Source organism: Pseudopodoces humilis, chromosome 19, assembly GCF_049639895.1.
Source record: "Pseudopodoces humilis isolate 2021_Gansu_Grassland_sample_001 chromosome 19, ASM4963989v1, whole genome shotgun sequence".
In the NCBI taxonomy this organism is placed as follows: domain Eukaryota; kingdom Metazoa; phylum Chordata; class Aves; order Passeriformes; family Paridae; genus Pseudopodoces; species Pseudopodoces humilis.
Genome location: NC_142218.1, coordinates 13,658,240 through 13,943,339, shown reverse-complemented (window position 1 = coordinate 13,943,339; position 285,100 = coordinate 13,658,240). Strand labels below are relative to the sequence as shown.

Below are 285,100 nucleotides of genomic sequence, written 5' to 3'. Positions count from 1 at the left end.
CCCGATCGGCGCAGAGGCTCCAGGAGAGCCGAGCCCGTGCTCTGTTCCCGGGGCACCCTTGCCCGCAATCAGCACCCAGGGCTTATCACAGACTTGGAGGATATTGCCCAGCTCTACTTTTAAATGACATTAGTTTGACATCTGGGTGGAAGTTCCTCTGTGTGGGTGTGATCTCCGTTTGAAAGCAGCGAGCTGAAGCTCATTGCCGGGTTCGGGAGTCCCCGGCAGCTCGAGCTGTGTGTCAGTCCCGAGCGAGCCGCTCCCATCCCGTGTGCTGTGTCCCCCCGCGGGGACAGACACCGCGGTACCCCTGTCTCTGAGCTCCCTTCCCTGCCGGGACACTGCTCCTGGAGGGAATGTCCTGCAGGTGATGTCCCGCAGCTCCCTGCGGGATGGGGACAGTCCCCGCAAAGGGACAAGGGCTGGCTGCTCCTGCGGGCACTGTGCCCTTCACCCGGAGCACTGCGGGGTCTCTCTTCCAGCCAAGTCCTTTGTTGCTATGGTAATACAAATGAAAAATCTATACTATGGTAATTTTAGCAAAACACCTTTTTTTTTTCCCCCCCGAAACTAAATTGGACCGTGGTTCAGGATTGTGTGGGCACACAGAAATAGTCGTGCTGATATTCCTCAGCCGGAGCTGTTGAACAGAAGTTCTGGAGAGGGCTGTCAGCGACTGGGGCTGTCAGCTTGGGCTGCTGTTCCCTGATATTGCACAGGATTTTTATTTGACTTTGGAGAGGTTTCTGAGCAGGCTCTCAGCCTTTGCCTGTAGCAGGGAGGTGACAGGTTTTACCGGCCACAGTGACAGTAGGAGAGCTTTGGATTTTGTACAATAGTCTGTAAGGATCTCGCTATCAAAAGCCTGTTTTTAAAGTCTTTGTTGCTGAAGAGGAAGGACATATTAAGTAGGGTCTCCCAGGGAGGAATCTGGGATCAGTTTTGGTCAGTGTTTGCTGTAAGAACTTGGGGGACAGAAAGGAGGGCATTTCTATAACGTGTGCAGCGATTCCAGCACGGAGTGCAAGGCTGACATTTCAAATGACCCTGAGATGCTGCAGAGCCTGCCTGAACTCAACACATTGAAACTGTAGGAGAAAAAGCCGGTGTGGTGTGAAAATCCCACTCCAGATGAACCCTGAGAGGGGCAAACCCTGCAGAGGAGAGTCAGGACGGCGGTGCTCGCAGCCTGGGCAGTGGTGCAGGGCAGGAGGAGCAGCCGGAGACATCAGAGGGCGTTATTTCTGTTCCATTTAGCGCTAGCCAGGCTCGGCTGGAGCGCTCTGGCCGCTCTCAGCCGTGGCACTCACCCTTACAGAGAGATGCAGGCAAAGCAGAGAGGAGAACAGCAACCACAACTAGAGGCTTGGAAATGTAAGCTGTGTGGAAGACTGGAATTCATTATTTGAGCTGGAAAAGAAAACACAATGTAAGGACTCAGCAACTGTCTTCAAACGTATAAACACATCTGCAAAGATGACAGTAAACACTCGTCCTGTGACCACAAATGGTGGGACAAAAAGCAATTTGCTGAAGTGCAATTAGGGAGATTACTTCAGATATCAGGGAAAAAAAGCAAACCAGACAAAACTATTTCCCTGGGAGTGGCTGGGGAGTAGCTGGAATCTCAGGAGATTGTAAATCTGTTCAGTAGTGATTTAAAGAAAAGATTGGTTAAAAGTCCCTCAGGGCTGGCTGTGACCATGGCTGGGGCAGGGGGGATTTCCAGCAGCCTTCACTTGCCAGCCTTTATTTCTGTGAGTTCTGGTTGTCCTTCAACTTAGAGTGATCCTAAAGGAGAAGGCACAAAAAGACAACTCACTACCACCCCATATGATTAATGCAGAGTTTTTTTACTATTTAATCAATCATTCCTGTGTTGTTTGGATCAGGATCCCATTTCCATCTGGAGACAGACAGGAGCAGAACTCTCCAGTGCAAGTAAGCAGTTTTCAAGTCCAGTTTTGAGCACTAATGACTGCAATTGGTTATTATGGTGGTCAGTGTTAATAGGAATGTCCTGGTCCCCTCTGCACCACTCTCCCCTCATTTGGACTCTGGCTTGGCAGGTTCAGGTGGGGTCAAGGACTTTGTGGACATCAGTGTGAGGAGTGGCTGTGAGACCACTGGCTGTGGCCAGCATTAATTCTGATCTGGCAAATGGGGGTCTTCCCTCTTCTGTCTCACCCACATCCTTTGTGAGAGTTCCTGGGGGAGCCAGAGGTGGTCCCTGTCCCTGAGGGTGGCCAGGGGTGCCCCAGCAGTTTTCCTGCAGTGATCAGCTGTGTGTGGAGGGCTGGCCAAGGATTCCCAGAGTCAATCAACTACTTTGTCCTCCTTGAGGAACTGGCAGTGCTGCAGAGAAAAATTTTAGTCCCACTTTCATTACTTTTATAGCCTGTGGCTGCTTTTCCTTCTGTTCCTTTGACTGCTGACATTGAAATCCTGTTCTATCAGTTTCCCTGGCTTTTAAAGGCAATTCCAGCATCACTCTGCACTCAGGAGCAGTGCTGCCAAAAAAAAGAATTTCAACTTCACAGCACCTTTCACCTCTCACCTCCCAAACAAATCAGGAGGCTAAATTCCTTTCTTCTAAAGGGTTGCATTCATTTGGGGCACTCAGGGCAGGAAAGCATCCCCAGGCTGGAGTGTGTTCAGAGGGCCACAGGATGGTCAGTGTATGGAGTACCTGCTCTGCTGGGACTCTGGGATTTGGCCTGTGCAGCCTGCAGAAGAGAACAGCTCTGGGGGCTCCTGATGGCTCCCAGTGGCAGCAAAAGCTTTTCAGAGAGACAGAAAACTTCCAAAAGCCCATTGGATTGAGCCCTGAGCTCTCCCAACCACCCCAGCCCTGTGCAGGAGGCTGGGCTAGAGACCCCTGAGGGCTGTGCCAGCCTGGATGATTTGGGGGGAGGTAATTGCTGTTTGCAATATTGCTGCCGTCCCCAGCTCCCCTCAGATCAAGGAGACTCACCTCAAGGTGAGCAGATTTCCTCAAGTGGATCAAATTCTCCTGTCACCTCATGGTGATACATTTCTTTGCTGATTTATGGCCTGTGCAGGCATTTTTGTTGCTTGCTTCTCTTGTCTTTTCTCATGAGCAGCTCCATTACTCTTGGTGCAGTGCCTCTGGAGTGCACCTCCTGTGGGTAGAGCTTCCAAACCTGTCCCTGAGCTTTGTCACAAATAACCCAGTTAAACCAGCAATCCATCATGTGCTGGAACTCAGAGATGCTCAGATCCAAAGGGATTATCCTACAGGGGGCTCAGCAAGCCACATTCCCGTGCTGCCCTCATCCTGCATGCCCTCCTGCCGCTGGAAGCAGCCCCAGCAGAGCCCTTCATGGCCACAGACCGTGAGCCACAGCAGCTCTGGCAGCCCTGCCTGAGCCCTGCAGCTCTGCTCCTGCAGTGCCAGGGAAGGGAGGGCTCTGCCAGCCACAGGGAACTGCCCCAGAGCCTCAGAGCTTTGGGTCCCAAAGCTCTCAGTGCAGCTCCCCTCCAGCACATGGAGCAGCTCCCGGTGTGTTTGGGTTTGTTGCCTTTTGCCAAGGAATGCTGAAGGTTTCCTCACCTGCCCTGCCTGAGGTAAACATGAATTTAATCCCCTTATGGTCCCTTTATTGCCAGCTGAGGTGCTGTGAAGCAAATGTTGCTCAGGAATAAACTGTGTCTGTCTCAGTGGGTCACTCAGGCCCATCACTGCAGGGCATGGTGCGGGGTTCTGGCTCTGATCCGCTCCTGGTCAGCAGGATCCCACCTGCAATCAGCTGGCCTGGGTCACAGGAGCTCTGCAGCAGAGAGGGGATTCCATTTACATCTCTTGCTCTCACCTTTAATCCCTAAAGTGGGTGCTGGTATTTGCAGAAAAGCTTTCCTTCAGCCTCATTCCTTGTACAGCTTGTGTTTGTGCACGGGCAGCACCAGGCTCTTCTCCCATTCTGCTTCTGCTTGTCCTTGCTGCAAATCATCCAGGAGAGCTCCTGAGGAGCTCCTGCACGTCTGTGTCGTGTGAGTGGCACCGGAGGAGCGAGGAGTAACACATCCCTCCTCCATCCACAGCTCTGGGGATGTTGTGTTTGTGTTTGCAAGGTGCCCAATGCGACTCCAATTCATTTACAAACCCTTGAGATTTTACTCCAGCGCCTCGTGCTGCCAACCTCCCCCATATTCCCTCTGCAGATCCACGTTCTGCATCCTCCCCTGGCTGCATGGTGTGTGCTGGCACCTGGGGCTGCTGGAGCCTGAGCAGCGAGGCTGGATGTGACACCAGAAACAACAGGAACTCTGACTCTGCAAGGAAATGAAACGAGCAGGAAGTGAGCTGGAAAACAGAAAGAAGTCAGCTGTTCAATTGGGCAGAAAACTCTTTAATTTGAAAAAGTAGAGAGGTGTGGATGTGCTCAGCCAGCCTCGCTGGGGCTTGGTTTGAGCTGTGCAGCTTCTCCTCCTAAGGGATATCTCAAGTGCTTGGCTGTGCAGCCTCTGCTCCAATCCAGGAAAAATCCAGCCTGGAAAAGCCTGGGATTGCTGAGTGAGGAGAGGAACCTCTGCCTGCACGTATTTGTGTGCTTAGCAGAGCTCCTGCCTAATCTGAAGGTGTGCTTTAACCCCTAGCCAAGGACAAGCAGGAGAATTTCTGTCTGCAGGTGATTCTTGTCCCTTTGGATTCCTTTGCAGCCAAGGAGTGTGATTGTAACTGTGGCACAAAACCAGGAACCAGCTTTAAAAATATTTATATTCCAAAGGTTTGGTAAAATGCAGAACTCCAAGTATGTTTAAATAACTAATTTATGTCGTGTACCAACAAGAGCAGTGGGAAGTGTTTACAGGAGAGGGAGGTTCTTGGGCTGAAATGAGTTTCAGGGAACTGCTGTATTGAAACTATCAGGACCAGTGGATTATTTATCATGGCTCTGGCAGGCTTCCAAAAACATATCACATTTTTTTTCAGATTACCGAACTGAAAGAGCCTTGCAAGGATCTGAGAAATGCCTTCCCAAGCATGTGCTTAAGCAGCAGCATTGTTCAGCTTTATGAGTGAGAATGGATAATGCTCCTAAATACTTCATTACAGCATCTGCCTCAGGTTAAAACCTGAACAGACCCTGTGCTCTGAAACACTTCAAGGGCAAGAGGGTCCTTAATTCCAAACTAAATCTGCAGGTTCTCTGGTGACAGATCACTCAAACTGTCAAATGTCACCTGGCATATAAATTTCAGTCAGTTATTTCTGCTCAGAAATATAGGTAAGAGGAGATCAACTTCCATTACATCTCTTTTTCTAGCTCAGTCAATTTTTAATGCTGGTGATACATTCAGTGGATAAGAAATAATTATCTTAGTCATAATACTTCTGATTCATGCGAAAATATACTTCGTGTTGCAGCTTTTAAAATGATTTTGACAATATAAAGGAAAAAATTTATTAGACAAAAGCCATCATGCATGACTCCTGTAATTGCTGTTACCAAGAGCCGGGGGGATGCAGTAGGATTGGAACAATTTCTGTCTCAGTATTTCTGCAGCTAAGGCAGTGGATGGGACATGGGGAGATGGGACAGAGAGATCCGAGCTCCTCTGGGGAAATCCCTCCTCAGCCTGGGCTGATTTTCCCTCTGTCATTTGTTGTGTCTGCAAAGCAGAACATTTTCAACAGCAAGAACTGCACATGTTCCGTGCTGGAGAGCTTCCCTTTGGAAAGGGAATCATCTGGAGAAGAGCTGGTGGAGAGGCCCTGGGAGAGCTCTCAGGCTCGGTGGGAGGTGTGGAAAATCCTGTGAGGAGCAGAGTCCTTGCTGTAATTACAGTCCCAAATCCCAGGGAATGTCTCTGGGGCCCTTGGCACAGGAATTTCCCAGCTCTGTGCCCGAGCTGTGGCTGGGCACAGCAGACAGGAGCTCCCAGCCTCTCCAGGGCTGTTCGTGGCAGGTGGGCACAGGGAATTCCTGCTGCTGGCTGTTCCCATGGCACGGTGCCTCCAGACCCTTTTCTGCTTGTTTTGCCATTGAAATTCCTGTCAGAAGTGCCTTGGGGTCAGTGAGATCTGAGTGGGGTCCCAGCTCCATCCTGGGCAAGGCTCAGACACATCTGAGGCTCTTTTGTCCCTCTTGCTGTGTCTGGTGGCATCCAGAGCTTTTGCTGCTCTGCTGCACAGTGAGGACAGAAGGGAAGTTCACAGATGATCACAATTCTTTTAACTTGGTGTCTTTTTTGGCTCAGATTCTGAGCAAATTGAGGTTTAATTAGCACTGTGAATTGTTTGTCCTCGTGCAGCAGGGATGGGCTCTGCTGCTGTGGCTCCTCAAGCTGCCACAATACAAATAAAGAAGAGTAATTTTCCAGCATGACCCCAATAAATGTGTGCTTTTTGCCACTTCTGTGTTTAAACTGGCAAAGGAGGGGATCTGAGGGGGTGCACTGAACAACTGAGTTCTCTGTTGGATCTCATGGCTGTTGGGAATTGGAGAACAATGTCAGCATTTGCTGTTTCTCTCATAAAATAGAGAAACCAGGGCTGTCTTGACAAATATATTGAAATAACTCACAAATGGATGGTTCCTCTGCAGGAACAAATACACTCTAAGGTCACTCTGCTCCCCTGCATCTGCAGGCATTCTAGGACAGCAAAAGGTAAAGATTTATGTTATTTTATACAAACGTAAGAAAAATCTCCATATTTTCAGTCTCTGAATAAACTCTGCAATGCCGTGTCATAGCTCTAACAAGGTCTGATAGATTTGCTGATCAAATCTTAGCTTAGCAGCACTCTGACAAAAAGATATTAATGAGTCCTTGGCTGCTACTCTTGTGTCAGACAGGAAGATAAAGTGATCAGTTTAATTGGAAAATGGGCACTGGAGCACCAGCACAGTGTGTGGGGGAAAGATCCCATTCCTGTCTTTCAGCAAGTGACTGAGCTGGCCTCTCGTGTTTTGTGTCCAGGGATGCAGAACAGAACATTTTCAGAATTTTCAGAATTTCAGAATTTTCAGAATATTTTCAGAAGCTCTTCACTGGGGATATCTGGGAGTCACTCAGGTAGTTTTGCAATTTGTAGTGTAGAGTGTATAAAATTACTTTAATAATTAATTCAGGCAGTTGTGTTTATGGATATGCTTTGGGGTGTTTTGTGCTGAGTTCTGTCTGCGTTTGTTTTGCAGTCTCGTTCCTCCTGCTTTATGGTTTTACAGCCACTGGTACCTCAGAAAATGGGAGCAGTCCTGCTCTCGTTGTGCAAGCTCTCTCCACCACCACAGACAGAGAATGAGGAAATGGAATAAATCAGCTCAGGCTGCTCTGGCATTTCTGTAGAGCTCCATGGGCTAACACAGCTCTGGCAGGACGAGCAGCATGTGAAGAGTCCCTTTCTGGAGCTGCTTGCTTTTGAGAGGCAGTGGAGGTGACACTGAGCTGATTGTCCCCAGCCAAGGGAAGCCTGGGTTTATTTCTCATCTCTGGCATTTTGTTAAACTCACCTGCCAAGGAAAACACAAGAACAAAGTTCCAGGGTGTCCATGGCTCTCTGGACACCCAGGGCTGATGGATCCCGTTCTCCTGCAGGCTCTGCTGTAAATCCTGTGTCTGTTTCTGTAGGAAGACAAGCCCTGCAGGGCAGCCTTAGGGCTCTGTTTGTGCTCTGACCCTCTCTGGAGCAGAGCTGTGCTCAGAGCCAAGAGCAGCCAGGGGTGTTTGCAGCTCCCTGGCTGCTCTGGCTAACGGGGATCTGCTAATTAATAAATCACCAGCGTTCCAGAGGGGCTGCAGCAGCTGCCCTGACATCCTGAGATGTTCCCTTGGTCCAGCTGAGATCCCCTTCCCCTCCTGCCCAGCCTGCTCTGCCCGGGGCCACAGCGGGGTTTGGCTGTGCCAGGTCTGGGGAGTGTGCTGGGAGCTCGGCAGGATGGGGACAGGGATGGGACAGGGATGGGACAGGGACAGGGATGGGACAGGGATGGGACAGGGATGGGACAGGGACAGGGACAGGGATGGGACAGGGACAGAGATGGGACAGGGATGGGACAGGGATGGGACAGGGACAGAGATGGGACAGGGATGGGACAGGGATGGGACAGGGACAGGGACAGGGACAGGGATGGGACAGGGACAGGGATGGGACAGGGACAGGGATGGGACAGGGGTGGGACAGGGACAGGGATGGGACAGGGACAGGACAGGGATGGGACTGGGACAGGGATGGGACAGGGACAGGGATGGGACAGGACAGGGATGGGACTGGGACAGGGATGGGACAGGGACGGGACAGGGATGGGAGAGGGATGGGACAGGGACAGGGATGGGACAGGGACAGGGACAGGGACAGGGACAGGGACAGGGACAGGGATGGGACAGGGACAGGGATGGGACAGGGACAGGGACAGGGATGGGACAGGGACAGGGACAGGGACAGGGACAGGGACAGGGACAGGGATGGGACAGGGACAGGGATGGGACAGGGACAGGGACAGGGATGGGACAGGGACAGGGACAGGGACAGGGACAGGGACAGGGACAGGGACAGGGATGGGACAGGGGTGGGACAGGGACAGGGATGGGACAGGGACAGGGACAGGGACAGGGACAGGGATGGGACAGGGACAGGGACAGGGACAGGGACAGGGATGGGACAGGGACAGGGACAGGGACACAGCCAGGGCTGTTCTGCCTGCAGGGCTGGGGCTGGGCTGAGCAGAGGTGCTGACTCCCTGGCCTGGCCTTGTCCTGCAGATCCATTCCAGCAGGGCAATTGCAGAGCTCGCTGGGCTGGGGGCTGGCAGGGGGGTGTTTTAATTACAGAAATTACAGCTGCTCTTTTCCACTCTAGCTGGAAGTAGAAGTCTTTAGGCACTGACCTGGAGACATCCAATTAGCTCCCTCTGAAAGCCACCACATAATGACCGGTTAAAAACTTCCCTGATGCCGCATTGTGGGCAGGGATAATTATTTGCTGCACTCAAGGGTATGACTTGTTCTGAGTCAATGGACAACTTTTCTAATTCCTGGAAAATGCTTCTGTGTCCTGCTGTGAGCCACAGTTATTCCTTAAGAGCTGATGCAATGGTTTTGTCTGGATGGGAAGCTGCAGCCCTAAAGCCCTGTGTGAGAGCAGAATTCCTTCCTTGTCCATCCCAGAGAATTCCCACCTGTCCATCCCAGAGAATTCCCACCTGTCCATCCCAGAGAATTCCCACCTGTCCATCCCAGAGAATTCCCACCTGTCCATCCCACAGCCCATTCCCACCTGCTCTGTTGCTCCCAGGCTTTGAGATGAACCCTCCAGTGATGCTAAAATCTTGCAGCATTCTACCACGAGTGCTAATTCTTGTTATTTTGGGCAGCAAAAGCTTCCCAAGTTTTTCTGTGCTGGCTGGATAGTTCCACTCCTGCTGATATTCCAGAGGAAGCTGTGCTGTGCTCCCTGTGAGTGTTCCTATGGCAGATTTGTTACTGCTCTCCTCTAGCCCAGCTTCCCAGTGTGCTGCCCTGAGCAGTTTATTGCGTTTTTAACTCCTAATCCCTCCTGAAAATCCCTTCCAGTAAATAAAGCTTATTTCAACAGCCTCATCACATCCATCCCCGAGTTACCTGCACTCCTCCTGAATGCAAGATCTTCTCACTGTTTACAGTTTTGCATAATAAAAGGAAGCTATCCTGGCACAGCGAGTTCCCAGCAGGGGAGGTTGGTTTGTCTCTCCCCAGCCCCAAGGCTGGCAGGTAGAAATGGAACCTCTAGAACGATACAGCTCCTCCCTGCCATGACTCACAAGCAGCTTCTCATCAAGCTGAAGTGATAATCAGTGATGCCAAAGGGAGGCAGGATGCCAGGAGGATGATCCATGGAGCGAGGAGGAGACAGGGAACACCACCTGGAGCGTGGAGCTGAGCGAATCCAGGGCCGGGCAGCGCCAGGGGTGTCCCTGTCCTGCTGTGCCAGGAGAGGGTGGCCAGAGCACAATTCCACTGTCCTTAGCAGCCCCAAGCACTGAGTGCTTCCCTGGGCAGAGCTGCTGTTCCTGGGGAAAGATTCCTCAGACCTTTGGTCCTCTCGGGAGCTCCTCGGGGTTCCAGACTCGCCAGTCCCAGGCATCAGCCCCACCATGAGAGCTGCTCTGGAAAAGGTGATTTCTGGGGCAGGAGGAGCTCCAGCTGTGCTGTACAAAATCAAAACTCTGCAACCCAAACTGCAAAATGCTGCCTTCCAGCTTAGGGCTAAGGCAGGTAAGTCACAAACTCACCTGGAGGGATGAATGTTGGACCACAGAACAAGCTCAGAACAGCTGGGGCTGACTCTGGTCTTACTGGCTCACAGATTTGGTTTTTCTTATGCCTGTAGCACTTTCTGGTTAGAGACAATAATAATAACAACAGATTTAGGTGTGCTTTCATTTTCCTTAATCCAATATTTTCCTCTCTAAGCTTCCTGTTAGATGTTCAGTCCAGGGTGAACGTGACCCACGAGAGGCAGAGTCTGGGATGAGAGTTGCTATCTGAAGAGGAAAAAGTAAATTTACCTAGAGAAGGAAAGGAAACAAAGGCAATAGTTACCCACAGTGGTGCTGCTATAGAGACCAGGCCATTTCAAACAGCAAGAATAAAGAGAGATGTGTGCTAAATTATCTCTGCTCGGTTCTGTCACTGGCAGCTCGTTACCATCACTGCCTGCTGCACTGGCTCTCAACAACAGCTCCACCACTATTAGAGGTTTATACTCACAAAAAACTCTGGATTTGTGGGACTGGATGATTTCATTTTACTTTGACAATGAGGTTTCAGCTTTTAGAAAAATAGCTTTTCAGTCTCTTTCCCAGACTCCAAATTAAAAGAATAATTTGTCATGGAAAAGTACAAAAATGGGCTTAAGGAGAATGAAAGTAACATTGATTTTTTTTTTTTTTTCTCTGCATAAAAATGTACCTCAGAAGTTGAAAGGAAAAGATACAAATGAAGAAGGCTGATTTAGGCACCACTGCAGATTACACACATTCCATAGATCTTTGTTTATTTAGGGATGAAACTGAAAATAAAACAAACGCGGTTCTGATTTTTAAGTGTGTTTCCAGAAATCTTTCTGTTTTATCCTATTTATAGCCTGGCAGCACCAGTAGGTGTAGAGCAGCAAAGCTGCATCCCATGGCACCTCTGTGTTTGTGTGGAGGGGGGAGCTGAGGGACTGCACCCCTGGGAAAGGTTCCAGCAGTGCCTCCCTTGGGGTGTCCCAAACCTGCCTGGCCAAGCTGCAATGGCCAAGCTGCTCCCCTGCTGTCTCCCTGAGCTCCACAGGTCACAGGGGACAGCCTGTGCCAGCCACCAGAAGTAACAGGATTGGGAGTGGGATCCACCCCTTGAGATCCACCCCTCTGGATCCACCCCTGGGGATCCATCCCTGGGGATCCATCCCTGGGGATCCATCCCTCTGGATCCATCCCTGAGGATCCATCCCTCTGGATCCACCCCTGGGGATCCATCCCTGGGGATCCATCCCTCTGGATCCATCCCTGAGGATCCATCTCTGGGGATCCATCCCTGGGGATCCATCCCTGGGGATCCACCCCTGGGGATCCACCCCTGGGGATCCATCCCTCTGGATCCACCCCTGGGGATCCATCCCTGGGGATCCATCCCTGGGGATCCATCCCTCTGGATCCATCCCTGGGGATCCATCCCTGGGGATCCATCCCTCTGGATCCACCCCTGAGGATCCATCCCTGGGGATCCATCCCTCTGGATCCAATTGCCTTTAGGGGCAAGGATCTGCCCCAGGCATCTGGATTTCAGTCAGCTGCACCAGGAGTAAAAGTGATGCCCAATATATGGATGTTGTGTTTTATTCTGATCATGCACTGGTGAAAAAAAAGTAAATAAATAAATGAAAGGCTTTCTGTGGTGTATTTCCCATATTTGTGTAGCCAGAGCAGGTCGGGCTCATGTTCTGGAGCATCTGCTGTGTGGTTCTGTGGGGGGCTCACGAAGACTCAGCCGATGAACGGTGCATCTGTTATCCTGGTAGGATGTGGCAAAAACGATTGAGTCTCTTTTTAGTCATCACACATTGGTGCTCTCAGTGAGACACTTCATTTAACAGCTCCTGTTTGACACTGCTGCTAGCTAATCCAGCCAGAAGTGCTTTGGTGTGCTCCGGTCACGTTTCACCTGAGATGGAAGCAGAGAGGATTTGTGGTGGCCCTTGTCCAGAGGACACAGGTGAGGGCCAGGGAGAGCCCCCAGCTGCAGGGATTTGTGCTGAACAGTTATCGTGTGTCAGAAGCCAAATTTCCTCCTCTTTCTTTGCTTTTTGCTTGAGATCCCCTGTGTAAAAGTGAAGGAGCCCAGGTGGCTGCCACTGAAGTGCTTTATGGAAGGAAATGGATGTGCCCAGCTTTTCCTGCTGCTCTCCAAGTCACCGAGGCTGGGTGGGACTGGGGAGCTGTTAGCTCGAGAAATGATCTGGGAAGGATTAATAATGAATAGAAAACTGGGATATGGAAAGGCATTGAGTGTTCCCCAGGGGAGAGAACACACTCCAGGTTTTAATTCAGTGATCCTGGAGGCAGGGGGGTAATTCCAGGCTGGGAATCAGGCGGGAGCGTCACCCGTGGGAGCGGTTGGCATGCCAGAGATGATGATGAAAATGTTCTCAGTATTTTTATAGGCACCTGTGAATTATTAATTGGGCTAATACTGTCATCATGTCAGCTGAATTCTTGCTCCAGGCTGAGTTCAGGAGCTCTGTGAGTGCACATTCCCATGAGTGCCAATCCGAGGGGGCACCTGGGGAGCGGAGCCCAAGCCGTGGTTATCCACATCCCCCTGCAAATTCCTGCTGCACCTCCCTCACCCTGAGCAGCTCTCACAGAGCCTTCCTCTCCCTCACTGCTGAGGGCTGGAGGTCTTCATCAAGGCTTTTCCTTATTACTTTGGTTTTTCCAGCTTTTCCTGAAATGTGCTTTAATAATGATGATGAAATCACTGTTGAATTATGTGCCACATTTTTGGCCAGCATCAGAATTAAGGATACTTCATCAGCCATTCTGAAATCCAGATTTGGAGAACAGAACAACAGCAGCTCCAGTCAGCTTTCCTCTTAGCATTAGGGTAATTACTTGATGGAATTTTGTATATGATGGAATTGTAGGTACCTTAGAAAATCCCAGTATCTGCATCTTCCAGGGTCTAACACCTCCACAATACTGATTCACTCCTGAACTGGAATTTGTACTCCTGCATTAACTGGGGATGCTGGAAATCTTCACAGGTGACTGGCTGGTTTATACTGAGAGTATTGGTGGCTGTGGCTCATGAAAATACACAGGACATTTTTCATTCCCAGGTCTTTTTCCTCTTCAAAGCATGATGTCATATCAGGGTTGGAAAATCCAGACAAAAATAACCCCCAGGCTGGGAAATACCACAATGTTTGATCCATACTGAGCTGAGCTGCAGTTTTCCCAGTTCTTTTCAGCCTTACTCTCTTTGCAGCTTTTAAACTGGATGAAAAACAGCAAAGAAAGGATGAGGCAGTTGTTCGGTCTTAAACAAAAACAGTTAATTGTATTTCCTTGTCATTCTCTTTTATACTTGTGAACTTAAGGCCTTGAAGCATATTTCCCATCACCAGGCACGAGTCAGCCTCAGTGGCCAGGGTGGGGTTTCCATCCAGGAGTTTTCCTTCCCCTGTTTTCCACAATCCATCCCACCCCTGCTGGGCTCACAGGGCTCACTGCCCAGGACTGGGCACAGGCTGCTGCTCCCGGGCTGCTCCTCAGCTCCTCCCTGGTGAGAATTCCCTTTGCCCAGGGGTTCTGATACTTTATTCTGCTTTCTCTTCATGTTTCTTGTCCTTTGACCTGTGACAGAGGGAGCAAAGTTAAGTGCAGGGTAATTTTTTCCTGCCATACATGGACATACATGGAAAATTTGGGATGTTTTATTACCCACTTGCAGCTGGTGTTTTCTTTGGTTTGCTCTGGCTTCTTGGCATGTTTTATAGCAGTGTCTGGAAAATCAATTTTTCTTCTCCCAGCTACAGAGCAGTACACGTGTTCTTAAACAAAACCCTGTCATTCTGACCAACATCTTTAGCTTTTCTTCCCTGCTGCTGTCATGAAATCAACTTCAGTCCCATATATTTACTCTTTAATTTTACTGTTGCTTTTAGTGGTCTTACTTAGTTTAAGGATGCTGTCAAACAACAGATTATACAAAAGGGCTGCATGTGTGTCTAGTGTTTCTCCAAAAGGGATTGCTTTATTTTAATTATTCTTTCTAAACTGTAAAACTTCACTGGTTTCTTTCTTCTCTCTTCTTTGTTTACTACACATCTTCTTGTTTAAGGAAGTTTGATGGTCAGTGGTGAGAGTCACAATTGAGCTGCTCCTCAGGTGGGGATTTGGGGAGAAGAAGGACCAAGAATGTTCCAGTGGTGCTCTGATGGGCTCCAGAGGTGCAGCTCTGTCCCCATGGCAGATGTGGCACCGTGTCTGGGAGAGGATCCAGGGCAATCCAAACCCAAAGCATATTCAGCTGATCTAAGCAGGAATTTGAAAAGGTATTTTTGCAGTAGCAGCCTCTTATATTTTTCTTTAGACCTTTAAGGCAACCTTAAAAAACAAATTCTGGAAGAGAGCAGGATATTGCTCCATGAACTCCCAGCAGCAGGGCTGTGCCATGTGCTGGCTCAACAGTCCTCACATTATTTTGGGGGCTAGTTAAAGATATTCCCTTTAAAAAGGGCTTAAAGTTGTTTTGCTTTTCTGAAGAATATGTTGATTTCTTTTTAAAAATCAGCATTTTACTTCTGCATTTTTTTTGGTCACACCTGTAGCCGTTCAGGGGTATTTAACCCTCGTTACTGAACAGCTGAAAGCAATATCTTGTGTCTGGGGTGATGTGCTCTTCCTGCTTCCCTTCTTCCCCAGAAAAACTGCCCCTGCTGCTTTCCTCCCTGCCATGTGCTGGTCTCACTTTCCTGGCTTTTTATTTTATATTTTTTTTAAACTCCAGTAGCACTTAAATTTCAGGCCAAGCTGGAGCTCTGGAATGGAGCACGTTCAGCCATCAATTTTCAGCTCCTCACATAAGAAGAGACTGAATCACAAACTGCTGCTGGGTTGGGAGATGAAATGGGAAGGATCCAGAGCAGGTAAGGGGGTTTAGGGCTCAGCTCTGAGCTGCTGCTGTTTCCTGTGATGCCAAACTCTCCTTGGGCACAGCCTCGGTCCCTGAGCACAGAGAGGCTCTGCAGGGCTGCTGCTGGCAAGGATGGATGGAAGGGAAGGAAGGAAGGAGTGTTGGGAGGGATGTGTGGGTGCACAGAAATCTGCCCTGGGAGCTTTCCTAGCTGAGCTCTGTGTTTGGCCCTGTGTGAACTCAATCCTGCAGCTGCCCTGGCCCCAGTGGAGGCACAAACCCTGCGTGGATCCCTCTGGTGCAGAAGGCAGAGCCGTGGTTGATGATGGCAGAGCTTTTAACTCCCTTTCTCTGTGCAGCCCTCAGTCCTGCAGATAAGTGCTGTCAGTAAAGGGGGGGTATTAGTACATAATACAATTTCTTGCTGCTTGTCTCTTTTTATAAGAGCTCTTCATCTTGTTACCAGGCAGTCAATGCTATTAGAACCAAGCATGCAAGCCCAGGGAGGCTGATCTTTTCTGTCCAAGCTCATTTGAAATTATACTGGCATGAGAGTTTGGGTGATTTGGGGTTTATTTATAACTCCTGTGATGGTGACAGCACACTTGCAGCTGGGTTTAGGGGTTTGAGGCTCTTTGGCTTGTGGAAATCCCCACCCCTGTGCTGCAGACACCCCCAGAGGTGAGATGGGCACTGCTGGTGCCAGAGCAGCTCCTCGCACAGGGGGATGGAGGGCAGCCAGTTGGAGTTTGTGGAGAGGTCTTGTCTGGTTTTCTCTTTGCAAGAGTAAAATTGTCTTTCTTTAGTGCTTTGTTTTCCCCTCTTTGTTCACACCCTGAACATGAACCATCCCAAGGGGTTTCCAAAGGTCCTGTGCCTGCTGGGACAAAATGACCATGGGAAAAGGCAGTGGCAGAGCTGGGGATAATCCATTTTCCTGGCACAAAACCTGTGCAGGGTATGTATGCATGTGCTCACACACCTGCAGGCTGGGAGGGTGAATCCATCTGGAGATCCCAGGCTGCTGATCACTGGGATCATCCAGGTGCAGGGGAAAAAGCCATGGAATTTACTGGAACTAAAAGAATGAAAATGAGGAGGGGAGGAAGCATCCAGAGCAATTCGGGAAGCCCAGCTCTGAATGAGTATTTCATATTTGGGTTCTGAGCCCAGTGGCACAGTGAGCTCAGCCCTGTTTCAGTCATGAGGCTGATTCTGGGAGACTTCACACGAGCAGGAGGGCATTTTACAAGATGGGCTTTGTATTCAGGTCTCACAGGATCAGACTGAAAAGGCTTTAACCTCCTTCTCTCAAGACATTCACATCTAGGCAAATATTTAAGAAGCAATCAGGGCTTAACAAGCATCCAATTTATTCACCAACTTAACAAAACAGGCTTGGTATTTTTGCTAGTTTGCTTCTCAAGAGTTGCAAACACAACCAGTGGAGATTGCTAATAGGAAATGTCACCTGCTTTATTATTCTATTTGTTTGTGTGATTGGACTGCAGGGTAGTAGTTTTCCTCTGTATTAATGTAACTATTTTCCAGCCTGTGTGCTTGAGGTTTTCCTAAGAATAATTAAAAAAAAAATGCTTGCAGGAGGTTTTGTTAGTGTATGAGCCTGGGAACAGGTCACAGTTTGCCACCTTCTGGTTCTGCCATTTGGAAAAGCTAATTGTGTGGCAGGAATTGCTTCTGGCCACTGAGAGCAGCAGCTGCAGTGAGGGGGCCCCTTCTGAGGCATTTCTGTGCCTTTGAGAGACTGGATCTTTATTTTTTTGTGTTCATTACTGCTTCTCTTTGCTTAGGGGAATGAGCCTACCCAGCACCAAACTCCACTCTTCTCCTCAGGGCACCTTCTGTGCATTTAAACGAGTTCTGTAAGCCCCTGATGGTTCCTAGTTAAGGAGAGCTCTAATGACCCCAGCTCATTTCCCTGATTTAACGAGCAGAGCAAATCAGGGGCAGCTCAGGCACTTCCAGCTTCTGGAACACAATCCATCACCAAACCCTCCACCAGCCTGGATAACTCCAACACTGACATTATCCCAGAGACCTGAGGATGGGAAGTGGTGACTGAGCAGATAATTGGGCTGGGCTGGATCTGGGGGTCCTCTGTGAGTGCAAACAGGGAGAGTTTGAGGTGTCTGTGCAAGAGGTGAGAACCTGGTGCTTTGTTGGGAAGAAGGGTTTGAGTGCAGGGCAGTGTTCCAGCCAGAGCACGAGAATGGCAGCACGGTTTGGGTCACTGGTGCCACCCCCCCAAGGAGGGGCTGGGGAAGGTGGAACCTGTTTGGGGTGGAGGTTAGGAGGAAACTTGAAGTATCTGGAATTTTGCTTGTTTGGAATAAAGAGAACTAAAAGTAGGATCAGCCTGTCCTCAGAAGAAACAAGGACACAGGACCTGACACCTTCACCTGTGGCAGCCACAGGTGGGAGCAGCTGAAATCTCTGGCTGGAATGTTGGATCCCAAGGGACTGAATGTGGATTTCACAGCCTGTAACTGAGAGCTGCACTACTGAGGTAAATCTAATCTGAGGGACAGCTCCAGGCTCTGGTCCTTGGTGATTAAACTTCAACATCTCTGCTGGGAGGTGCTCAGGCACACTCAGTGCTTTGCACACTCAAATGTTCACCCAAATCTTGGGGCATGACCTCGAGTGTCAAGAAAAAAACCCTTGGAGAGGTGAGAGCTCCTGCACAGTGTGATCCAGGTGTAAGGGTGCATTTCACAGCGATTCTGCTGCTCTGCTCTTGCCCTCAGGCAGCGTGTTCAGGTATTGCTCCCTTTGAGACACAGCTGGGAAGGAGGAGGCAAACAGGCCCTAGCTGTAATTAATAATTTTATTAATAATCCCAGGGAGTTCTTATTTTGGGAGGTCAGATTCAGTTGGGGACAGAATGAAATAACTGAGCTCGCTAGGAAATGTTGGATGACACTGGAATGTGAGCAGTCTGTTAGTGTGGACCCTTTTTGGTATTGAACTTAATTTCTTGGCTCTTTTGACCCAAAGCCTGTCCAATGAATGAAAAGATTATGGTGGAATGATCTCATTGCAAATCCTGATTTACAGATTCTTCCTCTACTCATTAAATAATCTAAAGTGTTTGAAGGACATGTAGGGAATGGTCTTCATCAAGAGGCAGTGCCCTTGAAAATCTGCTTTTAAAAGTGTGCTAAAAGGAGAGATTTAGAACTGTGGGGCAATATGATGTAAGCAGTGATTAATTCTAGCGAGACTTATTTTCTGTCTTCTTTAGAGAGGAAATTAACTGGTTTTTCAGTGCTACAGAGTTAGGATGTTTTGGATTGGTGAGACTTCTCATGCTGTTTGAGCTGCAGTAGTGTTCCAGGACTTGTACCTGGGACAGGTGTTCACTGTCCCCTTGGTCCTTTGTAGGTGCAAAAAAAGACTTGGGCCTTGACCTAAAATGTTCATTAAAATGATTTATCTGCACATTGTCCAGTTTATATTTAGCATTTCCTGGGCATGTGCAAGCAGCTCCTGGCTTGAGCAGATTCCAGCCCAAGGCTTTGCAGGCAAACAGAGGCCAGGCTGAGCAGGACCTGTGTATATGAATTAGTAAAATTCACTGTAACTCACAATCTGTCAGCAGAGGAGTTTTAAGGTCACTCTCCAATTGTTGCCCAGGCCCATCTAATGCTGTTTTGCAATTCTGGTGGCATTTTTCAAAGCTCAGATATTTCCTTTCCATCACGCCTGGTACGTGGCTCCTTCAAAATTCCCATTATGGGGCACCCCAGGTAAATTTTATTTATTTGTTTTAGGTTATTCTGTTGAGTCTTTAGTGGGAACAAGGGCACCATCGCTCTGCTCCTGAAAATTATTCCTTAAAGACATTTGAATCTGGACTGTCTTGTTGTAACACCTCAGAATGAAGCACCAGGAGCTGTGTTGCTGCTCCTTCTGTTCGTAGCAGGTAGGAGGGGGCAGAGTGTGAAATAGGGAGGGTGTCATATTCAGTGTTATTCCACTGCATACTTACAGAAATACGAAATAATTTAAAATACTCGAACCAGTGCTGCCGCAGGTTGGAGGATGAGCTTGAAAAACCAGATTTTATCACACACCCCAGCATGATATTTTCATGTAGCTCTCTCTGCAGAATGGAGCAGAAATGACCCTTCCATTAGGGACACCAGGTCCATCTGCACTGGACCTCTACAGCCCACTCACACTGATTTTTTCCCCTGGATTAAGTGACACTGATTTTTCCCCTGGATTAAGTGACACTGATTTTTCCCCTGGATTAAGTGACACTGATTTTTCCCCTGGATTAAGTGACACTGATTTTTTCCCTGGATTAAGTGCAGTTCCATGTGGCAGCCCCAAGCCCAGCATCTCAACCTCCTGAGCACAGGGAACATGCTGGGAATGCAAAGCAGCACTGGAGGCACTCATGGAAATGGGAATTGTGCAGGGCTTGTCCTTTGAGCCTGTTCAGCCCCAGTCAAAGCAGCAGAGGAATTTCAGTCTCTCCCTCCTCAGGTCTCAGCACGGTGGGGGTTTTGTCCTTTGTTGGAGTGAGTTTTGACTTGGAGCCTAAATACAAGGGCACTTGAGCAAATTGTTCCTTTCCTGCCATGTCAAATGCTTCAAGCTGTTTGAGCAGGTTCTGTCTGAAGGACAGTCCTGGGAGGGCACAGAGCTGTGAGCCACTGCTGATAAATCTGGAGCTGAGTGAAGGGTCACTTACAGCTTCTTCCCCTTCAGGTGGCATCTCTGGATGGGGGCTTTGGGTTCCTTGTGTTTGAGCCAACAATGAGGTGCCAAGAGCTGCCTGGAGGAGCAGAGATTCCTCCCAAGAGAAGGTGAGGCAGAGAGCAGCCTGCAAGGGCTCTGCTGCAATGGATATCAGCATCTGCTGCTTGGGCTGGGGCTCCAGGGCTGGAGGGAGCTGTGAGGGAAAACCAGGGAAGAGAAGTGGGAAAGAAGAAGGGAAAGCAAAGGTCAGGAGCAGTGCCAGTGCTGCAGGTGCACAAATGGCTGCTGCTGAATGAATGGTGAGGTGCTGAACAAATAGTAATTAAAATCCCAGCTACTATGTAAATGCCAGATTAGAGCTGTGATCTTTTTGCAGACTTTCCTTGGAGGTGAGTGGGAGTCTGTACGTTACCCTTGGGAATGCTTCATCCTAAATATATGCTCAAAGCCAGGGAGATCCAGACTGCTCCCTGGCATGAGCTGACGTCCCCCTGACACGTCCCAGCAGCACCCCGAGGTCTCTGGGAGGTTTCAGTGCTCAGGTTTTCCAGCAGGGTAATTCCACCGCTCTCCTGCAGATGAAGGTGTTTCACTGAGGCTCTCCTTTCAGCAGGACTGAGCTCTCTGGATTTCTAACCTGCCCCAGGACCATTTCACTTGCTCTGAGAAGCGTGGTGTGGGGGAAATGATGCTGTGGTTCACGGGCAGGGAGGATTCCACGCTGCCATCAGAACTGGAGTCTCCCCAGGGTGCTGTGCTCAGCCTCAGGCTGACAGGGGCAGAGTGCAGGGCCTGCAGAAAAAGCTATTGACAACTTATTTGCTGAACACATCTCTATAGTTCTGTTTCCAGGGCAACCCTGATGTGAAATGTGTGGCTAGAAAAACATGAGTTACTATAGAAACATCTTCCCTGTGAAAAGTTTACTTTGTAACACATGATACCTAATATTAGTTTTTTTAAGCTGAACCGCCCACGTGTGTGTTGGGCTCCATAAACAGATCATTGTACTGGGGCTGAAGAGCTGGGAAGGGACAGGACCTACCTGTCCTCCCCTCAAACCCTCTGCTGGCCTTGCCTACCCCCAGCCTGAGCAGCAGTGAGGGCAGCAGAAATGTTGTTTTATGCAGGATGAGATGGACTCTAGATGTATCTAAAGTATTACTTGAGACCGCTAATTTTGTGGAAAAATCAGTAATTTGTATTTTCAGTGGATTTAATTTTTTCATATTTAAGAAAAAACTCACAACTACTATCCTGAGTTCCTGGGCTGCAGCACTCAGACTCTCCCTGATGGGCAGCAGTCCCAGAAAACCGGGGAAAGGTTTGGTTGGCTTTGTCAGGGTGATGTTCTAGAAACAGCTTCCTGGAAGTGAGGCTTGCCTCTGCTCCTTCACAGAGTCCTTTGGGTTGGAAAAGACCTTAAAGGTGTTTTTGGTGTCACCAAGGTCACACCCATCACTCACAGGTGTCTGCTCTTGCCTGGCTCAGAAAGGGGCAGGAGAGGCTGCTCAGCTCTGGCTGGGCAGGGTGGAGCTGCCCTGGGGGTCAGTGGCAGGCATCTCCTGTCCCCCCCGGGGCATCTCCTGTCCCCCCCGGGGCATCTCCTGTCCCCCCCGGGGCATCTCCTGTCCCCCCCGGGGCATCTCCTGTCCCCCCCGGGGCATCTCCTGTCCCCCCCGGGCATCTCCTGTCCCCCCGGGACCATTTCTGCCCAGTTCTGAGTGCTGCATCACCCGGGCCATGAGAAAACTGCAGGAATGCTTTAACAAATGGAAAAGAACAATTCCCACACCTCCTCCCAGGTAACAGGGGCAGTGTTGTCACCTTATGGTGAGCACACCAAGCTGCAGCCACAGGAAGCTGCTGCAACCCCAAACTCTGAGTCTGAGGCTTGGAGAAGGACCCAGCCCCTCCAGGTGTCATGGACAACAAGAGAGGTGGCAGGAAATCCATCACCTTTTCTCCCTGAATTAGCTGAAAGGTGGAAAAGCTTCTTAATTTTGCTAATCGTACTTATCAGCTCAGGCTGAAATCTTTTAGGAAACAAGTTTGGTTGGGAAATTTCTCAACTCTTTTTTTTTTTTTTTTTTTCCAGTTTTGTCATCCAATTTCTAGCCTAGAGGCTTCCCTCTGGCAGGATGCTGAAGGGCCACATGTTGCTTGGCTGGAGGGGGGAGCTGTTCCTGGAATAGTGGTGGGTTAAGCAGTGAAGGTGCATTGTTTTACAGGATGTGTAACTGGGGAGATGCCACAGGAATGAAGGGATGTGGGATGTGGCACAAATGGAAATGATGCACAAAGGGAAGGGCTCTGCTGTTGCCTCCCTGGGGACAGAAGGTCCCTGTCCATGGCCTGGATGCGCTGACTGCTCTGGAAATGTGCTGGGCTAAGCCCTCTGGTCAATTCTTCATTTAGAGGGAGGTTGGAGGGACCTTGTAAATCCTGATCCTCGGCTGAACAGAATTCCCAAGGAAAACTGGATCCCCTAAATGGACCTTTGGAGCAAGGATGTGTTTCTTCCGTGGTGGAGCTGGGGAAGGCAAAGGTGGCTTCAGTGGGCAGAGGGCCCAGTGCTGGAAGATACAAAGGAAAGAATAGGGAAACTGGGAGATGTTGTTCCAGAAATGTTGTTTCTTAGGCAAGTGCCCCTTCTGAAGGTTGGTGCCTTCTCCCCACTGCTGCTGGGGGTCTCTGCACAAAGTCTCAGATTACCTGACGTGCTTGACTGAAGGGAAGGGATGACATCTCTCAGGGGTTCCAGGAGGATTGTGTTCAGGTGAGCTGTAGGCCATTTTGGACTCTTATGTTTAAGAACTTGTGCAAAACTTGAGTTTATGTAATTCTACCGGCCTGATTATTTTTAACTTAAATGCTGCAATTGCAAAACTCAGGGCTGTTTTTTGGTTTTTATCTTTTGCAGGATGTGGCAGCTCTGTTTAATCACTGAATTTCATGCTGTCTGATCACCTGCAAAGGCATCTCTTATAAAGTCCCTTAGACTTGCAGGGTCTGGGGATGTGGAGTGGACCTGGCATGAGCTGGTTTGAGGGGGACAAGGTCTGTGTCTCATTTACCTGTGCTGAACACTTATAATTCTATTGACTCCAGTGGAAACTGGAATGAGAGCGGTGCATGCTTTGGATAAATCATGTTATGTAACAGAAAAATGATGGTAAATTATGGTTGAGAATTTTTCATCACGCCACTGATCTCTGTTGTTTGCAGTTGGAAAGAATGAAAAGTTTGAGGAGTTATGCTGAGACTCTCAATTCCCCTGCCCTGGTGCCTGCCCAGCATTTCTGGTACAGGACCTGCCCTGACTCCAGGGGAGCCCCAAGGGGTTGGGATGGAGAAGCCCTTTGGTCCTGGTGCTGAGCAGGTGTGGGAGCACGGGGGGCTGTGCTGCCCATCCCAGCCCCAGCAGGGCAGGGGGTGAGCACAGAGCAAACCCAGGGCTGGCAGCACCGCTCTTCACTCCCTGGGGTGGAGATCAGGGCTGCTCCAAACCATCCCTCCTGCCCTGGCAGGACAACGTGAGCAGGGCTTTGGTACCCTCCCAGCACTGCTGCTTGCTTTCAGTGCACGGAACATCAAGTGCAAATTAAAAATAGCAATAAGAATGAAGCGAGGAAAGCAATCAGAACACCTAAAATCCAGCACTATCTTTAATCACAAGTGGAAAAAAAATGTATCGAGTGTTGTTTGATCACAATCTAAACACAGCCTAAACAACCCTTTGAATTTGTAAATGACATGCAATAGAGGTATTTTTAGCTCATGTTGCTCAGATCTTGAGGAGGATTTTTTGTATGTTTTAGCTTATCACATTTCTTGCATAATAAGCTCTGGTTTTGCACAGCAGTTTAATTTTCTGTGAGCCTATTCTGTATGCAAATAACTTTTCTTTTGTGGTCTCCAGTGGCAAGATTATCTCCACACTGAGTGGATTTCAGGTGAAAACAACTTTACTGAAGGGCAAGATTATAATCTCTTGGTTTACCTGGTTTGCCTTTCTCAGGCATGTTGTTATTATCAGTCTGCTCGTGTTTGTTCCCTCTGTTTGAAATTCCAATGAAACTTCTCACATCTTTAGGGAGTGCCAAAAAGCCACGGTTTTTGTTGCATTTTCTGATTGAGATGTGCCCTCTTAACTTCTCATGTACCTGCCTGAGTGTGTTTAGCAGGGTCCGTGCTTTTGTGTGGGTAGAAAATGCTCTTTAATGAAATGAATAACGTGGGTTTCTGATGCACTCCTCTGCTGATAGAGCCTGAGCAGCTGAAAAGCTCAGCCTTATCTTCAGGGCAGGCTGGGTTTTGTCTCCTGGAAATGGATCGAGGACTTTGAGGGTAGACATGAGACAGCTACAGAGGACGTGCACAGCTTTCCCAAGGGCTGGGGAGAGGCCATGGACAGCTGGGTTTGGAGCCTTTTCCGAATAAACTGGTGCTCAGATTTAGTTTTACAGCAGGACAGAATGAATTCTGTGCTCCAGGGGCTGATGGGCCAGGTGTTCCTGTGCTGTGAGCCCAGAGGAGCAGGGATGGAGTGCCCAGGGCTGTGCTGGGGAGGAGACTGCTGCCCCAGGAAAGTGGAAGGAAGAGAAAGGGAAAGGCAAGAACGCAGGAGGAAGAGGTGGAGTTGGGCAGTGGGGCCTTTCCTCAGCAATGCTGAGCCTCAGCCGAGCTCCTCTCCCTGCTTCTCATGGAGAGCTGGGGCTGTGAAACAAATCTGCCTCTGGTGAACAATAAACCTGGAAAAAACACACAGGGGGAGTGAGAGCCCAGTGCCCTCTGTCCCAGGATCTCACAGGACGTGCTGCCATAAGCAGAATGGGAATCCTGGTTTTGTCAATAATTCAATTTCCCACTTGTATTTAACACTTGAAGTACAACAAACAACATTCACAGCAAGTGTGGCTCTCCCTCCCTGGTAATGATCAGTCCCAGCAGAGGCCTGCTGAAATCACTTGGACTGACTGCATGATAAATGTCAGGGTTCTGGGCAATTTCAGTGAAAATGGTTGTACCTGGAGAATTGTTTTGTTTAATTTCAGAACTGGCTGGAGCTGGGCTGAAGCTGCATTCAGCAGAGCTTTGGGAGAGCACTGACTTCAGCCTGGACTTTCTCTGGCTGTGCTGCTGTCCTTTGGACACTGGGGATCTCTGCCATCCCCTTGATCCATGGAGTTGTCATAGGAACTATTCCCTAAGCTGTGTTCTGACTTTCTCCACGAGGCGCTTTATTGTGTTATAAAGTGTTGACAGCAAAGCACAGGGATAGATTTTTAAATGTCACCAAGGTAACTACTGGCATTCAATTACAGTTTCAGATAAAGATGAATCCCTTCTGCAAATGGGACTGTGTGAAAGTCAAACTCTGCTGAGGATGGAGGTGATTTGTGGTACAGCAAAGGATTCTCTTGTCACTTTGCAAGGTTAATTGTGCCCCTCCTGGGTTTTGGCAACACAAATGTAGCTCCATTCTCCAGCTGGTGTCTTGAGAGACACTGACTGAGCACTTGGGCTGCAGCTGCTTGGGGTTTATCCTGCTCCCCAAATGTCTCTGGCAGGCCCAGGGGGTGTCTTGGGGTGCTCTGAGCCACCCACACTGACCCTGCTGTGAGGGACATCTCTCTGTGCTGACACAAACACCCCAGAGAGCAGGACCTGCCTGCAGAGCTCTCCAAACCTCAGATTGTCCCATTCATCTCAAATCTGAGGAGATGGAAGTGCCAGGACTTGTGGGGATCAGGGAGAGTGGACAGCTCGAGAAACATTTGTGCTTTGGAAAAGGCTTTTAGAGCCTGGAAAGGAGTGAAATTTGTGTGTGGGCTCAGAGGGGAGGAGGGAAAGGTACCAGCAGGGTGGGAGCCTGGCAGAGGAATCACAAGGGTGGTTTGGTGTTGGGAACTGTGCTGGAGCTGGGCTTTGTGTGTGAGAGCTCCCCCAGGCTGGGACAGTCCTTTGAGCCCCTTGGGAGCTCTGCAGGCTCTGAAGAAATCACCATTAAAACCCCTGAGGCTCTCAAGGAGGAGGCTGTGGCCACTGAAAGGCTCCAAGCTTCAAACTCCTGCTCCAAGTGCCTGTGACAGGCAGTGCTGCTCCTTCCCTCTCTTCTCCCCAGTTTGCCTCCCCCTTATCTCATGTCCATTACATCTCCACATCTTTTCCCAGCAATAATCACTAACATCTAGCCTATGATGCATTCATTTTTCTCTCCCATTAAGAACAGTCTTTCCTTTCTCAATAAACTACCTTATCTTTTATTTGAAGCTTCGCATTGAAAGTGAAAATAACAAAACCTGACAACGTCATCTGAGGAAAGCAATTTTATTTTAAGGTGAAGTGTTTTGTGAACAGCATCCTGATTGCCTGGCAGAGCTAAAAATAGGTGACTGGTTAAGTAGCTGATCCACAGGTGGAGACCTGGGAGTGATGCATTTTTCCTGCTGCCCAGTAATTCCATGCCAAGCCTTGTGCTGGTGCTGGAGCTGCCATGGAGGGGGAGCAGCAGCTTCCTCAGGAGGCACCCAGGACAGGCTAAAGTAAAACATTTCTGTTTAAAGCAGCATTAGCAGCAGCGATTTGATTTATCAGCACAACTCGAGGTGTCACGTTTCAGGTGGTTTGTGGTGGTGCTTGCAGGTGTTTTGTGTCTGCACAAACCCACGGTGCCCTGCTGAGAGTGGAGCAGGGAAGCTGGCAAGGAGCAGCTGGCTGAGAGGCAGCAGCAGCACGTTTCGTGTCAGAGAAGAGGTTTTAGCCCCTGAATGGTGATTCCTGCCTGTCCCTGCTGCTCCCTGTGCTGCCAGACCTGATCCCTGGGAGGACTGCCTGGTGCTGCCTGTGCCCACACTTGTGACACAGCCAGGCTGTGCTTCCCCTCCCAAAAAAGGCCTTAAAAATAAACCCGAAACTCCCCAAGATAAAGGGAAATGTGAGCAAACCCCGAAGATGTACAGAGCTCTCGTGCTCCCTTGACAGGCAACATGAAATCCAAACAAAGGCTGGGATTCCTCGGGGATTTGCCATGTAAGGGGCCCTGGAGATGCAGCCTCCTCTGCCAGGACAGCTCTGTTTGGCTTTGGGTCTTGTAACTTGGGCAGTTCTTCTCTTTGTTTTAAAGTTGTCTTCTTGAGGTTTCTTTAATCATAATCCCCCTTCCATCATGAGCCTGCCTACCAACAGAATATTTGTCCTTGTTAATGCCTCTATTTCTATCCTTCCCCCTCCATTCTCCCTCCCAGGCACTCTCTTATTTGGATTTCAGCCCTTCAAGGAACACCACACAGGGAGGGATTGCAGTCCTGGGGTGTCTCCATCACTGCATCGTTCCCCTGGAAAAAAAATGTCATGGCTGGAGACTTTTTGCTGTTTTCTTTTTAGAAGATGAAGTGGGGCAGGTTCTAGAGAGCCCCTTTGGGGAGAATTTCTCTTTCTCTGGGAATTGTTTTGGGAAGGGGTACTGGGATGTGAGTGGGTCCAGCTCTGGCACAAGCCCCAGCGCCCACAGGGCAATTCCCTCTCACTCTGCCCCCTTGCTGGGGGAAATGAGCTCTGGCTGTTGTTTTTGAGATAATTCAAGGCAGGTTTGAGATGGGAATCCTGAGCACAGCGCTGCAAATGGCAAAGAGCAGCCAGGCTCCTGGGGATGTGGGCTGAGCTGAGCTCCATCCTGGGGGAGAGGAGCAGTGGATGTTTTATCCGTGCCACCAGCACTTTGTGACAGAGAGAGGCTGATCCCAGGAACTGGGCATTTTGTGGTTTTGGTCCATGGGAAGGATTCACTGCAAGCTCCTGGCAGAAGTTCTCAGATGCAGCTCTCTTCTATTCCCTGGAAATCTCTTGTTCCTGGAAATGTTCAGTCTCGAGGGAAACCAGTGTTGTAGAGAGGGAATTAAAGTGGGAATGGGATTATGATTTAAGGATTGATAAACTGCTCTGCAACTTCGTGAAACTGAAGTTTCTGTGCAATCTGAAGGCATTTCCCTGTTCAGGTTTAATATATGTAAACCACTTAGATATTTTTCTAATGTTTTGAAATATTTCTAGTGAGGGAAAATGGAAATAGTTTTGTTTCTCATCTCCTTCTTCTGCCTGTAGGAAAATTCTCTGGAGGTTCTATCTGACACGTTCTGAATCTCAACTCAACAGCTCTTCAGGGTATTTGTGTTAAACACAACTTGCTCAGAAGCTCAGTTAGGTTTGAAGTGATTCAAGTGCAGAAGAAAGCAGATGGGAGGATACACTGAGTGCTTTTTGTTTTTAAAAAATGCAGTAGAAATAGTTCTCATTTTGCCTTTGGAGATAGACATTTAAACCAGCGATTCACTGATTCAGTCTGGAACTTGCACTTCATGAGACAGGAGGCTGAAGGAGTCCTGTCCCCCGAGGATTTGCTCTCCACATCTGTAATTCTGGAGACAAAGCTCTGTGGATGTCAGTGAATGTCAGTCTGTGGCTCCAGAGGCACCAAGTGACACAGGAATCTTTGGTTCTCCTGGTCCTGGTGCCCCTGTGTCACCTCTAGAGCTCCTTTCCCATCCCAAGAGAGCTCTGAGTGTGAGTGTGCACACATTCCCAATGTTCCCTTTGGGGTTCTCTCACATTCCCAACCTGATCTGGAAGCTGGAATGAGCTGGCAGCTAAAATGCTGAATTTATCCCCACAAACATCAATTTATCCCCACAAACAAAGCTCATTTTGCCTTTTGTACAGTCTTTGTCTGGTACATGTTCTGAATTGAAAAAAGCGAGAGCTTTTCAATTAAATCTTAAGCAAGCCAATATATTAATTAAAAGGAGTGCTGATGGTCTTAATTAGCAACATATTAACATGCTGTGAGCACCAGAAGTTCTACTGAGTTGGCTGTTCTGCCTGATTCACCTGTATTTACCACTAATTAATGAGACATTGCAATCATTAATGCTTTTTGTGGTTTCTGGATAGGGAAGCTGACTGTGTAAAGACCTGGAGCTGCACTGAGCAGTGTCAGGACTGGTCTGGTGCATGTGGGGCTGCTGAGATGATTTCCCTGGTGACAAAGAGCTTTTTGCCTCTGGTAGCATGAGGTGACTGTAGCACATGATTTTTTTAATAAACATTTTTATGTTTATGTAAAGATGTTTGGAAAGCATCTGCTAAACACATTTTCTTCTGTCATGGCAGAAGAAAAGCAGTTTGTCAACACTGGCTATAAAATTATTAATTTTGATCTTGGGTGTATTAGAAGACAGATTTCATGACAATTAAGTACTTCCATCCTCAAACACTTTAATAGAATGGGGAAGCCACTTGAGCATTCTCAAGAGCACCTTTTGATTTGTACCAAATTATGCATTTAATAACCTCTAGTGAAGCAGATGCTGAGCTCCAGTTTAGGTGAGGATGGTCCAGATCTCATCCCTCTGGCTGTGTTGTACTTTTGTTATTGTGACATGAGAGTTAAAGGCTGATGTTGGAGCTTGTTGGGTCTGGTTTTACTGTGCCTCACTCTTAGGTTAACTCAACTTCCCATGCAGCTGCTGCTGAAAGCAGGACTGGCTGTGGGTAATGCTGGGTCCAAAGCCCAGGCTTAGCTCCATGTGTTCTGTTTTTAAACCACAATAATGTGTCGGAGGCCTCGTGTGCTCCTTGCATCTCCAGGAATGTTCTCCTTCCTCCCACCTCCCCTGCCAGGAGGTGCTGGGTGGGCTGGGGAGGGGTTCCTGCCCCTCTCCTGAGCTGCCAGAGCCCTGGCAAAGGAGCTGCTCCAGAGGAGCTGCTGGGAGGGACAATGTTCTGCAGGTCAGCCAAACCTGTGGGAGCTCCCAGGCAGGAGAAATTACAGCTCTGCTCCCTCTGGGATTCGCAGGAGGCTGGAGAGGGCAAAGCCTGGTACGAGGGCTGTGAAGGGAAGCCCTTTACCCATTGCCATAGGGGGGTTTCCTTGGGCATTAATGAGCAGCAGCACTCTGGAATGTTCCTCACTTCTGACAGGTTACCTGGCTGTAAGGGGCTGGCTCAGCACCTCCTGGAGCTGCCTCTGGACTCCTCCAGCACCTCTGCCTGAGGTGACAGAACATCTGGGAATTTGTGAGCCCACCCAGCACTCAGTTCTGGCTTCCATCCTCCTGCAAAAGCTGATGTTATTGCACCTTTACTGCTTGCTGATACACGCTTCAGATCCGTGCTCAGACTGGCAGTGTAAAGTTCTTGTTCCTCCCTCACAGAATTTCCTAAGCTTTATAGAAACCCCCTGAAGTCTTTGGTACAATGACTGTCTGATCCTCACATCTTCAATATTAGTAATGAAAATCGTTCAGAAATGGGCTAGAAACAAATATTCTGTTTTCAAGCTGCACCGTGTTATTGGATCTGACTTGATTCTGGGAATTCAGTAGCACTGAAGAGATCAAACCATTCCCACAGAGAATTCTGGCTGGAAAACACTTACAAACCTCAAAACTGATAACATGAGTAGAAGTTTGTCTTCAGCACGGAGTGTATTTGCAAGCACAGAGTAAACAGTGTGTTTCAGGGCACAGCTCTTCCAGCAGCATTTGTGTTTTCATTCCAGTCCATTGCTGGAGGCTCTCACTGTGTCAGAGCCTCCATCACTTCAGGGTCCCCCAGTCCCTCCTGCCATCAGAAGACGCTGAACCTCGATGTGAGCTCTTTAAGGTGTGTTCCAAAGGTGCAGCACAATGTGCTGCTGGTCCCTCTGGGGCAGAGGAAGGTTTCTGTGGCATCTCCAGCACGGATGGGGCCCTTGGGCTGCAGCTCTGTGCTAACCCCCAGTGCTGGGCAGTGACTCTGAACACTCCCCTGGCTGGAAAGGAGAAATAAAGAACCTCAGGTAGGATCTGCCTGGGGGCTCACAGTGCTGGCCTGTGGTTTCCAAGGTGGACATGAGGGCACAGCAGTTTAACTTCTGGTTTTCATTTTGCAGAGGGAGCTTCCACCCGAGCTGGCAAGAGCTGGATGTTGTGTTTGAGCTCACATCCGAGTTTGGTCAGTGCCACTGCGAGTGGTGCTGCCCTGAGCTCTGGGTGTGAGCACAGCAGTGGCAGCAGCTCTGAGCCCCTCTGGGGGTGCTGGGTGGGCTCTGGGGGTGCTGGGAGGGTGTCCAGAGCAGCCCCATGTGCTGTCTGCAGGGCCCTGAGCAGGGAGGCAGCCAGGTCCCCAGGCATGAGAAGGAAAACCATATGGTTTTTGCTTGGCAAAATCCTCTGGCACAGACGAGTCTAACGAGGAGAACTCGGGATATCTGGAAACTTGTAATGAGATCTGTCTTCCTGGGTGTTACACCTCAGTGGGGCTGAGCCAAGTGACAGCACAGAGAGGCTCTGTGTGAGTCTGAGTGGGGAAAACTGCAGAAATCCACAGCACAACCTAAACAACAGCTCTGAAAGCAGCCCAGAGCTGTGCCAGGGGACCAGGCACCAGCCTAGCCCTGGGGTTAGGGTTCCAGGAAGCCAGACTAACTCCAGTGCTCAGCACTGACCATTTCCAGATGGAAACCTGGGCCTCTGCAGTGCTTGGTGTGAGGTCTGTGGGTGTCAGGCTCCGCGGAAGAGGAGGGAGAACTTCTCACCTTGAAGTTCTCCTTGTGGCAAGTTCAGCTTGGAGTCTGGAGATGTTGAAGGGATCATGTGGAGCATTGAGAACACAGGCAGTGTCCCTTGGAGCACCCAGCACTTGTTCATGATCAGAATTGTCACATCTCCTGTCTTTCAGCAATAACAAAGGCGTGTGCTCAGTAACAACTTGTCTGGGCCAAGCGCCAGCAGAGAACTTCTAGGAACTGTGACAACAAAGTGTTGGGGCTCCTCGGGGAAAAAATATCTCCTGCAAATGAACAAGCTGTATCAAACTTTAAATGGGGAAGAAATGCAGTTTAATACTGAGGAATCCATTATTGATGAGCTTGGTGCCTCCGAGACAGAACTTGGTGTCTCCTGAACACCTGCTCTGGCTCTTCCCTGCTCCCATCTCAAAGCCTTTCACATCTCCGGTGCTTGATGCATTTTGCTCTTTCACCATTCAACTGCAAAATACTCCAAGCACGTTTGTGAGCCCGATGCCATAAAAAAATGGGCAGCTTCTGTTGTGTAAATAACATCTGATTTGTTTTTTAAAGGAAATCCTCAGCTAGATACATGTTTTCAAAACCAAATTTATTAAAATAGACATTCTGCACACAAACTGAGCAGAGAGAAGGTTTGTAGTAAACTTCTTAGTGCGGTGCCATGAGTTGTTTGATGAGTTTTGTCAGGCCTTCAATCACTGCAATGTAAAATACAGTGAGTATTGTACACAGTGCAAGGCAGGGAATAGTTTTGGATCCTGTGAACAGCTGGAATCAGGAGCCATCCACACAGCTCTTGGACATGCAGGAGAAAGTGCCAGCAGATGATTTCTGGTGTGGTTTGTGCGTGAGTGAAGCTGCCTGCCCCTGGCTTTGGCTGAGGGTTTCTCAGCTCCCTCTCTGGGTTTGGCAGTGTTGGGATTTTTGGGAAGAGTCCCAGAGGTCCTGGCATTGCAGAACACCCCTGGGACCTCTGAGCTGCCCCTGGGTCAGGACAGATCTCTGTCCCTGCCACAGGAACCCACAGCAGCGCAGGGGGAATTCAGGTGCTGCCCACAGACCTTTCTGGGCAGGGCTCTGAGAACCTGTCCTGGACCTCCTGTCTGAGAGCAAACCCTGCTCTTTCATCTGGAAAGGAGGATTTTAAACCTTGATTGCAGGTGAGGCAGAATCAAGCCCAGCTGAATGCTTAAACCAGACACTGTTCTGATAGACCCAACTTCAGGTGAGCTTCTGCTGGGGAGCATTTCAGTGCCCAGGTACACCCGTGCAGCATTTGAAAAGTTAATAAATCCTAGTGCAAATCAGTGCTGCTAAAGCCTAAGTAAATATTAAGACTTCACTTTCATGAATAACTGCTGGCTAGGATATTATTTCTAATTCAAGAAACCACCCCTTTCATCTCCTACCTAAACACTTTTTATATTTGGATCAAGGTTATGTTTTACTACACACTGCACAAATGTTTGAGAAGATATAGTTTCTTCACTGAGAAGCTGACAGTTTTCTCCATAAATCCGGTGTTGCTAGGTTTATAGGAAAATATTTATCTGCTGAGGAGAACTTGAGCTGATCACAACCACTGACACGTTCAGCTGTGGCACCATTAATAATCATTGCTTTAATATGCCAGAAAATGGATTGTCAAATACAGGAGAGGTGGGGAGGGGAGAGCAGGGTGACAGAAGTCACTGGAGGCAATAACTACAGGTTGTGGCACCTGTAAGGCTGTGTCCACTGAGCCTTTTCCCTCTTTTGTGCATCCAGAGTTTCCTCTGGATCCGTGGGAGAGCAGAGCCAGCAGCCAGAGCTGTCTGGGGTTATCAGGCAGTGCACAAGTACAGCAAATGTAATTGTTTTCCCCTTAACACCTGTATTGACTATATTGATCCCCAAGAAAATTAGGTTTTTGAAAGTTCAAGTGTGGTTCAATGTCCCAGAGTGAAATGGATCTTTTCCTGCAGCCCCAGCTGCTCAGTGACTGCTTTGTGCAGACTTTCCCTGCAGCAAGAGCAATCTGTGCTTCAGCCAGGGCAGGGTGACCCCTGGGGTAAGTGTCAGCTGCACAAATCCTATTTAGTACTGCTGCCTCCCTTGTCTTAAAGCCCATAAAGGTCCTTGCAGGGAAAGGAAGCTGTAAAGAACATGGATGGGTGGTTGAAAACAGGATCTGAGACAAGTGGGCAGTCTGGAAATGTTTAGAGTGCAATTTATTCATTGCAGTCACTTCTCTGCTGTGTTTGCTCACCCCTGTCCTGTGTTTGAGGACTCACCTTCATCAGGCTGGGGATGGTTTAGCTGTAATTAAAAACTTGAGTTCAATTCCCTCTTAAAACTGAAGGTATTTGACTGCCTTTGTTGTGACACAAGGCTTTGGGTTGGGAAATGCAATGTTCAGCCCCTTGGCTGTGCTGCAGACAGGCCTGGAGGGATTGGAACACAACCTGAATAAACTACTCTGCATAAGTAGAAAACTTTGTGCTCCAAAATGTCCTGATTTCCTCTGAAAACACTGCCACATCTGGATCATCCCCCCAAACCCTCTGGGCTGCTCTGCAGAGGGCAGGAGCCAGGACATTTCCCTGCCCACCTGTAAGCAAGAGCTCAGTGAAGAACATCTGCTGAGGCTGGAAGAACCACCCCCAGTAAAATAAAAAAGTCTTGCTCTCCTCTGAAATGGAGAAATAGGCCTGGATTACTCTTTCCTGAGGGGGCTGGAGTTCACATTTGTGTTCATTATAATTTCCAATTCTCTTGACAAACTGCTTCTTCCTGTAAACCCTCCCCTTGGCAGGAAAAGCAGATGTCCACTGCATGGCACAGCCTGCAAATTCTCTGTATCTGCTCCTTGGCATCCATTCCTCTGCACATTTGTCCTCCCAAGTCTGAACTTTCAGCTTTGTGCCTGTTGTAAAACCTGGGTTTCTCCCCCTTGAGAAGAGAACCTGGAGTTTCCAAGACAGTTGTGACTTGGATGAGTCACATTTAATTAAAGCCCTGAAGAGATGTGTTCTTACATGGTTAATTGCCCACTTTTTTGGGCACTTAAGTCCCTAAAGAATCATGAGAAACTTGATTTAGTTTTTTTCCTTCAAAGCTTTGTAATGACTGTGACTTGGGACTTCTTGTTCTTGTTTCTTCTTTTAATTAAGGACTGAAAATACCCATGGTCGTGAACATCTGGCATAGCCTGGCTCTCTGTAATTTGGTCTGGTATTTTGTACTTTTTCAGCCATAAATAATTTAATGTCTCTCTAAGCTCTGAAGGTTTGTGCACCAAATTTTATCACCAACACTCAGAACAGAAACTTCAATAAAACTTTTACATTAACTCCAGAATTCCAGAAAACTTCAGTCCCTCATTCACTGCAAGTTTCAAATAACAGTGCTTAGGGACTTGAGCCTTTCTCTTGAATTCTCTATTTATTCATGACATTATTTCATATTCTGTGGCTTTTACTGCCTTCACTTCTCCACAGCAGATGTTAAATCTCAGCATTGAGGTTCGTGCTCTCTTCCCTCTTAGGGAGATGTTTCAGGCTCGAGATTAATCAGCCATAGAATGTTTGTGACCCTCGGGGAAGTTTTCCTTTTCTTTTGGGTGCAGCCTCATGAATTCTCAGCCTCCAAAGGAAAGGATTTGGTGTGTTCAGGATTTTGTATAGGTGTGAAATATGTGCTCGTGTCAGTTAAAAGGTGACCTAGAGGAAAATGTTGGAATCTGTTCACAACTGGGACATTCAATCCAAATCTGGGATTATTATCTGAATTTCCACATTTCTGTCCTAGGCAGCAGCTCCACAGCAATGAAGAGATGAAATGAAGCTTGGAGAAGATGCTGCTGCTGGTTCTGTTACATCAACATCTGGGGTTAAATCAAACACAGCCCTCTAACGCTGCATGCAGTGCTGGAGCCAGCAGGGCAGCTTTAGGAGCTTGCAGAGCAGCTGCCTGGTTTGCAGGCAGCAGATTTTTTTCCCTGTAGCTGTCACTAGGAAGCTGAATGTTCATGGAAATAATACAGATCTGCACCTAACTAATATTTGCCTGTGGAAATGGAAATGTGCTCAGTTTCCAAACTGGAAAAGGGAATTAAATTCTAGTGCTTGATACATTATTCTGGCCTCAGAAAAGCTGTGTCTGTAAATAACTATTTGTAGTTCTGTGATGGGTGGGCTTGTTTGTAAGAACGTGGCTGGTGTTTGATTGAAATTGATTTCAAGTGTGAGACTTCTGCCTGTTTTAATGCTCCCTTTATGTTCTCATTCTTTATAAATTGGCTGAATAAATTAACCCAACAGGAACAATTGTATCAGGAACCAGGGATGTCCCAGTCCTTGTGTGCTTGTCTGTCTGCAGCAGCATTTGTAGAGCAAAGGGTGATCAGGGAATCAGGCACGAGGGATGTCACAATAAATTGGTTTAGCAGGAGTTACAGAGGGATGGATCCAGGACAGGGAGAGCCCTGGAAGATCCCTGGGGATGCTCTCAGCTCCCTCCTTCAGCTGGATCAGGCATGGCTGGTTTGCTCTGTACAAACACAGAAACAAACACAAGGGCCTCCCATAGCTTCATGTGGCTGTAAAATCATTTTAATCCGAGCAAAGAGGGGTTTGCAAGTCAGAGGAAAGGGAACTGCCCCGTTAGTGGGGCTGCAGCTCCTCTGGCTGTGGGGGGCTGAGGGGGCAGGAGCTCCTTCTCTGGGGTAACAAGCACAGTGTCCCTTCAGCTCCTCTGCAGTCTTGATGGGTTCCATTCCGTGTTCAGAGCAGTGTTTACTGCTGGTTTCTCTTCCTGAGGAGATTTTCAGTGTAGGAACACTTGCATTCCTTTGCACCTTGAAGGGATTTTCCTATTACATGCTGGTAAACATTTGCCTCGGTCAGTAGAGAAGTAGCAAAAGCCTGTTTTAAAGCAAAAATCAAAACTGGGGTACTGAATGAAAACTTCACAGGCAGTTGAAAGAATGCAAACACACTTGGCGTAATTTGGAGTTACAAAAAGTCCTCTGCACTTGCTGGGTGCCACCCGGGCATTGCCAGGCTGCTCAGGAGCTCCAGGTGTCCCCAGGCTGAGCGAGCAGCTCCTGCAGCCCCGTGGCTTTGTGTGCCCCTGGCAAGGAGGAACCTGTGGGTTTGTGGCAGCAGCTGATGGAAATGGGGTTCCCAGCAGCTCCCCAGTCCTGCAGAGGGACTGGATGTGGGGCAGGCAGGGGGCTGAGGCTCTCCTGAGCTCCCACACAGCCCAGAGTGCTGCTGATGCTGCTGATTTCTGTTTGTTGGCACTGCAGCCAGGGCAGCCTGAGGCAGGCATGGGGCTGGGGGAAAGAGAAAGGGACCTGCAGCCATGGGCAGCACAAACTCCACCAGCTGCAGCCCAGTCACAGCCCCAGAGGATTACTTACTGCAGGGTCTGTGCTCTCAGACACGCTTCCTTCAGCCCAGGCTGCTCTGGAGCATGGACACAGGACTGCTTTGTGTTTATTTGTTGTCTGAATTGGGGGCTTTTTTTAGGTAACACTTTCCAGCTCACTTCACCAGGGCTGCCAACAAGAGGAGTGAGGTTTTTCCCCCTCTGTTCCTTTCATTTACCATCAGCCCATCCTCGCTGGTGCAGCAGAGATGGGGATTATCCAGACACAGGGCTCTGATGTCTGCAATGAGCAGCCTGGGCAGGGTCAGGCCCAGCTCCCAGGGACACACAGGGACAGCTCCAGGGTCAGGATCACCGTGCTCACAATCACAGTGATGCCACAGGACAGGCCAGCAAAGTCAGGTCGCCGAGTTAAAAATAAAGCAAACACCGGCTACAGACCTGAATAAATGGCAAAGCCAGCAGAGTGAGTGCTGGCTTTGATGTGGCAGGCTGCTTTTCAGAGGTGCTCGTTCCCTGGGCAGGTCCTGCTGCAGCTGCAGGGGGAAGGCTGCGCTTGGCTCCTCACTGGCACCGCTTTGGCTGCTTTATTCTCACCAGCTTGGCCTTTTTGGGGGTGATGCTTTGGCAGGTCTGCACACACAGAGCTGCCAGGGTCCTAGCTGAGTCCTGTGACATCACCAGACAAGGTGCAGCAGAGGCTGGCAATTCTTTTTCCTTGTTAAGGTGATTAAATTATGTTCCACAGAAATCTGTCCATGCCTGCACAGCTCTGTGTAGGTGGGAACAACGCTGAACTGGTGATTTGTGTAGTCATGAATTTCTGCAGTGTGATAGGCCATAACATCAGGTTTTAACTTCAGCTGGGAAGTGCCAGGCCAGAAAACAAACAGAACTGAAATTAACACAGAAATGCAAAATTCCTCATCCTCAACAAATGCTACTCTTTGCTTATCACACTAACGAGGTTGGTTTTACCCTCCACGCTTCCACAGCACCCCTTCTGCTGGGCAGGTGTGAGCAGGGAGCCTGGAGACATCAAAACTGGAGGACAAATTAGAGGAGAAAGCAAAGGACAGGGGGAGGCACCCTGGAGAGCTCTGCCCCTGCAGCTCCCAGGCAGGCCCTCTCTCTTGGGATGGAAAGAGCTGTTGAAAAAACCTCCAATCTTTTGAGTATTTATCAGTTTAATGAGATCTTTTGGTGCCCAGAGCTATAATTTATTCATAAGTGTTGAAGGAAATAAGCTACAGGACTCCAAACAGCTTCATCCAGGAATTGTGAGGTTACATGACACCGGTGGTGTTCAGCTGATTGGAATAACACCCGAAAATGGGAAAGCAGCTTGGCCAGAGCTCCAGACAAATTGCAGGAGAGCTGCAGTCCCCTGGGAATTGCAGCTCAGTGTTAGAGTAACTGCTGCTTAGATGGCAAAATAATTGAGACTTGTGGGGAGGAGGGGAGAGCTCTGCAGATGGCTGCTGGGCTGTGCCTGGGATCCTGGGAGATGTAAAAAGCAGGAGCATTTGGCATCAAAGAGCAGGCAAATGATGCTGGCTTTGTGCCAGGCAACTTCTTAATACAAGCCCATATAGATGTGGGACTGCAGAAAGGAGCAAAAGCAGGCAGCCTGAATTACGAGGGGTAAAGTAAAATAAATCCCTTAGTGTGAAGGGTGACTTTCTCCTCCTCATAAACCACTTCTGCCAGTGTGAAACACCCCAGTGTCTGCTGGGGCCAGCAGGGCAGGGAGCAAACTGATCCATCACCTGCCTGATTTGCTCCCTGTGCTTCTCTCAGGGATTCAGGCAGGGTCAGTGGGCAATTTGTATTTCTTCATTTGGCTTCCCCTGTGGGTGCCATTCAGAGCAGAGCCCACCCTGCCAGGAGATCTCCTGCAAAACCTGCAGCTGCTCCCAGCTTTTCTGATCTTCTCCTTTCCACGGGTGAAATCCCTGCTCTGGCTGCAGAGTTTTGGTTTTTGGGCTGGAATCCTTGGCTGTTCCATCACCTGATTCTGAAGCAGGAGCTGCTCTCATGCTGTGGGTCCATCACCCCACGGACCAAACCTGGAGTGGCTGTGGGGCACTGTGCAGAGCTGGAGGAGCACAGGCTGCACTGGGACAGGAACCAGGAGTGAGGATGTGCTCTGCTCATGGCTTTATTGGCTTTTATCTGACAGAATACGTGCTGTGCTGCTGGGTGAACGGAGCCTGTCCAGCAGCAATTCCTCTGGGCCCTCCTGATGGCTGCAGCCCTGGGATTTGCAGCATGGAAGGCCTGGAAATCCCCAGACAAACCATCAGATTCCTCTCTTCCTGCATGGACAAATCTGTCAGTTGGAAAAGAGGAAATCAGTCAAAATGTATTGGATGTCTTTTTAAGAAAAATGGCTCGGTCCACACATTCTGAAAAAACTGTGGAAAATTCCATTGTGTGGTTTATTTGGTCCTGAGACATGGAAGTGATGAGCAGTCTGGGTGGGACAGACCTGGCTGTTCATTTTCTAGTGGAGCGGCACAGACAGTTGTAAAAACCAGGAAAATGAGCACCCTGCTGAAATTCTGGATTTTCTGGGAGAAGAGGAGGTCTCCTGCGTGGTGAGAAGTGTTTCTGAGCCATTCTGGTTGCTCCAGCAGGACCTGAGGTTTTTGGGGGCCAGAATAACGCACTGGGAAGGACAAATGATATTCCATCTTCTTTAGACTGAATTACTTTTCTAAAAGTGGTTGCTAATGCTCTCTTGCTGTGGTATTTTAAGACCTACTCAGATGAATAACTGCTATACTGAAGAGACTTAATTACTGGAAGATAATCCAATAATGATTCAATGAATGACCTGTTCCATGAGATGGTGAAGTTCAATATGGTGAAAAATCTTGGGGTTTTTTTTTATTTTTTTCTCCTAAACACAATTTACTTAAGGTTGGTTTCATGCAAATGAAAAATCACCAACAAATTAATGCCAGAGAGACCTAATTTATGGATTTCTCCCATCTGTTAAGAAGCTATAGCTTATATATAGATAAATATATATATAATTATACATAAGCAGAGAGCTGAAAGCACAAATTTATTTGTGAGGTGCAGCTCCTCTCGCTGAAACCTCAGCCCATGGATTTTCTCTTGGACATGTTTTGCCAGACATTGTGTCCTGGATTTGCAGAGCTTTGTGTCCCCAGGTGCTGGGATGATTAATGCCCATGGATTATCATCTTTCTCAGGCTTTGACACCTGCACTTTTAACTGTAATAGAAAAGGTAATTGTGGGCCTCACAGGGCCTGTGTTAGTTACACTAAAACCCAATATTGTAACTAAGCTGGGACAAATCCTTTTAGATAATAAATCATTTTCCTGCCTCAGCACACGAGTCTGAAGCTGCTGTCCCCTCTCCTGCGGGAGGCTGTGCTGGGCTGGGGGCTGCCCTGGCTGTGCTTCAGTGCCAGCTCTGCTCAGCCAGAGGCAAGGTTTGCTGTCCAGGGCACTGTTTGTGAAAATAAAAACTGCAACTCTCCCAGCCCCTCGTGGCAGGGAACAGGTCTGACAAGGAATAAAGCTGGGCCTTTCCCATCTCAGCTCAGCAGGAATCTCTGCTTTGGGGCATTCTCAACATCCCCTCTGCGCCATCAAAAATTGCTGCTGCAGTCCTTTGTGCATTTCCATTTCAGTCATTCATAGCTGCATCTTCTCTCACTTTCAGCTGTCTGTTATTCACCAGTTTGAGTGCATTTAACATTCTCCATCCTCACTCTGGAGAATGAACCTTTTCAAAATAATTACTCCCACTCATCTCCAGAGCGATCGATAGAGTGAATAAACCTGGAGGCTGCCAGAGGTTTAATTCAGTCCCATTTGCTAGAAAATATTTTGAAAGTGAAATAAATGGACTTAAATGTAGGGCTAAGTTAATGATGTGCTGGTGTGGCAGCAGGGACTTTGCTTTTGAAGCTGTTTGTGCCTTGTCTCAACACAAATAATGGGATGTGTCACGTGTGAGCCGCGTCTCAGCTTTGCTCATTTTTAAGGCTGAGTGGAAAAAGGAGGGATGGCACCAGAGGTCTTTGCCAGGATAACTTCTCAAAAGGACTATCAAAGAGCACAGAGTCATCAGAAGTAACTTGGATTGGTGGGTGGTGGTTGACATGGAAAATTTCACCCTTCTGATGTCTCTTCTTTTCCTGCCCTGGTGCGACGTGAGCGCCTTGGGCTGCCCGAGGCAGCTTTTCATCCCCAATAAACACACGGAGCAGAAAAACTCACAGGAGCCTGCACAAAGCATGAGATATCCTTCTGCAACAGCTCCTCTCTCCTTCCTCACAGGAGAGTTTGGTGCAGTTTGGTTGCTGAATGTGCCAGCTAAACTCAATCAGATGAATTATTAATGCTCTGCAGGCTGCTTCTTTCAAGTGGCTGAGCCGAGGCAGCTTCGGTGGGGCGTGTGTAACTTCAGCTCTCAGCAGCAAAAATAGACTGCAGGCCTCAGAGGAATGGGAAGCTTAACAGACTATTTTTGTCAGCACAGTTTTAGTTCTATTATGTGTTATTTTGTCAGAGTGGATAGGGTGGATTGTTATTTTGGACGTAGTGGGTGCTCTGACTGAAAAACCACTTCTGTTTCCTTTCTGTATGTCACAAGCTGCTTCAGGCCAGGAGCCCCATATTTCCCGTATTCCCGGATTGTATCCCTGGCCAGAAGGAGATAAACAGGATGCTGTGCCTGCTCTGCAGGTTCTCCTGCAGACTGCCTCGCTTCCACCAAGCAGCCACAGCTCCTAGGGAGAGGATTTCCACTTCATTAACAACTCAAGGTCAGAGAGGTTGAAAATCTGTCCTTCTCTTTATTAACCTCTCTTACTGCTGATATTTAATTGGATTAATTAATTGGAGCACTCTCCTAACGTTCTGCAGTCCCTCTGCTGCACCCCTGTGCCAAAGGCTCGTCCCTGCCCTGGTCTGGTGGTGAAGCTTTGCCAGAGCTCCTCGGTCCCTGCAATGCCAGGGAATAAATCCAGTCAGGAGGAATAATGTTCCTGCAGGGCCTTCAGAGCTGTTCAAGGGTCTCCATACAGAGTTTATGTGTTGGGGCTCTTTCCTGCCCAGGATAAAAGCACACTCTGCTGCCTCACTGCTGGCTGAGTTGGGTCAGGTTTTGTCCAGTTCTTTACTGAGCATCACTTCTTAGGCTGAGCGTTTTGCCATCAGCATCAAGCTGGGATAGAAATGAATTCACACTCATTTCCTGTGTTTCTTGAGTACATGGAAATGCATTTGGCAAAACCACGGGGAAAGTACTTTCTAGTTGTTCTGAATGGTGCCTTTCCCATGGGGTTTGTTGCATTTTGTGTGTGAATAAAAATCAATATTTGGGAATTTGTTCTGCTGACGGTCCCAGTAACTGCTTGGTGTGTAGTGTCAGTGGGTGATGCTGAGCACGCTGACCTTGTCACACTTAGGTGAGGTCAGACTGGCCCTAGAGATTTTTGAATGCTCTTTTTTAGTTTATGGCAGTTTTTATTTTCTGCCATGCTCAAGATGCTGGTCTTGAACACTTCATTTCTCCTTTGAGGTAGATGGTGGCAGAGAAAATCTCAGTTTGTTTTGCCTTTGGTGTGTTTTATTCCTTTCCTTCCCAGGCCCTGAGATTTATGGGGACTGGTAGGATAATTTCCTGCCATGCTGTGCTTTGCCAGAGCCTTGCCCTTCTCTTGGTGCAGTGCATCATCCCCTGCAGGTTTTGTGACATCTGCTGGCTGACATATTTTGAGATATTTCAAAATTCCACATGAATCATTTTATTTGCTTCCTTATAATTTTGGATGTGCCATCTTGTCAGTGGTGCTAACATTTAAGCTCTCTTTTAATTTACACTATTAAGCCACAAGGCAAACAATCAAATACAGCAACAAAACGTGGATTGTCTTTATCTTCAGCTTCTGTGTTTTGCTGATAAATTCACTTAAAACTACTCCAGTCAAGACATGACCTTTTTCTTTCCCTGCTCTTATTAAATGCAACAAATAATACAAGTTCACGAACCCCCAAAATAGTGCTACAGGTAATTTATTTTTTTTAATGAATAAATAACTTTGAACAGAGGGGCATGGAGAGCAGGAATTCCATTGTGCACATGAAGAAGCTCTGCACCACTTCCAGTCATTTGCTCTGCCTGTCCCAGTAACCTGTCTCCCCCCAAGCAAGGACAACTGTGATAAAAATTAGAAAACAAATTATTTGTTTCCTCTTCCTGCGTTTTTATTGTCAGCTGCACCTCCCACTTTTGTTCTCTCTGAATTTCAAGGCTTCACATCTGGTCTTGTGTTAATTGCCCCTAAAAAAAAATATCTGTCTTTATTGGAGGAATCACAAATCTTGTAATCTGCCATAGCTGCTAATTAAATTACAGCTGACTTTTGATGTTACAGAAATAAACATTTCCTTTGCATTTTATTCTCTCTCTTCAAAATGAACTATGGAGTAGTCCTTGCAGAGGCAGATTTCAACTGCAAATGCTATGGAATAATTTTACATTAAAATGATTTCTTTCAAGGCAGAAATATCTTCAAAGTAAGGTGCAGAGAGAATTTGGAAAGGGATGTAACGACTGAGCTGGGTTGTGTTTGTTTGTTGAGGGTTTTTGGTGTATTTTTTTGGTTGGTTGGGTTTTTTCTCTTCTTTTTGGTAAGAATTAAAACTTTCTCTTTAAAGATTTTCCTTTATTTTCATTATTTCATGTGCCTGGCTTTCTTCTCTTGGGCTTGCTGTTCCAAGGGAGGTGTTTAGAGCCAAATCAATATTAGAATATTCCTCTGAACGCTGGGGTCTGAGATGAGAAGAACTCCTGGTCTGATTACCGGTGGCTTTGCAAAATCAAAACCTGCCATGGGTTTTACTGGTTGCTGATATTGATCTGAGGGAGTTTTTGTTTCTCTCCAGGCTGTGACCTGAGGCTTCTGAGCTGTTTCTGCTCCACACCATATTCAGTGCACAGATCTATAATTATTATTATTATTCAGGGAAAGGGTATCCCACAATTACAACAACATTTGACCATGATTTTTTTCCCTCTCTCTACAAGGATGTTTGCTGATAAATATCGTTTGTAATACATTTATAATTGTTTTCCCTGCTCACTCGGTGTATATAACAGTTTGAATAAGGTTTGAACTGAGCCTTCCACCTCGATTGATTGATGAAAGGAGGTGGGAGCTCCCAGGGGGTGTTTGAAGGAGGTGAAGGGACCCTGCAGGGATTCAGGAATTCCCTTCTGCAGGGAAAGGTCCTGCCAGGGTGGGTGAGAGGAGAGTTTGTTGCAGCACATTAACTGCAGAGGGCAAGTTTGGAGCGTGCTGCTCTGAGGAGAGCTCTCCACAGAGAGAGAATCCTTATTCCTTAGGATCCGTGAGGAATGTCCTTAGGAGAGGGCTGGGGGAAGCTTCCTTTGGCCAGGTGCTCCCTGGAGCTGCTGCACTGGAATTTTCCGCTTGTCCCAGGGACTTGCTGGGCCCTCAAGGCCAGCTTCCACTTTGAAGGATGTAGGGATCATCCAGTAACAAAAACCTCCTTGTGGGAAGAGGGATAACACTGCTGGCCATTATTTACCCATTTTCCAGCCAGGAGCCAGCTCCCAGCTCAGGTTTTTCTCTGCCCTGTGCCCCAGGTGAGGATTTCTGTCGGGGAGAAGAGCAGGGATGGAGGCTGTGCCCTCAAGGGTGGCTGTCCCCAGCAACCAGGGAATGTGGGGCTCTGCTAATGAGCTCTTTTAGCTGTTTAAAGCTGATGTTTTATTTTTATCTAGACCTTAGCAGGATCTTGTGGCCATGCAAGTGCCTTTTGAAAGTCCTGTGATGTCACCCCTATGTCCCAGCAGTGTTATTTAATTGCAATTTTAACGCACAACATATTCTGCCCATCCTTTCTAAGTTTCTTTTACAGAAATGTATCAAATTCCAGCCCAGAAGCAGTCTCTCTCTCTCTCTCTCTCTCTCTCGATCCATTGATTTATCTCTCATTATGTATCTTGGAAAAGCTCTTCAGCAACCCTTGGGATGAAAATCTCTTGAATATATAGAGAAATGATTTTGCTGTTGCTTCACATGCTTGACTTCAGTTGGATTTAAGCATCAGTGGAAGTTGCAGCTGCTTGAGAAATGAGGGTTCAGGTTTTTCAGATCAGTCTTCCTTGCTCACATACCTATACTCTGATTTTTTCCTGCTGTTTTTCAGTAAAACATTCACACAATCCCTTGCCTAATGGACAGGAGGAGTCCATGGCACTGAATGCACAAACAGTGTTGCTGTGGGTAGAAAATAAAAAGCCATTTGTAGGCATGCAGGGCCCACAAATGAGGAGCCTCATCATGTGCCAGTATTGTACCCTCATGTGGGGGCCTGAGAGGTGCCAAAGCAGACACACAAATCTGGGAATCAGCACTGTGCAGGTACAATTTGGGTATTTATTATTTACATGATACGCGTTTATTTAGGCTCAGAATAAAGAAAACCAGATGAGTGAGGGTGCTGAAAACAGAATTTGAAAAATATTTAAATGAAAAATGGGATTATAAATAGATGGTTTTGTTAACTTCCCAGGCAACTGGAATATGAAATGGTCTAACATCTATATGTATTAAATGAGATTAAGAGCAGAGTTTGAAATGGAATCAATATAGATTTCAGGGGATAAAAGGATTATGATGAATGAAAAACAAAGCCAAAGGTGCCAAGTAAATAAAACACTTCCAAAAAACAGACTCAAATGTACATTGCTATGGACTTTCTGCCAGAGGATTTTATCTTTGGCTGACCAATTGTATCCATTAATTACATTTAATGGTGGTGGGAACGCACGGTGTTGTTTATTTTGAAGAATCCCAGCACTGGGGGGATTAAAGCAGCTGCAGGAGTGCAGGAATACCGGGGACATAATCAGGTCCTTGGGAAGCTTTGTTATTGCCTGCACTCTGTCTGTATTACCTGGTGACAGTTCTGGGGCGTGCCAGAGATCATCCCAGTCCTGGTCTCAGTCCCAGTCCCAGTCCCAGTCCCCATCCTGTGGTCCCACAAGGACAAAGGGGACTGGGGAGCCTTTTCCATGTCCCTTTTATGGAATGAAGCAGCCCTGGAAAGGCTGAGGGCACCTGGTCCCTGGAAGAGCTGGTCCCAAGGAAGCAAGAGCTGAACATGAGCAGTAGCTCTGGCATTTAGGCAAGAAAAATGTGTTTAAAGCCCTTAAAGGGTTTTGTAAAGGGCCTGGTTGGCATCCATGCAGGCAGGGGGGGAGTGAGAGGTGGGCATGACACCAGAGCCAGACTCCAAAGCTTTGCTGTGTTTTGCTGATGTCCCCTCAGTGCAGACCCCCAGGGAGGTCAGCACAGAGCCCTGTGCCTGCTGCGGGGTTTGCAGGGAGCGCACTCCGTGTTCCACGGCTGCCTTCCTGCGGGGATGCACGGATCCTCAGTTCCAGGTGTTACTTGTGCTCATGTGCTTATTCTGGCTATTTTCTGGTTCGTTTCTCTCTCTGACAGTTGCCAGGCTCCAGGCAGCCCGAGAGGCAGCTCACAGCAGTCCCTGGCTTTGCTGCTGAGGGGCTGCAGAGCTGGGCACCGAGATTTCCTTCTGCAAATGACTCGGAGGGAGGGAGGGAGGATTTACTCTTGTAATGTGCTCACAGGGGGAGAGGAAAGAGCAAATGATCAAATAAGGACTGCAAAGTCTCTTCTGTTTGATCCTGACACAGGCTGGGGTGTCCTTGGTGTGGAATTTTCCCCTTTAGCTGGTTTCCTGTGCCATTTGCCAGGATTTCTGATCATCCCCTTCATGGGTGGTGGTTGTGGGTGCACCAAAAACATCTTTAGTGTAATTTCCCACTACTTCTGCATCTGTGCCAATGGAATGCTGTGCCTGTTCCTTCTGCTCCACTCTGATCCCAAGGCCTGGGAGAGTCTTGCATTCATGGGGAAGAAAAGATCAGCAGTGGAATACTACTTCTGCTTGGGATTCAGGGACATCCGAGCTTCCTTTTGCTCCTCTTTCTAAAAACAGATCAGCTGCCTGCTCCTCCCTTTCCTACTCCTCCTCTCCTCAGCTTGGCTGCTTTCCTCTTCCCTATTTTGGAATGGAGATCAGGCTGAGTCAGAGTGAAGTTTGTCAGATTCTGAGGAAAATAACTCCCAGCAGCCTGGGCCTGCTGCTGATTGCTGCTGGGTGATGGCTCAGGGAGGAGCTGGGACAGGAGGAGAGCAGATTTATTGTGGGGAGAGCTGCTGGCACTCAGATGAACATCAATTTCACCTCTGAGTTCAAATTAAATGGCACTAAAACCTCATCAATCCTCTTGCACAATTCCAGCGTGAGCTGCTCTGATATCTTTTAGCCACAAGATCCTTTTGGCTGTGCAGGTTGAGAAGATGAAAGTCGTGGGGTTTGGGTGGATGGTGGTGTGAGATCATGAGTGATGTGGGTATCAAAGACTGCGAGTCAAAACATCCCCAGAAATCCGGCAGGGCTTGGCTTTGGCCCCTGCCTGGAGCAGAAAGGCTTTGAGGGTTCTGACAGGAGCCAGGATAGGGAAGTGCCCTGTGACCTCCAACCTGCTACAGGAGATCTGTGATGATTCTTAAAATATGAAAAAAATTATGGTTTATACAGACCTGTGGAGCTGGCAGAGGCTGTAGTGAGAAATAGAATTTGGTTTTCAGTCTGCAGTCACACGCAATTGCTTGTCTTTGGCTTGAGCACAATGTATAGCTTGTTGTCATGGCAGTCATTAAATGCTGCTTGTCTTTTGGCTTTGCTCCATTTTTTCCCAGAGCTGTATTTTATTCCTTCATTATCATTCATTATCGGTAAGTGCAGTCTAAAATGTCAGCTGTGGTTACCACTGCCCCTCACTTTACCAGGGCATCCCAAATCGTGTGTGGTTGTTCAATGAACTATAACCAAGTCCTGTAGAAAACCAGCATGAAAGCCATGAAATTCTCTGGTTAAAACCTGCTGAATGTGGTGGAGTTATCCAGGATGTCCAACAAAACCCAGCATGGACATCCCTGTCTTCCTCATTTTTGCTGGAAGTTTAAAGCCCTGAGCTGCAGGGAGTGCCCAGAGTTTTTCTGGGAGTGCTGTGGATGAACAAACACTCTGTGTTGTGTTTGGGGGGTTTGGGAGCAGCAGGGGAGGTGCCACAGCAGCTCTGCTCCCATCTCAGGCTGGGCACTGTCCTCCAGCACCAGCACAGGCTGCTCCAGCCCCCGGCAGCGCCTCCAAAGTGTGCTGGGGCTGCTGCTGCTCTCCAGAGCGAGTAACCTGCGTGTAAACCCAGCTCTGTGTGGTACAGAGCGAGTAACCTGCGTGTAAACCCAGCTCTGTGTGGTACAGAGCGAGTAACCTGCGTGTAAACCCAGCTCTGTGTGGTACAGAGCGAGTAACCTGCGTGTAAACCCAGCTCTGTGTGGTTCAGGGGGAGCAACCTGCGTGTAAACCCAGCTCTGTGTGGTACAGAGCGAGTAACCTGCGTGTAAACCCAGCTCTGTGTGGTTCAGGGGGAGTAACCTGCGTGTAAACCCAGCTCTGTGTGGTTCAGGGGGAGCAACCTGCGTGTAAACCCAGCTCTGTGTGGTACAGAGCGAGTAACCTGCGTGTAAACCCAGCTCTGTGTGGTTCAGGGGGAGTAACCTGCGTGTAAACCCAGCTCTGTGTGGTACAGGGTGAATAACCTATGTGTAGAGCTAACTCCTGAGTTACACAGGGTGAGTAACCTGTGTGTAGAGCTAACTCCTGAGTTACACAGGGTGAGTAACCTGTGTGTAGAGCTAACTCCTGAGTTGCACAGGGTGAGTAACCTGTGTGTAGAGCTAACTCTGAGTTGCACAGGGTGAGTAACCTGTGTGTAGAGCTAACTCTGAGTTGCACAGGGTGAGTAACCTGTGTGTAGAGCTAACTCTGAGTTGCACAGGGTGAGTAACCTGTGTGTAGAGCTAACTCCTGAGTTGCACAGGGTGAGTAACCTGTGTGTAGAGCTAACTCCTGAGTTACACAGGGTGAGTAACCTGTGTGTAGAGCTAACTCTGAGTTGCACAGGGTGAGTAACCTGTGTGTAGAGCTAACTCTGAGTTGCACAGGGTGAGTAACCTGTGTGTAGAGCTAACTCCTGAGTTACACAGGGTGAGTAACCTGTGTGTAGAGCTAACTCTGAGTTGCACAGGGTGAGTAACCTGTGTGTAGAGCTAACTCCTGAGTTGCACAGGGTGAGTAACCTGTGTGTAGAGCTAACTCTGAGTTGCACAGGGTGAGTAACCTGTGTGTAGAGCTAACTCTGAGTTGCACAGGGTGAGTAGCACACATGCAGCTGCCCTGCAGGGCCCTGCCATCCCCAGCCGTGGTGTGAGTACCGAGATGTTTCTGTGCAATGTGGCCCCAGCCTGGAATCTCGAAGAGCAGCCGTGGTTGCAGCCACGCTGAGGCTCTCTGCATTCATGGAAAGAAAAATCACTTCATAAATATTGGATTGAGCTGCTACCTGCAGCACACTTTGTGTGTGATGGTGATCTAGAAATAAATTGGTAGAAATTAGGTGATTATCACTGGTGGTATTCATGAAAATTTCCAGGCAAATAAATCATGGATAGAAATGTCACTTACTCAGCTTTAAACCTAAGAACAGCATCCTCATTATCCTATTGACTCAGGAAGAGGGAAGAGCTGCATGGGGGAAGGAAATGGAAAGCTAAAGACAATCAAAGCATTTCAGAAGCATCCTAAACTCCCCAGTCATATCAATTTAGGGATGGAGAGCCCAGGAGGGGATTAGTGGTGGGTAAGAGGTTATTTAGCAGTGTTAGCACAGCACTCACATTGATCTGGTTAAAGAATAGAAAATATTGTTTCTCACACGCCAAACTTGCCCTCCTGGCCCAAAGCTGCCTTGTGCTGCCTCTGTCAGTGGTACCCAGGCTCCTGGGGAGGTGCCCCGTCACTGCATCCCCTGGGATTGCATCCCCTGGGGTATCCCATCACTGCATCCCCTGGGATTGCATCCCCTGGGATATCCCATCACTGCATCCCCTGGGGTATCCCATCACTGCATCCCCTGGGGTATCCCATCACTGCATCCCCTGGGGTATCCCATCACTGCCACCCTGGGATTGCTCCTCTGATGGCCAGGGTTGAGGTGCTGTATAAAACCAAGCAGACACTTCCCGACCATCAGTGTTGCTGGTTCATGGAGAGGGGTTCTTGTTTTGTGTAGCAAAGCACAGGTGAGCTCAGGGTTGTTTTCTGTGGGCTGTGCCCAGGCCCTGGGTGCAGTGTGACACCGAGAGCAGCACTGCCTCAGCCAGGCATGTCTGGGGGCCACCAGTGGGCTCTGGCAGCTCCGTGGTTTGTCACAGCATCCTTTTCAGTGTCAGAGTCTGGCCTTGACCTGCTTCCCTCCCTGCTGCGCCTGGTTTGGAAGTTCCATTACTCAAACATTGATAAAAATGCTGAGCTCTGTGCTATCTGCTGTCAGGTAATAGTTTTTTCCTATCTCCCTTTCCTTCCACTGCTGATTTGTGACTCGTTTCTCCAGCTATTTATTTTCTGAGCCCAAGCATCAGTGGGAGAACCTCTAGGAGAAAATGAGGACAGGAATTGTGCAGTTGCCATTATTTGTCTAAAAATCCATTTTAATACTTAAGAAAAAAAAAAAAGTGGCACTAGATATTTTCCTTTGAAGTCTGTTTGTCCTTGGGAAACCCCCCACCATTTCCAAAAGCATGTTCTCCCTCTGACAGAGTGTGTTGAGTTAAAGTGAGGACAGGAACATCTGAGCATCTCTATTTGTGTTGTTTATGCTCAGTTACTTCCACTGGGCTGGAGGTAAAAGGCTCTGCCTGATGCTTTAAATCCCACTGAGGTCTTGTTGCAGCTGCACGGGGTCATTTGGGGTCAAACAAAATTAATAATTTTCTCCTATTCTTTTATACAAAATGACTTGTCCTTATTAAGAAACAAATATCTCCTTTTCAATAAAACCAAACCTGTCCTTTGTTTCTTGTGGTCAGTGGCTTTTCTCTTGCAGTCAGTGCTGAGATGTGTCACTGCTGTCACAGGCTGGCTGAGCTTTGATGCTGGAGTTTAGTTGCTGCCTTGTGTTACTTTCTGAAACAGAGAAAAACAGCCCCTGTCCCTGTGGCCTACAGCAAGTCACAGAAAAACTGGGAATTCAAGGGGTGGAAGTGGCTTTTCTGGCTTTCATCACAAATGAAATATAATAGCACTGTCATTTCAGTGCAGCTGCATTGTCAGAAAGTTGCTGGACTTGTGAATAAAGGGTGAATTAAAGTTTTTGTCATATTGGAAATGTAACATTCAAAAGGTGCCATTCCATGAGTGTGTCCCTGGTGTCTGTAGAGCAGATCCAGTGTGGTCCTTGCAGGTGAAATCTCTGTGAGGGGAGAGATGGTTGTTTGCGCACAGAGCGTCAATCTTCTCCTGGTAAAATTCCAGAGTGAACCAATTCTGTCTAGTTAATATTCCTCTGTGTTTTCCTGCAGGAAAAGGATATGGTGTCCCAGCATTTAGCCTTTAATGGTGATGCTATTTTAGCACCTGGGAATGGACTTTAAATACCCCTGAGAATGGGATCAGTCCTGGCTGTGGCCTCTGGAACCTCCCAGATGCTGCAGAGCAGCACCAGCCCTGTCCCTGTACCTGTCCCTGTACCTGTCCCTGTACCTGTCCCTGTACCTGTCCCTGTACCTGTCCCTGTACCTGGCTGATGTGAGGGGTGCTGGGGACCACAGCTGCCACTGCTGAGCTCTGGGGTGACATCTGGCTCACCTGAACCCCACAGTGGAGGGGACCTGGGGGGGCTGGGACAAACTGCAGCCCACAGCAGCGTTTCCAGGTGTCCCCTGTGCTGCAGCTCTTGCTGTGGGGAGCACAGCAGCACAGGTACCCTGGCTGGCCGATGCTGAGTCCCAGCTCAGACATTTTCCCCAGTGCTGTTGTGTTTGCAGAGCTGGAGTTACCAGCAGGCACAGGAGCAGAAGAAACCTGGCCTCACAAACTCCTACTGCAGCTCATTCTCACTCTGAAACCTCTCAAGCTTCACCCCTTTCACTTGGTGGGAATTGTCTCAGTTTGGCCTTTCCTGCTTGCCTGGGTAGGACATTAAGGGAAATATCACTGCACAGCCAGGACTGCTCGGTGCTGTGTGTGCTCCCCTCTGCAAGGGCTCGGCTTTCAGCTCAGATGTCACTCCCAAATTGTGCCATGGAGATGATTTCCCTACAGTCAGACAGATACAAACAGGAAATATTTATTTTCCTCTTTGTTTTTGGGCCCAAGGGACACTGGGCACAGCCATCCTTTTTCTCCCCACAACAACAACAGTTGTTCTGACAATCGAGAATTTTCTCCCTCTCTCATCCTATTAAACAGCACAGATTTAGTTGTTTTGGTTTCGTTCATTTCATGGTGGTTTTTTTTCCTCTGTCTTGAAAATTCCATTTATAGAGTGGCTGGCACAATTCTGCTGCCACTTATCACGATCTAGCTGAGCTGATGGCAAATTCACAGATCTCAAATGCACGCTGAGAGGATGGAGAAAAAAATGCTTGTAATGGGTTCTTGGTATCTCTTAACCCAAAAGAGCCTTTGTTGATAAATTGTGATTTTGTGAGAGTTAGGGGAAGCACCTTGCTGGTCAGGGAAAGTGGCAGAAAATCAAAGCTGCAGTTCAGAGCCAACATCCTAATGTGGGATCTCAGATTGCAATTTCTACTCACACACGTGGTCATTTCTATCCCCATGGAGCATCTGATGGAAGCAAGAGTTGCTGTAATTGGATTCTCTTACCCTTCCTGTTACTGGTCATTACTTTAATTGAAATTCTGGTCTTTTTAATAATTATTGAGAAATCATCCTTTTTTTTTTTTTTTTTTCTTCCCCTGTTATTGATGCTTCTAATGTGAACACGATGTTCAGGAAAAAATTGAATTAAAAAACCTTCTTTCTGGAGCGTGTCTGAGCTAATCAGTTAAAACTATCCTTTCAAGCTGAGCAGAGGAAAATACTCTGCTGTTTATGGGTAAAGCTCTGTCCAGCACTGAAGAATTAAACAACTTAGAGGCTCTCAGTCAAGTGGCAGATTGAAGGGAAAGAAGGTATTTAAGAGCTGGATCTAGATGATCCTTAGGGTCCCTTTGAATCCAAAGTGTTCTGTGATTCTCTGACCTCAAAAATAGTGGCAAGGACCTTTAGGAAACATTAAAATGAATTCCTGTTTTATTGTACTTCTGATTTTGAGCTGGAGAGGCAGAGTGTCTGTCCTGCTGGGAGGGCAGAGTGATTTCTGTGGGGAGGGATGCAGGAGGTGCTGGGGCATCCCTGATCCCTCCAGGAGAGGATCCCTCCAGGTGAGGATCCCTCCAGGTCAGGATCCCATCCCTGGTCTCTCCAGGTCAGGATCCCATCCCTGGTCTCTCCAGGTCAGGATCCCATCCCTGGTTCCTCCAGGTCAGGATCCCATCCCTGGTCTCTCCAGGTCAGGATCCCATCCCTGGTCCCTGGGCATGCCCTGGCCCCATGGCAGTGAGCCTTGCACCTGCAGTGGGAAGGCAGAGGTGTTGCTGAGGTGGGTGTGCAATGTTTCCAAGGCTTTTCCCGTTGTCTGCAGCTGTGTAATTGCCAGCTTGCACGTGGGATGAGAGGGCTGTACTTCTGCGAGGGATTATTTAGAATTCTTACTCAACAGAAGCTTCAGAAGATGCAGGAACACAACAGGGAGCACAAGTCCTCACCAAAAGCCAGCACAAATTACCCCTCCAAGTGGTTAGTTTCTTGTAATTAGTAGAACCATCCCCAGAGCTTTGTTTTAGAAGGCATTTTGGAGTGTCCTGAACGGGAAGAACATTGCTGCAGGGTCAGCTCTGGGCTTCTGGAGCCCTGGGAATAGCTGGAGCCCAGCTGTGGCTGTGGATTGATGCTCTGGGCTGTCTGTGCTGAGGGAGGGGAGGATGAGGAGGCACTGCTGGGATTCCCTCACAGACTGGTGACGTTGTCTGTACCAAAGCACACACAAACCAGCTGCTTTGCTGCTTTCTGAGCTGACAAAGCCACAAGCAAGGTCTGAGTGTTTGGGGTTTATTTTATATGTCTTTGTTCTTCCTCAGCCTCTTGTTTTTTTGTTGTTCTTCTGCTTCCCCTAACTTGGTTAAATGACTGGACTAAAGAGGCCATGATTTCTGAGCCTTTATTTTATTGTGAAGATGGAGTGACAAGGCACTGAGTCAGACCATTCCTTTTTTAACCAAAGTTGGATACAAATCAAGCATGGAGTCCATGCCACATATAATTTTAATTACTGAAACATAAGGAATAAAGGCTCTGGAAGTCTGAAGAGGTCAGAGGGGTAGAAGGTCTCATGCTACCATCACAGGGGTGTTTGCTGAGGTTTAAAACCAGTGACACCAGTGTCACATACTTAAAGGATCTTCACAAGCTCCAGCAGGAGTATAAAAGGTACTGTAAGTGGGGATTTTGGCTTTGTTTTCCTGTTTTCTGAGCCCAGGCTGCACTGCATTTTAAAAGCAATCCTTTGAAGGAGCATGTGAAAGGAAAAGAGGTGAGGCTTGCAGGAGTGTCTGCTCAGGAGCAGAGCCCATCCCTGTTCCCAGCACTGGGAATGTCTCTGCTGCAGCTGCTGGGGCTCAGCCAGGGAAAGGACCAATGTCCCTGAGCAGAACCTTTAGACACTGCCAAGGCCCTGCTCCTTCACAAGTGCTGCTGTCAGAAAACCGGGGATTTTAGGAAAGGTCACTCTCTGAACTCAGAAGCTGTGGTTAATCTGGTACAAGCATCATCCAGCAGGTTTCTCCTTCCTGCTGCCCTTTCTTTTCCCATCAGGTGTTGCTGGAAGTGCTTCCTCCAGGTTGTGCCAAGCAATAACCCCAAAGGCTGGGCTGTGTGAGCAGCCCTGCGTGTCCCAGGAAGAGCTGGGAGCCTCTGGAGCCCGTCCTTGGGCAGGGTGTGACGAGTGTGCCACAACCTCTGCTCGGGGCTGCTGCATTTGGGGCTAAATCTCAAAGAAAAGGATCAGAAAAATGGCAGCCAGTATCCCAGAGTGGTTCTTGGCAGAGCACAGGCTGGAGCTCCGTGTAATCCAACGCTCTCCAGGGGCTGGGTCTGAGTAAAATAAGAACTGGTGACTCATCCCTTCATCTTAAACTCTGAATGAACCTAAGCATGAAATTAAAACATGAGTAGCTTTTCCCCCTACTTTAATTATTTCCACATTTCTCTGTAAATTTTGATTCCTACCCAGGCTGGAAGTAGAGATCCTCTTACCAAAGAAAAACCTGTGCTCCCAACGCATCTGGAAGCAGAAAATTCAAAAAACTCTGTAAGAAAGTTTGTCCCCAGGAGAGTTCTGCTCCATGTAAGGCCAGTGTCCATTTTCTTCTTCCATTGGATGAAATACTTAATCCTACAAGTGCTGAAAAGTTGTTTTTTGTAAGGACTAAAACCACATGGGTTATTATACCTGATATTATTAGTAGCAGATCATGCCCATCGTTTTTAATAACGCTGCAAAAATCTCTGAGCCCTTCTCAAGAGTTATTCAGGCAATATTTCTTTTGATTTCATCAACTCTTCTTGATGAGTTTTGCTGAAGGGGCTCAGGGATAACTGCAGTGATTGCAGGAGTGCTGCAGAAGTGCCATCTTTTCCCTGGGCTCCCCCCTGCCTGTGTTGATGCTGCAGCTGGGGTTTATCTTCTGGAATTATTTGGAATGAAATGAGCTTTGGAATTATTTGGAATGAAATGAGCTTTGGAATTATTTGGAATGAAATGAGCTTTGCTGTGCCCTGCAATTGCTGAGGGTAACCTCCTTCCCAGGCTGGTTAGACCACAAGCACAGTTTTGTGCCTGCCCATTTCTTGCTGCCATCCTTGACTTTCCTTCCCTTGGCCAGCAGTGCTCAGGGTCTGAGCATCCCCCATCCTAAATTTCCATCCCCATAATGTCCTGGATGGAGATTTAGTTCTATCCAAGGTCACTGCCCATGAGTTTTGGTGCCTGAGAGCTCCAGCCTTCCTCCACACGCTCCTCATGCCCCTTCCATTATGGACATCCCACAGGGATGCAGCCACAGCCTTCTCTGGGCACTTCTTTCATCCCCAAACTGCTCTGGCCCTGCTGCTTTTCTCTAGAGCCTGTGATTCTCTAGAGCCTGCACACCTCAGCTCTGCTGTAAGATTTCTACCAGAGCCTTCTCCTCTGCAGAGCCAAATGCATGGGTTAGTTCCCTTCCACTGAAATGCCTTCCTGGCACTGCTTTGGACTCCAAATCTCACCTGAAAATCTCTTTTATTACCTGCTTAATTTCCTTTTCCTTCTTCCCCCCTCTCACCCTCTTTTGCTACCATTCTGCTGCTGACTTTGTAACTCTGTTGTTTAAGTATGAAGAACATTTTAGGCAGGATTTTATGAAAGCCATGCCTGGGCATGCCCATTAAAGAAAAAAAAAGCAACTCCCAAACAAGATTTGTATGTGATAGGGCATAACAAAGATTACACTGCATCTAGATTTAAATTAAGGCTAAGAAGATCAAAATGAACAGGAGCCAGAAAGTGCCAGAGGGGCAGAATGAAAACCCAGCATTGAGAGGAGAGTGTGAAGTTTATAATGAGAGCACAAATTTATCCTTGTGAACATTATTTGTTATTTCTCCTCTGGCGTTGCCCAATTTAATAAAATCTTGGAGGACTTGCAACCCTGCACAACCACTGATTTTTAATGAAAAAAGATGAAAGAGATCAGAGATCTCTGTACTCACAAGCTCCTAAAGTGAACCTCAGTACATCAGAAACTTTGCCTGTGAAAGGCATAAAAATGCCTGTGAAAGGTGATTTTTAAAGAAATCCCCATAAAATTTATTCTTGTTTTATTGGATACTAAACCTAATACCCCCTGTATGCTCTTGGCCTCACGTTTATACTGGAAAACAGAGTTTTTCAAGGCATCTGTCTTCATTTCTGAGTGTCAGTGCCTGCTGTGGGCAGGTCAGGGTCCTGTTCCCCTGTGTCCTGCTGGAGCTGGGGGTTTGTGTCTGAGCTCTGATGCTGCTCAGGGCTCCCACGGAGCTGGAGCTGCCCAGGTCCCAGCTGGGCCCAAAGCTGCTGGTGCTCCTTGAAACCCCTTGTGGTCTGGAGAAGCAGAGGAGCCAGACTGGGGCAGAGAAATGCCTACAGATGTCCTTTCCTCCCTGGAGGCTGGGAAAAGCTGTGCTTGTTTGGTGCTCTCTGCCCCATCACTGGTGATGCCCCTGGGAAGAGCCCTGGCCCTGCCTGTTCCTCATGGAGCTTCCCTGGGCTCCAGGGTGGTGCCAACACCTCCCTCCCTGCCAGCTCTCCAGGCTGGGAAGCTCCAGGCTCCTGCCCTTTTCCTGCTGTCCCTGGGCACCAAATCCGGGCTCCTGTGCTGGGCACCCCGGAGCCCAGGCCTGGGAATGGTTGGGAATGGTCAGGAATGGTTGGGAATGGTTGGGAATGGTTGGGAATGGTTTTGGAATGGTCAGGAATGGTTGGGAATGGTCAGGAATGGTTTGGGAATGGTTGGGAATGGTTGGGAATGGTTTTGGAATGGTCAGGAATGGTTGGGAATGGTCAGGAATGGTCAGGAATGGTTTTGGAATGGTCAGGAATGGTTGGGAATGGTTTGGAATGGTCGGGAATGGTCAGGAATGGTCAGGAATGGTTGGGAATGATTTGGAATGGTCAGGAATGGTCAGGAATGGTTTTGGAATGGTTTTGGAATGGTGAGGAATGGTGGGAATGGTCAGGAATAGTCAGGAATGGTGAGGAATGGTTGGGAATGATTTGGAATGGTCAGGAATGGTCAGGAATGGTTTGGAATGGTCAGGAATGGTCAGGAATGGTTTGGAATGGTCAGGAATGGTGAGGAATGGTCAGGAATAGTCAGGAATGGTCAGGAATAGTCAGGAATGGTCAGGAATGGTTGGGAATGATTTGGAATGGTCAGGAATGGTTGGAGAATGGTGGGAATGGTCAGGAATGGTCAGGAATGGTCAGGAATAGTCAGGAATGCTGAGGAATGGTGGGAATGGTCAGGAATAGTCAGGAATGGTCAGGAATGGTTGGAGTTGGTCAGGAATGGTCAGGAATGGTGGGAATGGTCATGGCATTTCCATGCTCCCTGCTCCCAGCTCTGTCACTTCTGCAGCCCCAGCATCCCAAAGGACAGCTGCCGTGTGAAGGTGGCTGTTCCTTGACAGCTTCCTAATATGTACAGCAAATTCCTGTCTTGCGAAATCCTCCCTGGTTGTAGACTTAAAAATACACAGTGAGTCAAGAGAGCTGAGCGTGGGCTGAGCTGCTGCTGCTCTCCAGGAGGAGCTGCTCTGCTGGACACTGCTCTGTGGCTCTGGGGTTTGCTCAGCCCTGCAGGATCCTGCCCGGAGGGAAGGGTTCCCTGGGACCAAACCTCCAGCTCAGCCATCTCTGCTCTTTGCTCAAATCCTCACAGAGCTGGGGGTGATTCCCAGCTCTGCTGGAGGCTTTGACTTCGTTATCTTTAGAGATGAGCATGTTTTGCACTAAAACTTGGATGTTTTAGTGACCACGAGGCCGGTGTCAGAGCCCCTGGGACCTCCCCTGCACGATGGCTCCTGGGCCCAGGGGGAGCCTGAAACCCCCCAGCAGTTCCCACTCTGCTCTCCTGCCTGCCCATTCCCACTGAAGCCCTTGGCACACTCCTAAATAAAATCCTAACCCTGAAGGCTGAGGGGCAGAAGCGTGGAAGTGATGTTTGGAAATGCAGATTGCCAATTTCCCTGTTCCAGGTGTGATTCATGGGGATGCTGCCTGGCAAATGTTTACATCCAGCTGTAACAAACCTAAACAGAATGGCACAGTTTATTAAGCCAGAGGCAAATGTAAATGATGAAAGGCTGCTGTGTAAAACTGCATTAAACACATCCCATTACATGATGCCAACCACATTATGTAGCTGCTTAAACATAATGCTCCTTTCATTCCTCTAATTCCTTGGTGATTTAAATTTCTATATTTTATGAGATAGGAAAATAATAAAATATTAATTGCACTTGTGCATGCTAATGTTCTGTTATCAATATAAAAATCAGAGATAAAATAATGTCTCCAGGAGGGATGTAGATCTGTAAATATCTGTTGTCAGGAAGGGAGCATCTCCTTGCACCCCGGGCTGACTGAGGGGGTGATCCCACCTTCGTGTTTGCAGGTTTTGCAAAATGTGCTGCACAGCTCTGGGTGCAGAGATCAGCCCTGAGGGGTTCAGGGGGCACTGCCAGGCCCCCATGGAGTGTCCCTGGGTTTGGGTTTGGGTTTGGGGGGGGTTAATGCTGCTGGGGGCTCTCTGTGAGTGGCTCGGGTGGTTTTGCTCTCCCTGCTGCCTTCCCCTCCCCGTGCAGGCACAGCTGGGAGAGCAGAGCAGTGCTGTGCCACCCCTTGGTGCATCTCACTTCTTGCTCAGCTCTGAATCGCAGCCTTTACACGATGCAGGGGAAGAGAAGTCTCTAAGAGCATGGAGGAAACAGTAGGTGGGTTTGTTCTGACTTGCTGTTTAAAAATGGAGTTGGGAAGGAAATTGATTTCCCATCCCAAAAAAATATTTTTGCTGCGGCATAGGAAGTGTTTGAGCTGTGCTGGAGGTGAGGCTGGAGCCTTGCAAAGCCTTGAGGGAGACCCAGCTGCCCTGCAAAAGGCATTTCCCAGGGTGTGGGCACCCCTCCAGGCTGCTCCAGAGGGAAAAGGGGTCTGGATGTGTGTCCACACACCCCTGGGCAGCAGAGCAGACATGGCACAAGCCTTTAATTCTCTGAAAGTCCTCCCAGGGTCTAAAATGTTTCCAGATGATCCCTTTTCAAAAATTGATCTGTTACTCTGGTTTTGAGGAATTGGCATTTTCTGAGAGTTGGGGTTTTTTTCCCGAATAGACCGAAGGCAATCCAATTCTGTTGTCATGCCAGAGCAGAGAGACTCATTTTTAAGGAAGATATATTATTTGTGGAGAGAAAAGTATTCCCATTTATTCTCCACTATTTATGGTGCTCTCATATCCTGGTCCTTGTTAGTGTGAGTTCAGTGGGAAGCAGCAGCCAGCCCCAGTGATAAAGTACTGATCACCAGCCGTGGCAGGGCACAGCCAAAGCAGCATAAAGCATAACTCACAGCACCAATTAAAAATATTTGCTGCACTGTACTTCCTATATGAAGTTTAAACACAGCTTTTTCATCTTTTCAGGGTTCTGTTTTGCATAAATTTGATTACAATTTGCAAAGGCAGGGAGCAGCAGTGATGGCTGGAATGTGCTGGGGGGGATTTGGAGGCATCACAGGTCTGTCCATTGTGTGCTCTCACCCCACACTCTCATTTTCCAAGCATGGAGGGCCCTGGTAAATTCCCAGATTCCCTGAATCCACTGGCTGGAAGGGACCCAGGGGGTCACTGATCCCAGCCTGGCCCTGCACAGACCCCAGCAATCCCTCCCTGAGGGTGTTGGAGTGTGGAGTTCTGAGCCCAGGAATGGCAGAGGGGAGCACGGGGCAGCAGAGGGAGCATCCACCTCCCCGTCCTGGGGCCAGCCCTCCTGCACCTCCTGAGGAATTGGCTTTTCAAGAGAAATGAAGAACTAATTCTGTCACTCCACAGCCCGAGTGACCACGGCGTCCGTGGCAGCTCCCGTGGGGAACGAGCCCATTTCCTCCAGGCTGGACAGAAGGGCTCTTGTCTTTCCTCTGGAACGCTCCTCTCTGCTGAGGAGCTGCTGGGATCCCTGAACAGCCCTGACCTGAGCAGCAAGGTTTAGCACAAGGCCTGTCAAAGACATTCTGGATTCACGCCCCCCTGCATTTGGAGAGCTCTTTAAGATTCTGTCCAAAATGTCAGAAACATTTTCCAAGAACTGTTAACCTGAAGGCGTTTTTTAACCTTGGATGGCACAAATCACAGCAGAAACTTCCTAGAAGTTTTAGCAACAGCTGAAGGAGGCTGAGGGCAGTGCTGCTTACAGCCTTTGGCTGCATCTAGATTAGACTTGGAAAACAAATTTCCCTTTGTTTAATCCCTTTATGTTTTATGGATGCAAATCCCTTTTAGGTCCTTGTTCTCAGGCACTTTAACCAGGTGCAGACCCCTGGCTTGTCCTTTTCTCAGCTGGTCCCTGTCACCCCGAGGGTCACCCAGGGGTCCTGGCTCCTCTCCTGCTCTGTGGCACTGGGAACATCCAGCAGAGAGACAGGACACCGTGGGCACACGGGGAATTTGGCTGCCCCTGGGACATCTCTGCTCTCTTTGCCCGTGAGATGCCCAGAGGGGTCCAGGAGGAAATGTTCAGAGGGTGATTTTGCTCAGCTCCTGTCTCAGTATTTTTGTGCACCTCCCATTATAGTCATTAGGCTTGTGTGGCTGTTCAACCCCTACATGCTCCACATTTGTGTTCTCCTCCTACCTTTTCAAAAATAGACATTTCAGCGATCTGCAGCATCACATTTGTTGCTGTGGAGACGATTGTGATGTTGCCAATGGAGATGTGACTTCACTGCCAAGCTCTGAAGGACAGGAACGTGGAGTGGGGCTCTGTTTCTCTCCTGGCCCATCCCTGCCCTTCCCTCTTCCCCCTGCAGCGCCTTGAAGTGATGCTCACATCTGTCTTCTCTCAACCTGAGCTGTGTTCTGGCACCAGTGTGCACATGTAGCAGATGCAAATTGCCTCTAATTAGAGGTGGAACACAGGAGTGGTGTAATGATTTGTGGATTCTTGCCACACTCTTTTTACAACTTTACCAACAGCCTTTGGGCTGTAATTGTGTAGGAAGAATCCATCAGAGGTACAAGCACGGATGAATCGGCTAATATTTGGGGGAATGGCAGTAATTTCCTGGTTCTTTGCGTGGGCAATCCCAAAGCAAAGTGACAGGTTGGAGGGGGGGAAGGAAGGGAAGAGGGATGGGCAGAGTGATGAGCCATTATTGCTCCTGCTGCTGCTGCTGAGCGTCTGGCAAAAACACAGACCTTGTTCCCACCCTGCTGATACCCCTCGGTGTTTTAATGAAAATTGGTGAGCTCCTGAGAGCAGGTTTGGCTTGAGAGAGGAGGGGAAAGCAGGAGAGGGCAGGATTTGGCCCGGGGGGAGCGGGCAGGGCCGTGGGAGGCTCTGCAGGAGCCCAGCAAAGGCTGCTCCGGCCAGGGAAGGACCAGTCTCTGGTGATGCTGGGACGCTCAGGGGCCAGCTCCTCTGGGAAGGAAAAATCCAGCTCTGGGAAGGAAAAATCCAGCTCCTTGGAGCAGCCCAGGCAGATTTTCCCCTGTAGAAAATTCCCAACCAAATGAGCTCTTTGCCCCTGGGGAGAGGGAGTGCTCTGGGAATTCGGTGGTGGCTCTCTCTCCCTGGCAGCCTCTCAGGCTGCCTCAGAAGTGGTTTGTGCTGTGATGGTAATTGGGTTTCAGCTGATTGCAGCAAAACTATGAATCAACTGCAGCCCATTTTTAATAATGAAAAACTGAAACATAACCAGAAATATATTCACAGTGCTACAGCTTTCAGAGATTATATGCAGCAACTGGTGCCTGCAGCCTCTTTTTGGACTCATATTCTCTATCTTGCCTGTCTATTTTTTTTTTTTTTTTAAAGTTTAAGCATCAGAAAAGAACCCAATATCCAGAGTAGCTGGTTTGGCATGAGATGGAACTGAATGCAAGGATTAATAATGCTCTTTTTGTGCTCCAGTGCAGCCTCATTTCTGATGCTGTGCTGGGGGAGAGCTGCCCCAGGCCCAGGCCATCAGCAGGCAGCACAGAGCCTGGCAAACCAGGATGTGCTCCCAAAATCCCTGGTGAAAACAGGGCACTAACCTTAGTGCTGATAAGGGAAAGTGGATTTTAGCTCTCCTGAGGAAGATACCGTGCAGCACTGACGGGAGGCGAAGTTACTATGGTGATGAAGGCTATAAAACAGATGGAAATAAATATATGTATAATGCCTTTTAGGTATGATCTGACAAGAAGTGGTGACCTGTTTCCGTGGGACTCTGTGGAGACTGGAGTGTGCTCGCTGACACTTTGTGGGAGTGGGAAGGGAGGGATGAGGGACGGTGTTTCTGTCACACAGCACTGCCAGGGGTCTGTGCTGCCCCAGCAGCTCCTCAATCCCACATTTCTCCCCTCCCCACTGCAGGCCTTGCACCCCCTCAGCTCCAGCTCTGGGGCTGTGCTGCCAGGTTAACTCCCCACCCTTTCCTCGCCTCCTGCCTGCACAGCCTGGCTTTGCTTAGGCAGGCAAAGGACAGGAAAATGTCAGGGGCAGAGCTCTGGGTTCCTCCAGTCTCACCTCCTGCAGACCCGGCTCTGGGTGCTTCAGCTTCAAACATTTCCTGGAGGGAAAAAAGGGATTCCATTCCCCCTGGCTTCTCCACCTCTCCCTGCCCTGCTGGACCCTTTCCAGCTGACCCTCAATAATGGTTTGTTTTTCTCCTTCCATCATCTCCCCATAGCCCGAGGCAGCTTGGCCACTTGCACTCTTTCTGTCCCTTATCTTCATCAGTAAAATGCCAAAGTGAGTTACAGGAAGGATTTAGACAGCACTGAGGGTAATGTGATGATTACGTAGATTAATTTTGAATCCTTTTTTGCTTTCAGAATTTTCTTCATGACTCATGTTTGTTCACAAGATGCGATTATGGAAGTTTTTAGAGCAATGGCATGCGTGCATTTGGGAAGGGCTGGTGTTGATTTAGAGGGGACCTGTCCAGTGAGAAGGTCCAGGTCGAGTCTCAGGTGGGGAATGAGGAGTTTATTTTCCTCCCAGCTGGTTCTCAGCTGCACCTGCAGCTCCCCAGGGCCAGCAGGGCTGCTCACAGGGGCTGGGGGGGCTCGGCTCCCCTGGCTCTGCAGGGCTGGCAGCTGCCACAGAGCCTTGGTCAGGAAATACAGAGAGATGGCTCAGGGTGCAAACCAGGGGCTGGGAAAGGCTGTTCTGCTCTACCTGCCAGGGCTCCAGGTGGGCTGGGAGGGAGCAGTGCCTGCTGTGCCTCCACAGCAGCCTCACACCAGGGCCCTGCCACTCGTCCCCCACAGCCTTCCCATGCTTTTCCACGTGAGAAAACAACCAGGGGTCACTTCTTGGAAAAGGGGATGGTTCAAGGGGACACTCAGCTCCAGCCCTGCTGCTCCGAGCCCAACACACAAAAAGGCAAATATCTATCCGTGCATGTAAACTTTTTTTGGGGGGGTTTTATTTCCTCACTCAGGATTTTGTTCTCCCAGAAGAGCTCCTGGTGAGCTGTGCAACCAACATTTTATGGGGGTGCTTCAGCCTCCCTGCAGGTGCCCTCTGCCTTACCTGGGCAGCTGCTGGCACCGTCCTGCTGCCCCCAGGCCCCCTGTGCCCCTCTGGCTCCTGACACACAGAGCTCCCAGCCCTGGGGAGCCTTCAGAGGGTGCCAGAGCCCAGGGAAGAGCCTGGCTGAGCACAGAACACAGCAGGAATTGAGCTTTGCCCCAAGAGAGCGGAGCCTGGCTGGATCAGCGCGTTCATTCAGCTGCTGGGCTGGGCACGGGCGGTGTCTGGGCTAACCCAGAGCTGCTGTGGCCTGAGCCAATTCTCTGATTTATCCCTGCACTGGCACTCCTCGGGCAGATGAATCAGAGGAGTATTTGCATTCCCCAAATTTAGCGTGCATCTCTGTATCCAGCCTGTGTGCATGTTTGCATTTGCATTTTGTCACATTGAGCTGAGGGAGGTGCAGAACATTTTGGGTTGAGCAGGACCCCTCGTGGCCACTCCATCAGAACCTGGCATTCCCAAACCCCACTCAGCCTCCCTTGGGGTTTGATTGCAAGGGAAGACTTCTCCAGTTATGCCAACAAAGTTTAAGAAGTGCATGAAAATATCCCAATTACACCGAGTTTATACCTCAGTTACCCCCATGAAAAGCTGCTCTGGTGTAATTGCATCAGCTTGAATCCACAAACCAACTCAACCAGTGGAATTTCCTCTGTGAGCAGCCTTTAAATCTCTCTAATGCTTTGTGTCCAAACTGTCCATTAGTGTTTGTTCCCATATCTTCCATTAAATGTAATTTACCATCGCGATATTAAACACTGCACAGCCAGCAGGGTCCTGCCCTGGGGTCACCTGTGTGCTCTGAGGGGGCTGGGGCTGTGACCCTGCCACGGGCACAGCTTATTCCTGCCATAAAATTGGGTGTTGCACCCTCCCCGTTCACTGCTGCTCTCCCACGGGATGGGGCAGGATTTGGGTTCTGCTGGAAGCACCAGGAGGAGCCAGAAGAGCCAAATCCTGGGGTCTTATCTCACATCTCCATTTGTAGGAAGGTTTTATCTCACAATCTGATTTCATTTTCGGTCCTGAGAGTAAAAGGAAGCTCACAGGGGTCTGGGTTGTTTTTGAGGAAATTAATTCCCATTTTCATCCCTGCTGTGATCTGAAGTTATTTAAGCCTAGGCAGAAGAAATGACAATGTTTGGGTACACCAGGAATTTACTCCACTAAAATGAAAGTTAACCTCCCAAACTGGAGCAGAGCAAGTTCTGTTCCTGCTGTGACTTTTGTTGCTTGTTGTGTTCCTGTTTCCTTCCCCAGCAGAAGGAGCTGAGGGGTGGCAGGGTGCTTGGCACATGTCTGGGAGCTGGGGAAGCATCACTGTCCTGCTACTCAGGCACCAGGCCCTAAAGAAGATGTTAATGAAGCTCGAAATCACATTTGCATTGCAAATGATACAATTTGTTCTGGCTTTATACGGAATTATTTCGAACTGTTGGCTGCTTTGTTCCAATTGTGCATGTGAATAATGCTGCAGTTAGGTGGCTCAGCATGGTAAAGATCTTAGTCACAAACAAGGCAGGGGAAATTAAAAATATGCTGTGTTGAACAGATCAGCTATTCAACTTCCTGACTTCTTTTTTATCAGCCACCTTCAGATTATTAGGAGTCAGAAAAATTGGGAGTCCTGTTCTCCCTCGGAGTCTGGAGGATTGATGCTGATTTGCTCAGTTCTGGGCAGGTTTTTAATTCCAGCTAGGTTAGAGATTACCTGGGGGTCAATCCAAGCTCCTGCAGTGGTCCATGAGCAGACAGCAGAGGAACAGGTGAGCTTTTGCCAGGCTGGGGCTGTCAGCAGGTTCTCCCTCGTGCAGTGCATGGACAAAGCTCCTGTCTGCTCCTTCTCAAGAGCTGTAATCTCATGACAGGTTTCTTTCTGGGCACATGAAGAGCTAAGGGTAATTGCTGGGTGCTTTCACTGGCTGAACAGGCAGTGAGCCTTGGAACCAGAACCCATCTGTGGGCCAGATCTCAGGTGAGCTGGGACAAAAGCCAGGATGGACAGCCAGGATCAAATCCTGGTTGCTTTTACTTCAGAACACGCTGGAAATGTGCAGATGGCATTTCCTAGGTGTTTGTGGGTCTGTCTGTGCAGTGCTGCAGTGGCAGTGGCGAGGTCTGGAGCAGAAACCCTTTTTGGGGGGTTTCTTGCCCAAAGCAGTGGTGGGTGTGGGCTGCCAGGTCCCTGTGAGCGCTGGGGGGATGCTTCTCCCCAGGGCAGGTCTGGGAGGCACTCTGTGCTCAGACTGTGCTCCTCACAGCAGTCATCCCCTGGGCATCCCCTGGCTCCTTTGACAGAGCCAGGTGAGCTCCAGGAGGCCTGAGCAGCTCGTGGCCAGCTCAGCTCTGCTTCTAACAGATGTCCAGCAGTGCCAGGTTCAGATCCAGGCTGAGCTCCAGAACCCTGAGCTGTGTTCAGCAGCTGGGGAACCCCTGAGGGCCCAGCAGGGCCTGGGGCACTTCTGCCTGTCTGAGACTTGAATTTGAAAAGGTTTCTGAGGGTTCAGGAGCCAGTTCCCACTTTTCCTGATAAGGAATGTTATATTCAGGGCATATCTCACCAACTTCTGCAAGAGGGACGTGGGTTTAGGTGCTGCAGTGGTGACAGCTCTGCCTTCACCTGCTGGGATGGGCAGAAAGGTTTCCAGAGGGGGAAAGGCACAGCTGGAACTCTCTTGGTGACCCTCAGCACCGGGGGTTGTTCCCCTCTCCAGCAGAGGAGGGGATCCTCAGTCCAGACAGAAGAACATCAGCCCAGGTGATCTCACAAGTCAGCACCCAACCTGCCAAAATGTTGCCTTCTTTTTTTTCCCCTGCTACTGGTGTGTGTTTTTTCCTTTTAATGCTATTACTTACAATTTTGTTTTAAAGTGGGAGCTCTGTGCTGCCTCAGCCTGACAGGAGAAACACCTCAAGGCTTTACTGTGATTCAGCTGAACAACAGTGTGATAAATGTTTGAAAAGTTGTTTTCAAAAGAGTGCAAAGAAAATCCATTTCATCTTCTTGTGCAGGAGGGAGTTGGTATCAGTTGATTTCAGATATCTCCATCCTTTAGCAGCTGTAACAAGAACACGTCCTGAGTCTGTGGCCTTCCCAAACTGGTGCCTGTCTGGCTCAATTGGCATTTCCAGAACTTTCTGAAGAGATTTTTGGGAAGTGTAGAGAGGTTCAACTTCCTCTGAGAACAGAGACATTGCTTTTTCAACTCTCTGCAAACAGACTTCAGAACAGTCGCATCTACAAATTATTCAGCTTCCAAACTCTCATTAAATCCCTGGCTCCTCCTGCAGACTCTGCAAGTGCCATGTACAAAATTCTGGCAGGAGGAGGAACAGGGTGAAAATGGGTTTTGCTCTGTGTGCTGCAGCCTGGGATGTGGGGCAGGCAGGCTCCCTCAGCTCTGGGGTCCTGTGCAGAGAGCTCCAGCAGAGCCGAGGCAGCTCCAGCAGCCCAAAGTGAGTCCAGAACAAATCCTGATTAGCAGAAGGGCTGGACGACACTAAGGAGGAATTCTCCTCAGCTCCACGAGTTCAGTTTGCATCAGAGCTCTCTGAAAGGAGCCTGGTGCTTTATTGCACTGGTGTGCCTCGCTTGGCTAAAGGCAGAATTATTGTCATGTCTGATCTAAACCACACTTCTCACCATCTAAATCTTTCTTTATTCCCTCTGCATAGTTTTAGCAGGAAAAATGAAAGAAAAATTGCTGTCATAAAAGACTCATCTGCTTCCCATTACACTGACATTTAAAGATTGCACACATTAAAACGCTCCTGTGCACAACAGAGAGGCACAGGGAAACCAGGAGGCAGAAATTCATCACAAATGGGACATTTTGTAACTCAGCCACCCTGGGGTGGGCGTGAGGCAGGCCTGGGAAGGAGAATGATCTCCCTGCATCCCTCCCTGCATCAGTGCCAGGGAAGTGAACTGCCAGTGCAGAGGAGGTGTTTTCTCAGAGCACCTTTTACCCTCTGTCTCCTGCAGATAACAAGGAGAGGTGTTTGTATTTCCAGCCCTGGCTTGGCTGTGCTCCCTGCAGGGATAGCTCCAAAGGCAGCCAGCTCACGTGGGCCAGGTTAGCAGTGGCTTCTGCTCTGCCCTGGAGTGAAATTGTTGAGAAGATTTTTCTTTGAATCAGGAAATCAAATTCCTCCCATCCTCCTGGGCACCTTCCAGCCTCTGGAATCTTTGAGGAGCAGCATTTTTTGGGAGTGAGGTTTCCCCAGGTGGTTGGGTAAGCAGGCAGCAGCTGGAGAGCTCCGTGTCCTGTCCTGGGGATGCTGAGGGATTCCCGTGGCTGCAGGAGCATTGGCACAGGAGAAAACCTGTTCCTCAGGTCTGACACACCTGCCTTGCCTGCCCAGGTACCTCCTGCCCGGAGCAGAGCAGCTGCAGCAAGCTCCTGCAGTGCCAGCCTGCTGTGGGATGGGAGGCTGCAATGTCAATTCCTTTGTGCTGTACTGAAGGAAGTGCTCCTGGAGCTGCTTGACAGAGGCCGTACTGGCAGGTTTTTTGCAGCTTTAATGACTTTGGCCAACAAGAATGTTCTCAAAACCAATTTTTCTGCACCCTGACTTGTCCTGTTTAGAAGCCTTTCCTCTGAGGAGTGTCAGGGGCAGGACGAGGAGCTGTCCTGGCATTCAGTACAGAAACACTGCAGCACTCTGAGTTTGCAGTGCCCCTGTTTTACAGGTGCCATTTGCTGCCTAGAACATCATTTTCTGAGCTCTCAATGGGTTTGCTTGTTTTGGAAATTGTTTATCTCCCTGGCACTGTGCCCCTTTCCCTGCCAGCAGTGTTTGCTGCATGGCTGCAGTGGGTGTTGCCTGGAGGCAGGACAGGCTCTCTCCTGGTCTTTTTTCTATATCAGAATCATCTTGGATCCTTGTCATCCCAGCAATCTCCTGTAGCCTGCATATCAATTGGAAATATAGATGGAAAATGTCTAACTCTGAAGCACATGGGCATCGTGTGGTTTGGACACAGGATGGATAAATAACATTTATGTTCTCTATAGGAAGATATTTTTAGTATTTTATTAATGTCTTTGTCCATCAAAGTTTAAAAGTTATTTTTATCAGAAAACTATCGTATGCTAAATGTCTGAAGCTTTCACAGTAAGTAATAGTGTGCATATTGCTACTGCTATTTAAAAACTAATTGCTAAGGTTTATTGGAGAACTGTAAATATTAAAGGCCAGATTTGTCCTGTCTCATATCATGCAATTCTCATTAAATCTGTGATCAGAATCTGATCCAATAAAGAAACTTTTCTCCACTGATCCTAAGCACACCTTTTAAGACAATTAACTTGGCTGAGTGTTCTGATTTGATCTTAAACAGGAACATGTTCTTTGAAAACGATTTATTGCACCCATTTGAATCAATAGTGCTGTTAAAAGAAAACTGGGAAAGAAAAGCACAAATGTCATATGAGGTAAAGCAGTGAAACAAGACAGTAAATTGAATAGAAAAATGCAGGAATGAGAATTGTCAGCCCTGGTCTCAGCCAAGGCCTGTGTTGTGGTGCAGACACGGAGAGTTTGAGTGTTTGATCAGCACAGCTGAAAACCTGCAGGACACAGATCCCAGCGGGCTCTGAGAGGAGGCAGCGAGGGGAAGGGAACCTGGCAGCTCCTTGCAGAGCTGTGTCCTGCTCTCTGCTCAAAATATTGCCCAGGTGTGATGCTCAGGTGTGAGCACAGAGCTCACATGGCAGCTGGGCACATCTGCCCTGGGATCCTGTGCAAGAGCCCTGTCCCTGTCTCCTGCTGCCAGCCCTGCCCCTGTCCCATCCCTGTCCCTGTCCCATCCCTGTCCCATCCCTGTCCCTGTCCCATCCCTGTCCCCTGGGCAGCTCCTGCCTCCCCTGGGCAGGTGTGGGCTCACCTGGCTGCCCCACCCCAAACCCACTGATGCCTTCACACCATGGACTGCAGAAGACCTCGGAGATCATTGAGTCCAGCCTACAGCAGCGAGAGAGGGAGGTAAAAAGGGAGGGAGAGGAGGGAAATCCCATGCCACACCAGGGGAAACTGGGCCATCTCAGCCACCCCCAGTGCCACAGTGAGGGAAACTGAGCCATCCCCGGTGCCACAGTGAGGGAAACTGAGCCATCCCCGGTGCCACAGTGAGGGAAACTGAGCCATCCCCAGTGCCACAGTGAGGGAAACTGAGTCATCCCCGGTGCCACAGTGAGGGAAACTGAGCCATCCCCGGTGCCACAGTGAGAGAAACTGAGCCATCCCTGGTGCCACAGTGAGGGAAACTGAGCCATCCCCGGTGCCACAGTGAGGGAAACTGAGCCATCCCTGGTGCCACAGTGAGGGAAACTGAGCCATCCCCAGTGCCACAGTGAGAGAAACTGAGCCATCCCCAGTGCCACAGTGAGGGAAACTGAGCCATCCCCAGTGCCACAGTGAGAGAAACTGAGCCATCCCCAGTGCCACAGTGAGAGAAACTGAGCCATCCCCAGTGCCACAGTGAGGGAAACTGAGTCATCCCCGGTGCCACAGTGAGGGAAACTGAGCCATCCCCGGTGCCACAGTGAGAGAAACTGAGTCATCCCCGGTGCCACAGTGAGGGAAACTGAGCCATCCCCGGTGCCACAGTGAGAGAAACTGAGCCATCCCTGGTGCCACAGTGAGGGAAACTGAGCCATCCCTGGTGCCACAGTGAGGGAAACTGAGCCATCCCTGGTGCCACACCAAAGGGAACTCAGCCATCCCCAGTGCCACACTGAAAGGAAAGCCCAGACAGTCTCTGGATTCCAGAGACAGCTGGCAGTCTTTGACTTCCAGACATCAAACAGCCTTGTGTTTGCTCGGCTTTTACCTCCAGCTAATCAGTTAATTGGAGTTAAGTACTCTGAGACGTTTCACATCCCTCTTCTCCTAATGAAGAGGCCTCACTGCCAGCCGGGCTCCAGAGTCCACCCGCAGCTCCCGGCCCTCCCTCAGGCTGGGAATTACTGAGGAGAGCCGGGACAAGGGGAATGGCTTCAGTCTGACAGACAGGAGGTTTAGTTCAGAGATTAGTGAGGAATTGTTCCCTGGCAGGGTGGGCAGGGGCTGGGATGGGATTCCCAGAGCAGCTGGGGCTGTCCCTGGATCCCTGGCAGTGCCCAAGGCCAGGCTGGACATTGGGAGCACCTGGGACAGTGGAGCTGTCCCTGCCAGGCTGGGGTGGCACTGGGTGATGTTTAATGTTCCCTCCAGCCCAAACCATTGTGTGGTTCTACTCTGTGCCGTGGCCTGAAATGCTCTGCATTCAGAGCATTTCTCCCTCTGAGGCTGCCATTATTTTTTTTTGTGAAGACCAAAATAATTCAGAAATATGAAAAGAATGGAAATAGGCACAAATATGCCAATTTATGCATTTAGTTCTCCCCCCAGCATTTTTGATTTTCCTCTTTTTCTTCTTTCTCCCCATCCCCTTGAGCAGCTCAGGATTGTTGCATTTCAGTAATGGCTCAAACGCCTGGTGAGTTCTCCCAGAGCAGCCTCATAAATTCTCATCCAGCTCTTCCCAGAGGTACAACTGGTTTTTAAGTGCAGTATAGAGGTTTATCCTCATTTAACCACTCATCTCACCATTTGTGATCTCTGAAGGCCGAGTTTTCAATATTAAATAAGTTTTGAAACCTTTGTTTTTTATGAGTTTTCACATTTGCTGCCTTATGGTGTGAAGGCAAGGAGATGTCCAAGGAGATGCTGGATCGCAAGGAAATGTCCAAGATGTCCAAGGAGATGTTTGGACATTGCAATAGGAGGCAGAGCTGGGTTTCCTAGCTAGTTTTCTAGGAGATCCTAGACCTTGCTGAAGATCAGCTCCTAAAAGCCAAGGAAGTTGCTCAACCAGTTCTTTCAGAGCTGGTCCTTTCATAAAACTTTATTTCTAGAATTCTGGGGAATTTTTTTCTGCTTGAATCCTGGTAGGATGTTTTAGGCAGCTGCATTTTAATTTTTAGCATTAATTAACTTGGTAAAGTATAAAGCAGCAGAAGCATGGATGACAATACTAATGAAAGTAATAAAAACAGATTAATGATTAAATCCAAAGAAACAGAACCCTCTGCCTCCCTCCAGACATGGATATTAATGAGATTTCCTTTGTTTCTCTCCGAGGGTGGGCAGTTTCTCCCACCCCACAAATCTCTGCAAGTGCTAAAGTGTTTTGATATTTTGTGCCTGGTTCCAGTTAGAGCTGTAGGCAGAAACTGGTAAATACAGTGAAATATTGTCAGAAACAGGCATTTCTGAGCTGATAGTAAAAGTGACAAACCAATAGCATTAATGGGATTTTCCTTTCTTGAGGTGACCAAAGAAGAAGAGGTGCTTTGCTGGTTGGTATTTATTATTACAAAGTAATATTACATTAGTTATTACATAACTAATATACATTAATTATTACATAGTATTATTACAAAGTGAAATGCTGAGATTGCTTTGCTTGGGTAGGAGAGACAAAGTTTTCAGTATCTACCCAGCTTATTCTGGAAATTTAAATACAGAGAAATGGACCAAAAGAGGTGAATTAGGGAGATTCTGCCACACCAGCTGCTGGCCAGGCTATCTGCTCAGATAAATACCGAGTGTCTTGAGGGAAAGTGGAATAGCCTCGGGATAGCTCAGTGCATGTGGAGCTGCTGGGCATTCCCCTCTCTGGTTTTCCCTGAAATCGCTCTCGGGTTGTGCTGAGTTGTGCTCCCCTCCCTGCATTTCCGAAGGTAAAACAGGGATAAATCACTAATAAGAAATAATAAATAAATAGTGCCTCTGACAGTGTGGGGCAGAACAACACCTCAGCCTGCCTGGGCCTTTGGCTGGGGAAAAGGTGTGAAGGGCTGAGAAAAGGAGAGGTTCAGTCATTCCCACCAAGGACATTTCTCTTGATGAGAGGAACTCCACAAGGTGTGAAAAGTGTGTGACATTTTTTATGTCATTAGTACTTCATGATGCTTGTTTAAAGAAGCCTCAAACATTTTAACTTACTGAATGATTTCATTTTCTGTTTTATATCAAGTCCTTTCTGCCAAGAGGACTGGGGAACCTGTGGGTAATGAGACAAGAAATCCTGTGAAAATACGGGCTGATCAATGGTGAGGGGGAGAACTTTTTTCCAAACATTTGAAGCTCTTTGGGCTTTCTTAGTGCTACTTTAACTCAGACTTCTGTGAGGCATAAGAATGTTAAAATTCATTACTTCTTTCCCTTTATTTAAAGAAGGAGAAATAAGAGACTGCTGATGAGTTACATGGAAAGGTCAGAATTGACAGCAACTGTAAAGAAGAACAAAACAGCTTTAAAACCTCATCCCTTTCTGGTGATAAATAAAGAGCACAATCTCAATTATTTTGCTCTTCCAAGGACCTGTTTCAAGGGAAGGTTTTTCATTAGGTGCAGTTTCTTCTCTGAAAACAAATTAGGTTGACGGTAAGAAGTGCTCCTTCCCTGGGGAGAGCTTTAACCTGTGAATTCTGAGAAGCCAGGACATGGTGAGGGGCGGGATGTGCCTGTTTGTGTCCCCTGGTGCTGAGGGGACAGCGGCAGCCCCAGCAACAGGAATGATGGATTTGTCTTTACAAACCAGCTGGGGCTCTGCTGAGAGGTAAAACTAGCAGTGGCAGATAAAAGAAACAGTGGGAAGGATTCCGCTGATTGATGAATGGAAAAAAAGATATTTGCCTTTAGAAACAAACTGTGGGTTTGCTGGTAAATGAAATTGGGAGTTGAAAGATGAAAGAAACAAAGGGGGAACACCATAAATTCCATAAGAATTAGAAATTAAGAGGGAGGGTTATACATTAGAGGGGAATCTTAGGTATCAGGCACTCTGGGAAGTCTGTGCCTCTCAATTACCTCAGGCAGTGGGGAAAGAGAGAGGGACATGGCCGGGAAATTGGGATAAAAAGGAGGCTGAGTCCTCCAAAAATTGGAGAGATCCCAGGGGAATGGCCCATGGCCTCTCCCTTTATTCACATAAAGTAAAAGGACTCCTCTGTCTCCTTTTTGGACATAAACCTCTGGTGTCTGTGGATTAATTTTCCTGACACCAGCAGGGGCTGGAAAGGTGATGGAGCAGCTGAGTCATTCCAGGATTTGTGCTCCCAAACTTGCAGTGAGAACTGGAGGTGGCAGCGGTTCCAGCAGCAGTGCCAGGGCTCCCAGCAAGGCTGAGAGCAGGGAATGGGCTCTGGATCAGCCCTGGATCATTCCTGGGAGCTGCCTCTGGGTCTGCTGGAGACCCTGCTGTGGGTCTGTGCTGGGGGACAGTGGAGCAGAGCCAGACACGGAGATCCCGCTGTCCCTGCAGGGGTTTGTTGCTGAGCTGATCAAATGTTCTGGTGAGAGCACTGCTGGATCCACAGCCCCAGGAGAGAGGGATTGGAGATGAGAGAGCCGTGTGTTTGGGCTGGGGCATCAGCCAGCCTTGGCTGCCCATCTCAGCAGCTTCCCGGGCCCAGCACAGGCCATTGCTGGTCACTGCCCGCACAAACAGCCACGGGGCCACCTCCTGGGGCTGGTGGCCAGCCCAGGTGTGCTCCAGGCTCCCTGGGCCAGCCCAGGTGTGCTCCAGGCTCCCTGGGCCAGCCCAGGTGTTGCTGTCACCTGCTGGGAGCAGATCTGACTCTTTAACCCCCAGCAGCTGCTGGTCCTGCAGGTGCAGATCTCATCCCTGGATAACAAACCAAGGAAATGAGAACAGGCAGAAACTGATGAGCTTTAATTGTAGATGTGACATTTGAGGCCACAATTAATGAGCTCCCAGCCTGCAGCAAGCCTGTCCTTTGTCACTGCAGCTTTCACCCGGGGCTCCGTGGCCTTTCAGCAGAATCCCTGGGATTCCCCAGGGAATCCATCCCGTGGGAGGGAGGAGAAGCACCGAGGCCTCCTATAGAAATTCAATTTTTATGTCAAGGAGTCTCCAGCACATAAATAATGAGTGTGGTTGTAAGCTGGCAGGATTGTTTTTAACTGAGTGGATGGATGCATTTGCTGACTTTGAGAAGGATGCCAGACTTCCCTGCCGAGGATCTTGGTTTTCCTCCTGCTCCCCATGTGCTGGGCAGCTCCAGAGGCTTTCCCTGAGCTCCAGAAGGAGAAGGCTCCCCTCTCGTGGCTGCCAGGGAAAATGGCATTTTCTGCACTGCCTTCGCTTCCCGAGCTGTGCAGAAACACAAGTGAGTTATAGAATTATAATTTATCCCACAGTCATCCTCCAGCCCAGCACAGAGCCCTGCAGCAGGGCTTTAGCAGCCTCTGCCCTTGTTTGCTTCGGGGAAAGGGAAATATTTGAAGGGAATTGACTGAAGTTATTTAAATGACAACTAAAAGTCATGATCTGTATCAACAGCCAGAAACATTAGACGTGAAGAACAGATTTAAAGCTGCTTTGCATTTGCTCTTTTAAAATGCTTTCTTAGTAAATGTTGACTTTTATGTGTTGGATTTATTTTGCTCTATAAAGTCTGCTCTCGGAGAGGAGACCTGATAGATAAATGTTCAATCCATTCTGTAAGTCAGGAGGCATCCATTCAGAGCAGCAGGTTTTCTGGTTTTATTAGGTTAGGAGTGCTGGAAAGCATCTGTTGTTTACAGGACACCTGGTTTCACTTCCAGTTGGTGTGAAACTGCTTTTGAATAAAACCTGAAATTCAATTTAAAAGCTTTAAAAACAGCAGCTTAAAATTATTAGTTAAAAGCTGTCTTGAAACACTTTGGATGCATCAGGAAGAGAAGCCACAAGCTCACACAGGCACGAGTTACTATTAAAATTAGGATTTTATGGGCCAGGGGAAGTTTTCCCCAGAGTCAGTAAACCCAAGTGCTTGTTTCTCATCTCTGTGACTGTCAGAGGTTTGGGACTCAGCCTCTCACACCTCATTTCTGTGGATAAATGGCAAGAAGAAAAGAAGTTTTCTTGCTTTTTCAGTTTCTTTTTGGTTTCTCAGTGTTGAAGGACCTCTCATTGAGCACAGATGTACTGAAACTCAAATACACTGAATTTCCTTTTCTCCCTGCTCCCACCCCAGGTAAAGCTCATTTACTCATTTAACTGTCCAGCTTCTTGGAGAATTGCTCCCTCGACTTCCTTTACAATATCAGCAGCAGTGATGCACTATTTGAGAATATATAAATAGTTTATATGAAATCTAAAATAGCTGCTGTTTAATTTATGCCTCACCCTAAGATGTTATTATTTCATATTTCCTCTTTAAATTTGCATATTCTTAAAACACACACACACATATTAAATAATCTGAAGGGTTTTTCCTTAAATATGTATTTGATCTATTGCAGAGACACCTAAATTCCAGGAAATCATTTGATCCTTGGGATTTGAAGCTGGACCTACAGGGAAATGGTAAAAGTTTTGGATTCAAGGCTACGATCTTGGACAGCTCTCGAAAGGAAATATAGAAAAAGGTAGTGCAGGAAAGAGGCAGCCTGAAATTAGAGCTGTTGTTAACACAAATAGAACAGATTTAGATTTCAGTTCTTACCCTGGTGCTATTTTTATATTAAAAACAGTCTAAAAAGGGGAGTTATTTTATCTAATGAAAATCCAAATATAAATAATGTCTTTTTGATTTCTAGATTTTTCTGTTGAGGAAAGCATTTGATTTTCAAATTACAAAAATAATAATAACAATAATAATAATTATTATTATTACTACTACCACCATTATTACTGTTGTTTAAAATGGGATGTAATAGGCCCAGTGCTTTGACACACACAGAGTAGAACTGTTCCTTTTTAATTATTACTTTGTGGAACTAAACCCTGTCATTTTTCCTTATGTTCAAAAGACCTGAAAATGGGATGGAAGTGGGATGGATGTCAGAGGCAGAGCAGGGGAGCTCCCAGCACTCGTGTATCATTTCCCAGAGCTGGTGGGAATCTGGCTTTTCTCTGCTTTTGTGTCCTGTCCTTGGCCATGCTCTGCCCATCAGTATCAGCTGGATTTTCACTGGGCCCGAGGGACCTTCCCAGGGCAGCCCCACCAGGGAAACCAGCGTTCCTCTTTATTTACCAAACGGGAAAATCCGCGTCTTTTGGAGCTGGCAGCGTCTCCAGATGTGTTTGGTGTGCTCAGGCCTCGTGCACTGGGCACATCCTCAGCCCTGGGGCTGCTCGGGAGCTGCAGGGCAGCCAGGGCTCCTTCTCTCTGTGAGAACAAACCCTTCCAGAGAGGCACCTGCAGCGCCTCACCCACCCCAGGGAAGGGCACCACGGAGAGCTGCGGAGCTCCTGTGCTCATCCCTGCCAGCCTGAATAGGATTTCAGTGGGAATTTCCCCATGGAAAGGGAGCTCAGGGACTGGAACTGCCCAGGGGGGTTTGCAGTGCCCATCCCTGGAGTGTCCCAGGAATTCCTGGAGGTGGCACTGAGTGCTCTGGGACAAGGTGGGCACAGCAGGGGCTCCATGGGCTGGGAGGGCTTTTCCAACCCAAGGGGTTCTGTGATTCTGAGAGCTTTATTCATTTCAGAAACAACTTGCAGAGGTCTCAGATCCTCACTGAAAACCAGCAGCTTTTGGGCATGTGAGAGGTTACAGAGGGCTGGCTTCTTCCCTTCTGCCACAAACACCTTCCCCACCCACTCCTCTTGCCCAGTATCCTCTTCGAAAGCCTTTTGGGGAGTAAAAGATGTGTTTAAGCCATCCAGCTTGGAAATTTGGGGCTGTCCCTTAATAATTTGTACAAGGTAAAGCCTGTGTTGTGCTTGGTGCCTCGTTGCTGTGCACAGAGACACTCGAGGTGTAACTGGGGCTCCTCCGGGTGAAATGAGCTACAGAACACAAACTGCTGCTCTGCTCTACACTGAAGCAATAATTTATGATTCTAATTAGGCTCTGGTTTGCAAGAATGATGAATATTCACATTTTAAATAGCTGAGAAATATTAAAAATATCTGACAGCTTTATTTGTGCCAGCTCTGGGGGTTATGGGGGAATGTTTTCCTCAAGGTGCTGAGCTTTCTCAGCATCGTGTCTGCCCCATCCCTGCAAGTGTCCAAGGCCAGGCTGGACAGGGCTTGCAGCAACCTGATCTAGTGCATCTGTCCATGGCAGGGGGTTGGAATGTCCCTTCCACAGTCTGAGCTCCTTCAAAAGGGTTGAACCATCTCTGGAAAACATCTTCTGTTGGCCAAATCCTGCTGACTCCGAGGCCCAGGCTGGCTGTCCAGCGGCTGTGGAAGGACAGGCTCTGAGCTGATTAATTCTTCACCTAAGTGGATGGGACAGACCAAAGGGGAGCGTGAGGAAGTGTCATTATCCCTGCTCCAGGGGCTGGGAATGGCAGGCAGTTGCTCATTCAAAGTCACACAATAGATGTGTGGGTGCCAGATGCTGGGGATGCCAGAGATGGGATTTAAACCCAGATGTCCTGAGTGCCAGCTCAGCACTAAATTCGTGGTTATCCATCCTGTCAAAAATCCAAGAACCTTTGTGATTCATTCAGTGTTTAAAACTCTTTGCCTGCCGTAGAGATACCTCAGAGAACTCTATGAGTTACTAATGTAAAAGATGCCTTTTGCTGTCCTGTTTATCTCCTTTAGGAATGGAGGGGTTCATCCATCTAGGAGGTAAGAGAACAGCAAAATAACTACAGAGACTTTTCCGAAGTTGCTGCTCCATTGTGTCTGAAATCACTTGCCAGTAACAGCTTTTGTTAGGAGAAATAAATCTGCTCCCACTCGATCCTGTAGCTATTTCAGGTACTCCTCTGTAATATTCTGTTCCCTGTTTGTCCCCTTCATTCTTTGATGCATTTTTAAATGTTGCAGGTCATAAAAATGGTATTGTTTTCAGATTGATAAAAACCCTTGCTTACACCAGAATAAATGGAGCCTCTCTGGTGGATACAATTGATCTGATGTGCAGCAAAGGAACACAACTTAGAAAGGAAGCCACTACCTCCAAAAAAACACAAAAAGAAAGGAAAGGAAGGGGGATCTGAGTTCTGAAAACTGTAAGCTTGGAGCATAAATTACAATGGAAGTTTATGGAGTCTTTTGGATTACACCAAAAGCCAGCCCCATTAAACCCAATGGAGCATTCCTAATCTGACATGTTGACAAGGACAACCCTGCCTCTTCCAAAAGGGAGATTCAAACGAATCCAGATTTATCTGATGTTCCCAACAGGGGCTGGGCTGGCTCCAAAGGAAGTGATCCAGGCCAAAAGTAAACAAGATGCACATGAAGCAGTTTGTGCCACAAGGAAAACTTCCAGGGAATATGCAGAGAGGAGAAGGGGAGCCAGCAGAATCACAGCCCAAGATGTCTTTCCTGTCTCCTCCTTAAGTCCTGTTCCCGTTCCTTTAGACTATGTAAATCAGAACTTCTTCCCTGTGAGATCCTGGTCCTTCTGTTCATCTCCTCATCTTTGCTTCCCCCATGGAGGCTCCATGTGCTGCCTCTCCCAGCACTCAGCTCCCCCGTGTCCAAGGAGCAGCCAGAGGTGCTCAGTGCTGCTCCTGCATCTGCCGAGACCCAGCCCCGGCTCTGAGCTCCGAGCTCCCGGGGTGTCAACAGTGGGAATTAGGTCATGCTAAAAGCAAATTCAGCCTTTTCCAGCTGCTCTTTCTGTGGCAGACACGTGTCACAGTCACTGCAAAGAGCAGGACAAGCACCTTCTGCATCTGCATTTTGTCAAACTGGGACCAAGCTTTTAATTTCCAGCGAGACCCTGGGAGAGCTGTCCTGGGGAATTGGGATTGTTCAGCCTGGAGAGGAGAAGCTCTGGGGTGACCCAGTTGTGACCCTCCAGTACCCACAAAAAAGATGGACAGAGACTATTTACAAGGGCCCAGAGTGACAGGAGAGTATTTGGAGCTCAGAAATCTGTTCCAGAGATGTGTGCTGCTGTCCATCCCTTTAACATTTAAATTTTGTGTCTGAGTGTCTCACATCAAATGACAGCAGTGCTGTTTGTCCCCAGACTGTGTCATTTGCTGTCCCCAGTAATAACTGGGTATAATGGCCATATTCTGGTGGGGTGTGACACTTGAAAGAAATAATCTTGCAGAATTAGATGTGAGAAATAGATTATTGGTGCCCCTTGCAGCAGGGAGAACGCTTGCAAAGAGAGAGCACAGGATATGGCTACAGAATGGAAAGTATGGAGACACTGCTCATAAACCAGCAAAGTGACAATCAGTGGTTTTATGTGTGTATTCCCCACAGCCATGTTGACTTTAATGGCAGTTTTAGGTACTGCAAAGGAGGATTTTATATCATATATACACAAATAGCTGTATTTATAGATCTCCACGTACAGGAGGAGATAAACGTGCGTGCATTTGTGTATCAAAGCCCACAAAACCACAGCTGCTCGCTCAGCCTGGTGGAGATTTACTCTGATAACATTACAGTGTATTTGCTCCATGTTCCAAGGGATTTTTGTTTGTTTGTGCTTTTTGTAGGTACTACAAAAGTAGCTGGACTTGGGGATTCGAGCAGATGCAAAAATCCGAGGTTGGCCAGATCAAGACTTTGGCTTGAGAGGTGTGAAATCCAGAGCTGGACCCCTACAGCAGCTCTGGGCTAGTGGCTCTGCTCGTCTGCCTGGGAGATGCCTTTTAACTCAGCCTTGGCAAGAAACTCCCCTTTGAGGCTTTGGCTCTCCCTCCGAGGGGGAATGTTGAGGCCAGTACAGACACTGGAATCTCCCGGTCCTTGAGGAACCACTGGAGCCACGGGCGAGTTCCACCGAGTGTTGCTGGAGAGGCTGTTCTTGGCTGGTTTGTGCAGGTGGGATTTGGGAGGGATTTGGGGTGGGATTTGGGGTGGGATTTGGGGTGGGATTTGGGATGGGATTTGGGGTGGGATTTGGGATGGGATTTGGGGTGGGTGTCCCAGGGACAGCAGGATCCCGTGTGCCAGGCTGGGGACCCTGCACAGCCCAAACGGTGCTGGCCTTGGTCTGCAGCTCATCAGCCTCTCCCTGGGGAGATGGAGAGATGGAGGGAGGGAGGGATGAAGGGACAGAGGGATGGAGAGATGGAGGGTGACTCACAGGGGTGTCTGAATCATCGGGGTTTCCCCGGGCAGGACGGGGCTGGGCTCAGGCCGGGCAGGGATGGACGGGATCAGCTCCGGCTCCCCAGAGCTCAGGAGCAGGGTCCCTGGCGTGGGCCTGGGAGCACCCCCAGGTGACACACAGGGGAGGGATGCCACGTCCTGTGTGACACCTGGGCCAGTGGCTCCTGTGAGCTGTGTTTGCTCCCCGGTTCCAGCTCAGGGGCAGGATCCCTGCAGGGTCTGGGAGCGGCTCTGCTCTCCTGGCATCACACCCTGCTTCCACCCACCCCTGAAAATCATCTCTGGCCCAAATTGGAGCTGTGAGCTGTACCACATGCTCTAAATGAAGTGCTAATTAAATACTTGTACTTAATGTAGACAACATCTCTTTGAGCAGGCTGTAATGTGCTGCAGATGTCCCGAATCCCTCGGAGAGCAGCACAGGGAACAACGTGCGCGTTGTCCCTCTCCGAGGTAGGGCTGGAAGCCAGGTGGTTGTGGCTGATAAGGTTTGATGCTGAAGCAGCCCCTGTCTGGTCCAAATTCCCACCCACGTCCTCCCACAGTGACCTTGGCAGTGGGAGTGCTGCAGGTGCTTCCCTCTGGGTGCACACTGCGACACGTGGGAGACAAATGCTGAGCAAGGTGGGATCTCAGAGCCCTAAAGAAAACAGGTGAGAGCTGCTGGATGCTGCAGGAAGGGACCCCGGTGTCCCCTGGGGACCCAGCCTTGCTGGCAAGTGGTTCCTGGCTGGGGCAGCCCCAGTGCAGACAGAACTGCACAACAAAGGGACTGGGAGGCTTTGGATGAGCACTAAAACCCCTCCTGGCACCGGGAGAAAGGCTGAAAACCCAGCTCTGGAGTCACTGGATGGCTGTGCTGAAGGTCTTGCCGCTGAAATCACAGTTGTTCCTTGGGTTTCAGGGTCAGTGGCCACCAGGCTCGGGAGGGCCACGTTCCCCAGGTTTGGGGATGTGCTGAGCCATCCATGAATGTGTGTCCAGGTCCTTTTCCAGCCCAGACTGCCCGTGAGCAGCCGGGTCCCTGAGGGCTCTGCTGGGCTGGAGCCCAGCTCTGTCCTCAGGGGAGGGCTGGAGCAGAATGGGAGTGTTTGTGCACAGCCAGGCTCAGTCAGACAAACACAGGGCTGTGCGTGCAGGGTTTTCACTCCAGCATGGATTATTGTGCAATGTTAGAGCAGTTTTTGTTGTTATTAATTTATTTATTATTATTTATTGTTCTGCTGAGTGAAGCCAGTGTGTTTTCTTGCTGGAAGAAGGACCAACATGGGCTGTACCCCACTGAGATCCTGCCTCCAGTGCCCAGAGTCTGCAGGTGAAAGGGTGTAAAGAGTATGAAAGCTGTTCCTGTAAAGATTTGTGGACTATTTCCTAATTTCTTTCAAGATGGTTGTTGGGAGTGCTTTTCAGGGTTCTGTGCTCTCTTGGGAGAAAAAGGAGGTAGAAATCCAAGATGCTGCAGGAATAAGAGAAGGGGGGAAGAGAGAGCAGATGGTGGAGAGCATCCCTTAACCAAGTATTGCACACTGAGGATGTGAATCCAATTGCCTGTTGCTATTTATTGTGACCACATACAATTCAAAGTACTTGAGTATTTAAATCGCTATAGATTCAGAGATGAGTCATGAAGCAGAGCTGATCTTTTATCTGTGGCCATGCTGGTGAATGGTTTCTTAGCAAGGATCTTATTTCCACCTTCTCTATTTTAATGGCATTTAATTCTAATTAATTAATTTAATTCTAATTAATTTTAATTAAAATTCTATTTTAATTGCCATTCTCAGATTATTTTGTTATCGAGAAAAGGACCAAATGAGTACAATGAATGCTCCTGAGGCTCTCTGTTATTGCAGGCTCACACACTGCTGCCCAGTATTGCAGAGATATTCCAGGATTTCACTGTCCAGAGAGAACTAATTGAGGAGAGGGTTACCTCCTCTCCCTGCTTTTGTGGGACACTTCAAGGGGAGTTTTTACTGCTGCTGCTGAGCAGGTCTCTGAGTCAGGTCTCATCTTGCACATCTTTTGCCAAGAGCCAAAGTGTCACTGGTGTGCTGGCACTGCAGGCCTCCTGCAGCAGGGAGTGCTGGGGAGCGCAGGGGAGCGTCCCCCGTGGGAAGAACTTCCAAAAAACAAAAGAATCCTGCAAAGTTCAGATTTTCAAGTTCAGTTCTCCCAGTATTCCTGGGTAGGGCAAGCTGGAAGGGGCTGGAATTAGGGCTGTGAATAGGATCATTCAGATGGGATGTGTTGTGACCCAGAATGTTCTCCCTGCCCAGAGGCAGCTCTCCGGCAGCCCCTCGGCCCTGGAACCTTTTGTTGTGGTGCTCTGGTGGTTTGCTCTTCCCCCAGAAGAAGAGTTGAGTTTGAGAGAAGACAGATCCCTGTCCCAAGGATGATGTTGGAGCCAGGGACCTCGAACAGAGGCTGCTTTTGGAAGAGAGGGATGTTGAGGGTTGTTAATGCTGGAGAGGGAACTGACTCATCCCATCATCAATTCTGCTCCTCTGCCAGCGCAGCACAAAACCTCTTTTATCATCACACTGTCTCTTTCCTCTTCAGCTCTCTTTTGGAGGAGTTTAAAGCTGCCCAGTGCTCCTCTTGCCCAGCCTGCTGCAGTTCCCTGCTCGCTCTGCCCATCCTCGAGGACAGGATGAATCCCAGCTCCTCTCGCTGAGCTGCACACAGATGTGAGGAAACTCGGCTTTTCCTCGTGAGTCCTTTGCCTCAGTCCTGCTCTGGCTGTGTGGGCAGGGACAGCAGGAAGGCTCTGGCCATGGGATGGCCACGCTGGCCACGGGGCCCAGCCCGTACCAGTTTGCTGGGAGATTTTGGGGAGCGTGCCAGTGACAGGCGCTGCTGGGAGAGCTGGAACTGCTGCTCTTCCCCTCACATCTGCCTTTGATTTTCAATCGGAGCTGCTTGGTGAAAAGCCAACTAATCTACAGGGCTCAGGGAGGGTTTTTTGTTTGTTTTAAGGGGGCTGGTTTGAGCCAACCTCAGTACCACAGAATTAGTTTTTAATACATTTTTTTCCCCCCTGAATTATAAGTACTTTTGGATATAGAGTATTTTACATGGATCTTATGGGGAAATTGTTATTCACCATGGTTTGTTTTTAGTAGTATCTGTTTGTTAAGAAGGGCCAAGACTTTTCTGGGCCAGGGGCACAGCAAAATGGGAAATCCAGTGGTGCTTATGGTACCAGGGATGCTCCAGGGGAGGTGCTGCCTCTGCTCCATCCTCTGGAGCCAGGGAACCTGAAAAGTTTGACTTCTGTCAGAACCAGAGGAGGAATTGTCACAGGTTTTATATGAAACTTCTGGCACTTTGTTTGGGCTGGTGTCATATCCTCTTCCATTTGTGCTGTTGTGGCAGATGAGGAATTGGCTTTGTACTGAAGATCCATGAAAAGTCACTGTTTAATCAGGAACTTCAAAGGAGCTGGAAAAGGATCCATCTGTGATTTAGCCATCTTAAGCTTTAGGGGACAAATCTGGTACCAAAAAGAAAAACAACAGAAGGTCTTGGATCACAGAGTTTTCAGTCTTTTATGGCAATTTCTCTGTGAATTGCAGTAACAGAAACACTGGCCTGGAACTAACACCGGCTGCAGAAGGGTTTCTGGTGCTGCTTGCTGACCTTTATTTATCCAGGGCATCATTTGATACTTAACACAACTTGAAAATAATTCTTTAAGTGGAGCATGCAGTTCTGTTGGAAAACCCCCTGGAAGGAGAGTTTCCCCCAGGTGGGGAGCACATCAATCACACTGACAAAGAAATTCCAGAACAGGTAAATCCCCTCTGTGGAGCACAGCAGAGGTTCTGTGAGCCATTCACACTCACACCTCCCTGCTTTGTACCTGTGTTTTCATGGGAGCTGCTGCAAAATCAGTGGGAAAATCCCCCTTGGTCACCTGGCCTGTGTATTACACACCCTGACCCACACAGCCCAGGGCAATTCCTGGCATCCCACACACCATTTTACCCTGCATAAATGTGACCTTTCAGTCTGCTGAAGTTACACTCCTTTTTTATTATTATTATCCTTATTCTATACCTGGTGATTTATATTTTCTATAGCTGGTGATTTTTTGGCTAAAGGTGCATTTTTAGTGATGAAAATCCATGAGCCCCAACCTTGCTCTGCCAGCAGGTGTGACAGGCAACAGTTTGGCCTGTCAGAACTGGTTTAAATATCTGAAAATAATGGCTGTGTGCTTGTGGAGGAAAGCCCAGGAGCCCACACTTCTTTCTGCTGCATGGCAAAAGCTTAGAAGGGCCCTTAGTATTGGACAAGCTAAAATCCATCATTCCTTTCTGGTTCATTGTCCTTTTTGCCATCAAAGATTGTAACTGCAGGGACAGGCTCCTCTTTTCCTTATGTGGAAAGTGGAATTTTACACAGAATTTTACACCTCTACTTGTTTCAGTCTCTGTGGGACATTTTTAGGGAGCTGGGATAGCTTGGCCTGTGTCCTCTGCTGTATATGGTGGCATTACCAATATAAGATGAGCAATTGTAGCTATTTAAGGTTCTTAATTGAAATTTAAGGTTTTTAATTGAAATTTCTTTCCTTCCTCCATGCTTGGCCTTCCAAAAAACGGGCTCCTTTTTAAAAATTCTTTTTTAAGGAAGGAAGGAAAAGCGTTGAGCTGGTGTCTGGCCCGTTCTGTTTGAACAGAGCCCTGTGTGTTACCCCCAGCACACAAAGGGGCTCTGTCCTGATCTCTGGCCGGGATCCTTGCTCAGGATCCTTCACCCCTCGTGCTGCCGGGGCAGATTTGATCAGGGGAGCTGGGGAAGGGAGCAGCAGGCCCACAGTGAGGGCTGGGGATGTTTTTGGAGCAGAGGAAGGTGCCAGGCTGGTGGCAGTGGCAATGTCACAGACACAGCTCTGGCTCCTCAGGGGCTCTGGACACCCGAGGCCCCTTTGGGAGATGGGACTTGGGAAGTGAATCCAGTGGGGAGATATTTCTTAGACAGCAAAACCAGCTCAAGGAAATGATGCTCCTGCTGCCTCAGGGCCCCCAGCAGGCCGGGAAGCCGTGGGAACATTTCCCACTCGGCTCATTCTGCCCGTGCAAAAGGAATGCCAAACACAGGGAGGGGGGAATGGGGATGAATGGGGAACGTCCTTGGTGGAGCCAGCAATTCCTCCTCCTCCAGGGTCTCGGCTCTCCCCCTTCCCTCGTGGCTCTGCTGGTTTCAGTGAGGGGCCAGTGCTGTGACTGAGCCCAAAGCCAGCCCAGCTGAGCTGAGCAGGAGCGTCCTGGGGCTGTGCTGAGCTGGGCTCAGGGCCTGCAGTGTCCCCTGCTCCTTCAGGGACCTGCACTTTTCATGGCAGAATTTGCTCAGCAGCCAACTGCCAGGTCAGGAGGAATCCTTCTCCCACTCCCTGTGTCCTGGTGGTTTGTGTTAGAGCAGAAATTGCATCTCTTGGCAGCGGTGGAGAGGAGAGCTGCTCTGCTTTCCGAGGCGTTGCTCCTCAGTGAGTGTCTCCAGCTGCTGCTCTCCCCTCACCCAGGGCACTGACTCATGCTTTCTGCCATCACAAGAAGTCTGTTTTCATAAACAAAATTAAGTGTGCTGTGTTTATTCATTAGGGAGATTTGAAGTCTCTCAGCAACCAAGAAATACACTTTGTGTGATGAACTCCTCTCCCTACCGCCCCTTTCTTCTTTTAACAGCTCAGTTAGAAGAAAGGTTTGGGCAAACACTGGCCTGACCCTCTCAGCGGGTCATTGTGTGTCTGCTGATGTGCAGCCCCTCGAGTGAGGACCATTCACTTTGTACAGCTCAGGGACCCGAGAGGGAGAGCTGGAATTGCACAGAGATGAGGCAGTGGGACAGTGAAGGGAGCAGGCTTTGAGCAGGGCACAGCGAGGGTCCCTGCCAGTGCCAGCCCCTGTCCCGGGCCTTTGCCATGGCCAGGCCACCCCTGCTGTCCCCTGGGCTCTCTCAGGTGGGCTCCAGGCCGGGGACCAGCAGAGCTCAGCTCCCTGCAGATGGCACTGCCACCCTGTGCTGCGGCAGCCCAGGGAAATCCGTCCTTGTGAGTGTGTGAGCAGCAGGTAATGGCTTTATTTTGGTGGCTGCACTTTGGTCTGCGGAATAGGGAGGTGCCTTTGTGCTGCAGTCACCTCTGGTGCCTGCCTGTGACCCACTCGTGTGCAGCTCCTGCCAGCCTCTCCCACCTCCCTCTCCCAGGATTTTAGGGTAAGTGATTCCTCACAACCTCAGCAATTTTCTGTGCAGTTTTATCCTTGGGGTCTGTAGGAGCTCAAATCCTCTGCTATGGCTTTACCTTCCCTGAATAAACTTAATTCAAGCCTCTCCACACCAGGAGATGCTGAGCTCAGAGGAGCAGCCAGTCCAAATAACGCACAGGGAAGGTGAGGATGGTGATGGGTGGGAGCTCCTCTTCCCTAGGAAGCTCCCTTGGAGCAGCCCAGTTGAGCCTGGACACCTGAGCAAGCCAGTGATGATGTATTGAGAAAAGAATCTGCCCTGAAGCTGAAAGGCAGCTCCTTAAATTGACTAAATTACATTTGTATTTCAAAAAAGAAAAAGAAGCTGTAAATCGCGTATTTACACGGCGGAGCACGCGAGTGCTCATACGAGACCCAGATGTTCATTAGAAACATGGATTTTTCTTCCTTGCTGCTACCCTGAAAACTGGGAAAGAAGTCAGCTATGTTGAAGGGTTACAAAAGAGCGAGTTAAGTCTACAAAATCCAGGAAATTTCCCGTTAAGATGAAAAATCTGGGGTACTGTTGTAGTCCTTTAATTCGGCCCCAAGACGTAAATTAAAGCCAGAGGATCGGGTCAGGTGCTCAAGTTCTCAGACCATAGCTGTGGAATTTCCAGGTTAAGTTACTTAAATTTTCCTGTTGCTGAATAAAGCTAAAATCCTGTGTGCCATATATTTGCTCATCATAAAATGTTCTCTCCTAGCCAGTAACAGCTTCTTTGTTGGCGAAGCCTGTCTGGTTCAGGAGGCTCCCAGCCTTTGTGCAGGGTTTGGGAGTTAAGAACTTCCACATGGCCCCTGCTCTGAGGCTCTTGTGAATAAGCAAGGCAAAACACTTGCTCCATGGCCAACAAATGCATGGGATATGGTTTGAATTCTCTGGGTTTAAGTGCAAAGGATAATGTTGATTTTGTTAAGGTAAATGTCTTTAATTGAACTGTATAAACTCGGCTCTCACTGGGCCATAATGGGCTCTGGGCATCCCTCCAGCACAGCAGTATGAAAATGTCTCTTTTAGTGTCTCCAGCAGAGAAATGCAGAATATGAAGATTTAGATGAAAAAAAGTGAAATGGACTCCATGCCCAGTCTCTAAAACAGCGTCTACTGATGCAGAAGGACATTTACATAGCTGGAAATGACTGCTTTGTTAAGGTCAAGGCTCTGCAGTACCTGCTGGTGTGGGCTGTCTGGGGCTCTTTACTGGGGAGGTGGGAATAGAAAATGAAAGGAGGGAAAACAGCAAGAGGAAATGAAGAAGTCTCAGTGTGACTCAGTCTCATCCACAGGGCCTGGGTGGGATCCTGACCCAAAGGGGAGCTGGGCAGCTCTTTAATGATGAACATTTAATGATGAACACACTCTGCAGTCCTTTCACACAACCCATTCCTGAGCATCTGACTGTCATCCTGAGGGTGACAAGGACAACAAGGGTGACTCAGCCCCCTGATATTCATTTATCAAAGGCACTAAAGGTATTTAAAGGCACTAAATTATTTAGTAACTATTTATATATTTTTATATATATATTTATTTATAATATATATAATATTTATTTATATATTTAGTATTTATTTTAAAAGTATTTACCTAAAGGTATTTAAGAACAGACCAAACACTCTTGCAGCAGATGATGCCCTTTCATTTATTGCTAATCTACCATAGTACAGGCAATATATAAAAATACTTTACAGATAGCAAAAAATCATTACATTGGAGGTTAACAACGTTGTTGTAGGAATGTGAATGATATAAAAACCCCTTTTCAATGATGAGAAGTTTGGTTTTTGAACAAACAATTTGATTCAAAAGACATCTGTTAGGATGATGTGAGTGACAAGGGCTCACTCGTGTGTCTGTTAGAATATGGCTTTACTGGAACATCCAGGGCAGGGAGGGCTGGGCTTTGGGGGGAATCATTTCACAATTACACACTCAGACAAAAATGTGAGTGCCAGGCAGGCCAGCACTGGTCGGATTCTCTGTGCCCAGGTGCCACCAGCACGCCAGGGCAGTCCCTGCTCAGAGCAGGGGCCATCCTGCAGTAACTGCTGGATCCAACAGCACATCTGCGAGTCCTGGCTTTTACAGACTTCATTCATTTCTGAGACTCAGTCCTTCTGGAGCTTTCTACCCAATGTTGCTATTTTAGGAGTTATAGAAGGAAACTCAACCCCCCCCAGGTAACTCTGCATTCGAGATCATCTTACTCAGCATCAGCACCTTTAGGCAAAGTTTACTGCAATGTGCAGGTTCTAATTTATATTTTTGTACCCCTGAAAGAATGAGAATGGCTAAACAAACCCTAAACAGAGCAGAGTTGGTTGGACACTGGCTGGAAGTCAGGTTGGTATCAGCTGTGAGCCCTGCCTTGTAAGGCAGCAGGTATTAAAGATACAGGTGCCAATCTGGTGCCAAACATTGTAAAAGGTGGATTATTTATATGAATAAAGAGTTACAACCTTCCAAGTGTGATGGCAGAGTTAAGAAACCACTGCAATGTAAATGATGAGGAAAAGAGTTGATTTCTGGAGAATTTTACAATTCACCCCACTGAGACCCAGCAGTGGCATCTCTTCCTATTTCACAGGAATATGGAACATAAATAACAAACACTCAGAATTGCAGCTAAACTGGAATGTCAGATGATTTTAAGTGGTGCAAAAATCATGAGGATCTGAATCAGTTTAAGATTTGAAATGAAGACAGTCGTTTTCTTGAGTCCCATCTGGCAGATCATTGTTCCCTATTAAGTAGCAATTTGGAAAGAAATGCAGGGGGAAAAGTCAGATTGAAATATTTAGAAACATATTCCTTAAGCATTTAAAGCTGTCTTTGAAGTCTTTGGGAAATTTATCAAATACATCTTTTTTTAGGACAACAACAATTCAACAACAATTGCATAGAAAAGTAAGGCATTCAGAAAATGAAAACTGATCCTTTATAAATACAAACCTTAATCCAAAAGTTGTTGCATATTTGGTCAGACCAAAAGCACAGTCACTTTTGTTGTAAGGATATGGACTAGAAAATACACTTTAAAAACATGCTAGCTACTTTGAGAACTGGTTTAGATATGTTATGAAGCAGCAGCTTTTTATACAATAGAGAATAACATAGTGCTGGTTTTGGGACTCCTCTACATTCAGGAAACGCTGTATTCCTACGGGGGAATGGAGGGATACATATTTACATGGATACAAATAAAGCAAGTGCAAAACCCATGACTCTTCTACATTCTTTCTCCCAATAAAAACAACATACACGAGACACTTTCACTCCACTGCTGTTGCTCAGATCTTACATTTTGCTCATTCTCATGGAGAAAAACCAAACCAGGACTTTGTATTTCATTGCAAGTATCTTCACAAGCAACTCCTCTCCTGGCAAACTCGCCTTCCAACACTCGTAACTGACAAAAAAAAAAATCTTCCTGATATCTGTCCACTCCCATTCCACTCTCAGACTGTTTACATATCATGAATGATGATTTTTATTCTACGTATATTTGATGCAGAAGTTTATAGAAGCTCATCCTGTATTTGCAGCCAAAGCTCGGATGGAAAAATGGAAGTTGAAAAAAAATTCACGCACACACACACACACACACACACACACACACAAGACAAATAAAAAGAGATGAACTTTTGAGTTCCAAGGTGCCCCATGAACTTCACATGGTGCAGCTTTGATGGAAAATGCATTAGAGTCGTTCACCCTGCAGACAAGATATTTGTAGGCCTTTGGTACAATGGCAGGAAGGCACTGTGGTGAAACATTCAGATAACTGAGGAAAGACAGAATTTCCTCATGTGCAAATATGGCTATCTTCCAGATAAAGTGAGAACAAATTGCTCACAAAATGCTATTAACTCTTCCAAGGTTAAGCTCGTGCTTCTACGGAGAGAAAGTTGTATTAAGTAACAGAAATACTAATACTGGAGAAACACTGCTCAGCAAGAACAGGAAATAATTTAGTACTGTATATATTGAAATCCTTCAGCCTAGCTATATAATTTTAACATACCAGTTTCCTTTTTAGAGACAACAATGCACAGCGCTATGTCTGAGGATGCTCCTTTTCTCCGGAAATAAATACAAAGTTGGCTGAAGCTGAATTATTTAATTGCTGTTGCATGGAAAAGCAGATGGGGCAGCACAGCCTGAGCTCGGGTAGCTGTGGCTGAACCCCTAAAATACAGAATACACAGGGTGAAGCCTCCACACGGAGCTGCTCAAGCGCTGGGAGCCGGCACAGGAGGGACCCAGCTCTGTAATTGTTCATTTCTAAGCAGGGATAAAATCACACACCCACAGAGAGCTGGGCTGGCAGGGACCTCAGCCAGCACCCAGTGCCACCCCAGCCCTGGCAGGGACAGCTCCCACTGCCCCAGGGGCTCCCAGCCCTGGCCAGCCTGGCCTTGGGCACTGCCAGGGGTCTGGGAATTCCAGCCCAGCGCCTCCCCACCCTCCCAGGGAGGATCTTTATCCTAATTTCTGATTGAAAGCTACTCTCTGTCAGTTTGAAGCCATTCCCAACTTATCCTGTCACTACCAGCCCTTGGAAACAGTCGCTCTCTGTGTGGGTGTATTTATAAATTACATTGTACACTGTATTTGTACACAGATTAATACCTATGCATGAGAGGTGAGGGAGGATTACAGTCAATGCAAGCATGGCTGGAGCACCTGTAGCACATAAAAAACCCCTTCCCCCTAAAAAGAACCCCAAACAAAAAAAATCAGCCCCCAAAAAATAAAAAAACTCTTAAAAAAAACCCCAACCAAACAACAACAAAAAAAACCAACCAAAAAAAAAAAAAACAATTCCCCAAAATAAATCCAACCCCTTCTATAGCAAAGTGCCTGGAGAACACATAAGCACAGTGGAAATCTCGTGTATTTTGGTTGCAGAGCTCTCCTGGGTGCAGCACTGCAGGGCTTTGCCTGCCTGGCTCCCTCCTGTGCAGCCTTCGCTCCAAAGCCAAGGTTTTATTTTTCCTTCCTTCTGGGGGTTAATTTATTAAAAGGACATTTCAGAATCTAGAAGGCAGAACTTAAACAATGACCTTTTTCTTAGCTCAGATCCAGCACTAGATTTTACTTCCCCCTTCTTTTCTAAACTGATATTATCTATAAATAAATATTCAGACAATAATTCTCCTAAATGGATGAGCAGTTGCTGCAATCACCAGAGCAGCAGCAGCAGCACATCACAGATCTGAAAAGCCCTTCCTGGGGCTTCTCTGAGCTTCTATTTAACATTCAGCAAGAGAGAAGGTTCTGCCAGTAATCTGAGGATTTTTTTTTTTCTCTGTGGATGGGGTTTTGGGTTGTTTTTTAAATTTCTCCTATACTTTACAGGTTGGATCATGGAAAACATTGGAAACATCCAAGTGTGAAACTCGGAGATGCATTTGGTCTGTTCTTTTACTCAGCTATAGCAGAGAACTTCTGACAGGCAACTTTTGGCCTTTAGAATATGTCAAAATTGTCCAATTCATCCGACTGCACTAAAAAACCCTTAATATGTGTCAGATTCTGGCTCACTGACGGCTTCTAACAATCCCAAATAGCTTTCTGAGGCATGTGAGCCAGTCTGAGCCCTACTGAGTGCTGCCTCACAGGAATTCCCCTCTTCTGCAAGACTGGGCCTCCGTTTGGTTTCTGTGAAACTCAGCAATTAAAAAAAGCCATTTTCAGCTCTTCAGGTCCGGGCTGAGGCTTGGACTCTGCAGGGCACTGGGGAGGGCACCGGGGCACCCCGGGAGTTCTGGGGGTTGGGGTACAGGGAACTCATTTTGGGGTGGAAGATTTGAAGCTCACAAAGCAGAAGCAGAAGCCAGGGTGTGCCATTAATGCCAGGCTGGGACGTGCAGGGCTCTGCTCTGCTTCTGGATCTGAGCTGGGCTGAATCTGGAGTTCAGAGTTGCTCTTGTGCAATTCAGATTTCTGTTCAAGAGCCAAATTTGAGCTGAGCCCCAGGTCAGGCGTTCTGAAGAACCTAATGCTTCTGTCTCCCACTCTAAACCCCAAGACCTTGCAGAGTTTAAGCACCAGTTTTTAGTGGCAGAAAAGACATTCTTCCTGATAGTCCTGAAGAGACTTTTGTTGGACCAAGCACGTGCTCTGCAGGGACTGTGCAAAATCTTGAGACATCAGGGAACCAATTTTGCTCTGCTGTGTTCCCATCCTCTAATTCCTGCTGTGAGCAGTGGACATGCTGGTATTCTACAAAATGTACTGTGACACAACTGAAAACTGGATTAGTTTCACTTTGCTTTCTACAGCAGAGCTCAGGCTCTGCATTCCTGGAAATATCAGCATTCCTTATTTATAGAACCAGGAAAGACTACTATATAATTCCTAAAACATTATGGTTATCTTGTTCTGTACACTGATTACCCACTCAGGAAGCCTTTTTATCCCACTGAGGAGGCCCTGACTCCCCTAAATATTCTAACTTGTAGCTGCAGGTGGCAGTGGTTACCTGGAATGTGCTAAGCAGGAGTCAGGACAGGATATTCGAACACACGAAGCAAAACCTAACAAAATATTACCTCCCATGGAAATTTAACCTTTCCAGGAATTGCTGGTAGCTTTGCAAAGCTAAAGAGGCCAGGTGAATATAAATAAGTGTATATTTTCTCTGGAATGTATGGCTTCTGTAAGATGCACTTATTTTCCCCTGCAGCTTGGGTGAGTAAATGTTCCAGCTTCTAAATGAGACAAGTTATGAGCCAAGAGCAGGTTCTACATGAAAAGAAACAGCAACAATTTGTTAGAGAATATCGAAGATGTGTTCATACACTGCCTAAATACTAATAAGGATCAATCATAAAATCTTTGGATTTACTGTGACTCCTATATATTAATCTCTGTTTTACCTGGGTTTATTTTACTTTGGGACAGGCATTGCAACTGCTGATTTGCTCTTTTCACTGGTTGGTTGTGAGAATCCCTCTCCTTCAAATTCCTATCCAGCCTGATGGGAAAAACAAAGAAAACTCTTGGATTCAGCTGACATCTCCTGTTTGAAATACCAATCACAGTGCTCAGAGCAAACTGGCTTTTGATCCCAGACTGGATGCAGGCTGAGCTTGGGCTGCCTCAGTTCCCTACAACAATTCATTTCTCAGGAGGGTTTGGATACCTGGAGGGCCAGTCACTGCTAGTGACCTGCAGGGTGGTGGTACTCCTCCATGGAATATATCACTCTGTGTTCCCCTTTTCCCACCCCCGTGTCCACCCTGGGCTCTGAGCCCTGCTCGGGGGACGGGTGATGGTCCCGATGGATGGACGCACAGACAGAGGGTTTGCAGCAGGCTGGAGTGTTTCCTCAGACAGATGCTCTGTTCCAGGAGAACAATGTGATCTCTGGATGAAAGGAAGGGTGTCCTTCGTGGTGTTTACAGACAGAGGTGGCGAGTTGCTCAGCCAAGGCTGTCACTTGGTGCCAATTCATTGTTCCTTGCGCTGAGTCTCTGCCTGGAGATGAACTGCAAAGGAAGCCAGAGGTTGCAGGGGCACTGGAAGGATCTAAGAGGTCACTTATGGAAGGATTCGGTAAAAGTTGTCTCACAAATCTCTTCTTCTATGTCTGACTTCTGGCAGGGAGTCCAGAAAATTCCTTCCTGATAATTTCGTTAACTGGGAAATGAAAGAAAGAGGAGGAAACATTAAAGCACTTCCAACATCACGACAAGTAAAAAGTAAAAGCAATTCTTGGGCAGTCGAGCTGAAAACATCCCCTCTGCATTCATAATTTAATTTTATTAAAACCTAAATGGTCCTGTCTGCCCAGGTCCCACATTTTTGGAAGGCCAGGGGGAAGGAGAGTGTGTGTTTCACTGTAATTTTGTTCCACTGCATTCAGTGTGGTTCAGGTGCCATAAAACAGAGAGAGGCTGCAGCACGTGCCCAGGACCTGCCACATCCCTCACACACACACTCCCTCTGTCACAGACACTGCCCTTTCCCCAGGGAGAAACAGAAAGAAACATCTCTAGGTATCTAAGCATCTGAACATTGCACTAGGCTGAAAGAAAAATATTTGAAAAAGGCCAGGTTTGGAGGAAATATAGTGATGAAAACACAGAGACTGCAATTCAGGTGAAAAAGCTTGCATTTGGCTGGTTTATGGTTGGTATTTTTTAATCCCACTCTAGACTCTACCTGCTTTACATCTTTATTATAATTTATTTGCAGACTGTAGCACAAACAACTTGCATACAGCACCAGGGTACCGGGAGAGGCTGGGACAGGCTTGTTAATAAAGCTCAAGAGAAGACACTGAAGAACTTTGCTGTCTGTTTAAAAGTCAGAACAATATCACTTCACTTACAACAGCCAATCTCTCCTGGCAACTTTTCACACTCACCTGCCTAAAGCACCCTTTGGCATCTCCTGGAACAACAATTCTCTCTCTAGAATTTAGATGCTCCCTACAATTTAATGCAGAAATCTCTGCACTTTCATTACAGGAGACCTAAACCATGAACATTTTGATGCAGAACTCCAGAACTGCCTTTTCTGGGGCTCCATTTCACCTGCAGCTCATTGGTGCTGTATTCATCATTGTCAGTTACTCTGACAAATTTGCCTCAAAACCAGAAAAATAAATTTTCCAGGTTTCAGACCCAGATCTAAATGACTTCTCCCTGTTGACATTTAAGGGCTGAAATAGGGACTAACTCAAACCAAAGCTAGACCTCACCCAAGACTGATTAATCCTCAGGCTTGCAGCTCTCAGACTCCTCTATGTTCTATCCCATTTCTAATAAATGCTTATTACAAACATTAATTAACATAGTATTAATTAACACAGTATTTCACTACTTCCCCCTATCTAAAAAACCTGGCAAGTCTCTGGGAAGGGGAACACATGAATTAGTTTTTAATAGTTGCAATTCATGGTTTGAAACCTCCTTCCTCTCAGCATGCTGGAATTTGTCTCTGAGAAAGTAAAATCTGTATTTTTTCAGAGCTCCATGTTGCTCCTGGATGTGGGGGTACTCCAGGAACTCCATCAAAAATCCCACCAGTAACAGCTCTCTCTAATTCCAGCTGGGAAATGCCTGATTTGAAGCAGAACTGGTGCTTCCTGGGGATGATTTGGGTAAGACAAGCGAAACTCCTGCTCTCTCCTGCTGCCCAGCATCCTACCTGGCACGGCTTTGGGGTGAGCTGTGGCGAAGGAAGAACATCTGGGTGTTGGGTGAGGGCTGCTCTGCAGTGAGAGGCAGCAGCCAGAGGGAGGGGAGGTTGGTCCACTCTAAGCAGAACCTCCTGTGCTCACTCACAGCTTCCTGCCTGCTCTGCCCAGGAAATGACAGGAGCAGGTCTCAATGGAAAGTTTTCACAGCCCCGGCTAAAAATAGCAGTGAGGTAAAAGAAGTGGGCACCCACTCTCAGAGAGGGTCATTTCCTCTCCAGAAACAAGTGCGCTGAGGCTGCAGGACATTTATTTATCAACAGGTTTGTTTGGGCTACCAAAAGTACCAGGAGTTTTATCTATTCCTTTTATCTAATACACCCATGGAAATCTCGGAGCCAACAGTCATCTGCATCTGGGAAGGGTTAACTATTAATGTGAGCAGATAATTAAATGGAGCTCACTGCAGAGGCTCTGAGGGGTCCGGATTTGGTTGTTGGGGCGGCTCTGGGCAGGTTGGATGCTGTGGTGAAGAGCTGACTCAGCCTGCAAACTTCACTTTCCCTCCCCTGAGGTCAGCACTGGCTTCTGTGGGCTGAGGTTATGGGGGCTGCAGCCTGAACAGGGCTCAAAAGCTGCAGGGGAACAGTCTGAAGCATGAACCCCACGGACAGGCACACCCAGCACTGCTCCCTGCCAGCTCTGCCACCGGCAAAATCGGGTGTTTTCTAAGAACCTGAATGACAACAGCTCCCTGCCATCAGCTGGCCTGAATGTCCCACAGCCACCCTGAATTTCACCCAAATCCAGGTGGTGAGGGGAGCGTGAGGTGTGGGTTAAGCTGGGCATCACTAACGTGCGTCAGAGCCTGTCCCAGCACGGGAACCCGCAGCCTAAATCCAGTCAGAATGTGAATTCCGGGAATGGGACCCGAGGCACGGCTCGCTCTCCAGGCCTGGAATCACCCCCAGCCCCAGCCTCACACATCTCTGGGGATCTGCTCCAGACCTGGCAGCCCGTGTGCCCAGCCCAGGTGGAATCCAAGAGACCTGGCTTTCAACAGAAGCTGAACTAAATCAGCAAACTGAGCCGTGTCTAAACCTCAGAGGAAGCCCAGAGCTGTGCCGAGCCTGCTGCTCTCAACTCCAGCTATCTCTTTTTGGCAGCGTGGTTAAAACGTATCTCAAGTATCAGCTCTCATTTGTTCACTTCTAGCTGGGAGGAAATGGAGATTATGTGATTAATAAATAAAACATTTAAGGTGCCTGGCACTGGTTGCTCTGGAGCACACCACTATTGATCCCTTTAATGAGAGAGAACTGATTGAGGCCACAAGCACACACGCAAAGATAATGAGAGATGAAATCATAAAGAAGATATTGAAATTACAGCTGCCATCAGCCATCCAGGCCGGGGAAATGCCTGGCTGGGCACCCTTCAGCGTGTCCTCTGTCACAGCCTGCAGTGGGGCTGCTGGAATTGTGGGGGTCCCTGTGGTGGGCACCAGCCAGGGCTCACCCCCTCAGCTGGAGCGTGGGGTGTGCTCCCGGGGCCTCCTGTGTGTCCCAGCGCTCCAGGGACAAAGGAGCCCCTCAGAGGGGCAGTGCCACCCTGGAGCTGCCACACTCACACCCCTCTGCCACCCCACGGATCCCCTGGATAACAGGGATGCTGTGGCAGTGACCCTGGGACAATCCCACAGATCCCAAGGATAACAGGGATGCTGTGGCAGTGCCCAATGGGACAGTCCCACGGATCCCAAGGATAACAGGGATGCCAGGGATGTTCCCACCTCTGGCAGTGCCCTCTGGGGATCCTCCAGCAGCAAGGGGCTCCTCAGAGCAGGCAAAGCTCAGCCCCAGCAGCTCCTCCCTGCAATATTCCACATCCTGCCCTGCCCAGGAGGAATTCTGACATGCAAAGCAAACCCCTGGGTAGGAACTGGTGGGGAAAAGCTCAGGCTGGGTTTGCAGAGTGCCCTCAGACCCAGCCAGGTCCTGCCCTGCTGGGAAGGATGGGATCCTTGGGATGCTTCAGCCCAGCATGCACAGCCCCACCTCTCCTTCCCTGCCCTCAGGACAGCTCTGTGCTACACAGGTGGGGAAGAAAAAGAATGAAAAAAAATTAAATAAATAAAATAAAATTAAATGTTTTAAACCCTCTACGCCAAATAAAAAGGGGCATGGCTTTTTAATTGAAAAAATAAATAAATAAAGGTTAAGAGAAACACACAGCTGGAGAAAAGGCAGAAAAATACCAATTACCTTTCTTTTTGATTGCTTGGATCAAAGATCACAGTCATTCTTTTTCATATAATGTTTTGTATCCAGCTAAGGTGTGTATCTATCAGCTCTGAAAAAGATTTGCAAAACCATTTTTGAGAAAAAAAGGTAACCTTTGACCTATGTTGCATGGCCAAATGTTACAGCTTTCAGCTACTCTTTCATTTTGTGGGATCATTTAATAAAAGGACATTTCAGCATATACAACACATAAGGCAGATCTTAACCACTGACCTTTCTGTTTGCTCAGATCCACCATTAGATTTTACTTTTTTCCCCCTCTTTTCACAACTGGTATTACCTAAAAATGAATATTCAAAGATGTACACTCCTAGACTGGTGACAAAAGAGTAAAAGCTGATAATTTGATGTGAGACTCCAGAGGCACAGGGGGTCCCTGTGACTTGTGAGTCAGCTCAGACTCCTCACTGCCTTTTGCAAAATTCACTTTTTCACTGTGGTCAGCCCCGTGCCCAAGTGAGACCCAACACATTTATGGCAGATCCAAAGTCAGTCCCTTTGAATTGAGAGATCCAACCACAGTGGCTGTGAAAATCAGACTTTACCTTAATTGTACAGAACAGGAAAGATCTGGGCAAAGAAATTATCAAAGTTACAGTCTTTGCTTCAAACGCAAATAAGGTGAATTATTTTCCTCAGGAAAAGGCAGTATTTAAAAATTTCTGCCTTTTTTTTTCTCCTTAAATTTCCTAATATTTTTAGATTTCTTCTGAATTCAACATGAAAGCATTTGGCACTCCTGCAAAACCATGTGGAAATAATAATAATAATAATAAAAAAAGATAATTTCAATATTAAGGAGCAAAAAGTGCTTCTTAAAAACTAAGTTTTGAGTGCAAGATTCAGAAGTGTCTTTGCTGCTGGATTTCAGGTGACTATATATAGAAAAGAAGTATTTTACTTGGCTCCCAAGGATTGTGCAGCCACGTATCATAGCCTGGAACCTCCCACTCAGTACACAGCCTATTTTATATTCTGCATCCTGAAAGAGCAGCTTTTGCACACCAGAACACAGCAACTCCTGGACTGGGAAACACCAGTTTGGGTGTGGAAAACACCAGTTTGGGTGTGGAAAACACCAGTTTGGGTGTGGAAAACACCAGTTTGGGTGCATCAGGCACAAGGAGCCCAAGCCAAACAAACTGTGCTGGGGAAAATACTGGAAGTGTGTGGGGTTGGTTTAGAAATCAACAGCAATTAAAGGCTTTTTTTTTCTCCTGGAAAATGGGGCCATATAATCACTGAGACATTCTCAGATGTAAAGGTTTATTTACACATCAAAACCAGGGTTTCCTCCTCACTGAAATAATGCCAGGAGATGCATCCTGCAACTTTCCTGCCTTGTCCTGCTTGTAACCCACAGAGCCTGTGTGAGCTGTGAACCTCCTCAGTGCCCTCCTGCCCAGCAGCAATCAGGTCATCTCCATTAATTAAGCAAACTCTTGGAAGAGGCTGCTGACCTCAAACTAAGTGGCAGCTCAAGTCCCAGGATGCATTTTTGCTGTAAGAGTATCAAGAGACTCCAAACCCATTGGCACCTTTCCATGGATTTAGCAACATGATACAGATATCTGATGGAAAACAGAATCTAAATAAAATGCATATTTTTGGCTAAAGCCTGTCCCAACTGAAATCAATATCTGAACTGCTGTGGATTTACAGGATCTGGATTGCACCCATGACATTTAAATGTCCTTCCCTTATATTGCAGTGCAGTGCCAGAGTGAGGTGCAAAAATCAAACAATTGGTATCTTTGGTACTGTCCTACCCAAAATGTTTAACAGGAAGCTGGGTGTGCCTGCAAGAAAAGAGCAAAACATAAAGATAGCATTTCTGCTATAAAAAAATTCAATGCCCTAAACGCACTGTAGATCAAAACTAGCAGGAAGGAAGTACTCAAAAGACAAATCTGTCTGTGCCACCACCTCAGAAACGCTAAGGATTCTCTAAGCACTTTCATTATTGCCACTGTACTTCCAGAAAAGATCAACAGCCACTACAGACCAACAGCCTCAAAGCTGGCAGGAAAAAGCGTGACCTAGAGGGGAATGGGGGGACTCCAGGGCTTGGACTCTCATCCTGCCACATGGCCCTGGCCAAAGCATCCCTGAAGGACCAGACCTGTGTCAGATCTGCTTTGGGCTGAAAAACGCACAAAGTCTGTCAGGTCACACTCATGGAACTCAAATAATCCCTGCTTAGCTAAGAGAGAGCAGCCTGAGAGGATGATGACCTCCACAGAATGAGCTACACCCTCCAGCAGATCCACTCTGCTCCGTGTGTGGATGCAGGAGAGCAAACATTCCCCACAGGGGTGTTCTAGAGTCCTCAGGCAGGACTTCAGATCCTTCAGACCTCAGAGCACCACGAGGTGCTGAGCTCAGCCGGGCAGCAGGAGAATTCCAGCCACGTTCTCCTGCACAAGCAGCTGCCAAAGGCTGCCCTAAAGGCAGCTGAAGGGAAGAGTCCTAAGCTGATGGGAGCCATTTGGGTGCCCTCAGTTATTTAATCCATCTGATCCCTGTTGGGATTTGCTGGCAGTCGGTGAGTTCAGGTTTTCCATGACCCAGGAAACAGGCTCTGTGTGATGTTTGCAGGACACACACATGCACACACACCTGAGCTGGGCTCCTATCCCGGGCTGCTGCCTGCAACAGCAAGACAAAGAGCAACTTTTGCTCCAGAGTGTGATTTTCTGTTTGCTCGATGGATTTCAGTACTTATCCATCCCTTTTTTCATCACTCCATTCTAAGACAGGTGCAAACTTTGCCTACACAGGGACTGGAGGAAGAAAGGGCACCTTCAGGAACAATTTCATGCCCTTTTCCTCCTGCCCCAGGCTTCAGCAAATGCCTGTGGGCAGCCCCTGGAGCTCCTCAGGCTCCCTGAGCTGAGTTTAGAGGGGTTGTGTCAGACACTTGGAGCAGAGCTGGGAGAGGCACCCCAGCAAACTGGGCTGTTTCTCTTTATGTCAATCTCATTGGAACTCAACCTCTGCACCCTCTTCCTGCCCAGTGCAGAGCACTGCAGACACTGAAAGCAGAGCCAAGGACGGTGCTCAGGGTGGCACCTGGGGCCAGGCACTGCCCACGTCCTTCCCAGGTGACCTGAGCAAGGACTGGCTCTGGGTATCAGTGCTGGCACTGCTACAGGAGCGTGAAACAACAGCTCCTGCACTCTTGTTTGCTAGGATGGTGATAAATCCCCTGTGCTTTATCAGACAAACCCCTCAGGTCTGTTTAGACACCACTGAGGGGGCAGAAAGGGGCTGCAGGGAGCTGAGCTGGCTGTGTGCAGCTCCTCCACGAGTGTCAGCAGCTGCTCTGGGAAGAGTACCTTGAAAGTGGAAAACTAGATCAGCCTGGGTGTGATGAGGAACTCCAGGCCACCGTGGAGTTGGTTTGTAGTAGCTTTCCATAACAAAGTCTTTTTTTAACTGACTTTCTTTCTGCTCACATATATTTAGATATGACTTTCATTCTGCAGCACTCTGATGCCAGAGAGTTTTGGCTGCAATTGCAAGGGAAGGGACACGTGTTTGAGTCATGGAGTTGGCTCTCTCTGGTTGATAGTTAGTGAGTTACTGAGAAAAGATGAAGTTTGTATTTAGCTTTAGTTTACATGCAACGAGACCAAGTAAAATATTCCAAGTAGAAAGAGCACATAATAAATAAATACACAAAAACTTATACCAGAAGGGGATGGGGAGTTCATTGTATAAACCACATTACTTGGCTAAACCTATACAGAAATATTGGGCTGATGGACTGAAGCTAAAGAAACACAAGGCAGGAGTCCTCATTTTGTCACTGCTAACTCTTGATTTGACTCTTGCTGCTGCTGCAAAGCACAAGGGTGAAGTGTGCTCGTGTCTGGTTTATTGTACGTGGTTTGGACACTATGGATTTGATCCAGAACTGCATTAAGACATATTTCTTTTAGATCAAAACCAGCACAACCAAAGGAAGCTGGTGATGACTTTTCCCTCCAGCAGCACCTCATGGTTTAAGAACTGATGAAATTGGTATTGGATACCACAACACCTCTAAAACAGCAAATGCAGGGAAAGCACATGAGCAACAACTCTTTATCCACATGTCACCGTGCAGTTTCATCATTCTCCTAGAGTTAACCTATTTACTGGGGCAGGATGAGTCATTCAGCAACGTGATTCAAAAACAGAGAGAGAAAAGAGAATGGATGCGAGGAAGTTATTTTTTACAGGAAATAATTGGGGGGAGGACAGAAGAACAGTTACAGCACGTTCAGGATTAGCTGAAAGTACAAGATAGGCAATGCTGCTGCTTTTTCATTTCTGTCACAAAGGAAAAACCAGAACAAATATTTAATTGAGGGGGAACAAACCATTTAACAAATATTTAATTAAGGGAAAACAAACCATATTCGCCTTCCCTTTAGGCAGTTTTTCAGGGGATGAACAGTCAATAATGGAATCTGTTTCCCTCCCTTGAGCTCTAGTGCTTGTCTATTAATCCATAAAACTATTCACTGGCTCTAATTCTCTGGCATCTCATCTTGTGCTGTGTCTTCACTCTGCAGCATCCCCTCTGAAGGGCCTGTGCACTCCTGCAGAGCCCCAGCCCCTCCACAAACCACCTTTCCCTCCTGACATGTCTGAACTGAATTCTGAGCTGGCTTCTCAGGGGAAAACATCAGAAAATCCCTTCCTAAGGTGATGGGGAAGATGCACAAGTGGCCTGTGAACAATTCTGCCAAGCAAACCCAGCTCCTCTCTGGCCCAAAGATGCAAATCTCTGCCTGCAACTCCTCTGCCCCACAAAGAGCCCCAGCCCAGCCAGCCTGCACAAGGCATTTGTTCCTATCTGCTCGGTTTTCAGGAGGACTGTGGGCAACAGGCACCACACCGAGCAGGGAACACACAAAATCACTTTAACACACAGATTATTTTTCTATTATGCCTCCACATCCTTCCACAAACGAGTACTTGGGGGAAGATTCTTCCCCCCCAGGGGAAGTGCCTCCAAGGGCAGAGGTGGGCAGCAGCTCTGCAGGTCCTGGCAGCAGCAGCCCAGAGCTTGGGGGTTGCACTTACTGCTCAAGTCTGCTGGAAAGCATCCAGACCATTAAATATTTAACTGCTTACTGACAGAGTGCTACAGTTCACATCTAATAATGTCAAGGAGGTGCCACATACAAGATACTGTGTGTCTGCCCACACCCAGATGTTTGCTCTTATGCTGCTCTTTGACTGGAACTCCTTTGAGGGAGGAACTGCTTTTTTTAACTTTGGACTCAAAGCAGCATCTGCCACAACAGAGTGCTGGGGTTTCTACCATAAAATAATGTACTAATAAAAATACTATTTAATACTATGGGGTATATGTATAAATCAGAGACCATGAGACAGAAATAATTATAGAAGACATGGATAACTGGAAAAAGGAGTGCAAAAGACCACAGGGGGCAGACACTGTAGCTCCTCAAGAAGGCCAGGAACATCTGACAGTAAACAGCTTGAGGGAACAAGAAAAATGTTATCTGCATCATCCAAAGACTGCAAACTTTCAATCTGAATCAATGGCATGAACGAGAAGACTTTTGTTTTCAATAGGAAGGGAAGATGACAGAAAAAAAGACAAGAGAGAAAATAATTCAATCAGTTACCAGAAAGAGCTCCTCCATGTCCAGTGGAGGTTCACCTTTAGCTGAAGTGCAGCCCATACTATTGAGGCTGGGCAACTCCCAGCCTCACCACAACAGCAATAACCTACATTTGCTCAGAAATTAGCCCTCAATTATTTCCAGATCTCCCTCAATTATTTCAGATATCCCAATTCCAGATCAAGACGTAGGAACCACCACCCAAAGAGACTGCCCCAGGGGATCCTTGCTGGGATTTAAGGATGAGCCATCCCCAGTTTTCCAGCTGTGAGGTCTGGGAGCTGTGTGCATCCCCACGCAGCCCAGGCAGGAGGTAATCCTGTTCCAGGGGCACACTGCAAGAGCTGGGATACCTGGCAGGCCCTTCCTGATCTCTCCCAAGTTCTCACCAGCTGTGTAACCACGCTCTCCTTTAAACACAAGTCTGCACAGCCAGCTCAGAGCCCTGTGTCTGCGGCTCATATTGAAGCTATTACTTTGCATTTAACCAGGCACTGCTACACTTCCTGGGAGAATTCCAACCTAACAACGGCGGCTTTGGAACCACAGCACGATAAAACACCCTCTTGCCTAAAATAAAGATAAAACTTGCTTACGTTTGACATGATCTCATCGGAGCACAGCGCACATTTTCAGCAGCAGTTGGCAGGCCGTGCCTGCGGCCGGGAAGGCGGATTCAATGGGAACACTGTTTGTGCTGCAGTGGGGAAGCAGCCACCACAGCTGGAACACACAGCAGCAGCAAGGCTGAAGGGCAGTGCCCAGGAGCCCTTGTGAGCAGTGCTGGAAGGAGCTCCTGAGTGCCAACAGGAGCGAAAAGCCCGGCTCACACACGCGGAGCCACCGCGAGCCTGCGACCCTAAAGGGACCTTGAGCTCGCTCAGCACTGGGGTCAGCCAGCCAGGCACGCTGCAAACAGCAAATACACCCAGGGACAAGCTGGTGTCACCCCTCGGGAGCACCACAGGGATGTCCTGCAGCAGGACTGGGGAGTGGCTTTGGGATGCCCTGAGGGAACGGTTACTGCGACGCCCTAAGGCTCTTTGGGATGCCCAAAGGGAATGGTTATTGGGATGCCCTAAAGGAACAGTTATTGGGGTGCCCAAAGGGAAGGGTTATTGGGATGCCCTAAGGGAATGCTCTTTGGGATGCCCTAAGGGAACATTCTTTGGGCTGCCCAGCAGAGAGGGGAAGGTTCTGTCCTGCTGAGGCCTGCCTTGGCTGACCCCACACACGCTCTTGCAGCAGCACCTGAGGAAGGTTCCTGGTGTGGCCGTGCAGCGCTGTGATGGGACCTCAGCACCATCACCCCACGGAGTGACAGCACTGCCACAGCCGCTGGGACAGCTCTGAGGGCTGACTGCCACCACTGCTGCACCCTGCCACAGGCTCTGCGAGGAGAGAAACCAAACACTGCAGTGGGATGTGTCCATCCTGTCCTGGGCTCCCCAACACCTCGAGAGCTCAGACACTTGGCCAGGGCTGCAGCCACGTGCAGAGCCTGTCCCAGCTCTGGGTGTCCCCTGGCACTGCAGGACTGCCTGGCACTGGGGCTCCCTGCTGGCCATGGCATCGCCGAGCCCAGGGGCACCACATCAGCCCTGAAGGGGAGGGAATATCCCAGGTACTACAGAAATGACACATCAAGAGACCTAAACATGGAAGTGATGGGAAAAACCAGACTATCCCAGAGGTTACGTGTTTCTGCTCTTCGGCCAAGAAGCTAAAATTTGCTCAAGTTGAAGTGGGTGGTTCAGCCTTGGTAACTTCAGAACAAGTTCATGCTACACTGGATGCTGTGAGAGGGCAGAAGGAGCACCACAGAGCTGAAAACTTCCCCTGTTTTGAACTGACAGCAACCAGAGGCCTTGGGAGAGCCCCCTCAAGCAGAGCTGGGTTATGTCTCATGGCCGAGTCAGCAGCCAACATCCTGCTGGTGGGCTGGGAGCGTGCTGGGTCACACACGGGTCACACCACCGGGCTTTCCTTGGGGTCCCCTCAGCGTGTCTAATCGACACTGAAAATAATCACTCAGTTTATCTTTGGGCTGGAAAATCACCAGGTGAGTGGAGACAGCCAGCAGAGTCTCCAGAGGGTTTGGTCACTGCTGACCCCGGCTGAGGGCAGGATGACCCTCAGGAGAGACAGGGCTGAGCCTTCTGGCCACAAGGAGAGGCAATTCCCGTGGCTGGGTGAGTGTCCCCAGTGGGCACTCCCCCCTTCTCATCTCTAGGTGCCCAGAAACACCCTCAGCTGTTTTCTTTTTCCCCCAGTGGTGCCCAGCCTGGCCCTGCCACTGCCCAGCATGGCAAGGGGCCAGAGAGAACTGCTTTGGGCTTTTCTTAATTCAAGAATGTCATCTGCATCCAGCTGTTAGCCTTCTGGAAATCTGCAGGGTTTTGTTTGCCTCGTGTGGCTGATGCTCCAGCTGCAAACCCCTGGCAGCCAGCAGGTTTGCTTGGAGGACCCAGACATGAAAGCCTGTCCTGAGAGCACCCTGGGGCTCCCCATGGGCAGCCCCCTCCTCACTCTGATGGGAATGGGGCTGAACTCCCCTGCAATCACATCAGGGGAGTGTGGAGACTGCACAAATCTGTGTACTCATCAATAAAATTGCAAACCATTACGGCATTGCTACCCACTTTCTGGTTTTCTGCTTTTGTGCAGTTGGTTTTTTAAAATCCCGTCTTGTGATGGGAAAAATCAATGCTATCTGTGATTTAGAAAGAGACTAGGCTGGATCAGAGTGAAAGGGCAGGGAGGACTGCAGCGTTATGAGGAGGTGGGGGCTTGCTGAGACTTATTTCCAAAGAACAAATCTTTAATGGAGTGTGGGTTACAGATGTGAAAACATGGTGATTAGGGAAGGTTAAGGGACAGAGCTTTACTGAACAAATCTGCCATTTGACAGCTGAATACCAAATCCCCCACTTTTACCCACAACAACTCCAATTCCATGCTCAGTTTCTCAGGGACATGGATAAAATCACTGAACAGTCAGGTAAATACCAACCACCACTAAATGCAGCCTGATCACAAAATTTGCTTTCACATCTTTCCCCTCCTGAGCAAACACAGGAACAATGTGGGGTGATTAATAACCCCGTATCATTATATGCACTAAGTAAGCTATAAGAGAAAGTCTGACAGGAAAGTGTGTTTGGAGCAGTGCTGTGCTGGGGGTGCTTCCCTGGCAGGGGTGGGATGGCCCTGGGGGGAGAACGGGAGGCAAAATCCTCTCTAGAGAATCCCCAACTCCTGCAGATGCTAAGAGCATTGTACCTAAAATTAAACAAGTAGAAAAGAAAATACACAGTGTGGGCTGCTTGCAAGGTCACTAAGCCAGAAGAAGGGACTACTTTAATTTCCCTTTTACCTGGAAAGAAAAATAAACTGGAGGGAAAAAAAACCCACCAAAAAACAACAAAATAACCCCACCAATTCTTCTGAAGGTTGGAAAAAGCCTGTCTGAGAGGGGAGATAGCTGCAAACACCTCGTTGAACACGTGCTGTTTTCCATCCCCCACAAGAAGCCTTGCTGTGCTCTCAGCTGGGCTGGACACAGGCAGAGGGCTGGGTGAGGAGCAGGAGGACGTGAAGCTGGCTGTGCTGTCCAGAAGATGAAAACACCACTGCTGTTTATAGAGGGAAACCCAATTCGTCAGCCCAAATGAATTCCTGTGCTAATCCATGCAGGCTTCATGTTTTCCACCAGCCCCAGCCACTGTAAAGACTATCTTTAGGAGGCACAGTGTGTTTGGAAAGGAGCAGCTGGAAAGAGAGGACACTTATGCCAGCTTGGAAGGCTTTCTGGTATGGAAAAAGAGGAATGCTCTCTTGGGTCTCCCCACAAAATTAAAGCATCTTCATCCAGAGCAGAGTGATGCCAAGCACAACAAACAAAAGCGGCTTTCCCCAACTCTCCTGGGCAGCCTCGCTCAGGGCTCACAATGGTTTCCATAGAACTTGTTTTGCTATCATAACAAATTCGATCCGTCCAGGCGCGATGGCCGCTCCTTTCCAAAGACAAGAAATGCATTTCCTCACTCGCTGCTCCGTGCCACGGGCAGGGACTCCCTGGGTAAGCGAGCAGCTGGGTGCCCTGGTGTGGTGAGCAGAGGGGTCCCTGAGGGGCTCTGCCATGAGGGGCTCTGCCCTGAGGAGATCTGCCATGAGATCTGTCCTGAGGAGCTCTGCCATGAGATCTGTCCTGAGGAGCTCTGCCATGAGATCTGTCCTGAGGGGCTCTGTCATGAGGAGATCTGCCCTGAGGAGCTCTGCCATGAGGAGATCTGCCATGAGGAGATCTGTCCTGAGGAGCTCTGCCCTGAGGAGCTCTGCCATGAGATCTGCCCTGAGGGGCTCTGCCATGAGGGGCTCTGCCATGAGATCTGCCCTGAGGGGCTCTGCCATGAGGGGCTCTGCCATGAGATCTGCCCTGAGGGGCTCTGTCATGAGGAGATCTGTCCTGAGGAGCTCTGCCCTGAGGAGCTCTGCCCTGAGGGGCTCTGCCATGAGATCTGCCATGAGGAGCTCTGCCAGGAGCTCTGCCCTGAGGGGCTCTGCAGGCTCTGCTCACCCCTCGTCCCCGGGCTCAGGTCTGTCACACGATGTACAAGTGTGGGTTCACAGCACACACCAGAATGAGCTGCTAGGAAAAGGGGCCTTTATTCTCTGAACTTTTCAGCTTTTATAGGGTCCTACACTACAGGGTTAACAGGATTGGGTAAGGGAACATCACCTCTTGTCCCATTGGTGGCACAAGAGAAAACCAAGCTATCTACAGTTATACTGAACTGTTTTGAGAAAGCAAGATAATTTACAAATATTGTCCTTGAGTGAGAGATTTCCCAAGAACCTTTCCCTTGGGAACTATCAGCCACTGACAGCCTGCATTTCCCTCAGGCTCAGAGAACATCAGGTCCCCACGGGTCCTGGGGCACTGCATGCAGGCAGCCCCAGCCAGCAGTGCTGTGCTCAGGAGCAAGTGAACAGCTCGCTCTGCTCACAGCCTGCTGAAATGAAGGAATTACTGCAGCCTCATGGCATCAAGGCTGGATTATCTGCCAGGGAACGTCCCCCGTGGGAGAGGCTCCTTCCAGCACAGACACTGGTGCTCAGCAGCAGGTCCCGAAAGCAGAGATGTGTTTCTGCATGACAGACTGCAGGAGCATTCAGTGCTGCATCTAAACCAAGACTGTTATCTGAACAGCCTGAAATTCTCTGAAGTCATAATCTTGATCTAAAATTTGCACTGGTTTTGAAGAGCTATGAAGCGTAACCAAGTACAAAACAAAGATACTAATTTCTAAAACAGACATAGCACTAGTTCTGTGTTTTAACAGTAGTCTATAAAAGTTGTCCTGAAGAAAAATTTGTATAAAAATCAATGACATTTTTTAAAAAAGGAAATATATCTTACAACATCACTAAGTTATTTGAGGGTATGAAGCTGCAGAGTGACCTCAAGAGATCCCTCATGTAACCCAGCCTACCTTGCTGAAAATTAGGGTCTACCTGCTGGAGTCTCAGGTGCTGCAATCTTGGACTCCTTTCCAAGGAAGGAGAGAGCACCCCACTCAAAGCAAATGAACAAGGGTGCAGAAGAAATCAGGTAAGAGAAAATGTAATGCAATTTTAAGGAAGAAAGATACACAACCCAAATCACAATTTAAAAATGCAGCTGCTGAAAGCTCCCCTCATATTTGCTTCAGTCCTGATTTAAGCCTGGATCTGCCCGATGCCTGGTGTGTCCAGACTATTTCCAGCCTTTGCAAACATCAATTTGTACCACATTACAATGACTTCATCTGCAGTGACTTGATCTGGGGCACTTCCCCAAGCCCTAAGCCCAGGCTCCTGGGCTGGTGACAAGGACACTGCAGAACAGCCTCGCTGCCTCCTGGGCAGAGCTGGAAGCCCACAAGTGGCTGAAGACCCTGCACTGGGAGGAATCTGACCACAAAGGGAAAGCAATGTCTGATCCAGCTCCCAGACCTCTGGCCCTGTGGCTCTGGAGTCTCCTGGAAGCCAGACCTTACCAGAGAAGTGATGCTGTGCAGCTCATAATGACAGATGCTGAGCCCAGGGAGGTTTAACTGTCACAACACTTTCACCACTGACCCCCATACTTATGAAGTGGCTGCCCCTTCTTTTAGTCATTCTCACTCTTTCCAAGGAAATTTAGAAACCACCTAAATAAACCAGCACCCATTGAGACATTGCAAATGTCACAGGAGTCATCCATGTGTCTCACTATTTGTCCTACATTTGACTCGATTCATTCACGACTGATGAAGTCATTCATCATTAAGAAACCAAACCACACCACACCACAATTTGGGAATCTTTGACTGGACTCCCCTGGCAGAACTGATCAGAGGGAATGGTAGCAAACTCACACTTTTCTAATTTCCTGCTGCTTTTGGCCTGGCCCAGGTTACTCCTTGCAGAGTCAGAGCAAGCCACCACAGAGAAAGGAGCACGCTGCTGGCACTTTGCAGGGACATGAGCCCAGTTTGTGCAGAGTGCTTGGGGCTCAACCAGCCCTTCCCAACACCACAGCTGGGACCAAGGGACAGCCCCTTCTGACCTTTACTTCCACCCCTGACAATTATCCACGGGGAAAATTCCCCCTCAGCTGGAAGCCTAGCACTCCAACACGCACAGGCAGAAGTCAATAATCCTTTCCTCATTATATCTAGTTTTAATTGCCATCTCATTGTAAAGAAGTAGTGTTTATTCAGCTGAAGGCAGAGTTCAGTTTGTATTTTGGACTGCAAAGTTTCCAAATTAAAAATCCACGAAAGGACATGGCTTGATTAAAATGGAACTGTGTGGATTAGGAGAACCTGTAAGAAGATGGACCATGTCAGCCTTGTTTGTCACTGGGTAAGGAAGAGCTGCTCATGGTGAAACCTTTTGATCCTCAGTGGTTTGACTCCAGTTAACAGCAGCTGAAGATTTAACTCTTTTATACCTAACACTGGTTAGATCCACCCCAAGACCAAGTTTTGAGTCATTTGCATACCATTAGTCATGCAAATCTGTAGAGATCAGTGTTTTAATCCCAAACAGACTGCAGCATCTCTTGGAGATGTGCACACAAATTGGAAGACATGAATACTTGCAAAATTGGGAATACTTGGATTGCAGGTTTTTGTGCAGACCCCTGTCAGAGCGAGGAGTTATCTGTGAAATTCCCAGCTGGATCCATGCCCACATTCCTGTGCTTGCAAAATTGAACCATGGGGACTCGGAGTGATGATTCACACACAACTGCATTGTTTATACATTTTAGGTTTCTTGGTAAACACAGAAAAAGTTTTATTACAGAGTGAGTGTGAAAGGCAGCACCTGCCTGAACATCCCAACTAGGAGCTAAGGTGCTGAAGGGAGTTTTATGTTCTCCAAGTATTTGTTCCTCCCCCATCCCTGGCTCTCCCACTGGCACAGCTACCCATGTGCTGCTTGCTTTTCACATCACAGAAGCTGCAGTGACCTATTGGGTCATCGAGTACCTCTCACAGCCAGCGAGGGATTGTCTTGTACATTTGCTTTAAAAATGCCTCTAAGCACTCACTGCATCCAGATGTGAGCACAGAAGTCTCTTGGAACTGGTGAGGAAACAGCAATAAAATGGTTGGGCAGGGTAAGGCCATACCAGCTTCTGCTGGGCACAAAAGCAGCTCTCAGTGCTCTGAGCTCTCATAAGAAAACTAACTCAGATGGGAAATTCAGATGATTCATCCTCATTTTCTTAATTTAAAAATGGCCAGAGATTTATCAATAAATACTGATCATAAATGAGTGTTATATTTCTATATGTACAGTTAATTAAAAAGAAATAATTACATTATTATTTATAACAAACTATGAAAAACAGGTGGAGAGAAAAATAGATTCTAAGCTAATCAATTCTAGGTCTTCATTCTTGTGAGACAAGAGGTCCATACAGACAAAAAGTGCCCCACTAACTATCCCTGCTCCCTGGCAGGACGTGACCTGAGCTGAGAAAGTTCTGCTTGTGCGAGGAACACTGAGAGTCCAGGCATTTTTCTGCAGTAGAAGACTTTATAACTGCCTTTCAGTTTGCACCATAAAAACACTGTAGATCTTTAAGATGGTTATATTCTTGCCAGGCATTTTATTTCACAACAGCTAAAAAATTGTGCAGATGTTTTCCAAACTTTTCCGAGCAGCTGCTCCCAACATTTCAAAGTGCAGCTCCAAAAGGACTCAAGTTGCCACTGCAGGAGGAGCTGAATCCTCCCAATTATTTCATTGAGTTTTAAGGGGAGAAAAGACCTTTTCCCCACCTCTGCACATTCCTAATATTAACCCAATTTGTACCATATGAAACTGTGAGGAGCAGCAATGCCAAACCCAGGCATTCAGGGCTCATGAGTCAGGCCTCCAACAATCATGAGACTGGATTTTAAATCATGCAATCTGCCTCCCGCCCTTAAAGTTGCATCATTTTTGTCTGTCTGAATTTTGAAAACCCAAAACATCCAGGTTTGTATTTTTAATATTTTGGTTTGTTTCTTGGATTGGCCCTGAAAAGTTCAGTAAGAAAAGTCACCTGCACAGGGACTTTTAAATTGCTATTCATATTCCAAGAACTGCAATGAAATTGCAAAGAATTTGCAAAAGCCTCGAGCTGCCATGTGGATGTGAGCTAGTTCAGTGATGAATATTCAATTACATCATGCTCATTCTGAAGGGATGAAATCCTCATTATGAGGATTTTGTCACTCTCCCTACCTGTGAGGGCACTCACCTTGCTGCAGGTACAACTCCCCTCAGCAAAGCCTGGACATGAGCCCAGCTCAGTGCTCCACCTCTGCTGGGAATTACTGGGATTCATTTTGAGGTGGTCAACAGAGCAAGCAAGCAGGCTGAGCTTGTACAATTGCTGACCCTTAAATTCCTTTCTATTTCCCCATATTCATGTTCATATTTGTTCTGTCGGCTACCCCAGCTGAGCAGGAACAAACCCCACAAATGTGTGCCCATGCACAGCCACCCCACAAACCCCTCCAGTGAAGGAGCTGTTGCTGGTTCCCTGGCTTGGCCTGAGCTTTGCTGATTCCAGGCTTTTACTCCAGCAGAGCTGCGTCTCTACGAGGCCTTTCACCATAATAGCTGTGTTAGCAAAATAAAATTAAAAAAAAAAATAACCCAACCACCTTAACCAGCAACAGCTCTGTGGTGAGCTGCTGGAGGGTAAAACAAGCCCTGCTCGAGGTTTCCAGAGAGCACTCGTCTGTTCAATGCAAAATGGAGAATTTAGCACCAGAATGAGTTAATCTCCTTTCCTACTTTACACACTTACATTATACAAACCATTTTCTACCCGCGCATCTCTCATCACCAAAGTCACCATTTTCAAAAACTGTTGTCAAAACTGTTGTGAATTTGACTGCACTGAAAGAGCTTCTGTGTGAAGCACCCAGAGTCCCTCCCAGCTTGCAGGAAGATGCCTTCTCCTCACACCCTGCACGTGCTCACACAGCAGCTTTGCTCTGTCCCCAGATTGTCCCCAAGGAATGAGAATGCTCCTGGCAGAGCTGGCCCAGCGCTGGTGACCTGCCAGCCATCGATGCTCAGGGAAGCACCCCCAAGCCTTTGACAGCCAGGAGTGAAAGGAGTGAGCCTGGGGAAAGGCAGGGGAAGGAGAGGAGCTCTGCCTGGCCCTCTCTTTACCTGTTTTGAACACCTACAGCACAGCCAGTGCTGCCCCAGCTCCTGCACACCTGGGGGACCTGCGAGTCTGGGATTCCCCAGGAAAGTCACAGTTTTGCCACCAGTTACCAGTTTTTGCCTCAGCTGGAGCCAAGCCCCTGAAAAGCTCTGATCCTGCTTCACCCCTCTGTGAGAGCTGGGGACTAGACTGTCTGCCTCTTTCTGCAGGGGAATAACTTTAATTCATTACCATTGCTCTGCATTGGAGTGAAAAATGTTATTGTTATTATCCCTTTAAACTGAAAGTGGGTTGAAGGAATAAAAGTAAATGTATGGTCTATTTTGGCAGATGCCTCCCAACAGATGGGTGTCTATGGTGTTCTTTGTGAGAGCTGGCTGCTGCCTGTGATTCAGACTGTCTAAGGAATGCCATGAGCTTGGAGTAAATGGACAGCAAGTCTGGGAAAGCACTTTATTGTGGTTTAGAAGCTTTCAATTCCCAACTGCACGAACAAGTTCTTTTTTTTTCAAGTAACCCTTTGCCAGTATTTCAAAACCATCACCGAAATTTGCCTGATGCCTGCCGAGAAGGGAGCGCTTTTGGCTGATAACAGCCAGCCTTCAAAGGGGAACCTTCAAACCTCCAGCCCTGCACCTGGGGCTTGGGGCAGCAGGTCCTGGTGGGACCCTGCCCATGGAGGGGCAGCAGAGCCCTTGTGCCCCCCGAGCAGCTCTGGGCTCTGCCTGTTCCTCGTGCTCTGCACAGGAAACGCTTTGTGACACAGCTCGCCTGTGGGCACTCGCTGCGCCAATTAAAGATTCCTGAGCTCCAGAACAAAGAGGTGCCAGCGGAACCCATGGTTTTAATCACTCGATTCATTCTCTTCCTTCCTCTACTGCTGATTTGGGATGTATGGGTTTTTCTTTTTCTTGCTTTGTTTTGCTTTGCATGCTTTGAGGCAGCTGCTCAGAAAGGCTGCTGGGGAAAGGGCAGTCTTCAAATGGGGCTGGATTTGTCTGGGCTTTTTAACTGGGAGTTGTTTTTAGAGGTGAAGAAGATCAGATGGAGCCTGCTATAACAATACAAATACTTAATTCTAATTCAGGTATGCCAAGTGTAGGGGTTTTTCTGAGAATCCACGTGTGCGTTACTAACACAAATTAATTAATGCTTAACTGTACAAGAGGGAAGGATAAGGCACTTTTTAATAATGGTAAACTGAGGTACAGGGAAGTTAAATACTTTGCTGAAAGACCAAGCTCAGACTCAACCCAGACCTTCCTCCTAACAGACTGATCTTTCTGCTTCCTGCCAACAGACTCCAGGGTTTGGGGAGCAGAATCACTTTTCTGCTCTCTTTTTATCCTGCCTCTAGAAAAGCAATGCATAGGACAGGGGCATGGAGATCCTAACACAACACAAACCTACAAGAGCAGTGATCCAAAGAGAAAGCTGCAGTGTACCCAGGGAGTGCTGCAAGGTCCCAGCAGAGAACAGAAAATCTGTAATAATGTGAGTCAGAGCTTCAGGAATGAGCCTGATGAATACATAGATTTGCTAGAGCATTTGAGCAAAATGTTTTGGAGAACATACAGGCTTCACTCTTAGTCAAAACTCTGCCTGAGCAGAAGTGACCACACCTTCTATGAAAAGTAGTTCTAATTAAAAACAGAGCATGGCTTTTTTAGATGCAAATTGTTGCTCAAAACTGAACCCCAGCCCATTTGCAGGATTCAAATTCACCCCCATCGAAAATGCCAGGAAACAAGAACATTTTCCCGCTGCCCTGTCTTGCTACTCAATGCTGTGCATGGACACAAGATGAAAACAACGACAAACCAACCTAAAATATGCCCCTAAACCCAGCATCCTCTGTGCTGTCTGTTCATGGGCTCGAGTCAGTGTTTAGAGAGAAAAGCAGCTTCTCTCCAGCCAGGCAGGACCAGCTGCCAGTGCAGCTCCAGAGGGTTTCCCAGTGAAAACAGCCCCAGAGCAGCTCTGTCACCCCCTCCACCACAGCAGGATGCTCAGGATGTGCCAGCATCCAGCCAGGGCCCCCAGGACTCCCCTGGAGCAGCACTCTGGGCTCTGACAGTCCCAGGAGAGCCCTGGAGGCACTCCCTGCCCAAGGAGAACGGAGCTGGCCAGAAATGAAAGCTCCCTCCTGAACGTGAAGGAAAGAAGGATTTGAATTTCACCTCCCGGTACGGTGGGGACAGACTGAGGGTTTCTCGTTGTAGAATGAAAGAACACAGGAAGGGAGTGCAGGGATGGAACACACTCCGAGTGCTGCAGGAGGAGCAGAACTGCACACACCAACACCCAGCTGGTCAGGGGGTGATCTCCAGCGCTGGGTGATGTGCAAGGACCACACTGCACATCCTGCACAGCCGCTTTCTGCAGAAATCTCTGACGTGCCTGGGGCTTTCTGTGAAACACCTGAGCTCGCTATGAACCATCTGCACTGATCAGCAGCCTGATAAACCACTACACAACATCTGCCTTGCTCTTCTCCTCCCCAAAAGACATTGCTGTGCACCAAAAATAATTGAGAGCTGCTGGATCCAGCAGACACTTTGGAGTGTCAGATGTGGTTAGACAGTTACTATTTGAATAATGACAATCATTTTTCTTTGCAAAGTTCAGCCTGACAGCTGAACTGAAAAGATCTCAGTCTAAGGCAGGCAAGGTGATAACACTTAAGCTACACAACCACGATCTGTGAGTGGAATTGAGCCTCGTGCTCGTGTCCCAGACAGGGAACTGGCCCATGGCAGCTGAGCTGTGTCCCCAGGGCTGCACAGGAGCCTCTGGTTCTGCAGGGGAGCACAATCAGAGCCCCCAGCCCTGGGTCACCCCCTCGTGATCCTGCCCCACCAGGGGATTGCAGACAGAGCTGCAAAGAACTACAGCTTAAACTGGGTTTGTGCTTTAAAGAGTTCATCCCAGTGCCCTCAGGGTGCTGCAGGAACTACATTCTATTTGTCAACAACTGTGGTTGTTTGGGTAACTTTTACCATCGTGGGTAGTTTGGTTATGAATAATATTAAGGTGAGGCCTTGGCTCACGAGCTTATTGCTCTGTCACCCCAGGGCTTTCAGTTGCATTTGAGGCTGATCCCTGCCTGCCAGCACTAGCCTGGACACCTGCTGCATCCTCAAGGATCTCCTGACACCCAGGGTGTCACCACTCCCGAAACAATTCCAACAGCAGTGGAGCTCTGGCCACCCCAGGCCAGCCTGGGCTCCCTCAGCGCCCCGAGAGGCAGCAGCTCCAGGAAGGAGGAACAGCAGCCTGGCCATGCCCAGGTCACCCTGGCAGAGCTCAGAACAGAAACAAAGCCCAGGACACCGAGGCTGTGGTTTAACCATGAGAGGAGGCCACAGCAGCAAAGGGACGGAAGCTGGACCGCCGGCAGAACTCCGGAGAAAGGAGAACAAGGCAGAGGGAGGAGGAAGATGGGGGAAGGGAGGAAGAGCAAAGGGAAGTGAGAGACAGAGCAGGGATTGCCCAAGAGCCTGGGCAGCAGCAGCAGCAGCACTCAGCTCGTGCCAAGCCTGCTGGGGAAGCACCAGATCCGTGTCTGTCCGTGAAAATCACTGCAAGGCCTCACAGATCACTTTATCTCACAAGAGCTTTCTGGATAAAAGGGATTTAAGGGCAAAGCCTCCATAATCCTTTGGGCTGGCTTTCTTTTAATACTATAAAGCACAAACCCAAACTTTCTAGTCAGGAAAAACATGGCTTTTGTTATGTTCTGAGTCACTCTTACCCAGCAGCAAACAATGTGGCTTTTCAATTCAAGTCCTGAACATTTCAGCATGAAATGCTTTGCAAAGCCCTAAAGTAAATGACAATTGTCCAAGTCACACTTCCAGCTGATAGAAACTCACTGAGGTCAGTGAAGAGACTGCATGTGCCCCATCTTGCCTGGCCTGATTTGGGTGGCATGATTGATAAACTAATCTCTAGCTGAAATCAATTCAAGATGAACCAGTCAGCCAAGGAGAAGCCTGGGATTTCATTATTAATTGCTGCTGTTCTGCTCCTCTTAGGGAGGTTGAGTGCATTCTTGGTGAGCTGTGCTGCAGCTGGGTCTCGCTGGTCTGATTCAAAACTCAGGAAAATTAACTTTGTAGTCCACCTTGGGAGTTCTTTTAAGTGAACTGTGACTTGACTTTGAAGTTAGCTTTTACTTCAAGATTCCTTCTTTTCTCCTTCTTACACAAGGTGTGTACCAATTTTATTGTATTTTTAGAAATGTGGAAGAATCTCTCAGCTTCTCGTATTAAAATTACCCTAAATAATAGCGTTTAGTTCTCCTGTCAGAAGGATTCCCTTGCCTTGTTATCATGCTCAATTCCCTGAATGGAAAGCAAATCTCCCAAGTTAAATTTAGGACTCCACAATCTCCTGCTCAGAGAAAGGAGCCAGTAAAAACTCTCCAGATTTTCCTGTGATGGCACCAAAGCTGCATCAAGCACTCTGCAAACACAGCTAACAGAGGAAACCATCCAAACTCTGCCCACAAAGCCAGCAGTGAAGGCTGCACACATTACAGAGCATTCGGGACCCAAGCTGAAGAAAGTACAACTTTCACAGGCACAGTTTCACAACTCCAGGTAAGTGCAGTAAAAATGCCAGTAAAAATGGGTGCTTAGGGCACATCCTGGTGCCCATCCAGGCCTGAATTGCCTGCACTGAGAGCAGAGTTACTTCCTGCACAAGAACATCCTGTATTTGCAGCAACATTTCCAGCAGCCTCACTCTGCTCCCACTAAAATCAATGCTGGGTTTTGCTGCTGCTCTCTGTGACTGCAGTGTCCAGCTGCACTATTAATTCTGCATTGATTTCCTCCTGCCAGAAACATGCTTTAATAAAAGAAACAATCAACAAGATTGCCAATAGCTGCCTACCTAAGAATAAGCAGGATATGTTCAAAGAAAGCTTTACTCTAACTTATGCTCATTCCTAAAGGCTAAATCAGCTGGCTCACAACAAAGGAACAGCATTGTTTTACTTATCAATGTCCCACTGTTCATCTAGAACATCTGCAATGGTTTTGCCTGCAGCACTACCCCATTCATTACAGGCCTTGATAGATTGCTCAATGGGCTTTTTTTTTTTTTTGGTACAAAATGTACAAGAGCATTTTACAAAGTGGACTTTGCCCTGATATGAAAAATATAATAAAATAATTAAGAAGCGTGTTTCGTTTCAGATCCGCCATTTTCCCAAACTGGCGATGGAACCTTCGGCAAAGGGGAACAAAATGGGACCAGCTCAACGTGGCACGGGGCAAGCAGAGGGTTCTTGTGGCTGAGTGGCCAAAGAGCTTTGCCATCTACCAAAAATGGAAGGCCCAAATCCAGCCTGAATGCCCAGCAAACATCCACACCCATCCCAGGGGGCCACGCCGAGGAACCGGGGATTGAGAGCTCTAACCTCGCCCCCTCCCTCCAACCGAGCAGCCCCAGAGAGGGGCACAGCACTTACCATCATCCAGGTACGCCTGGTCCAGGTTCTGCTCCTGCTTGATGGTCACTCCTGCCGGCAGCACCTCCTTCTGCTCGCTCCCTGGTGGCCCGTTCTTGGCTGCCCGCTGGCCGGGGGCCGCCTGCTGCTGGATCACGGTGGGGTACGAGCTGGGGCTGAGCCTCTGAGCCTGGCTGGCCTGGGGCTGGCTGGATCTCGACACGTTGGATGTGAAATTTTCACAGCACATGATGTGCTGGAACTCCTGGTGGCTGCCACACCTCAGCTGCTGGTTGGTTGGAGAGTAGTGGATGACAGGAGAGGACTGCTGGTGGCCTGGGGAGTGCTGCAGCACGGCTCCAGCTTGGGCTGGAGACCCCGCGTGCACCAGCACGGACCGGTGGGCATCTGCAATGGCAACTGGTGTGGCCATCAGGTTGGGCTGCTGGTAGCCCAGCTGGCTGGGGCTCAGGCTCTTGCTCCTTTGGTAAATGACAGCTGGGTTCTGCTGGTGGTAGCGTGAGTCGGGAGAGGAGAGGCCTGAGCGCAGCTGCTGGCAAGGAGCCATGGTGGCCACGAGGCAGGAAGGGGACTCGGTGGCCAGCGTGTGCTGTGAATAGTAAGGCTGTGTTACTGTCCCCAGAGCACTGTGCACTGGACTGCAGATTAGGGCTGGATCATAGTCATCAATGGGCTCTGTTTTGATTGATGGTACTAGAATAAAGCATGCAAAGGACGTTATTCGTAACGAGCTGAGGAGAAACAGAGAGGTTTTCCTTGAAGTAACAAGAGATTTAAGCCTTTTACAAGATCTGCGTGTGTAAATTCATATGTCCCAAGCACTGAGTTTAATAAATCACCCACATGCAACCACAGGAAAGATTCATACAAGAACTTTGTTTTAAGAGATTCTTGAAAAATCTTAAATGTACTAACAAACCACAAATTGCTAAAATTGAAAAATTCAACACTGCAGGCTCCTGTTTTAATTCATTTAAGGGCCATTCTGGAACACAGACAAAACAAGAAGTCATGGATAGGTGTTTCGTGCAGTGCTTCCATCTCCAAGAGACTGAATCAATAGAAATCCCAGGACATAAACAACTCCCCATCTTTCTGGCAAACATTTAACAGGTGACCAAAGGCAGAGCTGAACTATTTTAGAGCTTCTGTCTCTGCTGCACAAAGTTTCCTCAGTGCTGAGAGCTGAAGGCCCATCTGACACCATCATTTAAAAGACCATGATTTAGTAAGAGTTGTGTGAATCCTAGTGGGGCCAATGATGGTCCTCTACATTTCCAATGATTTTTTGGTCATATCTTCCCCAAAACTCACTACAGAAACACCATACAATGGAAACCACACAGTGGTAATGCAAAATTCCTTTCTGGAAGTAAAGATTCCTTCTCCTAAGTGGTCTGTGTTAGGGATTGCATTGAGATAGAAGTGTGCTCCTCAATACTATTCCAGAGCAGAACAATTTACCAACTGTACAAACCCTGCACACTGGAGATACCCTATAGAGTTCGTAAATTCAGGGAGAGGACAGGAGATTTTCAGGCTGGAGGAGACCAAAATAAGAGTTGGAACAAATGTTTGCCTGTCCTTAGAGATAAATCAAATTAAGACATCATTTGAAGCTTGCATAAAATCTGGTGCTGTTATTTTATGCTTTCTGGTTTCCACAAACACAATACTCTGATTTTCTCACAATATTTTTCCCCTAGCCAAAGCTGAGAAATTCTGGGAATCTCATTAGTAATCCTGTTGCATTTATTGTGACATGGCTCACCAATCCCCCAGAGGAAGAACATCAGAAAAGCATTCATATTCTCCTCAACTAGCCTCATTCTGAAGAATACGTATTGCTTGCCTTCCTCCATCCCAAGCCCTTTCCCAGATCTGATGTTTTCTTATTGCTGGACACGTCAGAGAAGGCAACACTCATGGTTTTCAGAGGGTCACATCATGTCCCAGACTGAGCCTGTTCCCACTCAGGCTCTTGGCAAGCTTCCACCAGGGCAGCATCGGCCCATCACCAAGATAACAGATAACTGACACCTCAAACTGATGGAAATTCGTGATCATGAATCACAGGCATCTCTTATTTAAACCAAGTAGCTGTTGAGTGCTGAGCTGAATTAAATTAGCAACATTTAGATCCTCAAAGAGCGGCAAGAAAACAATAGAGCAGGAAATCAAAACTTGCTCATGAAGTTAGGCAACAAGTGGGTGATTGGTGAAATTACCTGGGTGATAGGTGAAATGCTGGGGTTGGCTTCTTTTTCTTTTGCCATTGATGACGTAGAAATTCACCTTCACGGCTGTGCGGATGTGCTTGTTCCTGTACTCGGGTACCTCCACAAACAGCATGCTCTGCAATGACAGGGACAGCAAGGAATGCAGCAGGGCTGGGCTTCTGTGTGCAGCTCCCCTTGCTACACCTCCCTGCACAGCAAGAGGGGTCCCCTATTCACCCCCATGAAGAAGGGTATGAGGAAAAAGGGGCAGATGGCAAAAGAGCAGAAGATTTTTGGTCCTGGCAAGTTGGGGTTATGGACTGTGCCCCTCCTGCACTTGGAGTTGTCCTGGACATGGAGAGAAAAGTCTACAAATAAAACGTGAAATGGTGACAAATGCAGAAGCACTCACTGGCAATCCCACAGTGCTTGATAAAGGAGTGTGCACTGCAGAATTCCCACTTTTTGTCACAATAACTCCACTGCTCTGCAGGCTCCTGCTTTCTGCACTGCAGACCCCGCTGGCACCCGGGGCAGGCCCATGGCAGTGCCACTGCTGGCTCCTGACAGCTCTGCCCACAGCAGGGGAACCCAGAGAGAGGCTCCTTCCCTCCCAAAATCAGTGTTCAGCTGCAGCCTGCAGAGGACACAGCTCCCAGGGTGGCACAGGGGGAGTGAGGACAGTGTCCTGCAGAGGACACAGCTCCCAGGCTGGCACAGGGGGAGTGAGGACAGTGTCCTGCAGAGCTGGGGCTGGCACTGTGGGGTCTGCAGGACACAGATCCAGCAGTGGCTGCCTCTGCTGGGGGCTGCTGCTGCAGGAATCGATCCTTTCTGCAGCACACACTGCTCATCGTGGCATTGCTGCTCTTTCTGCTTCTGAGATGCTCTTTGGAAGCTCTGCACAGCAGCTGCAGGACAGCACACCCAGTGCTTGCATACTTACAGGCTGGCTCTTATCCTTGTCCACCGTTGCCTCCATTTCCCAGATCTGCTGCCCATCTAGAAGAATATCACAGCATTAACCTCACTGTGGGGTTTTTTTTAACTCATAGAACTTATTAAATAACAGAGAGAGAAACAAATCAAGGGCATTAAATTAGCAAAGATCTCAAAATGGAATTAATTTCAAGCACCTTCCCAGTCCTAAGCAAAAGCAACAGCAATTTATTTAAACACATCACTGAACACTTCTCTTGCCAGGAAAGAGCTTACAAACATATTAAAATTAAATGTTTATGTAAAAATTAGCCAAACTGAGGAATGAAATATTTAGCACAGGTGCAACATCTGCTTTTCACCAGGCCTGAGTCCAGCCAGCCTGACTGGAGGAGGGCACCAGGGGGTCACAGAACTCCCTAATGGTCACACTGGTCAGCAGCTCAGCAAACTTTCTGCTGCCCTAAGCCAAGATTCCCATTTGGATTCCCACAGAATGCCACTGACAGCCCTAAATCCGTGGTAAAGCACCAGATATTCACTGTACAGAGTGCAAAAGCACTTCACTGTATGTGGGACAGCCTCTACCCTGAACACTGCAAGCTTTGCTGCCCTCAATTATTACATCCACGCAGCTCGTCTCCATCCTGACTTACACAAAATTACATTTAGAGACGAAAATAAAATTTCATCCCCCTGTCTGGAACACCACCACACTAACCCCTGTGCTGTAAGATGTATCAGTAGTGACAGGACATTCATTTACAGACTGCCTGCTTCCTCTGGTTACAAATATTCCTTAAATATAGAAACATTTTTTTGCAGTGCTTTCCTTATTTTTTTTATTTTTTTTTTTTTAGGTTTTAATCTTTACCCCTTTGATTCTCATACTCCATTGAGCCTTTTAGCCAAGCAATTTGCAGAAGTACTAATGGGGGCAAAAAAAATTGCCTCATACCTTTCTGGAAGCTTGCTTTTAAACTGGCCAGAGGACATGGATCCCAAGGACCTGATGGACTGGGAGTGCTGCAGCTGTCTGCTTTAGGGGAGCAGCTCTGCCTGCTTTGGGGCTTTCTAGAACGAGGGGGAAAATCTCCTAAACCCAGTCCTTCTCACAGAGCTTTTTATTTTTCCCAACTCTTGGAAGTTCTGCAAGAGCTGCCTTTGTCCTCTGTTATTTAAGCACTTCTGCTTCTGGCGAAAAGGGAAATGAAAGAGTATTTTTAAATGCATTTTGCATTTTTTCTGTTGTCGTGCTCTTTGTTCTGTGCTGGGCCCAGACAATGAGCTGACAGATGTGCCAGCTCTTGGGCAGCCTCTTCCCCAGCTGGGCTCTGGGGCCAGGACACAGCCCTGGGGTCCCTGTCTGCCCTGGTTCTGTGGGGACAGAACCTCAAACCTGCTCCCCACACCTGGGACAGAACCTCACCTGCCCAGCTCTGGGGACAGAACCTCACCTGCCCAGCTCTGGGGACAGAACCTCACCTGCCCAGCTCTGGGGACAGAACCTCACCTGCCCAGCTCTGGGGACAGAACCTCACCTGCCCAGTCCTGGGGACAGAACCTCACCTGCCCAGCCCTGGGGGACAGAACCTCACCTGCCCAGCTCTGGGGACAGAACCTCACCTGCTCCCCACACCTGGGACAGAACCTCACCTGTCCCCCACACCTGGGACAGAACCTCACCTGTCCCCCACACCTGGGACAGAACCTCACCTGTCCCCCACACCTGGGACACCTCTGGGTACAGGCAGCTTTTCCTGGAGCTCTCAGCCCCCAGCCCTCCCTCCCTCGGGATGGGGCAGGGGGACACCCAGCCCTGCTGGGCTCCCTCACCCCCATCCTCCCCTGGGGAATGTGGCTCCACAGGAGATCCCAGCTGCTCCTGCTGCAAGGAGGGAACACTGAACAACTCTGAGTTTTCTCTCTGTTTTGAAGTGTTCCCTCCTGTGAGTCAGTTGTCTTTCCTTCCGTGGGGCTGAGTGGCTGCTGGGGCTGTGTCACTGGAGCCAGCACATCCCAAGGGGCTGCTGCAAAGGCATGGAAAAGATTCCATTTTTTAATGTCATTTAACAGAAGCATCCACTTTGGCCAGGGCTATATTCAGTCTATGGCCCTGTTAATGCAGCCAGCTCCTCGCTGCTGTTGGGACACAAACAGGGAAGGGGGAAGCCAAAATACTGGAGGGTTAATCCAGCAAATCCTTGTCTGATTATGAGGTAGTAAATGCTCAGTGGGGAGACTCCTCTTCTAGGTGACCTTTGAGAAAATAAACCATCCCAGTGTGTGTTAAGGAACCTCCCCACACTCCTAGACACCCCAAAGGATAATTTTTAGAGTTCTCTGAGGAAAAAAGAACAAGAAAATACATCATAAAGTAAGAGCTCTGATAGAGACACACATCAGAGCTGTCTCAGCAATGCCACATGAAGATGTCCTGGCAACAAGGACAGCCAAGCAGGAATATTTGACACTGGTTTTGCTCCAGGCAGAATGTTTTCATCTTTGTTTCTGTGCTGCTAAATTCAAACAGTCTGTGCAGATACAACAGCACAAGCTTCACAAAGAAGGTGGAAATCAAAAGGATTTGTTGGTCCAAAATGCATAAACTAAAGCAGAAACGGGCCTCCAAGTCATGTGCCACATTCAAGAAGCCTGGGGAACACATGCAACCACAACCACAGGGGATTTGATTTAGTAACTGAGCCACTGAAACTGCACTAAAAGCTAATGAAGCCAACCATAAAAATCAAATTATGTTCAAGCTGAGTCCAAAGTCTGTGTGTGGGTCAAAAGTAAGAATGAGAAAAAGCAAACAAGAAATGAATGTATTTGGGGTTATCGTTCCAACAATGATAGATGCTTCTGTTTGGATATATTCCATATTTGTGGCAGCTGAGCAGGTTTCTAACAGATCTGTCAGCAGCAGCAATCCCTGCTCTTTGAGCACTGAAGCCCTGTTGAATGTAAGCACTCTGCATTCGCTCCCTGACCTTTATGCTTAAATATGATGATGTGGCTCCATCTGTCTCACTGCCTCACTTTAGCTCGAGACAATCAATATTTGCTTTTCCTTTAGCTGCTCTGGATATGCACATTATGGGGAGCTTTTGGCAGAAGGATGAGGGAAAGCTGTGAGGAAAATGAAAGATGCAACTGCATTCAGAAATCTCTCTCTACTTTAACCTGTTCTTTCTCCTGGTAATGAAAAGAAAACTTTTGATAATGCATGTTCTGGGAGCTACTGGAGAGCAGGAGGAATAAACTGAGAAGTCTCAGGATCATTTCAGGAAATTCTGAATAGAGAAAACCTGCACCAAACTGTCAACACATTTATCACCCTTAGAACGTGCATAAATGCAAATTTTTTTAGGAGGGAATTAAAGTGGATGTTTGGAGAAAGTCCTCAACAAAAAGGGGATTATTTTTTTAAGGATGTACTAAAAATCCCAAGGCTGATGTGACGGTGGAGGACAGCCCCCAGCACAAAACCTGTCACACCAGAGGCTCTTCCCTGGAACCCAGGTGGTGCCTGGGCACCAGAAACATCTTCAGCTTTGAGCAGCAGGTTGTGCTCAACCCTCCAGACCTTCATTACCTTAATCAACCCTCTGGCCTTAATTACCCCACAATTCTGGCAGGCCACAAAGGGGACAAACAGCTCCTGCCTGGAAACCCAGAAGCCTAAACCCCAGCTTGACTAATAATTTAATCTAAAGTCTACAAGTGCAGATAGCTGCTTACTGCACAGAATTAAACCTGCCTCAACAATGGACAGGACAGAGAACTGCAAAAGATCACTCAGGGACCCAGGTCCACGTGTGTGGTGCCTTTCAAACTGTACCTCCAGCACAGGGAATTCAATCCCTGGTCTGGAAAGGGCAGCAGCTGCACTCAAGATGATAAAATATTCTTGGATTTAGACCCTGAGGTCTTACCAGCCGTGGCTGCCTCATGCAGTATTTTTACTGTTGTGGTTCCCTGCTCATTTAATGGTTTGTCTTCGTTGGCAAGTCTTTAACACCACAGGTCAGTGAAATGTTCAGGAAATAGAGATTTTTGTGCTGCTTCAGGGCTATGAGACTTAGCATTAAACCCCGATGAGAGATCTGATTGTGTCAGCACTCTTTGGGGGAATGAATGAGTTGTTGGAAGAAAGTAATTCTACCCTTTCTAACTCAAACTGCGACCATACCAAAAGTCTTGCTTCAAACTGGGGGAAATCAAAACGTCAGTCTGCATTAGGAACATTCTGGGTGATTCTCTGCAGCCCCTCGTAGGACTTTTTTTAATTAGCCAATTAAAGGTTTTCTGAACCAGTTACAGCCTTTACACATTATTCAGGATCCCTTACTCATGACTTTGGGGTCAGTAACTAGCAGAGAAACAAACTCGCTGCTTTATTTGAACAAGTATGACTGATGGACTGAGAGGCTCAGGAAATGTTCTTTGCAGCTCTCTGCAGCTGAAGACTAAATATACTATTGTGCTGATTCTGGATGGGATTCCATGCCTGCATGTGATTTTAGGCCTGCAAATGCACATTGCTTTTCAGTCAAGGATTACACAAATTAATGAACAACCTGTTCCTGGTTCCCCAAAGAAAGCGAGCCTGGTGAGCAGAGGGGCAGGGCTCTGACATTTCTGCACAGCCCCCTGGGCCTGCAGGGAATTGTCCCCATTCACTCTGATTCTTGGAAGCTCTTCCAAAAAAGCACAACAATTATCTCTGTCAGCTTTTATCAGGAGATGACAGACATCTCTGGAAAACAAAGAAGGGTTTTTAGAGCCACCCCAAGAACAAAGGGAGAGCAGTGAATGGTTTCCAGTAGGACAAAACCACTCTGGGAAGCAGAAACCTTAAAGGGATTCACCCAGAATCATTGCTGCTCTGGACAAATTCCAGACAAACTCGGGGACAAATTCTGATTTCAGCTGGGAAGTTACTCTGCTTCAAGTCAGCACAAGGTTGCTCAGCATCTGGTCCTGCAGCTGTCTCCTTCTAAGCTATTACTTCAAAATAATGTTCAAACTTCCCATCAAACACAGCATGAACGGATTTAAAACTCATGAAAAGTAGAACTATTAAATTTATTCCTTTTTTTCCAAGGATTTCTGTTTCTTTCTGAAGCAAGACTGCCCACTGCAGTTAATGGAGCTCTGTTTGCTATGAGCAGAGGCCAGTGCCTTCCCTGCACTGAGGACACAAGTTTGAGTCACCAAGGCCAAAGATACAAGGCAAGGTCTGGGAGGTAAAAGGGCAAGGGATTAGTCATCCACCAGCCAGCCCAGCCCCAAATCTGACATTTTGCACAGTGAGAACAAGTCTAGAGGCGAATTCTCCCCATCCATTGTTGAGGAATAAAATTCCCATTAAAATAAAACATAAATACAGTAGTTGAAGAGTGAAGCAGGAGGAACAGTATTTCATTCCAGAGCTCTTCCAAATGATTCCTTATGCCAATTCATCAGAATAGATTTGTTGTTTTTTTAAGATTATAAGTGTGTGTTTTTGTGTGTGTGTGTGTGTGTATAAATTATTAAACAAAAGCTTCTCTCAAAATAAAACCACTGGGAACCTCCATGTAATAAAATGAGTCACACCAGGATGCGATGACTAAGTGGGAGAACAGGGAATTCCACTCCCCATGCCAGCTTTCTTCATGATCAATTTTCTGTCAACAGGTGATGGGAGCTTGTCTCTCTGCCTTTTGTTTATGCCAAGAATTATGATTATTTTTCAATATTCTCCCTAAACAATTAAGCTGAATAATCAGGACCAGGCACAGTTCCATCAGGCGCCCCCATAGTAAACAGCGAGCCAGGGAATCCAGGCCAGTAGTGGCTGCCTGTGTTAATAAGGATTTACCAGCTGTAAAATTCCAAAATCTTGTGTCATACGGGGAAACCTTCCAAAACACTGGATTCCACCCTGTCTCGCTGAGTCTCTAACAGCTATGGCAACTCCGTTTCTGCAGCCACACACTCTCCTGCATTTTTCTCTGGGTGAGCCTTAGATTTTTTCCTGTTTTGAAGTGTTTTTCTGGAATCCCTGGTCGGGCGATTGCCCCGGAAGATTACGAGAACACCTGGGGCAGGCAGCACATTCCAGCCAGGGGGAAACCTTTGGGGAGAAAGGTTTGCTGGCTTTCAGCAGCTACAGCAGCAAGGAAAGGCACAAGGTGCCTCATTACCCTGAAACTTTCTAATTTGCACAGCACAACCAGGCAAACCAATCCTCCCGATTAATACTTGTTACCCTCACATTCAATATTTAAAGTTGTTTATTTGTTCAAGTAGCAAAGATCTCTTTTGAATGAACTGGGGAAAACACTGAAAGTTTTTTTTAAATTCTTGTCTATTTTACCTTGAGTTTGCCTGAGAAGATTGCATCATTAATGTTGCATTATTAAGTTCACAGAGTTAACTGCTGAAAATAGTTTGCTGTTTTCTGCAGACTACAGAAAGCGACTGAGCTTGCTGTTTGGAACACAGTGAGGAACTGACCCAGCAGAAAAGGGGAACACTGCTGTAGACAGTGCTGGAATTTCCTTTCACTCTCCCACAACGAGCATGATCTTACCATCAAACCAAGACAGCAGCAGCCTTCTCTTCATGTGAAACCTGCCCTGATGCCTTCCCACCACGGTGTCCTGTAGGGCACTGTCCTGCAGGATCCCTGGAAGCCCCTGGCACACATTCCATGGCTCGTTTCCAGCGTCTGGGGTGCAGCAGCTGGGCACTGTGCAGAGCCTCAGCCCCACTGAGCCCCACTGAGCCTGCCCTGGCTGGGCTCTCCCGCAGCCAGGACACGGCCACGCGTGTCCCAGCACCGCTGCTGGGCTCCAGAGCTGGACACTGCTCTGTCCCAGGGGCTGTGCACACCTGGGGGCTGGCACACCCCACTTCAAAGGGCAGCACCTCCTCTCCTCACCCTGCCCGAGCTGGAGATTTATGGTGGAGCCGCTCCAAGGATGGATGCTGTGTTTGGGTTGTTCCTCCACCACCCACATTGTCCTAGCGATGATTCACGGTGTCCATGTGGCCACCAGAAGAGCTTGGCAGGGGAAATCACAGTCCATTTGCACTTTTCTCCCTGAGAAACACAAACCTCCTCTATCACTGACAGCAGAGCAGCAGTAACCAGTACACAAATGGGAGTAAACACAATGCAACCAGCATCTGACTCCCAAATTATTACATGACAATTAAAATAAATAAAAGGGGGAATTCCAAATCTCTTCTTTTCTTTAACTGCACTGTAAGATCTGGGCCCCAGCCAAACACTAACACCCTTGACCTGCACCCTATTCCAAGTCCTTGACAGCTCCAAGACTGCTTTTCAAGCTTTCTCTTCCAGATCAAAATTAAAAGGACACAGTCCCCAATCTAGTTGCTTCCTCTGACCTATTTTAGTTTAGCTGGGCTCAGTTTTGTGTCTCCAAGTTCAGATCTTCAGACTCCATCAGCCAAACTCTGCTTTTGTGTGCTGGGCTTAGGGAATTCATGAACTCCCCTGGCTCACAGCAGCTACATTTTATGATCGTGCATCGGCAAGAGATAACTGTAAAAAGAACTCAGAACCCAAGGCCTGCATGCCAATAAACCTCAGCATTCAGAAACTGAGTGCTATTTATGCATCAGCATTTCAAACACAAGCACTTTATCCCCTCAGAGCACTGAGCTCCAGCCCCTTCACTCCATTTCCTGCTGCCGTTTCCTGTCGTGAGCCGAAGCTGAGATGTCCCAGCCCTGTCCCCGGCGAGCTCGCTGCCACCGCCTGCGGCTCGCGTGACACTCACAGCGACATCCCCACACACTTCTGGGAACTGCCCTTCTTTTCCAGGTATTTCTATGGAAAAATATACATATCTGCAGCTCTGTGAAAAGCCAAATGGATCCTGCTCATTCCTGCTCACAGAAACATGTATTTTTGTCACAAATGTGACCAGTTCCACGTTCCTCTGTGTTGTTAATGGTGGGTGAAGAATTGTCTGCAAGCTCCAGAGGAAATGGAAAGAGGTTCTGAACGTTCTCCTGAGGGATGAAACCTAATTTACAGTTGTGACCCCAAAATGCAGCTCCCTGGGTTTTGCAAAGCTGACGCCCTCCCAGCCCCGCTTCACCCAGATCCCAGGGGCACCCAGAGTTTGGAGGAACAATTAACAGGAGAAAACCTGGCTGCACAAAAATCCTTGCAGAAGGATTTTTTTGGGGGGGGTGGGAGAAAAAGAGCCTTGCCACTCTCACCTTAAACACTGGACACCCAAGCCAAGGAGCTCTGTGGAGCCTGGCGTGCCCAAAGCTGTGGGATGGTTACCTACACCGCTGTTCTCGCCCCTGTTATCAGCACAGCTAAAACCAGTGGCAAAATGGGAAATCCAGCACCACCTGCTAGCACAGACAAGGTTTGTGAGCTGTTAAAATGAAACTCTAAGCAAACCAAGCTTCCCCTGCGAGCTTGCTGCATCTTCCTGCCTCGACAAAGGTGTGATTGTTTCACAGGCTCCGGGCAGCGGCGCGCTCTGGAAGAGACACAGCGCTCTGCGGCTGGGCTCAGGCAGAGCTGGGCTGCCACCCACCCCCAGCACGCTGCTTGTGGCTCACCCTGGCCCTGAGCAGCTCCTCAGCACTTTCTGCACGGGCTCTGCAGGGCAGGGCAGCCCTGGGTGAGCTGCTGCTCCTTCCACCCAGCACTGCTCCATCGGCACCTGGGGCTGCACGGCCGGGCTCACTGCTCCGGGCTCCTGCAGCCCCCGGCAGTGGCAACCACAGACAGACATCCAGCTATCCTAAATATCCTAGATATCATAGATATTTAAAACTGTCTACAGTGCAGAATGAGGGAGGCTCAAAGTCTCAGGAGATCCTGATTTTCAGGTGAGCTGGGACACTCAGCCTCTGACAAGCCAGGACAAAGCAATTCTCAGTTTGCTGCACTCAGCCCATGCATGATCTGCATGTCCAGCTCAGCTTCTTAACCTTCCTCACCTCAGGACGTACCTACTAAATAAAGAAATCTTCGTTTAGAAGCACTTGGGGCACCTCTCTCAGAGGTGCTGCTGCACTCTGGAGCACACAGAGAACCACTCAGCACGAGTCCCCCAGATAACCACTGCAAACCACACAGACTCCTGAGTCAGCCCAAGGATTTGACTCTGCACCTCCCATCCTCTGAACTGCCCTTCTGCCAATCCTTTATTCAGAGTCCAGCAGACTGAGACTGCCTGCAGAGGCTGGGGGGAGGCAGGATATGGAACACCAGCAAGCAAATCCCTGCTCCAGACTGGGCACTGCCGCTGGGATCAGTCCTGTCTCTCCCCTACCAGGAGGTAAAATAAGAGGAAAAAAACCCTGCAGTTTCCCCAGCAGCGAAGAAAAGCTTTGGATTTAGTGTGGAAAATGTTGTTCTTTTTACTTTCTAACATCTCTTCCAGCCAGAGCCTTCTCTGCTCTCGTATGGAAATAGGGGCAGGGCTTTTGGGATGTTTCCTCGAAATGGCATCAGGAGCCACCTCCTTTGAGTGTGGATCATCTCCTGTAGTTACTGCAAAACATTCTTGGGACAGGTAGCACTGCAGGCTGCCAAGATGTTCCCATGTCCCTTCCCGAGGCGCTGACATGGTGGAACAGTGGCAGCACAGTGGGAAGGAATTAATCCATGGGCTTGAAAGGAAACAGAGCGTGCCAAAAGAATTCCTCTGGCTGCACAGGCTCAGCTGAACCTCCACAGCTCTTCAGAGCCTTTCATACCTGCAAAAGCAGCCTGGCTTGCTGCTGGTGTGGGAAGGAGCTGGGACCTACAGAATGCTTTTTGCCCCCCATGTCAGCAGCTGCTGCCCATGGATGTTCCTGAATGTACATTCATTTTTGGCTTGAGTCTCACTTTTTTCCAGTGGCATTACCCATAGATCAAGCACATGCTGCTCACTTGGGCAATGCAATCTCTTAAACTCCTTGCAAGTCACCTGATATATCACTTAAGATGCCTCTACCGCAGTTCACTGACAGAAAACTTCCAAGCACCAAGTTTTCTTAACAGCACAAAGGGAACACAAAGTTTACAATAAAAAATATGGAAGGAGAAGGGATGGATTCTTGTATCTCATTACGTGCATAAAAATAATTTTATATAAAAAGACACATTATGTTTGCTTTTTCTGCACAGATTTCTAAAGGGAACAAAATGCCTGTAGTTCACATGAGTAAAAAAATGTTCATTTCAATGATGATTTCTACAGTAGCATTCACTAAAGACGAGATGAAACAAGCACAGAGGAACATGTAGTGCTCATCTCCTTTCTCTGATAACAAATCCTGTCCCTGCTGATTCCCAGTGCCTGGATTCTTGTGAAGCAACAACACAAACAGCTGCTCCCAAGTGTAATTTTACTCACGTGGATTTACTTACATGAACTTGAATGGGACTGCTCACTTCAGTTAATCACGAGCACAAATCTAATGATGAGATTTGGCACTACAGATCTGCCTTATCCTGTTAGGGAAAGTTGGGAAAAACCTGCCTTACCTGATGTTTTTTCTGTGAACACCACCTTGGACTCTGCTGTGAAGTTCTGTCCAGTGAGAATCATCTGCTGTCCTCCATAAACCAGGCAGCTGTCAATGTCTTGTCTTTCAACCATTGGAAGCTCATGAGCAGACCTTTGGGCTGTGGACAAATTGCAAACATGAATGAAACCAACTCTGTTTTACCAGGACTTTCCAGATCTTCCCAGAACTATCCACAGATTGATCTTGTCATCGTTACCATCCGCTGACTGCCAAAGCAGCTTCTCCAGGGTGCTAAATTTAGGTCTGAGAGGGAAAAATAAACTTACTCAAGGCATTTTATTTGGAAACATTCAGGAGTTGGCTGCAGTGGTTCAGCTGTGCTGGCCCTGCTCCTTGTCCTTGAGAAAGGACAGCTTGGATGAATGAGCTGAAACTTGCCCATGCCTGTTTCCAAGTCAACGGCCAAATTTTCAAGTGCAGGCACACTACAGCCCTAGAGCCCAAAAATTCCACCTGCACAGAGGATTCCACTGAATAACACTGAATTCCTTCAGAGGGGAAAAAAAAATAAAAATGAACCTCTTCTCCAAAATCCCACTGCCTCCCACAGGGCGCTGCCAACAACAGCTCCATCTCCATCCCCGTGTGCGGGCACCAAGCCCTGGCTCGCAGGAGGGGCAGCCACGAAGCCCCAGCCATGATCAGGAGGGGTCACACCAGGACTGCTGCAGCCCAGGCTTCTTCCAAGCATGTTCTGCAGAAGCCTGAACATCTGAGGAGCAGGGCCCTGTGTTACAGACAGTCTGACTATGAAAGACAAGGCAAGGTAGGGCGGGATCCAGATGGACACAGACACCATCAAGGCTTTCTAAGGTCTTTACTGTCCTTGGCCACGAATTTGGAGTGTGACTTTAGCAAGTTATTCTCTCCTCCCCCAGCCAGAAAACCAGGACAGCAGCATCTCTCCTTTCCTCTGATCCCATTAGAACAGCCACTTTCATGGTCAGGAAAGCTCTGGGGAGCCCTGGCCACCATCCCTGCAGAGCCATCCCAAGTGCTTGCCATCAAGCTGGGGGAGCTGAAGAAAGTGAAGATGTGAGAACTGCTCAGACAGCTGGAAAATATCAGGAGCTTCCCTGTGAGCAGAGCAGGTGGGCAGCAGCTTGGGGCTGGTGAACTGTGAGTTCATGACCTGCACTCAAACTCCTCCAGATTCATCCACCCCAACTGGAAGGGCCTCCAGAGGATCCTGCTCATCTCTTCCCCAGCTGCCTTGGCTGGGTTTTAGGTCTCCCTGACAGAGACCCCAAGCACTTGTGTCTTCACTGAGCACCGCTGGCTGCTGAGCCAGCAATGAGGAAATGTGATCCTGGATGTGCAGTGCTGGCCCTGATCACAGGCAGGCAGGCTGTGACCTGACCTGGCACTGCTCTTCTGCTCTGCAGCCCTCGCACTGACAGAATTCTCTCATCACCTGGAGAAAACGTTGGAATGTTTGGTGAGAAAACTCAAGCATTAAACCTTTCACAGCAACTTTTCTAGCTCTGCTGAACCCTTCAGGCACGAGACAGAGATTTTGCTCTTATTAAAGAATAGAGGTAATTCAAGAGTTGTAACTTTTTTAAGCCATTTGAGAGGCATTTTTGAAATCTATTTAAAACTATCTTAGGACTCATTGTTCTTTTCAAGTATATAACATTTGAGCTAATATACTGCCAGTTAAGAATATATATTTGGATTATTATCAAAGAAGCCAATAATTTCTTTCCCAAAATTCTAACATTTTTAATGGGTTCCTGATTGGATTTATCACAAAGACAGATCTGTAACCTCAAAGACTTAAGACAAAATGACACTTAAATAGCAATCATCAAAAAGCATGTCTGCAACAGTCAAGAGAAAACATTTAAGTATTTAAGCATTGCCCTGGACACACTTTATTCCTATTCAATCACCAAATTTCACTTCCAAAACATCCTAAATCATCAAAATTCCAGATTAACTGACATCTCTTTCCAGCTTCATCGTGTTAATAGAGAGCTTGGTACCTGCCATCCACAGATCAGTGGTTTCCAAGGCTTTTTCGACATGAGGAAGGACAAATTTTATCCTGGATGTGACTCTGACCCATCTCAATTAGGTTTGGAGCTGCTGCACCTGGCCTGACTTTGGGCATCTCCAGAGCTGAGCTTGCCCTGAGACAAGAGGAGGTGCAGACCTGCTGGGCCTCAGATGTGCTGCAGAATAATCCCATTTGCAGGAGCAAATGCAGGATTTTCCATTTTCCATTTTCCAAGGTCCTTTTTTTCACCCAAGCCTGGAAGAAGGCTTCACCCCCTTCCCCATCTCCACCAAGAGGTTCAAGGTTCAGTGTGGAGCTGCCTCAATAGGATTTTTTTTTTTTCCTCTGCAAGAAATATTAATTGCTAATAAATCCCCTTCCTCTAAGGCTCACGATGGGTGCGCTGCATGCAATAATTTCACACTATTCCTTCTCTTCCCCCAGGGGTTGGCACTTCATAAAGTGACCTACAGCTACTGGAGTTTATGAGCTTTGAATAAACAAAACACTGTTGATTTAACCAGTTGGGGTGTTTACTTTCAATAGCAACAGTTACTGACATAAGGCAGCAAAGCAAATGCTACAGAAATACTCACACTTGGCCTGAAGCAGTGTGTCAACCTATTAACAGGGGACATTATTTTTCTATTTTATTTGACTGTTTGCAAATCAAGATGTCATGGACTGGTGGTGCCAAGAAATACAATGCATGCAGTGACACAAGACAGAAGGGGAACCACTGTCTGAGACCCTGCAGCACCTCCAGGGAGCTCAGCCTGCAGGGAGCTCTGCTCCCCCAGCCCAGGCTCCCACTCTTGCCAGGGCTCTCAGCCCCTCCCTGTGCCAGCAGCTGGTGAGGATGGTGAGCAGAAGGTGAGGATGGCCAGAGCCGGCAGTGAACTCCTCACCTGGGATGCAGACTGACCACCAGGGACTGTGCCAGGGCAGGCAAAGGTGGGCCTTGCTTCCCCACCTGCCCGCAGTGTCCACACCTCTCCTTTTGCAGCAGAGGGGAGATCTGGCTTTCAGGGGAAAAAAACCATGGGGTCTTTTGGGAAAACTGATTACCTGGAGAAGTCTGTGCCACCCATTGCTGCTGGGAGGTGACAAGGGACAATCTCAGCTGGAGAAACCTGGTCTAGTGGAAGGTGTCCCTGCCTGTGCCCAGGGTGGCACTGGATGAGCTCTAAGGTCCCAAGCCAAGACATTCTATAATTCTGTGATGAACTCCTGCTGGAGTGAAGCCCCTCCACACTCCCTCCAACACCTGCAGCACTGACTCCAGACCTCGGGTTCTCTGTGGTCCCCACTGCAGACAGCAGAGATTTTATCCATGTGGTAACAGAAGGAGCAGGACTGAGGCTCACGTGCAGCTCAGTGAGGACAAAGCCACTGCTGCCTCGGATTAACTCCCAAAAACGTGGCTGTTTAAGAGGGGTGGGGTCACAACTGGCACCCCAGTGCAGTGGCCTCACCAGAACAAATATTCAGATCCCTCTTTGGACAGATCTGTCTTTACCCTGCCTAGAGCAGCCCCAGTTCACCCCAGCTTGCTGGAAGCCTTCGAGCTGGGACTCACCACCCCTGACGTGTCTTTCCCAACTTCCAAAGGCTCTTCATCCAGAGCATGGATCAAGACTCCTGTTGGGTTTGAGAGGAGCAGATAGAGCAGGATGTCTGCTACTAAAATAACCCTGACCCCTGGAAGCAATAGCAGAGGTGTAATTTGCTATGGGATTAATTCTTCCACCTCAGTGCAAACCTCAATGAGCCAAAGAAAATATTTCATTCCTGCTGTCACACTGGATTTATTTGCCACAAGCTGCCTGTGGTAGGATTGATAGGAGCAGAGCTGCTGCGCTCACCACTTATCCAACTCATTAATGTTTGAGGCCTTTGATCCCCTCCATCACTCCCTGAAGCATCCTGAGCTCTGCAGTGGAAGACAAAGGCTGGGCAGCCGTGGGAGGACCAAGAGCAGGAGACATCTCCAGCAGCCAGGGAGACACCAGCAAGACACCACCCTAGAGAGAATCAAACTTCTGATGGGAGGGATGGGATAATTTACCTCCTGGTGGGAGTATGGAGCAGTGGAAGACTTATGAACCAAGTAAATAAAGCTAATTTCCAGCCCTCATGGGGAAACCTTGAAAATGTGGTCTAAACGCTCTGAAAAGAAGAACGCAGTGTGACTGACAACAGTTTCTAATTTGCTGCCAGCAAGACTTAATCAGCAGTTTGTGCAGAGCCATCCAAGCAAAAAGCACCAAAAATAGAGAGCTTTTCTCCACCTCCTCCTCTGCAGATAATTGATGATGTCCTCGCAAAGGAGGAGCGACAAGCTCTGATGGCAGCAGTGTCAGATAAGTGTGATACTTTCTATGAACCGCAGCCAGCTCACCAAGGCAGCGTGTGATTAATGACAGGAAAACCATGGCTTCGCTTCACTTCTCTGTCACTCATCTCTGTGGCTGTGCACAGCATTGCCCTGCAATCCCTTCTGGAGGGGATCTGCTCGCCTGAAACCCTGCCCAGCAGCCCACTGTGCTCTGCTGGGGTGATTGCTTTTACCACCACTACAGACAAGAAGTAAACAGGAGTTACCCCTTGGCTCTGACTTAAACAATGAAGTGCTTTGGCTGCACGTTCAAAGTGGCAAATGTTGTCAGAATTAGCTTTTACATTCTGTGCTTCAAGAGAGAGAAAAGGTCCTTCAGAGAAAGCACCAGTTTTTCTGTCAGCTGCACTTGCATCAACCGTGTGACTGTCTTGAAGTTGAAATGAAAGGGGGAAAAAATTAATTTAATTCAACTGGAAACCACGATACTCCCATAATAATCATGGTTATGGTTAAACTTGCATCTAGGTATCTCCCAAGTGCAAAGAGACCATTTGTTTCTGTTTTTCTAGCTGAAAAAAGCAGGGCTCCCTCCTGCCTGCTGCTGTGTTCCAAGCAGCACAACTCCCAGCCGAGGAAAAGCACTGGCTGCCTTGCCAAGACAACATTCTTCTACATGACTAGCTCTTTCCTCTGTAGTTATTAATGTGTCACAAATCATAGGCTCAGATTGTCTAATATTATGGGAAAATCTACTAGAAGGAGAGAAAAATAAAGGAAACTTCCAGGGAAATTGATTAAAGGGAAATAAGAAATTTGACCCAATTTAATGGAACAAAATACGGCCAATAATAGAAGCTATTTAAATTCCTCTAGATGGACACACGGTTCTTTAGCAATAAGTTTTGTTTGTTTTGCTTTTTTACCACCTTGGAACATCTATTATAAGAACAAGATTTTAGTCTCCTTCTCTCGTGCCAAATGCAATTTAAGTTTGCATTTTAAGGGATTCATGAGCACAGCTCAGGGTCAGCAAACATGGATTCTAAAGCAAGAACTGTGACAGGCTTTGGGAAGGTTTAAAAGGATTCATTAGAATAAAAACTGGGGCACAGGGGAGGACACTCCTGAGAGTGTCAGGCATGTGCATGGAGCAGTTTTTGGTTGCTGACAGCACAGAGCAGAACAAGCTGCCCTACTACCCTGGATTCCACCCTGTCCTTCTCTGCTCCAGGATGCTTCCGTGGAGGGGTGGAAACACAAGTGCAGATGTTGGGGCACCCAGCCTGAGCTCCCAGAGGTCATGACAAATCTATCTCTTGGAGAGGCAGCCCAGTGTCAGCGTTTTCAGTAACACCAGAGACCACCCACTCCCCGAGAAATGAGCTCCAGCTCTTGGTGAAAGGCAAAGGAACAGAACTGATGTTACAGAAATCGCCCTCATGGCTCAAAAATAATGGTCTGCAAGTGCCAAACCTCTCCAGGGGTGATTTTCCACGTGGCTGTGACTGAAGGGACTGTCACCCCTCACCTGCAATGTCACCAGCAGCTCTGTCACAGCCCTGCCTGCCCAGCAGGAGCTGGTTCATGCCTCGAGCAGCAGCCTGTCCCAGCAGGGATGGACATCTGGACACAGCCCTGAGCAGAGAGGGGCAGGGGTCCAGGCCAAGCACGACACCAGGCTCTGATCCCACTCGTGGGGCTCGCTGCCAGTTCACTGACCCAGTGTGGCCCAACACCAGGAGAAGATTTCTCTCACCTTTCCAGCACACACCTACAAGAGAGTGGTTTCCCACACCTGGCTGAGTGATCTCCTGTCGCTACAATGGTCAGGAGGATTTCAAATGCCTCCTCAGTGGCTTCAGGATGGATCAACAGGAGAAAAAAAGCTGCTGAATTGTGCAGGCTTGTGTGGGTCTGAGGTCCATTTTAAGGCACAACTGATCATTTAACAACACATCACCCCCTCCCACACAGCTGCCTGGGGAGGAACTGGCTCCGGATGATGCTCTGAACCTGTGAAATCCCCTCCGAAAATCTGTCAAGTGCTGAAAGTGACACAGATGAGGTGGAAGCAAAGAGCCCTCTGAAAAGCAGCTATTTCACAGGTCTTGCTTCACTGCAGCTAATGATCTGCTGACACTGGTGGGACTTCCTCGGGATCAGCTCTCGGATACACTGGTGGTAGCAACAGCGCTCAGGGGGAGCCCTGGGAAGGGGAATGAGCCGTGGTCCTGGAGCTGCTGCTCACCAGGGCTATCCCAGAGGAACATCATTGCTGCTACCAGACAGGAGGGATCCCGGGGAGACATCCTGGGGATAAGGGTTCTCAGGAGGCCAGGACAAAAACCACCCGAACAAAGCAGAAAACAAAGGGGGAAAAAGTGAATCCCAGCAGCACAGAAGGTGGGACAAGAAGAAGACATCCCCCAGCCCCAGTGCCCCTTCTTGGCAGGGCACCTGAGCTTACCTGGGACTGCCTGGCAGCTCTGCAAGGTGGGCAGGGTGTCAGGGACAAGCTGAGGTTGCCTCCTCTAGGGAGATTTAGATTTTTGCTAATGCTGGCTGAGCCCACTGATGCTTCTAACTATTTTCCCAGAACTGGGCTGGGATCAGGAAGTGCTACTGAAATGCAAGAATGCTGCTAAATATGCAACATCCACACTAAATGGCAGAGGTTTATTACTCCAGATCACCTCATACCCCGCTTGAGTTCAGGAAAGCACAGTCCTTAACCCATCTCTCCAAACTGCCTGTATATCCACTATTCCAAAAATAAAACTTTCTTATTTTATTTCCTTGGGGATCAAATACATTTTTTTTCTTGTAGGAGCTTTGCTGTCTCCTATGCAGCCAACATTTCAATACTTTAATTATGAAAAAACCCCACCAACAATAAGCCACTTATACTGGTATCTCCACTCTTGGCTTTCTTATGCCCCTAAGACTCATCAATGCAAAGACATCTCAGAATAAATGCCTCAGCATCTTAAGGCTCTGCCACAGCAGTCACTGCACAGGCAAATTAGGTGTGTGCATACAGTTTGGAAAATTGTGATTTATTCTGCAAACCAGGCCCGGATTTCTGCTTGAAATGCAGCGATGGGCACAAGCACAATGTGCCATTGTGGAAGGGCCCTAGAAATGCCTGGCTTACTCATGCTTGCTTTTCCTGAGGAGAATTTGAGTAGGTGGGGGGTGATCTGTGGGTTCCAGGCCCAGTCTCCTCCTGCCCTGGTGCTGTTTTCCTGCCCACAGAGTGTAGGAGTTACACCTGGAGTTTCCCCACCCAGGAGCTCCTCAGGGAGCGCTTCCTTTAGCAGATGGACCTTTGTTTCTGCAGGGACACACTTGGGGTGGAGGCCACTATTGTTCCAGCCATCTGCTCCCACAGAGGAACGGGACCATTTCCTATGGACAGAGGTGGTGGCTACTCCCACTGCTGTCCCTTGCCCATCACAGGGCCCAGAGACGTCACTCAGCCGCTAAAATGCTCTGACAGCTGGTACCTGCTCAGAAACACTGCCAAGAGATCATTCATAGCCATCATCCTCTCCCAGCCTTGCCTTGGTTATTCATCTGTACTGCTTTCTAAAAAGCTGCCATCAATAATTCACTAGCCAGTTTGATTTCCCACCCAGAACCGGCTCCTCTCATTCTGAGCAGTTGGCTTTAAGTAAAGTCTGCATCCCAATAAATACAATTCACCCATGAGAGGCTCGATGGCTTTCTTCACATGACTTATGGCAAGACAGGTTCTGCTGAAGGGGTGAGTCATTCAGCAAAGGCAGAGGAAACCTGTTCATTACATATTTGTGAAATCCCCAAACCACCAAAAAGGCACCATTTAACAACAAAAAGCATCACAGGATGCACAGGAAGCAGTAAAGTGGGCAGAGCCCTTCCAGAAATGACTGTGACACGGGGGCCTCATCAGAGGCCTCTCTTTCTCAGGATCCAGTCAGTTATAACGAGTGGGAGGCTCTGAGCTCACACACTTATGGGATTTGCACTCAGAAAACAAAACTGCCCGTTTTCTTCTGTCCCTCAGGGGAATACCAGAACTACCTGTGCTTTCCCAGCTTCAGCCTCCTGAGCTGTGCACCCCTTGGCACTGACAGCCAGAAAAAACGATGGTGAGAATGCACCTGAGGCTCAGAATCCAAGCTGTCCCTCCACTGCAGCCGTGTTCCTGCCACAGCCCTGCTCTGCTCACTCCTTGGGCACACAGGACTGGCCACGGTGCTCAGAGCAGGCCCAGTATGAATTCAGTTTGTGGAGAACAAGTTCTGACTGTGCCTCGGCTCAAAACAAGGCCAGGAAGGCAGGCTGCTCGCAGGCCCTGCCAGCGGGGACGGCGTCCCTACGCACACCCCACACTGCCCCGAGGAATCAGCAGAGAGCCAGCAGGATCCAGCAGCAACAGCAAATAAATAAACTCCGCAGAAGCCCCCAGACCTGGCACTCGGAGCTCCTCACAAGCCCCAAGGGCTCCTCACAAGCCCCAAGCACCCTGCAGGGCTGCCTGCCCCCTGAGCTCCTCTGAGGGCCGTGGCAGGGCGAGGAGCGGGGGCCAGGGATACTCACAGCACTCGATGGGGTTGGAGGCCGCCTGCAGGGACACGATCCTGCCGCTGGGCTCGGGGATGTGCACGCGGAACACGAGGCGCACACGCGTGTTCTTGCGGCCGATGTCGGTCTCGCCCTTGCGCAGCTCGATATCCGCGTTGCGCAGCTTCAGGATCCCCGCGCAGTCGATGCTGCAACACACACGGCCCCAGCTCAGCACCCCTGCTCTCAGGGCATCGAGCTCGGGTTTGGCTCCAAGCTCTGGGTTAAGAGCGGCCCTGTGTAGTTTCCCTGGTTAGGATTGGGATATTCCCGCTCCAGCAGCTACAGGGAAGAAATCCCGGATGTGCAGCACGTGAGGGATGCTGCTGGGCCTCTCCCCCCTCTCTGAAAACAGCAGAAGCTGCTCTCCAAGCATTCAAACCCCAAGTCTGGTTTCCCCAGTGCTGAGCAGGGGAGTGCAGAAGGCAGAAGCACCCTGGGGCAGGAGCTCCAGCAGAGCTCTCCCGACAGCCCAGCTCTCCCAGCCGCCCTCCCGAGCTGGGCACCTCAGCTCAGCCCCGCGGGGATCACAGCAGCTGGGGCAGCTGCTTACAGAATCCCCACTGCCTGCACCATCCAGGCGCCGGGAGTTCAGCTCCAAAGCAGCAACCAGACTGCTGTCTCCTCCTTTTGCACAGGGTGTTGCTACTGCTACAGCCTGGTCCAGGTCCCTGTGCCACCCTCCAAGCCCTGGGACATTGTTCCCAGGCAAGGAAGGGCCTGGCAGAGCAGATATTCATTCTCCCATCCACTGTGTCCCTGCACAAAGGGAGGGTGCAGGCAGCAGGATGGGGCTGAGCAGCAGTGAAAGGATTAGGATTGCTTAAATCCGCACTGCAACTTAATATTTGGTGTAAGTGCAGGCTGGCTTCTCCAGAGTCCAGCGTAACCTTGCAAACATGCTGTGCTAGGAAAATGTGACACTTACTTGTCAAGCTCAGCAATAGTTCTCAGAGCAGGCAGTGAGCACTGCTATTAAACAGGCATTGCCAGCCCATTTTGATATCAGTTCTGAAAACACATCATTTCTCTTCTTCTGATATGAATTAAAATCACATTTCGGGAGGTATAAGCCCCAAGCTGCTTCCTACACCCACACTGTTCCTTGCCCTTGCATATGTGCAGGGGTTTATTATTCCAGGGCTCCTCGTTAGGAATGAGGTATATTTTCTTAAAAAAACATGAAGAAAGAATGTGGATTTTGCAGTGAAGTAGGGGGGCTTTAAAACATAACTGCCCTGCCAGTTTTGTCAGGATCCTCTGAAGGATGGAGATGCAGCTCTTCCCTCTGCAGAGCAATCACTCTCATGCCTGGCACACATTAAAGCCTGAAGTTTTCAGACCAGTGCCCACTTCATCCCTCTGCCTCCATAAAACTGGAAGGAGTAATACAGACAAGATGTGCCTGTACTTGCTTTTCTGTTAACCTATTACAAGAGGAGATTTCATGGCCAGAGCACTTGGCTGAGTTCAGAAGAGATGTTTTGTATTCCATTAAATGTTGTAAAATGCATCCCACACCTTTCCCCTGTCTGCTGCCCCTGTTCCTCACCGTGCCCCTGCAGCACAAGGGATGGAGATTTGAGTCTTCTTTTCCTGAGTGCGCTACAAACCCATTCTGACTGTGCAGATGATGGATTCTTAGTGAGACACTGGATGCCCCACCCCTGGCAGCACCCAAGGCCAGGTTGGATGGGCTTGGAGCAGCCTGGGACAGTGGAAGGTGTCCCTGCCATGGCAGGGGAGGCACTGGGTGGGCTTTAAGGTCCCTCCAACCTAAACCAGTCTGAGATTACAGCACAGTCACTGCAGAAACCAGAACACAGAGCAGAAGTGCCTGCACGGTAACCTGATGGATGGGAACTCCTGCAGCAGCTTTAACCCAGGTGCTTGTAGCTGCTTTAGTAGAAAGGGTTTTGCCCTCATGAATCATCCCAACGTGCTCCAGAGCACCACTGCTCTTTTAAGTGAACATCTTTCTCCTTTCCAAAGGGACAGAACTTCAGTGCCAACTTAATCCACCTCGGCTTTGCCCATAAAAAGAAATCTACTTACGTTGCTTTCATGTTGTTTTTGGGTTCCAGGGGGATCTCTAACACTTTGGTGTTGCCAATGATCTTCTCGTAGCTGGTGGTGGTGACGGTTTTGCCCGTGATGCGATGGACCTGGTAGAAGGCGTGGGGCTTCAGGATGCGCTCATCCGCCGTGCCAATGAAGATCTGCAGGCCCAGGGGTTTGTTCTCCATGTACCCGTGCAGCTGGCAAGACATCAAAAACCTGCTGTCACACACTGGGCCTGCAAAGCCTTCAGGAAACCAAGATTTGCAGACATGTATAGATAAAGGTAATCTGGCATTGATTCACTGCTCCTTGAAGCTCATCCTTCCCCCAGGGGTTGGTTCACCTTCAACCATTCCTCTGGCACTGCATTAGAACACCACCTGTTCAGGCAGAGATTTGGGTTTGGGACTGAACCCCACAAGGATGTCTTAGCTGACCTTAGAGCCTGGGGTTTCTAGGCCTCAAGGACACAGACTCTTCTGCCTGTTTTGGGTTTTTTTAATAAACACCATTTGCTGCAAGGAAACCAGAATGCCTCCATAGACCAGGAGACAAGGAAATTTCTCCTTCTTTATTAACGTTCAAAATTACAAATCAAACCATTCTAAATTTCTCACATAACCAAAAATGAGAACCAGACATTTATCTACCGCATAGCCAGGGATGGAGCTGAAAGGGAACTTTATGGTCTGAGACATGCTAAATTTGTTTTCAATTACTCTGTCCACATACAAAACCTTGATGAAGCCATACAAAGCAAATAGTACTGGAAGATCAGAGAAAAGGAAGATTAAGCTAATGGTATTCATGGCCAAACCAGGGTTTTTTTTTTCCCTTTTTTTTTTCCTTTTCACCAGTCAGCAGGAGGTCTCCTTGCACAGAAGGATTAATTCCCCCCTGGAAGGGGACCACATGCAGCATCAATGCAGTGCTGGCAGCCTTCCCCCAGCATGGCAGATGTAAGGCTACACTCCCTCTCCAGAGCTGCTCCTGAGCCAGCACATCTCCTGGAGGCTCACAGAGACAGGACCCCGGAGACCCCTCCAGCCAAGGCCTGAGCGAGCAGCCTCCCCTGGCATCAACAGCTCCAGCAACAGCTCCACTGAAGGCACCAGGCTTGTGCAAGAGCAAAGTGCAGAGCCCAGCCCAGGCACAGCCCACACCTGGCTGGCACCAGCCTGATGGGGATGGGGATGGGGAGGAGAGGAACGGGGCAGGAGGCTCTGTGCAAACTCCAGCTGGCTCTGGGAGCACCAGGGCTGGGACTGGAGACACAGCAGGGCCAGGAATGGGATAAATACAGCAGCAGCCATGGGCACATCCAGAAACGGACAAAGAGTAGGAGATGAAAGCCAACACAGGCCAAAGTGACAGATCTGCTGGGAACAGGCACTGATGGAGCGATCCACAGCCCAGATCCAGTGGGAGCCACAGGGAAACTCACACTAAGCATGGGACTTTCAAAACCCAGCATTTCCTGGCCTTCAGTGCAAAGCCACTGTACCACCAAGAGCCATCCTGTCTTCAGCAGGGGTGAGGGGGAAGAGCAGTTTTTACGTCCTGAGCGTGTTTATTGTCATGCCTGACAGACTAATGCTTTGTGCATCCAGCTACAACACAACAGGATCCTCTGGACAGGAGGGGTTATTACAGTGACAGCAAAGCAGCTTTTGCTCTCCCCTCTGTCCTGGCAGAACAAAATCCCAGAGTTATGGGTGGGAGACTGAAACAGAGGAAAACAGATAATAAATTACAAAAGAAAATCTGCCCCTGGTGAACACAGTCAGTAGCAGCTGTAACAGAACTGGCTACATACACAGGGTTTAATACTGGCCACCTTTAAAAGTAATTTTAAGTATTTGGTCATGTACAGAATGAGTTCCCAAGACAAAACTGTTCATGGCTGTCCAATAATGTGCGTGCCTGTGGGTGTGTGCTGTATAAATGCATACAGGCTTAAGAGAGGAATTGATTCCCTGTTCATATGGCAATGTCTGTATTATCTGCTGGCCCAGGGGCATAAAACACACAGTAAAAGGCCTCCTGATCCTCCACAGAACCAGATTTTAAATCAGTTGTTTGGTCAGTGGAAGAAAATGACTTTTTTTTTGTAATTTATGGTATTATAGCAATGCTGTGGGATGACATCATTGTAAAATCAGAACAGCATTATAAAATGCAAATACAATGAGAAAACATATCTGTAAAAGAGTGAAGTGTCCCCATTTACAAGGGTTTATCCTTGAGATAATTGATTACATTTTTAGGGCTAATATAGGTGATCATTCACCATAAGTATTTCCATCTACCTTTCACTTGCTACAAATGAACAGCTCACAGAAACACTCCAGGACCTTTAAAATCAGAGTTTTACACTCATCTTCACCAGCAATTTGGCACAGCTTTGGCCATGTCACACTCTCTTTTTACCTGCACCAGGGAACAGCGATGCTCACCCTGCTCGGCAGGGACAGAGTATTGGTGCTGCTTTCTTATAGAGAATTGTCTCTGTGAGCTAGAATGAAAGAACACATCAAAGCTGTGCTTCAGAGATATGGCTCTTCTTAAAACTGAACTGCTAAAGAGTGCCACTGTCAATAAACACCTCCACTATGCCAGGCAGCTGCTTTAATATTTAACCAAAGCACTGATCTTTCCCCTTTGGAGAACCAAAGGAGGAATCAATTTGACCCTTAAACAAACTTTGAGAAGTGAAGACTTAAAATGCTTTTTAAAATACTAAACTTTGAAATTATTTTTTTCCTCCCTTAGCAACAACCAAGCTGCTCTAAAATCTCTGTGTTTCAGTGTTGTTCTTCTGCTCATCAGAGCTGCTTCCCCCAAGCCCTTCCAGGGGAGCACCAGCCCCACACCAAGGTGGGCTTTCACTCTTTCTCACTCTTCTTTCCATGAAGAAAACAAAATCATCTGGATTTCAGTTTCTTTCAAGAAAGATTTATGAATACAGAAGTCTGGGAGGAAATATTTTTGTGTATTATAAGGTGACCTATTCACAATAAAACTCCCCCAAACTGTATACAGATCGAGCTGGAAAAAACCCAACTCCTTTGAGTCACATTTGCCACAAGGGGAAAGAGAAGCCAGACATGATGTGTACCTTTCCATACTCTATTTTGGGACTTTAAGATCCTATTTCTTTCAGTTGAAAGATTTTTCTTAAACTTTGCTTTTGCCTAACTCTCACAATATTCACACATCCAGACATGGGCTGGTCTGTGACCTGAGGAAATGCAAAGCACTTTGGCAGATAAACAAATAACATCATTCAGAAAACAAGGAGACTTTTCTTGTTTGGTTTGCTGCTATGATTGGGTCTCTAAACAAAATAGAAATGTGTGGCACAATTAAAAGCATCATCTCAGCTCTGCAGAGATCTAATTCATTCTGCACTCCATCCATGGAGCGATACAGTCACACTGGGGATGGGGAAGGGATTTGAGTGCCATTTGCAGGAAGGCACCTGTGTCATTCTGCATGCAAAAAACGAGCAGATGTGCCCTCAGCTGCTGAGTTTGTTCAGCTACACACCCAACACCACCCCTGTGATGGCCCTGGCACCAGGAGCACATATCAGGCACACTAAAGGCTCTTCTTCTCCTGCTCTGTTCCAAAACTCAGGTCTCCTCACAAATTAACACCCCAGCTCCAACTACACAGCACTTAAAGCCATAGGAAATAAATAAGATAACTTTTTTATTCTTACCCAGAAGCCAGGCCAGAGAGGGGCAGTGATTTCCCAGGTCCTGCAGGGGATGAGCAGCCAAAGCCCAGTGAGAAACCCGTGGTACCCATGCCCTGCTGCAGGGAAGGGAGTGCTGACCCTGCCCTGCAGGCAGCCCAAACTGGCACTTGAGGCATCACTCAGCAGCTGCAGCACCCCAGCTCCCAGCAGTACTGCAAGCTTTGTCTTTTCACTGCTGGCTTGCAGAGCCAGATTTTCTTGGGCATTTCTAGTTTAGCTGTTGCACATCAAAAGCCTCCGTGCGGTGCTGGGCTTTGCACAACAAAAGCAGCAGCACCTGCAAACCTTCCTGGTGTCTTTGAGGAGCCCCAGTGTGAGACTGACTGCTCTAGAGAGTACAGGGGAGTAATTTATTCCCCATCCATCCCAACACAGCTCTGCCTGTCAGGCATTTTGTCCATGGAATGGACAAAACTGCATCTTTAAAGCACTTTCCTGTCTAGACACCTCAAGCCGTGGCCTGGAGCAAAGTTTCAATGTGGGGAATCGATTCTCTAGGCTTGGGGACTTTCTCTGCTCCAAAGCACTCAGTGCCTGGTTCTGGTCCATGCCTGTGCATCCCTGGCTCTGGCCCCTGGAGGCTGCAGGGGTGTGAGGCCAGCTCAGACACTGACCCAGAGCAGCCTGGCCAGCAGTGAGGAGCATTCACTGAGGGGCACAGGGCGGGCAGAAATCGCTTCCTCCCGCTGCCCTGCCAGAGATAAACACTGCCCCCTGCCCCAAACCCTACTGCCAGCCCCAGCACTGCTCCCACACCTCTCACACCCCCTGAGATGATGTTCTGAGAGAACAGCCCTGCTTCTGTCCCCCCTTCCTGCTGCAAGCGGCTCCAGCCTTGGATTCCATCATTAATCCCCATCGTTAGCACCCGCTGGCTGCGGCGATGTCAAGGATTTTTTGGGGGAGGTCTTTGCTCAACAATACTCGTACCAAGATGGAAAATGTCACTGCATTGTCTCAGGGAGAGTGAAATATCAATAACTGTCAGGAATTCAACAAAGACCTCGTCCAGCCACTGTATCATGTAGCAGCTCCTCTGCCTGCTTCGGTTAGAGCTGACATTGAGCAACAAAGCCGGATCTTCTCACATGTTTTTGTTCAATTTAATGTACTTGGGACACTGCAAAAGAACGCAAACCAGAAGGAAATCTTTGCCTTAGTTCCTTTTGCTCTCTACCAAAGCTGTCTGTAAAGGCCTCTGAACACAATCCTTTGAACATCTGATTCTGCTAAATTATGATTTTGTATGATACTGTTTTAAGTGTTTCTTATTTTGGTGACAGTTTAGCCAAAATTCCAAGGGCTGAATCTCTCTTGCTCTGCCGCTCCTTACAGTAAATAACAGCCAGACTCCCAGTGTGTTACTGGGATTTCTGCTTTCAGGTGGGGTTACTGCAGGTCTGGGCCAGAGGCAGCAGCTCTTGGGAGAACACAGTCAGGGGGGTTTGCTCCTGACTGCCCTCACACCGATGTGCAAGCAGCTGTGTCCTCTCTGGGCCCCCTGCCCCTCTGAAGGGCTGATCCTGTTTCCAGGATGCTGTGACCATCCCAGATGACAGTTTCAAAGAGGCACAACGCATCTGTCCAGTGCACATGTACAGGGAGGAGGATCTGGAGATCTCATTTTCACAGCTGGCTAGGAAAACCAACTGTGTCATTAAAGCACTTCCCTGCGCACTCTTGACAAAAGAGCTAAACCTCCCCAGCATGACAGAGCTCGCTGTGCCATGAGGAAACCAGAGGGTGAAAATGTGATGCTTTTGACAGAATCACACTGGGGGAGTCCTCAGCACGTGGCTCTGGCACCAGTTAGCAGAGCTGGACCCTTGCTAGCTGTCAGAGGCACTGTGGAACCATCCCCAGCCCAGCTGGAGAGGAGCAGAGGCTTTTCTAAAACTTCACCTTCCTCTGCCACACTCAGCTCATCCTTCCCAGGAGCATCCCCCTGTGCAAGCCAGGTGTGGCACAAAGCTTGACAGCAGCTGTGGTGACAAAAGGGGCAAGCGGTGGCAGCACCAGGAGCACCCTGGAGATGAATCCCAGCCCAAAATGATCGATCTGACTGCACTGAACCAAATCCCCAGAGCTGAGCCCACTGCCAGGGTTAGTGCTGGGCCTCCTGCAAGGTGGCTTTGGGGTCCAGGAACCCACCATGGCCTTGGCTCAGGCACTGGATAATGGACTGAATGTCAGACAGATCTTGAAAATATCTTGGCCAAAAACATTTTTGTGAAAAAAAGGAAAGAAACACAGCACAGTCCTGCAGCGAGAACCTAGAGGAGAGAATAACTAAATCTTGCATCTGCTTCATCCAGGGGTACTTCTAACCCACAAAACCTGCTGAGCACAGGCATCCCCCTCAAACCAGCTGGTACACGCTGCTTCCCCTCACCTCTGCCAAAACTCCTCTCCATCAAAAGCAAGCTATTCTGAACTAGGCTTGAAAGTTTCAGTGAGAGCCTGTCATTCACCTCCACCTCAGCTTTATAGCTGTGCTTGCAGCATGGCATCAGGGCTGCTGCCCCTTACATTTGATGGCATATTAGTTCTGAAGAGAACTTCCCAGGTTCAGCTAAAATCTCTGGCTTGGCACATGGAACAGCAGTAAATAAATCCACGAGAGCTCAAGAGGCCCCTAATGATGCCACTGTGCAAACAAGCCCTGCAGTCCCGCAGGTAAACCAGGTGTGGCAGGTGCAGCTGTATTGTCACACGCTGCTGGTGAGCTGGGGAAAATCCCCTGCAGGAGCCAAAACCCAGCTCCAGAGCAGGGAGGTGATGCCACGAGAGCGGCACAGAGAGGTTGTGCAGCTCCAGCCGGGTCCAGCACAGCCTGGCCTTGCCCTTCCCTGCACAGGAGCCTCGGGGAGGTGGGCAAAGGCCAAACTCAGCTGCTGGGATGTGCCCTCAGAGCAATCCCCCGGTGCAGGAGCGGCTCCAGCCCGGCCCCACGCGTGAGAGCGCCCATCGCCCCACAGCGCTGTGAGCTGGTTTTGAGTTTCCATCAAAGGCTCTGGTTTCACTGACACACCAATGAATTAGCTGAATGTTGGAAGTCACTTACAGTTAGAAGTCAGAGCCCCATGGGAAGCCCAGGCTAAGAAACAATGTCTCCTTTGACTGGGAAACCACAAGAAAACACAGACGGCAAAATTCAAATATAAAAGGAAAGTGGAACATACGTTTGTTATTGTAAAGCAGCTCCTGTGAGCTCCACTAACAACTCTGCCATTCCAGCTTCTTTTTAATAAGAAAAATAAAAAGAGGCAGTGAAAGTCACCACAATTTTAAAAGTTAAAACCCGGGGGAAGGTTGAGCTGGCTGTGCTGAACAGGAGCCCCTCTCTGTACAGCTTTCCTGCTCTAAGGGGAGTGAGGAGGAGCCTGGCACACAGGGGTGGAAGGGCTGGGGGTCCCTGTGCCTGCCCCTGCCCTCACCTGAGCACTGGGGTTTTATAGCCCTGCTCTGCATTTGGATGTTGTACCAAGGTAAACAGTTGGATTTAAACACTCTAGGTTTGTGTTTGCACTGCCACCTCTGTCCCCATCACATCCACAAGCTCGCTGCACAGGAGCAGCCAGTGCCTTTCCTGCTGCACAGGCTCTTCCACAGCCTTCCCTGGAAGGCTGGGTACAAATAAGCAGCTTTGGGAAAAAAAGAGATGGGAACCAAATGTGCCTCCCCCTCCTCTGCGGTCTCTGACCAAGGGGGACCTGCAGGATGGAAGGAGCATGGAAACTCCAGCTTTGTCCTTGCTACAAAGGATCTCCTGGCTGTTCTCAGCACTTTAACCTCCAGAGGATACTCACACCCCTAAAACCTGAGTTTCTCTGCAGTTAGCACAAGCTGGAGGCTCCTCCCAAGAGGGACTCAAACACCTGAGCTGGGAGCCTGTGCTTCTCCGTGGCCCTGAAATCAGACATGTGAACATTTCATGGCATGCATGGCTTCTCCCCCTTCTCCTGCCACAGTCCCATTCCACCTGGTCCAGCTTCCCAGAGGTTTTGATCACCAGACTCTTCCCCTGCCATGCCTGGAGTGCACAACTGGTGCAGAGCCTCGAGTACAAACGCTCGGGGCTTGACATGTGAAGAAAAGGAAGCAGCATCAGAAAGATAAACCACAAGATAAGGCTTGGGGGATATAAGATCTGCTCGTCTGCAGCTTCAGAGCACCCAAAAGAAGAAATCTGCATGCAAAATGCTCCTTCCAAAAAATAAATATTGCAGGCCAACATTATGCTGCAAAAACCAGCCAAGATCTCTTCTGCCAGCAGGTCCAGCTGGGTAATTAGTTATGTGGAGGGTTAATTGAAGGCTTTTTTTTTAAATCAGATTTGTTTCCAAAGAGATTGTATTTTAGAAAAATACTCTGTTGGCATCTGACAAGAACACAAAAGTTAAACTTCACTGAGGGGAAAGAAGGAGAGGAAAAAAATAAATCCCTTGAAGCCAAATAACTTCTGACATGAAAACTTTGGATTTTACTAGCCTCCCCCAGTCTGAGATGTCATAAACCATACAGGTGCAACTATCTCATTGCTTGGCATCCACATGAACCTGGTTATGTTCAAGTGAACACAAATTCAACAAATACTCCCACTTCACAATAAACCTTCCGAAAGAAACTGTCCATATTTTCCCCAGATGCAGGCACAGCTGTGCAGAGGCACATCTGCTCGGGGAACTAAAGTGGACATTTGAATTTATAGTCTTAGATCCTCAAGCTTGATGGCAAATTATGATAAAACTAGCAATATCAGTTCCTGTCTTCAACAGAAAATATAAATGCCTCTTTGATTGATATTGATTGCAGGAAGGAAAGAAATTCTGTTTCCCCATATCACAAGGAACTCCCTCATTGCAGAAAGGACCCTGTCGATGGGAATACCTTGGGAAGGTAAGTGATTCTGTAGTTGCAGACAAGCTGAGAAAGGAGCAAGGGCTGATTGGTATCATTCCTGCTTCTAGGGAGCTTCAGACACACCACAGGAGGTTACGAGCTCGTCAGACCCAAACCAAACACCTGCATTACTGAGGTGTGGCCAGTGTGACTGCAGTTTAATATTGCCCTGCACCCTGTGCTCAAACACCCAGTCCATACATGTAAGTCCAGCTCCATCAAAGCAAACAAATTCATTGATTTAACAATTTATGGCTTGATTTTAAAAGGGGGTGAGCCTGCAGGGGAATACTGAACATATGTTTGAAGTTAAGGACAAATCAACCCAGTGAAATTAGCGGTATTGATCACATGCTTGAAATTACACATAAATGTTAATGTTTTCCTGGTTTCTGCAAGCCCTGAGTGTGTTAGGAACATCTGTGGGATGCAGCCCAACTTTGTTTAGTGCAGGCTGTAGCTGTGGCTGACCCACACATCATTCCCAGCACTCTCCCAGTGACACAGCACAGCCCCGAGCCCGGCCTGCCTTTGGCTTTCCTTCAGGAAACATGGGCTGAAAACAGGGGAAATGAGGGGAATGACTGATGTGCCCCCACTTGGCTCCACTGCAGCTACTCAGCCAGTATTTTATACCACCCTTTGAAAGGTGAAGGAAAAGCTGGTCACACTCCAAACACAAGAAGGGTTCAGCTCATTCACCTCTCGGGTCAGCAAAGGGACGAATTCGCTCTCTCCACCACTGGCAGCCTGAATTCAGCCTCAGTTTTGCTCACTTGTTTCAGCAGTGACTTCCCAGGCACTTTATGACAGTCGTGACTGGAGATCACACGAGGTTTACACAGCCCAGGTAGCAAAGACATTGCCCACATTTCTGAGCCTTCAGAAGCCAATCCAAACCAACCTTCTCAAAACCCTTCACTTCACCCCAGCTCAGCTCAGAGCCTTGAAGCGCATCAAGAGCTCACAGGGCGCTCCTCTTCCAGGGACAGCCCCCAGCAAGCATTTTAGAGATAAACTCATCCCCTTTTCCTCCAGGGAGATCCCCAGTGCCTTACCTGGACCACGGGGTGGCCACCAGTGGGGGCCTTGACAGCCCCACGGCTGCCCTCGGTCTCGTAGTGCGCGCGGTGATGGGGCTTGGGCTGCACCTCGATCCGCAGCTCGTAGGAGCCCGACTGGCTGGACAGGGGCCACTCCAGCGGCGGCAGGGACTGCACGGGCAAGCTGGGACACACAGAGAGACACAGCACCAGGGAAACTCCTGAGAAGGTGATTTCTCAAAGCCCCGATCCCTCCTTCCTCCCAGTGCCCCGCCTGGACCTTTCTGCTGTGAATTCCCATGGGATTGTGCCAAACTGCTCGCGTCTGACTGCAAGCTCTGCTGAGAAGATGAGAGTTTCTGTCGGCCCATCTTGCAGTAGAGAATAAGATATTTCTGTTTCTTAAACAGAAATATTTGTAGCAGTGGCATTTTTTCAAAGATCCCCCTCTTTTATCCAACTTTTGCTGTGTCTCCAACTTGGATCACAGAGTACGTATTGTGAAATAGTAACTCTGTTTGCCATTACCTACCGGTTGTGTAAATTAACAATGATAATTGTTAATAACTGTTTTGATTTCCATAAATATTAAAGTGCACATCAATAAAATGCTAAATATTCTTACCTGGTACTAGTCTTCCTGCTATGAAAATACATAAGGTTTTGTGGCATGAAATGAATGCACTGCAATGCGCCACTAAAGCCTGCGCTGGATTTTAAACCACTCTTACCCTGTGAGTACAGGCTGCTGCCAGGACCGGTCTGACAGGCCAAGGGAAGTCACAGCCTGTGCTCCTTCAGTCGCAGTTTGTGTTCAGCAGGTCAGAACACCCTGGGATAACCCCAGTGCCCAGCGGGATGGCACTGACAGGGTGCCAGCAGGGCACAGTCACACACCTGGCAGCCTCGGTCCTGACAGCCACAGAGCCAGACAACAGAGGGCTGAGATTTGGGCTAAGGGACAATTAACAAATTAACAACCAACACTAAGTCACTGGAGCTGACCAAATGCTCAGTGTGACCTGGAGCAGTGAGCTCTGTTTTGAATCAGGCATTATTTAAAACATTTTCATCCTTGATGGAAATTCGTAAGTGACTTTAGAAAAGCAATCCCAGCATTTTAAGAGCAGCAGGATGGCACCATGGTGTTCAGCCTTTGTCAAAGGCCATCTGCAATTGCGACAAATCATTTGGAAATCTGAATCTGTAGCGTGCTGTGCTATCAGTGAACCTCCTTGGTGATGTTTCCTCAAAACCCTGACTTTTTCATCTCCGAATCCCAATGGACCAGGCTCCCATGAACCAGTGCTGTCCCTGAGCACTCAGCTCTGGTCTGCAGCAGGACCTGCCCAAGAAAACGCTCCCTGGGGATCATCAGCCACGACAGAGGACACCAAACCATGAGAAAACACGGAAAACACACCCACAAGGAGGATGACATACCTGCAGATTGGTATTGCGGGCACCAGCTGCTTTGTCCAGGATGGAGGAACCAACAGAATGGATTCTGGGGCTGAGTTTCTCCTGTCCTCCTGCTCACAAGGCCCGTGGAAGTCAACAGTCTGAAAGACGTGACACGGAATGCTGTTTTTGTGGGAAGACATGGACGAAGGATCAGGGCTGGTTTTCCAAATTTTCGTGGGGACACCACAGGAAGGATCCGTAGGAAGGCTGCTCATAGCATCCATGGAAAGGGAAGCGCTGGCCAACTGCGTGTAAGTAACTGCAGAGGCGTCTTCTCCCAGGGGGATGCGAGGAGAGGGCTGTGGAGAGGGGGTCCGTGAGTGCCGAGGAGAGGCGGGAGGCAGCTGAGCGCTGTACAGCTCGGTGCAAGAGTACCTCCGTTTTGCACCTGGTGACGAAGACCTTGAGTTGGGACAGGGTGATGGTGAGTGGCGTCCCAAGCAGGCTTCCTCCGTGATGCTTGTTCGTGGTGACATTATTGGAGAGGTTCTAGGAGAATAATGAGTATGGATGTTTTGAAACTGTGGACAAAGGTCATCACTAGGACCATTATTTGGTGAAACACATGGTGATGTGCAAGGAGATACATTTGTCTCTGAAATGAAACTTGCAGAGGAGCCGCTACTAGCTGGGCTCAGACACAGTGGTTCTCTGTAGCCCTCAAAGCCAGGGACAGGCAGGGTAACCCTCGGGCTAGTGGTGGCTGAGTTTGACTGATGTTCTACCAACAGAACATCTGTGTCTCTGCTGCGGAAGGGACCCCCCGAGTGAATCAGTTCATGATATGGAGTTATTTCAATCCTAGGGCTCGGAGCAGAGGCCCCTGCAGCGTTGGCAGGGTGTGTAGGTGGTGGCCCTATGCTATCTGGCTGTCCATATCTGCCCATGGGATCTGCAGAAAGGCTAGAAAAAGGCAGGGGGCATGGCTTGAGGCCACAGTCCAAGACATCATGAGCGTATGTAACTCCAGAGGGTGGGCTGTTGGTTTTATGTGGAGTCGGTTCTTCTGGAAAAAGAAGGGTCTCTTTAAGACTGTAAATATTGTTACAGAAGCTGAGCAATCACGGATTAAAAAAAATGCATATTTATAAACTGGTTGTGCTCTGATATTAGCTTATTATTTAATTCTTTTTAACTGCAGTTAATGCCAGTGAGAAGTACTGGATTAAGAGCCAGGGAAGCTCAAGTGCTCAGAGCGGGTGCAGCATGGACAGGAGCACTGCCAACACCTCCTGCTGCCTGAGCCTCACCTGAGGGATCACCTGCACAGGTCAGCAGCGTGTCAGCCCCTCTGTCCACGGCAGGGCTGCCCTCCTGCCAAGGACACCCCAAGTGCTGCCACTTCGGTCACATTTTCCCAACTAGGAGCTGGACTGAGACCAGCACATCACAAAATCGCTTCCAAACAGGTCTACATAACACCAAATGTTGAGGAACAGCTTTTGGAGGAGGAAGAAACACCTTCCTTACACAGCCAGTCAGGAAAGGCTCCATGGTCCAAAGCTGAGCTCAAACTCTTAAATTGAAAAGTCAGTTCTGTGTGATGATTTGTTTGGCTCTGTATCATGCAGCAAGTTTGGTTTCATGTGAGTCAGAAAACACATTCACAAATATTTGTTAGAGAAGAGAGAGAGAGGGAGAAAGACTCCAGCCCTGTGGTTAAGGGCAATCACATTCCAGTTTCAGCCCAAGGAACATTTTCAGACAGGGATTATAAAATGCACAATAACAAGTAAGTGTTCAGTAGAACCCTCTCTCTGCTGGTATCAAAAATCCCGGATTTTCAGAGATTCCCATTTTACAAACTATCCCGAGGCTGCAGAGCACAGGGATGCTCCCAGGGAACACAGAATTCCCAGCAGCACTGCTGAGCCCAGTTCCAGCATGGCCAAAGCACCCAAGGGTGTGCAACAGCAGAGGCATCCCAGAGGGCAGAGTCATGGCAGGTATTCCCATGGACATCAGCTCCTGGAGCTGCCCAAGCCTGGGAGCTGAAGAATATTTGTCATCACACAAAAACATGCAAAACATTACCAGGATTTGTAGGTTTTTTTTAAGATTTCAGTGTATCCAGCAGGAAATACCTGAAACAGCTCCACAATTTGGGATTAACTCACACTATCTGCTCGCTCTGGGCACAGATCAGAGGTTTCACTGAAACATTTAAATTACTGTTCCAGCATTTTCTCCAACTCCCGCGTGACACGAGACAGAAATTCCCAAGAGAAAATATCACACAGAAAGCAGCAGGAGCTGCCTGTGCTTTCTGCAAAAGTAGCAGAAGTTCCCAGTGAAACTTTTACAAGAAGAGAGATTTTGACTTATTTTCAGGGGATTTCTGTTCAATTTTAGGAACTGCTGAGCCTTCATGTTCAGTGGGAAACCCCAAGAGCCAAGCAAACAAACCAACATACAGAATGGCTGGGACAGGAGGGGAGCTGCACAGGACAGTCCAGCTTGCACATTTCTTAAGGTTCCCTCTGGCTTTTAATCCCAGCACACAGCTGTTTTGGGGATAGGAAAACAGCAACGAGTCACTGACTTCTGAGCCAGACATATTTTTAGCACGGTTGATTTCAGAGCTTTGGCACTCAGGAGCAGTGTGTCATCCCCATCACTCAGGTCTGACACATCAAGCCTCGAGATGCTGCTGAGGTTCCCTTTGAACAGAGCTCGTCATGCCTCCGGAATGAGCGGAGTAACACACCCCCCACAGACCCAGACCATGGCTCTGGGGACAGCCACCCCATCCCAGCCGGTGCCAGGGAGCAGAACCAGCACTGAGCAGGGCTCCAGGCAGGATCTGTGCAGAGGTCAGCAGGAGCAGAAAACCCCTCCAGGCTGAACAGCTTCAGCTCAAGGAACAGGTGAGCCTTTCAGGTCCCCATGCAGCTAAAGCTGCCCCACCACTGAGTTAATCCCAATTATCTGTGCCAGACACAGAGAGCAGGTCCAGAGCCAACACAACACACCGAGCAGCAAAGCCAGCGCGGGGGGTTCATGTTGAGGGGTACTGGAAAAGCAAACGTATCTGTATGTGCATGTGTAGTTTTAAAAGTCTGCTGAATAACAAACACACCTCGCACCCACAGCCCATCAAAAACCAGCCTTCAGACAACCTACATTTTCCTTGCTGATGCCTGAAATACCGGGTTTCAAAGAGCACTTTCACCCTGGCCTCTCTGCTCCAGAGGATGCAGGTACGAATAGCCAGGCTCACACACAGCAAGCCCCAGCCTGCCCCTGCCACCGGCACGCGGCTCCCGGCCAAGCAAACACCCACAGCCTCCAACACCAACAGGATTTCATCTCCCCCACACTGGCAGCGCAGCAGGACCACGGGCAGGACTGATGGACAGGGCAGGGCAGGACAGGATGGACCAGGGATGGTCTGAGCAGTGCCCAGACTGACGGACAGGGCAGGACAGGATGGACCAGGGATGGTCTGAGCAGTGCCCAGACTGACGGACAGGGCAGGACAGGATGGACCAGAGCTACTCTGAGCAGTGCCCGGAGCAGCCCCGGCCATGCCCCGGGCTGAGCTGCAGTGCAGGGAGAGGCTGCAGCCCTGACTCATCGGCACGGCTTCGTCAGGAGCCCGGCTCGGGGCTTTGGGGAGCTGTCCCGGCTCTGCAGAGCTGCAGACACACAATGAAATCACTGTCCCGGCTGCTGCTGCTGCCCACGCCGGGGCTGCCGCCGCCTGGCCCCATGGCAACGCCGGGGATGCTCCAGGGAGAGCTCTGAGCTCACCGCCGAGGGACGCGGGGCACAGCGGTGAAACAGCAAGTGCTGCTCCCAGAAATAAACGGCTCTTCCGTGGAAATCAGCGGGAAATCGGCACGAATCTCCCTGCTCCAGCTGCAGGGAACTGGCTGCTCCGCTCCCGGCCAGCCTGGCTGGGGTCAGGAATGTGCTCGAGGAAAGAGCAGAGCCAACAGCCCCAGGACAGGAGCATCACCAGCAGCAGCAGTTTGCTCCTGTAAACAGCATCGAGCCCCTGCCTTTGTGAGGGGCACAGAAAGCTCAGCTGCTTCCTCCCTCCCCTCACAGACAGAGGTGGGACACAGAGCCCAGGACTCAGGAACAGCCCCAGCACACTCAAGCTTCTCCCTGAGCTGCTGAGGCGAGCTTGGGCAGGGCTGCAGGAGCTCAGGGCAGCAAAGCTCACACTGCTGGGGATGGCAGGGAACAGCCCTGCCCCGCTCCAGCTGCCTCCTCACTGCACCCCCTCACCAGAGAGCAGGTACGTGTTGGGTCAGCCCAGCAAAGGTGTTTCCCAGGGACTGAAACAACTTGGAAACCTCTGTGCAGGTGCCTCAGAGACACAGCTCTGCTCCCAAGGCTGTGCCACCTCCAAGAGTCCATCCATTCCTGCATCCCAGAGCACAGGCTGGGATACTCCAGCAAAGGACTGTGCTCTCTGCTGCTTTTCTGATGGGGATCTCACAGACAGCTCCTCAGCACGGGCTGCTCCAGCACTTCCTCCCTCCCTGCACTCAAGCATTTCCCAGCCTGAGGTTTCACTGCTGATTCACCCTCTGATTCAGTACCAAAAGATCCTTCTGCTTTGACAGGGGTGAAAAGAAAGCGAGTTTTGCACGCAGGCAGCACTGGCATCTCCTCGTACTCTCGGGCAGCTTTACTGTCAGCAAACAGCCTTCCCTGTATCACTCAACTCCTCTTCCTAGAGCACTCTGACCCCCCAGCCCTCTGGGATCCCACCCAAACTGCCAGCTCTCACTGCCCCTTTTTCCCCCAGGTTTCATCCACATGGCTGTCTCTCTCAGCACAGCAGGGAATGAAGCAGGGTCCTGGATGCTTCTGTACTGCAAATATCCACCAAAGCAGCTCCTCTGGCCGGGCCCAGGAGGGTGCAGGCAGCTCCATCAACCCCCTGGAAGCCAGGCAGCCTCCCCAGGTGGAGACCCTCAAGAGAGCCCTAAAGAACCCAGGGAGGGCTGAATCACAGGTGAAAGAGAACAAGGGATTGCAGTTTCAAAGGACTTGAGCCTTGATTTACCCAACTCCTTTTCACACATCTCTGAAGGGCAGAAAGGAAAAGGCAAAGGCTCCCGAGGTTGCCCAAGCCCAGGGCCACCCTTGCCTGTTTTAAAACAGGGCAGCTCCTTCAAAGCCAGCAACTCAGCCAAATGTGACCGTGCCAATTAGCATGAAATTAGGGAATAAAGGCTCAGCAGAGCGGGCTGCATTCCACGCTGGGTTTATCCAAACCATCCTCTAGGAAAAGCTAAAGATAGCCCCGTGCAGGCCAGGGAGGGCAGGGACACAAGTTGGGCTCTGACCTCACATCCTCTGCCTGTGGCTCCCAGGATTTAACTGGAGTCCCCTATTTGCATAAATAAAAGAGTCTATTTTCTTTTTTAATTAACTTGCTTATTGTCATTTGAAGGGGCCAGTCCAGAGCTTCTTTGCATTTTTCAAAAGCTGACTTGTCTGTTATTTACACTAACTGCTTGGAAGCTCCGAGTGAGAGCTGGTTTCCTGAGTGAAATCTGGAATTCTCTGCTAGATGTGCATATTTGTTTCTTTATGGCAGGGCTGAACACTGCCTCCTGTGTTCCTGAGCCAGCCCCAGGACCCAACTGCATGCACTTTCAGGGTTTTTTTCCCTTTTAATAGCTTTGCATCCAGGAGAAGAAAAAAAGGAACGAGGCAAATTATTCAGGGCTTGACACCTACAAGACATGGCAATGTCCCTGGGAGCCTGTCTACATACAAACAAGCATTTGGAGGAACATTAATATTTATGGATGCTCCCTGCTTCCCCTCTCTACACTATACACACAGGACCTTGTAGATTCATATCACCACATGCAGTCTGAGAGTCTAATGAGCTACAGCAAGGGCCTGAGCCTAGAGGAAAAACCTCTTTCCCATCTGCATTTTTACCTGTTGTCTCAGGGCAGGATTTCATCTGGAATCTTATTCAAGCACAGCTTTTGACTGGATTTGCAAAACGCCCCTCAGAGGATCAGCTCCCACAAGGGTTGAGCTCAAACATTAAAAATGATGTGGCAGCTTTAGCTCTCAGCAGATCATCACACAGCGAGCACCCAGCAATCCTGAAGGGAGCTGCTGGAGCACAGCACTGGCTGCACTTCAGGATTTTGTCTCTCACAGCAGCCAACAGGTGTTAGGGAGGAACACACGCTGCAGGGATCAGAACTTACTCCTCTGGGAGCCCTGTTTGTAGGAGCTCATTTGGAAATGCTCATTAACTCACCTGTCATGTTCAAAATGAGCTAAAATTTGGGATACTGCTACCAACACTTGCACAGGAACTCTGCAGGGAATGCAGCTAACACTTTTTTGTTTAAAGGACACAGAAAACATCCTCAATGGCCAAATGAAATCACAGCTTCCACCTGAAAGCACTGTATGCCTTGCCCACACTCCCCAAATGCTGTTCACCTGGGCAGCCCCTGAGTTCAGCAGATGTTTCTTGTTTGAAAATCATGAGAAGATTGCTAATTAAAGTCTGGTGAGTAAAGGCAAAAAGCACTCTCCACAGCATTGGTGCTTTTGGAAACGGCTGGCCTCAAGAGGAACACCTAATATTAATAATATTGACTGCAGGATTTTTGTTGACCCTTTTTTCCCTGTTGCTTTTATAACAGTCCATGTTCCTGCTGGCCCAGGCACACGCAAGCACCACTGAATGCCTGTCACTTTCAGGAAGGATATTTCTGGCATCCCCATGACAACAAGTTGTGATATAGGTCCTACTTTTAAAACACAACCTTGGATGGATACTGCCAAATTCCAGCCTTTTAAAAATTTATCAGGAATAAGCATTCACCTCAATCCATTCCTCAAGCCCAAAATTTACATTTTTCCATATTTTTTTTAATTTAAAAAATCCCTTTTAGCATGCTTATAGATTTGTTATTTTAGGACTTGTCATGAGCAGTGGGTGGAACAGACCAGGCTGGGAGGACTCCAAATGCAGGAACCAGACTGAAGGGCTGGGACCTACTCCTTTGGTTTTGGTTCCACTTTGAACCCTCCTCTGCACAGGACTTGTTTGTCCAATTTCAGTTCAGATGGGGCCAGAATTGGACACAAACAATGAGCATCAGTTACCACCAGCATGTGGATAAAGCCCTTGCTCAGAATTTGACCATTTTCTGCTCTCGTGTAAACACTCTTTAATCTTCTGTACATGAAAGGTTGCGGATGTATCCTGGATTGCTTACAGCCTGGAGCTGGTGCCTTTTCAAAGCCAGGGGAATGTTCTCCAGATTACAATGCTCATATATATGGCTGGGACATTTTTTTATTTTTTTTTATGCTAATGATTTCCATCTTTGGAACCAAATTACTACTAATTATGGTTTCCAGTCATTCAAAAGTGAAGAAAGGAGGCTCAAGAAGGAAGTTGCTTCTACAACAAGCACACACTGCTCTGCATTTATGTGGTTTGAAGATTAAACTTTCTACCCCACACCTATGTATGATTATGTCCTGTAGAACTTCCCACCTAAGGTTTCACAGCAGCACTGTTTACTGTAAAGATGTGAACACACCAGCATCTGAAGCTTTCACTGACATTCAGTGTATTTTCACTAAAATTTTCATTAAAACCGTTAACCCCTCCCCATCGTGGATTTATTGCAGCATGTTTTGATCTACATGAAACCTTGAAAGAAAATTCAGCTTTGTCCAGCTGCTGACATGCACCATCCCCACTCAGCTTCGATGCTGGTGCACATCTGTACACTTAAACAAGGACAGAGAGAATAAAACTCAGCAACAACTCTCCGTTTCACTAAGGACACCACGATCAGGCCTCAAAGGTCTCCTCCTTTAGAGGAACACAACAGCTCTGAGATGCTCCAGGGAAACACCACCTTTCCACCGTGTAGAATCAAAACCAAGGTATCTTAGAGACAATATCCCAACACACCATCCCTCTGGGTCCTCTCCTTCGGCTCTGTCTGGTTTACACAAGTCTACATTTTATGGGAAGCGTCCCTGTTTGGTACCACCAACAGACAGAATTACCATTTAGAAAGTCAGGGAACACTTGTCACTGCACTTTTAAGTATCACAGCATAAGCTCAGAAAAGCAGAACAGTCTGAAAAATCTTTCTTGTTCCCTCAATTTTAGCTGCAGCTTCCGGTGTCCGTGCCGGAGCCAGCGGTGCCCAGCCCGCTGCCATGGCCGGCTCGGGGGTGCCCGGGAGCGGCCGGGGCAGGAACGGGGCTGAGGGCAGCGAGAGCCGCCCGAGCCCCCGGCAGCCACAGCCCTGCTCCATCCCGGCTCCATCCCGGCTCCATCCCTGCTCCATCCCTGCTCCATCCCGGCTCCATCCCGGCTCCATCCCGGCTCCATCCCCGGCTCCATCCCGGCTCCATCCCCGGCTCCATCCCCGGCTCCATCCCCGGCTCCGTCCCTGCTCCGTCCCTGCTCCGTCCCTGCTCCGTCCCTGCTCCGTCCGGGCTCCATCCCCGGCTCCGTCCCGGCTCGGCCACCGAGCGGCCCGGGCAGGCACCTGCCGGCCGAGAGCCCCAAGCGGTGCCGCCGTGCCCCGAGCGGCGGCCGGGGGCTCCCGGGCGGCTCCTCACCAACCTTCCATCGGCTTCAGGTAGTCGTAGTCGAAGAGGATGGAGAAGTCGAACTCCTCCTGCGGGCTGCCCGGCGGGGCCGTGCCGGGGCCGTGCCCGGGGCCGTGCCCGGGTCCCCCCTCCTGCGGGCCGGGGTCGGGGCCGGGGCCCGCGGCGCTCATGGCGATCCGGGAGCGGGAGCCGAGCGCCCCGAGCGCGGGGAGAACGCCGGGAATAAAGCGAGGAAACACCAAGAAATGCCCCGGCTCGGGAGGGTGCGGCGGGCGCGGGGCCCCGGGCGGCAGCGGGGCAGCTTCCTGCTGCGGGCAGCACCTGCGCCGGGGCCGCCCCCGGGGAGGAGCCGGCACCGGCCCGGGAACGCGGGCACCCAGCCCCGGTCACCCGGCACCGGCCCGGGAACGCGGGCACCCAGCCCCGGTCACCCGGCACCGGCCCGGGAACGCGGGCACCCAGCCCCGGTCACCCGGCACCGGCCCGGGAACGCGGGCACCCAGCCCCGGTCACCCGGCACCGGCCCGGGAACGCGGGCACCCAGCCCCGGCCCGGGAGCCTCCGGGAAGGAGCCCTTCGGGCCAGCATCCCCACGCTGGTGCCCCGCGGTGGGCACGGCCGGCTGGCCTGCACACAGCCCCTCTCTGCCGAGGTCTGCAGGGCCCCGCCGCTCCCGGCAGCGCACAGCTGCCCTCGCCTTCTGCAGGCTTCGAGCATCCCACGCCATGTGCTCCTGCCGTGGGCTGCGGGGTGGCTGCTCGCACGGGATGGCCTCTCCTGGCTGGAGACCTTCAGAGGCGTCGGGTCCGTCGGGCACAAGGTCTCTGTTCTCCTCCTGCCTGGCTCACAAACAGCGTTTCAGAGGATGGGCGCTCGCCGCGTTCCCTGCTGACCGCAGCCGGCGCTGCCAGCTTCCCCAGGGCCCCCCGGCCACCTCCTCCACATTGACTCCATTCATGCCCTGTTCTCCTGGCCCTGCTCGGGGTGCTGGTCACTGCCCCCCGACAGCCTCCTGCCCCTGGCATGGCTGCTACAGCCAGCAGTGACTTCACTGTGGGTAACTGGGGGCCCTGGCTGTGTGTGCTCAGAGCATCTGCGGTCAGAGGGCTGTTCCCTCGCTTACCTGCTTGTGTGGTGCCCTTTATGAGCGTGCAGATGGCTGTCATCGGCTCTGAGAGTTTGAAAAATGCTCCTAGTCTGTAGACAGGGCAGGGAGGCAAAGGCAGAGGGACCGAGATCATTAAAGAAGTATTTTGGTGTTTACTTCAGCTTGTTTTTATTTGCTAAGCCTGTCAGCACGACGGCATTAACTGCAAGACAAATCCGACCCTACGTTCCTTGCCTAAGGTCACAGAAAGTCTGTTTAAAGCACACATGGAGCAGAATCTCTGCAGCTGGGCTTGTAACCTACTGCCTTTCTCATTAGTGTGTCCAGCCAAGGGACGGCAAATTGCCTCCTCATCACACCCTTTTGCTCGTCCAGAGGACAAGAAGTCCGAGTTTCCCTGCAGTTTGCAGGCAGGTTTTTCACTGAGTTTCTGGAGAAGCCCGGTGCTGGCTGGTCCCCTGCAGCTCCTGGGTGGCAGCAGGGGCACCTCTGGGTGAGCACAAACAGCACACAGGGGCTGACAGGGCCCTCGGGGGCAGCCAGAGCTGCTGTGAGGCTGCATCAGGTTGGGTGGGGAGCAGTCACACCCGAATCACACCTTGGGGCATTAATTAGTTACTGGAAGGTGCCAGGGGATGGGGAAGTGACTGAGAAAGGGCAGGTGAGCCTGCAATGTTCACTGAGGTGTTTGCAGATGCTGCCTCCCCTCGGGGAGCCTGTGCTGCTCTCTCCAAGGGCTTGATTTGTTATGAATTGTTTAAACATCTATTAAACTGAATTGTTTATATCTGTTGTCCAGTGATCCCCTCCATTTGCTGAGCACTGGCCTTTTATCATTGGCTCTTCTATATGAAATTCACTAGAAAAACAAAATATACTTGCTGATCTTGGCTTAGCACTAAAGAGAGCTGTCATCCTCACAGCTGACACCACACGCAGCACGATTGGATCGGTTGCATTAGCCACAGAAAGAAATGGCACAAACAGAAACACTGAGCTTTTTAAGTGAGATACAGGTGATGGGCAGGAGGGCGTGGGGAGACGACCCCGACTTCTGCTAAAGCTCTGTCCCATCCTTTACTTCCCAGCTTGCCTGCAATCCCTTAGGCATGTGAAGTTTCAAACTTAGCTACTCCTAGGATTAGTAATACTCCACAAGTGGAAAAGGTACCTTCTGCTTCCCAAGAGGACCGTGCCATGCAAAGGAGTTTCGCTGCTAACACACATAATCATCAATTCTGACTCTGGCCAGGAGTGAGGGTGACAAGACAGCACTGAGAAAAGTGTTAAAGAAATGAAGGAATTAGCTCAGCTGATGGGATCCAGTTTTTTTTGCCCAGCAGACAACGTGACGGATGTGAAGGAGCAAGAGCCACCAGGCTTTAATGGAGTGTGTCCCTGCAGCTCTCAGGGCACACGAGGTCACGGTCCCACATGGTCACAACTCGGCACCTACAGGAACAAGAGTTTCCACATGCTCTGAGTGCACAGAGATGGGAGTTGGAATGCTCTGGGGGCTGGGTTTGAACCTACCTGTGTGTTATTTCGAGCAGAAATGCCACAAATGCACAAACTACAGATCTGGCCTTAAATATTAGAGGGGCACAAAGCCATTGGTAGGTGCAGGCAGCTGCAGAATTCAGCTCAAGAGACAGCTGCAGTTTCTGGAGCCTTCCAAAGACTGAGTGGAGTTTAGTCTAGACCCAAAACAGGCTCTTGAGCCCACAGTGAAAATAAAACATTACAAATTGTTTAAGTTTCAGCTGTTAATAACTACATAACTGACAAATACTGCCCACAGTCTGTCATTAATAATTACTGGTGAAGGAAAGGCAGGGAAGCTCCTAGACTTAGACTGTGGGCTCTTCAGCCCAGTGTATACACTCAGAATCATCATCCAAATCAAAGAAAAAAACCCAAACAACGTGACAAACGCTTCCCAAAGCTTGATTTCCATTAGGGCTGGAGTTAGAGGCTGCAGCACAGTGTCCAGTGACCAGAAATACTGCTTGGTTGTCCTAAACCTCAGTCTTTTCCACATCAGACCCTTCCTTTCTCCGAGGATCCTCCATGCACTTCTCCTGTGTCCAGGATCATGGAGACTGGTCCCAGCTCTGCCTGGGCTCTCAGCAGCCACCCTGAGATCTGGGAGTCAGATTACCCCTGGGGTGTTTTCTATAAAGCTGTTTTCATGAGCCAAAAAGGTGTTTCGAGGGCTGAAGCAAAGCCTGTCCTTGGCAGCATTAACAAAAATTGCAGCCACGTATGCTTGCAGCAGGCTCCACACAGAGCAGAACTGGAAATACACTGTGCTGCCATTTCAGGGAACTGCAGAATGGAAGGAGTCCTATTCCACAGAGTTGGATCCGTGCTGGCCTTTGGCAGGGCTGTACTTTAATAAAACTTTAAAAGAATGTGAATACTGGACTACCTAGGTACTGGGGGAATCCAACAACAAAGCTTAAAAGAGCACTTCTAGTGTAATACAAACTGTGAGTTAGAGAGTACTTAAGGTATTTCTCAGTGTTTAAATGCACTGCCAATATAACTTCTCATTTACTATTTTCAGTTTCTACTTGTACTGCCCCACTGTATTCCCTGCACCAATAAATTCACTGGTGCAAGGGATCAGAGGATGCTCTGAGATGAAGAAATTTTATTTGATCTCACAAATGTCTGTGCTAATTATTATTTGTCCCACATGATACATAATTTACTCTGTATCTCTAATACTGCAAAACTTTCACATTAAACTTTTTAAAAGAAAAAAGAGGTAGAGAAAAGCGGATTAAGAAAGCTGCATGCCTATTTAGCTGCTAAAACTCAAAGAAAATATGAGTCAATGCTGTCTTAAAAATCTAAGTGTTCTAATGGTGGATGTGGCAGGCATTAGAAATTTAACAGGCAACTAAAACTTGCACATGGACTTAATCCAAGCTCTTTAAAATGAGCTCAGACTGTGAGTGACTGGTTGCTTGGTCTGGAGTGTGGGGAGTGTTATTAGAGAAAAAAAAAGGAGGGAGAGAGAAGGGAGAAATATCTGGTAGTTCCTTTCAGAGGCACAGGCACACACACACACACACTACTTTTCAATTTTGGGGTCAGGTTGAGTCAGAGATATTACCCCCCAATTTCAAGCTTAAAGTGGTTTGGCAAGAAAGGACAATGGAAAAATTGCTCATATCTCCACGTTCCCATTAAGTTCTGAAGTCTGCTGGGCAAACCAAAGGAATGCACATATCATAGTTTAAAAAGAAAATAGATTAGGCCAGTAGTGGAAAAGAAGTTCTAGGATATTATTATCCTTGGCTATTTTTTAAAAAAATGAGTGATGAAATTTCACTTAGAATATCTACTGGAATATTATAAAAGAGTGCTCCAGTTCTGTCAGTGTCCCATCTGTGAATGTGATTCCTGCCCCGCACAAAAGACTCTGGAACCATTTGCTGACTGTAGCTGCAAAGGCTGGCAGAGAGAAAGGTCAGGGGACAGAGAATTAACAGCTGGGGAACCCCAGGATGACACAGGGACCCACGGGCACCTGGGGAAGATCTCTGATCTCTGCCTGAGACTTGCTGAAGCACAGCTCTGGGGAGCAAAGCAGCTTTTTGCTGGCAGGGTGTTTGTGCAGAGCCTTCATTCCTCGTCCTGAGCCTGCTCCAATCATAAAAGGGGATAAGGGCTTAAAATTATTAACACATCATCATTTACACACCCTGCATTAGTAAGACTCCAACACTTTGTTGTGGGTGCAGGAATCCTCCCAAAGGCAGAGACCGATCCCAAAAGTGCCATGAATTATTTAACCCCTTGCGGTTTCATTCTGCTTTTTCCTTTCGGAAATGTCGGGAGCAACCTTGTGACACAAAGGCAAGTCTGGGGCAGAGCCTGCTGCAATCAACCCCTGCACCACTGACAGGAGCAAGCATTTGCACAAGGCAAAAATACATCCTGGGGCCAGGAGCGTGTTCTTTCTGGAGCATCTCAAGGCTCTGTCGTGCAACTGATTGCACTGCTCCTCTGGCCACTGTGCTCTCAAATATTCCATCTGGAAATGAAAAGAATAAATGAGTGCTTTTCATTCTGGGGCAGGCAGAGCTGCCCAGCGCTGGGAGGGTTGTGGTGCTGCCCTGTGCTTTGATGCTCTGCTGTCCTGCAGCAGGTGAGATCACTGACGGGGGCACCAAGCCTCCTCTTCCCCTTTGCTGCTCTGCAGCAAAATAACTTCCACGGGCTGTTATGAGAGTGACTAAGAGCAGCTGGAGCGCTCAGGAGAGGGGGAGTTTTGTCTGGAGAAAGCCGAGAAGACACGAGGCAGGGCCATGGCCTGATCCTAAGGCGGTATAAAGCCACTCGAGAGCCTTTCCATTGGCTTGTCCGAGAATCGGAGCTCTCGGACGATCCCCTTTGGCTGTAGGTGTTAACGAGTGTGTTTTGGCAGGTGCCTGGGGAGCTCGGCCCGGCAGGAGGAGACAAGCAGCCGCTCCCGAGGGCCCCTCCAGGGCAGCCGCGCTCGCCGCGTCCCCCCGAGCCCGCTCTGCCCCCGCGGCCCCGGCTCTGACTCAGCTGCGGGCGGGGGAGCCGAGGATGGAGCGGCCCGAGGGAAGAGCCCGACGGAAAAGCCCTTCCCTTCTGCACCTCCCGCACCTCCGGCCCCTTCTCCCCGCAGGGGCAGCGCTGTCACAGCCCAGCCCAGCCGCCCGGCGGGCTCAGCGCTCCGAGCGCCCTGGGGAGCGGGGCAGCCGGGCTCGCTGCGCCTCGGCTGCGGTGCAGGAGCGGGGCTGCGGGCGGCGAGGGCATCGAGCATCCTCCGCCCGGACCCGGAGAGCCCCGGCCGGCATCGCCCCGAGAGGAGCCCCGTGCCCCGCTCCGTGCGAACCGAGCCCCTCCGCCTCCGCAGCCCGGCCGCACCTTGCCCTGCCCTGCCCTGCCCTGCCCTGCCCTGCCCTGCCCTGCTCACAGCCCGGCGGGCGGGGCAGCACGGGGGATGCCCGAGGGAACCGCGGTACCCCCGAAGGCTGTCCCTGTCCCCCGGGCAGCGGGACAGCCGCGCTGCGGAGGGGATGGCGGCTCGGGCCGGGGCTGACAGCGGGGCAGGCTCCTCCTCTCTCCGCGTTTAACTCTTGCCTCGTCCCGCGGCCCCGCACGCCGCCCCCGGCCCCGACCCCCGCCCGCCGCACGGCCCGGCCGCGCCCCCGCCCCGCGGGCACCGGCCCCGACCTCAGCCCCGGCCACCCCCGGGCACCCCCGGGGACCCCCGGGCACAGAGCCCCGGCCCCCCCCGCGCTACCGCAGCCTCCGCCGGGCCCGGGGCAGCCCGCGGCGCCCCGAGCCCCCGAGCCGGGCGGGCGGCGCAAGGGTTAAGCGGCCCGGTTAGTCAGCGAGGCTCCCGGGGTGATGGCTTGGAAGAGGAGAGTCCCTCTGGCTGGAGTTTAAAGGAGGCAGCTCCAGACAGATTTGTATCGCCGCGGCGGATCGCTTCAAACCAAAGCAAAGCTAAATCCAGCCCGGTCCCTTCCCCGAGGGCCCTCTGGCCGTGCCCCCCTCCTGCCCACCCCGCCGGGCAGCGGGCTGGAGCCGCGGGCCGCACCCGGAGCGAGCCCTGGAGCGGAGAGACACAGGGACACACACACACAGCACCCAGACGGGCAGCACTCACACCCTACCTTGATCCATAGACCTCATGATGTGGTGGTAGTGTACCAGCCTGCAGGCAGTTTCTCGCTGCATCAGGAATTTAAAAAAAAAAAAAAAATCTATAGCAGAAAAAAAAAAAAAAAAAAGAAGGAAAAATAAAAATCTCCTTTAAACCATTTTCAAGCAGTGCCGCCCGGACAGAGGGAACCCCTCTTGCTCGCCTCCTCAGTAAGTGTTTGGAGGTGCAAAGAGGGATCCGAACTGGGCTGAGCGTGTTCCTGAAGTGAAGTCAGTTCTCTGCTCTGAGATGAGGGTTACTAGAGAGGGAAAGGCCACTTCCTTCCCTGCTCCGAGTGTTTATAGTCTTTGAATGCTGTAAAATAACGGGATTCCCTCACTGTTTCCTCCTGTTTATCCCAGTGCCATGGAAACCCCTGGATCGCCTCCATCTCCCAAACTGAGGGCTTTCCTGCAACTTCACACTCAGGAATCCATGACGTCTCCCAGCTCCGGGCCAAGGCAGCTCTGCGGCTTTCTCAGTCTGCAGCACAAGCACTTAATTGTTGAGCAGAAAGTTAGAGAGCGAGTAAGAAAGAAATATGGATGATGTTAAAAATCCCAGTGTGTGCTTTTTAAACAAAACTTGCAGGAACTGCAAAGCCTTTCAAAGCAACGGGGCTTCTGTGCAGAAGTTTTCCTTCTTCCCAGCAGAGACAAGCTCAGGCTGCTGCTGCTTTTACCTTTGAATAAATCATTCAGAAAAGCGAAGTCCCCAGCTTATATTTATGTCTTTTAAATTCACCAGCACTCTATTAATACCCATCTTGTTACTGGCACAGGTTTTGGCTTCTAATTACCACTGGCTCAATTCTTCATACAAAGACGAAAAGAAAAATTAAGAATAGGTGAGTGTGTTTAGTGGCGTTTCACAGACCTCTCTCTGTTCCTATTTTTAGATCGATTTAGGAGAGGAGCAACCCCATCCCATGGATTTCCACTGATACACGTGGAGCTTAGCAAGGGTGAAATAACCAAGGAAGCCTCCGAAACCAAGACAACCCGTGTGTGTTTACATGTCCTATGTATAAACAGGAAAATAAAGCAAAAGAAAACAGGAAAATAAAGCCGGGGATGTCATGAACTGCGGCTGTCTCACAATGTATGGTTTTCACTGGTGTGTGAGGAGCATCTGCCTCTCGCCGCGGCGCTGGGCTCGCTACCTCCTTGCGACTGCACTTGCACGGCGCCTTTCCCAGCAGGGATGAAGGGGTCACATATATAAACCATTGTCCGGGGAGGGTGGCAGCTCTGCAGCCCCTCGGGGAGAGCCGCCGGGGTCAGCCGGAGCCCCGGCTGAGTCACGGCAGCCGCACTTGGCCGGGTGAGAGCGGAGGGCTGCCTGGCATCCGCCCCGCATTTCCATTTTTCACTCCCTCGCTCCCCAAATCGACTCGAAGGAGGTATCGCAATCAGACTTTCTGCTCCTCGCGTTTGTTGTCCTGCAGGCTAGCAACTGCAGGCAGCCCGGGGAAACTCAGAGCACCTCACTTTCCTATCCTTTGTCATCTTTGGACACGTCGGGGCGGAAATACCTTCCCCAGCCCCGCGGGCCCGTTATGCAACCGGCTTCCCCCGGGAGCCCCGGCCCGGGGACCCCGCTGGCCACAGCTCCCCCCGAGCCCCGCAGCGAGACCCCCTCGCACCCCGCGGCTCTCGGGGAGCCTTCTCAGCAGGGCTGAGCATCTCTCCCGCCGGGATGTTCCTGCCTGAGTCCTGGCATGGCGGGGAAGGGCCGAAAAGCTGCACCTGACCTCCGGCTCGTACCTGGAGGCTTTGCCCGTTCACAGCCTTCTCTCTCCACCAGCGAGGTCCCGCAAAGCCCCGGCGCTGCTCGGCAGCGGCCCCGCTCCCAGGAGGACCCCGCATCCCCGGCACAGGAGTCACACCTGAGACCCTCATCCCCCGGTACAGGTGTCACACCTGAGCCCCTCATCCCCTGCACAGGAGTCACACCTGAGACCCCACATCCCTCTACACAGGTGTCACACCTCAGTCCCCGCATCCCCGGAACAGGAGTCACACCCGAGACCCCGCATCCCCTACACAGGTGTCACACCTCAGTCCCCGCATCCCCGGAACAGGAGTCACACCTGAGACCCCGCATCCCCCGGCACGGGAGTCACACCCGAGACCCCACATCCCCCGGCACGGGAGTCACACCCGAGACCCCACATCCCCCGGCACGGGAGTCACCGCCGGCTCTGAGCGCATCCACCACCGGCAGCAGCACCACCGGATTCGCCGGATTCCCCTTTGGATACAGTAAAGGGAAACCGAGGTTTCCCAAAGCTGCTGCTTTGCGTAGAGAGCAAAACGACTTTAATTAATTACTAGCCGGGAGAAACAAGTAATTAACGCAAGTCGCATCTCCTCCCCGCTGCTCCGAGCAGTCACCCCCGCAGCCCCGTTAGAGCCGCACCGGGAAGCGCAGAGCGCGGCCGGGACGGGGTTTCGGCCCCGGGGGCAGTGAAGCACAGCCGGGATGGGGCAAACCGGGGGCGAGCAGGGGGGTCCCAGGAGCCGGGGGGGCCGAGGGCACCTGGCCGTGCCAAGGGGATCCCGGAGCGAGCGGAGAATGGGCCACCCCGACGGAAAGCTCGGCCTCCTCCCACGCGGAGCTGCCGCGGGGGCGCAGCGCCGGGCCCGCGGTTCTGGGCACACAGGTTGGCTGCCCTAGGCTGCAGCCTCAAAAAATACAATGTCTTTCTTTTAATAGCTCGGCTTGATCGGCTCCCGCTAGTTCACATGACAGGCTTTTCCTAAAATATCTTCTTCCACTAAGTTTTTTCCAACTTAAAACTGCTGAATCCTGCTACCCAAATTAAACTCAGTGCAACGCGAAAAAAAAAAAAAATAAATAAAATAAATAAATAAAGAAGTGAAAGAGGGCTGGCGGCTGCCTCCGGACTAGCATTCCCCAAACCAGCATATGACACAACTGTAAGATTTCCAAGGCTTTTGGAGAGTTCAGCGAGAGAATCGTGTCCTCCACTGGCTGCAGCTTCCCCGCTGAGTTAAACTTTCCTGACGGAACCTTTCTCCATCTGGCCGCGGCTCCAGCGCGTTGTGAGCGGCCGCGGAGGAGAGGGGGATGTAGTTCAAGTCTTATATAACTGTGCAAGCTGGATGCGGGGGCAGAGACTTTCCCTAGAAACGAGAGATTTTTATATATATATAGTTATTTTTAGCTTCCTTTTTCAAAGGAAGGCCAAATACCTCCGACTTTCCTTTGCTTTTTTATTTTGGTATCACTAAGGGATTTTATTTTTGGAGGTAAGGACCTATTAATAACTAATATTTTTAGCTATTTATTCCCTCTTTAGGAGAATACTTCCTCTTCCTTTTAGGGGCACATTCTGGACTGCATCCCTACCCCCCAAAAACCGACCCAGCTCCCCCTCTGGGATGTGCCCAGCGGATGCCTGGCTTTGGGGACAGGGGAGAGCCGCATCTGCTGGCCCCGATCCCGAGCAGCTCCCTGGCTCGGGGGATGGATTTGGAGGCTGAGCTTGTCCCTGGGCACAGCCCGGCCGCTGCTCACAGCCCAGAGCCCCAGCAAGGAGCTCAGTGCCCGGCAGAGGAGAGCTGTGGGGCTTGGGGGGTCCCGGGGGGATCCCTGATTTCCCCTGGCAGCCGCCCACAGCATCGCCCTGCTGGAGGATGAGCCTCCCTGCCCGGCTCCACGCAGGCATTTGGCAATAAAAACGATTATTTTTTGAAATTATTATTATTATTTCTCATGCTCTTTGGGAGATAAGGCACCAAGGCTTCCTGAGGATGTGCTCTCAGGCCATTGGGGCAGCTGCCTGGATTTTATCATCAGAGACTTCATGGAGACATCTCTGTTTTCCACTTGCAAAAGGTATTTCAGTCTCACAGCAACAATAAGCGATTTTGACAAAAGCTGCTCACCCTTCCAAAGTAAATACTGCTCTCAGAGTGTGCCCTCGCCCACGAGGCTCCTGGAGCAGCCTCCACACGTCCCTGCAGTGCTGCACAGCGGGGCTGGGCAGGATTCCCACGCTCGGGCCGTGTCCTCACTGCACTCCCGGAGCTCAGCGCAGCCCCGAGGTGCCCAGCTCCTGCCATTTGGCACTTCCCTCCCCTTCCCGGGCACTGCTGGAGCATCCTCACAGTGTGGGACCTCTTCAGGCTCATTCCTGACCATGCACTCATCTAAATAACTATTAATGACATATTCACTCACTTGATTGAGTTACAGAGTGTCTGATCCTGCACTGAGCTCCAGGGAATCCACCCACACAGAGCTCTCTGGGTCTGGAACCAGAACTGCTTGAATTTCCTGCAAATAAGAACTTGCTTTTCATCTACAATTGAAAAGTCTGCTTTGGGAAGAGGTCTCCAACCAACAGCCATGAGTGAGAGATGCCAATTCTTCCACTTAGCCCTGGATTTTCAGGCCCAGCTACCTGGAAAATTCCCGTTATTGGTTAATCAGGATTAGAACTGGCTCATGAACCTCCTTCCCTTTGGATAGTGCAGGAGGGAAAGGGGGAGGAAGAAACAACAAGGCCAGGCTGTGCAGGTCCAGAGGCACGAGCTGGATCCACCCTGGAGCTGCTCTGGGCAGTGCCCATCCCTGGGGCACAGAACACCTGGAATTCTGTCCTGCCTGTGCCTGCCAGGGGAGCTGGGCACCACTGAAACCTCAGCTGCACACCACAGCACAAGGAAACATCTGCTCCCTCTGCCACCTCACTCCCAGCTCATGGAAGGGTCTACGGAACAAGAACAGCATCATTAATTAACCAATTTTTTTCACACAAATTGAGAGGGAATTGTAGTTTAGGGTGATATTCTTGAACCTAAAGACAGCCAACCACCCACTGTCAGGGCGCTGGCAAAAAGGTGTATAAATTGATAGCATTGATTTCAGTTACATTGAGACATAAGTTGGTTTAATAATAAAAAACCCACAAAATAATGAAGTTAAACACCTGTGCATTAGGTTCAGGATGGAAACACTGATGCAGTCATTCATTATATCATATGATGGCTAAACTAAATAAAGATAATAAAGAAAGGTTATGACTGTTTAGAAAAGGTGGCTTTAGTCCTTTCATATCAGTGCCAGGGCAAGGGAATCTGATATTATATCCTGAACAGAATTTACAATTCATTACTGGGGCTCTGGCCACACCCGGCAGCTAATCTAGAATTTCACACATTTAATGAACTTCATACTTGAAATATGTGGTCTGTAAAATCTGATTTACACTGTTGTTAAAATAGCTGGCGTTTGAAAAAGAATATATTTTAAACTATGTATTTGTGCACAAAGTTTGTTGTGTTTTTTTTCCTTTCCAAAAAACCCCAAACCCAGTCATTAATTCACCCCAACACATATAAAACCTTCCCCACAGTGTAATTTCTGCTGCAGTATTTCTTTCAGCACCTCAGATTTACTCCACAGGTTTCTTTAGGAGCACGCAGTCCTGCAGGGGGGCAGAGCCCCTCTGTGACCGGAGGCACTTCAGCCCCTAAGTCAAGCTGACAAGCCAGCCCTGATGGAGTGCAGGGGCTGTAATTAGTCCTTACCTGCCACCTCTATAAAGCCCCACATTAGGCCAGGCCTGCCTGGGCCAGGCTCTGCGATCCCAGCTCAGCCAAGCGTGCCAGCTTTTTATTGCATGTTAACACCTGATATTTCCTGCGGGCCCTGCTTTTACCCAGGGCTTTGTGGCATTATGTTCTTGAGGGCTGGAGTGGAACAGGGATGAGCTGGGGCTGTGGAAATCAGAACTGGCTCCTGCTGGGGAGAGCACACAGGCGCTGGAGGGAAGGGCTGGCACCCACGTGTGAAACACAAGAGGTTCCTTTCTTTTGAAGGCAATTTATGGAGAACACGGCGCTTGTAAGAATTAGTTCCACGCTTCAGTAATGAGCGCTGGCAAGGATTCAGCTGGGGCTTGAACAAAAGCCGAGGATTGTGTGAGGGTGGGTGAGTGTGACCTGTTCCTTTACATCAGCCCTGGGTCTTCCAGAGAGACACCAACACCGTGCTCACGTTCCATCTGCTCTGGGAAGCTCCTCTCCTCAGGGGGCAGTGCTGCAAACAGAGATTTCCCCCAGAGAATTTGTCTTCTGCAGTGTCTCCAGGAAAGATCAGGTATTAAAACTTGACAGAGAGAATGCTGATCCTTGTAAGTGTGCCTTTTTCTTCCAAACCCTAATCTCAGATTCACAAGGGTGCAGAGGAGCTCTGCCCCTGCGGGCACCATCCCTTGCCCTTCCCAGAGCTTTTCTGAGCTGTTTTCCCCATGGCAGTGACACCATTGCTGCTGGAGCAGAGAAATGCTTCAGTGAGACCATTACAGGGCATTTAATTTGTTCTTGCTTTTAATAGGAGTCCTGGTCAATGGCAACTTGCATCACTTTTTGTCACAGGGTGGAGGCATCCGTACAAAAGGACCCCGAGGTGAAGCAGAAGCAGCAGAGGACAGAAGTTCCTCACCTCAGCACAGCTCTTTGGAGCAGATGTGGAGCACATGAGTCCATGTGCTGCCTGCCAGCAGCACAGGGCAGGACATCCCTGTGTCCCACTGCCACCCAGATGTGCTCAGGGTGCTCCTGAGCCGAGCACAAGAACCCAGCACAGCCCCTCACCTCCACTCCTGCTCTCTTTATCCTCTGGGTAACTCTGCTTTTACCCTGGTAAACAACTCTCTGGGTATGGGTAAGCTACTCAGAGTGTACATTTAAAATAAAATCTGTTTCACATAAAAGGACAAATGAGAACGACTATTACCCCCATCTTTACTGCGTTAAATTCTTTTGCACAGATTGTTCTTGTTACTACTCCTTTCTGAGAGAATCTGAAGAGCAGACAATATTCTGCCTTACGTGGACAATTCCAGCAAGCCAAGAGCTTTAAAGTGGGAATGCAGTGATTTTAAAACTCTTTTTTGTAACCCTCTCAGGTCTTGGGCCACAAAGGAGGAAGAGCAGCAGAGGGCAGGACATTCTCCTCATAGCCTGCCTGATCCTGCAAGATGCTCATCATCTCCAACTTTAATTACAGCAGCAACATTTTGGAGATGTGCCACATAACCCAGAGAGCCCCACAGCACCCAGAGAGTTTGAAGACCATCAAATACTCATGGCCTAAGGAAGCCCCAGCATCAGCTCTGATGATCACCCTTGGACAGGTGCTGGACACTCCAGCTTTCCATCCATTTCCTGAGCAGCTGCAGAGGTGCCTTCGCTGCTGCTCTGACTCTCACAGCTCCCACCTTTAACACTCACCTTTAACATTTAGCACAGCTCTGATTTGGAACTGCAGTTCCAGAAGAAGACAGAAGAGAATCCAGTGAAATGTTTGGATTGGGGTTTATCAACACTCCCAACCAGGTTTATAAAGCCTGCAGTCACATTTCTCATTTAAAACCAGACATCTGAATACTCTGTGGAAGAAGGAACTCTCCTGTAAGATTGACTCCCATGTTTAAGGTGCTGAGAAAGTCTCATCATCAAGAGTCATCAACACTTCTCTGCTTTCTGTGCTCTGCCTGTGGGGCCAGCCCAGACCACAGGTTCCCTCTGGCCCCATCTCCTACCTGGGAAAGGGGAGCAGGAGCACTTCTCTCCCTCTGGTGAAGATGCAGGAGAACATTTGATGCCACAGCAATGTGGGGGAGAAGAGGCAGTGGCAGTGTGGTGACTGGAGCCATCAGAAGGTGAAGACAGAGCAGATCAGTGAGGTTTTCCTCTCTCTGAATGGTTCACGGTGCAGGGAGGCCTCTGCAGCTCCATCAGGGTCAGAGCAACACCCAATTCCAGCCAGCACCTATTCTTTCTTCTCAGAAAAAAGGAAAATCAGAGACACACCAGCGTATAATACAACCCCAATTTGAAAAACAAGGCCACTGGCATTCTCTGGTAAAGCCCAGGCTGAAAACTTACCCAGGATGTGTGATCTTCCAAAAATCTGCCAGCCCCTGCAGTGTTCAAACTTCTTGCATGACCACAGCCACATGAAGAATGAAATGAAACCCCATGGAAATCTTTGACATTTCTACTATTATGCAATGTTTGGGTGAAAAAATAAAATTGCTGAAATTCTCCTTCCCTTCCAGAGTGAGTTTAGAAAAACTATTTCTAGCTTTTTTTAATTACACATTTCACCATTAAAAAGAAACCATCCATAAATTAAAGGAACCACTAACCAGGGCTTATGTAACCCATTTAGAGTGGGAAATTGGTAACACTTGGGAGCAAAGTCTGTTCCTGTGATTTCTGGAGTCTACACCATTCATTTGATGTGTGCAAACATCACAAAAATGGTTTATTTGATATTTGCATTAATTACTTTATACCAAAAAAAAGTTAAGTCATTAAAAAGGGCATCTGTGTAGTATAGAATCTAAAAGAAACACTTCCATAGATGGTCAGTGATCCGAGGGATAGTTTATCACTGCTTTCAATAAACAGTCTCCCAAGTTAGAGATTTACTTTATCCAATTGCACTCTTGATTTTCTTTAAAAAAAAAAAGAGTGTTTATGGCTCTAATACATTTTTGGTAGAAAATCGCTTCACTGTGTTTGCACTCAACATTATTGACGTGTCCCCTGTGGAGAATATTCAGTGTTAAATCCTTCCTCTGCCCCTGGTTGCTGGCCCTGGGACTGCTCTTGTGCCGAGCCACTGGCTGAATCAAATGGCCAAGGGATGAGAACATTCCCAAAATAGCTGTTCCTAATGCTGTTGCATCACTGCTCTTCCCAGGGCAGGATATAGCTGTGTTCCAATGAAAATTCCCTCCTGACTCCCAGCAGTGGCTGCCAGCAGCAGTGACCACCCCTGTCACAACCAAACCCGGCCCTAGGAAGAGTTTAACCAAGCAGCTCTGCTCATTTCTCGGATGTGCATTTCCCACACACAGGTTAAAGGCCCACAGCACAACTTCTCCAGATCCTGACAATTCCCTCACACAATTCCTGGCTGGCCATGCCAGGACTGACCAGCTGCATCATACAGGGGGGAAGTAAAGAAGTTGCATAAAATTTATTTTTTCCACCTTGTTTTACAACATTCCCTTTTAAATTCTTACACATCTGCGACATTTAACTCCACAGAACAATAAATAATTGGCATTCATATTTCTCTTGACTCAGGAGTATTTACAGGTTGTTTAGCTGGATGACAGGTACAAAACATCGGCATCACAGTAAATACCATTTTGACACCAGAATTCATTTCCCCATTAAAAATTAAATTAACTTAACACTGATTTTTAAAACAATTTTAACAATTAAAAATGTTCTCAAAGGCATATAAGTACACAGGTTGTCGTAGGCAGTAGTAATGGACCATATTGGCAAAGCTGTGAACCACAGGATTTCATGCAAATCATAGAGTTTAACACTCATGAAATAACTAATAATAAATAAATGTATTTATTATGAGGAGGAATAAATATATATTTATTTATTATGAGGAGCCCATCCAGCTCCCGCTGGCCCCAGACACCGTGGGATGAGCCCAATGCCACAGGAACAGCTTGGGCCACTGAGCTGCACATGGGGTCACATCCCTGGGGCAGGGCTGTGCCTGTGCAAACCAGGGGGTTTTAAACAGCAGCCTTCTCACACCTGAACCCCTCAGAGCAGCTTGAGGGATTCCCCTGGACTGGGGGTCCCCCATAACCCAGCTCCCCTCGGCAGCTCCAGAGCCCGAGGCTGGCCGGGTTTGGCTGGGATTGGGGAGCACAGGAAAACCCCTCTGGAGCAGCTCCCAGCACAGCCCTCGCCCCCAGGGACACCAGGGACACCAGGGACACCAGGACACCAGGGACACCAGGGACACCAGGGACACCAGGACACCAGGGACACCAGGGACACCAGGACACCAGGGACACCAGGGACACCAGGGACACCAGGGACCGTGCTGCCCTCCCCTCAGCCAGCTCTGATCACACCCTGCACAGGCTGGAGCTGCTGAATGCAGTGCTGGGCTCCCACTGCACCACAGGCTGAGCTAAAGGAATGTGTGCACACATCAACAGGACAAGCTCTGTGGGGAGAGAAATCCAGAGAGAAGGGGATAGAGAGGGCTGTGACACACCTGCAATTACTGCAGGGGGGCAGGAAGAGAACACTGTGTGCCACAAAACCTCACCCTGCAGCAGCTCAGCACAGGCAGCAGGAGCAGGGTGGGATTCAGGAGCATCACCTGGAGCCAGGGGCAGCAGGAGCAGGGTGGGACTCACTCAGGAGCATCACCTGGAGCCAGGGGCAGCAAGAGCAGGGTGGGACTCACTCAGGAGCATCACCTGGAGCCAGGGGCAGCAAGAGCAGGGTGGGACTCACTCAGGAGCATCACCTGGAGCCAGGGGCAGCAAGAGCAGGGTGGGATTCACTCAGGAGCATCACCTGGAGCAGCCCCAAAGCACACAAGTCACACATGAACTGCTACAGCACATAACTCACACTGATAAAGGAATAGGAAGAACACTAAGGCCACAAACAAGATACTACATGGAAGAAGAAAACAATACTTCACTCCCCAAAAGTACAAATTATGAGCATACTAGAGGAAAAGATGAGATTTCCAGCAGAGAATCCATTTATTTTAATGTACAGTAAATAGGAACACATGTATTGAATTTTGCTTTTAAAAACATTTTTAAATAACTTAAGAGAAATGGGTTGCAAACATAAAGTGCTAAACTTGAAAAATAGAAGAGTTCCTCTTTCCTGCTGTTTGCTAGATGGCAGTTTTAGTCTCTGACTGCTTTGAAAAATGTAGTGCATATCCAGGCAGAAATGACTTCCTGGATTTACTACCTTGTGCAAAAACACGAGCTGCAAAGAACATAATCCACACCCCAAAACACAGCTATAGATCACTATCAACTCTACTAAATATGCTACTAAACTTATGATTCAACAAATACAGATGAAATCACAGTTCACTCCCTTTCTTGGTGTAAGCTAATAGTTTGCAAATATGGTCCACTCAGTGTAAACTGTATTGACTTGAGGAAACAGTGAATTCTACCATTTATATGTCTCAAATATTTACACACAGTAGCTTGGCACTGTTGTTGTTGCAGGACATTGAACCACCAACACACAGGAGAGAGGGACAGGGCCCCAGAGCCCAGAGGGACTGGGCTGCTCAGTCACCTCCTGGGGCCAAAAGGAATTCTTGGTTCTTGTATTTAAACTAATGAAAGCAAATTAGATGGGATATTGGGCAGGAATTCCAACCTGGGAGAGTGGGGAGGGCTGGCACAGGGTGCCCAGAGCAGCTGGGGCTGCCCCTGGATCCCTGGCAGAGCTCAAGGCCAGGATGGACAGGGCTTGGAGCAGCCTGGGACAGTGGAAAATGTCCCTGCCATGGCAGGGGTAGCACTGGGTGGGTTTAAGGTCCCTTCCAACCCAAACCATTCCATGATTCTGTGAAATGCTGTCTGGGGACTCCAGAACAGTGGCATGGCCAACATCATCTAGTCCTGACGAAGACAATGTTAAGGGATCTTTCTGGCAAAACAGCATTAATTGACAGGAGGCTGTGAGCCCAACTCCCAGAAGGGAGCTCAGGCTCTGGGCTCTGCCCTGGGACAGGAGCTCAGGCTCTGGGACAGGAGCTCAGGCTCTGGGACAGGAGCTCAGGCTCTGGGACAGGAGCTCAGGCTCTGGGCTCTTTCCCTCCTGTGCAGCCAGGGAACAACGGTGCCAAGCAGTGCCAGCTCCACCCGTGGTTTCTCTGATGTGGGAAGAAGACAGCAAATAACTAATTTAGCACAGACTGAAGAGCCTCAGACAAGGATGGCTGCCACTAAAGGCCCATCCGTGTCTGATGCATCAACCCAGCTCCAAAAGGTCCCTGAACATCTCTGTCCTTCTGCTGAGAAGCCCAAGCACTTGTTGCTCTCCTCATGATATTATAATGTGGACCAAAGTTTAGAATAATGACAGAACTCATTGAGTTTAATTTTTGAAAACTAAAAGCACATAAATTTGCTCTGCACACAAGCCTAATGCCTTGTATGAGCCCACTCCTGTGATTCAGGTTTGGTTTTTAGAACCAAGCAAGTGCAAGGCTCCAGAAACTGCCTCCCTGCAGGGAGTGTATCATTAAAACATCCACCTAGGAGTGCCTCTGCTTATTTGCAGCTCATCCTCAAAGTTTCACACTAACAGGAAACAGATTTCATGGAGCTGTGAGGAGTAGCAGCTCTGTGACCTCTCCTTTCAGTCTCCAAGGATTCAAGACACGTCTGCCACATTGTCTGCAGAACAGTACGAGTCTCTTCTCACGTTGTCGACACATTTCAAGGATGATCAACTGCAAAGTTCTGTTCCAAAGAGGATTTGCCTTAGTTTAGATAATTTTCTCCTACACAAATAAATACAGAGTAAAACTACTATGTCACTGGCTCCTTTTAACAGGAAGCACAAAAGCTAAACAAAACTGAATTTTCTCGTTTTGAGCTCCCACTTCTGTGTCTTTATCAATGGCTGGATACCTCCAAAATCACTGGGGTGACCACGTTTCCGCGGAAGGAAAATCTCAGACACGCTCAGATTCTCCAGTGAGTGTAGATCCGACAGGCTGGAGCCCCATTATGGAAACAACATGCCATAAATCAGGAATCAGCTGTCAGCAGTGTAGTGCATCACCTACATTAAGGGATTTCCAAGATGTAAAAAGAATGTAACTACTTGAAATCAAAAAGATGAATAACATAACAAAAACGTAACACAATGCAAAGGACAGCGCAGACACTTAAAAAATTCACTTTCAATTGTCAAATGTAAATCCCAAGGTCAGGCAGCAGCTTCCACAGACCTTGAAACATGCAAGAGAAACCCATTGCCATCGCAGTTCCATGCATTTGACCCCAGGTAAGTAGAACAAAAGTGCCAAGAACTGGATGAGCTCAGAGCCTCCACCCTGCAAACCCTTCTGGTGCTGGGTTGCCGTTCAGGGCAGTCTGAAGTGTCTCACTACAGCAGCAGGTAACAGAGATTACCACGGGCTCCTGATGGGGATGGACAGCTGGGGGTGTCTCTGGGCAATGTCTGTCTCCGTGGGCCAGGAGCAGCCCTAGGACGTGAGCTTCGAGTAGCTGGGGGGAGAAAACCTCCGTCTCAGGTACTTGAGGACGTAGAGGGGCAGGCAGCTGACCAGGGTGATGACAGTGACCTTCCACAGGAACGACAAGGTGGCAATGAAGTAAACATCTGTGTGGAGAAACGAGCACAGAGTCAGAAACGCGGGGGGGACCTTCTGGGAAGGGCTGCAGAAAAGCAGCTCCATCTACCACCGCTTCCTCCTGCCCGTGGCACGGGGTTGGAACGGGATCATCTTCAAGTTCCCTGCCAACCCAGGCCATTCTGTGATTTTACAATTCTTCAAACTGCCCCACCTCCAAGTTCAAAGCTCGTATGATACCTGGCTCCTCACTCCTCCCCAGCAGAGGCAGAGATGTGCTGAGCAGTGGGGTGTAAGGAACACGGCTGTCACAGGTAACTGCCCTCCCAAACCCCACCTGAAACAGGGAGATCCTCCCACTCTGGGAGCTGCCTCTGCTGCTTGGCCCAGCCCAGCTAACACAGCTCTTGACTCAAAACCCCTCAGAGTCTTTACAAAAAGAGTTAAAACATTGTTCAAAATGGAACTGGTATAACCAATGCAAGAGACAGATCCAGCCAGGGGGAAGTTATCCCTGTTGTCTTCAGTTAGGAAAGAGCTTTGTGGAAGAAGCAGTGACATCTTGTGGCTCCTGAACAAACACTGGAACAAGCCCATGGGTCTGATACTTGCAACTCGACAGTTACTGGAGAAATCTGGAACTCCTCACCCTTTTTCTCTAGCCAGGGAATAGGATTAGTTCTGCTTCAGGCAACTGAACCACCACCACCAAGCAAACCCGTGAGAAAATGGTCCCAGTGAACAGATAAAATAAGGTAAGTTTTAGGAGACAGCTCCTTCACCAAGTCTAAAAGACCAAATCTTTCAACCCAACAGCAGAGACTTCCATCTTCCATCTCAAATTCCCATATGGAAATAAAGGTCTCTGCTATGTGACACAGCTGACACGTGCTGGAGCTCAAAGAATGATGAGATTCACTGGGTTGCACGTTCTGCTGACCACCTTTGCCCTCTCTAGCGTTTTGCCATGGGAAGAAACCATAAAATATCTTCAAAGTGCATTCAAATCACACAGAGCTTACTGTGGTACCACTGTCCCTGTGCCTGCTGTTGGCTCCACCAACAGCCTTTTGCTCAATTCCACCCTGGCCATGACCTGACTGCAGGAGAGCACTGAACCTCACCAATAAACTCGTGCAAGAAGACCAGGGAAGCGATGTAGCAGGAGAGGCTGAGCAGCTCAGCCACGATCATGAGCCAGTGCCACGTCTGGATTGTCAGTGCCACCATCAGCAGCTCGGTGAGAATCAGGGACGTGAAGGAAATGGCAACAATGTGCACAAATTCCGATTCAAAGAGGAGGAGTGCTCCATACATGATGATGCTGCCTGTAAGGGAATGGAACCGTTTCAGTCAAACACCAGGCTCAGCTCTAAAACCCACAGTTAGGTCTTGGAAAGGCTGAAACAATCCTATCTTGAGGCTGTTTTTCATGAAACCTGATGAACGTAACGACAACGAATCAGTTACTATTTAGGAGACAGAACTGATGAGAAGACAGGGAAAAGTTAGAGCAGCGGTACCCAAAGCTTTCTAACAGTCTATCATACTCACAGACACATGGAGATAGGAAATTAATACACGCTGTTTTGGCAACTGGAGATCTCTAACACCATGAAACTCTATCCTCCCACAAAAGCACTTGGTCACTACTCAGAAGCTAAAAGATATCCAGTTCTTCTATATCCTACCACACTGCCTCGGTGCCAAGAGGCAGCCAAGTGTTGAAAAGCTCAGTGGATACAACTGAGCCTCAATTTGCACCCCTGGGCCGAGATCTCTCCCCTTTACACCTCCCCCTAAGAGAATCCCATTAAAGCTCTGCTAATGAGGCATTGTTTGTGCTCCTATCCTGGCTGGCCAGGGCTCGCTCCAGGCCACCTGCACAAATAACTCATGTGAGCAGCATGAGTAATCCACACCAACATCCATCACTCAGGCCGCCTCCGGAAGGGAAAACCTGCGAGGGAACCGAGCTGGAGCCACGCAGTCCAAACCCAGCTGTGAACTTTCCAGACTCTCAGAGTTTTGGTCGGGCTCATCTCTGCTAGCAACTGGCCCGTGGCTTGGCTGCTGCTCGCTGGCTAGTGAGCACGGCTCTGGTGGAGTCACTTGGCCAAAGCCTGGAACCAGAGAGTGCTCTTAGCTCAAGGAGGAATCTTCCACCCATGGCATCACCCCCTGGCTGCTGCCCTGCACTGCTGGGATTGTTCTCCCAGAGCCTGGCCTTTGCCCTTGTGTTACTCAGCATCCCAAAATCCCCGTTACAGGGCTCCTGTGATGATTTCAGGAAATAAAGCTAACAGAGATTTTACACCCCTCGATTCACTCCCTGCTGAGGATGCTAACATCAATTAAATCCGTAAGAACTACCTGCTTGTTTTGACCCCTTATTCTGATTCGTTTTCATAAAGAGTTTTGGAAAACAAGGAAGTTTGCCACTTCAGCTTTTAGCTCCACATTCTTGACCTGTTTCCTACAATCCCCTGATTAATACTTAGAGAGACCATTTGAGTTTGAGGGTACTTGATAAAAAAAGTTAAAATGAAAGAAAATACCTTCTTGGATATATACCCAACTTACTACATCCACTGTTGAAAATGCATTGTAATTAAGGTATTTACTTAATTGCTTTAGCAGCCTAATTAGAGTGCATGAGATATGATCAAGAACGTGAGCTTGACTCTGACCCTGAATTACAGATGCCTGTGAAGCAACCACAACTATTGCCACTTCCATTTTTGGATAAAATACAGAAGGCTACAGATGCTGCATTTTCCATGTCGACAAAAACCTGCAAAATCCAAAGACTGGAGAAGTTTTCCCACCAGAAGGGCCGAGTCATGAGCTCTGCTGTACAGCCCTGCAGGGAACCTGCACAGAATTGCAGTGCACCGTGGGAAGAGGCACAGTGGTTTGAATTCTGCATCACAGAGTTGACCAATTACTGCCAATATTTGGGTTTTTGATCATTTTTTTTCCTGTGGTAACGCTACCAATGTTTTCTGAGACAAAAAAAAAAAATATATATATTTTATAATATATATATATAAGGATACTATGGGAAATTCATTTTATGCCTTACTTAACTTCCTGCAACACCAAAACTTAGAAAGTCACACACACTACAACATCTAAAGGCACAAGCAGGAGTTGATTTCTTACCTTGATAAATGCTTATCAAGACCCAGATTAAAAACGTTTTGTATGACAACGGTCGTCCCTGGGTGGGGGGAAAAAAGACAAAGCTCCATTGGGGTTTTCTTCTATGAAATTCACTTATTGATCAGCTTAGCAATTAATAAGAGAATGGGAAGATGATTTGGAAAAAAAAAAATAAATAAATCAAGCAATCCAGAGGCAGTGCCCATTTATTCTCATTTCTCTGGGTGCACCAAGGGGCTGTGGAAGCTCAGGGCTCCCCCAGCACAACGTGGCTCTCACTGCACACACAATTAATCCAGGGCAAAGGTGCCTGGGGAGCTTAGTCACAGTGCTGTGAAATGTAAGATGTGTGTGTACACATACACATCAATACTGTATTTCTAGACACTCACAAATCACCCTCATATTGAAGGCAGATAGATTTAAAAAACCATCTCCAGCCAACACAGCTACACCAGCACAAAACCCTCTATGTTTAGACCAGGCCTAAGGATGGCTGAAGAATTAGTGGTTTATGACATAAGAGACAACATCCAAGTGAAACCAGATGGAGACTTATTGAGGCTCTGGAAAAACAGGCTGTGCTTCTGAGAGTATCTGTTTTACAGGAATCCTTGAGGGAGAGGATCTGGGGAAGACTCAGTCCACCCTTTCCTCCAACTGAGAAAGATGTTCCCAGGCTGCATACCCCAGTTATTCAAAACGTTTTCCAGGGAGAAAGAAAAAAAAAAAATTAAAAAGGAACCTGAGACAAGATTTACCTTCCTGGTATTTCTATGGTAAACATAAAATAAAGTTTTCTTCGTCTAAGGAGAAGGACCTGACTTAGATGCTAAAGCTACAAAAATAGCATGGCAAGCAAACCTTTAGATCATGCTCCAGTCAAATTTCTATTGAAGGAACTCTGAAATAACCTCCTGCCTCCATTAAATGAGCGTACCCCTTCCCCTCTTCCCTTTTCTGGCTTCAGGACACTGTCAAGTCCCCAACAATTTCTCTTTTCCCTTAATTATGGAACAAAATGGCAATATTAAATCCCTAGAATTTCCCACAGAATGGAACTTCTACTTGTCCAGCCGTTTCTAATAAGTTGCATTTCATGCAGTATTCAATAAGCAACTGCCTGGAATTCTGGTTCTATCTGTTGATTCAAATTTGACTTTAACAGAATTTTGCCTGGAAATGCCTGATAAAGTTCTGGATCTCCTGGCAGCACATTTGACCTTACACATTTAGAGTTCCAAATCAAGATGAGGATCTTGCCTAAAAACAAAACACAGAAACAAGAGTCTCCCAGACCTTAAGAAGATCTTTGTAGAGCTCTGGGTACAACATTGCAACTTCAGATTTCACATCCTTGTCCAGGACAAGAGAAAACACAGGAAACATGGTGTAAATTGTGGAGTACCTGGGAAGAAGGCAGGAGACCAGTAAATTATCTCAGGTGGAGATGAGCAAAGAAATGCTAGGCTCCAGAAAGGAAATAAAATATTCTTGAAGTGCCTAATAATGTACACATTATAAAAACTGGCAAATGGAGCACACCAGAGTTTTGCAGGTAGGAAAAAAAACATCAGGATTTGCTTTTTAGTGACTTTTAATCAGGAACATTCAAACACAAGTGACTGGTTCAAATACTGCAGTGGGTTATTAATGGAGCCAAGCACTGCCCTGTGCCCATCCCAAAGTCTGCTCTACAGCTCAGGTTTGATTCTGTCTGCACCAGAAGTCAGTGGAGATGAATTTTCCAGTTTTTTAAATTATGTCATACTGGGATTTCAGTCGCAATGTCCTGTTTTAGACAGTTTTTGGACAGGAACTAAGGTTGGCTTGTCCCTCGTTCTGGCACTGCCTCTCACTGCTGTACAGACACCAGCCCAGAACAACTGTCCCTCTGCTTTTACTGGGATCCAAGGGATGTTCCTGGAGGATGGGCTGCTTCACAGATGTGACAGCCACCCTTCTGGAAAGGTCTCTGGAAGGGTCTGCACTGGAAGGGGACACGGCTCACGTGCAGCTCCTGAAGCTGTGCATGATTGCAGGAGTGGAGATGTGCACGGTTTGTGTACTCATCAGCCCCAAAGTGTTCACTGTGCAGAGCTTTCCCTCACTGCCAGTAAAAAGGGAGCTCTTACCCAATGATGAGGAAGCCTTGGTAGAGAGGAACTGAAGCAAAGTAAAACACTGATGAGAAAACAGCCTAGAAAAGAAATGAGCTTTTTAGGCACTGAGATAAAGTGACAGCTTCAAAATGCACTGTTCAAACTAGAACATTCCTGCAGTGGGTTCTCCCAGATGCTGAAATGAAGACAGACCAATGGACTATCAACCCTTCTCAGTGCTTTGGAGCAGTTGCTGGTACTTGTCCAATACCAGGACTTTTCTCATGTGTTTTCATATCAAAGCAACAACCTCAAGTCCTAATCCATGAAAATTTTCAGGAGAAGAAATAGCAGCATTCCAAATGAGACCCTTCCTTTATGAATTGCCTTCTCCACCTCTCTGGAAACCCCCTCCTGGCAGCCCATTTACCTGCATGGTGCTGATGCAGAGGCTCCTGTGGATCACAAACTGGCTGAGGGCTGCAGACCTCTTGTAGCTGTTCCTTCCATGGACCATGAGCAAACGACCCAGGTGCTTGAACTGAGTGATGGAGAAATCAGCTGCCAGCGATGCCTGCTTCCCTTCCTGGGAACAAGAGCAAGGAAAAGCACAGTGAGATCATTTCAGCCCTGGAAACAAAGAATATCATGTTATTGTTGAGTTATCATTGACAGAATTTCCAGGAATATCTGCAGTACGTTAGGTGAGGGAGAGAATTGCCTCAGTACTTCTCCATCCACTGTGGGTTTTAAGCAAAGAGCAAAAATAAGAGGAGAATTCCCATTTGAACCTTGGCCTCCAATTCTACTCCAAGCCAGCCTCTGGATTCTGATTCACAACACACATGTTAACGTGACACTCCTATCAAGTCAGTGCTGAACACAAATTCTCAGTCTCAAAAGTTCACACAGTTTTGGCTCACTGCACGCAGAGTCTGTCTGCTGCTGCCAATCCAGTCCTGCAGCTCCACACAGCTCCAGGTGCAGGAATCAGAGCTCTAACCCAGAGTTTGTTTTGCAAACTGATATGAACATTTTTTAATTGTGCATGTAGGGTATATCTTACCAGTGTAATTATAAGTCCAGCACTTGGAGCATCAAAAACCCCAAAAATAACCATGAAGGTACAAATTCAGGGATTCTGCCAAGAACCAAATAATGAATTTGAGCTCCCTTTAACAGTAGTTTCCTTTGTAGCCAAATTATTTCTCATGATAGGGCTACTGGTCTGATGATGATTCTTGTGGGAGCTTGCTCCCTTTCTTGCACAAATATCTGAGGATTCATTTATGAGTTGCTTGAAAACTGACCACAGAAATTCTCATTAAACACGAGGTAATCTCACCTTTCCTTCAACTCCAACACCGCAGTCAGCCTCCTGGATCATGCTAACATCATTCCCTCCATCACCTGCAAGAGCACAAACAAAACTGGGAGTTAAGCAACAGGAGCAACCTGCAACCCCACCAAAGTCATCTGCACCACACTGGAATAGTGTAAGAAACACTTAACCCAACCGACAAAAGCAAGATTTTAAACAGAAGTCATGAATTGAAGTTCTTGAGCTTTGTTTTAACAGTCCTCCAGGTCAGTGATCGATGTTTCTCACTTGGAGGTGGTACCATTATATCCACAATGCCAAAACAAAGCTCACTGGTTAAGAGTAGCACTTCACCTGATCAGGTTCAAGCTCTGTTGGCAAAGATGCCACCTGAAAGGGTACGATGAGGAGCTTGGCATTGAATTCCCACGTGCGAAATTTCAATCACCTTCTCCATCATCCCACCAAACCACCTCTCCCAAAATGCCCATTTCCAGGCAGCACGAGATGACACCAGACTGTTGGCTCAGAGAGAAGGAACTGCAGACACCATTCCCCATGGCCAGTGCTCCTGGCTGGTCACTCACCCACGGCACAGGTGAGCTTGCCCGTCCTCTCCTGCAGCAGCCGCACGATCTGGGCTTTCTGCGTGGGGGCACAGCGGCAGCACACGACAGCGGGGCACTGGCACGCCAGCTCCATGAACTCGTACTCGTAGTACTTGAGGCACACCTGGGGCACACAGCACACTCCTGGCTCACACCTGCTCTCTGCTACCAGGCTTTCACCAGCCCAGGCTCCGGGGCTGCCCCTGCCTTGAGAGGCTCCCTGGAACAGAGGCTGGGCAGAGCTAAAGGAATAAAGCAGGGATTTGTTAAGAGGCCTTTAAGGGATACACTTTGGGCAGTGCAAGAGCCTGGCCATGGCTACACCCAAGGTGGGCCATGGGTAACAAGTTTTCACACTTTGATCAGTTTTGGTCCATTTCCATATTGGGGTGAATTGTGCAATTCCAGCTGCAGGTGATGCAGTCCCACCCTCCAGGATTGCTCCATCAATTCGCTGTCATTTCACTTTTTGGGCCTGAAGCTGCAGCAGTGCCCTTGGTTCTGGGGCTGGGAAAGGATTGTTGTGCCTGCCTGAGCTGTGAGGAGAGCCTGCTGACACTTTCTATGCAGTTCAGAGTCACACAGACTGTGTGACTCCGTGAGAATCCAGAAAACATGAAAGCTAAAGCTTAAGGCATCACTACCTCCAGCGAGTCCCCTGAGATGACCAGGGCACAGTCGTGCTTGCGGCGGAAGGCGTTCAGCTCCAGGTGGGCTTCTCCTCGGTTTGTCACCTGGGGGAGGATGGAACTGAGCAAGGTGTGCTTCACTGGGGTGAGAAAACAGCAAAAAACCCCAGAGGGAACAAAAGTGACCCAGCCAGGACAGGCAGCACACTGAGTTAGGGCACGCAGTCACAGGAACAAAAACGCGGGGTAGAAATCTGGGTCCAAAGAATAAAAATACCCTGCTGGAAAGCAGTTGTGGTCTCACAGCGTCCTGTCCCAGGGCCTGGGGCCCTTCAGAGAGGGTCTGTGGGTGTTACTCACTAGTCTGAATATATGGATGTCCTGTGTCCGTGTCACCAGATGGGCGTTCTTGGCTGTACACGTGGCTGTCTCCAGCTTATCCCCCGTCAGCATCCACACCTACAGTCCAAACATGTCCTGTGTTAAATAAAGCTTAGCAACCACCTCTGCAGGACCTCTGCAAGTACCACCTGCCCCTTCAGGCTTATGAAAGGACTGTTAAAATACACATACAAATGATTCTTCCAAAAAAAAAAAACTCTATTTTAAAACATGCAAGAAAATTCCCACACGTGAAAGAAAGCAAAGCTCCTCAAAAAGAGCGAGACACAAAGGAAGCTCCAAACTCTGTGTAACATTTTTCCCACCTGCAGTATTTCAAGATTCTGCTGATAAACCCACAAAATGCAAGCTAAAAGAATGTGTATTTGTGTGTTAATGTGTCCCTCCCCGGCCGTTTCTCAAGCAGGCCCTGCTGCAGAAAGATCCCTCCTGGCCCAGCCTGAAATGTGGATGATGCAACTGGGGTTAGCTCAGTGCTGATGTGTACGTCTGGAACACGCTAACTTGGCTGAGGGTTTTTTTTAGGATTTTTTTATTTTTTTTAAATCTACACTGCTCCTTTTATTTTGTGCTGGTGAGGGGAGGGAGTTAGAAAGCAATGTCGGCAGCAATGGCTGGGAATTCCTTCTCCAGTGTAAATATGTCACAGTGAGTTTGGTTTTTTCCACTGGTGTTTTTATTCTTTCAAGACACTGCCCAAGAATATTCAATGAAAAATAAAAAAGACCTTAAGAAAATCCCAAAACATCAAAAAAAGACCCGCCACAAAGACTCGTTCCCTTGTTAAATAATCAGAGGTTGGAAAGGTTTGATCTTAACAAGATGGTTCCTGTCATGAACTGCAAGAATTCACTCTGGATTTGCAGTGCCCTGATGAACACTGCAGTGCAAGGAACGCTCAGATTCCCACACCTCCACACCAGCCCCAGCCAAGGTGAGGAGAAAGGGGAGAAGGAAAACCCTACAACATCACGAGGAACTCTGATTCCCCTGGCCTCACTTCTCTGCTGAACTCTCTGTTGTTTATGGGGTGGCCCCAAACAAAAAGCACTTTAGGAAGCACTGAACTCCCCTTCCCACCTCAGCCCCAAACACACAGCCCTGCTTTGCATTCACAGCGCGGCTTCAGATTTTTGCTCACTTTGCAACTTAAAGCAGAGAAACCACAACCAGGACCTTTCACCTACTTTTCTTACCCAAAACCGAATGTTTAATCCACTTTTTTCCCCCTTTTGCAAGGCTGATGAAGTTTTCAGAGAGAGAACCTACAGAGGCACCACAGCAGCTCCCTCTCTGCTGAGCACAGCTCAGGCTGGAGGTGTGGAGGCACAGATGCTGGAGCCCGGAAAGCTGGAAAAAATAATCCAGCCCCTGATTCCCTTGGCTCAGACTCCCCTCTAGTGGCTACTGAAAATGTGGATATCCACAGCTCTAAGTCCAGCACGGGGGGTCATGCACCACAACCCAAACACAGCCAAACCTGCCTTGGTTCATGCAACTCCCTGAAAGAATTGCCCCAAGGTCTCCCCTTTGTGCCCACAGGATTCCCTTCTCTGCAGGAGGAGCCAGAGCGTGTCAGGGGGTGAAAAGCACGAGAGGTGACACTCCTGTGTTAACATTTACTGCCTGCAGCACGTTCTGTTCCCAAAGTGATGTTTAAAACCCTCACAGGGCCCCCCAGGTTTGAATTTACTGCCCGTGGGACGGTGCCACACGCTCCAGAGGGTCTCAGTGCTCCTGCTGGAGCAGCCCTGGGTTAGGCAGACCTTAATGCCAGCGTTCCTCAGCGTCTCCAGCGTGGGCCTGACGTCTGTCTGCAGCTGATCCTCCACCCCAGTGAGACACAGCAGCTCCATCTCCATCTCCAGGCTCTCGATGACCGTGGCCACCTTGAGGGAGCGGTCGTGCACGCTCAGCTTGGCCTGGACGTAGCGAGCCTGGGGACACAGAGCACGGTCAGCCTGCCTTTGGGCACGAGGGCTGAACCAGCCTCCCTCTCTGGCCCCGGGGACACGAGCCCTGAGGTGCCTCTGAACCCCAGCAGCTCTGGTTCCTTGGCTCAGAGGTGGAACTGGTGAGGCCAGGTGAGCTCGAGGTGCCTGGTACAGACCAAGTAATGCTCCAGGGAGCTGCTGCTGATGTTGGGCAGCACAGGGCACACAAAGGCACTGCAGCTGCTGGAGTGGCACCTGCAGAGACCCTGCAAGCAGCTCCCTCCCACCACAGGCAGAACTTGGCACCAGAGAATCCTGAGCAGCTCCTCCAGCACATCCCTGCATTAACTGAACAGCTCCCCTTCCCATTCTGCCTGCCTGGACACACCAGGCAGTGCCCTGGGCAGAGAACACAGCCTGTGCTGCCAGGGAGCTGCCTGGTTCATATTCTGGTTATCCAGGATTCAGGAACTGCTTGGGAGGGTCTTTGCTGGGATAAACACTTCATACCTACCACTTGAAAAGCAACTTGGATTAAAAGAATATCAAGACACTTTAGAACAACAATTCTAGCAGACAGTAGGGAGGTGAGCATTATCACAAGAGTTTTGTGAGAATCACTTCAGTGATTGTTTGTCTAAAAACAAGGGGAAAAAACCAAATAAGAACTTACTTCAAAGTCTTGATACTGCTCTTCTGTCAGAGACTTCTTGGCCACGACAAGAACCCTCAGGCCCTCCCGAGCCATGTTACCACACTGCAAAGAAGGATCACATTGTAAACCATAAACTGCAGCACCACTGAAATGGTTTATGCACAGCAGTGTGGAGATGGCAGTGTAAGATAGCAGGTTAACAAAATAACCACCCCATTTGAGCAAGCCCAGTGAGTCTATAACATCTGATAAAGTGCCTGATAAACTCGAGAGGAAAGAGGGGATCTGCAATGGTTTGTGACCCAGCCCAGGGATCAGGAAGAAGAATGTCCTCTCTGCTGCACCAGGGTGGCAAAAACAACCCCATTGATTAAATTTTCTCTGTCTCTAAGTAAAAGGGTATAAGCCTGTGATTTGTAGACTTCACTTTGGCAACCAGCTCTTTAAAATAAGACCATGTTATTACTATTTCTCTGAACACCAGAGAAGTGTCCCAGGCCAGGCTGGAAGAGGCTTGGAGCAGCCTGGGATAGTGGAAGGTGTCCCTGCCATGGCAGGGGGTGGAATGGGATGAGATTCAAGGTCCCTCCCAACCCAAACCACTCTGGCATTCCATGAGCTCTGTGCCACCATTGCTGCTAACCTGACAAACACACCCCAGTACAAAGCTGCCAAAGCTAGTTTTGAATTCAGATCCTTTGGGCTGAAATAGATCCAGACACAGAATCAAGCCCAGGACAAATTTGGTGAGCGTCAATCAGTTTTGAGCAAAACCCATTTTCTTCCCAGGACTTACTCTACATTAAATACGCCGAGCTCCCCCCTGTTCCTGGGGATAAATCTGGCTGAGGCTAACCCGAGGAGCTGCCAGGATCAGTGACCTGGCTCACAGGTGTTATCCCTGGAGCAGAGCAGGGCAGAGGGAGCAGCCCTCCCGTACCTCCTCCTCCAGCCAGTCGTTGTACTGCACGATTCCAGCCATCACCACGTCTGCCCCCTTCATGTAGAACGTGATCTCTCCTGTGGATTCATCCTGCAGAGACAACACAGCCTGGGATGGCACTGACAGCTCTGGGGGCCTTGGCAAAGTGAGGGATGAATTCTCAGCACAGCAGGCACAGAATTGCTCCGGGACAGGTGAAGGGCCACCAGCTCAGCTCTTGTCTGGGGCCAGAAGGAGATGCTGCTCAACTGCAGCCCAGTTCCTGCAGCAGCAATTCATGCTCTAGACAAGGAGGATCAGCTTTTATCTCCACACAGACAGCCCTGACTGCCTGTGCCTCCAGAACAACCTCGAGCCCTCACCCTGAAACTTCACTCCCTGCTTACCTGAAACAACAAAACAGATGCACAAAGCTTAGCAGAGTAAAAATCACCCTGATTTTCCTGCTCTGTTACACCACCTGGAATAATCATAATTAAGCTCATGCTTGCCATAGAAAGCTTTGATTGCTGCCTGCCCTATCTCATACAAGGAGTTTACAGGCTGCAAGCAAAGCATATTTCCAGTATCACAAATTAAAAAGTCCCTTCTAAGCAGGCAGAGAGGTGAGGAGGCCACAGCTCTGGGTATCACAAGCTAATGGAAACCCTGGCAATTTCCTCAAAACAGTGAGTAAGGAACAAACTGCTCTGGAAACCAAGACAGCCACCGGGGATAGGAGGAAAACAAACCCAAAAAGCCCAGGAAGGTCTGAAATGAACAGCTGTGAATGAAGGGTACTTTAGAAATAAGAGAAATGAAAGAAAAGTGAAGTGGACAATTCTTCCATTCTGTGACCTAATATTTGGGTCAGTCTGTTCCACCATTACAGAAATAAGTGGTGGAGGTTCTCACACATGAATAGGTTAAACCCCAGGTCCTGTGGCACTGGCAAAACAGAATTTAAATCCACAGGAAAAAAAAAAATGGCCAAATGTAGCACCTGATGTGGACACTAAAAGTACAAAGAAAAGAAGTGACTTTGCTGAGGAAATTAAGAAGTAGCCAGGGATAATGAAGCTCCTTTGCTGAATATTTTTTGCCAAGCTCACAGAGATATTCACCAGGAAGATGCTCATAATTAAGCCCAAGTGTGGTTTTCAATGTCCTGGAACATCCAGCCCTCACACAGTGATACACATCCCACATCCCTAGAGGAAAACGGGTGTCACTCTTCCAAAACAACCAGAATCTGCTTAAATAAAACACACCACTTCTGGCAGTAGCCAAAGGTAAAGGTTTATCTATGAAATTATTTGATTAAAGAGTGTCTAACAACATCTCTGTAGGAAACTGAATAAAGACTGCACTTCCCGTGCTGCAGAGCTGGCTTAAGATAGTTTAGGTTTTTTGTCCAATATAAATACTGTATCAGCTATCTCCTTGCATTAGTCATTTCCTCTGCCCGAGTTCAGGAGGAGGTTAGTGCGTTCTCAGATCATGGCAAGATCACTCCATAAATCTGCACACAGATTTGCCAGTTGTATTGTTTTGGGGAAGCATCTTTTTCCACCATGCTCTGCCTCTGGCCACGGTTCAAAGGCTCCTTTCAATTCCAGATATGACAATAGCTATCTCTGCTCTGCGACAAAGATCATTCCACATGGGTAAGGGGAAAAAAAAATGCAAAGAAAACAAAGAATGGAAAATATTGTGGTCAAACAAACAGGCCTTCTTCAAAGAGGAAGATAAGTCTGTGCACACTCTGCTGAGGAGGCTGCTTGGGTAACACAGGATTTCTTAGAACTGAAATAATCAGGTACAGAAATGACAGTTGAGTGCAAGGAAACGCTCAGATATTGCAAGAATATCCCAAACCAGGCAACATCTGCGACTTGTTTTCACTGTTAACTATTGCTTTATTTACTAGAAGTTGTGCTGAAGGAGATTTTTCCTAGGGGCAGGGCAGGGAGATGGTGCCTGCAGGGACAGCACTGCACTGGGAGCCTCTGCTCACACTCTGTCCCCAGGCTGGAAAAATTCTCTCAGGGGCTCCCAACCTATAAAATTGCAGTTTGTAAGAACAGGCAATACCTGTGCAGGTGAGCAGAGATGGTTCCCTTTGGGGTCTGCTCACTGCAGTGCTGAGGGCAGCCTCACCTCCCTCCCTGGGTGTATTTCCTTTGGGATTTCATGCTGCTCTCCCTCCCCTTCTGTGTTTTAACAAGCAGCACAGTTTAGGAGATGCACTGAAAAGGTGAACGCCCTTCAACTTGTGGAGCAAACCAAATGGAGTGCCTACACATACACACATATATGTTTAATTAAAGAAAATTTTACTTGCTAACTGCTTATCTATAAATGCTTTTTTTTTTTTTCTTTTCTTTTTTTTTTTTAATGAAAATTAAAACCCTGCTTGAAGACACTATTTTGGAGTATACAGAAACGTGGCAAAGTAACATTCAGGCAGTCAACATCTGCTACTCAACCCTAATTCTGCACAGGGCACACACAGAGCTGATTTTAGTGGCTTAGAGCAGCTGAATGGCTACAAAATAAAGACAATTCACACAGGGAGCAGTGCTCCTTTAAAGGTATTTACAGTCAGCAGCTAGGCCTGATGTTGCTCACACTGACCACAAGTGGGAGTTTTGCTGGTTTTGCCTAAAATACAAAACAGGCAAAATCTAAACAGAGAAATACAAACTAGAAACCTTTATATTCCTAATGGGGGAGAAGATAAATAACAAGTAATTCAAAAGGAATAAACTTCAAATCAATGAAGGAAAAAAGAAAAAGAAGAACTCTTGCACTCGTGATAAGAACATTTCAGGGCATTCACTTCTGTTCAGCATAAAAACACAATTTAATGAAGCTCACCCAGGCTTTGATGGTTTGCCCACCTCTTATACCTCAGATAAAACAGCATTTCAGCAAAAGCACTTGCAATAAAAGCAATGGGGAGAGAGGTTCTTTAGCCCACCCTCTTCCATTGATAACATTTTTATTCTAGGTCATGAAAAGATTGCCCAGAGTCTCCACATAATTTTCAATACAGAAGTAATTAATTTGGAGAATTGACACTTGCTGTACTTGTTGCAGGTATCCCCTGGAGCACAAGCTATTTGTGGGAGCACTCAGTGTATGCCCAGTGCATTCTGTGGAGCTCTGAATCCCCAGATTGAACACAGTGATTCCTTTGTCCCAGCTCAGCCTCTCAGCCCACCTCCCCTGCCATCCCTGCCCTTGGCCTCGTGTTCACATCCCAAAGTCTTCCCAGTGTTTCACCCCAGGTGCTGCCCAGGGAGGGAGTGCATGGCCCTGTTCCTGCCCTCCTGTGCTCTGGGTGATGCTCTGAGCAGGGAGGCCAGCCCAGGTGGGGCAGGGTCGCTGCCAGGCTGTCCCCAGCTGTGCCTGTCCCCAGCTGTGCCTGTCCCCAGCTGTGCCTGTCCCCGGCTGTCCCCAGCTGTGGCTGTCCCCAGCTGTGGCTGATCCCAGCTGTGGCTGTCCCCAGCTGTGGCTGATCCCAGCTGTGGCTGTCCCCAGCTGTGGCTGTCCCCAGCTGTCCCTGTCCCCAGCTGTGGCTGATCCCAGCTGTGCCTGTCCCCAGCTGTGCCTGTCCCCAGCTGTGGCTGATCCCAGCTGTGCCTGTCCCCGCGCTGCAGCAGCCCTTACCCGCACGATGATGCCCATGCGCTTGCTCTCGTAGGTGAAGGGGAAGATCTGCAGGATGGTGAAGTTGAGGATGTGCCCCCCTGGGCTCCTCAGCTGCACTGAGGACTGGTCTCTGCCCACCAGAGTCAAACCCACGCTCTCTGTCCACTGCACCAGGGCCACCTGCGAGGAGAAGGGCATGGGAGGGTTCCTGCCACACCTCCGGACGGGAGGGGCAGCAGGGGATGCAGAGAATTCCTCAGTCATTAATTCCTCAGTCATTAATTCCCCAGCCATTAATTCCCCAGCCATTAATGGTGCTATCAAACAGGTCCATTGATAAACACAGGTGTTCCTCCACAGCTCATCCTGTGGCTCTTTCCCGATTCAGGCCCTTTCCCGCCCACATTTGCGGGGTTTGGGCAGCCCAGCTCACGTCTGATGCAGCTGTGGCACTGCCCACATGGTCACCTCCCTGCCTTCTGCTGCCACGTTCCACTGGACACCAGGAATTTCCCCATGGAAAGGGAGCTCAGACCTTGGAACTGCCCAGCGGGGTTTGCAGTGCCCATCCCTGGAGAGTCCCAGGAGTTCCTGGAGGTGGCACTGAGTGCTCTGGGACAAGGTGGGCATCGGGCACAGCTGGGACTCCGTGGGCTGGGAGGGATTTTCCACTCTAAATGATTCCAAGATTTCATTCCTAAGGACAGCCCTCAGCAAGGGGCGGGCACTGGAATCCTCCACCAGCCCTAGGGTGCCCAAACCTCCTTGGGCACATCAGGGAAAGCCCTTTACAAACACTTTTGGAAAGAGAGATTTCCCAACTTGCTGTCTGTGAAATTAAGAATTCAAAATGACGCATTCACCCTGAATTTACAATTTCAAAGCCGTAAACACTAATGCAGGACATTAAAAATTCATATTAATAAAGCCCAATCAAAATGAGCTCTGTGCTATTCTCTGTGTTCAATAGTAACAGCTCATCAACAAATCTCAACAATTTTCCAGTGATCAGCAAGACAGCTGAAGGCTGGCTCAGACACTTCTCAGCAGAGAACCTTTCTCCCTAAACATTACAAAACCAAAAAATTAAAACCCAAAAAAGACCCCAAAACAATCCCCAGCTTGTTCAAGGTTTAACTGAACTGAGGTGGGCATCGTTTTGATTGCAGCCTCTACTGTTTCAGGACCTACAAAACCGAGTTCTCTACAAGCTTTCACTCAACTGCAAGCAGAGCCATGCCAGAAGACCTTTTTCCTATTCTGCTTCCCTGAGAATGCCCCAGAGTGCCCAGCTCAGCTGACACATCCATCTCAGCCTGAGCTTGCTGAGATTTAACTGCAGAAGCTGTCTGGGCAGTAACAGATGGAGCAGCAGCTGACACGAGCCCATCTATCACTGGCCCCCAGAAAGGATCAAGGGATACTTTCCCCAAACAGACATGAAATACTGGAAGTGTTTTACAGTGACGTTTTCAAAGGCACAGGAGTGCTGGGCACATGGTTGCTGTCGACTTGGAAGGTTAATTATCCCTTCTGCCTTTCAGGTTCTGCCTCTACTGCCTGAAGCAACCACAAATACTTCAGTGAAAAATGAAATTGATTTTGGAAAAATCACACACAAGAGATACAAATAAAATCAGAACCTGTAAATACTTGCAGTGAGTTGAGATTTTATTAATGAATTGATACAATTGGGACTAACTGAAGAAGCTTTTGTGAACTCCACTTCTTTTCATCCAAAAGCTTAAGAGAGAACCTAAACCAAACTTTTCCTTTCATAGTCTTAAATTGTCAGATTAAAAAAAAAAAAATTAAAAAAAAGCAATTGAGTTGGCTTTGCCTTGAAAGACCTTTAAGTCAATTTGAATCAATATTTGGCTTAATATTAACAAGTTTGTGCAGGCTTACTCACAAAGATTACGACAAATCAAAGGCTCTTTCAAGCTTATCTTTCTCAAAAGTTTCTTCAAGCCATCCTCAGTGCATTAAAGTGTGCAATTAGATAATCCTCCCAGCAGCCTCGCAGAGCAGAGATGGAGCTTGGCTTTCTAATACTCTGGTTAATAAATAATTGTTGGGAATTATTCCCAGCACGATGCTCAGCGTGTGCAGCCCTGGTGAGCTCCAAGGGCCTGGGGGCACAAACCTCTGCTCCCAGCTCTGCCTGTTCAAGATCTCCTCTGCACAGACACCTCCCTCCTTCCCTGCCAGCACCTCACCCAGTCCTAGAAAGCTCTGGAAAGCAAAGCCTTGTGCAGAAGGACAGATGGACGAGCAGCACGTCAGAGGTGGCACCAGGGGACACCAGCAGCCGTGGCACCAGGAGCACTGACAGCTCTTCTGGGCTAGGATGGGATGCTCATCCCAGCTCCATGTCAGGCAGAACAGGTTTGCTCTGCCCCCTGCAAACACAGAACTCAAGGTGCTCTCAGCCACAGCAGAAAGATGAGAAAAATTCAAGATGCAAAAATATATATTTCCAACTTAGAGGAAGGAGAATTAAAAAGCAGGTTTGAAATCCCCTGAACACCTTAAAGAGAGCCCATGTTCACTGATGAGGGAAATCAGTGATTTTTGCCAGCATTTTGCAGCTCCAACCAAGCCAGGCCTGATATGGATCTGAGCATTTCAAAGCACAGCAGCCCAGCACAGTACCCTCTGACAATTAAATTACCCAAGCCACCACTGAAGTGGATATCGACTAATAAATTTCATTCTAAAGGGACAAATTGATCCTCCTGTGCCATGAGCTGCTCTGCAGGGTCCCCTCTGGGCTCCTGGGCAGGCAGACAGCAGGCAGAGACCAATTGATCCCGCACCCTTTCATGTCCTGGCAGCTGCCGCCGTTGTCAGGGTTAAAGACTGTTTGCCCAGGAATCCCAGGCACTCTTATCTCTGATCAGATTATATCTATTTCATTTCCCCTGTTAGTTACTGTATGGCTGCGACTGACAACTGGCTCGCAGAGCCCCAAGGCTGTAACCGATATCTGAATAAAGATACTTCAAGACTTCTAAATAGCAGCGTGCACAGGAAACAAATTTAGGAAATCCTGCTTTCTGTTACAGGAAATGAATCCTATGCCAACTGGTAGAAATTACCCTTGCTGTTAAAGAGAATACAAGTTTTTGTACTCATTTCATAAACTGACCTTCCCTGCCATGGCAATATTTTATTGATATAGGATTTCAAAGGCTGGCTTTAACAGGAGTCCAAAGCCATTCCCCTACAGGGAATGTTATTTAACAGCATTACTCCCTTCTCAAGGACTCCACTTGTGTAGCTCCTGCATTTTGTACCATCTAGGATGACATACAGAGCACGGCTAAATAATATTTGTATATCTAAGACCCACAGACAAGATTTCCTTAGTGAAGGAAAGCATATCTGATTTCTGAACCTGCTGTAATTCTCTACTTAAGATAAAACAAGAAAGGAAAAAAGAATTTAAACAATAATCTTGGAAGGATTAGTTATCATGCTATAGTAAAACAAATAAACAATATCCCCTGGGTATTTCAGACAAATTGCTGAGTAAATATTTTAAAGACAGAACAGTATAAAGAGTAAAAGTAAAGGAAAAATCGATGACTTGACTATATACCACAGTATATATGTAAATAAACAGAAATCTGTGCAAAAATAGCCTGTAAATGCTTTGGGAGAAAGAAAAAACTTAGATGCAGATCACAGAAATGACCATCTGGAAATCATTCCGAACTCATTTCAGAGCAAAGGCAGTCGCTTTCTGCAGGGGAGAGCAGCACGTTCAGGAGAGGAGCAGGGAAGCAAAGCCTGGGACAGGACAGCCAGCACAGCCTGCCCAGGGAGGGGGTGCTGCTGGCACTTTGCTGCAGCCACAGCCATGCAGGGGGCACAGCAGAAATGCAGCTCTGGACACCACACAGAAGAAAATGGATATATGGAAATATATCTGAAACGAATGAACTGCCTACTTTGGGGGAAAAACAGTGTAGGGAATATTCTGAATGTATGTAAATGTGCAGAGCAGCTCTGTGCCAGTTTTTCAGTGGCACAACAGTCCCAAAAGCCTCACTCAACCGGGCCTCCAACGAGGGCATTTAACTCCACGCAAAGCAGTTCTCTGACAATGAGGCAAGCCAGCTTCTCTTCTGATGGCAAAGGTGGGAAGGTCATTATCAGGCAAAGCTGGTTTTGTTTGAGGCAATACTGGAAGAACCCTCTGAATGCAGTCAAAAGGGTGATTTGATCTCACACTGTCACTGGGATCCTCAGGGGAAGTCTCAAACTTCAGGTGCAACAAAAGTAACACAAGAAGCAAGCATCCAAGAAGCATAGCAATACATGAAACCACATTTTATTCCTCCTGTCTTCCTCACAGAAGGAAACACCACCATAATTACCTTTCCCAAATTTTGCAGGGGGTGGCAAACAGCACTTTAAGTTCCGTATTGAGCCCGATCTCCCAAATGCTCAGTAGAAGTCTCCAGTGAGTCTCTGGAGAGCTCTAAAGCTTCTCCCCACTGTGTCACCTGCACAGCCCTGGTCACACAGAGAACTGGCAGGGCCCAGCTCTGCTGCCAAACCAACCTGTGCACTTCACTCCCTCCCCAGACAAGATAAGGTTGCTCATAATTTACCAAACGTGGTCAAAGGGATCCACAGCGTTGAAATGAAAAATATACCCCAGACAAAATGTGAAGAAACGGGGGCAAAATTCCGTGATGCAGAGGCTGACAGAACAGCCAGATACCAGCGTGGAGCTCCAGGCAGAGAGGCAGAGCAGCTGACAGGGCACTTACGATCTATCGACAGCTCACCAGAGCAATAAACGCATTAAAATACTATCCCCTTCGCTAAACCGCGGCGCCTCCCTCACGCAGCCGCGGGGTTTTTGGGCAGCCAGCAAGGTCACCCGGGTGATTTGGCAGCCCCCAGACTGACCTCGTCGGGGCTGGAGGCCTGGTACACCCGGCAGGAGTCCTCGTAGTGGCGCTCGGCCTCGGCCTGGTCGGTGACGCCGTTGGACTCGTAGACGGGGGTGACGTTGTGGCACAGCGCGATGGCCTTGACGGCCTCGTGCACGCGGCTGCTCATGGTGCGCCGCACCTTGGTGGCCAGAGACAGCCCCTTCACGGCCGGGGGCTCCTGAGGCTGCTGGGGGGACACGGCACAAGACAACGAGCTCTCACCGAGGGGAAAAAACCAACTTTGAGTTTGTACAGACCGCGCGCGTCCCCCAGAACCGGGCGCCCCTCCCACGCCTCCACCCAGGCCACCCGTGGAGCTCTGCCCCAAAAACATTCATGTGTTGGGACAGCACACCAAGAAAAAGCCCCTTTTTCTTTTATTGAGGTGAGGTGACACACCCACCTCAATAAACTCAGAGCAAACGCTGCTTTACTCCACAAACAGCGGTTTGGGAAATTTAGAGTCACTCGGGTTTCGTGTGCAAGAGAATATAATTGGTGAAAACACAAAACAGATGAATCGTATGGAGCTAGAAAATCTTAATTACATTCATTTATTTCTTATTACTATTTTTAGTATCAGAATGGGAGTCTTCAGATAATTGCACAATTACTAAATTATCCCAGTTGGAGAAGGGACACACAGTGATCCAGTTTCCTGCTCTGTTAACCTTTAGTGTCAAGAGGACAAAAGTTTCACTTCCAGGTCAAAGGGCCACAACATGGTAAAAATAAGAGCAAAGACTAAGAACTACAGTTCAAAATGAATCATTGCCAGCAAATGCTTCTCATTATAAGGAATCTCACTTGGTAATTATGAAAGTTTTATGAGACATATCCATTACCAGGCTAATTCCACACGTTATTTTCCACACTAGAGATTAGGATCCATAAGATCTTCAAATTTAGTATCGCTGCTCATCAGCACTGCTGCCAAAATCCAACAGCAATCCCTCAGCTGGAGTGCACTCAGTCACTGCTCTCACACGGGACTGGCCAGTCACCCAAATGCTCCTGACAAACACTGGACACTTTGGCAAATAATTAACCAGTAGTCAAGTTTTCTCTAGAGATTCGGTATAAAATGGAGGCAAATAAAGCTGAAGTCTGGGGGTTTGTGATTTGGGGGTTTTTCATTGTTCTTTTTTAAATACAATTATGTCATTTAAGGGTCTCAACACCAAGAGAAGAACCAAATGCTAGGAAGGAGAAAGAGAAGAGATTGCTGGATATTGAAATAAAAGTGAATTTAGACACGGGCACACACACTTGCATGTGATGTGAGCAACCCACAGAACAAAACAGGCAATCACGACATTATTGATGCATTAAGCATCCAGTGACCTTCACACTTTCCCAAAAGCAGCTCATGAGCAGACCCCACATGAATCCCCCATCAGCCCAGTGACGTGGGAGACTTTTGGGACCAGGGAGTCAGGGAAGGCAGTGAATTGTACCTGTGTGTAAATGCTGAATATGTGGCTCTGCACCTCGTCCATGGAGTCCAGGCCGTAGGCCACCGTTCCCAGGTGGAGCCTCTTGAAAACCATCTCGTTCTGGGTGAGAGTCCCTGGGAAAAGCAGCACCATGGAGGGGAACACCACCCCATTCCCCAGCACACCTCCAGCACACAACCTGAGCTGCTCACCCCAGCACATCCAGGCTGCCAAAAACCCCAACATTACTAAACCCGAGGGCTCCTGCTCCTGGGAAGTGTGGGTGTGTAAATAAGAGTGAGATTCACCCCGCAGTCAATGCCAGCAGGAGCTGCAAGCATAGTTCTGGTCCCACTGGAACCAAAAAGGAATTGGAAACTACTTCAGTGGGGCCAGGATTTTATGTCAGACTGAGCCTTTCATTACAGTTCAGGCCCTCAATTCAAGCTCAGCTTCAGAAGTGTAAGGACAGCAGCAGACAGCTTCTGCCTCCTATGAGAGTTATCTTAACCTGGCCTTGAAAACTAGCTCTAAAAAGTTGATTTTAATTTTGTTTTTGCCCTCAGCTTCTGTTTTTATAGTGTGCTTTAAGTGGTGTAATATTCCTGTCCCACCTTACCTAGAGCACATTCAGAACAAAACAAAAAGCAGAATTTTCAAAACCTGATTAAATCATATTGTAAAATTCTCAGGAAATTGAATGGACTAGAAATTATTTCTTTCAGTCCAAAGAAATCTCACATTATCCTCTTTTCCTGGCCAAAACCACAACAAAATCCAAACAGCATAACACAACTCAAAGCTGTATTTTCTCCACCAATACCTGTTTTGTCTGTAAGCAAATAGGAAATCCTCCCCAGCTGCTCAGGGATAGTGCTGGACCGAACCACAGTGCCAGGGATTTTGGAATCTCTGCGGATCACCCAGCTGTACACGATCTTCCCCATGTCCAGATTCACACGTAAACTGCACAGCAGGAAAAAGAAAAATAAAAAGTATCACCAGGTAAACCTTGGAAAAAATCCTTGTGAATTGCCACAGTGCAATGAAAGGACAAGTTCCACAGTGAGTCTGAGGTCCCAAAGGGGAGTTTCAGGAGAAGTTTGTTCAAAGTCAGTGCTCTGGTAGCAAATGTAATTACACTGCGGTCCAAAGACAGATGATAAAATTACAATGGGAAGAGCAGATATTGTGATTTGAGGGGAAGATGGACACAGAGTAAAGACAGTGATGGATACCAGAGAGCAGATTAAAAATGGAACTGAAATGAATCCCAGTCCTGCATGCAAAGTAAGTTCCTCATCTACTGACTAATACAGTACAATTTAATATTAAAGTTTCATTGGCCTCTAAATGAATTCCCCTACAGATCTATAAAACACCCTCCTTTTCCATTTTTTGCTCTGTTCTCATCACAGTAACCAGGTAGTCCAAACACTGACAGAAGGGAATTTAAATGCCTAATCCACAGCCTGAGCCAGTGGATGGGTTAGTAAGTCGAACAAATTCAGCAGAAACAACAAAGCAATTCTGATGTTTGAGCAGTAACTTCATTTCTACTTCTGGCCTTGCTTAGGTGTGAAAGGAGGAGCAGCAGAGCTCAGTCTGCCCGAGCTAGAAGCAAGGAGGAACCCCAAGCAGGCAGAGTTCTGCTGGCAAGCACTGACAGCTGTCCCTTACCTGATGGGAATGATGTTGGAGAACAGCAGCAGGAACCTGATGATCTGCAGGTACCAACGGCCTGCAAAGTGCTGAAGGGCCACCATGACCAGGGACACCACCACCAGAGCCCCAAACAGGATCTTGGTGAGACAGTTCACCTCCAGGTCGAAGAGGCCAATCTAGAACAGCAGCAAGGGGAGATTTCAGGCACACAGATGAAGACATCAGCTCGGTGAAATATTCACAAAGGAGTGAACTGCCATTCCATCCAAAGAGCCATTCCCCACTAGTCACTACAAACAGATTTGAATTTATAATCAATACCCCTGCCAGCTTATTAAATGAGATTTCCATCCCTTGGAAGCTAAGCAGAGGATGCAGAGGTGTGAGAGGACTCAGCTGCCAAAGCTGCAGGCTGTGCAAACATCCCTGCACCGTGTCTCAGCTTTGCTACAGTGGAAGAATGCAGCAGAAGAAGCTTTTCTATTCTAACTGAGACTGTCTCATTATTAACATATAAAACCATGGTTTTGACAATCTTAAAAAAAGTGAGAAGACACAAGTAAAACAGGATGAAAAAAAGTCAGGAGAAATAGGTTCTGTTATGGTAACTATCTTAGACCACAGGCTGGAAATTGAATTATTCTTATGAGGTTATCCCTATAGTGTGTACATAGAGTATTTGGAAGCACCTTCTTTTTAAAACTGATCAGTTTCTGACCCTTGTTATTTATTATGAACCTGTTTCTTCAGCATACCTTACTTCTTGGGTTGGAGGTATTCATCACACTGCGCAGCTCCCTGCCCGTGTAGAGGACAACTCCCACCACAGTACCTGCACACATAAAAGTTTCCTCCATAAAAATACTTCTCAAGTGGAAAGGATTTTCAGCAGGCTAATTTCAGAAGCAACCAGAAATTCAAAAAGCTGGTAACTGCAACACAACACCAGTGAAAACACAGACTGGAACAGGAAACATCCTCCCAGGCTGGAGGTGATGCAGCACCACAGATTCCATCAGCTCATGGGAAGAGCAGCCAGCTGTGCTCTACTTTCCCTGACCCCCTTTTGCTCCACTTGTCTCTCCACACTACAAATAAAAGTTGGTAGGGATGCAGGATTTCTTGGATTTCCTCCCACCACTTGGAATCCCACGTTGGTGCTGCCTTCCACCAGACCCTCCTTGTGTGTCAAAATTAAACCAGCTCTGGCCTGTGGTTATTTATTGGTAAAGGCTGACACAATCTGAGCAAATCCAATGAATTCCAGAGCTCAAAGACAGAATTACCTTATTTTAAAATCTACAATTTACTTTCAGTGTATATCTAGATACTGCTCCTACCACAAAGTGAATCATACCAACTCCTACCTTCCTGTAACAGATGGAGCTGCTGGGAGCCCATCAGTGATTTTGAATGCTCTGTCCCACTGTTGCTAAAGAGCTGAGAGCAACCAAGTTCTCAATTTTCTCCTTGCAGAAACATAATTCAGTTTAGCACCATAAATTACAGGGTTTCTAGGGGATTTCTCTTAGGAGCCACAAAGAAAAATCTATCTACCATCAGCAGTTTCAAAGCTGCTATTGCCCAGTGTTAGGAGTCTGTAAAAATGGAGAGAACCAACTCTCAAAGCAGCACTACTGCCTATTGCTGCTGTATACTCCACTGTTCCCCTGCTCTCACTGAGGATCAAAGTTTTAACAAGCTGCAAGTGACTTATTTTTAAAAAAGGCTGATTCAAGAGAGGTGGTTTCTAAAAATATGCTGAGAAACATTCCTTTAAAAAAATACCACCCCCAAAAACAACAACAAATCCCAGGAGCCAGATGGCAGGTGGTAAGATCATCACAATTCAGATCAGCAGATGGCACAGCCACTCCAAATCCACTGCAAACAGTCAGTCAGACCCAGCCCTCCTGCAGCAGATGGAGAAAGACACATTGCTCTGCTTCATCCTACAGGGGCTGCCCCAGTGAGACGGCACCACAACCCCACAGCTTCCACTCACAGCAGAGGAAAATGAATATCCACCTTTCCTCCTAACAGAAATAACCTACAACATGCTAGTTGTTATTACCACAGGAGAAACAAAGTTGAGTATTGTATTGATAAGTCAGTCAAAATGAGAGGAAGCACCTGGCAGGACTAGACAAAGCTTGAAGACACACTGCTCTGTAAAAGAGGAGTGTTTCCAGTTGGTTCATGGCCTTTTCAAACAGACTCAATCAAATAAACCCTTTGAAATTTTATTTGCAAATGCACTGTCAAGTCTCTCCATTTGACAAGTTTAATTCCAGAACTGGACTCCAGAATACCACTCTCCTCCAGCTACTGCCCAGCAAACTCTGCAAACACACTGGGCAGGAGAGGAAAAGGCTTTTACTTTGACAAGCCTCTACAAGGGGGCACTGATTAATCTCAGGCCTCGGGAGTTTATCGTATATATGAGTCAAAATCTGTCAAAGACTTGATTTTTTCCCCTTTTTTGAGAGTATATAGGATAAACTCAATGGAAGCACTTACCTGGAAATCTTTCATCTCAGCTTCTGTTCCCCAAATCCATTTGACACCATTTCTGTTACAGATTAGGATGTCAATGTGCAGAGCAATTAAGTGCTATTCTGGTCCTAGATGCTAAAGAAGGGCCCCAAAGGCCACTCCACTTCTTTCTCATCTCAGAATGTCCAAGAGGCAATTAGATGTCAGCTCAGCTCCCCAGAGGTGTTAGGACAAGGGGGAAACCTCATTCCAACTGCTAATTTCTCCAACTGACAGAATTATTATTCCATCACAGAAATACCTTTAAAAATTGTTAACATATTCCCTTATAAACAGTTTTCCATGGCTCTCCACCTTACCTGATGCAATCACTGTGCTGGCCCACAGGGTGTTTTCTATGCTTAAACTTTCATTTACTGGAGGGTCACTGTCCTCCTACAATGGGAAAAAGTGAAAAATAAACTTGTCAGTAATGCAAAAGAGCAGAGGATGAGAAGAGTCCCACAGAGGTGTTTGGAGAGGGATGATGAGCGAGTTGGCAGGGGAATTTCTGACAGGATGGAGAATTTTCATTAACCCTGGTGGATCCCTGGTTGGTTTCAAGCCCGTGCCTGCAGACTCACCCTGGTGAAGGTCCCCACAAAGTTGTGGATGTCAATGTTGGGCTCTTCTGCGTAGACGTAGGAGCGGATTTGCAGCAGGTCCTGTCAAACACACACATCCATCAGTCAGCCACAGCTTACAAAAAACAAAAGCCTTACCAGAATGCTCCACCAAGAGCTCCTCAGCATGACTTGGAACTGACTTGTCTCCATACCTACTGCAGCCCAAGAGTCCCACAGGGAACACACCTGGGGTGACACCCGAGACACTCCCGGCACTTATCAGGTGTCTGCGCCCCAGAGAAGAAACCACAGCCTGAAAAAGCAGGACTGCAGCAGCCACACGTGCTCAGGTGAAGCATGTCCACAGCTCCCAAGCAGAGGCTGTGCAGCAGGAGCTTACAGAGGCCGTGGGCAGGCGCTGGGTGCAGGTGACCGGCAGCCGCAGCTTCCAGTCCGTCTCCCCGTCCAGCTGGTCCGTGCGGAGGAAGCAGGAGCCTGGGAATGGGAACAGCAGTCAGGGACCCTTCCTCCTCTGTCCTAGGCACATCTGCAGGTAACTCATGGCATGGCTTCCCCCCTAGGGTATTCATATCCCTCTCTGTCTGGAAACAGTGCCTGACTTACATTGGTTGATAATGGAAGGATGACGTTCCTGCATCGCATTCCTTCCCTTCCACTAGGCCAGAGCTCTCTGTGCTATACTTTATAGACACTTGAAATGTTCCCATTAATCTGTTTTCTAATCCTTCAGATCAAACATTTCCTTATCCCACACTTAACAAAACAAGCCTGAACAGTAAGTAAATATATCTAAAATGCAACCAGATTCATTTACCCTGGACTCAACCCCTACATTCTTTGATTGGCAAACAAAACTAGAGTATAACATCCTGAGAAGTGGTGGTCCATAAAGCCACTGGAGTTCCCTCTCTCTCTAAAATTTTACTATTATCTATTTCTTTCCCTTTTCCAAAAGATAATTTTCTCCAAACAACCAGTGAAAGGTTAATGGCTATTTTGACAATTGGTTCCAGATGTTTACCATTCTTCTCCGACGTCCTCAGGAAGATCATGTCAGCAGGGACCCTCTGGTTCTGGGAGGAGAAGAAAGGCCATTATTGTGCAGCCAGCCCTGCACGCGTGTGCAGCGCCTTCCCCAGAGCAGCAAAGGCACAAAGAGGATTCCTTTGTCAGCCGGCAGCTTGGGGTTCAGTTTGCTTTCAATCCTCAACCCGCTTCCCTGCAGAATTCCAAGTGCAGGATAATAACTGGTGCCAGCTCCCACTGACCAGACTCAAGGGTTAGGTTTACAAAAGGGCTGGAGAGTAATTCTAGAAGTATGAAGGAATCTTAAACTAGTGCTGGTTTCCTTTCAAGGAGTCCAACGTTAGCAGAAAGGTTGTATCTGGAATCTGCAGCTACCAAGTTTCTCTTTTTGCACTGACTAGTTTCACACTAATGGTTTTAGAGGTCACAGCTGCTTGCAGACAGTGGGTAGGAAAAACAAAATCAGTGGATTAAGAAAACCACATTAAAAGTTGTATAAAGGGGGAAATATACCAGTATGTAGCAGTACCTACAAAGGGATCACTGAGTCTCCCAGAACTGCAGGGCTCATACCCAAAGAAACACCTGGGTGCTGCATTTGTTCCAGGTGTTTAACCTGTCCAACAGTCACAGAAAGGATAGGGAAACTCTTGCTATAGTGTAAGTAAAAAAATATAGGTGCATGCCTACAGATTTGCCCTCATTTGTAAAGATAATGATGTTATTGGTGAGGTGGAGGAACATTGTAAAGTGATTAAATATTTTAACTTGTGTTCAACACCTGATATTCTAAGCCTATTGTAAAGTAAGTAGGAATTCAAAAGATCTCATTTTCTATGGTTGTGAAAAAGAAAAAAAGTACTTCACACAGGAAAGATGAATATAAAGACAAACCTTTTCCACAATGATGAGGTCACCCACTTGTATGTTTGAGCTCTTCACCTTGACAGTCCCTGCAAAGGAAAGGTGTTGGTGTTAGAGCAGAGCAGGACAGGTTTGGGGTGCTGTGTGCTGCTCCTCCCATCCCCTCCTTGCACTGCACTATGGGGGAGAAAATGGGAAATGTTTCCACCACAGGAACTGGGCAGTGCTGCCCTGTGGAGACCTCCTGAGCCCTTTGGGTGGGTCTCCCAAAAAGGGCTGAAAGCTCCTCATGTAACAGCTCCAGACCTCAGCCCTGAATGCAGAGAGCCCCAGCCACTCCCTAGCCATGGCTCTGAAACAACTCCTAAAACTCCTTTTTGTACTGCTCAACTCATGAACTCAAAAACGCTTTCAGTGTCAGGCAGACGACAGAGCAAGAACACAAAGTTACAGCAGGGGACCATCAAATCCAGCTCCTTTTCCTCAGGTGCCTGGAAATGTAAAGCTCGAGTCTCAAGCCAAGGCCTGAAGCTGAAGGTCCAGTGGGTCCATCCAAAATCCAGGCTCATTTCCTCCCCTGCTGCAGCTCCAGACTCTGGCTCAGCTCTGCCACCCCTCCTCTGCCTCTTGCAGGACCAACCAAACAAGCAGAGAACAGGTCCTACAGAAATCATGTAAATATTTATTCCTGTGCAGCTGTCAAACATTTCCCAGTTGCTTTAAAACAGGGGATTAATTTAACAATTGGCTAGCAATTTCAAATCATTAGCCAGCTCTAGATTTGCCTTCTCAGACTAACTAGTGATTTATAATCAGTTAATTTGAACCCTACCTCTATGTGTCTGTTATATTTCAACAAAAGCCTCTTTAATCTGCTGTGGTTTGAGTGGAAGTGGGGGAGGCACGTGGAGCTCACCCTGGCACGGACAACACTCCTACTGTACCTCAAAATTCACAGGCTAACTGGCCAGATAGCAGCTCAGGGGGAAAGCAGGAGGGGGAAGGGAGGGGGAATAGAAATTAGCACAAAGCACAAAGGTCACTGGGATTTTACTACTGGCAGTCCCTTCATTAGCATCCTTCTCAGGATATGCTTCAGTGTTTCTGCTCCAAATTAACAATGAAAGCCATTCTGGGCTGGGGGCAGCCTGCTGCTTTGGTGACACACTGTGTGCTTAACAACATGCTTCATCACTGCTGCTAATAAATGCAGACTTCCTTGCATGCTGTAATTATTCCTACAAATTATAAGCAGTCATGGCCCATTTCACAAATATCTCATAGGTCTTTCATGGATTCTGGAGTTTGCCTTGTGAGGTTTCTTTTTAGGGTTTTTTTTGGGTTTTTTTGTTAAATTAAAAAAAAAAAAAAAGGTAAACAAAACGAATGCTGGGCTAAAGACATCTCTGCCGGGGCAGGAAGCAAACCGGGGATTAAGAGTCCATTACGCTGGGGCTTGAAAAGAAAAGCTGCACTCCAAGAGGATCAAAAAAAGCATCCCTGGCAGTCTTCTGTATGGGCTATACAAAGTTAGGTACTATGACACTAAAAGGGTCTGACAGATAACATCTCTTCGTCCCCTTTTAATACGGTTATTCACAAAACAACAAAAAGTGCTTTTGAATATTCCCCCGTGCAAAGGAAGGGGGGCAGAAAAAGCCCGTGTGCTCTCCCCACACAGGCACAGCCATTCCCAAAATGCAAAAAAGCTGGGGATTTGTTTAACCATATTTTCTGTATTCCTTAAAGATCACAAGGATTTATCTGGGGACTGTCAGTAGAAGCAGCGTTACCTGCAGGGTTCAGGCAAACTTTTGTAAGCTTTGCCTTAATGAGGTAAAAAAATCATTCAGCAAAAGAAAAATGAATGCCTGGACAAAGCTGTAACGTGACGATTTCCTATCATTACGCACATAAAAGGCTTTTGGGATCATTATTCTGAAAACAGGATCATCTGCTTTAAAATTTTTCCAATATGAGAAAACCCAAAGCAGCTGGAGCAGATTTGTCTCGTTCACAACCCTCCCAACCTCAGCTGTTTGAGGGTAAAACAAAGAGGGGACCTTTCGAAGCAGCACACGTTTTTACAACTCCTGGATAAATGAGATGCCCTTTTTAGGTAGCTAATTCTGCTTCTGCAGCCTCCCTGGCCCCCGTGGGTGACATCTCTGCAGCGTGCACACACGTCCTGCTAAGAAGGGCCAGGACCAGATGTTTCCTTTGACTCAGGACTCCCATAAAGAAACTTATTTGAATTAGTTTTATTTTGATCCTGGGAATTCTGTAATTCCCTTTTCTTTCTGTGGGGAAACTGCCACCTAAACATTGGATGTTTTCTCATGCAGGTTTAAAACCAGCTCATAGCACAACGGTTCCACTTCCCAGTACTGCTCTGCTTTTTAACTATTTTTGTAATTATAAACCTCTGTTTCATAGTGCTACTAGAAATGCTTCCTCTAAACACACACAGGTTTATTTAGCATTTTTATCACTTTCAGTTTGCACTTCCTTAAGTTAATCAGAATAGAAGTTGGTGTTTATCACATTTTAAATAGAAATAATCTTGATCTCTCATTCAAAAAAAACCTGTTGTTAAAATTTGTCTGGTATGTGTTTCATTCTCTGCTCTATCCTGATTTATCTTTTTTAAAGACAAGAAAATAAACATAATCAAATGCAAACAGTTTGCTCCAGTTTAAGCTATGGTCTTTGAATTTATCACCAAATCTGCAGCGTGATGGATGTACCAAAAAGCAGATCATTTCAAGTAATAAATATATTAGCCAAAAAAGATGCCCTTTTTTGCTCTGTGAGCACTTAGGTCAAAAATTCACAATAGACCTGCAAAGCTGCACTGAAGTACAGATCCAAACACTTAATTTGGAATTAAAGACGAAGCCAGAGGTTTACTAAAACCAGTTAAAGGTATCTAAAAAAAATAAAAAAAAAAAAGAAGGGGAGGTGGGTTTGTTTGATGTGCTGCACCAAACTTCTGCCTTTTGTAGCCTTATGCTGTGGAGCAGGACTCGCAGAGTTTGGGAAAATATTGTTTTTTTATGGCTGGTAAATGCCAGTGATCTGTATCTTAAGTAGCACCCCTCAGTAGGAGGTCCCTTCCCACTTTTCTGTGGAGTTTCTCTCTATTATGCAGTGTTACCCAGGGAGGGGGGCTGCAGCAGAAGAAAAACAAGCCAGGAATTTGCAAGCACAGTTCGAGCTTTCCATCAAGCAGATCAGAACACAGACCCCTGAACACAGAGAGGCTTGTGGCCTTATGAATAGGGGATTGAAATTTGATTATTTTTTATAACAATCCAAACAACTCTCCTTTAAACGCAGAGCTTTCCACTAAAAAAAAAAAAAAAAAAAGGAAAATTGCTTTCTTGAAGTTTGCTGGTTTCATCGTTTTGGAACATAAATGGATCATCTGGGTAAAAAGATAAAAAAGGTTTAGGGTGGAGGTTTTTTTGTCATTAGGTCTCAGCACAGGGCTGTGCCAAACCCTGCAGCATGACCTGTGCTGCTCGACAGCAGCAAGAAAAGAAACAGCCTGCAAACAGCCCAAGTCCCACTGTCAGCTACACTGAAAATTAACTGTTAGATCAGCTGTTCCAAATTCATTTTGATATTTGCTGCTTCTACTTCTGAGTAGCAAGTGATGGGTTCCTTGGAAAACGCAGCTCCTTCCCCTGACTGTATAAAGGGGTGAGATAAATCAAACCCCAAATCCCCATCCCCAGCCTCACCAGTCCCCTCCCTGCTCCCAGGTAATTCCCGGAGGTGCTAAGGCTTTAATCAGTGGAAAAGGAGATGATCAGCTCTCCCAAAAGATTCAGTACTGAGATTCAGTGAGGGACACAAAATTACTTTTCTCCCCAACCCATGTGACAATCATAAATAATTTGCTATGTTTTTTTCTACTCTAAACCACACTACAGAGTCTCACTCCTGTTTCTGCACAAAATTCATGTTAAATACAGTGGCTTGAGATTTTCAGCTAGTGCCCAGCTGCCAATCCTCTTTGGTTTCTTTCACAAAATTAGAAAAGTTAAAGGACTGGGGGGAGGGAAATCATTCATGGGAAACGTAATAGCAATATGAAAAGAACTAAAGGAGAGGTCAGGCCCCTTATAGATCATTGAATAGAATCCAGAAGGCAACTCTTTTATATCTTTAAATAGATGTAGTACACCCCTCTTGGATGAGGCTTTTGTTGGTTGCCAAGCATTTTAAGTGTTGTAGTAAGAACACATTATTAAAAGGGGATTTAATATTCAGAAACTCAAACTCCCCAGTTTGGAGGTGCCTCATAACTCCTGGCATGTGAAATACATCCAGCCCTAAGCAATTACATTTGAAAAGCAGCCTTATTCCTACAAATACAGCATACTTTTCCTACACCTAAGAAAAATCCATCTAGGAAGTTTCCATCACTGCATATTAATTCAGGGGAATAAACTTTTATAAATAAGAAATTGTAAATGGGAAAGAACCAAAACTTGCTCAGATTCAGTTCATTCCCTTTTTAAAACAAAACCCTGGCCTCACCATCTTTGTCATGGTATTAGGAGTAACTCCATAGTGAGGCAGCAGCGGATTGCTCAGATGAGAATTTCAATTTGTTAGGTACAGCACAGCTGGAAAGAATGGCCAGAGCTGAGCCCCAGCCTGGGCTCGCTCAAAGCAGGGCTCCAAACTCCTCAGGGCTGCAGAGGAGGCTGCAGGGGATGGAAATGCAGGAGCTGATCCTGCCAGGCTGAGGAACTACATCAGCTGCTGACAAACACACATCTCACCGTCTTTTTACGCTCTTTAGGGTGGGCAGGGGCTGGGATGGGATTCCCAGAGCAGCTGGGGCTGTCCCTGGATCCCTGGCAGGCTGGACATTGGGAGCACCTGGGACAGTGGAGCTGTCCCTGCCAGGCTGAGGGGGCACTGGGTGAGCTTTAGGGTCCCTTCCCACCCAAACCATTCCACAAATCCCTCAGCAAACCCCAAACTCCAGCAGAGCCACCCAGGAGCAGCCACCCGGACCCCAGGGCTCCGCAGCAGCAGCAGCAGCAGCGTGGCCACAAAGCCACGTGCCTGGGAGCCCAGAGCCCCCTCCCAGGCCTGAACTCTGCTCTGGCTGTCAGCAGGGCTGGATTCCGGAGCCACGGAGCCGACCTCTGGCTGTGAGCTTGCTGTAGATCTGCGAGTTCACTTCCTTGTCCCTCATGTAGCATCGGATCTCCTCGGCCGCCTCGCGGATCACGGTGACAGCCAGCACAAACCCCTGCCAGGAGCACGGGGGGAAACAGCAGGGATGAAAAGGTCAGGGAAAAAAGTCACATCTGCCTCTAATAACAGCAATATTTATCAGTGCCAGCGCCAACAATCTGCATTTCCTTATTCTACGTGATCTTCCTGAATACAGTGAGATGTGCTGCTGTGCAAACCCCCAGTACCAAACACACAGCAGCTGCTGAAAACAGACTGCTTGCTTAAGAACCTTTCCAGTTTTACCATGATGCTCTCCACAAGCACATCTTTGTAAAGCTTAAACCCAAGCAGATTGGGTTGTGAAGATTTGTGAAGTTTCCCTGAAGAATGTAAATATCTCACTTCCCCTCACAGCGGAGCAATTGAGAAGTCCAGGGTAGGGCAGGATCCCTCCAATCTCAGTGCTCACCACCTCAGAGCCACTGAAGTCAGCACAGCTCACCTGGGAGGTTTCTTTGTATAGAAATTCATACAGAAATCTCCAAAAACCCCTTTTTATATGTACAGCTAGAGAGAGAATGCATGTGCCTTCATGTGTATGTACAGACACTCCACCTACACAAATAACACTCTAAGGATATTTTTGTGCACTACTCATGGTGTAATTACAAGTTGGCCTGACTAAGGCTTCAGTCCTACTTTTCTGTGCATGTGAGCAGCCATTTCATTTCCTCTTGCCAGGAGGAAATGCCCACATCATAATGCCCTCCACTATATAAAAAATAATTAATTCATGCAAGCCAATTCCTTACGGGCTCAGTATCACAAAATCCTGTTTCTACCAGAGACTATTAGCTCAGACTCACTGAGCAGGTAAAACACTCCTCATGCATCAGAGAAAATGAACTTTTTACAACTTGTGCTGAAAGTTGCAACCAGGTACTGACCACCTCTGTCAATAGGGAACTTTAAGAAGGGAGCAATGTGAAACTGCAGGTTTCTAGTATGTACATATATCTAAATGTGTGATGTAATTAATTAACATTGTAATGAAATGCATTTGTTCATTTACCTAGAAATTCCTACCTGCTTTCCAAAATAAAACTAAATAAGCATCAACTATTCTCAGCTTAGGTTTCAGCTGTTTCAAGAGCCTTCAAATAACCACCCCAAAATATTCCCACATGTTCCAGCTGACTGTGTCATCTCATGTGTCATTCCAGCCCCAACACTCCTATTAACAGCAGTAATGAACAAAGAATTTTCTTATCCTGCTTTCTGGCACAGACAAGTCACAACTGCCTGTACAACAGAGATAGAGATCCTCTATGGTCATGTATATTTAATTTATATAATTTACAGGACAGGATCCTACAAAAGCAGCAGCAGATTCACACAGCAAATGCAATAACAGCATTTGAGAGAGAATTCATGGAGATCCAAGCTTCAAAACAAATAGAATTTTAACAGCAGTGTTCCAAAGATGCCCCTTCACTTCCTTCTGGCTTTTACCAGGGATCTCACTGCACTGAAAGTCCAAACCCTACAACATGCACAGCACAGGCCTCAGGAAGCAAATTAAAAATAGGATTTAAGGTGCAAAATTACATCCCACACAAAAGGCAGCACAAGAAATTTTGTCAAGTGCCAAAACTTTCTTGGATGAATAAACCTTGAATGACCTACCAGAGGAACCCAGTATGTGTAAAGTGCACCAAGCCTCATCTCAACCACGAACTGAGAGCAGGCCAAGAGCAAGAAATAAAGGTTGAAGAAGTATTTGAACTGGTTAAACAGCACCTAAAAAAAACCAAAACAAAACATGAAAAGCAGATAAAAAAAGAGGAGGGAGAACGTTATGCACGCTGAACTAACCACCAGAAACATTTCTGCATGCTCTCCTCTCCTAGTGACTAGATGTTGACCTGGGGCAGTTTTGAAGCAGTCCTGGACACTCAGGACAGGTCTGTGTCTGGTTTGCTCCTGCCCTGAGGCAGTCTTGCCATGAACTCTACCAAACACAACCCCATCGTTTTCCCCAGCTCCAGGTTCTGCACTTGTCTACTGTAAAACCACTGAAAAATGGGGAAGGCATTGGGGTGGGATGGTGAAAAGCAACTTTAGTCACACTTACCCCAGGGAGAAAGGTAAAGAAGTTGTACTTCTGGTTGTTGATGACATTGCGAGGGTATCTCTGGTCTCTCTTCTCCGGGTGGCCGAGCCAGACCGTCCGAGGCCGCGGCTCCCTCCTCCCACAGCACCTCAAGCACTCACAGCACCTGCACAAGGACCAAAGTTAATTAAGCAGGTCATTTCCAACACACTTCTCTGGCTCACACCCCCTGCCCACCTGCAGCAGCCCCAGGTGCCTCCCAGGACCCTCAGACCGGTGCTGAGGATGTCAGGAGCTCTCTGCTCACACGAATTTCATCAAGAAATGCCCTGCCCCACGTTACAAACCCTTACTCCAGGCATGGAATCAAAGCAAGGTCAGGTCCTTCAGGAAAGATGCTGAGATGTATCAGCCATCCTTCCTGCACCTTGAAAATGCCTCTCTGTTCAAAATCACCTCCCAGACCACAAAAATGGCATTTTTCTGTTGTCACTGCTGCTTTCTGAAAGCCAATCTCTTCCCAATGCCCTTGTTCCTTTAACAACAGACCTACTGAATTTCACTTTGGGAGAGCCAGCATCAGCCAGATCCACCACCAAAAGCTTCAGAGTTCTTACACAACATCCTTCCACAAAGATTCATTCTCGATTCAAGAATTCTGCCCCAAAAGCTCAGTTCAATGCACAGCTAACAAAGAAATAACTACTGAAGGAAGTGCAGAAAGCACTCTGCAAGTTCCTGTCTTCCCAGAGCGCACACACAGTGCACTGAGCAGAGCTCACAACTCACCACACAGAAGGTGGTTACCTACAAAATTAAATTTTTAATGTTTCATGCCCTGCTGGCTTGAAATAATAGAAATAAGTAATAGAAATAAGAATAGAATAGAAATAAGAATAGAATAGAAATAAGAATAGAATAGAAATAAGAATAGAATAGAAATAAGAATAGAAATAAGAATAGAAATAAGAATAGAAATAAGAATAGAAATAAGAATAGAAATAAGAATAGAATAGAAATATGAATAGAATAGAATAGGAATACAATACAATACAATACAATAGGTGTTATCAGTCAATTCCCTGGGTACAGAAGGGACTAAAACTGGACTTTGCTTCCAGAAATAAAGAGGAATCACCACGTGATGCAGCGCTCCCTGGGCAGGCACACCACCTTCACTTCACCAGGTGATTTCTCACCTTTCTCTCTTCTAAAACTACACAAAAGGACATTTGTTTAATGAAATTACTTGGACATTATTCCATTTCATGAAGAGTCACAGACAAGCCCTGAAAAGGTGGATTTTCTCTAGTGTGTGCCAAGAACAATCTAAGCCAAAGTGCACAGATGCCACCCAAGCACAGGGAAGGTTTTTCTTCTGAAAAGCTTTGGGACCAAAGTGCTGCAGGGCACAGCTCAGCACCCACCGAGGGCTGCAGGAATCCCAGACTCTGCACCCAGGAACTCCTTCATCTCCATTCCAAACCTCACTCCATGAGAGCAGCGAGCACCCAAACCAAACTGCTGCAATGAAATAACTGGAGATGTTTTCATCTTCAGGTACACACAAAGGAATTCTGATTTCCTTGCAGCACCACTGCTGCCATGCCTGCTTACCTCTGGATAGGGACATTCCCTGTTATTCTGCAGCTTTAACTTTTCTAAGTGGATTTCCTTCTTCAACTGCTCCCTAGGTAGTGCCATACAACCATAATTAATACAAATACCCTAAATATAAGCACTTCAAAAAGTTACAATTGCTCCTGAAACTCTCAATTTTTGTCACCTCTACAAATTATTTTTGCTTGTTAAAAAAACTAACCAGTAGATCCTTTTACCCCAAATTTATGTATAAAATCCACATTGAAAGGCAGTTGGTTACCAAGAGCAGACAACTGGAAAAATTGGTGTTAAACACTCAAATTCAGAAGCTATACTACAAAAGTGTATTTTATGAGCTGGATACCTTTCAATTGCAGTTTGCTTTTGTGTTTGCAGGTGAAGACCTAAGAAAAACAGTCACTTGCTTGCCAAATATATTTGAATAGAAAGTAGTGGAAATGGTGGTATTTGGATTCCAACAGAATATAGATATGCTCTACAGAAAAAAAAAAAAAAAAGGAGAAAAAAGTGATTTTCCTTCTTTCACAAAGGAGAAAAGGCTCCAAAAAGCAGCTTTACCCAAGGGAGTGCCCACACACCCTATTTCATCACAATGTGCTTTCCAGTTAGGAAAAATCAGTCAGTCCTTGCCATCAGGCATCTGAAACCATTTACCTTTGTTTATCTTTTAGGTTGGGCCTCTTATAGGGATTGTACTCCAAATATCCCCACACCTATACCATAATATTGACAAGAGGGTGACCCCTGGCAGCATTTCCACCACAAACACCCTGGTTGCTGTGAAAATGGTGATTTCCAAATGCTCTGCTACTACAGGGCTTGAGAAACAACCTAAAAATAATGCAGCTCCAAGAGCAAGCAAGAAAGGGCATGGGAGAATCTGCTGAGTAAAAAGAACAGCTTTGTGAAATCCCTGCCTGGCTGGAGTCAGTTTTTGCAACCTCCTGAATTACAGGGAAAGCAAACTGAAAACCTCATTAGACAAACCAAAGAAAAACTTCCTGCCTAGCAGGTTTTGAAGGCAAATATCGATGGCCAAGTAAAGAATATCCAGCATTTCTGCTGGGAGTCTCCTGCACAGCCTCACAGCATGAGGTGTGTGAAGTATTTACAGAAAAATGTAGTACTCAGTGAACAGAATACTACAACCAGCCCTGGGAGCTGCAGGTTGCAACACTTGAACTGGGGAGGTTCCTCAGAACTCAGGAATCCCAGCCCAGGGATCCCTTTCCATCACAGCCCAGGGCTGCAGCCTCAGCCAGGAGCTCCCGTGCCAGGGCTGAAGGTCCTGACAGCAAATCCTGACTTTTACACCATAAACATTCCGAGCTTTTTGTCTGAAGGCACCTTCTCCACCCCAGCGCTTTATTTATTTATGATATGATATATTTTGTTAAATTATAGATTTTATTATTTATTTATCACCTGCTCTGTGCCCGTGTTTTCCCCTCCTGTGCTTGGCTGGTGGGCACACAGCAATCCAAACCCTGCACTAGCAGGAAAGTTATCTCACACAAATTGCTCAAGTGCCAGCCCATGAATAGCTGAAATAAGTTTAAAATGAAGTTTTGGTAAGAACAGAGTCATTTCTCAAGCACAGAACCATGTGCTCGTTCTTCCAGGCAGATGTTTACCACTCCTGCCAAAGATAACCAATTGCCTTAATTTTTAATTATTTCTAAAATGTTCAGTGATGTCTTAAACTTCACTGGGGTAGAATCAATAAGATCATTAATTCTCCTTTTCCCTTTCTCCTCTGGAAACTGAATAGTCTTAATGTAAAAAAGAAAAATTATTCATATGGGTACCAGAAACAAAGTACTCTGAGCACATACCAGTGTGTTTTCAGATTACCTTTGGTGCTCATTAAATAAAAAGTCCTTTTGACTGGAGCTGTCAGCTTTTCCCAGTTACTTTACTTGCTCCTCCCTGAAAGAATTTTGCAGGCACTGTGTAGTTCTGTGTTCTGCTGTTTCTCTGGCTACCACTCCTGTTTTTAAGTCACAAACTTGGAGATGCAGATGAGGAAAGGGGCTGCTCCATCACTATAAAATTCTCTGCTCACAGCAAAGGCCGTGGCACAGGAGGAAGTTTCTGGCAGAGAATTATTTGCATTATTAGGAATAACAAAATGTTTTTCATTATGAAATCTAAAGAATACATCCTGGAAAGGGAAAGACTGTCTAGGAAAACAGCTGAGAGTTTACATTGCTGCTGAGAAACACTGATAAAATTAATGTGCACTTTCCAAGAACTGGAATCACAAAGTTACAGAAATGTAAACAGTTTTCTATAAAAGTTTAGGAACACGTTCCCAAACATTTCTCCATTTTGCAGCTGAAGGACTGAAGAAAAATCCTGCAATAACCCCTGAAGTACAGAAAAATAGCAAGTAAGGGTAAATAATGGGCTTTAAAAATTATCATCTTACAGAAAAACCATGAAAAATACACAAGGACAGCTTACACAGCACTGTATAAGCAATTCACATTTTACATCAGAACTTGGCAAAAATAACAACAGGAAACAAACTCACAAATCCTCAAACAGGGTCACAGCCACTGCAAAGAATCTCTGGATGCAAACTGTACCTGAAGTTCAGTCCTGCAAGTGATGCTGCCCTTAATCTGCAGGGGGATCCAAAGGAGCAGGAGGAACTGAAGAACAGGTCTGCTCTGCACTCCACCTGGGATTATATTTGCTTACAAAAACTCTTTCCCAGTGATGATGTAAGAGGCAGTAACAGCAGACTGACTGGCAGCTGCCAGGTGAACAGCCACTAGCAAGAAGCAGGTTTTATTTATAAATGCAGCGTGCTTGACGGAGAAGTATTTGAAGTAAAAATGAAAAATGCTTCCATGTAAAACACACCCATTGGGGAAAAAAGTGCCACATTTGTGCAACGCTGAGGTAGCATTTGTCAAATTAGTGCTGAAGTTCATTTAGTTCATGTATTTAGTCACTTCTAAACCAAGCCCATTTCTCAGATTCTGCTTCTGTGACCCTCATGGGCTGTGCCTGCACCTGTAATACACAAACCAACCCCCCACGTGACATTATTCCAAAAGCAGGGGACAGATTTTCCACAGCTAAAGAAAACCAGAAAACCAGTGCACCTCACCCCTTTATGCACCTGCCCACGAGACACGGCACGTGCCGCGTTCCGGAACGTTCCGCTGCAGGCCGTGCAGCTGGTGCGGCTCTGGAAGGGGCAGAGCTGCAGTTCCTGCAGCCTGGCAGTGGGAATGCATGGCAGCCCGTGCCAAGGCACACCCACACAGGCACGCTGAGGGCAGGAGCTGCCTGTGTTGACTGTGAGATGGGATTTGCCGTTTCCCACGGAGCCGGAGCGCGCAGGCAGCGCGATGGCCTCGCCAAGCGCTCCCTCTGCAGAGCTCCTCCTCGCCTCCTTCCCCTGCAGCAGCCAGGCCTTTCCATCAGCACAGCAGTGTGCTGCCTGAAAAGCAGCCTTGCAGGATTGAGGACTGACACCAGGAGCTATTTAGGGGAAAGCCTGTGTCATGTGCTGAGCTCCAGAGCTCGCCGCTCCCTCCCCGGCAGCGCTGGGCCCCGGGGAGCTGGGGCTCAGTCCCATCCCAGCAGAGCTGTGCAGGTGATGCCAGGCTTCCCTGCTCCCAGTGCTCTCCAGAGTGCTGCAGCCCAGCCTTGGCGTGAACACGGCTGAATCCAAGGCACACAGCACGGGAATTCAGAGCTCAGCCTTTGATGGGAGCGAGAAGAGCCACACTGAAGCTGTGCTCAGGAGCAGATCCCCACTTCTCCCGCTCGGTTCACTAAGCACGTGGCTTCTCTCTGACACAGACCAGAGCTGTCTGAGCCATCACTCATCCCTGCAAGGCTCCTGAGCCAGTTCCTCCCTGGCTTCCTTTCAAAGCATGCCACAGGCTGGGGGTAATGGAAGCCTTGCGGGATGGCACCTGCCCTACAGGTGAATTAGGCATTTCTCACTTTTGAGTTAACAAAGATTTGTATAGAGTCATTCATGACCAGAAATCTGCTCCCAATTCCAGGAGACCGCACCCACAAAAATCTGTCTGAAAACTCACCCCCACTGGTGGGGCAACCCCCCCAGTAGAAACCAGCTGGGGCTATGGTAAAGAGAAGCCCATCAACACCTGCTTGTCCTAGGTTTCCATATGCATCAAGGAACATAAATTGGATGGCTTTTGTTTGGGTTTTTCCTCAGAGGAAACAGAAGAAAGGAGGCCTTGATCATGGCTTAGGGTTCCCAGGACTCTTGTGGCTGTGACACCAGGGACCCCTCCACTTGCTGGATGATTTCTTCTATGGCTTCTAACGCTGGTTTGGACTGGCTTGACTTCAATGCTTTGCTATCCATCACTTGATCAAATACCCAGAGATCACATCTCTAAAACAAGGGCTCCTCATTTATGACAAATCCCACTCCCAAACAACTACTGCACCAAGCAGAAACCCCAAATCCAATTTATTTCAACTGCTATTGAGTAAAAACCCTAGGCAAGCTTCCTTCCACGCTGCTGGAGTTTTTTGCTAGCACTGGAAAGCCTCTCTGTGGCTGCTAATCAGGCAGGATCCACAGGCAATGAACCATAGCTTGGGTTAGCTGAGGGCAGGTTCTGCTAGGCAGCACTAACCACATCGGAACACCCAAGAGGCTCTTGCTGCAGATCACAGAACTCCAGGAAAAGAAACCATTCCAGCAGCTTTGAGAAATTTCCCAGGCCTTCACCTCGCCCTGCTCCCTTCAATCACGTCACCAAATGCAAGGCCATGGTGGCTGCACCTTGTGCCCAGTGCTGCGTGTGACACAGGATTGCAGCTGCACCACACACACCTCCCTGCCCTGCTGCTGCCACAGCAGCACCAGCAACAGTGCTGACAACAAGGAATAAACCTAATGCTGAATAAACTGTGTATAACAGTGTCAGTTACAGAAACCTGAACCCAAACTACCGACCAAAAACATAAACAAGGCAAACGTGTATATTTCCCCTTGTTCTAATAGTGAAGATTTCCTTCAATATTTTGGTTTATTTTGCTAACATCACCCGCCACATTTAAAAAAAAAAAAAAAAAACAACAACAAATTCTCCAGGGACGGATGAAATGCTGTGATAATTAAGTTAATTGACAGCCAGGTGACTTGGATACCACGTACACCCTGCTGCCTGCAAACCAACCTGTCTGCACAGTGCTGCGATTTCATCATGGAAGAGTGCTGGAAAACCATTTTCCTTATTCAACTTCCTGCATGGGAATACCGGTGTAAACATGGATATAAACATGGATATAAACATGGATATAAGCATGGATATAAACATATCCAAGCGTCTCTTTTAGGGCCGCGGCGCACAAGGATATTGTATTGCTGCGCGGATACAGTTAATGGGAGCCGGGGCCTTTGTTACACGCAGCATCCACGGTCCTGCGCTCCTGGCCAGCCCCGGCCGAGGGGTCCTGCAGCCCGGCCGTGCGGCACAGCGGGGACAGATGATGACAAGCAGGAGCCCGGCCCCGGCCCGGCCCCTCCGGCCGCTGCTGCCCCGCTGTGCCCGCGGCCCCGGCGCTGAAGGGCGGCCGGGCCGAGCCGCTCCCGGCCGGGGCTGTCCCCGCTCCCGTTCCCCGCCCGGATCCTGCCCCGCTCCGGGCGTGCCACGGCAATGGCGTCAGGAGCAACCTGTCAGCGCCCGCCTGCCTCCCCCTCCTCATCCTCCTCCTCCTCCTCCTCCTCCTGCCGGGCTCGGGCCGCCGCCCCCGCCCCGCTCCGCTCCTGCCGAGCCCCTCACCCTCCGCGGTGCTTGCTGTCCATGCGCTTCTTCTGCCGGACGGGCTGCAGCGGGATGTTGTCGGTCATGGCCGCGGCTCGGGGCGGAGCGGGGGATGCGCTGCCGGCAGTGCCCAGCCCGGCCGCCGCCGTCTGGCGGCTCCGCCGAGGGGCCGGCCCGGAGCCGCGGGCCCCCAGCACGCAGGTGCCGGCTGCGGCTCCTCCTCCGGCCGCTCCCCGCAGCACCGGCCACCGCCACACCCCGCTCCGGTGATGGTGATCCCCCGCTCCGGTGATCCCCCGCTCCGGTGATACCCCGCTCCGGTGATGGTGATCCCCCGCTCCGGTGATACCCCGCTCCGGTGATGCTCCACCGGCCCGGCCCCAAGCGCCGCCACCCCGTGGATCCGCGGGGTCGGGTGGGGTCGGGTCCGCTCCGTCCCGGACCGGGCAGGGCAGCCCTGCCCCACCCTCATCTGCCCCGTCCTCGGCTGTCACCTGCTCTGCCCCTTCTCCATCCTGCCCGTTCCCATCCTCACCATTCCCACCCTGCCCGTTCCCACCCTCCCCGTGTTCGTCTCCCGTTCTCTCCCAGCCTCAGCCCCTGTGCAGCCGAGCTCTCCTGCCCTTCCCACACCCGCTCCACTGCAGCCCACCGGAGCTGTGGGGCTGAGCTCGCCTGCTCTGCACCACCCCACGGCTCAGGGCTCAGAGCTCCGGGGCTGCTGCTCGCACCCTGCTTGCTCAGAGACCTTCACCCCTCCTCTCAACGCCCGCTTCTGGATCCAAATTCAGATGTCTTCTGCAAATTTGGCCACAAATTGCTCCAGCACTTCTGTTTCTGATTTCAAGATCTCGTTACACTGGATTGCACCAGCACAAAAGCTGCAACTGCCATTTAATGTTTTTCCTTATGGCTGAAGCAGAGTCATCCTAACATTTTGCAATGAGGATATTTTAGCAAGACAATGAAGAGTTACACCAGTTTCAGGCACCAGAACTGAGACTGTTTAGACAGATATTTCCAATGCCATCCTAACTTGGGCTGTCTTATTACAAAAACTGTTTGTAGAATTCATTTTTAGGCTTTATTTCAATTAAGTAATACCATGTTTTAATTTCTTATTTCTTAATCTACTGTTCTTGCCCCCTCATGGAGACAGGTGAAGTAGAAACAAAAATCCCTTCTCCCACAAACACTTTGGCTCACCAAATATATTTGCTCTATTTTTTCTCATATTCTATATCTGATTTTTTTTTAATATGAAAGTGCATGATGCTAGAATTCACTGCAAATCATAATTTCATAAAAGGAGCAACGGAAGAACCTAAACAGGACCTTGTACTTGGCCAAAAGTATTTGTAGTTGCACCACTGCCACAAACCCACTGCCCCAATGTTGTACAGGCTGAAATGCCAGTCTGAGCCTCCAGCCTTGATTAAAATAAAACTTATCAAATGCCATTTTCTATTTGCTTTGATATGAAAGTGGCACTGGGTTTGAAAACATCCAACATTCTTTCAAGCACTGCATTTTGGCCCATGATACCTTTGTGATCAGACAGAACTTCATGACACCCCTCCTTTACATGGAGCAGCTGAACTTCCTCCACATCACTCCTGTCCATCTCCAACATGAAGACCATGGCAGGAGGAACCACTGACTGCTGTGACTCAGTCCCAGAAATCCTAAATGAGGAGCAAAGTCTGCAGCCTCACTCAACATCTGAGCAGCCAAACAAACACTCAAAGCCTCCCTTATGGGTGCGCTGATTTTCTGCCTTGTATTGAGACACGTTTGATTTCTAGCTAGAAAATCACTCTGGAGGATCTAGACCAGGCTGTAGCCCCATGGACCAAACCCACTCCTTGGCATATTTCTGGCATAACATTTGCTTTGCTGGAAAGAATTCACTTGTGATCTCAGCACTCACAGCAGGTACGAGCTCTTCTGGTTTCCAAGCCTTTGATTTTCATTCTCCTATTGAGAAGGAATACCCAAGGGGAAACCTCCAGCCTCAGTCTGAGAAGTTAGAATTGTTAAATCAAGTGAAATAAAACAAATTTTGTTTTTTTTCTGATGCTACTGGTTTGCTTTGATGCTATATTTTTGCAAGCACAGAACTTGAGGCTCATAAAGGAGCCCTGCAAGCTCCAGAATTCATACTGCACCACTGCTAATTAAAAGGAGCTGAGACATTTTCCATAATTTTAAAACATTATTCATGGGGTTTTTTTCTCCCAGGACTTTTTTCCCCCCAGATGATTAAATTAACAGCAAAACAAGCAGTTTTATATTCCTCCTTGTGATCCCACCAAGTGATTTATCTTAGAACCAGAGCTGGGCCACTTGGCCTTCTCTGAGCTTGTCCTGTAGGGAGAGTTCATCAGGTGCTGTCCCAGTTCTCACCACTGCACATCATAAATCCCATTTCAAACCCAGGAATGGTTCATTGGCAAGTCCAAGGCTGAGCCCCATTTTTAACAAGGCTTTAACCCTGTTTTTAACACAAAGGGTTGGCTGGAAGTACCAGGCTGTTGATTGGGATGATTCAATACCTTTTCCCGAGCAGGCAGCACAACACACCTGCTTTGCCAGCAGGATTTTGTTTTATGGACCGAGTCTGGTGATGTTCAGGCTCACAAAGACAAGTGGAAGCTGATCCTGGCCAAGCCCAGCCTATGGACACAACTGGCTGCAGGTGCATCTTAAACCAGAAATTCTCGTGTCCATCAGCCTCTACCACAGAGTTTCCCACTGGTTTTGGGAGCCTTTCCTGCCTCACCTCTTGCCTTTCTCCCCCAGTTCTGTGGTGCAGAGCACTGTCCCCTCCCTGTCCCCGTGGCTTTGCCTCCTGCTCTCTGCCCATGGCACCAATTCCTCAGCCACACCTGAGGCTTTCCAGGGTCACACTGATCCCCACGTGCACCCAGGTCTCTCAGCTCCACTGATCAAACAACATGGAAATAAATTCTCTTCTGGGGATCTGCCCGTACTCCTTCAAGGAGCAAATCCTGGTGCCAGTTTCCCACTCGAACAATGCATCTGTGGTTCTGACAATGCATTTGCAGATTGTACTCATTACCTATTTAGCACAATATGCTATAAATTTTCATCCATTATAGTTTTGCTACTAAATAAATAATTCTGCTTTTTATGCATAGCACTATTTTTTTTTCCTGATGAACACAGAGGAAAGTCATAATAATTATATCCTGTTTGAGTTCTTATAACCTGAAAGATTAATTCAATTTTGGAACTACTTTGGGGTTTGTTTGCTTTATTTATTTTTTTCCCTAAGCATGAGTACCAAAACATAGAGGATTCTGACATCTAAGGAGTTGGCTCAGACTAAGGGTGCATGACTGGTTGAACTAAATGTTTATAATTCCACAGGCAGCCCGAGTTGTGCCATTATTCTTTGTACCTGTTATTACCTGGTTCCATTGGTGCATGTTTTACAAACACCAGGGTGTACTCTCTTTGTCTGGAAGCACAGCCCATTGCACATGGTATTTGCAGCTTTGTTTCAGGGCTGGCTTTGCAGCTGCCCTGTTTGGAAGGAAGGCAGGAGAAGGGATTTGGTTGCCAAGGGCAAATGTGCAGCACTCAGCTCCTACACTGGGCTAATTCCCCGTGCTCCTGACCCACTCCCAGCAGGGACAGGCAAAGAGGTGGGTTTGGTGCTGTGAAACATCGCTCTTTCTCAAGCTGGAACAGGCCTGGGCTGTGGCACTCAATCCCTCAAAATCAGAGCAAGCCTGGCAAAGCCGCCCATCCCCGAGCTCAGCCCCGCACACGGAGCTGGGAAGGAGCACTGAGAGCCAGCTGATGCCTGAAGTTGGAGCTTTCATATCTCCCAGATCCTGGCTGCACTGATTCATAACTCTGAATCTCCGAATAGAAAGTGTCAGCAGGCTCTCCTCACAGCTCAGGCAGGCACAACAATCCTTTCCCAGCCCCAGAACCAAGGGCACTGCTGCAGCTTCAGGCCCAAAAAGTGAAATGACAGCGAATTGATGGAGCAATCCTGGAGGGTGGGACTGCATCACCTGCAGCTGGAATTGCACAATTCACCCCAATATGGAAATGGACCAAAACTGATCAAAGTGTGAAAACTTGTTACCCATGGCCCACCTTGGGTGTAGCCATGGCCAGGCTCTTGCACTGCCCAAAGTGTATCCCTTAAAGGCCTCTTAACAAATCCCTGCTTTATTCCTTTAGCTCTGCCCAGCCTCTGTTCCAGGGAGCCTCTCAAGGCATCCCAGGGAAACACAACCCCGGGCTGGGACAGCACAGCACGAACCATCAGTGGGGTGGGATGGTTGTACAAGTGCCCTCAGCCTTCACGGGATGCATTCGTCTTGGAAATTTATCTCTGAGAGGGCTGAGCTCAGACAAGACTACTGCGATTAATTGTGGAGTTAAACACTCCCAGATTATCGGGCACTGTTAACACCTGCAGCTCGGAGCCGCACGGATGGCTTTGATATTATTTTTGCTTTTGACAAGTGGGCGATAGCGGATATCCTTTAAGCCTATATTTAATGAAGCCCTCCATAAATCCATCAACACTTGCTAAGGGAAACTACAATAAAGCTCCCACTGCCACGGGCTCTGCTGTGCAGGGAACATTTGGCATTCTCATAATGAAGTTTCAGAGCAGATACTGCTCACGCTGCTCGGAGGAAGTGCAGTCTTTGTGTAGGATCTTTTTCTTCCTCGCATAATTATATGTTGTGGATCAAGGAGAAAACAACCCTTTAGCACCTAATTTTTAAAGCCATAATAGTCAAACTGTCGTTCAGCTAGGACAGCTGTCAGCTTAAGAAATGAAGAAAGAAAAAGGCTTTCTAGACAAATAAACTCCCACTTGCATTTTATGTTTGTTTTGTTAGTTTTGTTAGTTTTTGAAACGATCTGGCTATTAGCTATAGCTGTTCTGTGAATTCTTGCCATATCATTTTTGTGTTACACCTCCTGCGAGTGAGATAAAAAAAATGTAAAGCTATAGACTGAAAATATTTGTTACACATTTTATATTTGCAACTTTTATAAAAAGTAAAAAAAAACAACCCCAAATTCCCTACATAATGTAGTTATTTTGTCATTTAAGACTTGAAGAATTGAAAGGGAAACAGAATAATAAGTAATGAAGGAATTTGATGTTTTTCAGATCTGGACTTTGGGACTTGAGAGGGGTGGAGTACTTTCAGTACATACAGAAATTTATGTACCCCGAGGCAGCAAATCACCTGAATGTGTGCTGAACTTTAAGAACCTGAGTAATCAAACTGGTTTCGTGGGAAAGAGAACCAAAACACTGTGTCAAAAAAAAAAAGAATTTAAAAAGTTATGTTTGGTATTCTGAATATCTAGACTGCATGGAGACACATTTTTCTAAAACAAACTTTGCCAAGTGGATCGACAGGACTGTGAAGGGCTGTAAAGCCAACCCAGGTAATTTGATTTACAAACAGCTTCTGTCATCACATGCATAGGACTGCAAAACCAGGAGTGTCTGGGAAGAGCAGGTGAATAGAAGATTTCAGGACTGATTCTGTATTTTACACTCAGAATACAGGTCATTCTTCTCCCATACATACCTCCTGCATCACCTTCTGCTCACAACACCCCGTGGTTGTGTCCCTGGCCCTCTGATTCTCCCGAGTCCATCAACTGAGAGCTTTGACTCAGCTCAGTTTGCTCAGTTTTGTTCCCTTCTGGAAAGGGCTGCCAAGGGAGGTCTGGAGCCCCCACTCAGTGCCCTGGCCTGGGGACAAGATAAACACACTCATATATTTAACAGCACTAGACATGGTGAATTTTACTGGATTTGGGGCTTTAGTTTTCTTTAGAGAGACACGCAAATGTGTAGTCATGTCTGGATTTTGCCTAAACCAAGCATGGAAAATAAAGCCCATGATGAGATCTACCTGTTCTCATTCTGACTTGAGACTTCACTTTCTGCACAAAGTTACTGAGTCAGAGAAGTGAATCTTTGGCCTGTGAGAGAGGAGAATCGGATATGTTAATGAAGAAGTTTAAAAGGAGAGTGATGCTGCCAGAGAATGGCTGGGAAGTCCAGCACAAAATCACTTAGAACAAGCATTAACAAACAAGCTTTCCAATAAACCAGCCAGCACCAACAGCAGTCAGGATGTTGCAAAGAACACAGACCTTTCTGTGCAAGGAACTCCAAGGGCAGCAAGCAGAAACCCTGATAACAAAATAGATAGCATGGTAATAGGCTCCAGGAGTGTGTAATTGCTGGCTCTTTCTGTGCCTCTGAGCTGTTTCCTGTCCTGCTGTGGCTGTGCAGTGCCAGGAGCTTTTCTAGGTCAGTGGTGAATGTGAGCTGAAGTCAAACACGTGAGGCTGGCCAAGGGCAGGCAGAGGGGAGCCCTCTGGGCCGAGCACACAGCACAGAAAAGCAGCGAGAAAGCCTCAGCTGGGAGCAGGAGCCTCTTGGGCTCACAGACACCAGGGCAGCTCTGCCTACAGTCATTGTGCAGACAGAAACAATCCCCTTCCCTGACTCCAGACTGCAAACGCTGCAAGGAGCACCATGGCCTTCAACAGAAAAATAAATTCAAAATTAATGTAATGCTCATCTCTCTTCCTTTGTTTCAGCCCCTCACCAGGTCCCTTCCCCTGTGCTGATCCCAGCTATGCACTGTATTCACCCACCCCACTGCAGCTGTGGAAAGGCAAATCAGCCTCGCTGAGCTCAGCCCAGAGCTGCTCATCTACAATTGTCAAATTCCCTCCTCAAAGTTCCCATCGACTTTTTGGGAAGCTTTGAACAGAAAGGGCAGGTTAAAAGAAATCTTTCTTCAGAGGAACACTTGAGATACTACATTGAGGTAAAGTACTACATTCAGGTAAAGCAAACGTAGCTACTCTTTAGGTTTTGTTTTGTTTTTTTTTTAAGCAATGCAAATTTAAGTTCAAATTTAACATTTTAAGCAAGGCAGACCTTACCTCAGCTCATACAAGCACATATCCTACTTGAACAACAGCAACAGCCTGCAAATCCTGTGTGTGAGGGGCAAAGCAAGCAATAAAAAACATGAGCAAGGAAGTCCTGCAGGCAAGAGGAGAAGCTAATGAGCAGAGACAGTGCACACCCCGGGCTCACCCTGCTCACACCAGCCCAGCTCCCTACACCTGCTCCTGAGTCACATCAGCAAAAAAACACAATCAGCTGTCTCTCTTCATTGTTAAGGTGCAACTGTAGATGTTACTGTAAGCTGGGCACACTTGCCACTGTGGGCAGTTCCACCACACTGACCTTCAGAAGGTGTTGGCTCAGCTCTCACACCTGGCAGTACAGGTACAGGTAATCCCCAGCCCTGCCTGCTCTGCAAACACCCCCCTGCAGCAGGAACAGCCCTGTGGGCCAGCTCCTGCTCTGGGCACAGGCTCACCTGGGTCCTACCTGTTACCCAGTGCTGTGGGAAGATCCAGGACCTGCTGGCAGCAGCTTGGGCAGGGATCCAGCTCCAGCCTGGAGCTGCCTTGGCAGGAGGCTGGCAGAGCTCTGGGCACAGCCAACACCCAACACTGCCCTGTGCCAGGTCACAGCCCAGGGGCCAAGGCAGGCTCAGCCCACACTGACCCCACTCCCCTGAGCTGCAGGGACATCCCAGCTGCCACAGCCTCCTGCTGCCCTGCTTTGCCAGCACTTTCCTGGCTGTTTGTTCCTGGACAAGCACTCAGGCTTTATAAAACTCCTTTCCTCCTCATCTCCCCTCAGTGTCCAGCCTGCTGAACAACACCCCTAAAGGCAGCAGAGGGGTGAATATGGGATTGCCCTGTTATGGATGGTAATGAAGAGGCAGCCAGAGCCCCGCAGCTTGGCCAGAAATCCAACCCACCACTGGAAGGGACAGAGCTTCCTGCACCTCAGACTTGTCCTGCCCTCCCTACAGAGCCTGGGGGCAGAGAAAAGTGTTTGCTTTGCCTTTCTTTGCACTCCCAAGGGCTGAGCAAGGAGCACCATGAGCAGGCAGCTCTGATGTTGGGAAGGTGCAGCTTTAGGGTTCCCTGGTTCTGCACCCCTTTTCCTCCTCTGTTACCTCCCAAGGGCAAAACACATTTGTTGGTTTATGTTTCAATAATCAGGATCTCAGCACTTTTTCATTTTATCAGGGCTGTTCTCAGAAGTGTTTTTCTTTGCTCTTTAGGGAAAGCTATTTATCCCTTTTCTATGCAGCCAGCATCTTCAGGCACTGGCAATTTGACAGCTTAATATTATTTTTCCCTCTGTAGGATGATCACAGTACAAGAATGATTGCACATATTCCTGTCATTCTGTTCCAGTGTGGAAATCAACACCCCTGGCACATCCCAACCCCTGCATCAAAACCCCAGCTGTTCCTGAGGAATGGATTTCAGACTTCTCCACAATTTCCTAGCTCCTGTTATTCTAAGTAATGAACTGGAGCCCAACTCTGGCTCCTGGATTTTGGGTCCCCAGAGTGAAGCAGCACGCTGCCTCTTGAACTCGCTCTTCAGGAGACAAAAACATTTTTGCCAGAAAAATGTTAAGCACCAAGTGTGAAAAAGCCATCCCAAAATTTATTCTCAAAAATGTCAACAGAAACGCATCAGTAGATACTCAAAACTACAGAGTTCTTAGAAGTCATACATTCACAATGTAGAAACGTGACAATTGGGATGCCTTTTGCGTGGTCTATGTAACAATATCCATTTTACAGTGTAAACAGGTACTGGTATGTTCTTACCCACAAGTCCAGCAGGAAAGGCACAACTCGGCATACAGAGATCATAAGCAAGAATCAGGTGCAACAACTTCACACAAACTTTTGGTAAATCTGCATTTTTGGGGCCTTCCACAACAGAGACTGGACTTGAAGATTTCCTACAGTCAACAGCCAGGTTTTCTTTCCCTCCTTCAGTCCTTCCACACCAAATGCTCCCTTTGCAGCCTGGTTCAGATCCCATTACACATCCAGTTCCAGCAGGCGTTCGAGGAATAGTGAAAGGTCAGTCCAGCAACTCCTCAGGTGCTTCCACTAATAATACATCAGGTTTTGGTTTCACATAGTGCATGGAAGCATCTGCTTGAATCTCAGTCATTACAGTGGTCATTATTAGAAAAAATAGACACTACAACTACAAAAGGAAAAAATGAGGTAGATAGCTTAGAATCCAGATGACTATCCCAGCAACCTTCATACAACACACGTGGATCATTAATTAACATTTTGGTGGAATGCAAGCTCACAGACCACCAAAAAAGCCTTAATGACCAGAGTAGGAATGCCATCCAAAAACCCACAAAACATTTAACCTAAGCATGAATACTTCATATTTAAATACAGGTTTACACAGACTGATCTCCTAAATTACCCAAATGAAAAAAAAAAATAAAATAAAAAATACCCAAAAAGTCTCTTGCTAAGGAAACCAGCTCCCATGGCAAATTGCAACAGTCACCTGAGATTCCTTGCAGAGCTTTTAGACCTGACTTCCCAAGGCAAGTCTTCCCTTTCAAGAGGAAACAAAATAACAAACAAAAACAAAACAAAAGTATATACATACCCACCCATGCTTGTTTGGGGCTCTTGGTATTGAAATAAAACATCTGGGAAAAACTGCACATCTTTGGAAGCAGGAATTTTGGCACTACACTTGAAGGACTGTCCTAGTAGTAGCATTAAATAAGCAGCAGTCAACAACAAAAAATAATTACTTAGGAGCAGTGACTAAAGAAAAAAACAGCAACTTTGCTTTTCATGGAACTTCTGAGGCAAAAAACAAAGGAATTTAGAAACAACAAAAAAAAAACCTTTGTAGTTTTTATAGCCATTATTAAGAAAAAGTACATTCAGAAACCACACAGAGCCAAAAATCCAAACAGAAAAGTTCTAAGAGGGTGGCAGACATTCTAGGATATTTACCCGCATTAATAGTTTCCATTTCTCATCAGTAAATAGAAGCTTTTCCGTCAACAGTAGGTTGTTTCCACTCTATTCAAAACCCCCATTATCACTCTAAACAAAGAGGTAAATATTCTAACCTTTGGAATTTCAAGTTGTAGAAACTTCTGTAAGGCTGTACACGTTAAAGTCACACGTAAGAACTACTTTGCAAGACCCGCATCTTTCCAAATAGAAGGAAATCCTATTCTTTATTAATTACTATTTGCAAAGCAATATCATGATTGTACTCTGGGCAACTCTTACAAAGACAACCATAAAATCATTTGCACGTCAATAGGAAAATAGGAGGCCGAAGTGGAATCTCTTAAAAATATATGTTTGTGTCTATATATATTTGTTCTTTCTGTAGGTCAACTCCTCTCGAGTCTTTAGCTAACGGCAATTTTGTTCTCCTCCAGGAAGTGAGGGAATTGGTGTTTTGGCACACTGTCTGCAGCACCAGCAGCCTTCTCCGTGTCAGAGGCAGCGGCAGCCTGGGCCGTGTCCACCTTGGAGGCCGGGGCAGAGTTCACGGGCGAGCCCCCGGCCATGGGCACGGGCAGGGCCCCGCTCTGGATCACAGAGATCTCGTTGGTTTTCACGGCCAGCCCGTTGCTGAGCACGGCCGCGTACTGGTTCCACACGGCGGGGTCGATGCTCACCGAGGGCGCCACCATGTCCTTGGGGAACATCTCCGACACCTTCTTGGGGTCGTTCCCCAGCAGGGCCATGGGGTTATCGATGGACAGCCGCCTGCCCCGCCTGGCTGAGTTGTTCCACATGTGGGTTCCTACGTGGACCTTCCGGACAGGGGGGGAAAGCGAAGAGAAGCATTAATACCACAGCTCTTTCTGTACCCAAATTGTACTTTGCTTGCAGCCAAGCAGCCCAAAGGAGTCAGGCTCTCTCCTTTTGCATTCAGAGAAATATTTAAGCTGGGTGGTTCTTGGCAGAGCTCCCTTCCTGGCACACGTAAGACACAGTCATTCCACTGCCTGACATCACCATGGCTCTCTGCTAGAAGGCTTGAATACACTTGGAATAAGTGGTGTTGGCAAAGACACCCTCTCTCCCCCCAAAACAGAAGCCACGTTAGCTGCTGCAAACAGACCATAATGAAAAAAAAGACTGGGTATTGCAAGAAACCACCGAGTAATTTGGCAGAGAGGTTCATTTGAGCTGAAATCTTCCACACCCCATCCTGCTGGTGCTTCCAGCAAGGCACTGCTCACACACTGCAGAGTATTTTCTCTCCCCATCAGCATTTATGCAGGAGGGCTGAAGAGCCTGAAGAGGTTCTCACATGGAGGGAGGAGCCCCTGTGCAAGTGAGGGAGCTGAGTCCCTCACAGGATTCATCTGGCAAAAGGACAGACTCACAGCACTTCTTCAGCATGTGCTTAGACACAATCCCCAAGCACTTTGTGCCATCTCAGGATTATCCTGGTTTATCCCTCCTCATCTCCCAACATTTCAAGCAGTGCAGTGTAATACATTTACTCAGCAGGCAGCGTTTTGTAGCAGTCTATGAAATGCTTATGTCTTGACACTTCCAAATCCAAATTAAAAAAGAAAGCAATCTGCTTAGTGAGGGCTAAGCCTTCCCTTCCATCCCAAAAGGAAAGTCAAGGACAGCAGCAAAAACCTGTGGGTGATCTCAGTAACACTTACACAAAAAAACTGTGTGGAGAAACTCAGGAAGGAGAGGAGGGTCAAAAATAAGTATTCGAGAAGCTAAAAGAAAATCAGTGCTGTCTCAAAGGCAGGTCAAATATTAGAAAGAGTCTTTCCGTCTCTAGTCTCACAGACAAAGGAGATGACAACAGACAGGACCCACCTTCAGGTTTCCCTTGGTGGTGAAGGCTCTCCCACAGATGGTGCAGGCAAAGGGCTTCTCCCCGGTGTGGGTGCGCTCGTGGATCTGCAGGGCGCTGGCAGAGGAGAAGTTCTTCCCGCAGGTAGTGCAGATGTGCTGTTTGGCAGGACGGCAGAACTTGGGGCGTGGCACCAGGAGAGGGGCGACCCCAGGGGACAGAGCTGGAGGGCCAATGAAGTGGCCAGTGCTGAGGGGACGATCGCTGGGCAGCTCCATTTTTATCAGGGCTGGTGGGGCTCTGACAAAAGCAGCTGAAATACTGCTTCGAGCTGGAAAGAAAGCAAAGGCGATGCTTATCCCAACGTCATTCTCCTCCCAAGCCTGGCTGAGACTCCAGGCCCTGCCTTTGAAGCTGCCTCTGCCTGAAGAGCACATCTGCAGAGCCCACCACACTTCCTAGGATACCCCAAAACAAATCAGTCATCCCTGGGTTTGCTGGCGAGCTTATGAGATGTAAAGTCTTTCAGGTCAAACTTTGATCAACCTTAACCTCAATGCTGAAGAGAACCTGAAAACCCCACAAACTACTTCAGGGTTTCCACGTCACACTCTTGAGATAAGCAGCTTCCCCTTAACACACAAAAATGTATTTTCCAAGAGCTATAAGGAGATATCAAGTGAGCCCATGAAAGACAGAAAGAGGGCACACTCTATATTAATTTTAAAGAGATGATAGCACTTAAACCTTTGAATTTTGGGCCTGGCTTAGTCAGGAAAACTTTGCAGGGCCTATGCCCTTAGAGGAGCAGGAAGAGGGGAAAGCTGAGGAAGCTTTGTTTCCTGTTGGTCCTTCAAGGATCGATTTCCTACTGCCCCACCCCAAATCCCTGCATTTTGCATTACTCACCATATTCTCCGTTTGCAAAGTGTAGCCCAGGCTCTTCCTTAATCACCTTCCGGCCAATATTGCCGTACGTTAAATCCAGAGCTCCGACAACTCCTTCCATTTCTGCAGGAGCATTCTCAGGAGCCTCTGATTTACTCCCCGTGCCGGGATCCTCTTGGTTGTTGAAGGCAGGTGACTTTGACCTCACACTCTCAGCCTGGCTGTTGGCTGGGGACAGCGCGTGCAGCGACGCCGACTCGGAGGCCGCGGGGCTCCTGCCGTTCTGGTAGTCGGCATCTCCCGCCACCGAGGACGAGTCGTTGGTCATGCCATCGCTCTCCGCTGAGCCGTTATCACTGGACTTGAGACTGCTCTGCCGCTGCAAATTCAGGGAGGAGGCGACAATCTTCATCTGATTCTCCAGCGCCGTAACCCCAGAGAAGGCGGCGGCGGCGGCAGCGGGCGACTCTGATTGTGCATCATACGGAGTGGGAGGTTTGGAAGAGCTCCTGGGGCCGTCCTGAGAGTCCACGTCATCTTCCATGTCGATGCTTTCCACGGTCTCCTCTGGGCGACCGACGTCTCCGTTCTTCTCAGGCGCGGCAGGATCCACCTCGGCGCCGTCGCAGGGCGGCTCTGGCAGGGGCGTGTTGGGGATCTGCCCGCCCATGTGCATGCGGATGTGCTGCTGCAGCACCACCGCATTTGTAAACTTCTTCTGGCAAATGGGACACGAATGCTGCATCTTCAAGGGGGTATTGGCCCGGTGGACACCGTAGTGAGTTTTAAGGTTCCCTTTAGTGGAGAAGGCACGGCCGCAGATCTTGCACTTGAACGGCCTCTCCCCGGTGTGGGTGCGGTAATGCATTTTGAGCGAGCTCTGGCAGCTCAGCACTCTGTGACAGATCAGGCACTCGTTGGGGTCAGCAGTGGCTTTGTCGATATTTTCAACCAGCTGCTGGAGCTTTGATGTCTCTGAGCCTTGCTCGTTTGACCCACTTACGTGGAAGATGCTCACGCTGCAGGTAGCTTGTGGTGAGCTCAAGCTCTGCTCCGTTCCCGACTCGTGACCGACCGCCCCCGACGAGGAGGAGCCGCCCTCGCTTTCAGGAGAGGGCCTTGACTGCAGCTCGCTTGAGAACGTACCAGGCAGAGACTCCTTGATGCCTGCCAGGCTGGAGATGGTCTGAGGTGCGCCGGGGGCCGCAGAGGTAGGCAGAGTTGTTAGGAGAGGTTTGCTGTCCACAATCAGGTTGGACTCATCCAGCGGCACAGACATCCCGTACGGGATCCCAGTGCTGGTAGGAACATTGTCCAGGTGCTCAGGAACTGGGTAAGGATTCATCTTTATGTGGGGGTACTTGTCTTTGTGACGCTGAAAATGCACTTTAAGGTTTCCTTTGGTCGTGAAGCGGTTCCCACAGATGTTACATTTATAGGGTCTTTCCCCGGTGTGGGAGCGGAGGTGGATCTGCAGGGCACTGTCGTTGCCAAAGACCTTCCCACAGAATTTACACTTGTGTTTGAAGAACGGCTCCTCTGCGTTCGGTTTGCTTTCAGACACGCTGATGTTGGGGGGCTTCCCCTTCCCCTTCTTCGAGGAATCCATCACAGACGAGACGGCCGAGAGCGGGTTCTGGAAGATGACCGAGCCGGAGGACTGAGGTAGCAAAGGATTTGGGAACTGAGAGATGGAGCCGGGCAGGCCTCGGCTCCCCTCTGGCTTCAGGGGGAAGGAGGAGGAGAGCCCAGCAGCCAGCGAGCTGGCGGCTGCGATGCCAGTGTTAGAATGAGGTAGCTTTCCTTGCTTCAAGGATTCCAGTGATAGGCTCTGGCTTCCAGCTTTCTGTCCGATTAAAGCCACGGCGGCCGAGAGCTGCTGGGACATGTGGGCGCCCAGAGCTTTGAGCGGGTCAGTAGCAGCTGCAATGGAGGGGTGCAGGGCGTGGGGGGCCATCATGGCGATCTGGATGCGGATCTGCTCCGTCAGCTGGATCTGCTGGAGCTGCTGCTGCTGCAAGCACACCAGCTGCTCCAGGATCATGGGGATGGCGTTGAAGCCGGCCGCCGAGGAGGAGATGGCGTCGGACGTCCGCTGGTTCACGGCCACTTTGGTGCCGCGGATGGTCTGCAGGGTCACGTTAGTGTTTGGTACTTTGGGTTTTGGGAGATAGCTTAGCCCGGGAGCCGCAGGCGTGAGGGGGGGTTCTATTTTAAGGTACATTCCTCCTACCGGTTCAGCATCCATTTTTCCTTCTCTCTTGTCCACAGAGCCAGCACAGCCCTTGGCCGGAACGTCCTTGCGTGCCCTGCCATCCATTCGGTCGCTTGGGAAGGTCCCCAGAGAAGCCTCGGAGAAGCTCTCGGGGGGGACTGCTCCCTCACTGTCATTCATGATTAGAACAGGCGGATTTTTAGTGCAATTTTTCTTATGCTCAAGGAATTCAGAGAGAACAAAGAATTCTGCACAGCATTTCTCACAGATTTTGGTTTCCTCCGTGCGGCACCTTTTGGAACTCATTTCACCATCTCTATCACCTGGGACGTCTTGTGGACTCCCTTAAAATAAAAGAAAGTCACATTATTAATTGCTAGATTTGGACCAAGTATTCACTATTAAGATCACTGACTCCACCTGAAGTGCAAAATTAAAGATACAAGACACTGGAATCAAGTTCACAGACCAATATGAAGTTCTGTTCTTTGTTTTCATGCCAATTCCTTCATGACCTCAAAGAAATCTTCATCTCAGTCCAGTTTACAAAAAAAAAGAAAAAAATAAAATTATAAAAGGACTCTCACATGGCTCAGTGAAAAGAGATTTATCCCAAATCCCTTTATACAGGTAAAAAATCCCCTTTATACAGCCCCTGCAACACAGCTTAAGAGGAACACGAGGACAGGGGAAGCATCACAGCACTGAGCAAAACAACACACATGAGTTATTTTCTCACTGCACTTCAGGGTCTAATTCCTTGTTAACCATCTCTCAGAAATTCATACAAGATCGTTAACACAGGAATTTTGAGCAATTCTTACTGTCAGTCTGCCATTACAACCCAAGAGGGCTGACAGGAGCAAAGCAAGGCCAGTATTAGTCCTAAATCCTTCCAAAGCAAACACACCCCAGAAGTAATCTCCACACAGACACAGTAGCAAAGAAATTATTACATCCAGAACTTGAGACACAAGTATGAGCCTCCACTGATGGTGATGAGTATTGAAAAAAACACAAATAACGAGTTTTGCTTGCAAGGAGGCATTTCTGATCCTGGCAGGAGGCCTCGTTCAGATACATCTGCAGCTCACCACATCTGGCAAGGGGCAGGGAAAGCCAAGCTGGGCTCCAAGTCCACTCCTGCCCTTCCAGCACCAGCACCCCATGGCTTAGACTGAGCAGAATTTGCAAGTGGACCAAAAAAAATAATAAAAAAAAAATTCGGGGAAATACCTGAACTGCAAGAGGTTAAGAGAAATTATAACCAAAACAGGATGTTTTTGCTCAGCTTTGCCATCCTTCAAACAAAAAACTCACAGCCCACTCGAGGTGGGGCAGTGCTCGGGGCAGGAGAGCTGGGGAGGGAAAAGTTCCCAGCGAGGGGGAGGCAGGAAGGGCTCCAGCAGGATTCCAGCCCCCATCAGCTGAGAGATCCTGGAGCTCACAGTAACTGCTCCAGCTTTGAGAGGTGCCAAGGGCACAGTGACTTCACCTGCCCAGCCCCAGGGGAGCACACAGAAGGGTGGCACTCATCTGTGCTGGCTCCAGGCCATGTCACAGCCACCCCCTGAGCCAGGGGAAGCCAGGGCTCCACAGCTCAGGAGCTTCTTGCGGCTCTGCTTTGTGCAAGGTGTGCCCAAACCACCCCAGCTGTGTCCTGACCATGAGGGAACCATGTCCAGGTGACACCTCAAGCACGTTACACCTTGCAATGTACACCTTGGAAGGTGTAAAACCGCTCCAGGGAGGATATTGCCATTTCTTACCCCGACAGGGGCACTGTGTGTCTTCAACAAAGCTGATTTCAACCTTTTAAATGTTGTGAGGCATCAAGTGCATGGGAAAGTTTACTTTTAAAAATAAACATCTGAACAATTAGGAAAATTCTCTAGTATCAGAGGCCTGCTCTGCAATCATCTGCACAGCAATAAAACCTGCACAAGTCCTTGAACAGGGAGGAAAGGAGTTCTCAGCACAGCTAAGATCAAAAATGTTTGGATACCTCCTATTTAAGCAGGGAGAATGAAACACTTCCCCTTCAGCCCAAACAACTCCTGTAAGCAAAAGAAACAAGAACAGCAGCACACATTTCCCATCCCAAATATCATTAAAGTGACATCTCCAAGCTGATTTAATTCTAAAAACACAGAAATCCAGCCTGCAGACAAGTACAACACGATTCAGAACTTGGTCAACAGAATCAGCCAGGATCAAGAATAGATTATTTTAAACTCGTTTCGCAACAGTCTGAGCAGATCGACTTGGAAAGAAGGTACCTGGGTTAAAAACAGACAACTTCCAGAACCTCTCCACAGTGACTTGAGAGGTCTTGGACTACTTTCCTATACCACAGAATACACTGAAACATGAAAATACATTTTCCAAATCCTTAAGTGTTTGGGGCTTTCCCAGTCCCCCCTCCCAGGCAGAATGACACAGTTTCCACGTCACAAAACATTAAAAAAATAACCCCAGCTTTTACTTTTTCCAATGGCACAGAAATATCTGCACCAAACACTGTTGCCCACCCCCAAGGAGATATTCCAGGATAATGTCTAGACAAGTCCTCAACCTTTAACTGCTTCAAAGCATCTGATCATTTATCTCCTTTCCCTTGATAATACTTCTTATTTTTCTACTTCTGTGCTGATAAGATCACACTAAACTCAATGCCCCTTTCCCAATCTCCAGCACAGCCCACGCTCCTCATTTTCATAATTCTGAGGAGCTCTGGTAACTTCTCTGGTTCTGAGCAGCAGTTGCCATCTCAGAGAAAGAAACTCCAGAAAACTGAAAGTCCCTGTGCTGGGCAGCAGCGGGCAGAGGTTGGCAGCCCTGCCCTGTCACATATTTTCATTTCCCTGACAGTGAAGCATTAGTTTAGGACTGTGAATAAATTCAATTCAGAGCTTGAAACGCATGACAAATAGCGAAGTCATGCATTATTCTCCCTTTTACGTTAAAAGAAAGGGGTTTAGATAAATTCACAAGTAGGACGCTGGGTTATTTTACAGTAGCTGGAATAACAAAGGAGCAATTGAGTGTTTCTGTAAAAAACCCAAGAGCTCCTGTGAAAATCACGGTGATTTGTAACTCAGTCCCCCCTCCCCGGCCCAAGTGCCGCAGTCAGAGCAGCGATCCCCGAATGAAAAAGGGCTGGGGGCAGCTCTGCCCACCCCTGTAGGGATTTACCAGCCCTGCCCTGCCACAGCAGCTCCTTGTGCACTTCACTTAACCCTCTCCCAAGGCTTCCCAGGGATAGCACTTCTACTGCGGTTTTTTTATCTCCCCCACCCCCGAATTTCAGGAATGTTATCTCTCAGCATCTAGTTATCCAATAAGTTAGAAGAATGCAGTAAACCCAGCAGGGGGGTTAGACTGAATCACTGGCAAATGGATGGAAAAAATCCACTATTGTGTAGGACAAGGCAGTCATCGACAAGGAAGGCTGATAAAATCCACGCCACTAGAATTATTTTTTTTTAAGGAAAAAGCAGTGAAGTAAATCTCGTTTGATGCGATTTCAGTAAGGGTGCTGCTGGCCTCATTTAAGCCATTACAGCCTTTTTTTCTCAACTTGATTTCACTCGAATTGGGATAAAGCAGAACTCAAGCTTTCCCACCCGCTTTTTTTATTCAGGAGTTTTAATACCTTTGCTGAGCTTACTTTCCTCACAGCCTACATTTGATCAACTACTTTTACTTTAAGGTTAACAAAAGCATGAGCTTCCCCGGTTTAAATGAACTCGTGGAGGACTGATTACCGAGCCTGCAGTGCACTCCCAGACACGAAGCCTCTGCCATCGGGTCGCTGTCGCTCTCAGGGTCGCACTGCCCGACGCTTTTCTCCTGCTCCCAGAGGACTTCCAGGAACTCCAAACTGCCCCAAATCGCCCTTCTCCCACTATCAAACAGCGTTTAACACATTTTAACCGTGACAAAATCACTTTATGGAGCAAGCAAAGCGCAGGGCTGACAACTTACAGAGATATTCCACGTGATGCTTTCAACGCTGAATTCATCAGCGGCGTTTTTGCACCCAAGAAGGCAGAACCGCGTTAGACCCACAACAGCACTTCACGTGCTTACTCTCTCAAGGCTTTGATTATTTTATTATCTACTTACTAATTCACCCTTTGGCCTATCCACAGCTTCAAGTCGGATACTCAGAGAATTGAGAACAAACCGCGGCGCACAAGCGCTGGTTCGGGCACAGCAGCGCTGGAAGCGGCGGGGAAAGCGGCGCCCCGAGGCGCTGGGAGCGGCTCCGGAGGGCTCGGAGCCCCCGGGAGCGCCGCTCGCTGCCGGGGCCGGTCGGTGGAGGGCACTCACGGCCCGTGCTGCGGCCGGGCCCCCGCCACCCCGGGCGGGGCCACCGCCACCCGGCACCACCTGAGCCGCCGGCATCCCCCGCATCACCTCCTGCATCATCCCCCCCCGCATCACCTCCTGCATCATCCCCCCCGCATCACCTCCTGCATCATCCCCCCCCCCCGCATCATCACCCCCTCTGCATCATCCCCCCCGCTCCTGCTGCCCCCCAGACCCCGCTCAACATTCGCACGGTGTTTAAGAGCGAGCTAAACGGCACAAACCCCGCTGCCAAGGTCAATTGCATGAGAGTCCTAATTGTGAGCCTGACATCAACTTACCACCCACAGCAAGCAGGAGGAGGCAAAGGTTAGAGCAGCAGCTCTGTCAAAACGTCACATGCCGCCGAGCCCGGCGAAAAGGGCTCCATCGTGCTACCAATATTGTGTTTCACTTATGTAAAAGGAAAAAAAAAACCAGCGGGGATCACCCCCAGCACCCTCTGCCCCGTCCCAGGGCTGCAGCACCCCGGGCACGGCGGGGATGCTCCGGCAGCCGCGGCTCCCGGCCGGGCCAGCCAGCCCCCGACAGCAGCTCCGGGCAACCCAAATCAAACCGAACGTAAATCACCACCAAACTTGGGCTTTCCTTGTTCAATCTTTCCTTGTCCAACATCCCTCCCCGGTTCTACAGAGCTCAGCGCACGAATCGGAGATATAATTGAAGTAAAGCTACGCTAATTTTACCCTGAGGGGGGAAAAAAAAGAAAAAAAAGTTGCAGTTTGATACTGTATTTTTAAGAATGAATCCGATTTTTAATGGCAGCAATCCAGCACAATAGGCATTTTCAAGCCCTTTGTGGAAATGCTAATTTTCAGTATGTAGCATTATTCCCCTGTGACCACCTGCTGATTTTTTGACCTGTTAATGGATCCCCAGGTTCGCGGGACACTTTAACCCGCTGCATTGTTCACAGAGGTAGGTCCCAAATCCCTTTGCGAAAAAAGGGAATACTTGCAAAAAAAGGAGATAAGGGCTTGATTTTATTATTACGATTATGTGTATATCCTCGCTAATGCCCCAGACAAATCCCTGCGAAATTTCGACTTTGTTATACAGCTTCATCACTTATTATTTACGGGCACACCTGGAGCGGGGAATATCGAGCCTGTTTGGGATATTGGCGGGCGGTCCGAGGCGCAGCCCCGGGTTGGATTTCGGAGCAGAGATCCCGCAGGACGGGGCTCAGTGCGGGACCTGCCCCGACCCCCCAAACCCGCAGCACCATCCCCCAGAGGCGGGGCCACAGCTTCCCCAGCTCCCCCGGAGGGATCTCATCCAGGGTTTGATTGTTAAAATTGAGAACGGGAGGGGGAGAGAGGAGAGGAAAAAAAAAAAAAAAAAAGCCCGAACAACAATAACAAAAAAGCAGCTGGCCATTGCCCCGGAGAGCGCGGTGTGGAGCGATCCTCCCTCCCTGGCTCCCGCACGCCTCCCCCGCCCCAGCGGCCGCATCAGGAGTGATTAACCCTTTTGTTTCAGCGCGGGGCCGGAGGTGCCTTTCCAGCAGCGGGCAGAGATTTACATGTGGAAACATCACCTCCATCCCCCAACCTAACCATATGCACAAAGGAAAACAGTCATGCATTAAACATGGGATTTATTGCCTTCTGGCCAGCATGCTGTTTCTTAAGTCACCATTAACCGGACCCAACAATTGCACATTTCGACTCAAAGAAGAGAAGGGGGAGGAGGGAAAAAAGAAAAAAAAAATTAAAGAGCCCGAACCTCCTGCGGGCTGGGAATAAGGAGCTCCCGTAACGTGCACGGCTTTTTATCAGTTCTAGGCACGGAAACAAAACCAGTCCCAAACGCAAGCAAAGAACCCAAAGAAAGTTCTTGGGGGGCACACGGAAACATTTGGGCACAACAACTTCGAACAAACAAACGCTCCCGAGCCGGGACGTGCCCGCCGCACTCCGGGAGCAGCACGGGCACCTCGGGAGCGTCCCGAGCTCCGCGCTGCGGGCAGCGAGAGCGGGGACAGAGCCCGCACGGGGCCAGGGAGCCCCGGCCCCGCAAGATGCTGCTCCCGGAGCCCCGGCCCCGCTCCCGTGGTGGCCACCGGCGAGTGCCCCTCCGCCCTTCCGCTGCACGCCCACCCCACCGGGAGCTCCCGGCTGATTTTAGCCACGATTTTAACTTTCCCCGCAGCACGGCCCAGGAATGCGAGCTCTCCAAAAACGGGGAGAGCGATTCGCGGTGGCGGAGTCCCCCACGCCGCCCAAATACAAAGCGTTCGCGCACACCCCACAATGAGCTCACCGGTGTTATTTTGGGAAGTCGGAAATCAAAGATGGCTGGAGGTCAAGCTACAAAAGGTCCAGGGCGATTGTGATCTCCAACAAAAATAGTCCGAGCGTAGAGGCTTTTCTCTCCCCCCCCCCTTTTTTTTCCCCCTTTTAAACCCCACAAAAATTCCCATCTAACTCCCGACAAAGTGCTAAGAGTGCTAAGTACAGCGAGGAAACCCAGCCCGAGCCATTTCCTACCCCTCCGAAGTTGTGTGTAATTTCTCCCCGTGCTCCCCCACCCCTTTACCCCCATGCCCCCCGTTCCCTCCGCCTCGGGGAGGTTTTGGGGCTCCCCTCCCACGCGGCCGCGGCCCCACGCGGGACCCGGCGGAGGCTCCGCGGCGTGCGGGGCATTGCGGGGCCGCCAGCGCTGCGCTCCGCAGCCTCACCAAGCTGAACCCCCCCAAAAATAACGCGGGACCCGAGCCTCGCTCAGCTCCCCCCCCAAAAAAACCCCGAGGGTCGCCTCCCGGCAGAGCCCGCGGGGGGAAAGGAGCGGGGGGTGAAGCGCAAGGGTGGAAAAAGCCCCGCGGGAAGCGCCCCTCGCTCCCCGGCGCCGCGCATCAGCCAGCCCGGAGCCGCGGCCGCTCCGCGCCCCCTCTGCGCTCACCACTTGCAGCATCTGGGGGCTGCTCCTCGGAGTTGATGTGCTGGGGCTTCGCCTGCTTCCGTCGCGACATGGTGCACCAGCATCGGGAGCATGCAATAGTAGCAATTATTTTCCTCTTCACAACAAATTCCTAGAGTTGGGAAATTTGGGCGGAATGCGCATGTCAGAGTAATTATGATTATCAATAATGCATTGCGATTTATCATGTGTCCCTGACGGCTGATTGGCCTGAGTCCAAGGGCTCACAGATTATTCAAATCAGCCCTATTGATCCGCGCAGCGGGGCACGCTGGGCCATGTAGTCCCCGCGCCCGGCCCGCCCCGGCGGGCGACAAAGGCGTGAGCCCCGCGGGGCCGGGGCAGCCCCGGGCCACCCCCCCGGTAAACAAACAGCCCGGCTCATCCAGCCTGCACACACACCGTACCTTTGTTGGCTCACCTGCGCCTTTTATGCCGTGCTTTAAAGAGTTTTTTCCCCCCCGCTCTCCCCTAAAGGGAGCCCGAGCCCGGGACAAGGCGCGTTCTTCCCTTTGTCGCTCGATAAGGTGGCAAAGGGAAGCGCTCCGAGGGGCGAGCCCGGGGTCCCGCGGTGGGGTGGGCAATGGAGGGGCTTTAAAAGCGGAGGCAGACGGCGCGTAATTAGGCTGGTTTGCTTCAGCTGTTTGAAGACTCTTTAAAGTCTCGCTTTCTGGGAAGCAGGCGAAGCTGAGGCCGTGGTATTCTGAACAGCGAGTAAAAACGTGGGGCACGCCAAGGCTCCCGTGGAAAAGCTGAAGCAACAGCGCTTTGAGTGTTTTCCCACACTGGCTTGACTGCGTTAATACGGAGGGGAATGATTTTCATCTTTGCTCCCCTTTTGGGCTCTTGGCTTTCGTGGGAAGGAGAGCCACGAGTCAATCTTCCCCACGAGCCGCAGCGGGGTGGCCCTTTGGGACATTGGGGACAGTCCGTGTGAGCTGTAAAACCCCCGAGGGGCACAGCAGAGTCACCCCAACCCCTCCGACCCCCACGGAAGCCACACGGATCTCCCATAAATAAAAATGTGAGGATCCTTGAATGCATGGACATGTGGACTGCAAAAATCTTCCTGGGACACGTGGTTGTTTTTTGATTTAATGTAGAACAGCGCACATGCCCCAGGTCCGTCTATGAAAAATGGCTTGATAGAAAACACCGGAGAGATTGATTTGATGAAGAGATGATTTTGTTGATTTGGAGGAGGAGGAGGACACGGGGTGAGGGTTCAGGAGAATCAGGTTTAGCTGAAGACACACTCGGTGTGCACTTGCCATTGCATTCATCAGCAACCAATGGAGCGGGGTCTGTGCCTCAGTTTCCTTCCTGCGCACTCGGGGTTCCCCGGCTGCAGAGCTGCTGTGCCGAGACACATCCACCCGAGGGGATGCACAGGGGTGTGGAAAACCCAAATGTGACTCGCCAGCAGCAGGGAGGAAGCGATGGCACCTCAGGCAGCCACACAATGCCACAGGACATTGCACAACACCACAGCTCCTTTCACCTGGTGCTTTACTGGCACTTTTACCCTGCAAAACCTCCGGGGGCCATACAACATTTACTCCCTGTTAAATCTGTGCTTGTGCACAGTCATGCCGAGTACTGGCCAGGATTCTTTTTACTGTGGTGGTGCTTGAGGAGGGGGGACCTGGATGGGATAGACATAAAATATCTTAATGTTGTAGATGAAGGTAAGCGGTGCATCCCCATCTGATTTGGGCTGTATCCTCTCGGGGGCTGGTTCTGTTTTTATGAAGTCTCACAAGGGGGTTTTATTTAGCTAAGGATAACACAGATCCTGCAGAGCAGAAGGTGTCACCCTCCTCCTTGGACAGCTACTGAACATGGAGGTCAGGGGACAAATTTTGGTTTCCAGGTCACTTTCTTCTGCAGGCAAGAAATGGTTTCATACCCCCACTCTTGATGCACTTTAATGGGAACATTTCATCAAGAGAAGCTCTGTATTTACTATTATAAAATGGGAGAGATTATCAGGTATTTGAAATCGCTGACCATTTTTATCTGGTGTTTACTCCACCCCCATGTTGCCCAAGGAGCTTCTCTATATTTGTTTGTTTAACCAACAGTTTGAAATGCTCTTTGTTCCCAAAGTGTGTCCTGAGGAAATAGACTGTTAAACAAGATTGATACCAATCGATCCACAGATAGATATTCACATTGATGAATCCTCTCCTTTTACACTTGATATGCTCAGTTTGACCAACAAATTTTCAGTTATTACACAGAAAGCTCCCAAGCCACACCAATGAATTTATTAAACCACGCTGGTTTATGTATCCAGCTGAGAGACTGACAGCCATGTACAGTAGATCCATACTTAAAATAGACAACTCCTGTGGAGCATTTGTACTGAATTTAAAGGAATATATTATATGAAATCAATAGAAGTTCTGGTATTGATTTCACAGGACACAGATTTCACTCAGCACGGCTCCAAAACACGGATAAAATAGAAAGCACGGGAAGCATTAGTTTAAAATAAAAATTAAGAAGTTGCTGTATTTAAGGCAGGGACCGCAGCAAAAGTAGGCGAAAGAGCACAAAGAAAGTGAAAAACACGGGGAGGAAGAGGAAGAATGTGACCAAGGGAAAGCTGTCCTGATTGTATTTTTCTGGGAAGGTGTTCCCAGCCTGTGGTGGTTATAAATAGGCTGCCCTGGCTGATTACATCATATGCAAAAGGCATTTTGCTTGGCTTTAGCACGATCATATGGATTAGCATGATTACAGCTCCTGGATTTGAAAAATAGCAGGCTTCCTTTTCAGGCTTGACATTTTATTTATTTTTTTAAGAAAAGTCCAGAGGAACAATCTTCTGCCACCAACAGAGCTGCAGCATGGTGGTTGATAGGCGAATTTCCAGGAGCAGCCGGCGCAGCTCGCAGTGATAACAGGAGATTTTCCTCAGCAGCATGTGGAACTCCTGCCACCAGGAGCTGTGGCCAGCAGCTGGCTCTGCCCAGCCCTGGGGCTTCCTGTCCTCCAGAATGTCGCTGCAAAATGGTCTCATCTGTGGAAAAATCCGATGGGGTGTCTGCTGAATGTATCTTGTGTGTGTCTGTGCACACTTACTGGCTCCCAGCCACATAAAGGACATTGTCTCAAATCCTGCGCTGGCTCCTCCGACCAGCTCAGTTTGTTGCTGGGAAGAACACACAAGTTTAAAGCTTAAGTCTTTTTTTATGTATTCAGAATCCAAATGTAACTCCAAACGTTGTGTTAACTACATCTTGAGAGCTTGGAGAGCCACAAAAGCTCTTAGAGGCACAGCAGTTCAGTTGGCTGAGGTATTCCTGCCCTGCCCCTGACTGCAGCTCCCTGCCAGACAAACCTCGCAGTGCAGGCTCCCAGGGCTCACCTCCACTGCCTGCAAGACTCTGGAAGTTCCCCGTTGGAACATGTTAAGGGAGCTGCAGGTTGCTGATATCAAGTTGACCATAGCTCTGCAGGCAATGTAAATCAGGGTGATTAACATTCGTTGTTGGGCCAGTTAATCAAGGTTGAGTGCAGAGACCCAGACATTCAAATTTAGAAGCAGTTCCTAAGGGTGTTAAATTGAATGTTGGCAAGGGCAGTGACTCCTCCAGACTACAATCTATCCCAATCCAAACCCAGGAGACTCCTCTTTAAACACCTGTTATTCCATTATAACGATGATAATAGAAGGATGTTTTCCCTCTTGTATAGCAAAATAAAGTTTATGTTTTCCCTCAGTCCATCCTCCATCTTCCTTCCTAGCAGCTGCTGAGCACCTTGGTCAATGCTGATCACAGGGGAGAGGTTATGAAGACGAGTTTGTGTGAATGCTGTGACAATCATCACCTGGAGAGAGAAGAAAGATCCAAATTGAAGAGGTCATTGGCAGCAAGAATTAGGGTTCAAACCTTACCCAGGAGGCAGCCAGCAAGGCAGAGGGCACCGGAGTGGGGCTGAGCAGGGAAAACAGTGAGGAGAGGGAGAAGGATGGAGAACAATCCTTTAGGAACCTCAGCCACGGCTCAGGGAACAACTCCCTGCTTGACCTGGTGGTGCTTTTGGTCCAGCTGCAGATAATGCAGCCACAACAGTGGCTCCATGTGGGAGCTGTTAGTGCAAACACCACTGAGCTATCACCTGAGCCATGTTCCTGGGTTTTTTATATCTGTTTTCAGGCCAATATAATCATGGGGTACTCTGTTCATTACTAAGCTTTGGGCCAAAGTTAGAAACTTTCTTTCTGAGCTCAGCTCTCCCACACGAGGGAAATAACACAGGGATTTTAACTTTTTGAAAGACCCACCAAGGAGCTCCCAGCCAGGAGGAATGAGAGGCATGTGGGTTAGGAGGTAAACAAACAAATCTCTGGGTGTTTGTTAAAATGCCCAAGCGTTTCACCTGCGCAGGAGTAAACTTTATCAGCTCTGATTTCTCTCTGTGTGAAACGTGTCCTTGTGCAATATCTTGTGTTATTGTCAGATGCAATCGGAGAGTAAGAGGTCCAGCTTTCCCCAGGAGCACTGGTATTTTTTGGAATGGGTGTGAAGTGAATAATGTTCCCCCTCCCCTGCAATATTTGTTCAATTTCAAACACTTACTTGCTTCTGAACAAACCTAAGATCAGAGGTAGGTGTAACTTGGCTTTGTCTGCTGTCTTCTTTGAATTTCATGGCCCAGTGATACATCAGGGAGAGTAACAGGAATCCTGTGAGATCCTTTCCTCCCAGACAAGGTACACAAGCCCTTTCTTTTAGCACTCTGCTGTAATGGAGCCTTGGGAGATGTCTCGTTATTATCCCATTTTCAGGGGGGATGTAGGGGCAGCAGTGCTGTGAGGGCACATCAAGGCTGCCACAGCCTGTGCTGAATCCCCTGCATCCAGTTTGGAATTGGATTCTGAGGCACTTTTTTTTCTTATTTTCAGGGAGTACCAAGCAATATCTGAATGTGGCAGTGAAATATTGAATCTGATGGCAGTGAAAATGCGAATTAATGGGTAGCAAATGAGCACCCTCCCCTGTGTCCTTGCCTCGGATAACTGCAGGCAGTGCTGCTCCATAATCCATTTGTTGTTCCACTCTGTGTTATCCCAAAAAGCAGCTCCTGAAAGGCACAGGAACACCTGCCTGTCCTGGCAAGGGACTGGGTTTGGTTCTAGGTACTTGCAGAGAAAATCTTTGTGTGGAGATGGCTTGAAACAGCAACTCGAGAGAGAATTATCAATTTCCTCGCTTGTGTCAGAGGAGCACCGAGATCGAAACTGAATTATTTTCAGATGTCAAAATACCACTTAGCAGGGGGCTTTTACTTAGTAAAATTAGCTTTCATTTTCTGCTTTTATGACTATGATTAATAACATTTTTTTTTAATGTGGTAGACCTAATTCCATTTCTTCTGCTACAGCAGTTTTTCCAATTAGTTTTATCAGTTATATCCCACTTCTAAATTTGGCTATTTTCCATATGGGTGAATTTGGTTCATGCCACACTTTGTGAAGGACTGGCAACCAACTATTAGTGGAGATTCAGAGCAGGTTTGGGAGGTGCCATCTGGTCTTTGACAACTCAGCTTTTAGTTAAAAAAAGAAATTATCACCAAGAAGAAATCCCTAAATCCCGTCTTCAGCTGTTATGGTTGGAAGTCAATAGGAAAAAAAACCAAACCAAAACATTAACACTTAAAACCATGAATAGAAATCAACACAAAATTATCCAAATAAAAGCTGATAGAAAAAAGGATACAAATGTCTGAGTTCTTTTTAATGAAGTGTTAGCTTGGAATGATGACTTGAATATCTAAAATGATCAAATTTAGTGCTCTACTCTTTATGCCAGGAGGAAGGGGACATGCAGGGGATAGAACAGAATGATCCCTCTTCAGCATCTGCATCATTTACTCTGAGCGTTGTCCTCCTCACAATTTATAGATCTGGAACCAAGAGTAAAGTGTGGCAGAAGCTCATCCCTTCCTTCTCCCCATTCCAACTTGCCTACAGCTCATTTCCTGTCCAAGACTCAAAGCTGGAGGTATGTTCTGCCTGCCTAATTGTCCCAAGAAACTGAGATTTCAGTGCATTATCTCCAGCCTTGATGACATTTCCAATACCATTCTTCTAAATGAACTGAGGGATTTTTGTCTGAATTTTCAGAGATGCTGAAGTTCCACAGCAGAATGAGCCCACTGAAGTTAGGATTTCACTTTTAATATCATTTGATATCTCTACTTAGATTGGACACAACTGAGTGCATCAGCTCAGCTGAGTGCCTTAGGAGGCTCTTGGGGTGACAGGTGAGGGTGGATTTGTGCCACCTTCTGTGCTACTCTGGCTGTTCCAGCTGTGCTACCCTGGCTGCTCCAGCTGTGCCACCCTCCATTCCAGCTGTGCCACCCTGGCACTCCAGCTGTGCCAGCCTCCATTCCAGCTGTGCCAAGGCCACACGGGCAGCAGGGAAGGTGCCAGGCAGCTGCAAGGCTCCAAAGAGTTTCAAGGTAATACCCTTGTGGATGTGGCTCTCCCTGTGTTGGGGTAGCTGGGATGAAGAATTCCAGAGGAGGAAAACAAGCAGCCAAAGCTAAATCAGTTGTATTTGGCTCACAATAAAAGTACTTTTTAAGGCCCTTCATAATTATAATCTTGGCAGGGATTTGGCTGCGAGGAGAGCTGGTGCAGGGTTTGGATTCAAGGAGGATGAGCCCATTTCCATTGCAAACCTCCCACTTTTCAGCTAGTCCTGGCTTGTAACTTGGTTATCCCTGGATCAACAGCTTACATTTTAATGTAGTTATGTTAGCTAAGGTCCAGTCTACTCCACAGACTTTAACTAGATTAAGAGGCAGATCAGCTATAATTGGAGTCCCTGATTGAATTAGATTGGGATTACAAATATAATTGGATACTACCCTATTTGAGACACTTCAAAGGAAATATATCTTTAGAGCATGAAAGCTGAAAAATCAACAAACCTTTGGAAATCCTTGAGCCTGTTTCCTGTGTGGATGCAGCCAGGCCCGTGGAGCTCCAGAAAGATATTTTCTAACAGAGTTCACTCGTAAAAACCCCTAAATCAGACCCCTGAATCCGATTCCTGATTTACATTCAACTCGAAGGCGATGTAACCTTGCCACTTTTTAATCTCGGCTGGTGGCACAGCCAGATGAGGCTAAAACTGTGCCTGAAAGAAGCTTTAACACTTAGGAAGTTTTAAAGTTTTAGGAGTTCTAAGCCTGGACTAACAGGCCTCAGGTTTTATTGTGGGGTATAAGGGAGGAGACAGAGTTTAAGCCAAGAGCTCCTTGGGGCTTTTGCAGACATTTCCATTTGAAAGGAACGCTTGGGTGAACAATGCTCCCAGCACTGCCTCAGTGCCTGACACCTTGCAGCACCTAAAGGACAAAAGCCTGAAAAATTTGTTTATTTTTGTTGCTTTTTTTTGTATGATATCTCTTCCTGTTTGTGGCCTTCACTCCTGTGAGCCTCCAGCCAGTGGTTAAGTAGGTCACACCATGAACAGGCTCATCACAATAACAGCAGGCTCATAACCCGAGCGGGAAAAACACCTCGTGAATACAGTTCGGGGGAGAAGAAAGAGAATGTGCCTGCCTGGGAACTGGCCAGCCCTGAGAGCCATGGGAATTTCAGTTCCACCCTCCAGGTTCCCAGTCAGTTCAACCTGAACCTCTGTGAACATCCCAGTGCTACTGAGAGGATGCTCCAGCCTGGTCCAGGCACCAAATGACTTCAGCCTACATCTTCCCCTCCTTCAATCTCCTTATCCAGGCTTCCCCAAAGCCCCCAAACACTCAATTTTATATGGAAATAAGTTATTATGTGAGGTATTTTCAGAGGGAACACCCAGCCTGGGGTGTTGTTTGTTCATTTTTGGATGTTTCCTTTCTTCACCCTCTCCTTTGGTCTACACAGAAATTTGCCACTCTCAAAAGCAGCTTTGCTGTGGTTGTGCACAGCTCAGCCCTGAAGTCTCAAAGTGCCTTCCACACATGAAATATGGTTTAGAAAATAAAAAACAGCCTCAGCAAACCACAATCCCCTGACCTGTTCCTCACAACACTCAGTCCTGGCTCTTTTCCCCAAAACTCAAGAGCAGCAAAGCACCTTCACAGGAATAACAGTTAATAAATTGTAACCCACACCCTCGTGTTTCCCCACACCCTTTTGCTGATTAATTGTTCACAACATCCCTGTTTAAAAGTGTGCCAGGACAAATTGGGTCCTGATTTATTTTTTTGCCATCCCACAGTTAGGTATTTTTAGGCAAAAAGACAAATGCACTTAAGTAATTCTGCGGCCCAAAGTGAGACCTGTAAATGTGAATAAAAAGGAGATATGGGACTCTTGGCTCCTTTGTGTAACAGATCATGGGTATCTGAGAGAGGTTTTATTTATGTATCATTTGTATACACAAGATTTATGCTTGCCATTAAGTTCCAGTGTAAATTAGCCTGGCCTGGGTGTCTGTTTAATTGCAGGTGCAAATCAAGCTGGTAAAACGTCTCTTTTCTGCCCCTTAAGATCTGGAAGCAGCTCACATCTGAGCTCCCAAAATCTGAGTGGGGATTTTACAGATGGCAAAAAGCCTCACAAAGAGATCTGAGCTCTTACCTGGAAATGGTCCCTTATACATTTTAATTAAAGGTTTTTTCCACAAGAAGCCGCTCTTGTTAGATTTGGGTGCACAAATTCACTCAATTTTGCACATCAAGAGAGTAAATCGTCTCCAAATATTGATATATGTTGAAACTATTGATCCAGCCAAGCAGGTATCTTCCCTGTAGCTGAGATCTTCCAATTTCTAAGGCCGGTGTTATGTGACATCTTTAGCATGAGCAATCTTTATCTTGGTGCTGGTTAATTGAGAGGGCTCAGATTACCCTGAGGAGCCAGCCACTTCGGGGTGGGGGTTGCTGTAATTTGGGACATCAGGAATTTTGGCTCCAAGAACAATTCTTTTCAAACTTTTCATCTCCAGGATCAACTTGAAAATTTTCAGGGAGGGAAGGGAGGGTAGCTGGGGTGGGAAGCACCAAGGAGATTGGCAGTCACCTTGCGTGTGCTAAAGGGTGACCAAAGAGAGGAAAAAATTGCAATTTCCTTTATTTACTAAGCTTGCTCCATTCCCAGTTGTGTACGACTTGGAAACAATGTATTGATTTCTCAGGAGTTTCTTTTTACAATTACAAAAGAAAACGAAATTACTGATTGGGAAGGAAAACTTCTTTGTTCTATTTTGTAAAAGGACCAGGGAGTTTTGTGTGTTCGGAAGAAATAGAAATGCATTAAAAGATGAAAAAGGGAAGGAAGAAGATGATGCCACAGAAATCAATACAGAGAATTAGGTGAAATAGAACATCTTGTATGTTCTTCAGAAAATCATTTTCCATACACTAAATACATTTGCAGACTTGTTTCCTACAAACCTTTTCAAGTTGTTATTGGAGTCTGAAGCCACAAGTTTTAAAATGGCTGAGAAATATATATATTTCTGGGGGGGAGGGGAAGCAAAAGACTGGGAAGCACTTGGGCTTTCAGAGACCAGATGAGGTAATCTCAAAAAATGCACAAATATTTATCCTCCCTACAGTGGCATAAAGTTATTGCCTGGGGCTGGAAGAGCCCAGCAAGGTGCAGGGTGCTGCCTGCAGGTGAGACAAAGAAAACTCAAGGTGGAACCTCCTCATCACTCCCTACCAAACACCCACGGCTGGTTCTGGCTTTGAAGAGTCCTTGTCTGAATTCAGAGTGAGAAATGGGGAAATCAAGGCTGAGGAGCCTGAATTTGGGGTAAAATCAAGGCTGAGGAGCCTGAATTGTGGGTGAAATCAAAGCTTGAGGAGCTTGAATTTGGGGTGAAATCAAGCCTGAGGAACCTCAATTTGGGGTGAAATCAAGGCTTGAAGAACCTCAATTTGGAGTGAAATCAAGGCTGAGGAGCCTGAATTTGGGGTGAAATCAAGGCTTGAGGAGACTGAACTTGGGGTGCTAATGCCTCTGGCAGAAATGGAATCCCCACTGCCAGTAAGCAGGGCCCCATCCCCTCAGCCTGCCCCTGGTTTTTATCCTGGTCCTCGCTGCACTCAGGGCTGTCAAACCAGAGCATGGCAGAGCCCAGGAGGCCCAGCCTGCAGCCCTGATGTGAAGTTACACGATGGGATGAGCAAAATTCCTGCTGGCAGCCTGCATGGGCAGAGGAAGGAAACCTGGACAGGGTTTTGAGCCCACAGAGCCAAAACGTGCCAGTTTAGCTCGGTGACATCCGAGTGTCAGCGTGAGCAGCACCAGCCTGTGCTCCCACCTCACTTTTGTTCTTTTTGTGCTGCACTGGCTGAAAAATAACCCAGTAAAGAAAAAAAATTAAAAAAGCTGCAGACTCAGCTGGGTCATTTCCTCATCCCACGGCCACAAAAAGCACACGTGGGTCCCTCCAGGGAGGGGGGCAGCCCTCACATGGGGCTGGAGCCCACCAGCCCCAAACCTGCCCACCCAGGATCTGTTCTGGTTTGTGCAGGAGCATTTCTGCTTTTGAAAAGACTCTGCGGGTCTTTTTGCCACCAGGGTAACTTCACCTCTAGGAAAGGGGAAATTAGTCTGCAATTATGTAATTATCAGCCGCCCTGAAGCTCAATTAATGCATTTTGTAACTCTTCCGGAGAAGGGGGGAAGCCTGTTGGGTGTAAATATGAACCACGGGGATTTCTCCCTCCAGCTTTGTCTGGCTCTGTTTTTAACAGCAGTAACAGAGTGGTGCTTAAAGCAAACTGAATTCAGAGCAGGCAGGCTTTGCCTCTGCAGCTCTGAGCTGGGCATGGCCAGGCTGGGCTTATTTCAAACCCTGCCTGTATGAATGGAGCTGGGGCAGCACCAGGAATTCTGCTGGAATAGCCCAGAGCAGCCCTGCAAGGAGTACTCCAAGTTCCTGGGATCCATTTCCTGGGCCAGGCTGGATTTACCTCCCCATGGATTGTACAGCAGAGCATAATTCCCTGAAAATCCCCTAAAATCCTCTGCTCCCCGCTTTGCACTGGGGGTGCTCCCCAAGGTTAAGCAGCCTCTCCAATACTGAGGTGTTTGCAGAGTTAAGCAGGGGCAGTGGCACCAAAATAAGTTTTGGTGTAGATAAAGAATTTAGTAAGGCCTTGAAATGTCATGTAACAAGGCAAGGCTTGATCCTGTCACTGCACAAACACCAGATTTCTTGTCCCAAGGAGTGCTGCAGCCTCCCCTGCAGTGGATTTGCTCCCTGAAGCTGCTTTACCAGCTGCCAGCCTGGCCAGGGAGTGCCACTGCAGTGCAGGAGGGAAAGGACAGAGGAATCCCTCAACTCACCTTTGCAATCTTACTCAGTCCTGGGGAGTGGGGTGTCCAGCTCTCCCGCTGTGCCACAGCCAGAGAGCAGCATCTTCTCCCACATCCATCCTCCAAAGCTTGCCTCGTTCCCCAGCAGAGCCCAGAGCTCAGGTGGGGTGGATGAAGGTGTTCAGGGCTCAGGTGGGATGGATGAAGGTGTTCAGGGCTCAGGTGGGGTGGGTGGAAGGGGCTCAGGGCTCAGGTGGGATGGATGAAGGTGTTCAGGGCTCAGGTGGGATGGGTGCAGGGGCTCATTGGCTGTGGGCTGATGGGGAACACCTGAGCTCTGGCCCCACAGTGCTGGTGAACCATCAGCTCCCTTCTACTCTCTGCTTTCAGCATTTACTGCAGGAAAAACTGATTTTATTCCATAGAACCACGGAATCTCCCTAGTTGTAAAGGACCCACAAGGATCACGGAACTCCTGGCCCTGCACACACACCCCAGAGCCCCACCTGAGAGTGTTGTCCAGGTGATCCTTGAACTCTGGCAATCCAATCTCACATGCAAACCAAACCTTACGTGTACTTTTGTTATCTTTGAAATATGGTGGAAGTTCCATCTGTGGGTGCTCAAAAGCCAAGGAAAAAGGGTTTTAATTCACGGCATGAGGGGAAATCTTTGCAAACTTCCATAATTTTGGGGATCTACAATTACAGAGCCAGCTGATGGTCATTTTGAAAATGAATGAGGGCTATTCAGAGCCCTCTCTGTTCATATCGAGCACTTTCTTGATACAAACTGTTTGGTTTCGGGTTTCCAGCTCCCACAGTATTTGAGGTTTCATTTAGAACTGAAGTTCCTAGAGAAACAAATGCTTGTAAGAGAAGCCTTTCTTCTACAGATCTCTAAAGTAATCTTAAAATATGGGATAATAAAGGAAAGCTTGAAAATGTGGGGTCTTGGTGTGGTTCATCCTAAGGTCATAAACCCTCAGAAAGTAAACAGAACATTTTTAGTATATATATATTTCTAGTATATACATATTTCCAGTATTTATATATAACCCATGTATATATATATATATATTCATAGATATTAAAGTCTCAGATAACTCTAAGGTAATTTTGGAGCTTTTGGAGTTAACTTAAGCTAATATCTGGCAGTGTAGTGTGTATGCCTGTGCTCTATAGGGATTTTTTCCTCCAAAAACTGTGAGTGTAATGCTGTGTTTATCTCTTATGTGGAATTTATTCATCTAAACTCAGTGAATATTCAGTTTTCCAGATCCTGACAATGATAGGTGAATAAAACAGGCAGGAAATCAGATTTCAGCCTGCTGGGAATCTGGGCTCCAGTCTCTTTCTGGCTTTAGTCTGATGATCACAGCAGGTCAATGGATTGTGGAGCTACAGCTTGGAAAAGGTATCAAGAATAAGGAAAAGAAATGCTGAGGGAGATAGATGGCAGGAAGTGAGGGAATGGTGAATAAAGTGAAACATTCTGATGTCCCCGTGATCGATGGGCTCCCTGTGACAGATTCCTCGAGGTACAAAGATGCCTCAGCAAGACTGAGTTTAACTGAGTGGGCAGATCCACAGATTTGCCAATTTGCCTTTGATTCATTATATTTATCAGTTTAAAAGTGTTGTGGTTTAGGTTCACCAATTTGAGTTTCCTGGACAACTCACCAAATAATGTGGCGGGTTTAGGGCTGGCTAAAATGGCCAGTGCACCTACTAGAATTATTTACTCATTTCCTGCAGTGAGATATGAATGAGGAGGAGGGCAAAGCAGGCTCATGGCCAGTCTGGTGGCCATGAATCCCACACTTCAATAAATCACTTCCCTGAGAAAGCATTTCCTATGAAGTTGCTGTCTGATATAATAAAATATCTCTTGAATGTCGCGTCCCCTTTTTATGTGTCTCTGCAAATTTTAAATTATTTTACTTCCTGCTGGAGTTGGACTATTGTTTAATCTTTAAAAGCCTCTTGCCTGATTTTCAGAAGTGCTGAGCACCCACAATCAGAGCCAGGGGGCTCTGTAAGAGCCCAAGAGCTCTTTAGGATCAAGGCAGGTGTTGATGCTCAGGCAGCTCAATGATTGGAGCCCATTGGATGGAACAGATTTCAAAATTAGCTGCCAAAGGAGGATCACAGCTCAGGAATACACTTTCTAGAGGGATGTACTACCTGCTCTAAAGACACATTTAAAGAGTTAAATCCAAACCTGGGTGCAAATCCCAGCTCCTCTTTCCAGCTGACCACTCACCTTTGCATCTCCAAGAGGTGTTTTATCACAGTGAAACCAGCACAGGACTGGCCACGTGTTCCAGTTCCTGGTCCTGCTGTGGGTGGGCTGAAGGCTGAATTCTTAAATAAAAGATGCACAGGGAGGGTGTTGAACCAGCCTGTGGCGCTGAGGCTGTTCTCTATCTGAACTCGCTCAATGCGAGTAAAATATTTTGCTTATAAAGAATTTTCATAAACATGTCTTGGGATGTGTATGAGAGGTGGGTCCTAGGATGTGCATTAGGAGTAAGCTAAACAAGCTGCTATAAACACAGGCTGGCTCTGGAGGAGGAGGATAAATGACCTGGCTCTGCTCTGTCCCACGGACCTGCAGGATCAACCCCAGCCAGCTCTGCGAGGGACACCCCAAACCAGGAGATCCTGGCTCATTCACAATCCCTCTCTAAAATGTCTTTAATCTGCAACCACATCTAACTCATCTTCAGCTGAAATACAAAAGGGCAGATCTGCCTCCAGGGGTGTCTCAGTGCTGAAAGTTCCCCAGGCATGGAAAGGACAAATCACAGAGAATGAGGAGATTTTATTTGGTTTGCTGACAAACAGTTCCCCAAAGTGTCCTGCCAAGTTTTGAAAGGGGTTTAGGCACTGAAGGGTACAGCCAGGCATGGAAGGAGGCTTTCAAAAGAGTCTGAGCATTTCAGGTGCCCAGTTCTCACTGGAATTCAGACACACCTCGGAGTTAGTGTCCCTTCACTCTCATCATGCAGCCTTGACTCCCATTAAACCCCAGCTTAGGCAAACCTCAGCTGCAAAAATCAGATGTTCAGCATTTGAACTCTGGTAGTTGCCTAAATATAGATGCAAGTGCCTAATTTGAGACCTCACTAAACCTGTGTTTAAAACTGCCACCACATCTAACCCATACAAAGGCACAAATCCACCCTGAATAATCAAACCAATAATTGAATTCAAATGCTTTCATCCAGATAAAGGGCAGCAATTGAATTAAAATCTGCAAGGATTTTTGGAGCCAGGGTGGACAGTGTAAGTTATAATCTAGTTTATGGTATAAAGGACTAATTATATGTCCATGGTATTCATCAGACTAAAATGCTTCCTGTGTGAGGTAAAAAAAAGTATGGTAAAGATTAATTTAATTATACATTTTATAGCTGAAACTATGTTTCTAATATTTTGTAGCTAACAATAACTTTAAAGGGCAACTGTAAATATATAGTATTTTGGGACCTTAAAAGATTAAAATCAATAACATATGGAGCAAAATAACGTGTGAGGCCTGGATTACGGTTTTGCTCACATCACTTTTGGAAGTACAATGCCTTCCTGACAAGTGTGACCAGCAGAACACCCAGCTCAATATAAACTCTGAAATATTGCCCAGAAAAGGACTTTTTACTAGGGGAAGTTGGAAGGCATTTAAGCTAAATTGACAAAAAGTCAGGCTGGGGAGGTTCAGCAGGACTGAGGCAGCTCAGAGCCTGGCTGTGCTGTATTAGCAGACCTGCCAAGAGATCTGCATTTCCCAGCTGTCAGCACTACCCATTGAAAGGCCACTAAATAAATCACAATTCCCACCTCATTTTTCCCATTTTCTTGCTCCTGCTCCCACCTCTCCGGTGACGTTTTGGAGTCAGAGGGGTCCCTGTGCCTGGGCAGGGTCTGGGTGCTCTGCTCTGCACCCCTGGAGCTGCTCAGGAAGGTGAACTTGAGAGAAATCCTGGCTCAGATAATCATCCCTCTGCTCCTCCTCATCTTCAGCTGGGAATTAACATCCCTGCCCCATCCCAGGCAGCTCCTGTGGCACAGGACAAACCCATCAGGGACGGGCCCTGCTCACCAAACAGCCAGAAGTTTGCTTTTCCGACACAGCAATGAATTGATGAATATTGCTTGTGAGGGAGGCTCTGCTGTGCTCTCTGCCCAGGGAGAGGTGTTAAATGATTCCTGTGAGAAATGAGGCTGAGGGCAGCAGCAGCAGCTGTGGAAACCATCGCTGCTCCAACAGCCCCACCACAGAACGGCCAATTGCCCTGGGACAGCAAACAAAGAATATCTATGTGAAGATGTCTACGTGTGGTCACTCTTGTCCAAAGCCTTTTTTCCTCTTCTTTTTGCCCCTGTTTATTTTGTGGCCTCTGTCTGATTAAGGCCCCTTTTTGTGTTCTGCTCGGCCTCGTAGGCCGCATCGGTAACAACTTGGTGCTATTTAGTTTTATTTGCTCTTAAAATGAACAAGGCATTCTTAGGATGTGTTATGTGTTACTCCTGTTTTGTTACTTCCCCTGGATAATAAACAGTCTGGAAATTAATGATTTATAGAGGGTTAGTGTTTGGGTGACAGAAACTAGGCCAAGTGGCTTGACTCAGATCCCCTGTGCCTGCAACTCCAAATATTTCAGATTATTCTGAATACATTTGCATTTATTCAGACTCCTGCCTGGTGCACCTCTTAACACACAGAAGTCAGATGAGCACTTAGCACTGATGTCGTGGCCTCTGATGAGGGAACCTGGTGCAAGGCATGGCTGTATTTTCTTTGCAATGAAATACACACACAGCTGAGTTGTGTTAGGGGGACAATTCTGCGTGCTAGCCTCCAACTGAGCCTTGTTTGATGTACAAATAAGCTTCAGCCCTCCAGGAATTCGGAAGACAGAGTATCAACCCCGTGCACAACCCTGCTGGGAAGGGATTGTCCCGAGGGAACAGCCTGCAGCTGACGCCATAACCAACCTTGGCTGCGGATTCCTCTTACCGTGGGGTTGGACACAACTGTGCTTTCCAGGGATCCAGGATTCCCTCCACCTTGCCTCTTCCCTGCACCAAAATCCTGCCTGTGGTGGCACACCTTGCTGGGAACTCTGTCACCCAGTCTGGGGAGCAGCTCAAAAACACCCAAAAATCAAAGGATGGGGACTGGGAAAGGTGCTGGGGCAAGAACACGCTGAGCCCTTGCTGCTGTGAAGCCATGGCCACAATCCAGAGGTTTTGGGGCTCTTGAGCAGTTACCAGGATGAGGATTATGCTGCCTGGCACATAAAGCCTGATTCTGCAATTAAACATAATTGTTTGTTAACTAAGACAGCATTTGCACTCAAATGAACTTATGAATAGCTGCAGAAATCCTCAGCTGCCTTGGGCTTGATTTAGCACTGGCTGGACTGCACAAGCTGCCCCCACCTATAAAACATATTGAAAAGAAAGATACTCAAACCCGTCATTATTAAATAAAACTGAGCAATTCTCAGTGATGCAACACAAAATTTGGAGATCACTGTTAAAAGTCCAGCTTCAGATTACTGTGAATGTCTCTTGCTCTAGCTGAAATTTGGACCGACTCTGTAGACTGAGAAAAAAGCCCTTTTTAAAGCTGTGCACCTGCACAAATGCCATTAAAAACCCAAATAGAAATAGCAGCAAACAGTTCTCACGTGAACTCACTCCACTCTGATGCTCCAAGAGTAGGTCCTGGGCAGAGCAGGTGGGGGATGCAACACCCTCAGACAATGGGGTTTTGTTCAGCAGCTCAGGAGAGGCTCCAGTATCATTTACCATACAATGGGGCGGTGTGAGGGATGTGCAAACCCACAAACAGCCCCGCTGCTCTGCGGCTCTCACACAGCACGGTGAGCTCACACAACCTGAGCTGCAGATGGAGGGGCATCATCAGCCACCCCCAGCCCAGCTGCTGAGATCGGGGTCAGTGTCTTTAGGACGCCTCCAGCCGTGGATCAGCAGGAGCAGGAGCCACAGGAGGGGTCACGAGGCTGAGCATCTTCCATGGGTTCACCTCTGAGAGCTCCCATGGACGGGAGCCCCCTGGCTCGGGGCTGTTTCCTGCACAGGGGCTGCCTCAGGAAGGGGCATCTCGCCCCCCAAACTCGGGGCTTTTGGTAGCCAAGTGCTCAGCAGCTGGTGAATGAGAGACTGGAAGCTGCTGTATTTTCCCAATAGATCCGTGCCAGCTTTTCAAGATAAGGGCCTGTCTACAAGCTGCTAATTTATTACCAGTAAAGCTTGGATTAATAAACTTGTGATAAATATTTTCTGCTTTTAAGACCCTCTCAGGCTTCAAAGGCCCCCGTTTGTTTTAGGGTCCCTGGGGATGCTGGTGCCAATGAGACATGTTTCATTAATTACATTGCACAAATAAGCCAAATATTGCACAACTGTGGGTAGCAACATGGTGAGGAATGCACACCCAGCTGGGTGCTCTTTTGAAGGACACTTGGTGCCTGCAGCCCATGCCTGGGACCTGTCCACACCCCAAAATTTTAGTGCTCCTATTTAGGGCAGCACAGAATTGCCAATAATTTTTCCCCAGGAACTCTCGAACACCAGGACTGTCTTTCCCAGCTGGAACTGGGATAGAAGGGAAGCAGCAAACTGCAGAGACAGTCACATCTCCTTAGGCTGGGAATGATGCAAATACCGTGAGATAGCAGAGGATTAGGAAGCCTGAGGTCCCGTTCCCAGAAGTCTTCTTTGCCTGGCCAAGGTTCAGAGTGGGGCATCTTGCTGCGGGGAGCCTGGGCTGGGATGTTGGTGCCTCGGGTTCAGAGCAGGGTTCCGTGGTGCTGGAAGGTGAGAACAGCAGTGCTGTGAGCAGGCAGCGTGCAGGAACCCCAAACCACAGGGAGGGGAAAGAACCAGGGATATTCCACACAGAACCAGCTCTTCCACTGCTGGAAGAGCTACAGCCAAAGATGATTTCCCCAGTGGCACAGAGGGATAAAAAAACCTCATTTTGATTCTCACCTTTCTGCTCCTAACCCAGACCCAGAGCAGCCAAAAGCTGTCTCTTGTCAGGGCAGGTGAAAGCCCTGTTAAACAGGGAGTGCAGAAACTGAAAGGCTGCAGATAAACTCGTGACCAGTCACTCTCTAAACCTTACCACTCTCACAATCTGTGTTTTCCTGGGAGCTGAGGAGGAAAACGAGCAGGAGCTCAGTGATAACTGGGAAATGTGGAGATGCTGTTGGGCTGGCTGGACAGGGCAGCAGCCACAGAGAGCACTGGAGTGCTGCAAGAGCCTCAGAGCACACCCTGAGAGCGTGTGCCACCCCTCAGGGCTGCTTTACACTGCCCTGGCAGGGAGCTGTGCCTGCCTCCTGTATGAATTTTAAACGAATTGTTAACACATTTTATGAATCTGGTAAAGGGGTGCTGATGTGGGAGAGAGCACATGTCTGTTCTGCAAGATGGAGTAAATAAATCATGACTTCCACGAGATAAAACTTTATTGAGCAGCAATAAACGACAGAAATGCTTCTCACAGCGTTTAAAGCCACGTAAAAGAGAGCACGGAGGGCTGATTGCCCCCAGCCCCCTGGAGCAGCCTGTGCTGGGCTGCTGGGGCAGAGGTGCCCTGCCACAGGGGCAGGGATTGCTGCTGGGCACACCCTGGGGCTGCTGCCAGCCTTTCCCCAGCCAGAATCCTTCCCTCACTCTCCTCTCCCACCGTAAATTCTGCTGTCCCCAGTCTCAGAGCACAGGACACGTTGGCTGTGCCACCCTCCTGCCTGGCTTCCCACTCTGAAGCTGCTCTCTGGAATAATAATAACAAATAATAACAATAACAACAACTACTCAAGGCCATCAGGGAGCAGAATATCAAAATTAGGCTGAAAAGGGGGCAAACCAAATTCTCCTATTTTTCTCCTAAAATTCTGACTCTTGTCAGAGCCTTCTGGCCCTTCTAAAGGGGTGAGCAGGAGCTGGTCCAGGACTCTGGGGGGGCTCTGGAGCATCCTGGGCACCCACACGAGCAGGGATGGTGCCACCAGCTCTGGGGCTGACATCCTGCTGCACATCCTGAGCAGAAAACCGCCTGAATTTGTACCAAAAACCTCTGGCAGCTGAAATGTGAGCCAGTGTCCTGCCACACCAAACCACACCACCCTTTCTAGAGGTGTTTACTCCACCTGCATGGAAGCTGGGCTCTAAACAGAACATTTTGCTGCTATTTTTACCAGCAAATTTAGTGTCAAGTCCTCTCAAGCAGCAACAGATTCTCACTTTTGTTATAAAGTAACCAAACAATTTATCTGGACATTCAAAACTGCAAAACAACAGTTCTGCATTATTGACATGGATGTCATGGATTTACTTTACAATCCTATTAATGAAAATCTCTAGGTCTAAATGACCAGCCAGTTCCTGGATTGCTGATTTCTGTTCACACCTCAGGTTCTCTTTCTAGCATCTCTCTGGCCATGAGGCATCCATCTGTGCTGCTGGCAGCCTGTGGAGCCCTGCCCTGCCATGGTGGCTTTAAGGTCTGAATTTGGCTAGGATTGTTGCTGCTTTCTAAAATGAAGTTATTTCAAAAGGCACTTGGCAGCTCTCTGCTCGTATTTGTGTCTCTGTCACTTGGAGAAGACAGAGGAGACTCTGGGGAGAGGCATTCTGGGGAATATTGGATTTACCTGAGCGTCTTTCTCTTCTTCACTGGCTTGGGAGTCTGAGTTTGGGTGTCCAAGAACATCTGGGTCAGTTTCAGAAGTGCAGCAGCTCCCTGCCCTGGCACTGCTGCTCTCCAGGAGCTGCCAGCTGCAGCATCAGCCACAAGGACACTGCAGCCAGAGTCCAGCCTTAATTCCTGCTCTGCCCTTCCCAGGGACAGCCCTCCCCTCCCAGTCCTGCTCTTGGTGTGCCAGGGATGCTCTGCTCTGCCCGAGGAGCGGGCTGGAGGGTCACAGCTGCCGTGGAACGGAGCCACTGCAGCAAGGAGGAATTAAAAGCAGAAAAGCAAAGTAATCCTGGGAGATTTTAGAGAGCCAGGACTGAGCCTCTTTATTAAGCCAGTGCTTAATAAAGAGGAATTCCCATTGTCCCAAAAGTTTCTTGGTTGCCAAAAAAAGCTCCCTTTCACCCCCAGAGATGCCCACAGAAGCAGACAGATAAATCTTCCTTCTTAGTCAACTTTTGTAGAGTAATAAAGTTTAAAAAGGGGAGAAGCCACTTGCCTGCTTGATCCCTTTGGGAAGGTGGAGTGGGATGAAACCTCCTGCCATGGGCCAGCCTGGCTGTCCCTGCAGTGCCCTCACCGAGGCTGCAGCCCCATAAATCTGCTCCTGGGGTGTCCCCAATCCCCCAGCTGAGGCAGGGAGTGCTGGATGAACGCTGCATGATACAGCAGAGACCCCAGATAAGTGACTTTATATACACATGGCACTAATCCCCTCTCCATCCAGACAATTTTAAAACATCTCGATATAGAATTCAACCAGGGAGATGTGAAACGAGGTGAAATTATTCAGGATATACAATGGAGGAATTTTATTACCGAGCTGACTGCATTATAAATCAAGTGCTCTGTAAATGCAATAAAACAATTGTTTAGTCTGCATGATTCATACCACAAACCTCTGTATTCTGTGTTTTGATCTTATTGCAGCAATAAACTGTCTAGACAGCAATTAACAAACTGTTTTTTCTTCAGATGTTTGGAGTGCCTTTGCTGCCTGATCAGCACTCAGAAATACAGGGCTTTTTCTCTATTCCTATTAATTATCAGGTTGATCAAGAAGCAGGGTCAGCTGCAATTGTCCAGCATTTCTCTTTCCATGAATTGCTACAGGAAAGGTACCAATAACACTGGTTTTTACTAGCACTAAGATAAGGATTTATTTTACCGTGGTGCTCCAAACTGAGCTTTGAAGTGTAATTTACATGAACAGAAGGTGCCATTTCAGGTCCTGATTCAACAAACTGCTTGTGCTTGTACCCAACTCTCAACATTTCAGTAACCCCAGGAGAATGAGTGCATTTAAATGATTTAAATTGGTACATGAGTTCATCCTTTGCTGAATGACAGCCAAAATCCAGATCCCTCCTATGTGGTTATCCCTCCTTTTTACACTGGAGCAGATGTGGCTTGCTCTTGGGCTGGCTTAGACTGGGAGGTGGGATGGAAGGAGCCTGGATCCTGGGACAGCGTCTGGGGGAAAGAGAGGCTTGAGAAATCCTGAAATAGATGGAGAGGCTTCTTCAGGTGCTCATCTCACCAGCAGGTGTGGTCACACAGATTTACAGCAACACAAACTGGGATGGCCAGTGAGCCTTCTCTGGCAGGGAGGGACAGACCCCCCTGTGCAGGGGACCCCTCTCAGGGACAGACCCCCCTGTGCAGCCAGGGCTGGACACCAGGGCCTGCAGGGACCAGGGACGTGGCTCTGGATGAGTTTTGTGCTCCTCCAGAGACTCATCCCTCCCTTCCCTGCAGCAGCTGCTGTGGCTCTGCACAATTCCCTGAAGATGAAAACTCCCCGTCCCCAATTTTTCTTGGATTTTCCCAAATGCAAACCAGCAAAGCAGGGTCTGGGGGCTTCCAGAGCATCCCTGGATGTGCTGCTGGTGCTGCAGAAGCCGCTCCATGCAGCCCTTGCTGGACAGCTCCCACCAGAACCCAGCTCACCTGAGCACACTCCAGGAGAAAGGGGTGATGGATCTGCTGGAGCCAAGGAAAATCCACCAGGAGCTGTTGGGAACACAGAATCCAGCTCAGGTGCTCCACGTTCTGTTTTGCAGGAATAATTCCGTGGGATTTGACTATAAGTCATGAGTCAGTATGTGATGTCTCCTGAGCAAAATGAAGAAAATAATTTGGAGGCTGCTATTCAGAAGTTATTTGAATAGGAAGTGTCCCCTAAGCCAGTGACAAACACTTGTTCTGTTGGTTTTCACATTTCAGTTGTGCTCACAGTTCTCAGCACCTACAGAGCCCTCCTCCTCCTCCATCACCTTTTTCCTTTTTGAACTCATTCCTTTGGGAACCTTACAAATGAAGTTAGTTTTCATTCAAAAATCACATTTTCATTCCTCTCTTCTGTACAAGTGCTGGGCAGATTTTGCAGGATTGCCCATGAAGTCAGACCTGCAGCTTTGATGTATTTCCCTGGAGGAATTTCGGTTTTTTCCCTCGACAGGATAGAAAGATGTAGAACTGTGCAGACTGCAATTAAGGAACAAGCACAGCCAGTCAAATCAAATTTTGAGCTTGCTAACCTTGGCAGTGTCCCTTTAAATTAACTTTGCAGCCTGAAGATGCACAAACAAAAGGATTTTAAGACTTTCTCTGAAGCAGCAGCATAGAGGAGGAAAAATAATCCCATCCTGAATTTTTCCTAATTTATTAATTTTAATCTTGGGCAATGAAAACTCATTGTCACTGTTCACGTGGAGATTTTTCTTTGGCTTAAAAACAATGCAGAGGGTCAGGGCTGTGCTGGTGAGTCTTGGGAAGGTGGGTGGAAGGGGGGAAAAAAATCCAAAGTCTCTTTTGTGCTGCTGCATGAAATCTGCTGCAACACTGCAGCCAAACAGCAAAACAGCTGCATTGTTAAGCTAAATGGCCAAATTTAATGAGTTTCTTTATTTATTCCTTTCTTTTATGCAGAGGTAAACCCCTGGTTTTCCAGAAGGTGGAAAAGGAGGCTCCTTTAATTATTTTGGATGATTTTTTGTGGAAGGACAAACCAATTTCTACAAGAGGGAGATGCTGCTTTAACTTTCTGCTAAATTAAATTCAGCTGTAACAAGTTGGTTTTTTCTTTCAGGTTATTTTTTATTAATTAATGCTGCATCCTTCAAACAACAAAAACATTCCTGGTACCCATCTTGCAACCCACAAACTCTTTAGGAAAAAAAATTGAAACGGAAAACTCTTAGGAGCAGGGAATTGTTTAAAATAGAAATACAATATCCCAAAAGACTCACTTGCTTTATACTTTTTTCCAAACTTGACTTCTGTCATTTTCCAATTCACCGAGTTCAGGGAAAAACAAAAGTTTTGTGGCAGCAGAGTCCCCTATGGCTCAGTGTTTCACATCCAAATAAAGGCAAAGGTGGTTTCACCTGGCTGTGCCTCAAAAGTCAGGTGATGCTCATCTGTTTCAAAGAACTTTAACTTTCAGAATGAGCTTTCCTTTAAACTTTGGCTATTTCAGCAATGGTTATTTCAGTTAACCCCACGTCCATCAGGAGCTGGCACAATTTTCTAATGACACCCCTTGTCTGTCAGCAGCGAGTTTTACATCACAGCCTTAAAGACAAACCCAGCTTAAAATGTCAATATTCCGAATCCATTTTGGCACATTGGCTCCCAGTTCATGCTGGACCAGTGAATCTAATTAACTGGGCACAGGAGGCTCTTTATGAATGGAATGTAACATAACCACCCAAAGTAATCTCGTTACGTTGGAACAAGAGGTTAAATACCACTTCCTGCTATGTAGTAGCTGTTAAGTATAGTATTGATGAAAAATATGCTAATAACGCCTCCTGAAAAGAATGGCTCGCTTCTTGTTAGCTAATCTCCGCGGGCTGGTCCTAAGCGGCTTTTGTGCTCCGGTTTATCACATGCACATCAAGCACCACGCTCCTGCTCCCTCTCTCACCTCGCTTCAAACCGAATTTGCATATCTAGCTAAATAAACATAAATACCGCTAGAAATAGAATTATAAATATCACTATAAGTGATAACGAATATCATTATATATGTGATATTATATATTGTATAGTGATATAAATATCATTATAAATATAGTTATAAATATAGTTATACAGTTATAAATATAGTTATAAATATGGTTATAAATATAGTGATAAAGTTATAAATAAATATAAATTATAAATATAAATATAAATATAAATATAAATATAAATATAAATATAAATATAAATATAAATATAAATATAAATATAAATATAAATATAAATGTGGGGTCTGCTCCTCTGCCTCCGTCCCGAGGGGCTGCCAGGCCTGGGGTGGGCACTGGGATGTTCTGCTGGGCCAGGCTGGAGGCATAGCTCAGGCTGGACCCCAGGTGATGCCAAGCACCCCCAAAGTTCCAAACAGGACGTTTTATACAGATTTATACCGAGAAGGGAGAACCAGGCTGATCCATTCCCTCGTAAAGCTGCTCAGAAATCATTCCAACTCTCGCCTGGGGGATAACAATTAGGCAAAGCTGGCAGTTCAAGCTGAAATTTTAACTTGAGAACAAGGCTGGGAAGGTGGTTCGGTGTTTCCTGTGCAGCAGCAGGGACGGAAATGGCGGTTCTGGAGTTTTTTGGGGCGAGCAGCATCTCCCAGCAGGTGCAGGTGGGGACGTGGCTCTCGGCCCTGGGCTCCTCCGGGCACGGGCCCGTCTGCAGAGCTCTGCTCTCCCTTCTCCATCCCCCGTGTGCACCATTCTCCCAGCCAATAAAGGCGCAGGCCTGAGCAAATTTGCTTCTCAGCAATTATTTTTGTGAGGTCACGGAGTGAAGCATTGCAGAGCACTGCTGGGAGCAGTGGGATTTGTGCCACAAAAGCGCTCGGTGCGTGGCACAACACCACATTTATTGGGGAGCTTTATTCCCCGAGTTAACGGCAGAAAAATCCTTTTCTTTCAGCAGCTCTGAGCTCCTCGTTTGACTGCATAACCCAGCTGGCACTGTAAGTCACTTTTGTAAGTCACAGCAGAGGAAAGAAAGAGGTGTGATTTCAGAAAAAAAAAGAAAAATTAATGTGACTGATTGCTTAGTTCAGTGTTCAGCTGCTTTGTCTCTCTGCACATCACCAGGGTGAGCAGTCGTCAAATTATTGTGCCGTGTTTTCATGCAAATAAAGTTCCCCAAGGAAAGAACATTGTAAAGAATCAGCAGCCAAGTGAAGAGCCAAGAATGCAGCTGCTGTGGGCTTGCATCCCTTTATTGCCACCCTTCAGGGCAGCGTTCCCTGCCAGGCTGGGAGCTGCAAGGAGCTGGGACAGTGCTGGGCACATGGATAATTGCTGATGATTGCATTCCACACAAAGCCCAGCTGAGTTCCCACCGCAAGGAAAGATGATACAGCAGCTCTGTGTTAGTGCAAGAAGGGAGAATCTGAAGTCAGCTCGTTTTGGGATGGGAGGTCAGAGCCAGAGCCTGGCACTTCAGGGGAATTCAAAATTTGATTGTGCCTGAAAAAATTATAGATCAGTGGAAAAATCACTGCAGGTGAAGATCCTTTATCAAACTTCCTGGCAGACAGAGCTAGAAAGTAAAACCTGTGCTGGTATTTTAGGTGAGACTGAGTTCTTTAGTTCTGAGCACTATTCTGTTACAGCAGAACATAACTGACTACTACATGTAACAAAAATAGAAATATAATCATGTTACACTTTTGATTATTCAGTAAAGAATAGGTTGTAAATTGTACATTTCAATCCAAATAAAGCTCATGGAGTGCCCTTTGAAAGCAGCTGAAAAGCCAAGTGTAACAATGGCCTGAATTCTCACTGCCCAGGTCTGTTTGCAGCAGAGTGGTGCCCAAAATCAGGGACTGCTCCCTCCATCCCCCCTGGAGATTCCCAGCACCCTCAAAGGACCAAGGGAAGGGAAGGGATGAGTACCTCTGTGCACCCCAAATTCACCAAACCTTCCATTCGTGCTCCCTCTGTCAATGCCAGGCAAGGAGCCCCCCTCCTGCTCAGGCCAGGGGTGGCAGCTGGCCACAAACCCTCTTTTGTAACAGCTTTTGGCTTCTTCTGCTCTCTTTTTTAACTCACTCAGCACCTGAGGGTGTCACAGAGGTATCCTGGATTTATGGATCCCAGCAGGGAGTTTCTCATCAGAGACACTTGCAGCATTTGGAGCCACTTCTTTGCTGGGTTATTGGCATTTTTATTTTTTGGGTCAATCACCACAACCACTTTCCCCAGGTGCTTTAGGAAAGCAATTGAAGGACTTTTCCCTCCTCTTAAAGACGCCCTTGTGCCTGCTGCAGGATGCTCATTGCACACCTGGGCTGTGCTGGGATTATCTGGCCAGGAATGGGGAATGTCTCAGTGGAGATCTCCCATATAAAAAATAACATCTTAAGAGAGACTTTTAAATCCTTCATTATTTTAATTACCTCCCTTGTTTTTCTTTGGAGTGGAAGTGATTCCAGCTCCCAGAACAGGAGCAACCCTGCTGGTGCAAGGCCTCGCTGGTTCATCTCTGCTCAGCCCTTAATTCCCGTGCCAGGGACAAACCTGCAATGAGGGAATTCCTGAGCTCATCTCTACCCCTGAGCCTGCTAAACACGAACATTTGTCATTTACAGAAGGGACCAGACCATGCTGCAATATTTGCTGTTTTCTTGAGCCGTCCGGGTGTCAGTGCTAACCCCAAGGTCTCTGCCTTTGTCACAAAGCTGTGATTGTCCCTCAGCACCCCCAGCCACTGCCAGCACCTCCCACATTTACTGCCTGCTCCCTTCCGAGGGCCAGCAATGCCCAGAGCATCCCATCCTGTGTGCACAGCCCGGAGAAACCCTTTGGGTGGTTATTTTGTGGTGCTGGGTAACCCTGGTGCCCCGAAGCTGAGGAAATTCGGGTTCCTTTGCCCTCCCCAGCCCGTGTGCTGAGCTCAGAACCGCTGCCACAAAAACGCGATTTTGGGAGACCCACTGGTGCCTGTTTGGAATTTGGTGCTATTTATTCCAAGCCGGGCATGGATGGGGAATTCTCCCCGAGTCATCCATCCCCTGTTCTCCAGCTCCGAGCGCAGGAGGTGACACCGCTCCTCTCCCGGGGAACGCAGCAGCTCTGAAATGAAAATAGCGAATTCCACAGTTATGACTCCAGTAAAAGTTACTCAGGCATTTAAATAATGGGACTTCCTACTCCCCAGATATCTTCCTTTCTGTGGGATTGTCTCAGGAAGGGATAGCATCAGGGATCATAAATTGTCTTTTGGCTTTTCAGCACTTTACAGGCTCCCATGCATCGCCAACAATAGGACTGGGGAATGACTCTTAACAGCTCATTAAGGCTGTTTTTGCCAAATGCAAATAATAAAAAGGCCTCTTAAGAGGCTGTCTCATTTTTATTCAGAAAAGGCTACTGCAGAATATAAAAAGATGCCATAAAATGGAAATGCAATAGAAGACCCAGCACAGTTATCTCTGAAAGATTTCCAGGCTAACTTCAAATCTCGTGGGCATTTCTGGGAGGAAACTTTAAAAAAAAACCCAATCAGATAACGACCTGTGCTGGCAACACACAAGCATCTGGGGAGTAAGGGAGCAGAAATAAATGGGGATGAGATTTTCATGGCCTTGCCTGACATCAGCCAGTTTTTTATACTCCAGTTCACTTCTCCTGCTTTGGTCTGACTGCAGGTCTGATGCTTCAGCGCTTTTGACCTTCGCGCAGACAAAGAAGCTGCACTTTGGCCACCCATGAGACACAATTTGGTGTCTCCAGACAGGAAACTCTCTCCCCACTCAGGTGCCAAGTGCTGGATTCGAGTCTCCCGGAGCAGTGCAAGCCATGAGGGGCAGCAGGGTGGGCTTTGCTGGGGTTTCCCAGACTCATCTCCCCCTTTACCCACCAGCACGGCTCCAGCTGCTTGGGATGCAAATTCCCAGGAACCTCCATGGCCCCCAGCACCCCTGGGCCCATCCCAGTGCTCCTGTCTGCTGCTATCCAAGTCACCTGTGAGAGTTTTGGCACTAATATTTCTTAATTTTTCCTCCCCATAAAGAGGCAGGATTTTGGCTTGATGGCGATATCACCTAATTTTTAGAGATGTTTTTCTAGCTCCTCTAAATTTTCCTTCATTCCTTCATTCAGGGGATTGGAATATTTATTATTTTAAAGCCAGGCCTGCAGGCAGCCTGTGGTGAATGGGAAATCTGAAGGTTGTTTTGGACACTGTGACAGCCTGGTTTGTATGGACAGGAGCTTCCTGTCCATCTCCTCCTGTTGTTGAATCCATTTTGCACCAAAGCCATTGAACAAAGATCCATGGATTTCAACTGAATAAGACAATTCCTCCTGCACAGCTTTAGAATTACTCCATTAAAACCAGAATGACAATGCACTGATTGTCATTCTCTTACTCCCATTGATTTAAGCAGGTGACCAGGGGTAATTTATTTATGAGGTATTTACTTAATTTCTCTCCCAGAAAGACTTTCTTATATTGTCTGTAAAAAAAATGCTTCCCAAAATCTGAACAGTTGCTTAACTATCAGTGGTTTGAATATTGGTAGATTCCCCTTATTTTTATGATAAGAACTGTGATTTATTATGTAACAACAGCAGAAATCCCCCAGTAAGAGTCAAGCTGTTGCTGTGGGAATTGAGTCTGTTACCAGAATTCCCCAGAAAATCTCTGAGTACCCCCATGGGGAGCCTGCAGTCTGCAGAACTGAGATTCTTCATAAATCTACTCCTCCCTTAAATCAAGTTTAAGAATTAACATGAAAATTGGATCTGGTTACTTCTCTTGAGCAAGGCTTGAAAAAGAAATTAAACGTGAGGAAAATCCACTTGTAGAATTTGGACCAGGCGTGATCCATCTCTGGGAATTATTCTTGGGCCAGATTAACTCCTTCATCACCTTCCTCAGCACTTGCCTCTGTCCAGCCTGAGCACGTGGGGTCTCAGCTGGAAATCTGGGTGAGATTTTCCTGAAACAGAAATGAGGAAGAAAAAACCGACACAAAGCAAAACCAACTGAACAAATCCCAACCAGACAACCAAACAACAAAAGGATGAGGAGAAATGATATAAAAATTTTGGTTTGGGGCTTTTCTCTGGTGCAGGACTTGGAGAAGGATCCCTGGCTGATGCTGTGCCACACACAAGCTTAAACTGTGATTTATTGCACTTTTCACTTGGTCTTTCAGAGTGGAAGGAATGGGCAGACTTGACTTTCTAAAATGCAAATGAACCAGAACCTTGAAGGGCCTTGAAATATTTTCCTGACTTCCTGAAGCCCATAAAAATGTGTCTCTGTGTTATGATGGGAGACCCCCAAGAAGCAGCAGAATGAAAAATGGCCTGGAGTTGTTGGGGGCAGAAGTGGAGCCCAGCTCTGAGGTGGGCTCTGACTGGGAGGGTCGCTCCTCCTGAGCCTGCTGTCCCTGTGATCCCACATTTGGAGATCCCATGGATTCCACAGTGGTTCATTGGCACGGTGCCCTCTGAGGGGAGGGACAGGAAGGTTAAACTGAGGAGTCCTGAGCTCTGAAAACTGCTGAGCTCCACCATCTGGGCTGCTCCGTGGCAAGGAATATGCTTTATTGGCATGGCTTGGAGGTTTACAAGCAATCTTCTTGAAGTTTTAATGGTTGCTTGGGTGATTTATCCTGTCTTGAGAGTCAGTGCTGTTAGGAGGCACACAGTTCTTGAGCTCTCGCCTTCCTTTATTATGAAAACCTTTAATCTTTCCTACATGTCCCATAAATAACCCCATTATGGCCACACAGAGAAAATGGAACAGTCCCCACGTAAGTTTGGACTTTTTGCTTCACACTTTTATGAGCGGCTTTAACTTCACGAGGGGGATGCTAAATGCACAGCAGCAGGAATTCGGAGTCTGAGGAGCAGGAAAGTGTCATACCCAATTTTTGGCTTTGCAGCCACCAGGCCCAGCACCATTTTCCAGGCAGGACTGCTGGCATGGACACAGGCACAGCCTCCTTCAAATTCTCAAGGGCATCTCGTGCTGCTGCTCCAGAGCATCTGGTACCTCAATATCTGATGCCTCATCTTTCTGTCCCATTTCATTTCAGCCTGCTCTGTGTGGAGGGCAAAGAGGATGCCTTGGGATGTTCACTGACAGAGTTAAAACTGTTTAAGAGTTAAAGAGTTAAAGGCAGCAGAGCTGAGCTTCACAGCAGGAGAAGTGTTTCACTCAAGATATCCCCTGCATGTATTTCAGACCAAATCCACAAACCCGAAGGAGCTGCAGGAGAAGGGAAGGTGGTGCTGTATCACCCAGGGAAAAACTGAATAATGGCTCAGGCAGCAAATGCTCAAACCTCTGGGCTCCACATCATTGCTGGCTTTGTCCTCATCCATCAGATGGAACTTTCTGCACTTTGCCTCAGCTCAGGCACCTCTAAAATGCAGATTTTAGACAATTAAAGACATTTAGACAAATAAAGACATTAAAGACAACATTGACTCCTCTCTGGAAGCTCTGGCAGCTCTATCAGAGAAAATGTGGTCAGCTCTAGTACTGCTATTTCTTTCTTCAGCTTTACAGATTCTGCCCCCCGGGATTTTCTTTAACAAAACCTCGTCCCAGTTCACCTTTGGGACTATGGTTACCACAGCCATGGGTGGGAAGCATGAGCCAAATCACCTATAAGGAGGGAACAATTAAAGAATTGGGCCTGATGCTTCATGCAAAAGGAGGTTTAAATCAGCATAGAGCAGCAGAGAGCCTGAGAGGAGGGATCTGCGATTGAAGAGAAGCTCTAAGTGCATCTCTCCAGCTAATTGCCATCTCAGAGATTGTAAAAAAGAGAGAGAGGGAGACAGAAAAGGACTGGAGGGCAAATTACAACTTTGGAGTAGGGAAGGACTAAAGTTAGAGGATGCATATGAGAGTTATGCAGAGAATTTGCAAAGGGTTGGGCAGTGTTTTATGGAACATTTGCCCTTAAGTTTTAAATATGTCCTTGGCTGGGTAAGGGGGATGGGCAGTGCAGGCTCTGAGAGGTTTCTCTTTTTGGATAGAGGACATTGGACTTGAAATGAGATAGAAGAAATGCATAAGGTATAACAATAATATATTAAATTAGGCCATCATTTCCTCACTCACAACAGTCCTGATGCCTCAATGTGAAGCCCAAAGCCAAGCCCCAGTCCCCCCCCAATATTCCAGCCAGATTTCCCCCCTTGCCCAGAGCACAGCCATTGTCCCCAGGCAGAGGCAGGAGCCCAGAGCTGACAGACCAGTGGCAAACTGGCAAACCCCTTAAATAACATCCCAGATAATCCCAGCAGCCTTAATCAGCACCAGCTCGGTGCTGCTGGAAGTGCATTAGTACACAATGGAGATGGGGATGCTTTATCAATATTCCCAATAAGTTCTCCAGTTAAAATCTAACCATAAACCTATATTGCTGGAATTCCAGAGGTTCAGATTCTTAACCCAATCCATTTGCTTTCTGTTCCACTTTGTTATCTTTTCTCACAAAGAGATGGAAGCAATTTGGAAAAGGACTTTTTTTTTTTTTTTATTTTTCCTAAAAATATTTTCAGCACCTAATACATTCAAAATCTGGGATATTATGTGTCTGTGTACTCCTGCAGCATGGAATAAACACTATATTAAACTAGGATTTTAGTTGTACTTATCTTACATATTTTTATCACGTGGATTATTTCGCCCTTTGTGAAGCTCAGTAAGATCTGTGGATGAAAAAGGGACTTGTGATGTCAGCAGTAAACTTATTTTTCCTTCAGATGAAGTGATTGTGGTAAAGGAAGTTCCATGAATGACACTCAGCAGCAATGCTGGTGCATTTCCAGGCTGGGCAGCTGGCTCTGCAAGCAGCAGGAGGGTACCAGGCTCTGGGTGAAGAGAATCCCAGCACAAAGGAAACACATCTGGCCTTGCTCCCTCCCCTCGAGTGCATCCACAGGGAAGGGATCAATAACCAATCCTGCAAAATGAGTTACCTTCATTTGCATTAGTGAGAAATGGTCTCTTTTGGGGGAGAGCAAAGCAGACCCCAAAGGCAGCCCCATGTCCGTGGCAGGGGAGCGTTCGGGGCTCTGCTCTCCTGGTTTGTGCTGCACTGATGGCCGAGCTCAGAGCCTCACTCAACTTCTGCCCTGGCTGCCAGGATTCAGCCTCCAGAGGCAATTTGCTGGGATAAAGGCAGATTATACTAGTTAGCAATATATTATCAGATGCTTTCAGATACTCTTGCTATCGAGACAATCAGTTATCAACTTGAACAAGCTGATCCCACAGACAAACCTGCCACAATCTCCCCCAAAGTTAATGTTCCCTCTCTGGGGCTCCCACCAGCTCCACCTGGGGCTGTGGTTGGGGCCACACAGTCTGTGAGAGCTGTTTACTTTAACCCAGCAGCATATTCCCATAAGTCTGGGGCTATTTCCCAATTTTGAGGATGGTGTGGGGAGGGGATTGGGAGCTGATGATAACGGGATGGAGGAGATTAGGCAGCTAAGCCATCCATTTTAGTTCCAGTGATCAAATTTCACAGTCTTTATCTGAAGCACTGCCCAGCTAACTCTTCAAGTGAGGATAAATGAGGGAGAGCAGCTATAACCAATAACTTAATGCCTGTTGATCACCAGCACAAAATTGCCATCTACCCAGAGGTGCTGGGTCTTTGTGCTTCAGAGTTTGATCTCATAAATGTTTATTCTTGTTATCTGCAGAATTACTTATGGCAAAAAGCTCTGCTCCCACTTGTGATTGCAATCTCGATCTCGGTGCTCACAGCAAGCATGGGGCAGGGATGGGGATTGTTAGATCAGGGCAGATAGCAGGGCCAGATCCTGCTCTCAGGCAAACAGAATGCTCAAGGTTTGAATAGAAAATGCTGTACTGGACCATTAGGTAGAAATTTCTTATCAAGAAGAGCTAAAAACCAGCTCAGAAGAATTAAAAGTCAGTGTTGCCCAGACGTTTTACAAGGAACTGTAAAAGCTTAATACTATGGGTGCAAAATGCTATGAAATACAATTAAATGTTATTAAGCTTTTTTATGGTAAGTGGGAACTTTTCCTTACAAATAGTTTTTAACTAGCAGCTTTCCTTGTTTATCCTCAAAAAGAAAGGTCTTTACATGTTGTATTTAAAACTGAAAATGCAGTGTTATACATATTAACATTCTTTGAAAGCTCCCAAGAGTTTTCCAGACCTCCCATAGGTACCCTGAGGGGAAAATCAAAACCACATATGGGGAAGTGTGGGGGTGAGAAGAGAAAGAAAAGTTAGTTCCACGTGGAGTTTAATGCATCTGATCTCAGGAGGCATTAAACAAACCAAAAAAAAAAAAAAAAAGTGCATTTTACAAGGTGAACACTGCATTGATTTGATACTTTTATATCAGAAGGAGCTCAATTAATCTGATTCCAAATGACTGACAAAACGTCCACACCTTTCAAAACCAGAAGCAACTACCATAGCAACAAAACATAAATAACTGTACACAGCAAAGCCCACCCTAACAAAAGCTAATGATGTGCATTGTTAAAAAGGGAAAAGATTTTAGCTGAGGTCCCCAAAGCTTCCGAGGTGTTCACAGCAGTATTTCTGTCCCAGGAAAGACTCGAGGTCACTTTTAAATACAGATGGTGATTTGATCTTTGTTGTTATTTTATTCTAATGATTACATGCTCTATAAACAGAACTAGACAAGTCATGTTTCTTGTGAACTGCTGAAGTAATAAACAGGTTATTTGAATTAACCCTGCAGGACTGGCTGTGGGGAGGTGGGATGAAATGAGAAGGTGGGGAGGGAAGGGGAGAACAAACACAAAAACTCCACGTCCCTGTGCCTTTGCTGTGTGGCTCAGAACCTCTTGTGCAGCGCCAGGGATGACAGGAGCAGCACTAAAGGCATTTCCCAAGGATTTCCACGGGCACCGGCATCACTGGGACGCTGCCAGCGTTGCCATTGGCATTTGTAACCCAGAAAGCTGGTTTTTGTTTGCATGTGGAGCGGGAGATGTGTGCTCTGGAGCTCTTGGTTAGTGTGCCACAGAAGGTAACGAGGCACCTCTGGATCTGAGCAGCCTCAGCTGCCACCCAGAATGAACAGGGCTACTCAGGGGTACTGCAGGGCCTAAAGTCAAGGGCTTTTGTGCATATTCAATTACACTAAAATCTAATTTTCAAACGAGATTGGAATCACTAATTACCATTGTTTTGCTTTAAAGAAACGCCACAAACCAAAGCCATGAGAGCAATAATTTCTGCCCAGTTTGTTGGGAAGGGATGACACCAATTTGGGCTCCAGGGCTACCTTGGCATTGCAGCAATGGCAGGAGATGCCTGCCAAGGGACTGTCCCCTGCTGCAGGGACCTCGAGGCACATTTCCAGATGCACAAATCTGGCCAGGACAGGGATGTGACCGTGAATCTGCTGCTGCCCAGGCACCTGCTCAGCAGGACATGACTGAGACCTTCCTCGCTCTTCCCTCAAGAAGGAATTCCTGGAGCAGGAATGTTTCCTTATCAAGAGCAGCAGCAGCTTTCTGACAGGCAGACTCATGACTGCTGGATCAGATAAAGCAGCTATGGAATTTATATTGTCCCCATTAGGGAGTAGCTGAATATGATGTGTCACAACAGCGTGCTGGCATTGGGAAACATTGAAATCTGCACATTTTCCTGCACAGAGAGGGAAACTGAGGCAAAGGGAGCAGCGAGGTTGCTCCAGATTGCCCAGGGAGTTTCCAGCTGAGGGAGGACATGAGCACTGTGAGTGTCCTCAGCCAACACTGGGTCCTTTCCCTCTGCCCTTCCCTTCCTGCATGAGCACTGTGGGCTTTCCATGGGTGCTGGAGTCTGGGGCTGTGCAGAGCACAGGGGAGGTCACAGCTGATGGACAGGGCTGGCAGGGTCTGCAAGGGGCCATCTCTCATGCCCAGTGGAGGAGCTGTGCCTTGCTGTGCCTCAGGGAGGGAATGATGGATTTCAGCAGCCCGTGGCTGGATTGTTCCTGCTCTGGTCACTGCACAGCACAGTGAGGCTGGCCTGGAGCTGAGAACTGCCCAGCTCCTCTCCCTGGGAATGTGGCACCTCAAGGGTCAGTAAAGATGCCAGAGGAGTGGGCTGGGGTAGAAGCAGCTGTCCTGACAGCAAACACCGCTCTCAGACACCACCAGCCACCCCCAGCCCCACCTCAGCTCCCCATTCCTCACCCCACACACCGGCCCGGAGCATCGGGACCTCGCTGTCCCCTCTGCCAGGAGCTGAAGCCACACCTGTGCCAGGGCCTGAAGGAGCAGCCAGGGAGCTCCTGGAGGCACAGCCAGCCCCAGGGCTCTGCTGCCTCACCAGGGCCACGAGATGCCCGTCCCTGGCAGCCCTGCTGTCTCTGTGGCTCTCAGAGCTCCCCGAGCTCCCCAAACCAAGCTCTGGCTCTCCCCGAGCCTCTTTGGCTGCTGCACAACCACAATAACGGCAGC

At 48.3% G+C, this 285,100-nt stretch overlaps 3 protein-coding genes and 3 long non-coding RNA genes across 15 annotated transcripts; 1 reads left to right on the top strand and 5 right to left on the bottom strand.

The window, feature by feature from the left end:
- The first annotated feature begins 14,920 nt into the window (after positions 1–14,920).
- LOC148182834 (uncharacterized) lies at positions 14,921–30,335 on the top strand. Its single transcript, XR_015774166.1, has 2 exons — positions 14,921–15,139; positions 29,839–30,335. It is a non-coding gene; the product is annotated as an uncharacterized LOC148182834 (long non-coding RNA).
- A 58,804-nt stretch (positions 30,336–89,139) lies between these two features.
- Positions 89,140–171,145, bottom strand: NFATC2 (nuclear factor of activated T cells 2). 8 transcript variants are annotated; one of them, XM_014254189.2, is made up of 11 exons: positions 164,296–164,452; positions 155,679–156,705; positions 154,251–154,419; positions 144,522–144,724; positions 142,443–142,615; positions 133,472–133,612; positions 122,951–123,006; positions 122,014–122,140; positions 119,786–120,478; positions 98,917–99,004; positions 89,140–95,148 (listed from the first exon to the last, which is right to left on the bottom strand). In XM_014254189.2, exons 1-10 carry the CDS (start codon positions 164,450–164,452, stop codon positions 98,961–98,963), a joined length of 2,790 nt encoding a protein of 929 aa, XP_014109664.1. In that variant the 3' UTR covers positions 89,140–95,148; positions 98,917–98,960. The 8 variants fall into 8 exon arrangements, with proteins under 8 accessions (XP_014109664.1, XP_087920603.1, XP_014109666.1 ...); XM_088064477.1 differs by lacking the exon at positions 98,917–99,004 and having other exon boundaries at positions 89,140–94,997; positions 95,081–95,148; XM_014254191.2 differs by lacking the exons at positions 98,917–99,004; positions 164,296–164,452 and adding an exon at positions 171,057–171,145 and having other exon boundaries at positions 155,679–156,188.
- Positions 171,146–181,649: 10,504 nt separating this feature from the next.
- On the bottom strand, positions 181,650–227,614 carry ATP9A (ATPase phospholipid transporting 9A). Of its 2 annotated transcripts, none has more exons than XM_005524867.3 (28): positions 227,458–227,614; positions 220,067–220,211; positions 219,619–219,732; positions 217,897–218,005; positions 212,761–212,819; positions 211,862–211,913; positions 211,220–211,314; positions 210,838–210,918; positions 210,574–210,649; positions 208,474–208,550; positions 207,734–207,894; positions 206,877–207,019; positions 206,075–206,187; positions 204,592–204,804; positions 199,684–199,845; positions 196,027–196,119; positions 195,105–195,188; positions 194,264–194,434; positions 192,456–192,554; positions 192,111–192,200; positions 191,446–191,590; positions 190,883–190,947; positions 189,968–190,123; positions 189,571–189,635; positions 188,735–188,843; positions 187,436–187,493; positions 185,395–185,598; positions 181,650–184,299 (listed from the first exon to the last, which is right to left on the bottom strand). In XM_005524867.3, exons 1-28 carry the CDS (start codon positions 227,523–227,525, stop codon positions 184,163–184,165), a joined length of 3,144 nt encoding a protein of 1,047 aa, XP_005524924.1. In that variant the 5' UTR covers positions 227,526–227,614; the 3' UTR covers positions 181,650–184,162. The 2 variants fall into 2 exon arrangements, with proteins under 2 accessions (XP_005524924.1, XP_087920612.1); XM_088064486.1 differs by having other exon boundaries at positions 204,592–204,801.
- An 8,385-nt stretch (positions 227,615–235,999) lies between these two features.
- On the bottom strand, positions 236,000–250,160 carry SALL4 (spalt like transcription factor 4). Of its 2 annotated transcripts, none has more exons than XM_005524866.2 (5): positions 250,020–250,160; positions 249,581–249,710; positions 240,109–242,646; positions 239,223–239,530; positions 236,000–238,186 (listed from the first exon to the last, which is right to left on the bottom strand). In XM_005524866.2, exons 2-5 carry the CDS (start codon positions 249,648–249,650, stop codon positions 237,776–237,778), a joined length of 3,327 nt encoding a protein of 1,108 aa, XP_005524923.2. In that variant the 5' UTR covers positions 249,651–249,710; positions 250,020–250,160; the 3' UTR covers positions 236,000–237,775. The 2 variants fall into 2 exon arrangements, with proteins under 2 accessions (XP_005524923.2, XP_087920790.1); XM_088064664.1 differs by having other exon boundaries at positions 250,006–250,155.
- Positions 250,161–251,997: 1,837 nt separating this feature from the next.
- Positions 251,998–261,042, bottom strand: LOC148182833 (uncharacterized). The gene is made up of 2 exons (XR_015774172.1): positions 260,934–261,042; positions 251,998–253,438 (listed from the first exon to the last, which is right to left on the bottom strand). It is a non-coding gene; the product is annotated as an uncharacterized LOC148182833 (long non-coding RNA).
- Positions 261,043–270,488: 9,446 nt separating this feature from the next.
- LOC148182832 (uncharacterized) lies at positions 270,489–272,998 on the bottom strand. Its single transcript, XR_015774193.1, has 3 exons — positions 272,891–272,998; positions 271,590–271,754; positions 270,489–271,139 (listed from the first exon to the last, which is right to left on the bottom strand). It is a non-coding gene; the product is annotated as an uncharacterized LOC148182832 (long non-coding RNA).
- Between the last annotated feature and the right edge of the window lie 12,102 nt (positions 272,999–285,100).

What these genes read in the sequence shown, in the direction of transcription:
- NFATC2 (XM_014254188.2), bottom strand. Translation starts at nt 164,452, where the DNA reads ATGAGCGCCGCGGGCCCCGGCCCCGACCCCGGCCCGCAGGAGGGGGGA. An exon ending in GTGGCCACCCCGTGGTCCAG is followed by an intron (nt 144,725 to 154,250) that starts GTAAGGCACTGG and finishes ATGTCTTGCCAG; the next exon opens with CTGCACGGGTACATGGAGAA. An exon ending in GTTCACAGAAAAAACATCAG is followed by an intron (nt 123,007 to 133,471) that starts GTAAGGCAGGTT and finishes ATATTCTTCTAG; the next exon opens with ATGGGCAGCAGATCTGGGAA.
- ATP9A (XM_005524867.3), bottom strand. Translation starts at nt 227,525, where the DNA reads ATGACCGACAACATCCCGCTGCAGCCCGTCCGGCAGAAGAAGCGCATG. An exon ending in ACACATACTGGGTTCCTCTG is followed by an intron (nt 218,006 to 219,618) that starts GTAGGTCATTCA and finishes TGCTCCTGGCAG; the next exon opens with GGGTTTGTGCTGGCTGTCAC. An exon ending in TCTACAAAGATCTTCTTAAG is followed by an intron (nt 187,494 to 188,734) that starts GTCTGGGAGACT and finishes CCCCCCACCCAG; the next exon opens with GGACGACCGTTGTCATACAA.
- SALL4 (XM_005524866.2), bottom strand. Translation starts at nt 249,650, where the DNA reads ATGTCGCGACGGAAGCAGGCGAAGCCCCAGCACATCAACTCCGAGGAG. An exon ending in GCCCCCAGATGCTGCAAGTG is followed by an intron (nt 242,647 to 249,580) that starts GTGAGCGCAGAG and finishes TTTTATTTTAAG; the next exon opens with GGAGTCCACAAGACGTCCCA. An exon ending in CTTTGCAAACGGAGAATATG is followed by an intron (nt 239,531 to 240,108) that starts GTGAGTAATGCA and finishes CTTTCTTTCCAG; the next exon opens with CTCGAAGCAGTATTTCAGCT.